We start from the raw sequence: 241,213 nt of genomic DNA on the forward strand, positions 1-241,213 counted from the left end.
CACTATAGCTACACCACTTCTTTTGTAACTTCTAAAATTACAAAATGAATTAATACATAAGATTATATGTAACATTTAATTTAATTAATTTAACATATAATTCGTTCTAACATTAACTTTCAAATTGCGTGTAAATGCTTTATAAGTCGCATAATAAAGTTTAAATATTCTTGCGAATTTAAAAAAAAATTTTATTTAAGAAATTTCAAAATAAAAATTTATATGCGAGGATAACGCTCGCGATACCCACCACCAGTCACGGTAATCGCGATTTCGTTTTCAAAGTTCTTATGAAAACATCCTTTTCTTTTTTTGTGCCTTTTGTTAATAAAAATTTCAGTATAATGCTCAAAACTTTTCTAATTAAGATGAGTCTACACATAATATTATTATAACATTTTATTACACTAATTTGTCTCCTTTTCTTGCTATCCTTTCTTTTGTTCACCATTATATTTCAATAAGCTAAGAGGAGTTGGAAGATAAGGAGAAGTAAAAATGCACGAACTAATTAAATAAGATATCTGCATTTTACAAAGCAATAAGTTACATATGAATCCTTATATAAGAAACCAAAAAACTGAGTCGCGGCGCGTAGCTCGCGTTTTATAATACAAACTGTATAGCCAACGTTATCGGCTGGGTATAGCGAAGTGTTAAAAAAGCGTAAAATGCTTTCTGAAGAAGTAAGGCTTTGATATTTCGTTTTCCATGGTACGTTGCACGTTTGAACTTTGGGCCGTTGGAAAGGCATTGATAATTGTGCACATGGACGTGTTTTTACATCTCGACATCACTGCATCGAGAAGCTCGATTTTTCCCCTTGGAAGACTGGAACAACAATGTACTCCGTCGACAAAATCTACTGTCGGATAATATAGCACCAAAGACACGTAGTAAGAAGCAGAATACAAATAGCCACGACATCAACACGTTTTTTGGGATTTGAAATTAGCACCACCTACGAGCTTGTCATTTTTTCGATTATGTTGAGAAAAGAGTCACGAGTGAAATTATGCTAACTGTAATCGTACAAATCGATGGATTTCACTCGTTACTCTTCAGTTTTTGTTTAAAAATTTTACTCTAGCGTGAGATAAGGTCCTTATATATATAATTAGTGATTTGATTGATATCCTTCAATTTTGATTCGCTGTCGCTAATGTTGATGTGACCGACAGTGGTGACGACGTTAATATAAAGAAACTAACTCTAGCGATTTTGAACTAGTATGTTTTCTTTCTTCTTTTGTTATCATTCTTGTTGATTTTCTGTCTTTGTTGTTCTCCTTTCAGCCTTGTGAATTAGCAATTATCCATCGATGACTCAACGAGCGGCGATTCATCAGTAATTCTTTCGGCTATACGTTGGTCAATAGGTTCCTTATCTTTGTTTCCGTCGGATTCGAGATCCGACAACTGTTCGCATCAATCACTAGAAGAGAAAGGCATTTATACATAAGTATTTACAATACAGTAATCATCTGTTATAGTAAAATACTATATGGCTTAATTACTAATTATAAGTTAAACAATTAATAAATACCTATCGCTGTTTTCGGTTGTCCCTTCCTCGCTGCAATCTAAATCAAGTTCACCCTGTATGGCGCTCTGTAGATCATCAATTCGTTGAAGCGCCAACCTGAGATCGTCTCTAGCGACTTTGGTCTCCGCTTCAGCAGCCTCAAGAGATTTTTCCAATTCGCGACGAGCACGCGTGGACTCTTGTTCACGCGCTAGTGCCGAACTGGCTTCTTCTCTTGTTTCGCGTAACGATCTTTGCAATCTTCTCGAGGCATCTTGGGCACTCTGTTCCTTCGTTCGAAGTAACGCAGTCTCAGTTTGTAGTTTCTCTACGTTTTCTTTCAATCTAGCTATTTGAGTCTATAACGAAATACAATTCAGAATGTCATGAATAATCCTTAAAACATCAAAATGTCAAACCCTTGATTTAAACAAATGGAAAGTAACTTACTTCCAAGCGCGCTCTTGTCGTTTGCTCCAATTCGAGCTTACTTTCGAGTTCCTTAGCACGAAACTCGAGTCGTCGAGTAGCGAGACTGTTTGCAGTCGGATCGCCAAGCTGCTCAACGGATTCGAGCCGTTGCGTCAGCTCTGAAAGTTGATCTTTCAACGCAGATTTCTCTGCCTCCAGAGCAGCAATCTGCACTTGCGCTTCCTGCAACTGGCCCTGTTCCGCCGACACTTGCTGCACAGCCGCCCGATACTTCTTCAAAACCTTTGGAATTAATTGTTAATTATTTATTACATATCGCTATAGATAATATTTGTAAATTAAATACGAAACACACTTCTGCCAACTCTTCTTCATTTTCTTCCAATTGCGACAGTAGCTCAGTTCGTTCGCGACTAGCTACATTAGCACGATCTTCTGCTTCGGAACGTTGCCGCAGTGCTTCCTCCAACGAAGCCTGCGTCTCATTCAGTTCTTGCTCCAGTGCCTGTTTCGCTTTAACCGCAACTGCTCTAGCGCATTCTGCATCTTCCAACTGATTCTTCAGCTGTCGCAAAGCTGCTTTACCCGTCGAGTCACCTTTCGATCTCTCCAGCATCGTTTGAGCGTCTCTTAGCAATGCTTTGGTTCTCTTCAAATCTCTCTTCAGCCTATAACGTATATAATATAAAGTATAAAATATACAATTAAAGAGTTCACGAATTGACGTGTCAAATATTTTTCGAAGGATCTACTGTCTCCTCATATACGACTATAAAATCAAGCTTTAACGTATAATATACCTATGCATGGTTTCAGCTTCTGCCGCACGTTCAGCACGATCCTGTTCTTCGATAGCTACCAAACGACGTTCCAATTCATGCTTCTCTCGAAGCAATATCGTTCTCTCTTCGTGCTCGTTCTCCAACTGCGATTCTAGAGCTTTCACCTTTTTCAGAGCGTTACCACGTACGTCTTCTAACTCCTCGTCCCTCTGTTGCATCTCTTTGCGTATTTCCTTGCGTTGTTGCTCGATGCTCATCTCGAGCCTTAACTTCGCCTGCTCGAGCAACTGCACCTGGCCAGCTAAGTCGTCCAACTCTTCTTCCTGATCCTTTACTCTTTTCTCCAGCTCATGCTTCGCTTTCTTCAGCTGTGCTACTTCCTCCTCCGTTTTGCCACCAAATGTTAATTCCTCAAGCTCTTGGCCCAATGTCCGCAATCTTTCTTCCTTCAATTCGATTTCCAATCTTGCGTCCTACGTTGAAAAGTAAGCCATGAGAATATAGTTACGAATAAGAAACAAAGAGTGAGATTAAAAAAGCATTAAATTCGATAAGTAGAAACATTTTAGATCAATATACTTACACTAAGGTTCTGTTCTATGGTAAACTTCTCCGCGATCGCGATTTCTTTTTCTCTAGCTAATCTTTCACGTTGCGCTTTCTCTTGCCGTAGATCGTTCATTAAATTCTGAGTTTCTGAATCGAATCTAAACAATTCAGGAAAAATATTTATAGAATATACCGTCGGAATTTTTATAGAAGAACGAAGGTACAAAGGTATTGAATATTGAAAAAAAAAGACCAAGAAGATAGAAGAGAAAAAAATGCAATTTAAATTTTAATGTACATATAGTATTGTAACAATTGATTCATGAAACATGACTGAATGGCACATCGTTTTTCCATAGTAGCGACAAAATTCTAGTTTCCGGGCGATCACAAGACCTATATTTGGAGCAGTCAATCACGGTTTATGCACCCAACGAACCTCCAACCAGTGGCTGATGTTGGCCGCGCAAAATTACCGAGCTGGCCAATTGCCAGAAACACTTGTTGCCGCGAACGAAATCAGAATAGAGCATCCCTCGATAGCGTAGAAATTCGACAAATTTAACGAGTAGCCAAGAATTGTGTCGCCAGTAAAAACTTTTTCTTGTGAATGGATACTCCGATCGTTCTTTCAGGAATTTTCCTGCCAAATTGTACAAATGAACAATCTATGTTATCGTATTTTATCAGTACAATCAGGACGATGATTTCTTGAAGTATGAAAGATATTATTTATTTTATTTTATTCTATTCGTGTTTTCCAAAGGAAATTGCTATTATGAATTTAAGTAACTTTTATATCAAATTACAAACCGTAACGATTTGAACTATTTTGATGAAATTTTAATGGATATAAGATACATTGATCTGTGTTAGAAATAATTCCATATTAACTTAATAATCAACTTTAATTTAGAGAAAGATCATTTTCAATTCAATACCTTCAAAAATCTTCTCTTAAATCTAGTATAACAGAATTAGAACATCCTCTGAATCTACGCTACTAGTACAGTATCGTTTACGCAAAAGTTTCCAAAAATACTTTCTACATAGCCAAGATGAAACAAATGCGAAACGCTATTGAAATAGCGAATAAAAAAAGACGACGTGAAAGTTTGAAGTAGCACGTACTTGCGCTGTTTCTTTTCCAGAAGATTATTCCTAGCTGTCTGTTCTTCCAACAGTAGTCTCAAGTCGTGCATCTCGCCATTCAGTTTTTGCACGCGTCGTTTCCATTGTCCAACAACCTGACGTTGTTCCTCGACCTCTTCGTAAGCATCGGCTAACTGGAACACAAAAATATGTTACGTTTAACGTCATTCCACGTGGTTGCTTTTCTGGTTTAAATTTTTATCGTAATAATTTAGTATTCAAACATAAGCGTGCAAGTAGATACAAGCTGGAAAAAGAAGAAAAGATGTATTCGTTTTCGAGGCTGTCCAGTTTATTATATTTATTTATATTTATTTTATCCTTTCTTTATATGATTTTATTGTCTTATTTTATTAATTGCTCGTATAAATTAAGTCTTAATCGAATTACCTTCTTCTCCAATTGCTTCTTAAGTCCAACCAGTTGCTCGAGATCATCCTCGTGTTGCTGGGCCATTTTTCTCTTCGTGAACTCGAGTTCCCTTACAGCATGTTCGTATCTCTGCTTGTAAACGCCACCGTCTTCACCGTCTTCTGCATCGGACACGACACCGTTTAAGTCTGCGGCCCTCGCATACAAAAGTTCCATCTCCAGACGTTCGGTCGTTTGCTGTAGATTCTTGTTCGCCTCGGTCACATCCTGCAACTCCCTTTCGAGTCGTAGACGTTCCGAAGTCTCAGCGTCGATCCTTTCGGCCGCCAACGTCGATGTTGAGTGCTCTTCCGCAAAGTCGGCAGTCATTTCACTCAGCTGCAATAAGAATCAAGATAAGAAATTATTTATGTTTCATTTACAAACGCTTCTAGCTTACGGATATTCTTAATCTCTCCGCCAACATGTAGTATCGCGTAGTACAGATAATATCACGAACATTAATTGGATTAATTTACATACACTGTCGACGATTCATTTATTATTTATTATAGCCTATTAAAAAAAGGAAAATACACATCTCGATCCTAACAATTCTAACGAAAACATTTACTTGGTACTATTTAAATAAGATGATCTTCACTGGTCCATTTGTTCATCAAAATCAAAGCACAAACAATATACCACTTATTCGGAGTCTTTCATTTATCAAATGACACGGTTCCTAGTGGAGCACATCAGAATTTACAACTTCATCCCATGCTCTAAAACTAACGTGACATTTAGAGGCGTATTTTCCGAGCTGCCTATTAAATATAGTATCAAAAGCTAATGTTACCCGAAAACACAAGCGAACGTAATAGCGTGCCGATGGCTGGTTCAACACAGATCAGCATAGTGTTATTTCTCTAAAAGCGATTGAATGGCGTTTCTTTTATGTCAGATGCTCTGCTGACGTCGTGTCTGTTCAATTCGAAGGAAACGAGAGTTCGAACGTATGTCCAGATGTTTATAAAGAACGTACTAGGCAGAGTGTTTAGAAAAGCTGGCACTCTTAATCGGTTGCGCGTGAGTTGTGAAGGAGAACAACTTAGAAAATTGATCTGCCTAATCTGACTTTGAAGTCTCAATTGTTTTTTTTTTTTTTTTTTTTTTTTAACTTATTCTACTTTCTGCGTTATTTACATACGAGGTTTAGAAAAACCAGGAACGAAAAAAATATTACAGTATATATATCGAATTAATTGTACACAGTATAATGTGTATTACACGAGTATAGCTCGTGATAGACAATGATCCAATTATCACAGAGCAAGAATTGCATCCAAAATGAATTGTTCGTTCAAATTTTGTTCCAATTCATACAATTGAAGATCGTTAGGTCCAAGCTATGTATAGTATTCCATAAGATAAATCGTAAATCAGCGGGTTTATGTGATCTTGAGTTTTTTTCGCGATAGGATCTAACACCTGGATGGAAAAGAGGACCAAAGTTAGAGAAAATAACAGGACCTAACGTGACCCATAAATAAATTGCGAAGTTTGGTCGGAAAGACGAAGACGGAATTAATTTACATCCCCAATGAATAATAAAGCTAGAACTGCGGAGCAAAGCAACGAAACGAAACGAACTTTCCAAATCCATACAAAACAGGCAATATACCTCCTGACCGGCACCGTCGGAGATCGTCCTGTCTTCCGAGGCGCGGGAAAGGGAACGCCTGGAGTTTTTCCCGATGCTATTCGACCTGCTGTAATACTGATAACCACGTATCATGATGTTCGTGGCGCTCTGGCTTCTGCCCATGCCGCGTCTCTCGTAACCTCGACTCATTGATGGCAGATTTAAATCGTTGTCCGCGTCATCTCTGTGACCCAGACTTCGCCACTCGTCCATTATGTGATCGGTTCTTTTCAAAAACTGCGAGATCTTGGATGACAAATACGAAGAGGCTGTCGAAGGTTCCATGTGAGAAGCTGTTGGCCTAAAAGACTGCCTGATCTTTTGCTTGTCGCAGCCTAACACGAAATTTAAACTAGCGTCGAATACTACAGGAGCCTGTTCTTTTACAGACACGTCTTCTAAATCCAAACAAGACCTGTTTTCTATAGGAAACATCCTTCTTGGTGGAGTAGAGAAGGTTGGCGAATCGAGGCTTGTTCGAGGTCTCGAGGACATCACAGACATTGACCTCGAGCGACAAGACAGACTAGACGAAAGGCTACATGGCGATGGACTTCTTGTCATGGCTAATGCGTGCAATCTGTTGGCTGGTTTTCTAAAAGGTGGCAACGGTGGTCTCTTCGCAAATATCATCGGTTCTATAGGTCTTGCTGAATTCTCGGTAATCGTATCATCCGAATCGCTGGCTCTGTTGGTCATCATTTTACCGGTCAACGGCTCTTCGAAGGTTTGCGAGCTGTTCGAAACGGGCGATATCGAGCCAGAGTATGTGGTCGGCAGTGACGGCATCCTGGTGGTGTTATCCTGAATCAACTCAATTTTGATCTCGTGTCGACAGCATAATTTTCCAAGACACTCGTGCAACACTATAATTCGTTATAGTAAGAAGGAAGATACTCCTTGCCATATGGGACCATCATCCTTAATCTCGGAGAACGTTTCCTATTCTTCGTGCAGTTTCATAAGATCGATAATCAGGCTGTCAGAGAATTTTGTTTACGATACTTTGATCGATATCGACCGCCTTATCCAGCGGAATAACCGGTCGCGCGGGATCTTCAGCAGCGAGAGCAACAGACAATCGCGCGAGATACGGCCCAGCAGCGATCGAATTGCATGGTTGCTATAGTAAGGTTCGTTAGTGGATCGGGGTCTTCTGCTTCGATTTGATCGGATCGGCTGGCACGAGCATTTAATTGCGTAACGAGTCGAACAACGTCGACGCCCGTATCGAGAAAGAGTCGCGGTGCAACTGCCTACTCTTCCTGGGTCAGCCGATACACGGGCCGGTGGCGGTGGTCTGTTGGTGGAGACGGTCACCTCCGAGTTATTCTAAGGGAGACGGGGTGCGAGCGAGATGGAAAAGCGGACGAGGAGCAGCGCGGTAGGTAGCACGGGCTATGATTTTGGATCGCAGCCAAATCTGTCGGCAGGTCTTCGCGAGAAAAGTCGACGGAGGACCGCTACGAGAGGCAAGGGAAACAGAGCAAAAAGAGGCGAGCTCAGAAGCGGACAGGAAGTAGAAAATCGTTCGATAGATCGGTTGAAATAGTCCAGTGGCGGCGGATCGAAAGGTCGAACGAGCGAAACGAAACCGGTTAGAAATCTCGGAACAATACCGGCAACAGCCATCACAGGTGACTGGTGGCGTGGAGTACACAGCAATGCCAAGGTCGTGAGGGGAATTTTCATACGACACCAGGCCAGTAGGCAGGAAATGTCGGTCACTGGAACTTTTATTTGAGCGCGAAGCAACGCGCGGCGGAGGTCGGTACTTCGCGCGATGCTCCGCTGATCAGATTCATAACGCGATAAACGAGCGCCGAGAGCGGCACGCTTCGTCTCACGCAGTTAACCCAATTGCACGATACAAGTGCTCGGACAAACGACGCTACTTAATAAACTTTCCTCGTACTTCTGAATATGCGAATTCTAGTCGAGCGTCCATTTGCTACGGTACGCTTGACGAAGTTGCATTAGTACGACCAAGTAGGTAAATGATCTAAGTGACCCTTCTTAAATTACAGAAAGGATAATTGTTTGAGCAGATCTTCCATTCTACCGTTTTGTCAGTTGTAGTAAGTGATATATCATTTTCGTGTTTCATTAAAAGAAGATTTTCTCGTATAAAATACAGGTCCATACGAGAGATACGAGTTACAGGCCTTTGTCGTTAGTGTTCAAATTCTTAATCTTCCTCTGATGTTCAAAGTTAAACGTTGAATACCATATTAAGAATTTTAATCGAAAAAGATTCTTTCATGAATTAGAAGTTCGTAAAAAAATTGTTTCTAATAAAAAAAAAAGAAAATTAAGAGATGGCAAAACGAAATAAAAAGTATACGATCTTTCGTCATACCTTAGCTTCCAATCTATCATTATCGTGCTTCAAATGATTCCGCTCCTGCTCCAATCTTTCGACCTTTGCTCTCAGAGTCTCGAGCTCCTCCTGTTCAAAGAGACACAATTACATACTCGTTAATTTCATCGGTCCAATATCAACAGGATCGTCTTTTTACAAACAGTGGTCTTAAAAACTGAAACGATTTGTAACTTTTTTATAAATAGAAAAAAGATGTACTTTCATTTCGTATTGTGAAAACTACAGAGTATTATGGATCGTTCAACGTCTCTCTTGCCATGTAACGATGGAAAATGATCAGCACGTAAAAATAGAAGGCATATCCTCACCGTCTTCGCCTTCAATTGATCCTCCGTTCTATGAACGTTCAATAAAGGTGCAACTTTCACGTATAACCTCCACCAGGGCCATTCTCTTACGGACATCCACTTCCTAACGTTCCTCTGTATGCATCTAACCGCAAGATCTTGCAGCTGAAAGGATGTAATACGTAAACATGGTAATGATTTTTTTTCAACTGTTATATGGTATATTAGTTTTCGCAATGTTAGGTAATATTTAACGCAATTACTTCGTTATTAACCGCGAGTAAATTTTTATTAAATCTGGCATCGTATCAACGATTAACACTTTACCGACCGCTAGCGATACAACGACTCTGTTACGGTTTAGACTCTTCGATACCATTCTTTTCGTTCATCGCGAACGGTAAGTTTTTCAAATTGGTGTAAAACTGTGGGACCTCAGTACTAAACGACAAGTTACTGTTCGAATAATGAGAAAAATTGTCGGCGATGAAAAACCGATTAATAGGCTATCGGTCGGTAAGCATCGGCGGCAAAAACCTGATTAATAGGCTATCGGTCGGTAAGCGTCGGAGACAAAAACCGATTAATCGACTATCGGTCGGTAAAGCGTTAATATTTGTAGTCACGAAGAATTGATGATTAATTTCATCAATTAATTAAATCAATCGCGATCTTTCAGGTTTAATTTTCTTTAATCGTACGCATTAATAAACCAATCTAATTTGAACGTTCAACGTTGAATTTTCATGGTGAAATTTGATGGGGAACTTTGATAAGGCGAGTTAATTTGAAATTCCTAATTAATAAACGAACGAACAATAAGTACGATATTGTATGTAGATTAAATAACGCGGACGTTCTATTAAATACGCGTCTGAATTATTGCCGAGAATGTGGAACTTGCGATCATTATCCCATGAAAGTTCCATATATCTTTTTACAGTTTCCTTTTCGTTTCGTTTTATTAAAGCAAGTAAAACATGTCTAATATAAATAAAACCCTATCGAAACTGACAGATGCTGTCTAACTGAAGTAAACAAAACTCTTCACATCGAAAGAAACCAATCGGTTAAACAAGGTGAAAAAAGTTGATTCGTTAAGGCATTACGGAAATACATAAAGAAGCCACTTTGAAATTTCTTGGGACGAGTGAAAACTACTGTACGGTCTGACAAGTGAAGGTGCACTTTTACAAACTCAAGATGTCATGACATACTTTCAAAGTGTTGAGTTTACGACGTGCCAGATAACCCCTGCATCTTGCTTGAAGAAGAATAATGTGTCCAGTTAGCTTCTCGTCTCTCTGAGCCTCCAGACGCTCCAGAGTACCTGATCTGAAAAATATCTATCAAAAGGAAACCGAGAGATTAACACGTATTCAATATTTTTCGCTGTAATGTAATTTGTAATTAGAATCCCTTCGCAATTAATATAATTCTACCGATATATTTTTAAAAAATCATTTCTTTCCACATTTCTATCTTCTCCTTTCCTCCTTCTTTTTTCTTTTTTATTTTTCTAAACTAAGTAAATTTTGAACAGTAAAAAGTCAAGCTATGCAAATAACAAACATGAATATTTGATTTATGCAAATATTAAGGTTCACGATGATAAATGAACAATTTGATCGGAGGTAAAAATTTACAGAATGTACGAGTGAAACACCACGCTTCATTGGAATTCATTAAAATTGCGCTGATGCAGTTGGTATGTACTTATGTACTAGAACTCACGAGAAAAAGAATAGAATAGAAAAAGGAACGAGGATATCCCTGACACGATTTTCACGATTACATACCGCGTGAAGTACATTATGGTAAAATGTACTCTCTCTCAGACGTAATTAAACAATAAAATGCCATGTTGATATATGGAAAAATCCATTGCTCTGAGCCTAGTGTCTCTACTTTCTTAGTAATTGTTCGATTGCTTTATTTATTCGATTATTTCTTCGTACACTCTTTCGTCCGCAAATTTCCGACTGTTGCAATATTCAGAACAAAATAAAAGCTAATATAATTTACTATATCTTTCCTTTAATTTTCTTCTTCTTTTTAATTTTCCAAGCACCAATATTTCATTGCTTCTTTGATTGCTATATCTCAAAAGGTCTTATAAATTATAGTAACGAAATGTAATCGTAAGAAATAAAAATAAAAAAAGAAAGCAAATAGGAATTTGTCCCTAAGAGTTTGCTAGAACATTTTTCAGCGTCAAGAAGACGACAAACTTCTCTGATCTCATTCTACTGTAGCGGCTGTAGTCAGTGCTCGAAGCAAGCGTAATTGTACCCATTTAGACTCTTACAATCAACGTTTATTATCTCAAATATTATCTTGCTGACTGTTTGTAAACATTCTCACAGCGCTTAACATAAATCATTTTCAAGCCGTTCTCCTTGTAGGAGAGCAGTTCGGCTTGAAAGTTGCAAGTGCACTTTCTATCAGGAAAGTTGATCGATTGGTAGCGACAAAAATACGATTTAATTGTATCATGAGATTAGAAGAAATGATGGATTGCCCGAGTTTTTCCGCGGTATTTGATTAATGAATTGACCTCCTAGCTGTCACATATATATTACGGAACGTTATTAATTAATATTTAATGCATTAGTAATGATCGATATTTCGTAAAAACATTTTTAATGTTATTAATCATAGAACATAAACTTTCATAATTTAAACGACTGACAAAATTTTTATTTCTCGCGATATAACATACCGAGTAATTAAAAAACAAAAAAAAAAAATAACATATGCAATATCGTATGCTAAAAATAAAAATCCGAGTAAAACCATAAACTTTACGATCGTGTGCGTTTCAGAGTTATAAATCGTACTAGAGTTTTGTAGAAATGTAAAAATGCTGCAGAAAGAGATAAATTTTTTAAATCTATAGGAAATAAGAAATAAATGAAATCTGAATATTATTAACGGGCAATAAATTTGCAGCTATCTATACGAAGCTGAAACTAAAGAAAGATTTCAAATTCATTGACGAATAATCGTCTGGATACACTTCGTATTAGTGAGTATGCTTTACGTTAGTGGAGACTTCTCACTAGCTGAATTATTATCGATGCTCGATCAAATTAGCGATCGTTCTCACTAGGTATCTAATGGGTTTAGAAGGCCAATAATTAAGCGACGGACCTGTCGTCCATCGTTGTAGGATCTGCAAGCTTTCCACTGGTCTTTGCCAGAGTGCACCGTGACTTTCGTATTCTCCCCCTTACAGCTGTCGATGCTGCTGGCACCGCTCGAAGTCGATACGCTGCTTCGAACGACCATCGTCGGCTTCTTTTCCGGCTCCAACCTGCTCACGATCGACGTACCATCGTACACACCGATTCCGCGAACCTCGTTTTGCTCGAAAAACTGCTCTTTCCCAAAATCTCGAGTTTCACCCTGCACCACGCCATCCTTCCACTCAACCTCGTTCTCGTTGCTCATGTGACCACTGTCTTCCGAACAATTGCCATCAGATGTGTACCCATTATAGTCGTGTATGCTCTTAACATCGACATTCTTCTTCAACGTGGTCATCGGTTCGATCGTCGTCGTGTCTGGCGTGGCTCGAGTCTTGATCCACGGATCCTTCACCTCTTTCGTAGCTTCTGCGTTCTTACAGTTGAAGAAATTCACCAGATGCTCGATCTCCTTGGCTCTTTTGCCCACCGATTGTTTGCTCTTCGCTTCCTGTCTCGCCTCGTTGTTCCTCTGACAAACGGTCTTCGGTGGTTCTGCATTGCAAACTAAAGCAGACGCAAAATCCATCTTCTTCTCATCTTTGATAATCAATCCATTGACCGTTTGCTTCTCCCAGTTCTTCCTCAACTCCTGAATATTCGACGTCTCCTTCTTCTTCTTCGACTCCTCGATGACATCCTGTCGATCGATCTTCTCGTGCTCCCGACTTCTCAGCCCTTTAACCGCGTTCGTCGTGTTCCTAGTCTCCTGCAAGTTATTCTTCTCGTTACTTTCTACCTTTTTCGTCGATTCGTCCCTCCTCTCTGAATTCCCTTCGATCCTTATCACCGTGGCAGTGTATTGCTCAGATTGAATAAGCTTTGCACTCGACTCGTTGCTTCGTTTAACATCGATCTCCCGTACCTCGTAGACGGAATTGGTTCTACGAGGAGGAGCAGCGTCCACGCAGTCGGTAGACGCGACCATCGTCGCTCGGGCCTGTTCATCGTCATCGACATCGTCGTCCAGCTCTGCCATCAGAAACGCCACGCGTTCTTCCAAATTGCTGGTGTACGTTCGAGCTGGCTTCTGCATCGGCGTGCAGTTGAACGCTTCGCGACAATTTTCGTAGATACGTTCGTCCATCGAGCGATCGAGGTCGACGTCGTCGAAATGCACCGGCTGCATTGTCGGCTCCACGGCTCGATCTACCTGTGATAGATCGGCCAGAGATCGACCCACGCGCGTGTTCCGATGCGCCAGAAGAGGGATTTTGCTGGGCCTCGACGAAACTCCGAACATTTTTCTGGTCGGAACATCGTTCTTTGAAATAGCCTGTACGTTCCACAAACTGGTAGACCTGTTGATCGATTTTCTTCTTGGAATTTCCTGCTTCCTCGCTTTCTCCATCATCTGTCTATTCGATTCGGAACTAAAGGAGCTGCTCATTCTGAAAGATTCCTCGGAGCCGCCGCGAATATCCACCGAAACGCAGCCTAAACTAACCGAACGATCGAGAGCGGCCTTCTTCCTCAGAGCTTCCGGTTTCTTCGGCAATTTCGTTGGAGCATAGGACAAACCCTTTTTCAGAAGCGTTCGATCCTCCAAGATCGTACAGGATGACGAGGAGCTAATGGATCTCGTCACTTGCCTCTTCTCGTTTTTCACGGTCGTTGACGAACATTTCGTTGCCTCTGTCCGACCGTCCGGTGTCGATCGACGAGACTTGCTTGGACAGGAAGCGCGTGTCTTCGATTCAGCGGAAAAAGTCGTTCGAGCACTGGCATGGTCGTTAGAGACGATCTTGGCAGTTGTTCTAGGAGGTGCCGTGGTTTTTATAACTCGGGATGGCTTGCTCGTACAAGTCGATCTGTTCTGATCGGGCACTGCTTGCTTCCTAGGAACCGATAGGGATGCTTTCGATACATTTGGACTGCTTCTAGCCTTCACCAATCGCGAACCCGCGTTACCTGGCCATCTGGTTGCGTTCTCTAACATTTTGACGAAGTAGCTGTGTCTTGAAATTAAAAAAAAAATTTGTCAATTTCTTTTCGCAGGTATATGAAACTAGTCTCGTCGATTCGGTTATACGTATGTCATTGGTCAAGCCAAGTATTTCAGCTTTCTTGTCGATTCAAATGTTTCCAAAGTTCTTTCAATTCTATCTTATTGACGATTCTCTCGTCAGACTAAATAACGATAGCTTAACGAAAGAAACTCGCCGATTTTCTTTTTGAATGTATGAAAATATACACAACAAACTGGTTGTTTAACAATTTACACGTGCGTAATTGGTGGAAGTATCTTCGAAGCGTCGTCGAATCTTCAATTCCAGGTCATTGACAGCGTTCGTCAAAATGTTATCGAATCTTCAATTGCAACTGATTGACTTTCCATCGAACCAAGTGCCTTCAAAGTGTCACTGAATCTGCGATCGCAATTTTCTCGTACACTCGCGCGGCGATTAGTATTCCAGTTAGAATGGACACTTGCTATCCGAATAATCCAAATAATCGCGGCGATGATTCTTTCGCTGACAGGGTGCGCGCGACCTCGATACAAAAATCCAAGCGACTTTTCCGTGGACTCGCTTCAGCAACCGGTGCCCCGTATCCCGTCTTCCTCTTCCGCGCCGATCAACACCGGCATTTTCCTCGAATCAGCAGCCGTCATTGGCAAGCACCGCCGCTCCTGAATACCGTGGCGTACGTTTCCTGCACTCGAACGCGTTCAGGAATGGACCTCGGAGAAGCTTCCTCTTGCGTGGAGAACGAGCCGCGACTAAGTACCGTAAAAGCCGCGTAAAAGTGGACGCGCGTTTTATGGTCGCCAAAGAGAGAGGGGAAGAGAGAGAAAGAGGCAGAGGGGAGTGTATCGGGAGTGTGGAGAAAGGGAAACAAAATGGATAGAAAGGGACACAGAGGGGAAGACTGTCTATGTGCCGCTTCTTCTTGCATCTTCGCGACAAAACTCCGCGAAGATTCGATCGTTTTATACTCGACCGGTGTTTCATCATTTTCATTGAAGTCGGTCGTTTCCCTAGCTCGACGTAAAACATTCGACATTTTCTCAATTCTACACATTTCTAATCACAATTTTTTCGATAATATATATGATATATAATTTGTATACAAATACATATATTTGATTTTGACTGCTAAACAAAACCGGGATAATTATTCTAAAAGATGATTCAAAATTCGTCTGAATATTGGAATTTATTTTACAAATTATTTATGTAACGCATGACTTGGCATGATTATTACTTGGCGCAAAAGTCGCGCAAGAACGAAGATCATCGTATTAAATTTATACACGCGAAATGCTTTTTCAGAGTTTGAAAAGTTCCTAAATTTTGTCCAACGTCGCATTTGTAGTAGCCTAGATAAATTATACTTTCACGGGGAATATAATACGAAACAGGATTAGATATTCTAAAATTATAGTAGAATTTAAACCGCTGTGTGGTCATCTATGGCTAATTTAAGACTACGAAGTGCTATTACATAATAAAGTCGCTGGAAATTCGTTGTTTCGCGTCATAAATCATCGATGTAGTGGCGGAACTTGTTTATTAGTTTAAAACTGGAAGATGCATCGAGATTAAGGCTAAAGCTTGGCATTTCGAGAAACTTACACAGACGTTAGAATAATGCAGACGACGATTATATAATTCAAGATGATCTTCTACCCGAGAATAAAAAATTAAACGACATTATCGAAAGCAATTCGCGTGCAACGATAAAAGAGATAATATTTCAAATAAAACTACGCTCATTCTACGATTGTTCGTCGCTCGGCGCGTACAGGAGTAGTAAAGAAAATGAACAAACGGGTTTGGCGAGTTAAGTGACAGGAAGAAGCCAAGACAAATAGAAATAGCCACTTTTAGTGGAGTCGAAGTCAAAGAAACGAATAAGATGGATTGGAACATGAAATTTTATCACCTTCTCCCTTATCCTTCTAACCTTGCACTCGCATATTTACCATCTTTACAGCTACCTAAATTCTTCGATGAGCAAAATATTTAGAAAAAGGAATATTCGTAAATATCGGATATTTTAATTTCGGAGATTTTCTATTGCCCTATAAAAGTAGAGTAATTTACTGCTTCATTTAACTGGATACCTCTAACTTTCTTCTTACAAATTAGGGCTGTAATATTTAAGAAGATAAAGGAATATAATGCGTTATTCGCTATTAATTAAATGTCGGTGTTTTAAATTAGCTATTGTTTAATATCGTGGAGAATTTGAACAGACATTGTCGACTGCTTATCTTTGAAAACTTTTCTTAATTGATCTGAATGTACTAGTAATTAAAGAATAACAAAAAATTTCCCTCGCATCAAATTAATTCCACTTGGCAAACTCATTGTTAGTTAAAGAGAAATTAAGTGGAAATCAAATGAAAGCGATACAATATCGGTGAATGTTGAATAAATTAAAAACATGGCATAGGTATCTACGTAATTTACGAAGGAATAGCAACGACTAACGTTTCTAAGATTTGATAAAATTGTGTGAAATAAGAAAAAACATAATTATCATATATACGAAGACACGGAATGAATAAATCTTCCAACTTAAATTGGTCAACTTTTCTTTGAAAAACCTTCCTAGGAATAGATGAACAGAGATGAAAAATATTCAACCAGTCACATAGTTAAACTTTATCATAGTTCAATTCTTATATTACAAGACATAACTAAACCAGAAGAGCAAATTTCCTCGAGTCAACTTATCGTGTGAAAGAAATTATAAAAGAAGAAAAAATTGTCGTAATTATCGAATGTAAAAATGTAAGAGCATCGAGCAATACAGAGCGGTAGAACTCATAAACCTCGTTTTACTCGTTAGATAAGAACGCCTAATATCATTCCAAGCCTTTATACTGCCTCATTGAAAGCCGTATAAAAGTTTCATAACATCTCGAACGACGCAAAGTTCGCGTGGCTGTGATCGGCACATTTGTCGCCAGTTTCCTTCCGACGATTTTCCTCGTGAAATCTCCTATTATCAGGATTCGCAGACTGGCATATTTCAAGCATGACCGATGAGATCTTCCACGCAACATCGTCTCTGAACGTAATCAGTCAGCCCGAAAAATATCCCGTTACAACAGCGACTTTCTATCGTTAAACTAAAACGCCATTCGATTTGTCGTGTTGTGAGAGGACGTTAAGCAAATGAACGGGGCTTTATGATCGAACGATCGGGCCGAGCAAATGCTTTCGGCAGGATAATTCAAGCGAAGATCATGAAGAGAGTAGCGGCGTGCGATCGCGCGCGCGAATGCGAGTCCGCTACTTCCAGCTCGGATCTGTATTTACCGTTATCGAACTTAAAAGGTACCATACAGGCCATAGACTCTCTTTCCTTCTTCTCCTCTCTCTCTCTCTCTCTCTCTCTCTCTCTTTCTCTCTCTCTTTCTGCCATAAGTTAATTGAGAAATCGTCGACTCTCCCCGCTACCTGTTTCTCTTCTCTACTTCTCTGTCTGCGTTCCTTCGTTTCACTGTTGGCGCAATCGAAGGAATTGACGATGGCTAATAGGTACTTAGCGTGCTCGTTGTCCCCAACGTTCTATCTATTGACAAGTTTCTTACATACCTACTTGACAATGGGAATGACTTTTACACACTTGTTCCGCGAAACAACTCGATTCACCGCCAATGGAGCTTCCCTTTGGTACACTGATACGAGACAGGCATCGAACGATCAAAAATTTCCAAAGCGACCGAAGCTCAAAAGACACTTCGATAGCCTGTCGCGTCGACGTGTTCGATCAAGTCGACCGATCGTCCCATTCTTACGACGATTGCCCCGCACCAAAACGGAACCACTGGAAAGTCAAACGATGCGTGCTGGTTGCGCGCGTGACGAACGAAATCTTAATGGGACGAAACGAAAGTGAACAGAAACCAAGTATTCCCAGCCGGCAGACTAACGATGGAATCGCGAATGCGTGGAACCGATGCCCCTGATCGGAATCGAGACCAACCGCGAACTGACTGAGTGCAGAAAACTTTGTACGAGTCAGGTGCAAGTTCCTGTCCCCCTCTCGTTCGACCAGTCGGCTCCCCTACCAGACGATACCCTCGCGGGTCTCTCGCGGTGCCGGTTCAAACAGTTTATTCCCTTTTACACGCACCGTCTTCCAGCCTGAAGAGAGAACAATCTAATGGGGGAGCGCGAGTAACGCGTTTGGATCTCTGCGAATGATAATCTCGCGAAAAGTGGGAATTTCAAACGAGGCTTTCAACCAGATGTTTGTAACCGAGTACACTTACGTACATGTACCGTTGAATCGCTTTAGGTACGCTGATGGAAGCATGGAATGTATTACTGCATTTTCTGCTCGTTTTTACTCATCGCTAAATTTTTCTTCTTTCATTGAAGATTATAGATGTGTATTAAAGATACTTAGCTCCCGTTTAGCATTTATATTATGTGTTTATAAAGGGATATTCTTTTAATCGTAAGTAGTGTAAGTTTTAATAATTTTGGTACGTAGCTCGTGTACTGCATAGACTCGTGAAAGATCATGAAATGAAGAAACGAAGCGAAGGATAAATGGAAGATTTTCCTGGGAAAAGGATCCATAAGACGAGATGAATCGAGCAAATTGCGTTGGAAGTTTTAATTCTATCAGATTGTCCGAAAAGTTTCTTAGAATAGACGCACAATGTTTCTTTGTTTTATATTAGTTTATTGAATTATGCACGAACATGATAATAGAAATATAACGAAATGGATACCTAATTCAATAAAATAATGTAAAACAGAAATTGTTGTTCATCTATTATCATCTTATAAAATGGAAGAAACTTTTCCGACGATCTAATAGACGTTTAGTATTAGGTAAGTTTAAATCGATGACTATAATAGCGTTTAAAGAACCTTGTTCTTTTTATACTTACGAAACAAATGCATATTTTCTAATAATTCAATTATTTGACTAAAGAATACGCCATAGGTTATAGGCTTTCTTTTTTCGAAAAACTGCTCCACTGTGACGTGGTCTTTTTTAATCAGTTCATTCGGCCAAGATAACAGCAAGGCACAAGTCTTAACCCCTTTAAACGCAAGGAATCTTGCTTCTGGTCCTTTCCGTGCGAATGTGGGTCAATATCACTTATTCAACGATTCAGATCCGCCATAATTTCTATCAAAGTGTATTTCTCCTATCTTTTCATCAAATCTCGCGTGATATTTCGTTCTCATTTTATGGCATGTAAAATGGACGCCAATAACGGTCTCTTAAGCATATTATACATGCAAAGTCGATCACAGAAATTCAGGAATAAATTAAAGTAAAGAATAGCACTGCATAGCCAAGAATTCCACTTAAATATGTAGAAGTTGTTTTTGTAAACGAAGTAAAGTTAAGTTAAGGGTAGCGGTACGTGTGACCATTGCATAATGATCGGATTAGTATTCTCGTTAGCAGGGATACGAAAGAAAACGAATTACAATGTTCTGCGGCGATCGAATCTTTCTCTTTCGTTAATTTCAATTTAAGGAATTCGGAGGACGCGACTGGAGAAAATTCGCTTGCAATTGCTTCGCTCTTCCCTTACGGATTCAAACTATGCAAATTTATGGTAAATTAACGCGCCGAGCAATTTTGTTTTGATAGCTACGTAGATTTACTATCAAATAATACTTTCGTTATTAAAATAATGTTAAAACGTAGACATTTATTGCAGAATAAATGTACAAAATAGACGAACAAGAATTAAAAAAAATATTTTTGTCCTTCTGTAAAATCATCATTTTTCTCATATCGGGTATGGGTTTGTTAATAAACACCGAGCAATGCTATTCATTACTTTAATGCGTAAAAGTGCACAATGATACTTTTTACTTGCTAATCGTTTCTAGCAGTGCCTGGTTTTATATTCTTCGTAATTACTTTTAAACAGTATTTCGCATGATTAATATCCATGTTCCGTTTGTAACGAAGCGGTTCTCAATACGGAAGAAAATTTTACATGCACATACAAGCATCTGTTTGTCAGAACCCGCAACTTTCTCTCACCGACTATAAATAATTTTCCTCTTTCCCAACCATTCATAATCAATTCTGCAAGTTTTATTTCGCGGCCAGCGTAACGAATTGGAAACAAAATAATATGCACATTCAGCTATTTATTATGTCATCGTTTAACTATACAAAGTTCACTACTGCAGCAGTGAAAACCTGATTCTAATGAGATATAACAAAAAGTTTCCAAGTCATATATTATATAAAGAATGACCTGTCGAAAATCTGTACGAGATGGTACTTTCACGATTTATTGACTGTTTTTAGTACTGCCACTCGGGATAATTGTGCAATAATATAGTAGGTTGAGTTTCGAATGCTTTTGCGTCCATGAAGTGTTACGGGTAATGAATCTGAAGAGGACAGCAGAATATCTCATTCTCCGTTATTTAATTATCTAGCATGGCGTATCGTTTCAATAAGACCTGCAAACCAATAATTACCTAAACGAAAAAAACCTGACGATTTTTCTTTTGTTCTCTCTATACTTCATTTTACATTTCTATTTTCAATTAGTTTAGAGGCGCCCTTTTCTTCCCAATATTTCAATTCTATTCTACACACAACAAAGGGATGATCATTTTTTGGAAATAATTACATTCTCATTGTAGCTACAGTTGCTCGTAAAAGTATTTAGACATTTATAAAATCTTTTTCTCAATATGTTGTTTGTTTCGTGTAAAACATTTTGAAATTTCATGGGTACTGCAAACATTATGGGAGTCCACACACTGATCAATATATATATATATAGTCGAAGTATCTGTGTCCCGTTACGGTGTTAACGAAGCTTTATGAAAGAAACGAGAAAAAGGAAGACGAATATGCAACTCTTGCTTTTAATTAAGTACAGGTAAGGTCTTTAAAATTGCATAAATAAACGGTGAACAGCAGTCGGATTTGCGACGATTCGAGTAAAAGCGTTCTGATTCATGCACACAGTCGTTTATAACCAGCGTGGACGAAAGTAGTCACACGTGACGTCCGCCAGCTAAGTATTAAGTCGTCGACAAATGGGCAGTCCCTCGTGAAATTACCGCCACGTTAATTGCTATGCATTAATAGAAAAATCAGCTGCAAATGACATAATAACCACACGTCGTGGCGAGTATAACGTGAAAGATTATTTGTAACGTGTATGTAAATGGCCGAAGAAAAACGAGCAGGAAAGTTGCGAGGGAAATTAATTATGAATTTAAATATAGCACTGGCAATGAATAATAAGAAAAAAAGATCGCCACACCGATGGCAATATAATTACTCGGAACTAAATTGTTTAGTGGAAGATCGTCGGTCGAATGCCACACACAGGCTAAATAAATAATTCAAATCGCGATAACCATGTTCTTTACATCGAAATGAACATTACTGACACGCCGATCTTTAACAACGTTCGATTATTCTATGTAATTTTTAATTTTCGATCTCACAGTTTTTAATTTGATCTACCAATTTAGAAATTTATTATACGATGGAATAAGAGAACCGAGTCAAAGACTGCGAAGGCTCGCTTCGGTGATTAATAAAACCAAAATTTCTCGATATCGTTCGTTCCGATCGTTGAAAAGTAGAAAATTCGAAGCGTTTCTTCCGGAACACCGCGTACATAAGCAGCGTACAGAAGTCGCGACGGAAATTTCGCGGGTCTCGCGAAAGCGAGGTCGCGGGGCCGTTCCTCCCGTGTACGCATAGAAAAGGCCGTGGCGTTCAAGTCCGATCGATAGATCTCGCGGAGATGGCAGCTGCATCGAGAAATTGGAAGCCATGTCGGGAACGCGTTGGAAAGCTGTTGCCGGGAATGTCCGCTGGCCTACTGACGAACAGGAGAAAGGAGACGACATGGGAGGAGATACGGGAGAGCATCGCAGGAGAAAAGAGCCCTGGCCGCGTTATGAAATCGCGGGGATTCTTTTTACGCGAATCGAAAACACACTGGCTCACCAGCAGTTCTTGACCATGCAAGAAGTTTGACCATATTTTACCATAAAAAACATTTATGTGTATATTTGTGTCGTAAAGTATATTGAAATTTCAATTAGCACCGTAAGAAAACACGAATATTGTGATTATGTTGGTATTTGAAAGCAATTTCGGAATGTATATGCTTCAAATACAGAAGTATAGTAATGCGATTAACAGTTCAACGATAAGAAAACAAATAAATAAAATTTGTAAGATACGGACGACTTGATCTGTAACTTGCAAGTCGCTTGGTTTTATTAGGTTCAATGAAGGTTGAGGTTTCTCTCTCTCTCTCTCTCATTTGATTCAGATAAGATAGTTTCTAGAAGACAGGCTGTTACTGTCACATTACAGCATAACATCCTTTCTATTTATCAACGTGACGCACACAATCATTAGCGCCATATTTAAACGATCAACTTGCTATGTACATACAAATGATCGCGGTAGTAGTTTCATTGGGTGAAAGTGGTTTTCGATAAACGATTCTTTAATTCCGCTAAGTATACAACATAATTTTCCTTCGGTGTAATCTTTGTCTACCTGTAACCTTTGCATTCCTTTTCCTGTTTAATTAAATCTATTTTTTACCTTGATCAATCGCACAAAGGCCATGTTTCATATTATAAATTACGAGTTTATAAAAAAAAAAAAAAAATACTATTTCATTCATCGTCGAATAATCAATGGAAAATCTTGATGTCATTATACGCAGTAGAAATTAGCGAAGACATTTTTCAATGTGAACTGTTCAACGAACTAATTAAAAACACGTAATCGATGAGGATCTATGATAAGAGCATATTTCATACACGGTAAGCCAACACAGGTGAAACCACTGTATAATTTAAGTCAATAAAATTGAAGATGAGGCGAAAATTAATTTGAAATTATATATACATATAATAAGAAGACACTAATTTTATGAAATAAATGGATACAATTAAAAAACATTTAGCGATCATATGTTTGAAAATTTGATGGATGATATATACAAACATAATTAAAGATTTTATACAAAATTTGATACAACAAGATATTTCACAGTGTACAGATAGACAACATGTACATTAATTAGAGAACATAATTAATTGTGTGTTATTATCTGAGAAAAAGGATTAGGAAAAAGGTTCTTGTTATAGAAATTTGCTTCTTCTTCCTAATTTTATAAACAGGGCATTAGTCAACCTATCATTAGACTAACCGATTAAGTTTACACTCTAATTAAACAGGTTAAGTTCTGCTTCGCACCTTTCCCTATTTTATATTTACATTGCTACGTCTATTTAACACGCAAATATTTGCATATAAGTACGTCTGGCGAATAAAAAACGTAGTTTTACGTAAGTTACATCTCGAAGAAGAAAGTTGGAGGAATTATGAGAAGGAGGAGAATTGAAACAGCGAAACAAGATGAAATTATTATAGTAACTTTAAAAATGGAATACAATTATGCAATCGTTTGAAAAATATTCGTATTATACTCGTAAACAAATTTTTATACACCGCACATGGTACAAGTAAAAAGATGAAAGTAATATACAGCAAAACATTACATCAACCTAACTATTATTTATGTGGCATTATTCTAATTTCAGAAACTCGAAACTTCTTCAATGACTTCAGAATTTAATTACGAATACGTATTCTCTAAGAATAAAGAATTAAACTCGTTAATCGGTTGCACTTATTAAAAGAAACAGAATGCGTGAAGAATTAGCTCTAAAAAGATAAACAATTCTAAATAAGAAGATATCAGATTCAATGTGAAAAGCGAAAGCCTATTAAATACACGAACAAAATATTCGCGTCTATTTTATGAAAGATGTTCCACGTGGCTTGCCATTGATATTCACGATAATTTTAACAAATTTTCTGCCGCGACAGATACGAGATTCCTTTTCACTTTTTAATCGCTGACGAATGTATGGCAAAGCATGCGTGGTTTTCCATCTTGTCAGGCGTTATTAGCGTTGCTAATTAAAACTATGCTACGTACTTATTGTCAAAGTTAAACCACTTCGTTCCCAAGTTTCACTTTGATATTAGTTTTAGCAGCGACTTGTTGCGCGTATTTTTTAAATATTATATAAACTTTCTAATTAATTACGAATAATTGCCTGGTGCACAATAAGACATGTAAAAAGGATGTTGATAGTCGCTTACAGATTAATTATCCAAGTTTATTATGAGTTTCTCAAGTACCCAAGTATTTTCTAGAAACTCTAATATCTTCTATAGGTAATTGAACAGATGAATCAATAAAAACGAGGACAAAACGAAGATTTTAGAAATTCTGAATTTCTTCAGCTGTAGTTTTATGTCTTCTGTGTGTCCCGAAAGATTTTCAATTTAATTGCACCGTTTTGTAATTAGAGTATTTGTTACGTTTGAGGAAAATACAAAAATTTCAATTAAAGTATTTGCAGCGTAGATTAACCTTCTTACAATCTCTTTTGAAATTCCAGCGTTATTTAGTATAGTGTTTATACATGATTCAATTTTGACAAAACTAGCCCTATCGAAATGAGGATATTTATCTTCAAAGTTGAGATTCTAACGTGCAATCCCTATGGTAAGCCACTGCAGAAATAATTTTCTGATTAATTACGGAGAAACCGCTCTTACAAAACTAAAGCAGCTGTCAAAGAAGCTAATATGCTATGTAAAATGGTTAAGAGAATCTTTTCCTTTTTTAAATTCGGAATAAATGTAACGCGAAACATGCACATAACATCGGTAACTTGGACGTCCAAAGTACCGTACATTATAAGGCGAAGATGCCGTTCTGTCCACTTCTGAATTGTTAGTGATAGTATGCGCACGTAAAAGGTGTACGGATAGCCGAGAAATTTCTTCCTAGAAAGAGAATGTCAGACATGCAGGAAGAGTATGGCTGTCGAGTCTCAGCCTGTTTTACTTTGGAGGGATATTCACGCGCTACAGATCCATTAATTACAATTTTATTTCGTTTATTAAAAACAGAGTAAGATTGCGTTAATGTCCGAGCAGATAATATTCAGCCAATGGTTTTGCTTCTTTCGTTCCTCGAAATAAAACCCGGCAATCGATCCCTAAACGGCCAACGAATTAGAGAGAGTCGGACGACCAAAGCGGCGTGGTCGTTTAATTAATTAGCACACGGGTTCGTTATGCTCGCCATGCGAGAAGCAACGGAAAATACAAGGAAAGAAGTCGCGCATCTTCTCTTCTCTCCTCTTCTCTTCTCCTTTATTTTCGTAGCAATTAACCAACGGGTTAGGAGGAATTCGAGATGAACTCGACACGCGAAAGCGCACGACGTAACAGAAAAGCCGAAGAAACCGCTTCTTCGCATCCGCTTCCGCCACAGGGAAGAACGACCACGTGGGAGAAATTCATTGTAAACTGCGATAACCTCTTCGATATATCTGCGTCCGATCTAAGCTATTTTATCTAGTCAGTGTAATAGCGAAGAGATAGCTGCAAGGCTGAAAAACCTTGTCTGACATTTACCTTTGTGTTCTTTATTAAGTGTACGTAACAGATGTCACTTTCCAACGAGATCTTATCGAGATCATTTTATAATCATGAAATATTCCACGATTTGTTGAATTTTTATTATTTTCTTCGGTGGATTGATCGTTTTCTTAGTGCAATACCGATTTACTCGTTTGTTTTTATGTGGAGCATGTAGAATAAAAAGCGTTGTTTAATAATTTCAATGCAAAATAAAAACTATCTGGATGGTAAAAATCATTCACTTTCGCTTCTTTTTCGCATTCTTTTCACACCGTTCCACTATTTTCCGCCATTCTACGATTCAGATAAAATATCCGCACCTGTCTCGTGACAAATATAAAATTATACGGACGACACGCGTCATTCTCTTGAAGGAACGCATCCTCTATCATCCACAACGCATTCTTCAAAGAACTGGTGTAGAAAATTTATATCCCACGCATTCCACTCCATTCCATCGAGCGGCTTTTCTTCGAAATTGACTTCGGTCGAAAGTCAAACGATGGAAAAATGCCAGATACACTACGACTAAGAAGTATCAGAGTATCGGAGATCCGAAAGTATACTAAATTCGTGTTAAACGTTACTACATATTCTAATGTATTATAATTAAGTTAAATTCCTTATTTCTATTTCAACTTCATGCGACGTATAATTATACGAAATTTGATTGATTAATAAGAAAATCATGCTTCTCGTGTAAGTTTGCTTGTTATAATTTTTCTCATTACCTTCGTAGAATAATAACAGAAATCGATGATGTTTTAGATAAGCAGAAATGAATGAAAGAGCCATTACTAATGCAGAAACATAATCGTAACGAGAAATGGTTCTATAGAAAAGATGTTTAATTTTCTTGAGAATCTTTCGAGAGATTTCATATGAATATTCAATGTTTCCGGTTCGGATGTGCGTCTATAAGGAAGTATTTCTCAAACTACTATTAGAACAAGACGTAAAAGTTGTTCACGTAAAATTAGAGACAAGAATTCCATATTTTTGATAATTTAATTACTCCTTAAAATCATATCCTTCCTCTATTTAAAATTAATTTACAAGAATTTGAGATTACTTCACAAGCTAAAATTTTAATAGGCTATTACTGTTTCTATTTTAGCTAAATAAGGATAAGAAACGTAAAAAATTCCAGATCCAGTAACAATAAGAATTAGTCGATCAATAGAAACGCAAAATAAAAAGGAAGTTTCTAATCTTTCAGGACGTCAATGTTTTAAAATCAAGTTTTGTTCACAAAAGTACCGAATATAATGTTATAACACGATAAAGTTGTGAAGCTTAGAAAGCTGCAACTTTGCGTGAAAGAAAAATTAGGACAAACACAGATACGGATTAAGCACGTAGATTTTACAACTGTTTCTCGTATACCTACATGATAGCTGACAGCAATTAATACGGAGTAACGCTAATGGTTTCGTGATCTCAATCACGATCTGGCAAGTTACCGCGTTTGTCGTGCGAACCTGACCTAGCCTGTTAGCCAGTTAAATTAAAACTCGTCGCGTTTCTCTATTACCAAGCTGTGGTGGATTTCCGAGCGCGCAATAGGCATTAACACCACGCGGAAAACCGACTTACTCAACGACTGACAATGAGTACTCCTAATGACAATGAGTCTACTAATAGCGCTACAGAAATCAAATACACGTTAGAATAAAGTTCGAAGAATGGGTAAAAATTTGTTGACCAGATCGATGAACGATAATTTTGTCCATCTTTACTATAATAATTCCTATATCCAGCACGTTCAATAAATTTTCTCTATGCTTCTCTTAAACAAATCGAGACGATTCGTTTGTTTGCTAATGAACGTTAATTTCTAAAACAGAAATTGAAATAAAATGTTGAAAATAAAGAGAAAAACGTGTTACTTTAATACTCTGATTTCGATTGTAGGTTGCCTTCGTGAAATAAGAAAATAAGAAACATTTGAGCGCGAGACGTGATAACGGGAGTTAATGGCGATATCGAAGTCATCGTTGGTACCGATATTAATTTCTAACGAATCAGTCCACGCGTCTATTCGTGGTGCGAGCTATCGACTGGTGGAATCGAACAGCGAATTATTTGCGATGCTAGACACGCACGAATCGCAGGCACACACGATCAACGGTCACATTTCCGCCGTGGAAACCTTAGTCCGGATATTTCGGGAGTGGAGATTCCTAGCTGCGCGTTTAAACAGAAGCGATACTATTCCAACAGCTTTTGTATACTCGTTATCGATTGTATTTTCATAACTGCGGGTCATGCGTTCCACTTCTTTCATCCGGTTAATATTTTGTAGGGTAACGCACTTAACGTAACCGCCTTCGATAACTTACTACATAATTATGTATTGTATAAAACGAGGTTACACGATTTTGTCCATTTATCCGCGATACGGTACACGAAACACAGCAGCATAATGGCAAAAGGAATGTGATAAACCTACTATATTTCTTTTATTTCAAAAATTCTAACATCTTATTATTTCGCTTGCTTTCATAAAAGTTGCAATGTCGATATACTACAAATTCTTCATCTTCTATTTATACCGAAAGTTTGATACGTGGTACCCGTATTGGAAAAGCCAGTTTAACTGTGCTTCCGTTGCATTATGCGGTATTTATGATATACTTTCTAAATTTATTCTATTGAGAACCGTTTCTACTTGTACATTCAAGTAGTTTAACTGTCTCCAATTGGTGTTCATCCACACACATCCATTTACTGACATATTTAATATCAACGCATACAGCTACATTAATGAAGCAACAGGAAACCCTATCATGGTTACGTTACTTAAAAATGCGACACCAGTCGTGATAATATACAGTAAAGCTTACTAATATAACTTTTCAGCATATTTGAGATTAAAAGATACGATGCAGCACAGAATAGCTAGAAATTAAGTGCAGCTAAAAGCATTCGATTTGTATTATTAGAAATACCAGCAGTAGTGCTCTAGTATTCTTGATAAATGATGTATTTATGGTGGTAAAGTACCTATGTACACAGTGATAATGAAGTATTGCAAAAAGAAAAGCTTATGAATAAGATGTACGGAAGATTAAAGATGGTATGCAAGAAGTTCTCAATAATCTTCTCAATTGACATTTCGTTACGACAATTAATATCCATTATCTTCTTCGACATACACTGATTACAATAATTAACATATCATGTGTATCCAAATTATCCAAGTAACCTCGATCGACATTCCAAGTTTCAAAAGCTTCCTTTTTTATTTTTTCCGTCCGACGCAACAAAAGAAACAGCGATGTTTTCTGGTTAAACAATTTACGCTTGAACGAACGCCTAATTACTTCGGATTCTTCAAGCTCTTCTTAAAAAGCCGTACCGCGTACGTTACCTGTTCTATTAACGCAGTCTAAAGCGTAATTGCAAAACCAACATCATTGTTCTCGTCTGTTGGACGAGAAATAAAAGGGTTCGATTACTCGTTGTTATCTAGAATATCGCGATGACGTCGTGCTCCTCTCGACTTCCGTGTTCCTTAATTCGTTGGCTCGAATCTGTTGCCGAGAACAAATTGGACCACGCGCTTAGTCTTGAAGTAAAACAGACGGGCCCGATAAAAAAGAAAAGAAGAGGTGTACGTGCAAGGTGGAACACTTTCGCGACGAAAAGGCCTCGGGCAACGCGAGTTCTGCGAACAAGGAGAGGTTCCGAAGAGTGCAACGATTTCTATATGGGCCACGAGAAAGTCACTAGCGCGTGTCGCTTTTTTTCCACGGTTATTCGACCCTTTTGCACTTTCGCGGTTAAATGATCTTCTTTCCGGCTTCGGGAATTAACCTTGCAACGATAATCGATGATTAGAGTTGGCAGCAAACGAGCCACATCGGTGCACCTCGCAGCGCCAGTCTACGGCTACTGATAAATATTTGAGAATATAATCGAGGAACTGAAACTGATAAATAATACGAGTAAATACCCCGAAGTAGAAATTTTCATAGTTGCTATGGGGAGGAAATATGTATTTGTTAATCTCGGAACCTACAAATTATAATTAACCCCGCTACAATTTCTTGAACTACATACTCGTATTATAAATATGACCCTAAGGTCTCTTGAATTTCACGTGATTTTCACTGAATACAATTCTTCAGGTATCTATTTCAGGGACATAGAATTGGAGTATTTAATTATTTTGCAGCACCGAAAATTGTCATGTTACAGAGAAATTGTACTTGATCGTATGCAACGAATAAGAGAAGATTTTAAATAATAATTTCATTGCAATATACAATATACATTTCTAATGTGAATTTCCCTGTTAAATATTTACATATATTCGTTAAAAGGAAGAAAAGGTGTGAACTGTCTTGAATGTATCTGAAAGCTCCATTGCATTCTAAAACATTTCACGTAAAACAGAGGTCTGAATTTAGAAAAAAAAAATAATAAAACACACATTAAGACGTACAAACCGCATCTATAATCGAAACGTTACTTTCACGCATTAAAAAGTAACAACATACTAATAATTTTCCAGTAGAAAACACATTAAATGGTCATCCCTAACGTAAGTATAGCTTGGATCTGGTAATTTTAATGTCACTTCGCCGTTCCATAGTAAAAAGTGCCAATAAAGACACGCGATTACACCTAACGCGTGTGCAACTTTGCATGACATTTATAAATAAGATCTTGTCACGATTACGATTCCATGGAATCACCAAATTAAAATGCTTGTCTACAAAAAGAAAACCGACCACGTTCACGTAATTTGCTTCCTAAGTTATGTTACGAAACGTTACTCTACATAAATATGCAGAATGTGGCAAGAGTTTTCATTTCAATTGCAGTTACATGCAACAGTCTGATCATTCTGATGTAACAGAAAAACTGCTCGAATCTTTTTAAATAGAAATTCATCTGAAATAATTATTGGAGATTATTATTATTATCTTCTCTTTTCTACAAGATTATATGACTTTTAGTATTTATAATGTCTTTGCAAATTTTTGTGTCGCGGTTGAGATAAAATATCAAGTGTTACTCAAATGGTACAGTTCAAAAACTTTTAGTATTACCATAGCTATATTTAAATCATTAATATTGTATACATAGTTAGACGAGCTACTAGAATAAAAATCCATTTAACCAGACGGTGAAGATCGTTTTAATCGGTGAATTCACATCGATACCGATTCTCTGTACGTAGTGTACTGACGAAACTATAATCGAATTCGTGGAGAAAGTTGACCGAAATCACGTAAAGCGATTCTCCTTGAGAAAACGAATGTTCGTTTCAAGTATGTGACGTTACCAAAATTCTCACACTCGAACATACCACCTACGGTGAATCGAATTGCGGAAGCACTTTGAATACTTATGAGCAAAGGTGGTATTAATTCGAGTATCTATGCCGTCCGATGGTGATATTTAAGACCGGTATTACAAGTTAGAATAACGCTATCGATATGCCTTTCCATTTTGTTTGTTTTGATAACCAGAACATCCAGTAAAAGCATTACTACCTGTACGGAAAAAAGTGAAAGTGCTTCTACTAGAGTGAAAGATATGATACTAGACATTCGATCCTTGCTGAAGTACAGTGGCATGTAAATTGAAAGTTAAAAAAGATGAAATGGAAAGTTGTGCATAGTTTTGAGATATGAATGTGATATATACGTAAATGTAGCTTTATACAAGACGCCGTAATACTGGAATTTTTGGCTAAAAAATTAGCCTTTCGTAGGTAAACATATGTTTTCATATTCATTCAGTTTGTAACACATTATAAAGATGATAGAAAATTAAACGATTCTCTTTAGACATATTTTTTTGTATCTACTAATTTCTAGTACATACCAAATACATATACTTGTTTAAAAAACAATACAGATAAAGTGATATTTTGTAGATATCCTCCCTAGGGATGTCGCATTTTTTTGGAACCATACTACTACTTAATATAGAGAAAAATGCAAAATAGTAGATATAACTTACCTGGCTTTGTCCAACTCGATACAAAGCTGGATCGACGTCGATAGTAAGCATCATATCTTCCACAGCACGACGTTCATCAGCTACAGGACTGCCTGGTCGTGTGTTTACATCACTTGACAATAAACTGAATCGTCTTCTAAATTCACCTAAGGCTATATGCTTAGGGAATCCCACTTTGTGCAATCTAACTGCATCGATTATTTGACTTCCACGAATCTGTAACAAAAATTGAAATATTTTTTTAGTATTTTAATCAAAGATTGAGACTAATATTCTAGAAGATATAATTTATTGCACTAGATAAAATTAATATACGTATATTTGTATAACTGTTGTAAAAATTTTCCCTGCTATTATTATATTACTAATCTGTTTAATTTTTGCATTAAATACAATTGCTTGGGTAAAATTATTAAAAATTTAAGTAAAAACATTACATGGATTGTGTTAATTAAATTTTTCATATTATACATTTATGCAGTTAAGAGAATTTTTACCTGTGATCGTAGAAGCGGTACGTTAATAACACTGTCCTCGCTTTGATTTGATTTTACTGACAATAAGCTTTTATTATCGGTACATCCAGCATTGTGTTGCGGTAGTATACAGTGGACAAATTTAACTCGTGTTCTCCGCAAAGTTTCAATCAGTCCATCCTGTAACAAATTACAACATATCTTCATTAATGTCAAATAGAAAATTTTGGTTAATTTAGAAGAGAATTAGTTATTGCGTCTTGCCTTTTTTACACGCAAGCTGATAATAAAAGCAAGAAACAAAAACAGGAAGTGGTACCATAACAATGTGCATTTTAATTCAGTAAACATTTTCAGCTTCATTACGTATCTCGTTTATGAAGTTAGTAATAAACTTATATCAACTGAGTCATCGTTTGAAGATAACATAATATGTAACATGACATATGACCTTATCTTTCATGTTCCTATACACTCATGAAAATCATAATATTCCCACATAAATATGTAGTTATCCAGAACTCAATTATTCATAGAATACTTATTTCTGATTAGTAGATAAGAATATTAGTCTTATGACTTTTATACTTACAACAGTGAATTTAACCTGAAGAGATATATTTTTCCTTTTAACGGTAGTGAATGTTCGCCGTATACTAGAAGCTCTTCTCAAAGACTGTGAACCTTCTAAACCAGGCATTGAACTGCATAAAGCTCCAGATACTCCTGCTCCACGTGCACTAACAAACAGCATATTCACATCTTCCCTGATATCAATATAAAATGTAATATTAGTTACTGGTATCAAGAAATTTCAGTTAATAAAGATTTATTAATTATTTTAAACAAAATTATATTGAAAAATGTATAAACGTTTCAGTTCAAAACATGTTTTAATAAAATATTATCTTAGAAACATACAGAGAGTTTCGAGATAAGGAGAAATAAGATCAAGATTTTAATAAAATTGTAAGATTTGTACACAATTAGAAATAAAAATATTTAAATTACATACCTTGTACTTTCTTGAAGTATTGTAATGGCACTTTTAGTAACAGGATTCTCCCGTGTTGCTTTCAGCCATCCTGTTGCTGTGTAAAGTACAGGATTGGTACCCAATAAATGTTGTAAGACAAACTGATTGTTCCCAGGTGCTTTTCTTAACAATAATTGATGATCTGTTTTAGAAAAACAGAATTAAAAAGACAAGTAAAAACAATGTATTGCAATGTACAGAATGATCATATATTATATCATTGTATCGAATAATAAACGTTATATCATTATAAAAAAGAAAATCTTTTTCTATTTTTATTAACTACGATAATCTAGCATATGTATTTCCAATACAATCAATTTTCCACAATTTACTGAAGTGTACAATTAAAATTAATTCGGAAAATGAAAAATAATATGGAATTTTGGTACAATAACATAATAAAAAATTATAATTCATCATAATTTGTAAAACAAAAAACAAACATATTTAAGTACCTCTATCTCCATAATGAGAAAACAATCGGTCTAAAAATGTCTCGTCGCTGCCGCCAGGACATACTGTTTCTTCCTCTAACAGCCACAGAAGACCCTTTCGTTCTATTTGTCTACTTCCACTAAGGTCACTTTGGCTAGTTCGCAACATCGTTGCACCTTGCGAACTTCCACGATCTAGTAGCGAAATTAAACCCTGAGGTGATCCAATTCCATCTTCGTCGCAGTCATCTTCGTAATCTACGTCAATTCCTTCTTGGACGTACCTAAATTACACGGATGAGTTCAGTATTAATATGCAATATATATCTATATCAAGGATTTTTAAGTTTTATTTCATTTATTTCATTATGGAATTTTCTTCGATTTAAATTCTTTGTGGTAGAATTTTTATTTCATTTGATCTATGCATTATTGCTTTATTTTTTATTATCATCTATTTCAAAATTATCGAATTACATTCGAAAAATCATTACAAAGAATAAGTTATAGCACATACTATCTTCGTAACAACAAACGGGTTTGAAACATTCATCGATCGATTCATCTTCCATTTCTTTCGATATTTTAAGATAAAATTGAAATATTTCATGAGGAACACTACTTTTACTTAAATTTAGGACAACTAGGAAGAGATAGAAAATATGGATAACTTGTCTTAATCGATTATCGACATCGAATGACAATATCGAATAATAAATATTTTGTATTTAAACGTAAGAATAGTCTGTTCATTGTGTCCTGCATTATTGAGATAATCACATGAAACTATTTTAAACAAAGTCATATTCATTCTACAGTATCTGATCCAAAACAATAATTAATCACTATATATATATAAACTTAATTAATTAGATTACAATGTACCTGTCCTTTGGTGCCACCAGTGTCGTATGATGAAACAACAGTTGCAGCCTTTCCTGCAAGTAATTGTGACACAGGTCTTCGAAACAGGCTCCCGTTTGTCGTCCACAAGAGGCTGGATTCTGAAAACCTGGCGAGTCACACAACAACAAAGAAGACACTGTGTGCACAGATGATGATATGGATCTGTGAAAGAATAAAGAACGACATTATCATCATTACTCTCATTCTATCCCTATTTACTCACAAAAAGAACAAACCTATTGATAAGAGCAGCTACGCAATGGAACACTTCAGAATAAAGTCCAATCAAAAGACCTTCCAGAGCATCTAATCCCATGATATCTTTGCTTTGTTCGGTAGGACTTGGTGTACGTAAAGCAGGCCTCGGAGTATTCGGTGTACCAGCACCGCCTCCATTAGAAGAAAACACTATTCTACTCAATTCCTCAACAGTAGTACCCAATAACGTTGCAGCCTTCTCTGCACATTCGACTCTTGCAAACTGCCATCGACTTTGCGAACTGGTGCCAGCCTTAACCGCACCAGCACAGCTCAGGTGATATATGCCAGCAAGGACTAGCCAAATGACTTTCTCGTCGGACTCGGAAACGCCGAGAATCCTAAAAGCGGCCACGATTCGATTAAACTCGACCATGGCACGCTGTTTGTCCTCGTGCTTCTGCAAAGGTGTAATGAACACATTGTTCTCTGCGACTAGATTGGTCAGGTGCAATTCCTTTCTGAGAGCACCCTCTGCGCCTGCCAGTAAACGGTAAATTGCATGGAAAGTTGGGTCTCCATTCGCTCTTCTGCCTATTCTCGACTTTTCCAAAAGTAGGACCTTGCGAACAAAATAAAAATCAGGTCAATATACCTTGGATATTTTTACAAAATTATCGTATAGTTAAAGTAAATAATTATATTAGGTAGATATATGTATATATATATATCTTTTACAACAAGAACATTTTATAACATTTCAATAAAGATCAAAAACATAAACCCGCTTAAAAAAGTTTTTTATCTTCAAATAATAATTCAAGCTCTTTTGATATGCTCCACTTTCGAGGGTGTGTTCATTGGATCGATTGTGCCCTTTATCGAGGGCGTTACACCCCGAAGCCATAGCACTACCACAGTAAAAGAATTCTCTAACTCTCATGTAATTTACATTTTGACGTTTAGAAAATATACTACAAATAAAAATGAATTAAATGTTATACATCAACGGTAAATATAGATTATTAATTGATTTACACTTCATGAAATGATATGTAGTTGAACAAAACGATTATCCGATAACGCATAATTGTATTACCTGCAAAGAAGCCGATGCTATTTGGCCCGATTGATCAAAGTCTAAACTGAAGAGCTGTGTAAAACGTGTTGCATTGGAATTCATGTGTGTTCTGCTGTTTCCAAATGCCTCCAATACTGTGAATAGGGCGTTGAGTTTCTCGATGGTCAAAATCTTTAACATTAATCAGAATAGACAGATTTTAAAAGATGGAACGATTTGTAAAATCTGCAATAATTGAAAAAAAAATAGGAATTCCTATTTATCTTAATTTTCTTTAATTTTTATTATAAAGGTAAGCTGATAATATTATCAAATTCTATAAATTTTCACTCACCTTGTTAACTGTGCCTGCAGCCAGTACAAGATAATGGAGAGCATGTTTAAAATTTGTTGTTTTGCCAGATCCGCTACGGCCAAGAAACACTAAGGAATGATCTCTCCGAGTCGCTAACATCCCTCTGTAAGCTGCTTGCGCCATCGCATAGATATGAGGTGGCATATCCTCGCTTTTGCATCCTCTAAACATATGTGCTACCTGAAAAGTAAGAAAGAAAAAAAAGAGGAAAAAATAAGCAACGTAGTTTAGCAGAATTTGTTTGGCTTGTAAACGTCTTCATTCTCTGAATAAATTGAAATTAAGATTTTTATCTCACTTAAAAAGAAGGATGGTTTCAAACCACTAATAAATTTTAATTACAAATTCCATTAAAGACTAAAAGCAAGAATGTTCAATTTATTGCTCTTTCATAAGGAAAAAAAAATGGTAAAAAGAAATAAAGGAATGCGTAAACGTCTCTTGCCTTTTCAGAGTAAATCGCTAATGGCGCCACCGGATTGATAATGATCATGCTATCTCCCGCATACGTGTGTATTAAATTACTGGCATAACGTTGTCTCAGTGTGTGGAGAACAGAAGATTCATTGAGAAAACGTAATTGCGAGAGTTCCTCGGCCTTGTCAAACTGAGGAGGGTTGGCCTGCGAAGAAAAGGAATAAATGATTAGTTTGATTTAACCTACTTGTTAGAGAATTGCGTCTGTGTGTTACGAATCATCGTAATAACTAGACTACGGATGTTTATGCATTTATGGAAAATATACGCTTGTAAAAATGTATGAAATATTCAAGCTATTTACTATATTATTTAGTGGAAAAAGCGAACCTCTGTTTAAGTCCCATTTCTTTAGTTTTGCTCGCGAAAATAAGAATTTGCATAGAAATTCATAGTCTAGTAATAACTTTTCACTTCTTTCACTTTTTCTTTCTTATTACCGTAATTGGTGGTGCAATCGGGAGGAGTATAATCGGGATGATTCTATATGAAAGATTAAATTAAAAACATAGAATATAATTCTTTATACTTTAAATGTTTTAAATATTTAGAATTTAAATACTTGAACATCATGGAAATTGATATTCAATGTCAAATAAACTTAATCAAACGAATACCTTTTCAACGTCCTCTTCATCGACGAGAAGTTCCTCGCCAGAAGTGGTTAAACGAATTCTTAGCTTTCCTGTGTCCGGATCTGCTGGACCACATTTCGTCGCAGGGGTAAAACCACCTCGATGCAATAACCAAATTCTTTCGGAACTCAGCCATGCTTGTTCTTGCGCCAGATGCTCCTCGGACCGTGCCTAGTCATCGACAAAAAGAAGAAAAGAAATTGCTTAAAATTCTACACAAATTTTCTAATCGTCGAATGTAACGTATCTTGCAAATTGAAATTAAACGAAAATAGATTGTTTCTGTGGCGTAGCTGACTCTTTCTATCTCAAGAGAAATCTAAAAGTTGCAAATCTAGAACTTTAATTACACGATTTTGCACATGTTTCTCTCCCTTTCCGACGTTACCACGCGTCAAAAAGAAAGTATTTGCTCACCTACGAGCTGTGTAGATTAGAACACTAGTCGTACTTGAGAATCCATATTAAATGAATTACATCATTGATTAGAAAAATGTATTTCGACCTTGAAGTTCAACCTACGAGCTATCCATCAAAAACCAGCAAAATAGTTTCAGTTTCACTTATGCGAAATTTTATAGTATCGACGTACATAACTGATATTTAATGACTCTTACGCTTCAAATCGTGCACAATTATTCGTTCGTGCGATTATACAAAGTTCAAATTATTAAGAATTTTCATTCCCCATAAGGATCTTCCTCGAATGGAAATTTCAAATTTCATTCTTCAGAAAATGTCCTCACTCGCATATTCGGGAAGCTGTTTTTCAATGTTCGAGAAATATTTATTAACAGGAGCAGCCTGCTAACGTACTATTGATAATAATTTACAAAAATATCTGGAAGAGTTTTCGACCAATAACGCGTCCCATTCTGACCGACAATATGTTTGTAAAAAAATGCGAAACTGTCGTTTAAATCATCAACATCCTTGAAAATGTCTGCGTTATTGGCACCGGTTTTGTACGCCTAATACTGCCATTTACATACCATCTTTACAGGCCTGACCTTAATCAAGTAGAACACTTAAAATTCAAGGCTTATAAATGTCTGATGTAGCAGCTACCAATTCAGATGTAATAGCGAGATCAATTCAAATTTTATGCGTTTCCATAAACGTTATCGGTATATTTACCATATTTTCCACCTCGCACTTCCTCCTTCATTGACAAATAAAATTCCGACATCTTTATTAAAATATTGTACGGCTCTTTTCTTTCAAAACTCTAGCCAAACTCTAATTTGCACATGGTGCGCAGCGCGTGAATGTCGCCGGTTCGATAACAATTCCCCTAATTTCGTGAATCACGCGGTGAGTCGCAACTGTGGGTGCACGCATATCGATTTCCGCGTGTCGTGTCAGGCGTTTTGCTAGAAAGCCTACTGACTTGTTCTATTCTACCATGTAAGAACGACGGCTCGTACGACTTCCTGGTAATAAATTACCATGAATCAAGCCCCAGGCTCCAGCCTGTACAACGATCGCATTGTTTCGCGAAACAAACAGAACACAGCGCACCTTCGAACACGAAAGATCCTAAATGGGAAAATTACACGATTGCGATGTGTTGCTCTTTTATCTGTTTCATGCTGCACCAACTAATCTCCATTTCTGTCTCATTTGCTGAATTATACCTTGTCAATTATACCTTGTCGATAATTAGGCATGGAAATGAGCGTTTAACTCGTTCGCTGTATACATGTATTGTATACGTCGATTTGGATGCAAATCGGCACGTATTTTCAGTCTATGCGCATGTACTTATGTATTTAAGTTTTATTTATCTTTGTCTAACACTGAGACTAAGAAATCAGTAAAAATAACTGGTGTCGGATCTATCGTCCTGGCAATTATTAAAAAGGTACAGGTGTTTTTTACAATGCTAATGTTTACTTTTATTAAGATAAAAATGTACTTACATAGATATTATGTACTTATTTATTTATTTTTGTTATACTGCTGTAATTAATTAATACGATTAATTGCATATGAAGCTGGTATTAAGAAATCGATAAAATTAAACTGGACGCGTGTATGAAACAAACTTGAAACTTGTGTATCAATTTTAAAAATTGGTACATATAAGCTCTGACAGTTATTTGGAGGGAGACACGTGTTGCGACAGAGATAAATGGTGTTAAACACACTCATCTGCTGCCAGTGTAGTATACATTGTATATATTTATGTCTTTACATTTGTAGCATGTACACATACAGTAACTATAAGAGAACAAAATAATAGACGCACAGCAAATAGCGTTGAACAAGGAATCCGAAGAGTCTGTTGAAACGTATAACGTGTCTTACTAAGAGTGCAATCTTTAATCTGGGGCATAAACTAAATATATATCACGATATTGTGGACAACATTTTCATACGAAATATACGTCAAGTGTTATACTATTACGTGGCAAATATCGTACGAGAATTATTTGTTAAAGTTATATTTATACAAGTAATTAACTAAAGTATTATGCAAGATGTCCCAGTTTTTTCCAGCCAATCTTCTCGCACAACGATCTCGAGAAACGCGCATGTAAAATGCTCTAAGATAGGCACACACACACACACACATATGTATACACCTAGTTAAACGCCTTGGAAACACGCGGCCGCCAACGAAACATCCAATTTACCGATCATGAATAGCCGCATTCATCGGCTCTACGAATTCCCTATAGCTGCGCAACCATAATTTTCATACACGGCTCACCCAATCCCTCGCATAGCATGCATTGAGAAAGAGAGACAGAGCTACTGTAACTCTCGTTTCCGAAGGCGTGTCGATAATGACATACCTCGACTGTTTGCGGCGGTAGTCTATTTTGCAGAAGCACCTCGAGGCGTTTCATGCACTCCCCCGCGCCGTTCACCGTTTCACCCTCAACCTTTCGACGATCTGAGCCCTCGTCCACCACATCTTCGCCGTTCTGTCTTCTCTTTCCCTTTGCATGGCCTATCTTCTTCGCCAGAGCCATCTCCACGATCTCCTCCCATTCGATGATGTCCACGATCGGTTTTGAATTTCTTTGAAAGGCCACGCTCTTCCGGTTCCTCTTCTGCGAGCCATTGTTCCATCCTTTCAACGACGATCCTCTCAGACCGAGGATCTTAAAGTCACCAGACTTCCCATTAGGCACCCTCTGCTCGATCTCCGCTGTGATCCTCCTCCACTTGCGCTCTCTAGGTGCCTTGATCACGTTGCTGTCGTCCCAACCCTCTTCCATCCGTTTGATTCTATCATCGATCGAACTCACTCTCAACGTGTCTGCCCAGCTCTCCTTTCTATTACACTTCGTTGATGTTTTCGATAACGAGGGGGATACGCGTAGGTTCTTGTTAGTTTTCTTCTTCGTGTTTGGAGCATTAGGTGACTTGACAGTGGCACTAACAGATGTATTTGCCGATGGCGAACGATCATTGTTATTTGTGGTCGTGAACACGTTCTCGCGTCCAGCTTCGGAAGAATGCAAGCTGTCGCTGTCACTGCATTCCCAAGAACTGGTGCCAGTTCTGTTGATTCTTCTATTAGAAAATTTTGTTGCCACGTTTGCTACGACCGAAGTTTCGTTCAATGTAATGGACTTCCGGTCTTTTGGGAACCTGGTAGCAGGAAAGCAGATAGTCGCGCGACGATTGCTTTGTTTCGCTATGCCATTCCCGTGAGCCTTACCGCGACACGACCTGTGAAGCAAGTGATGCGCTCTCAGGGACTCTTCGTCGACCTTGTTTAGAGGCATCTCGATGGAAAAAGGCGTCGACAGTTCTTCTCGGTCTGTTTTCTCGTTTTTGTCCTCTCGCTTTCACGCGGGTTAATTATCCCTTCTTCCAGCTACGGAATCATCCGGTCTCACGAACTGATTCAGGCGCTCTTTTTTTCCCGCCGAAACCAAGTTTCGTAAAGTAACTTGTGAGTTTAATCGTGAAAATCCACTTTGAATCGAGTTTTTACACGGGTAAAAGTAGGGACGCGTTCGCAACACTATCTGCTACCCGCTTGATAATAATCTGACACCAGTAGTTGATATACGTTGCTTTTATCCGTTCTATTAAACATGCATTACGTTCCACGTACCATATTATTGTGAAGCGATTTGTGAAAAACACGCCGTTTATTATCTTGCAATATTTTATCAACTCAATTGTCCAGACTCGTGTCCAATTAAAAATACGAAAATTATCTTCAGGATGCGTTAGTCACGGTTGTTCCTCGTTGTTTATGTCTGACGTTCCAAATGCTCCGAAATATCAGTTTCAAATAATTTTACCGTTTTTAGAACTCGTAGGATTCATACACCAAGTTATTTAACGATCACCGACAATTACTATAACCGAAATAGGATGCTTTCTAAAAATTGTAGAGAATCTTTACAACAATTATTCGTTCCACCAGCACCTAAATTATTCGGTGTTTCTCTCCAACTGACACCTCTCGAAATACATAGCACCTTACACTTCAAGACATAAAAAACATTATTTGTTAGTAACCAAACACGAGGACGACATTGAACGGTAAATACCCGAATCGTTCGTCATTGAAATTAAAGCAGATCGAACAACAAACTCAGCAGGGATCCAACATTGCGATCGATAGTAGCGCGAACTCATTGTCGACATGTACACACGCGTGAACCGGAGAATCAAACTAACGAAAACACTTTAAATCGATTACTTAACGTTCAAAAAGATGAGAAATATTAATAACATGTTTGCAGGGAAATTTTAGAAAACTCCAAAATGACCAACGAAACGGAATCTTCGCTTCCTTCCTGTTTGGTCCAGATTGGGAGAGCTGAGGGAGGGAAGGAAAGGGCGAGGAGAGCAGGGCTCCATTCCGAGGAGCACCTCGAGCTCACCGAGTCTCGACTGAGGCAGGAGACAGCGGTGGTATCCCGAGACCGAAGCAGATCAAAAAGAAACGAAAGAGGCAGGCGTGCTCCCACGACTGAGGCGTTCCTTCTCTGCTTCGCGACGTCTTTCTCTCGCTGCTCCCTTCTTCGCTCTGTTCTCCGTCTCTGTCTCCGCCACCGTACACCAACTCTTTCACTTTACTCGTGTCCTCGTGATTATCCTCCGCAAATGAGATTTTCACTGATTACAAGCGATTGATTTCGTTGTCGCGGGGAAAAATATTTTTTCCATGACAAATAATTTTCTAGCGATCGATCGATTGAATTGCTGATTCGTGGGTCGCTTTAACTCTGGATTACCTTCGATATTTAGTTTCTACGGTGCTATATGGTCTGCACACCTGATCGCACGTGCGAACATTGTATACGGTGTAAAATTTCAAACGAGAACCTGTACCTCTACCGAGACGAGAAGATAGAACGCATCGTTTATATAGTTCTTAACTGGTTTAAGATTCGATTATTTTTTTAATTAAGTAACATTGTTTTTAGTAATCGTTAACAGTGGAAACCGGAGGAAATAATCGTCTCATAATCATTTCTTCTCATAACGAAATGAAATACTGTTTACGGAGGGTTAATATTGCGTTAGCCTTCCTTTCTTCTCAGTTACGTCAGTCATAAATCGTAATAAAAGATTATATAATCTTATTGTGTTGCGTACCGTTCCGTCTGTTCTCAAAGGCTTTCGAGTATTTTTAATGGCTTCCCTTAACTCTTAACCCTCCGATTCCCATAAGTAAATAGAAACGTATTAATTTCATAATGACGGTCGTATAAAGCTCCAATTATGATCTTTCCTTGGAAATATATTTCTTCTATATATTAAAAACGCTGGAACAAGTACAAGATGGATAACAAAGAGAAACATAGTAGAATAAAGATACAATCAATAAATATATTTACGACTTGAAACTGAACTAGTTTATGAAGAAGAAGTTTCGAAAAATCAGGCGAATATTTGCTGCCGATGATGAAAAACGAGAGAAACAACGTCTCTCGTAATTCGCCTGCTTCGTTCGCCTCATAAGTCGCCCGAACGTTTTGTATAACGATACGACCGAGCGATACAGTTTGAAAATTTGCGAAACAGGTTTTGTCATGTTGCACGAACATTTGTTATGATACGTTCAGATTATATTCCATGTACGACAATAAAAATGGAAACTTATTCTCGTCGCTCGACGCTAGTTGCTCCTATAAAACTTCCCTGCCATTCTAAAATAAAATTATATCTTCAAACATATTATTAAATACTTTAAAAAATGCTAGTGATCTTAGTTATCTTAATATAAGATAAGATACATTTTCGCGAACATAACGAAGGAAAGTGGCATGATTAAAAAATTCCTAAATCAAACAGCTAACTTTATAAAATAGATATCAATGGATACCAATAGACACAGAAGATGCTAAAGCGGTTCTAAAGCGAACAACTATCGATTCACCTTTTAACGCCATCCTTTCCATTTGAAGGGAGCGATTCAAGCGCTCCGTTCAGCCAATAATTTGCATAAACACGGTTTTCGCAGAAACAACACGAGAAGAAAAGAAAATCTGTATACACGGAGGATGTATTTTCATCTTTAATCTCTTCGATGGCCTCGTCACCTTTTCCTGCGAGCATAGATCACTATAGACGACGTTGTTAAATCCACGACAAATGCGAGGAGTTCAACTTCGACTAATTGAAACACGCTGTAATTGCATCCTCGATAATCCATTCGATTCTTTTGGCAAATTATACGCGAGGATCGAAGGAGAAAGATATAACAAGCATCGATAGGATAACGAGATAAAACGACAAAGAACTGAATTTTAAAAACGATGTTCCTTAAAACATGGATAATACGACTTATCGTATTCTTCATCTATAGTCTTCACGCGGGATTATTCAATGAAAAGTTGCTAAACTCACCATGTTTTCCCAACAGTTGCCAATTTTTCTAAAATCTCTGGACACTGTTAGAAATGTTTAACATACAAAACACGAGAAAAAAGAAACGCGAATAAAACAATTAACTTACGTGGAAATTTCGACGGGGACAGTTTAATTACACGGTTGGCATACCTGATGCTTTGTGATTATGGAAATTACTTGCTCTACGCTGTAATCAAAGGAGATTACAACAATGAGTCGCGTTCATTTAAGACGCGTTGCGTTATTCCGGGCCGGAACTTCTTCATGACGAAACTTATTATCGTCAGGATGTTAATAAAAATAAGGAAGGCTCGGATATACAATTAAAAATGTGTTCACTGGGCAAAAACAAAAGAAATATAGACGAACTCGAAGATGGTGTCCCGCTGGGGATAGCCATCCACGTGTTATTTAGCAATAAAGCTAGAAAAATTTACCGAATGTCCAGCTGGGCAAATTGTAAAGTACAAATTAAATAAAAAAAAAAAAATCGTTTCGTCGATGCTTCGTATTTTTATTACGATCTTTTAATTAATTAAGAATTTCTGATCCATAGTGTACTAATGACAAAAGGTCAATATATAGTATAGTATCTTCTAAGAATTTCAATATTAGCCATCATTTCAACATTTGCATTTTTCCTTCGTAATCCTTTTTCCATCAATCGCTTTGGTGCCAAATTACAGCTTCCTAATATTGGGTTGGTAACTAAGTCATTGAGAATTTTGTCGTTGGGAGATAACCCAACAGTAGGAAACGGTAGATTCGATATGAAAGAAACGAGATTAAAAATGGAGTTTCATATTCTCTCCTCTGTTATCGTTTATCGTTTCTTCGTTCGATACCAAATGACAGCTTACTAACCACGGATAATCTTACAGGACGGAAAAAAGACAGAAAAAGTAACGCAGATACGAGAGGCTACAGTTTTAATGTACCTAATCTTCGGTGTTACGAGTTTCTTAAAATAGTAGCATCTTTTCTCGAAAGCCCGTGACTCTGTTCGTTCTGTTGCTCTCTCAGCACGCGGATCGCGTGCACCAGGACGCACGTGACGAGTCTGCAAATGCCTCGTCTTCGCATCTCACAGTTGGGGACTTGCCTTTTTTCCAGCCAGCCTCTTTTACGCGCGTCGCAAGAAACTTCAAGCGGCTTCTGTTTTTGTGCGATCCTCTCGTGATGTATGCCACCACAGATTGTCGTGTATTCATAAAGCTAACCAGGGACGCTCGATTACACTTTCGAGCAGAGAAAAAATTACAGAAGGGAACGAGCGAAGCAAAAGTTTTTCCATTTGCCCACACACAACGTGGTAAACGTATATACTGTTTTCTAATTCTTTTTACACTTCCAGCTCCAATGTGCAATAGTTACGCTTAACGGTTCAACTTCTTCCTGGAATAATTGTCGTCGTGGTGGAAGATATCGGGAACGAGATAATCTTCACTGGAAATCGTAACTTATATTTATTCTTTCCTTCTTTTAACCCAAACAGATTAACTTTTGACTTTAGAACAAACACACAAAGAAATGTAAATGAACATAGTAATCAAACCGATCAATAGCGAAACTTTTTCAACTGGAATTTAGAATTACGAGTCATTTGCAGTTCAATCGCGTGTATGTTTTAAACATTACGCGAAATGGAATTTTCCGGATGAATAATATTCTATATGGAGTGTACGTTGTTGCCGCCAAGGTCAAACATAAAATGCACGCCTGTCATTTCCTGATTAAGCTAGTAATTCAATATAACCCAACGCTATTTAAATATTTATGTGCCACACACGAATGTCCTAAAATAGATTTTATTACCAACTATGGATTGAAAATGAAAAAACTCATCATTCCACAAACATTGCTGGTAAGCTACGAGAAAATATTCTCAATACTTATGATATTCGAAGTACTTCATGACACTTAACAAGGAGAAAAAATCTGCCTACGAAATCTCTCGACCTACGCCTAATACTTATCTACCCACTTAAGAGACGCATTTCTATAAAATCCCTAAAACAGTCAGGTTACGCGTGCACTACAGGATCATAAATATGTTACAGTTAACGACTGCTAATGTCATAATTAATCTAAATTATCAGGCAAACGACCAATCAATCAGAGTTGTGTGTTGGCGCAAGAGATTGTCATCTAAAATATAGTGGCGGATAAAAGAAAATTGGATATTTATACCTCCGTATTAATATTATATATTATATGGATAATGAGTTTGTTGTACTAAATATCTTGCGTATATGTACAATCGCATGTCTACGTAATAAAGATTTCAATTAGAAACTTGTACGAATAAAAGAGAGTAATTTAATAGATTTGGTTAATTAGTGAAATATATTTCTGTTATTAATTATTAGTTACGATGATTATATGTTGCGTAATTTCTATGCAACATATTTTCAGATTTGTTTCAGATTTTACCAATACACTCGCCGTACATCAGCTGGTTGCTGAAGCGAGCGAAACTCTCATTGAAAGAAGACTAAAAAGAGAACACTCCACTGACCTCAGTAAAGAAATAAGATAGTCAAACTCGAAGATGGTATCCCGCTGGGGGTAGCCATCCACATGGTATTTGGCAATTAAGATAGACAAATTTAGCAAATGTCCAGCTGGGCAAATTATAAAGTACAAATTAAATAATAAAAAAAAAAACTCATCGTATAGTCCAGTGTCGTAACAGTGCTAATAAAATTGTAAAATATTTCGTACAACAAATATAATATATTTATAAATACAATACGATACTTTCTAGTATACTATGGTTAGTATTTCGTGAACCTGTCTACGTAATCCACCTATCCTCTAAGTCCGACATTTAAAAATTCCCTTTACTATCGGATCGACAAGGATGAGGCGCAAACCGTGGTGTCCCATGACAGGAGAAATGGGGAAGATCAAACGCGTGATTACGCGATGCATTGAAAGGCGACACGTAACAGATGAACGAGAATACATTGCGGAAGGCGTGGGAAGCCGGGTTCTCAATAGCTGTGAAGAATTCCTTTGTAGCCGGATTTTTAAACGAGTGAAATATGTTGTCGTCCGTGCTCTGGCTGGTACCTAAAATCATCGCGGTCCGATGACACATCGACGTCACGCGTTCTTCGACGAACCGTAGACGTATTATACGGGCAAAAGGCGAGAAACGACGAGGTTGTGCGAGCAAGCGTGGGCGAATTACCACAGCACAATTTCTACGCTGTCGTTACGTGACACGCCGATTCATAGAAGCCTAGAGACACGGTACATACGTGGACAACCGAGTTCTAGATCCAACAAAGCCGTCCAGCTTGCGCAAGTTAAGAAAGTATGGGAGAAAATTTGAGACACGTGTTTGCTTACCAGCTAAAGTATTTAGAATATGCCGGCTCTGAGCTTTGTTACAAGATTCTTGTGCCAGCTACGTTAATACATTCAGGGGCGAATATTTCTTAAGCTTTAAAAAGATTCAGGCGCTGTAACAGAATTCTATGGACTTTTCTATGGATGCTGCATTTCCTAGAGACGATCTATGAACGTGACGTAGAGAACAATTACGAGTGGATACTAGTGGAATGGATAATCTGTAATGAAAATAAATATTCAAAATATTTATCATTTTAAAAGGAGGATTTTTCTATTGCGTAGCCATTCCTTATGTTCCTTCTTTTCTTTCTTTTTCGAGACAGAAAATTGACGAGATTTTGAATTTTAGTATGTGAGATAAAATAGGCAATTACGGTTCACTGGCGCTTTTTAAAATTTACGATCGTGTAGAAGCTTTAGTACGCTACTTCAAAGAGTTGTTTGCCCGCTGTACACCGAAGAATACTTGAAATCTCGTTGAGTGGAGCGTAACAACCGCTTCAAAGACTGACGACACTACTTTAAAAGTTATATTTGGGAGTTACCACCCTACTTCTCTTTAGTTCTACTTCGCTTATTTTCCAAGTAGCAACGTTGCTCTGTTTAAAAAACTCTTGTCCCGTAGTTTAATATCAGTACAGACACTTCTAAAACATTACGCGACATTCCCTCTGTCTGATGTCGTTCTATCGATCAATTACTCGATACACGATCTTAATAGGGTAATTCACTTCAAGTATTACCTATTAAACATTATATATGGAAATTTTATGCATATTATAGGTATTTAAAAAAAAATGAATAGCGAATGAAAAAGAATTCACTGCTATCCTATGATTATGAATAATTCATTACGATTTTAAAAAACACAAATGTATTTGTTCGCGGATGATAAAGAATGCCATTCGAAAAGTGTGGTAAAATCTCGAATGCGAAAATGACAAGGTACGGCGCCGAGACGAAAGGCTGTGGAAGGTGAAACAACTAGAATTAAAGCGTAGGCTGGATCCTTGTACCGGTACCGTAACGTAACAGACTCAACCTAGTAGCGCAACAAATCATGAGGAACAATCGCGCAGATTTAATTAGCCTTTACTTTCTAACGTGGCTTGATGCAACTGCTACTTCTATTAATCAACCAACGAGTTGCCGCTCATCTCGCTTTCGCGCCTCTTCTATGAAACTGTTTCGCGAAATGTGAATAACGTTTTCTTATATGGAACATCTGATAACAGGGAGACAGATTTGGTAAGGAAAGTTCGCAGGTAACTGATTCCGCGAAAGAACGTCTACTTCTGTGAAAGAGCGTGATATTAGTTCCCTTTTCTCCCCGTTTTTTTAACCTTGCTACGTTCTTTCACAAGAAGATTCAATATTCCAGTCCATTACGGTCCATCCGCATTTTTCTAATGTTAAAAAGCATCTCAAGTTTGAAGAAAATATGGAGAAATAGTTATCGATGTGAAAATTGGGTGGTACGATTCCTGGTTTAAATTTTATATCAAAGTTTCTTCTTTCTGTATGCCAAAACGAGAGCAATAAATTGAAGTGTAAAAATTGGAGAATCACAGCTTAATACACCTAGCGCTCTACTTTTCTATTTCGCGAAGAAACGAATCTTCTAAATTAGTCGTATCCTCCTTTTGCCTGAAACGACCTGTTTGCCTTAATAGCGAAGGATGCTCCAAACCTTTCAGCGATAATGTACGTCAGCAACTTCGAAATATGTTGCAGAATGAACATTTCGATTGCCTTTGAAAAAGCTGCAACCACGTTTGCATTCTTCGTTCGAGTCCTTTTCACGGGGTTGCTTTTGCGTATAAGAACGTAGGCAACACTTGCATTGCTCTACGTCCGAAAAAACAGCGAACGTGACACGAATGATGTTACAGCTTGAAAACTGCCTCGTTTCGGATAGGCGTAAGTATGCCACGGCTTTGTCGTGTATCGGTGCGTGTGTTCGCAACAATCCGCAATATTCACCGGTGTACTTATTCACCAACGTCAGTCCGGCCTGTCACTCGACATGAGTCATCAGCGTTATCCTCTTGCAAACCACATTCAATATTTGCATTGTGCTTCCTTGCCTACAGATCGTTCCTCTTACCTACCGATCGTATAATCGCGACCAGGTCGAGTTCGAGTTTCATCTCCAACCTATCCATTTTTTTACCAAATACCGATTTGTTCGAGTGTCCACAGCGTTCGCCATAAATTGAATTTAATAGGAAAATGTTGGACCTTAAACGTACACCGTTGATGAAACATTGCTTCTAGTAGAAAGATATTAAATTTTGTGAACATACATTATTGAGTTGGCAACTAAGTGATTGCGAATTTTGTCATTATCACCTAATGACAACACCCGCAATGATTTAGTTGCCAACCTAATAGAACGAGTGATCGAATATTCGACATCTTGATGGAATTGGACCAAAATATTCTTAAGTAGAATGATTCACGTTATTGATATGAATATAGTGTATATCAATAAATATATATTGCACGTAATACTAACTTTCTTTGCTTGGAAATATCTCTATCGTGTTGGAAACTTCTCTATATTAAACTGCTGGCATAATGTGCGAGAGCTGACAATTTTTCTTTAGGTCCCTGGCGTAAAAAAAAAATTAATAATAATTGCAGTTTTGATTCGTCAACTTACAGTACTTTTCATCTACCAGCTACGAACGACCGCAAAGATTGAAATAATCAGAATATGCATAAAACAGTACCAAGTATATGTGTGTAATAATAATATCAATATAAAAATAGAAAATATCTGAAGGGAGTTTCAGTGGTTTAGAGTTTAGGCTAAAATGGTGGTGAAGACGGTCATTAAACTCTCGTACCTTGTTGTTCGCGTTGCAAGCGTGGGCAACGAACTTCTTTTGGAAACTCGATATTTATAGAAAGGCAATAGGTTGACGTCATTCTCGGACTGCACCTATAAGTGCATCCTTTTCGATGCCGCCTGTTCCTGCGTAACATTACTTTACAGCCCTACAGTGACGATGTTGAAGAATTTTACTACCGTTAATTCGCCACTGTTCGTCAAATTAATGTATCACGTGAATTATTTTCTTTTCCTTGTATCTCACACTGTCTCCGAATATTTACTACAATTCCACTAAGCCAGTGCTTATCATATCGTTACTAATTTAAAAGACCTCTGCCACTACAAAAAAAAAAGAAACGTTCATTTCAAAATAGCAAAATAATTACATTCGTATTTTAAACGTAGTCTAACCTATTTTATCCTAATTCTAACTCGATATGTAACACTGTGTTCAGTTCCCTAGACTACAAATATTAATTTAATTTTAGACGCGTGTAATATATTACCTGAGTGTGTTACGGATCAATTTCACCGTGTTATTGAACGCGTTATTCGATCTCGCTTCAATTATATCGATAAATGTTAGCCAATGGAGCAGAAATAGACTACTCATTGCTAAGTAACTACTGCTTACTTGTAACTGCATGTTATACAAATTAATTACTAGCCATTTAAATATCGTGACTGGCAAACATTAGAAAGTAAAATTTTCGTGACAAAGCCCGACTTGTCTAGGAAATAAATTCACGAACTGAAGAAATTAACATTTACACAGAGTAGCTGGAGAAAGACTCGGAGTGATCGTAAAATATCTTTAATTTCACCATACATAGCATAGTTACCAATATCTATTCCCTATAGAAAGTTCAAAGTATCTATTGGGTTGGCAACTAAGTGATTGCGGATTTGGTCATTAGATGGTATTGACAAAATCCGCAATCACTTAGTTGCTAACCTATATCTGACGCCAGAATTAAAGAAAATCTCGAGGATAAGGAAATAATTATTTTCTAAATCGTAGATTCGTTCGTTGAATTTGTAAAAGCGTTATAACCAAGAAACCTTGATCCAATTCGATTAACATTGTTGCTTGTATAAGCACATTCATCCTGCACGGTAATTCAAATGGACAGAATAATGCGTTCGGACGTAATGCAGTAGCGTGTAATTTTGATCGTACAATTTTACATCAACGCGAACGCCATGAATACAAACTAACAGTGTGTGGTTTACATCATTAATTACCGTTCATGTGTACGACAAGTAGAAGATTAAACGAAGCCATCTGTATTTTAGCGCGGAGAACAAAGTTATCAGGAGGAGCCAGTTGGTTAGTTTGCTTTTGGAATAACATGAAAGGAGAACATGCGATCAATGATTAGTATAATGCATACAGTGGTTGCTATAATTAGACAGAAGCACTTGAACGTTATGAAGATGAAAGACGCGAAGAATGTAAAAGGAAATATAAAAGGTAGTTTCCGTGAAATCGTTACTTTTAACTTTAGGAATTAATTTTACTACTTTTAACTTAGAAATTCTTTCCATCCTTTCTTCTCCTCCTTTTTATGGTTAATATTAATATTTATACCATCAATATGGTAATAATAATTCTAATACTATTCTTAGTATCATCCAGAAATAAGAGATCAGAAATAATTTATTTTGCTCATCAACTAATTGCAAAGGTACAAACAGGTTGTTGCTAAAGAACATCCAAGTCAGTAAATCGACCGTTAGTACATCGGATCCACTCGATCGCACTCTACTTTACCAACCATCAATACAATAAATACACATATGTTGTTTCAGCAGAGATACGAACCTCGTTTTGAGTAGACTAATTGTAACCAATTATAGGATACAAATCCGGATTATATAGCAGATAAATTTTTTTCAAACAAATTTAGTTAATTAATTATCCATATATAATAGGAAATCGTAGTAGACAATAACAACAATGATCAACAAATGATGAATAATCGCTTAATTAATGTGAAATTGTAAGTTTCAAAAAATTAATATACATTTGAATTATATACTTAACAGGTATTTAATCTTGAACTCATATTTTCCTGTTAATATACGTATTTATAGAATGAAGTTAATAATGCACAAACCGAGGAGGTGAAATGAAAAGTTCTTGAAATAAAGAAGATAGCCTTACAGCATATGGCGTAACTTTAATAGGCCAGCTATCGGAAAATTCTATCGCATTGCTTTTACCTCCTTGCCATTTAAAAGGCTCTTATACCGCTAGAGAGCATATGACCTTACTTTTATTGCTGTAACTCAAAATACAAAACAACAGATACAATATTCATACTAGAAGCTATACTGCGAATTTTTTTAAATTCATACATTCCGAGTATCTATATAGTATAGTAAATATAATTGAATTTAATAAATCAAAGAGTACCGTTTACATTTCTCAACGTATGTATAACGAGTTTAAGTTCAAACTCGTTATCTCTACTATCTTCGCCTAGCTTCTACTTGAAAGCATCACTTTTCTTTTTCCATGCACTCGCGAATCACTCGAAACTATCCAACCAGATTCGAACTTTCGTTCCATTTCTACATGTGACGCACCCTGCATATTTTTATCGCGCTCGTCTTATTACACGTCCCAAGGCGAGTGCAAGGCGTTTCAATAACATACATTTCTACAGCAACTACCACTTTCGCACGGTATTGTCGCGAACGACGACGATTAACGGACAGCAAAATGCCGTGGCTCGGACAGAATTCTCGTTATGCATTAACTTGGAAATGATAGGAAGTTGTGCTTGGTATTTATCGCTGGCAGCAAATCATGGAAACAGCCGGTGATTGCTTAATCAGAGGCGCTTCACCTTGTTGAATTTTCTTCGAGCGTAAATTAATCGTTGAGACGACACGACTATATTATTCGTTATTATTATTATTTATATTGTTTGATATTTCGTGGGAATTCGATTAACTAGAGAACAGATCGTATAAATAAATTATACCTGATTGTTTTTCACTTAAATATTTTGCGATTATTCCAGGCATTGCTATCAGGCATAAGTGACTGATAACAATTTTTAATTTATTTTATTAATTTATGTGCAGTTGATTGAAAGAAATTAATCATTGCATTGTACCGATCTCATCGGTTGATGCCATTCTTTAATCGTCAATTGATAATTGAAAATATTAATCATGCGAAAAATTAAAATGTGAATCACGAACCGCTGATAACATCATCAATCATCAATTGCTAATTTTTTGCCGAAGTTTAATTAAAATTTCATTGGATATACATACTCGAACGCAAGTGTTTACGATTGAAACTGATTGATAAAATATTAAAATCGTGATCATCGCATGTGTCTCGTTTAAATATTGAAATTGAAACAAGTCGCTGGGTACGCCAGAAGAAAATAAAAATTAATCTCGAAATTAATTAATAAATATCGCGTTAATCGCAAACGCATAGTATGTCGTACGATCGATAGCAAATCAATTCCCATTCAGACATATTTTTAACTTGCAAGAGTTAATTTATTTTTTAGAGATATTGAAAATTGATTTAAAGCACTTTCTTAGAAAACAATGAGTAAGCAAGAAGCATGGTTCGAAAGCATCGAGCATTCAACAAATAATACCTTCCTTTATTGTATTAGATTAAGCGTTATCTTCGATGCTGTTATATTTGTTCCTAATAATCTTACTGCAGCGTTAACAAACAGCAATTTAACATCGGTTATCGAAGCAGTTTGACGCCGATAATGCTAAAATAAAATGTAGTCTTCGCGTAAATCGTTTTCAACAAAATTACACCACATGATTAAACATTAATAACAATGTCGTGATATCAACAAAGGAACACCATTGTATCTAGAAAAATGCCTTAGTTTGTTCGACTTTGTTCTCGTACATACGTACAATATATCTCAGTATAAATACCTACTTCATTCCCATATATCAGGAAAAATTTTAATGATCAACCCTTTAAAACCACATGCAACTTGCAAGTTATTATATTTATCATCAGTTACTCATACTCCGTTTTGAATATTTTATATATATTAAATATTCTTTGGAATTCTGTCCATTTCTGCACCGTCAAATTTTCTATTAATTAAAAATCCGTAGTCTATATATAAACGAATAATTAATATACATAAACTGCCACTTTGACTAGCTACTTAATTTGTGGCGATAAAAAGTGACAAAGCTTCATTACCGTGTAATTGCGCTATTATCGTAGGATTCCGGTTTTTGATTCGACAGAAAGCTGGTATTACGGAACGGGCAAGTCAGCAGATGTACCGTTAAGCGATTACTATGCCACTGCACCGCCGCGAGGAATGTGGGTGGAAGGCATCCGTCCCTACTATTGTCTTTTTCCCTCTACACCTTTCCTCCTGTTAGAGTTAGAGTACCAAACAATCCCATCACGTCTTTCACTTTTTCCGCTCGCTTATTTCCTACCTCATCTCTCCACAGTTTCTCGTTTCGTTTCCTTTTGTATCTGATATTTTGTCAATTGTATTCATTTTCTTAACATGATTTGCAATCGAATGATAAACCAACTTCTATTTTGGTATTTCATCGATATTCATTTTGTAATTCGATTTGCAATTAAATAATAAAACGTTTATTATCCAAAGCATTCTTCTCTCTGTTTATCTTTTTATTAATCCTTCTGTATCTTATGGAAAGCTTGATTAATAAAGCACTTTACCATAATTCAAACAAATTTGGCCATTATTTAAATAAATGGCTATTACATTTTTTTTTATTAAGTCAAATAGACGACTGAAACGATGTACACTTTCTTTTGTGGCGTGACGGAAGAGAAATCTGCCAAGACTCTTTGCAAAACGATCTTACCGCGGGATTAAGACAGAAAACAGAATACTCACCATGTTTTGATGAAACCGCAAACTACCAGATCGACGAAGTGTACCACCACGAATATTCGCGGCCGCAAGTTCGACCTGGCGTCCGTCGCTACCACCGCGTCTTGATAATTCCGACAATTCCGCGACTGGTTGAACCTGTAAACAACAAAGTATTCAATTATACATTCTATTACACGTTTATTATATACAACAGACACTCTCTTGTTTGATCCCGTTTTAATTAGTCTCCGCTTTAACCAACCACATTTTCATTGCATGACATAAGAATAAAAAAAAGCTTCGATCGATCGAACGAGGCGATTTTTCCCGTCTATCCTACTGGGAACCTCAAACTTTTATATTTCAATTTCACTTTTATCTTAACAAACAAACTTTTTGAAAAAATGTTTAACATGGAATTGAAATGAGATTGAAGATGAGAAGTTCTAAAAGAACAGAGGGACAGTCTTAAAATTCAGTTATCGATTAAATACAAGTTCTCAAAATTGTTTCTTAATTTATTTTTTCGATTAAACGTGTATTTTTCCATTGTGTTCAAACTATATCATTGGATCTGATAAATTCTTCCCATTGAACTATCTTATATTTTGATGTTGCTTTTCAGTGATAAAATGGCATCAAAATAAAGACTCAACATAAATATTTACTTATAATAATTTCTCTACGATTATATAAATTTCTCTAAAGAAACGAAAACGAGGTTGTTGCACTTGCAAACTTACAACTTACAATTTACAAATCTATTGGGTTGGAAACTAAGTGATTGCGGATGTTGTCATTACCACCTAATGACAAAATCCGCAATCACTTAGTTTTCAGCCCAATAGTACACACAGTACAGTTTGCCAGTATATTCCGAGTAACATTCCCTAAGGATAATAATACTAATTGGCTATTTCAAAGGAATTACCACAATTAACAAGTAGTACAAGAGTTACCGGTATTCGGATGGTAGGAATTCAGATAATAAAGGATCAACTGTACATGTTGATAAGATCATAGCTAATCGTACGCATTAAACAGATATCACGCGTGTAACGGATGCCTCAGACTGCTTTCTAGCCGCGTGTGCGAGCTCAAGAAGATTAAAGTGGTTTCCGTCTAGCGTATACAGCACAGGAAACAGGATGTTGACCGAGAGAACACCTGCAAGCGGCCTAGCTGTACATAGTATAAGTATGTAAATCACGTTACGTTCTTTCTGTTAAGACCGTTTGGTTTACCGAGAAGGAGAACCAGGGCATGAACCTGTACGAAGGCCCCCAAGCCTAATCGATATATCCTCCTCTAGGAACTTTACAGCCCGAACTGGAAATGTTCCAACGATAAAACTAGACAAACTTATGCTACTTCAATAGTATATTTTGTTTGCCATTTTATACAAGGAATGAAGTGGAATACATAGATGCGAACAGAAATAGCGTATTTTGCAGAAATTGCATAACTTAAACCAAACTCTGATGATGTGTCATCTGTGACACAAAGGTACCAATTGGGAGTCGATGTGAGTAGTCTTTTTTCAGAGGAAATCTTTTGAGAAATTTTGTTATTCCTTTAACTCAGAAAGTGTAGAGGATGTACAGTATGTTCCAAGTACCTCGATCTTTCTTAATCAAAAGCTTCTATATAATTATAGCACTAATTAATTCCATAATTGGGTCAATGTTAATTCCCTTTTATTTTTAACAAAAATTATACGACCCGTTAAAAGAGAGGAGATTCATAAATAAAGAATCTGTTATATTCTGGAGATTATAAATCCGAGCGACGAGTTGACTCATTCTTCCCGGTTAACTCAGGATAAAACCCCGCGTAAGTCACGATGGGTTTATTGTTGCAAACCCGACAGGAGTATCAATAAAAAGAAAGCTTGTTTATCGGCAGTAGGCATTGAGAATCTCACACAGAAATAGAAAATATGGTATCGCAAGTTCATGTCGACAAATCTAATTACGCTTGCACAGCTTTGACAGTAAGAAGTCTAACAAAGTACTTAAGTACTTAATTCTCCGAGTTCGTGACCAACTGTCACAACCAAGGACCAATAGAAGATCATCGGTTGGATCCCACGGTAAGAAGTTATTTTCACGCGACGCTCCCGGTCCAAGTATAGTTTTATTATGGGTCATGAGTCACGATCCCGCTATATTCGGTGCATCAGTGGCAATGAACCAACCATGATCAGCCGGGGAACAACAGTTTCTCTGTTCCGTACACCGATCACCTTTCGAACCGACCAAGCGTACCTGTGAACGCTCTCACTTTTACCGGCAACGCCAACGATCCCGTATAACCATTTTCGTCGTGGAGAACGAAACAAGAAAGTGGGGATTGAAGATGCTGCTTATCGATTTCTTCTCTTTTCGGAAAAATTTAAAGTATAGATTATACTTTCCGACTATTTCTTTTTACTATGTTTTACTTGAATTTGTTGCTCGCATCGGAACCAAGTATCGACTTTTTAACCCTTCTGTTCTCCTTCCAAATGAATATTATGTTTCATTAGATGTAAGTATAATATCCTTTTCTCATTTTTACTTATAAGATTTTACAAAAGTAGATGATAGGATACCCTATATAGCAGGTGAGAAAATTTGCATTACTTATGAATGATCTAATAACAAACTCTTAAATGTTGCAACGTTAGTATTAAACTTGTGCTATAAAGCACCCCAGCTTTACCAAGATGGATAGCCAAATTATATATTTTATAATCATCGTCTTAACTCACCTTTACGGTAACACTGTTAACGGAGCCCTTAATGAGATCGATAATTTCTTCCCGTGACTTGTCATCGACGTTAATTCCATTGACTTCGATCAGCCTGTCGCCTGGCAGCAAGCCGGTGTCGTTGTTATGTTGTATCAATGAACCTGGTTCAGCGAAGATCACAGGTCTCATCTGTGTGACACCATTTGCGGCTCGTTCCACGATTACAGCTCGACGCAACGAGAAACCGAAATCGTTTCGCGGTGGTGGTTGCCTTTGAATCGTAAGCTCGCGAGGTTCGGGCAGTTCCAGAGGGACGATCTCTGGTAACTGCAACTCGACGCCTTGTTCTTCGAAGGACGCCGAGGATCTCCACCTCGACAAACCCTGGGATTCTCCTACGGGCGACAGGCTGAAAGGTGGTGTTGCGAAACTGGAATTCGTGGTGTCTGTTAGGGAGTCTGCGGAGGGGCTTGCACTGGTCACCACCTGTAAAAGATAAATTGCAATTTGACTGTTAAATACAAATTATAATAAATATAATAGAACAAAATGTGTCGTACTATATACATATAAACAATTACAGAGAGAAAATATTTAAATGCTATGTATACCAAAAATGATCGGGAGAGGCTTGATATAAGAGTTAGGATCGTAATTTAGTAATAAATTATGTGCAAACCAGCTCAATTTGTACGGTAATAATTAAATATTTTATGTAACAACGATATGGTAATAATGGCCTCAAGTAGAAAATTCACAAATCACTAGTGTTGCAAATTGCACGAAACGAGTTATCAACTACTCGCATTACCATACTACTGAAAACAGTTCTCTCAAAGTACAAGTTGATGACTAGAAGTGTTTGCATTAAGAGGCACCTAGGTATAGTACCACACTAGCTAGCATCTCTGTATCTCTCTCTGTAGGCTAATGAAACACGAAGATCTTTCAGCTGCGAAGCTGAGCTTGGACAGCATGAATTTCAAACCACGAGCACCTGGAATACCAGCAAAAGCCTCTAACAGAAACCAATTAGGTCCTTCCAACTAACCTGCAACAGTTTGGTGTCGCTTTGGTGGTGATGATGATGCTGTTGTTGCTGGTGTTGCTGCTGATGCTGCTGCTGAGCCTGCTGAACTGTTCGCTGAGGTGATACCTGCCACGAGCTTTGTCCTGTCTGCGTTTCCTCTTCGCTACAAGCTTCCTCCTTGCTAACAGCGTTCCCAAATCCTGACAAGTGTGTGGGCACGTTCTGGTAAGCGATCACCTCGTTCTGCAGCGTGTTTCTGACCAGTAAATTGCTAGCCTCCTGGTAATTGGTCTCGTTTCCGTTCGGTAGATGGCTTTCCTCTGACAACGAATTCACAGTATTACTGACACTCAGACGTGGCCCCTTAAGAATTCCTCGCTTCGGAGGCTTTGGCGGCAGTGGTGGCAAATTCTTCCCTGATTGTCCGGATACGTTGGTTGGTGTAACCGAAGACGTAGTGGTGGTGATTGTCAATGAAGTCAAAGAAGTTTCAGAAGAGTCACTCTGTGTCAAACCATCCGGCGTTCTCGTATTCCAATTATTACCAGTGCGAACACTTTGCCCTGAGCTTGAAGAGTTTTGTGAATTTTCTAAGATATCACGGTCCAAGTAAGCGAAGAACGAAGCACTATAGTCTGCGGTGATACCACTCGGCAACTTTTCCTTCTCCTTCCGGCGACCAGGAATCTTTAACGATCTCCGAACCTGGAAATGAAACAGATACACTTGGTCATTTTTGCAGTCAAACTTTGTTAGCATGTACATATTATAGGTATAAATAGGAGAAAATGTTATACAGTAGCCACAAAAAGTATTTGCACATACCCTTATTTTCCAATGTAGCCATTTTTAATGCTAGATTTTAAATTTCATTCTCATAATACCAAATTCTTGTAATTGCCATTTTTTGATGCTATATAATAAATACAATAGTGTGCAAATATTATTTACGTTAAGAAATAGATAAGGAAGCATTTAGTGTAGAAAATACATAAATGGAAAAGAAATTAAAATATTAAAAAGACTGGTTATATCTTTATTGTATAAAACTCGACAGAACTTTTCTACACATCTAATATATAGTTTCCTTTTCTAATGATTTCCTTAATATGATCTTCTTTTCTTTAATTCATTTTATTGCAAATGTACAGTAATAAAACATGAAATATATAAAATAAGATTCTGAACTTGGTGTTTCACAATATGTATCTTGGTTTATATTCCACTGCTTTCATTGCTAAACAGATATTTAGTTTCCCAGAAAGTTATTTGGTTTAATATGAAAAACAAGATAGCATTGGATCATTTTTCTCTAACACGCTGTGCCCACATACTCATCCACTTCCAATATTATTTTGTTTGAAATTTGATGCAATATCAGAAAGATATTAAGGACATGTTTAATCACGATAAATAAGAAACATGCTGTTTATGAGGTATATACTACAAAGATATTCGATACGAAAGATCTAAGGAAACGAATACCTGAGAGGCAGCCGTACGTGATGAAACAATGACGTATCCATTCTAAAGCCTATTCCTTTTCCTAGATCTTTCGTATCAAGTATCCTTGCATAACAGTATGCGAAAACGACGTATAAATGCACTTCAAGTTAATAATGCATAACAAGTTTACTACGATACTTTCCATTCACGACTCTATCTTTTAATGAACTTTATAATACGATATTTGTCAATCAATAAAAAAAAAAAAAAAATACTAAGGAGATTGGTCAATAAATAAATTGTTGCATAATAATTGTTGTTGGGTTTTCTAAACGTGTTTCATCGATAAAGAATTTAAGGGAGAGGAAATAATCGCCCGATATCCGAGATTAGATTACTGAAACAGGAAAAGATAAATTGCAGAGTTGTCTGAGAATAGGGTAAAAAACTAATTGTAGCTTTAACGTTTAAGTATAAACTTTAAATGTTAATATAATATTCCATGAATGGAAAATTATTTTTGTACCTGTACTCTAATTAAAAACTAATAATGTATATTCATGATTAAAGCAATAAATAATTTGCTGAAAATATTTTAATACCTTTCTATCGACTATTTTCCATCATTGCTATTTTACAGCAAAAGTGATCGTGTACGTTCCGAGAAAAATTAACGCGAAGATATACGATACGATGAAACTATGTGTAATAGACGTACGTAGAGAGGGAGCAATGACCGATGTCGGAACAATTACAAATTCAAGTGTAATTAAGTAACTATGAAAGTGCCCTCGATTTCGTAATTCGAAAAGGTCTCTAATTAAATACAATACTGGGCTGTAATTCAATTATCTTCGAAACAAATCGATGATTGAATGAAACTCTTGTTTTTTCTTAAGTCTCTGAAAATTAAATAAAAAACCAGTAATACATAATTCGCAGAAATAAACTGCAAGAACATTGCACGCTTTAACATCCTCTGAACTCCATATCTGAATATGAATTATAACTCATAATCTGAATATCCATACTCTGAATAAAAGACTATTTTCTAAGGTACATAATACACAAAAGTATATAATAATTATAACCTAATACATAATTATATATTTAAATCTGCAACTCCATATGCCTTAGCATAAATGTTGAGATCTTGATATCTTAATAATCACCGACTGAGAATTGAACAGGACTTAATGATATAACACTTTCACTTGAGTTCCATTACCTGCTGATAATGCATCCGCATTTCCTCTCTAATTACAAGGTACATACAGTACTACTACTATACGTCCACGACAAACAAATTACTTCCAATGCATCAGAGAATTTTTCATGACATTTATCATCGTGCACAACGGCAAATATGTTTCTAAATAAAACGGACGGGGATGAAGAATGATTAAGGTTATAAAAACGTAATATACGGTCACAGAAAGTTCGAGAGAGAAACTGATATAAGAATTTATAGAAATAAATCTTAAATAGCCACGTTCGCTTCACTTTGCATTAAACATCTCGGATACGTTGACTATTTTTTAATTGGATCAACGAAACAGTGGGCAGACTGTTCGTTTTTTTATTATTACCTCTATATATTGAATACGATATTCTGCAATCAAACTATTAATAAATACTATTGAATTAACGAATTATGTACAATGATTTGGGAAAGTATTCGAACACTTATCATAGACAATTTTTCTGAGCATATTATAATATGTGTTATACGAAATTGTTTCCATAAACACTGTAATGATATGTACGACTATTATGATTATAACGATACAATTTGAAATTAATATAAAACAATGAAAAAGTTTCAACATTTATATGGAGGCAAGAAAAATGAGAAAGTTTTATTTTACGAAGTACAAATAAAAATTGATATTTTCCAATTTTTACGAAAAATAGAGCAGGATGCAGATAATATGAATTCCTCGTTTATTAAATAATTTATAAGGAAAGGAACAGAAAATACTTACACAAATCACCATATCCTTAAGCTGATGTGTTGTTAAATTTAAAAAATGATTCAACACACTTTAATTATATTATATGAAAGTCACCTTAATTATAATTTAAAAGCGTAACTACATATTTTGTACCTTGTACAAAATTATACATTTTGTGTAAAAAATATCGTAATGATGAAAAATTTGGAATATTTACATGCGTTAATATATTCTCAAAGTAGCAATCTAATTTTTTATTTACGTTTGTAAAAGAAACCAAACCGACGTTACAACGAATATTCGAAGAATTTCCTGTTCTTACCAATACGTATATCCCTCACATACTACTGAATGACCTTGAATTATCTCGAGGTTACTTTACACGAGGTCAGTATGATATCTTTAGTTTAATATAAAATAAATATCAGGAACAATGGAGAATTTTATTTAGAATATAAAATTAATTGTATCTTAAAATTCTTATTATACAAGCAATTTTTATTTCATAAAATTCTACAAAAACAATGAAACAAGTATTTTTTCTACTTTTCTCATAGAAAATTGCTACTATCTACTATTTCAAGCAAAATTTATTTTAAGACATCCTATATATTTTACTATGGAATCATTCTACGTATAAACCCTGTTTCTTATTACTTAACATATCAGTTAAAGGATTACAATCTTTTTCACACAAATTGCTGTGAAACGTCTTATCTTAATAAACAAAAGAATGTAATCAGCGAATTTTAAATTGTTATCAATTGTAAAGATTAAAACAACACACAAAATGTATATAAAGAATGGCCTACTTTTAATACACGTGTAAACTTTAAAGAATGTATATAGTTACGTTTCATAAATTAACAAATTAGTAAAACGCGATTAATGTAGCTACTTATTTGCATTTATAATCTTTCATACTGACATCATAATAAACAAAAACTTAGAAAAATGTACTAAATACCAAGGTTCAAATATACACATTGAACAGAAAAGAAATAAAGCCGGAAAATTCCTCTAAAGCGTATGACGGAATATCTGTGGTATGCTGTTACTATGGTGAACACATACCACTCGTCAAACGCTATCCTACAAACTTCTTTAAAGATGTTCGAACCTCCCAAAAAAACAGAAATCATAGGTAAAGGATGAAGATTATCCACAATAACTCAAACTCGACAAATCGTAGGAATTATCTGTGCACTACACCACTTTGTAGATAAGCACATCGAAAAGAACGCGTAAAGGTCAACACTCAACATATTCAGCATGGACGTATCTCGACAAATTTTTATCGGATGAACGAGATAAATCTTAACAAGATAATATTACGCATATTTCATGTACTAAAAGAGAAGAATACTATACTAAAAATAAACTAACACTATGTGTCAATCATTCATACGACTAATGCCTTCAACCTACTGTGTTTCAACTAGGTTAATTTACAAAAATAAACAAACAAAAAGAAAGCACGTACTTCATCCAAACGTAGCAATTCCTCAGCGGACATACTACTGCGATCTCGTTTCTTGACATCTTTTCGTTCCTTCTTCTCTCGCTTCCGCTTCTCCTTGTCGTCCTTCTCCGCAGCCTTCTTCATAAAGTTAAACATCTTCTCATTCACAGCACGGATCTTGAGTCGAATGTGAGAAAGAGATAACACAGGATATCTCTTCTCTATTGATAGCTGGCGCGTGCACAGTTTCACGCGGTGTCGCGTATTTCGGTTCGGCCCGCGCGCATAACGCGACACTGTCCATCGAAACGACTATGTGTGCCCGGTCACACCGCCGCTTATGTGCAAACACTAAACAACCGACGGAATCGCTCCCCTACGACCTACGACGGCTATACACGATCGCACTCTGAAGACGACGAGGAAGAAGGGGAGGAGGGGCGTGCACGCTCGCGCAACGTTGCGTACGCGCCAAGCGAGCGCAAATCGGTAACAGGAAATTCCCTGTCACGAACGAATTCCGAGTAAAAGATACGTCACTTTCGATGCCCCGTTATTTTACGATACAATACGAAGCACGTTTTCTTCACCACGCTTCGATCTATTCCCACATCGAAACGGTACCGATAGACACGAAGCAACACTCGCGCATCACTCGATAAATTTTTAAGTACTAGGTTTTCACGCGACACGGATCACGAAACACCGAATACATCGATAGATTTTCAGTCGATGATTGACGGTACGGTGAGACGTGACGCGTAAAGGGGCGTGAACCTACCAGAGCAAACTGTTTCTTCATGGCCGGTCGTTTCCGGCATTTAATCCGAGCAAGATATTCCAAAACTGTATTTTTTTTACAAGATTCTTCCTCTTGGTTTATTTCTTACGTTGTTTCTTTATGGACAGAAGAATAGCTCTCTCTCTCACTCTCTTCTTCTTGGTTAAAACTAATTGAAAGTGTTCTTTCGTATATGATGCAAGGCGATTGATCGAAGACACAACTTTTATACACTTCGATAGTTTATTCTTGAACTGATTGTATTAATTCCTTTCTCCGTTATTTCATCACCGGAAAGCATCGTTCCGTGTGAAAACAATATCGTGACAATCGCGCGTGACAGCGAACTTTTACCTTCGCGAGGCTTTCGAGTCGCCGGTATACCGTCGGGTGAAGGCGGAAGGGAAGGATAGGAATACGCGTGCCTAGAACAAAGAGGAAGGGAGGAAGGTTGGAAAGGAGAAAGAGAAGCAAGAGCGAAAGAGCAACGAGAATCTACATGTCATTTTTCACCACACCTTACTCTCACGCTCTTTAAGCGACGGAAAGCTTCTGCTCGTAAACAAATGCCGTACAATCATAGAGAGGAATGTTAAGCGTTGCGACAGGGCGGCGTGTGTATCTGTTAGTTGTTTGCGATACAATCGAGCGAATCGTAAACAACGATCGATGATGTCACACGAGATCCAAAACCGACGCGATTTTCGATACGCGACGAAACTGACAGTCAACGCAGCACGAGACACACGTCACAACACCGCCACCACACCACCCGCCGCCATTCACTAGGCCAAAGACGCGTGCAATTCGTATAATTCTCCAGATCCAAACCGTTCGATACGATAGTCAATCGAAAACGATGGTACACGTGTCCGTCGGAGCGTATAACAGCCTAGCCCATTGGATCGTCCCCTTTGTCAGAAAGACACAGTCAATAATAGACGGAAGTTGAACGGCGCACTCGTGTGACACCGACGACTGTCATGGCAGACTGAGTCTCAAGTTGCGAGTTGGACCAGTGGCGACTGCTGGCGTCCTAAACCGAATCATGGCCTATAGGCCCGCACCCTTCTTTCCGTTATACAATTCTGCGCATGCGCCCCTAATCGATGATACATTATCGACTGAACGCAAGACGAATCTTTCTTATGAATTAAAAAAGACTGACATGTGTGATATTAACCATTTAATTGGTCAATATTACGAAATAACAATGATTTCAACAAAATAGGTTTTCCAGACATGCAACATATATTTTTGCCTTGTATCGTTTATGAAAACCGTGTATCTCATTCACGTGTTTAATGGGTTTTCGTATTCATGTACGTATTGTGTAATTGTAAGCATTTACAATTATATGTTGATATAGTGATTTACCTGCCCCATAAATATCTCATTGCTTCTTCAATGTCAATCCTTTCTCTGCTCGATCGACGTTGTATTGCGAGAAAATGTAATTAAATATATTCCTCAACAGCTGGCAGCACATAGCAGGATTGAACGAATAACGAATTGTGATTCGTGCCTGGTATATATGGTAATATATTTCTTATATCACACGACATAATTGTTGGTTAGGAACACAATTTGATGGTGACGACAACTTATTCTATATGAAACATAATGTTGCTTCGATGTCTTTCGAGTGCTCGTGCTTTCTTCAGTGTTGTAAGTGCCGAAACATGTATACAGTGTAGTAAAGGTAAAATTATCACGTTTAGTCGACTAACACGAAGTTTGTGCACAACGAACGTACAATGTCCTACTGTTGGTGAAATTATTGAACAATGGAGCGACCGGTTTAAGAACGAAGGTATTCCGGAACCCATAGAATCGATCGAACACATCGTTGCACACGTCATAGGCATTAGCAAGGTATTACCATTACCAAGCATTCGATGCTCATACAATTTAAATTCTTCTTTCTCGTATTTTCACGATGACCAGCGCCAACCACTAAAATAATCGTCAACTGATATTCATTGTTTTAAACATATTTTCTTTCGTTGAATCTTGCTATAATCTTTACTCCTGTAAATGGAGTATATATGAGTACGAAGTAAAATAATATTTAAGAAATATATAAGCAAATACATACACATAAATTGTTTTTATACAATTTTTATTTAATCTTACGAAAACGAAGAAAATTTGCTATGTAATTAAATTCGATATTTAAAAATAGGATTTCAGCAAAAATTTATTTTCAGACATTAGATGTTGTGAACGCGCGAAGTAAAAGACTTACGTCGGATCAGCGTGATACATTGGATTCGTTGTGCGAATGCCGATTATCTCGGTAAAAAGTTTTCACAGAATTGCTGTTCATCATTCTTTTGCTAAAATCGAATCTTTACAGAATGCCGGTTCAATACATAATAGGAGAATGGGACTTCCAAGATATTACTTTAAAATTAGTTCCGCCAGTTTTCATTCCACGACCAGAATCTGAAATGTTAGTTCATTATGCTTTAAAGGCATTAAATTCTTCTGAAAATAAAAAACAAGAAATTTTAGAAGTTGGATGTGGTTCTGGAGCCATATCTCTTGCCATCGCTCATACTAACAAAACAGTAACTATTATATCAGTCAATTACTATCTATCTTGCATATATTTACTTACTTATATTGGAAATCATTTTCTCTGATAACTATTGCAAATAGGATTTATACGTAAAACTAGACTAATTTTTCTAGGTTAATTGTATAGCGATCGATTCAAATCCAGACGCATGCGAATTAACAAAAGAAAATAGAGATAGGTTAAATTTAAAAGATCGAGTTGCAGTTGTGCATGCAACCCTGAAAGACGATGGATCGATAGAAATATCGAATGCATTAAGTGAAACCAAAGATCTCGATTTTAATTCGAAAATTTTCGATGTAATAGTTAGTAATCCTCCTTATATACCGACCAAACAGATACCTACATTAATTCCAGAAATTAAAATGTAAATAAATATCAAGTTAAAAAAGCATTTTAAACATTATAAATTAATATTTTTTCACATATATATAATATTTATAATTTAAATTGTATTCTTCAGTTACGAAGATCTAACGGCAGTTGATGGAGGAGACGATGGCTTAAAAGTCATTAAACCTTTACTAAAATACGCTGCTACAGCTTTAAAGCCGGGAGGACGTTTGCTTTTAGAAGTTGATACAAGTCATCCTGAATACATACTTTTTTTTACAAAAAAATATTCCGTTCTTAAACTTCAGTATGTACGTACATACAAAGATTTTTGTAACAATGATCGATTTGTCGAGATAGTGAAACTTTCGTAAAAGGGTTTAATGTACAAATATTTTTTAGAATAAATAAATCAAAATAAAATACATTACATGTTTCTTCGTATATGTTTATAGAATTAATTAATATATGTATGTGTACATAATTAAAAATATCAATAATTTATTTGCTTTCTGATACATTATTAGAGTATACTTGGATTAAAAATATTTTTATACTGGATGGAATTAATTATAAAGTCGTACTTTCTTAAAATTAAACAATTCTGAAGTTTTTAGTAAGAAATGGTCGCTTTATGTCAAATGATCATGCATTAAAATTAGCTAACTTACAATAATTCGTGATATATACAATGGGAAACGAAAGATACAATAAGCGTTAGTTAAAAAATAAATAATTTGATAGTGAATATCGTAACAGTGTCTTTTTGGTTCTTTTAACTTTTCTATCTGTACAAACAAAAATATAACAAAAATATATAAAAAACTATTTTAAAAAGTCATTTCCTTTCTAATTATCTTCGTGAAAACAGCAGCATTTCATTTCGTTAACGACAAATTGATAATAACTATAATAGCATCAGTATGTGTACAATGTGTAAATAGATATTTTATAATAATTTTTTACTTTCGACAGTCTTTCAAGAAAATATTACTTGCACGAATGAATCGATGTGAATGAATTCAGTGAATACGTACGTATAAAAATTTGTTAAATATTTACAATTGTTATAAATGTAATTTCAAATACTGATTTTCATGTCTTTTATCCATCTTATAAATATTGGTTTTTCTTTGGTAATTGTTAACTCGGTTAGTCAGCTCAACAGAGCCATTGTAATATTAATTTCTTTGAGATTGAAACTGTTGGAAATTAATATTGTACTGGCAATTGTCAATTAGCAGTAGTTGGTTGCGCTTATAAATAACAGTCTCAGGAAAATCTTTCTATTAATTCTTCATTAGAATATCCTCAATAATATCAATCTCTGTAGAATCAGTGTAGGAAGTATAATTGGAGTTTGCACGTTCATCGATCTTTGAACTAACTCAATTGTACTTTAGTCTTTAATACTTGTTATTGCTTAATGTCGTTACCCCTTCGATTATTTATTTTATTGCGGAGAAAACTTTTCAAGTTCTCTTTTAATCGAAGCTATTAATGGTACTGCTGGATCTTCCGGTGGAAGTTGGCTGTCGACAAGTATACGCCTCGTATCAACATCTGGCAAGTTAGGCCTATGAAAGGGACCAGCACTTAGTGGTCTCGAACCCCAACCACTGCGAGATCGCGGTGGTTGGAAATGTCCATTTTCTGCAATATCACCGTCGTTGGATTTCACCGGTAACGACGTACGAGGTCGAACCTGCATTTCCGCTAATGGTGGAGATATAGGACTAAAGACGAAATTAAATACAGACATTAACATGAATTTTAAACAGAATATACTGAAAAAGTAATTGATAAGCTTTCTAGAAAATGGGCCAACAAGATCCAAAATGAGTAAAATGAGAGTAAATTATGCGAGAAGTTTTATCTCTGACTTTTAACACTAACTATGTTTTAATTAATAATTATAATATAAACTCTTAATTTAGCAGAGCTTTTTTCAGAATGCTTCTCAATTACAATCTCTAAATAAGAATACCTAGCGTGAGTGATTCTTCCTTTAGTTTCGGAAAATATCGTGAGAATATCCGGTGCACGTGCTGCTGAAGTTGGTCTTGTGGCGCATAATTGTGCTTCTGATTTTGCATCTCTACTTCCAAAGAGACTGAAAGAATCTTCCAGCAGTTCGTGAAGTCTTCTCCTTGCTTTTCCCACAGGACCGGATGGCATTGCATAAGTTGGATCAACATCCGTTCCGGATGTACCATTGTCTTAAATCACAGTTCAAATTACGTAATAAGAAAATTTAATTCGAAAAATACTAGAATAAATGGGCTGAAAGGGATACCTTCTGCGGACAAGTTTTGTCGCCGAAGATTCCATACTATCGGTCCTATAACTCCAGGGTCTTTGACAGCACTTGAGGTTCGCGCAAAAAATTTATCATTCACACCATCGCCCGTATAAAGACCCAAACGATCGTTTTCTCGCCTTACCAGTTCTGGAGAGTCTATGTCTAGATGTTTGACCTAAATAAAACAAATATAAAACGCATAAAATCAGTGACGTACACATGTAAAGTATTAAATATTTAATATGTTTTCGTTGGAATAATTTTATGTCATGTTTTCGTTACAATTTTTATTGCAAGATTAAAGTTTGCTCACCATAACTGGTTCGAGTACTCTAGAAAGTGGTTCAACACTTTTCATGCTGGGGAATGGCTTACAAGATGGCATAGAAAGGTAAGAATGCGGTGAAGCAGTGGCTTCTTCTTGCCTCGTGTAATCTTTTTCCAAAGAATCTAATGTTTCTAGATGATCGACAATGACATCCATTGAATCGGACGTTCGAGGCGTGTCAACAGCGTTTGTTCGTGACATTCTTTCATGCGCCATTCTATAATTGAACGATAACAATTAAATACCGCGTTATACTTCTTACAGATTTACAGAAGTATCGAAATAGCAAGATAAGATTGAATATAATTAAAAGCTTCAAAAGAAAAAAATTAGACCTTAAGATATGGTTCAACATTATTAGAAGTTTGAAAATACGAAGATAGGATTTCAGTTAAACTTGAAAACAAACTAAGAAATTTTAACAAATGAAATTTGTATCATCTTGCAATTAACACTTGGATGTACCTGGTTCTTTTCGAAGAGTATTCCCACGGTCTCGGTTCTAGCGCTTTACCTTTCTGTTCTTCGTCGTTGTCGCTCGAAACTCGATGAATTCCTGCCTCGAGACTGTCGGGGGTTTCGAGAGACACCGGAGTCCTCGATAAACTTCCAGGAGTCTGTCTCTGACTGGTACCGTCAGTCTGCGAAGAACGATAGGATGTGCAGTAGATCGATAGAGTTGCTTCGCAATAAATCAGAGTAAACGAAGGTTGAATATTTGCCCCGAGTCGATAGTCGAATAAATGCAAGAGTCTGTACTTATAATTCCAGCTAGTCATTTAGCTTGATTATTGGACAGTGTTCTTACTATTCCGAATTTTTCATTTATATTTATGTTCAACATCACGCAAACTATTAAAAAAATTAGTAGCCATAGCTTGCGTGCTTAAAGTGGGAATCTAAGTAGATATTTATTCTATACGCTAAATATTACACGAGTACTTTAAATCTCTTTACACCTTTGCACTTTTAAATTTAGCACAAATGCATATGAAAATTCAAAGTCTATTAATCGTTATATTTTTTAACTTTTAACAGTCAATCACGTTACTTTAGATAATATTATTTCACGTTTCCTATGCTGCTACTCTAATTTCTCACATACCTTAATTTCCATTTCGGACGTCGAACAAGCATTATTATCAAGACCAGTAGCTGCTTGTATATATTCTTGTTTCTTTCTTAAAACATGATGACTCGGTGGTGCAGCTACAGCGCTGTGTGCTCGTTTCCTTTTTGCTGCGAGAACTAATCCCGTGACAACCAATGCCAACAAAATAAAACCAGCGCTTGCTGCACCGATTAACAGCCATGCATCTCTTTTCCTCGAAAGAGCCAATGGTCGTGTTTCTTTCAAGTACGCTATGTACATAGAAAATGCAAAGTAACTTTAGGAAAAATGATCGAAACTCAAAATGCTTATAAATCGGTACTACTTAAAACAAGGAACGTAATGTATTAATATATTGGACATACTGTAAGATATATATTAAATGTCCTTTTTATATATTAGAAGTTAATCATTATCCCTGTAGATATTAGCATTCGTACCCATTTTAATTAAAAAAAGAAGATAAATTTTATTTAGATTACATATTAATAAATATACCTGCAATCTAGGCGTACAAACGAACAATTCAAATTTGTCAGTGGAACTCAAGTTTATTCAAAGAAGATTATCGCAAGTTGTTCATGTTGTCATAATGAATCGCGTTTGGGATACCTTGTAGCAGCCAACTTATTCACTAGACGTTACTCCCTAGGATTAAATACCTGTTCCGATCGACGTAACACGTCTTATCCGATACTCACTTTCAATTAGCGGATGAGATACAAAAATGACTCGGCGATTGGTTCTTGTCTAGAGACGCAGCATTTTTCCATGAGAGAATTCACGATTTGCCATTCAGAATTTAACGAAAGAATTCATAGATGGCTCTAGTTTGATTCAGACTAGCGATAACGATACGGTCAGATCACGTCGAGTCAGGCTCCGGTCAAGAGATTTTCATTCGACTCGACCGAACAACCAATTTGCGAATACTCTCGTTGAATTACCTGTAAGCGATTTTGACCTGACTCGACGCTATCCCACCACGTGAATCGTCTCTTAAAATCATAGAAAGCGATGGCAAATATTTTGATCGAACCACCCGCTGTACCTTCTTTTTAAATAGACTTGGAATCTCACTGGAAAATTCGCATCATTCGTTCGTACACCTAATTATGAAAAAGCGGTGCTAAGATATCTTGCTTCTTAACGGAAAATAATAATATACTATACTACTATAAGTAAGAACTATAAGTACTTACGTTCGCTTTGAATAAGAACTGGCGCGCCAAGTTCCAATGCAACCTCTTGAGGTGACAAAAGAGCCATATCCCTGGCAGCTGTTTCTGCGGGTACAGGTTTCCCTCCTAGATGAACCGAATAAATCAACTTCGTAGCCCCACTGTCCGTTACACTGGTATTTTGCATTCTAACTTGGACAGCCTCGTCTCCAGAATGATCCAATAAACGTAACTCGGAATATTTGCTTGTATTCGTACTGTCTGAACCACCGTCGTTCAATATTTCTTCCCTTGACGTAGCACGATTATTTGTACGGTCGTGAAGATTATTAAAAAGATCAGAAGACGAATTAAAAGATAGATCATACTGCAATGATCGTTGACCAGGATAGTCTGTCGTATTTTCGTTAAAGTCTAACGACGTAGTTGCGGATAGATTTTTATCGTACGATATTTTCTCTTTGACGAGGCTCGATTTTGTCATTTTTAATTGAAAATCGTCTATTCGAATTTGCTCATTGCGATTCCCAACATCGTTAACGCTTGTCGTCGTCGAGACAAGAGTATTTTTAAAGCTGGACACTTGAAGTAGCTTTATTTGGTTTGGTATTGTAGAGATCTGAGACTCTGAATTCCCTGGAATCCTTAGTTTAGGCGATGAGATCATGGAATTTCGCGGCATTTCTCCCTGACTGGCGATCTCTGGCTGAAACAACGTTTGACAAATATTTATTGCAACTGTATGTTTGCCACGTTACCTTGTATTTAAAAATGTATACATAAACCTTTGAAAGTAACTCTCATAAATTTATTTACTGTTACTGTAGAAATACGAAGGTGTACTTTATGGAATGCTCGGGGTTTAAGGAAGCTTCTATGATTGCAGGGACTGTAAATTAAAATCATTTAAAAGTTGCGGATTAATAAAAACTCATAGATATTAACGCTGCCAATTTTATGAAATAATTGTTAATAACCTATTCCTTAAACACAGATTCATCTTGAAAGGTGTATGCGAATGTCGTCTGGAATCCATTCTTTACTCCAAGATTCTAAAATTATGATTTAAAAGCAAGAGTAATTAACGAATATTCCGTAATTAGAGAGACAATTCTTTCCTCTTGAAATTAAAAAATAAAAATTTCTCACCTCCACGCAATTAATTTGCATTGTACGTGTATACATTTTTTTCGAGGTTTACGCCTTTAACTACGTCCACGAGAAATTACGATTCATATTTCGAACGTAGTTTGCGAACAATTAAATACTATTCATACGAGTGCTTCAATCTATCCCGCAAAATTTTTAAATCATTCTATTTACAGTTTGTAGGCTGAAAGAAAGAAACGTAGGAAGAAAGCTGATGATATAATCCGGTAGACACAAACCTAAAAGTTCACAGATCGATTCTCTTAATTGGCATTTCTTAATAAAGAAAATTTCTTCGATCTTTTTCCATCCAACAAAAGGCTCTGAATCTTAAGATACGTCCATAGTTACATTCATACATAAGCTACAAATTATCTACGTACTATAGATAACTTTGGTTTAAATCCATAGCCTCGGTGAAGTATACTTTATGTTACTTACTTCTACGAAAATGTTATTTTCTACTAAGAACACACTTCATCTCAATTTACATTATCTTACTCTTATGATCTGTCAGATTTTTAGGGACAGCGATACTATCACCGCGTAGCGGTGGGAAGCGGAACTAATTTCTCAATCCCTCTTTGCCTGCGAACAACCATCGACTGCCATCTATTCTCACACGCTATAACTTTATGTTCCAGCTTCCGCACACAGATTGCAGGGCATAGCTTGTCCGTAAACAAGGAGCGCACTACTGTGCGACAAGGACAAACATACTTTTCTCTCTAATCCATCGAATTTTCATTAATTGCTCCGTTTCTGGTACAAAATCCTGCACTTTTAGAATCGCAGAATATAGAGGGGATCTCTGAGAACGGTTTCGCACCGATTTCGACCAGAATTTCTGCCTAATCATTCAGTTTTTAACGATTATCCACGACGTCCCCTCGTAAGTCGTGGGCCACGCCGCAAATTTTCGCATAATTTTCGTCACGCGTAATTAATTTATGAACTTTTACGCACGAAGAATTTAGTACAGGACCTAAGAAAGCTTCTACAATTCATTAGAGTGCGAATTAATGTGTCGTAAAGTTGGTATTTGTAAAAAGTCGCAGACCAGTAACGCGGTAACCGCGACATTAGCTACGATAATTGTTCATAACTAATTAATTAAAGGTAAATTCCGATTGAAATCGACGTGTGAATCTTGCCAGAGGTTCCACCTTTGCCTTGCGATCCTGAAAGTTCGTCGCTTTTACCAGGGAGAAGAGTAACGAAGGAATAATCGTGAAATTAGAGTGAGAAGTATGTCTGTCCTTGTCGCGCGATATAGCTCTCCTTGTCTGTGACGTCACGTATGTCTGTCCTTGTCGCACAATATAGCTGTTCTTGTCTAACAGGAGTTGAAATACCTCCTCGCATGTTCTATACTCCTGTTACATTTCCGTAATTCCAGCCGGTTTCGATAGATAGCAGCATCGATCGTAGACCAGGTGCGAACTACTGTGCGACAAGGACAGACATACGACTCTTTCTAATTCATCGAATTTTCATTAATTGCTCTGTTTCTGCACTTTTAGAATCGAAGAATATAGAGGGGGTCTCTGAAAACGGTTTTGCACATGATTTCGACCAGAATTTGTGCCTAATTATTTAGTTTTTGACGATTATCCACGGAGTCCCCTCGTCAATTATGGGCCACGTCGCAAATTTTCGCATAATATTCGCCACGCGTAATTGATTTACGAGCTTTTACGCGCAAAGAATTTAGTACAGGATCTATGGAAGCTTCTACAATTCCTTAGAGATCGAATTACTGCGGCAAAACGTTAATATTTATGGAAAATCGCGGACCTGTACCTAATCGATTAAAGGGAAATTCCGGTCGAAATCGGTGTGCGAATCTTGCCAGAGGTTCTGCCTTTGTAGTATGATCCTGAAAATTCATGAATTTTATCAGGGAAAAGCGTAATTAACGAATAATCGTGAAACTAAAGGGAGAAGTACTTCTGTCCTTTTCGCACAATATAGCTTTCCTTGTCTGTGACGTCACGTATGTCCGTCCTTGTCGCACGATACAGCTCTCTTTGTCTAACAGTAGTTGAGATACTTCCTCGCGCATTCTATACTCCTGTTACTTTCCCGCAGTTCCGACCTTCTTTAATCCTCGATAATAGACATGGTAGTGATATTACGTGGCAAGGATAGATATACGTATAACAGTGTTGCCATCTATCGGAGACGAATCGTGAGAAAGTAACAGGAGCGGAGAATAGAATGTGCGTGGAAGTATCTCAGTTCCTGTTAGACAAGGAGCGGGACGATGTACGACGAAGAGTGTAATAGCGATTAATTTCACCTTATCATCGCTATATGGTGATAATATTTTAACGAATTTAGAGGATATATCTATGAACGTTTATGATCGCGTCTGCCAAATTGGACGGTTAGGTTTGTTCATTTTTTTGAATATTTTTAATATGTAATACATAATGGTGGTACGTATGTGTTCGTACGCGTTTCCATTGTACGTTGATTCAGCAAGCGTACCTTGTTTCTAAGAAGCGCGTGCACTCTTGCAATTCTTCGAAATCGTGCGTTCGTCTGTGAAAGTCCAAGATGACGATGCTGCTGCCTTGAAAACGCAGTCTTATACAATCGGGCTAGTTTCAATTCGATTTTTGGCGGTATGGCTTCACCTGCCCGAAGAACTGTTAGCAACCAGTACCTAAATTGTGGACAATGAAAAAAGAATATTTCAATTATTCTGCGTAAAGTGTTGTTTGTGGCGTTACTTATTACGTGATTATGTATGTCTCGTCCGTAAGAAAACGTGAAGCTGCGAACGTTGGACACGATCGCCTGTGCAATGTTAAAATGTTAGGTTAATTGGAACGCGTGTTTCCAGTCACGTTTTTACTGTTTATAAAGGTTTTTGTAGTGCCAGCTCATTTCTTAGAAATAAACACGGAATCTGATTAACGCATATATACTCAGTTTCAATTTACCGAAACACTTAGCCCCGGTTATGGCAAGAAACACGATAATTAAGAGTAGGGAAACATTCTTCCAACATACCGTTGGAAGTGTAGTAAAAATATTTATATTTCGATCGGATGGCACTAAGTGTGAAAATATTCGTGAACGAATTACATAAATACCCGCAAATCGGAAAATAACAAATAAATACATACCTTGGACCAGGATCTTCTCCGATAAGGACACCGATATTTTGGTCCGTGTCGTCGTCCAATCTAGGCGTTGGTTCGATGCAAGTAGTGCATTTTGGTTCGTTAGGTTCAGCGTGATCGGGAAATGGTTTCTGATTATCTTTGTCTTCCGCCGGCGAGTACAATGTTACGGTATGATAAACTGTTCTAGTTTCGTAAAACGTCAGCCCTTGATTAGCGTCTACCCATGGTGGTGCGTCCTTGGCATCTGACCAAAAGAAGTCTTGCAGATGCACTCGACGTCCTGGCAGATGCTCGATCAGAATAATTTCATCCTCTGAGGTAACAAACATTTTACTCGTAAATTATACGCTTCGATTAATAAGGATGGAAGTGAAAGGCGCGTTTCAATGATATTTATTTGATTTATTACTTAGCAAACTGAGGATAGATTACGGTAATATGAAGTCGAACAAGAAATTGTATATTATATTTCACGATACGTAGTAGTAGGAAGAATAAATATCTTCGAGTATTCAGTTTGGTTAAGACGAGTAATCGATTCAAATTTATGTTTTAATGCACCGTTTTAATTAACCGTCTTTATTGCATCGTATAAACGTGGTAATGTATAAACGAGGTTTGTCTTATGAAATTAATCGTGTTGATTACAAAAGTAGAACAAATATCCTTTTTTTTAATATACAGGATATAGGTTAATCGCTGCGCGATATTGTTTTAAATATTGTTGAAATTGTAACCGTTATTCGTTGACAAGTATATTCTCGTAAAACATTCCGCTAAAGCATAAAAAATAAAATCGATCAAAAATTAAATATTATAACGTAATTTTATATAAATAATCGCCTTGCTTACGCTTACAGCTGTTGATATGAATTTTATTTAAAAAAAACAAGCGTAAAATTAATATACGCAAAATAATAGAATATAATTATTTTGAAATTTCAATTAAATGTCACGGTTCAGGTTATCTCGCGAGTAAAATATTCTTTTGACGTTACGTAATTTCAAATTACATGATATTTATTTCCGCATTGCTATGAAAGAGGAACGGACAAACGTGAAGCGGTGGTGCGTGAAAGCTTCACTTTCATAGGAACTTATCGTCAACAAGGACAATGACCTTTAGTCATGCGAATCGTTTACGAGACAACGTGACATTAATATAACGAATTCAACTTGGTCGTAAACATCCAACATTAAATTAGGTACACATACATATATATACAGTATTAATAATTATTCGATTTACGTAATTAAAAATTATTAAATATTTATATGAAATGACAAAATTGACTTGTTATTACCAGAGAGACAACAAGCGATCCTGATTGTTGAATTAATATTGATCGTGATGGATTAATTTCTCATGTGCGAGACACGCTAAAAAGTGTAGGGAACTATTTTAACGACTTCAAAAACTATGAAGTAACCAATTAGAGTACATACTAGTTAAAAACTTCCGGTAGAAGGAGAAAATCTGTCAAAAAGTTTGTCATGCTACTGCGTGACTATAAATTGCTCGTTAATTTGCATGAGGTCATTGAATTCTCTTTTATTGGAACTTTGTTCAACGAATAGGTAAGTATCTATGTATTCAATTTCACTTGAAATTGGCTAATACTTACTTTAGCATATTTCAGTCATGAATTATGCACATGACGAATAAAACTTCAAAATGAATTATAAGCAGGTAAAGCATCGTTACCCTCGCCGGTGTGTTAAGATAATTTCAAGTTGGAAAATTCTATAATCAGTGAAATCGTTTCAAGCGTATGTATTAATTAAAAAAGCAGACGATACATTACTGTTTATAAGAATAAAAAAGTAAAATATAATAACACGTTAGAAAGAACCTTTGACAAAATTATAAAGCGCAAGAAATAACAAACTGCTTGTTTAAACGCGATTCTTTTTATTTTACCTTCTGTCGTACACCGTATGAATGTAAAAGATCCTTTCCTTTTCCAATACATTCGTCATATTTCCTCGATCAAGCCATCTATGTCTAAACCTAACGTATTTGTATAGAATTTTCAACGCAAAATTCCTTTTTATGTATTTCAGCAAATAGTGACTTCTCGCTTATACAAACTTTTCATGCATCGCGTAATGTAAAGATTTGCTATGTACACCTTGAATATTTTTAGCCAGTGGTGGTAGTGTTAAATCGATAGGGAACCGAGTTCCTATGGTGAAAATAATGTAAATTGATTCTGATTAGTCTTCCAGGCTTTACCAGTTCGATTCCGCTAGAGACCATGCGTTCACAACCCCTTCCGATGCGCACTGTTACGAATTATTGCTGGTCACGTATCTAGTTATACTCTCACCTGTTATCCAACTCCAATTTATCGTGCAATACACCGAACTTCATTGCGAGAGCTTCAATTACGTTCTCTAATCGGCTCATTATCCTGAACGGAATGTTTTGCTTTAATTAATAGCTGGTGGATATTTGTTCAGCCATTTCTAACTTAAACGAAATGATCTGATACCATGTTACCGCTATGTACTTGATATCGTATGTGTTTCGAAATAACCAATCACTTTGATTAATTATTTTTATCTTAACTATTAATTGGTATTACGAGTGAGAATTCAGGAAGCGAATTAAAATTGAAGATTATGTTTTAAAGTTTATTTTTATTTTCGTGATGTATCACTGATGTACCATTATTAAATTTCCCTGTGTTTCATGTTTTTCTATTAATAAATGTATGTTCTTAGAAAAACGTAGTTTTCATTTTATTTCCAACCTTACAACTTAAAAATGTAATTATGTATACTTCCAGTATAGGTACCGTTAGTGTAAGATTAAAAAGGTGTATATCAAAATGAAATAAATTATTTTCTAGTAATATGTCGCTTTCATTAATGGTTTGAAATAAAATAACAAATAATTTAGAGTTTTAAATACTATATTTTTCATATACTTGAGTCATAAACAACGAGCCCGAATTATTTTACTATATTTATTACTATTTAATAAATTAAATTTTGTATAAAGATGAAAATACTGAAAAAAATATACGACTAAAAGTATATACATATGACAATATAAATCACATAACATATGAACCAATGTTCTGCTCGTAAGATAAATATTATTTACATCAATTTATTTCTGCTATATATTATGATAATACCAAATTTAGAGATGTTTATGTGTTATTTAACGTATTCCTGTATCAAGTTCTATTTTAAATATTATTATAAATGAAACACAGTTTGCATATTTACATAACGTCGAAATATCGGCTTATAAAGCGATCTGATGTAATTAGCCAAAGGTCTTTGGCATCCAAGTTCAACATTATTCGGATCCAACAGATAGTTCTGGTTGCGTGGGAATGTTCGGGGGAAGCGTGATTCAAACCAGTGTTAAATGCTCCGTATGTCAGCGAATTGTATAGTACTTACGTAGAACTTGATGCTATCCATATGTGCGTATGGATATTGTATGTATATATATACCGGGATTCCCGGTGCGGAAAACATGGTGTCGATAATAATATCGATTAGTTGACGAACATTCACAGCTGACCGCTGAATTACATATCGTAATACGTCTTCCAGATTCTGTCACCTAGATTATTCAGTGACACGATTTCCAGTGACTCGACACTCGTACGATCCACGAAATACATGCATTGCAATGATATACGTGGTCACGAAAGCTTGTATTCTATGATATACGAATTGTAAACTTTCTTCGCGAGATAAACTCACTACCATAAACGTATTCGTTTTCAAAAAAAGCGCGCCAGCGAAGAAACGATTGAACGAGAATCGATACGCGTACAGACGAGTGGAACAAATGTTTAGTAAGAGTATCTTGTCTCTCGAAGTGGATAAATCTTGTTCTTAAAATTCAAATAATTTAGCAATTTTTTGTTCGACTATTTAAATGTTCGTATATAAACTAGACAAGTAAGGAAAAATACATGAACGAGCGACAAAATTAAACAGAATGTAAAAAATGTTTTAATAGAATAAATTAATCGTATTATCAAATAAATTAAAAGAAAACAAACTTGAACTTTCTAGTTAATTTGAACTTCTAGTATATTTTAATCGTAATTGTCCTTATCATATACATAAACCCTATTGTATCAGTCAGTATAACCCAACAAAACCTTGATGTCGAATATTTTCAATCTATAGTATCTCTGGAATAAAAACTAACCAGCTCCCGGTGGAAGGGAAGCTTGCACTTTCGAGATGTTCGAGTTTTGCAGAAAAAATATTAGAATTTGTACGATCGCACCGAAGGAAACTGACAATGCAGTACACAAAACACCACACAACAACATCGCGCCGGATGCACTCGGCTATACTAAAAGGGGTGAGACGTTGTCCACAAGTCTACTGAACCGTTCAGCCAATCCGAATGAACTCGAGTACTCCGTCCACTGCGCCGGCGTGATTTTCAAACATGCGCAAGGATATTTTATTCTTTGCTTCTATGTTATTTTCATTAATACCGTGCAAAGATTTCAACATCTTTTATTTCTTTTTAATACTTCGATAAATATATATATACTCTACAAATATCCGTATCTATCAAGTTAGAATTCAGAGGTGCAAACATAATATTTGAAATATTGTAAATTTATAAATTAGCGCTGTTTAAGTTAAGTTTCTAAGTTCATAGTTTGTTCTAAACACCATGAATGATATAATATTTGTAGTTATGACATATTTCGATTGAAACAAAGTTGGCAGACATTTATGAATAGAATTGGAAATATTTTATGATCGATAATAATACATTTTTTAATTATTTCGGATTTGAAAATGAATATACTGAAACAAGCATCAGCAAAATTTTAGTAATTCGATAAAACTTAAGATGGTGGGAAATCATAAACCACATAGTGTGTTAATATCAATTATAAAAACTTCATGCCTGTTATTTCACTATTCCATATAATGGTGAATAAAATATTTCTACGGAAATTTGGTTCGATTTAAATAGCTACGACATATCAGAAATTTGAAAATATGTCGAATCTTCGTACTACTTGGACAATGGTAGAATAATTTTATTGCACCACTGCTGTAGTTAGTCACATAAAACGGTTCAGGAATTAAAAGAAGTATATTAATCACTAAAAGTCTGAGAAACAAAATTTACGATACAAAATAATATGGCAAGAATATATATACTGTATTTTTTTCCTTTTAATCGTTATCATATGAATCACTACCATTTAAATCATTATTATTACTTACAAGTCATATTGTGGTTGTTTCTCGGAGGATGTACGTGTTTATGTATGTGTATATTTCATTACGAACTTATTATTATCGTTATTACTATTCTTATCGATATCAGTACCATGATTCATATTTCATGTTCTATTATACTCATTGCCGCCACTTTACATTGCTATTATCAATGATACCGTTATTAACAGCATTATCGTTGTTTTTTATTTTGCTACCGTCCATCGTAAACGCATTTAGTTACTATCGTCGCCCCATCGTTCAACATTTGTCATCGACATCATTGTCATACTTGATTTCAACACCGTAAGACATTACGTCACCTCGTCGAATGATTGGTTTACAATAGGTTAATGCAACACGTTAATTAAATACATACATACGTAATAGGTCCTGCACTTTGAAAACGTAGTTCTATTACAGAACAGACTACTTCCGTTTTCTCCTCTGTGTTGTCAAAGAAGTAATAAAAGCTGTTGTACAAGTTGTGCACGTATTTTACTATAAAAATATGCATTCTCGGACCATACAAATTTATCGCATAAATTTCTCTGTCTTATACGCACTATAGATACATACATACATGTATACGCATAACATATGTTGCAACATATAGACCCACACGCATGCACTCGTAAATACATGGATATATGTATATAATTTGTATCTATATATATTTATATTTTATAGACGCGTAAACAGGATTGTCGATGCGTATATACAAAGTTATTTACATGATTGTTGTTTCAAAGACATTTACTAACCTCCACAAGAAAATTCAATCTCTACCAGGTTCCTCGATATACTCGCAAAAATGGTACAGAAATATTAAAGTTAAATTCAAGTAATCGCTGCATTCGTACTACCGATATACCTAATTATTTTTTCAATCGATAAAATGTTAATGACTCTGTATTTGGATATATTAAAGAATTAACGCAAATACATACGTGTACATGCAGATGCTTGGATCAATATCATGTACCGTGTCATATAATGAGGTCATAAGTTAAAGCATCAAGTAGACATACATTAAAATTACGCGGTATTAACCTCCGTCGTTTTTTTTATTTCATAATAATCACTGTATTGGTAAAAATAAAGCTACAGTTGTAAAGGAAGTATTAATTCTAAGTTGACATCTTACATTTTCGGCAAAGCTCAAGCGCCTTATCTCTCCCCTTAGATCTTCTTCTTTCTTCTTCAAAATTTTGCTTCGACATTTGAAGACCATGTATTTTCAACTATGACTAATTTTATGACCTCGCTATATCTCTTTCATCAATAAAGGGATCAACAGTTTCACGACGATAACACATTTTACAACACGCTTTGAGCCGAGTGAGAATAATCTAATTGAAACGGAACATAGCTGAACTCAACTCATTGCTAAAAACACAATAAAAAGACACTTACGTATTATATCGTTCGATGTAGCCGGAAGGAAGAGTATCCGAAATTATAATTGCGAACACGTTACGAAATGGCAGTAATGGAATCGAGGCAGAGTTCAGCCAACCAGGGCGACAGCTTTTTCCTCTTTCCCTTTACTTTCTTTTTCTTCGTTTATTACATTTTCAATATTGCAGTCCAGCTGCTCGGTGGGGCCATGTATGCTCTAAAGAGGGAATATGCAAGGGGAAATGAGCAAAGCGATATAACGTAAAATAATGAACCGGGATACAAGAGAGGAACCCGATGGAATCGATTGAAATTAAATAATTCTCGCATAAAATCTCATTTAAATAATTTACGATTCTCATATGTACAGAGCGCTTGTTTCGCGCATTTTTTTCTATCGTTTCAAAAGTCTTTCTAGAATGACTCTCTCAAGGCATCGCGTTGTCGATAACCAATAATTAAAAAAAAGAAAACAATAACAAATATCAGCAACATCGTTCAATTTGTTGTACTAGTTATAATAGTCACTAGCATCATTGTGTGTATGCCGTTCAAATGTTTTTCGATAAACGTTCTTCATCTAGTTTTTCTTTACTCATCGTGCATGGCACCTGGAATTCGAAAAAATTAAAGAAACAACAACATTCTCTTGTTCTTTTTTTTCAATCCTCTATTTCCGTTTGAAAGTCACCAGACTGGTAGGCATTCGATTCGAACGATTTGTCTATTGGTAAAAATATAGGTGTAAACGTTACACCTCAACACCGAGAACTCTGTCGACGACGTATTCGTACCTCCTTGGCTCTTCACTATCGTTTTCTTCGGTTGATTTTAGGCTCTCACTACCTTGACCATTCTCTTGACAATGCACGTTCGCCTCGGTAGATCGACCTTTCGCGTTCACAGATTTATTTGTACTGTTCGCCGGAACGTCCTCGATCACGTTCGTGACCGTAGTCGTGTTATTGGTCGCGGCACCGTCAGTCTTCACCGCGGACGCATTCCCGCTAGGAACACTATTTGACCGCATGGTCAAATTTGAAACACCTTGAGCACCAAGCTTAGTAACCATGTATTCAGTGGCAATTGGTTCCGAGGCGTGTCTCCTGTGCTGAATAAGTGATGGTGATGGTGACGATGGATTCTCACACAATGAATCTTCGGGTGGAAGTACAGGAACATTGAGATTAACACGTGTGAAGAAAGCCATCTTTTCTCTAAAATGCAAAATTAAAGTTATGTTAAAAATGTTATAAGCTAACATTTCCATTGAATGTAACTACTTATTGTATATTTTTATTGAATATCGTTTTATGGTATAAGTTAATGTTTTAAAAGATTGGTCATAAAGTAAGTGAATAATTTTAATTTAGACGCTAGAAATTCCGCATAATTTTTTTTCTAACAATTTAAAATAGAAATTTCAGATATTATATACTAAACAGTAATGTACATACTTGAACGAAATAATATCAGGTTTTCCTTTCCCAGCTTTTGTTTTCCGTAGTTTGTAGATTTCTTTCGAAGTTTTCTTCAACATCTTCTCTACTCTTTTATCCTCGGCACTTTTGCCGTTCTTTCCACTTTCGGCTTGTGCCATCAGGTTCTGGAACTTGTGGTCCTCTAACAACCACGTCGCAAAGTCTGTGTCTCCCTTTTCTCGCGCTTGTTCTAACCTTTGCTTTAATTCTCGCAATCTACTCAATTCGTCCTGGAGATTGTTCAGTCTGGCATGCTGTGCTTGAAGATCCAATTCAAGATCCAGCGAGGTTCTAGCGGTAGGTGGTAAATTGGTAGACTTTTTTGAGGCAGTTTTACAACTGAGAGCGGACAAAGGTCTTCGCCATCGAAGAGACCGTCTTTCTACTGAATTTCGTTGAAATGGTCCGCCTCTGCGATAAAGTGGCATGCTACTATCACTATCGCTTCGATTCAGCTGTAATATGAAACATCGATTGCAATGAATAATCAAATTAAATTTTAAACTACTTGACCAAATTTCTAAAAATTGTAGATAATGTTCTAAAACAGAAAGCAATGCTCACCCGACAAATATAGTGATTTTTGCTGACTGCAGCACTGGGTGAAAACGTTTGACTTCTTTTGATTACGATCGAATTTTTATCATCGTGCATAACACTAGAAACGACACCGGCTGCCGAAAGTTTCCTCTGTTTTCCTTGCTCTGGGATGAAAACGCACTCAGTATTAGTTTCTTTGTCCTGAGTTTGTCTTGCTTCTTCGTTTAATTCCTCGTCCTCCTATAATTATTTATAACGAAACTTTACAAATTTAGAAAGCAATTTACAACAAATGCTTGGGGAATATTTAACGGCAACTATCCATAAAAAATTATATACCAGAAGGTACTTTAAAGTATTATTTACCTCATGTTCTAACACATCCTCCAGAACATTATCTTCCATCGTAAATTCTACAATGATTCCTTCCTCATCACTGTCCTCACTTCCGCTTTCACTTCCACCGTTCTCATCCTCTTCTTCAGGACTTCCCAAGCAATTGGCTAGCTCCTCCAGCCTTAACGAGATTGCCGTTTGCAGTTCATCGCATCCCTGATTTCTCGTCAGAGTCGACGTTTGAGAGCTGATAATCGTGCTCTCGTCACTGCTTTCTTCTTTCGTATTCTGTCCAGCACGATATACCGATAAGTCTGATTCTTGTTTGTCGTGTTTGGCCTGCCTCGCTACGCTGATGGAAATGCTGTTGCTATTGCTGGTGCTAGTGCTCGGGCTGTCGGATGGTTGCATGAAGCGAAAGGAAAGTATGTTGTACCATTTTACGCTTGGCGATTCTGGACTAAAGTCTGCAAGGGACACTTGGGCGGATCCCTGAAATGAAAAGGTTAAAAAGTTAATCAGTTGGAAAAATACAGTGACTAGAAATAAGAATATAATTGGTATACTCTAAATCTCTTAATTATAATAATTTAATATTGTTGATCTCCAAAGGCAAGAGAATGCCTATATTGCAATGAATACAAACATCATTAAATTAATATTTTGCTATCAAAAGAGTCTGCTGTTTAAGTAAACCATTATAATTTACAGTACTTTTTATTGCATCTTGTTTAGTAGAAATAAACAAAATAAAGATATTAGCATATTAAAGATAAATGAAGCTTGAGTTCGTAAAAAGCATATCACGTTACAAAAAAATGTATACGCGATCATATCTCGTTTATTATGGCTGCATTCAACGTCATTATAAAAGCCATTGAATTGTCAATAAATTGGTAACTGATGAGAATCTTATCGTGCGTTAGACAAGCATTCAACAATTTCAATACTTTATTGCCATCTTGATATTCAAAGGAAAGAAACAAGAAAGAGCCGGAAGACACACGTACCAAGCACTCCTCAGACTCGTTACCCGTACACCAAACGTTGACTTGCAATGTCTTCGTGTACAGTTTGTTGAGTGGTACTGCAATCGGGAATGTTTCGCCGAAGGTTGGTTTGCGCAGATCCACAACAGGTTTCGTACAACACATGTGATTAACGGGCGGTTGCATCGGAAGCAATGCAGCCTTTATATATCTAAAGCGCAAACAGGCAAAAAACAACTGTTACTATTTAACATTTTTAATCTTCATCCTAACGGGCTCGTCAACATGACTCTAAATATCGCATATATTTATGTCTGGTTGAAAACGTTTCTTGTTTGTAAAATGTCGCTACATTTACATAAAGATACTTTACGATCAAAAAATTACATTCTTATATTATATTCTTATTCAGATTAAAAGAAATATCATAATGATTAAAAAGAGAAAGGAAGGATCCAACACTTTCAACTTTTAAATTAAAAAAAACAGTTAAAATAAGTTATGCCAGTTCTTCCCATTCTCCCAATACTTCATAAAAGTACTATCATATATCAAAATACTATCAAATATTATCATAATATTTTTTACTGTTTTTAAAAGATTTACCGAATAAATTATCTTAACATTAAATATATAACAAAATTATTTCTTTTGATAGTCACGTGCATTATAATTGAATTCAAATAATTGAATAATAGGATAATTATACGATTAGATAAATACTCACACTTGCGCGTTGTTAGGTATGAAAAGTGCAGCCAAATTTCTGGCACGTTCGATTCCAACATGGAGCAAACCGTCACTTACAGAATATCTAAACAAATAAATCGTTTATTTAAGCACTTACGTTATTGTTTTTACAAGATAGGAACCATATGAGATATAAACTAATTTCGACTAGACCCCTTTAAAAGAGAAAACTCTTCCAGTCTGTTACATAAATCACTGTCACTGTAAGTTATCACTTCACTCACGAATGACGAATGAGATCACAGAAACACGAACCAAACATTTCCCAATTCTTCGCCTACATATCTCATATGGCTCTTCGATCTCCAATCTATGAAACAGAATTATATAAACATAAAACCAACCTAAGCTTAATTTGCACCTGTGCCGTTTCCAGGCTCATCTCCCCAAGCGCCAACGAATTGACATCGCCAATCGCTCCAGGCAGTTTCCTTCGATTAGAAGCCTCGAATACTCCCGAATCACCCGCGACACTTTCGTCGGAAACAGCAGCCGAGACGGACCTGGTGTTCGTACCAGAACTGCTAGCTCTCGAACGAATACCAGTAGGAGGAGGTGTCTCGCTTATAGGCGAAAGAGGCGGTGGTTCCTGCGGAGACATTTGATGCTGCATAACGCATACAGGCCTGCCAAGGCCGCTTCCTTGGGACATATTTCCAGATTGCAATTCGACAGGTGGATGTGGCCCACCGACCAACTTAAGACGATCCTGAGGTGCAACACAGGATTGTTCGTGGGACGACGTTTGTTGCTGAGTAAGCCTAAGCTCCGCCAAACGGTCCTCTAGTTGATTTCCATCTAAGTGAGCATTCGATGAGGTTGTAGGTCTCTGGTGTTGTCTTCTCTGCATCTCTACGTGTTCATACGCAGGTGGTGGGCCCATCGGGGCGTTCTCATAAAGCGGTGAGACCGGTGGACTGACGCTGGAGAGACTCGATCTCGGCGATAAACTCGGCTGCGATCGACCCGGAGAAGGCGTACTGACGAGATTATTCTGCTCCGATCCTCTGAGCAATCTTTCTACGCGTCTATGCAGATCAACCATGTCGACTGGTCGCTCCTGTTGAGAGCTGACAGGACCCAGACACTGAGGACCTCCGTAAATATCAGTGAAGCTCAATCCAGAGCTAAGCGAACCCTTGCTACTGGTCGTGCTAAGGCTTCCAAGACTGGAACTGCTGCTCACCGAGAGCGTGCTCGCACTGAGAGTCTTCAATTGACCCTCGAGCATCGCCATTGAGCGTAAAGCGTCCCTCAACTGTTGCAACAGCAGTTGCTTCTCTTCGTGCAGTCGCACGCGATCTGTAATCGTCTTGTTCGACAATTCAAGCGCGTTGTTTAGATCCTGCTCGAGGCGACGGATCTCACTCTGGATCTTCTTCATATCTTGTTGCGTTCTGGTACGCGGAGTGATACTCCTTAACTCTCGAAGTAACTGTTCTTTCTCTTGGAACAGCAACAACTTGTCCTTATCGCTTTCCGTCTGACCAGGAGTTACTTTTTCCTCGAGGTCCGCCAATTGTTGTTGTATATGCTGTATCCTTTTCCTTGCTTCGTCGTACTGCAACCTCATTCGTGCCATCTCGGCCAGACGAGTACCGATCGGAACCAATTCGCCGGAGAGATCGGTCTGAGAGGCTGTACTAAGCTTCTCCTGAGGTAAGCTAAGAGTGCTGGCCTCGGGACTACCTTCGCAGAGCTGTAGTCTCGTCAATTCGTCCTTCAATTGAGCCAGAGACTGCATCAACTCGGCTTTCTCCTTTTCGCCCGAACTCAGCGATTTCTGAATGTTTCGAAGCTCCGTCATGATTGCCTGGGCCTCGGTGATGTTGTAACAACCGCCATGATGTCCGCTCAATTTCTGTTCGACGCTATATCAAAAATAACAGGAAACATTGAAACTCGCGTCTTTAGTAGATTATTCGTTCTGTTACGATAAAACTATAAATGATATTTATGTAAATCCGTGTTTCTACGAGTTCCACTAGATGTCTGATGTAAATCTTGAAAGAAGACAGTAACGACATACCTTGCAAGAGTGTCCACTCCTCGTTGTGTACAGTTCATTTCAGCGCGGATCTGTTCGAGCTCTCGTTTCAGCCGGGAAACTCGACTCCTCGCGAGCGCGACATCGGATTTCAAAAGATCCGGATCGTACTTGGTACTCAATGAACTTGAACTGGAGCACACTGTAGACGAGATAGATGATCAATCATTACCTTTTCGTTCGATGTATTCTTTATTAACCCTATATGTGGAAAATAACAATGAACTCTGAATCAAAGAGTATAAAAAATATTGTTGCGTTTATTTGACTTTGTATTCTACAAACAATTGAAGACGACATTGGCAAATTTTTTGGAAAATAAGAAATATCCTCTCGATCGCTATGGTATCAAAATTTTACTGTATTCTAGTTGGACGAATGATTTAATTGTACAGGATTTGTAATATGCACAAAATATGCTCGATACGCCCGATCTATATAGATAAAAATACTTTTATTGTAAAATAAATTTATTCGAGGATATTGTGTACCACGGATAACACGACGAACGATTAGCGCGTCATAAGTTCCAAGTAAATCATTACTTTCCACGCTAAACTATAATTTCAAGAATACTCTGAATATCAAAAATTTACAGAAAATATATAAATATTAGTATGTACTCACAACTTGTACGTGAAGCACCGAGCGTCGTTAAAGCGTTGTTAAGGTGATTGTACTCATCCTGGGCCAGACATAACCTCTGTTGCTTCACATCGTAAATCTCCTTTTTCGCCTGTAACACAGTTGCAAACGACATTGTTAAAATTAAGATCCATCGTTCTTTCGAAATAATAAAGAAAAAAATTCCTATCATAAACCTATAAAAGTCATGAGATCCAAACATCCGATCGAATCCACACTGAAGTATTCGATCATTTCGACCTTCGATCGTTGAGTTTATTTTAAATATACAGTCGATTTTAATAATAGAAGCAAACATCGATGTAGATTCTCGAATAAATTAAATTGCAAATGCGCATATGGCACTTAGGCAACGCTTAACAGAAAGAATTCTGCGGTTAAAAGTAACGTTGGGAATAGCACGTCGTTTCACGTTTTTAGCTCGATCACGCGTCGAAATCCGATAGAAGCCACGCAACTGCCTGCGGCAGCATTCTTTCGATTTTCAAACAAGGAAATACCATTACACATGATTTACGTAGTGCTAAGAATGCCGGACGATCCTGCAGTTCGGATTGTTCCGCAGGTTCAACGTCGTAAAACAGAAGGAAATAAAAGAACGTAGTCGATCGGTAGCGAGAGAAACATTCGGAATTCACGGCAACGTTTCTCGTTCCGTTTCTCTCTCGTGTCGCGTTTCTATGGAATTTCGCACTTTTGCTATTCTCGAAAAGAGTTCTCGAAGCGAGCTCCGGTACTTCCAATTACCGTTCGTTTTCGAGGCCTCTCTCTTTCTCTCTGTTTCTCTTAGTCGACATGTAAATGCGAAAGAAAGAAACAGCGAATGATTCGAAACTTCTATTCGACGTTATCAGCAGATCGTATCTTGATATTAGAGACGTGTGATCGGAGAGACAGAGAGATATTTGAAGGAAATATGAGACATTAGATAGCAGAGGTACGAAAAGGAAAACACTGATCGATGACAAAGTCGTTGACGGTGATACGCCGGACGTGGAATTTCACTTCAACGGATTCCAAGAGATCAGAGTAACGCACGAGATACGCGAAAATCCTGTAAGAGTCCTTACGTATTCACAGTAATAGTATGCGGTGGCGTCGGTGTCATCACGTCTGTAGCACTGCTCCCAATAGAACCTCTGTATCTGCTCGTCGTTCTCGTAGTCGTTGTGGTAGCACATTCTCATTCGATATTGGGACACGACGTTCTCGTAAATTTGCTCCTGTTGATAAGGCTGTTTGCAGGAACGTTGCTGCTCGGAATATTGCTGGCGTTGGTGTTGTTGCAGTCGCTGTTGATGCGCCTGCTGATGGTAATTGTTTACGTAGGTGCGGTACTGGTGCGCCGGTACGAGTACGCAGAGTGTGTACTGACGGTCCATGCCGGGTACACGGTAGACTAGGCACGGTTCCTCTTCTTCTTCTTCCTCTTCTTCGTCTTCTTCGTCTTCTTCGTCGTCGTGGTCGTCGTGATCGTCGTGATCGTTGCCGTCTCTTTCTTTCCTCTCCTATATACTCTTCTTCCTTTCCTTCTTCTCCGCCTTTTTCTTCCTCGTCGTTTTCCTCTTCGCCCTCGCCTTCCTCTTCTTCTTCTTCTTCTTCTTCTTCTTCTCCTTCTCGTTCTCCTTCTTCTTCTTCTATCCCGTCGGATGTCTATCTCCTCTTCTCTTCACCTCATCTTCGCGAAGGCCTCCTCGAGACTGGCCGGTTTACGGGGCCCGAAATTCCGATCCCCACCTCTGTGGGTCTCAATTTTTAAGGGATCCCACCTTTTTTCCTCCTTTTTGCCTTCTCTTCCTTCGCTTCTTGCACCACCCGGTCGATTCTCTCCTTCCCTTCTCGTTTCCATCCTGCTTTTACCTACCACCCTTCTCCCTACCATCCTATCCAACATCCTTCCTTTTTACTCTTTTATTTCTCTCCTCCTCCTTCTCTTCTTCCGTTTAATCCTTCGATCTCTGCCTCTTTCTCACTCGAGCACACATACACGCGCGGAGCCTACCTCTCTCAATCTCCGTATAGGCGTTCCTCCTCTCCTCACTTTCCGTCTGCTCCTTCCATAGTCTTTTCATTTATCTCGCTTCAACCACGGTGGCCTCAAGCGGCTCTTTCTTAGCCGGTGTAAAAAGGCGGGCCTCAGGATGAGGCCCGGCAGGACCGTCGCAATCGAGCCCTTGCGCCCCCCACTCCCAATCTGCTTTTCCTATCCTCCCTCTATTTCTTTCTTCTTTTCGCTACCCAACAATTTCTACCTTCTTCGTTCTCCGCATCCCCCACTTTGCCTCTTCCTTTCAGATACCATGCATTTCATGCGGTATTCGTTCCTGGTGAATCTAATTGATACTAGAACGTACACACACGTGCTGCGTTCGCTCACGTACCATGAATATTTACGATATCGCGTGTCGAAATTTTGCTCCTTCCCTAGGCTTTCTCATCTTCGATGATCCTCCATCTCCTCCTCTCGAAAGTTCCATCAAACTAAAAATTCTTTCGTCGATAGAAATTTTCTTGACCTATATTTCCTCGTCAAATATTTTCCATCGATCAAAATATCCATTACAGAGGAGAAAAACACCGATCGACGTTCGACGAAGAAGAACCGTTAATTTCGTTTCCGCGCACGTACACAACTAGTATACTCGACGGAATAGTTTCGTCGAATAGCCGAACGACGAAGCGTCGACGAGGTCGCGTCTCGAATTTCACCGTAGTATTCGTCATCGACCCCCGGAGGACGTACATTTTTTTCAGCGATGCGGAATGTCGTGGTGGTATGCAGGGGTCTGATATGCAGGGCGCCGCGGGGCGAGCGCACGATCCTGTCGCTGGCGGAGCCCAGCCTGTAAGGGACGACAGCAGGGATGGAGTAGGGGCCCGAGAACCGGGAGAGGAGGGGAAGGAAGGCCTGACGAGGTCACAGTACGACCCTGCTGAACGTGGTCCCATCTCGGACTCTCTGGTCGGTAGTAGAACCGACCTTGAGTCGCGCATTATGCCTCGTCCTTGTTGGAATTTCTGGGGCCACTACTGGCCCATCAGCCGTGTCTCTGATCATCTAAGAACAGGCCCGGTGGACCTTGGTGTATGTCCCCTCTCCGTCAGAAGGCCCGTTCCGTACCAGTAGTGATGGGACCAATTCTCCTGCCTTTGCACATCTTATCGATTTATTTCATTATCATCGTTGATCGATGATCTATGCCTATTATACTTTCATAACATTAATTCAATTTTATATTCGTCCAAATTATGCACATTTTACGAATTCCAGGTAATTATTCCATGTTTTTTTGCAAACTATTTTTCTTCTTTCTCGTGTGGTTTCCACTAAAATGATAACTTACGTATTTGTATAAAATCATGTATTTTTACAAAAAAAAAACCTTTGCAAGAAATGGAATGGACTATCTTTCTGTAAAGTAATTGGAAAGTTCGTGTTTCAGGACATATTTTTCTATTCTATATTCGTGGGACCAATTTGCACGAAAATATCGTCTTTCTAAAACATGGTCACTCTGCATTACCAAAATTTCAGAATTTTTCATGAAAGTAGCGACACGCGAGTGGTGAGCAATGGAAAGATAAAAAAGGACTAGTTGTTCGGGAATTACAAGCACCGGATCGATCCCATCACTACGCATCGGAGAATTTCGCCCCACCAGGCGAGCTGTGCCTCCGTACACCACCTCACCACCCCAAAACCGCCGAAGGATTCACAGGGCTCGGGCCCCGCGCGCATATTTCTCGGTCCACACTATTATTGTCGGAGGCTCCGCAGATGCTATCGAGTACGAGCCGGTTCGCTCGCCTCGCGGAAAGAGCCTCTTATTTTTCCCCTCCTCCACCTCCACCTCCTCCTCCTCCTCCTCCATCGCTCGTTCTCCACCTCCACGAGGCGCAGCTCTTCTTACCTCGATGCTTGCATCTCCCTTACGTATCTATCATTCCTTTTTCTCCCTCGAAAGATCTCTCGAGTCGCTTCCTCTTCGTCCTCCCGGCATGGCACATCCCGAAATCTCTTCCGCTTTAGCTGACTTTTTACGCCACGCTCCGCTGGACATGTCCGTCGCGACGCGACGCGGGAATCTTCTTTCGTTCCGAACGAATTCCGGTTAGAGACGTTCCATAAGTCAATTGGAATGTCTCTCGACTGACATGTGTTACGTTATTCGGATATTATGGGTCGGAGAGATACATTATTCTCCGTTAACGTCGTTTTATGAGCGGAGGTCACCTCCTGTTCATTTACATAGGACTGTTATAGGATGCTATGTAGACTTTCTTTTCAATGCTTTCTATGGTACTTTCTTCTTTGATACGTTGAATACGTTTTGCTGTTACGGAAAATCCATGAAAAATATTTTTAATTTATCGATGCCACGGTAATAGGATTAAGTATGGAAAAAGGTCTTAAAATTCGGTCTCTTATCTTTTCGAAGACCTACCATTTAGAAAAAAGTTTTCATTGCCAAAAAATAATAGCACGAACAATCTGTATATACAAGTATAAATATTGATGTTTCTAAATATAAATATTCAATAAAAAGATCAGATTTATAATGTCATTTAAAAACGCCGCTCTAGAACATGTTGGATTACTTTTACAGGATCAGGCAGGTGGTCTATATGTTATACAATGTGTTATGCATCTTTAAAATAGCTCGAAAGTACAACGTGACCTTGTACGCGATTTGTCATATGTCAATTTTAGCGATGGAAAAAAAATCCCAGGCGAGTATGACAGGAAACCGAATAAACACTTTCTCCATCGAGATCTGACTCTAGGCCGCAAATCACGCACGTGTACCAACAGAAGGGAGCGAAGAACGAAGCAGCAAGCACGAAGCACGCAGCACTCGTGTATCATTAAGGAATTCCTCTTCGAGAAATATTGGTAAGGAATGCCAGCGCTGCAAAAGGAGCGATATCTTCGGCCAAAAGGGTCAGCCTTCGTATTAGAGGTCCTGTATATGCATTTTAATGGAAGATCCACCACCTACAATAATAATTCCTGCGAAACCGTTTGCACATACTCGTGAGTTCTATGTCGGTACTCGAGTATATATACACGCGTTTATAGGTGCTGTAAAAGCCAGAAAAGAATCTACCTTTCTGGTACACGAGGAAGGGACGCAAAAATTATGAGAGAAGAGAGAAAATAAAGACAGTCCATAAACGACGAACAGCAGTAACGCATATTTGCATACGAATTGACGAATTGTTATCAATACCGTAGCTTTGTTCAAAAAATTCATTTACGAATTTAAATAATAAATTTTGCCCTACGATGTTGCAAGATCCTAAGCAAATTCGCCGTCAGATATAAATACAATCTCTGTTGTTAATAATAGCGGGATATCCTTATTACCAAAAATATCGCTCCACTTCAGCCGTAAGGAAACAAAGCAGATTACAAAAGTCACGAAGAAGCATCTGATCTAACCTAATCCAAGCTAACCTCAACTCCTTCGTATATACACTCATTGTCAGGGTATTCAGAAGCTTATTATGGACACGCGTGGTTATTGTTATTGTCATCGGCGGTACTGGTATTCGTCGGTATTACATACTGGGATCGCTAGGTTGTTCTGTTGCTGCGTGGCCGGGACAGAGGTAGTGTGCGACGGAGGCTGCAAATAACGATGACGGGGAGGTGTTTGTGTGTGTGGTAGTGGTGAGATGGCGGAGGAGGAAGAGCGATTGGAATGCAGCCGAGTGAGGAATTCCGGCCCCTCCCGCATATTTATCTGAACGCTACACGCCGATCCGCGGGGCCCCGCTCCGAGCGAAGGGCCCCCTTTTATAGTGCGCCAACTACTCTCCGCCGCTCATACCATCGGAGGAGGAACGAAGAAAGAGGGATAGATAGCAGAGAGCCGCGCGGAGCCAGTGTCGGGCCACTATGCGTACGGATCTGTTCAGGAATGCCCGCGGTGTTTTGTAATTGGACGCATTCGTGGCATTTTCTTCTGAATACGCAACCGCGGCAAATTTCGAAAGCAACGTCTTCCGGCGAATGTTAAGGGCACGGATGCAGAACCGTTTCCTTCGGGAATTTTCGAAATGATTTATGAGGAAATTACGGGGGTAGAGAGAATCATGATTCGATGTACTTTTAAACATTGCCGTCGGAATGGAATGATGTAGAGGGGAATGGTAAGCCGCATTCCATGGAAGGAAATGGAATTTGTGACAACTTCTCTCTCTCTCTCTCTCTCTTTCTCTCTCTCTTTCTTTCTGAAAAAGCCGTATTTTCATAACATTTAGTAAATTTCATTCTGTCTTCCTTTTAATCCTTGTTACCTTAATAATAACAAGTTAGTGCTTGTGAAATGTTACTTGAAAATTGATAAAAAGGAAATAGTCTTTGGGGGCTGATTGGTTGGAAATACCTAAAATTAAAATATTTATGAAATTGGACTCTTCAAGTTTAACTGGATTCCTCAAATATTTCTTGAACAAATACAATTACATATTTATAATAACAAGTAATAATCTGTCTCTAAAAATAGGCAATTTATGAATTAATGATTACGATGAAAATATTGACACAATTTAGATGGTTAGTTGACGTTCTCGCGTTAAATCGTGATTCTTAATCTCTTCCTCGCACGAATCGACAAAAGAAGGCAGAGAATCGATAATTTAATTCATACTTAGACGTGGTAGCGAACAGAGAGGGAAAAGAATCAGCAGTAAGCAGACTGACGATGGAGAAAAGCATTTCTTCGGCTGGACAGCTGTTGCCGAACAAAGGCTGAAGGATACAAAAGAGGAATTTCTTGGGGCGCACGTGGCTCCCGAGAGAAAGAGAGAAGAAGGGAAGGAAGAAAAGAAAAAGGAGGATCCACGGCTAATGCAAGGGGCCGACTATACACACGTGACCCGCTACACCCTTTCGGGCATTCCTCTCCTTCCGTCAATTTCCTCTTTTCTTACTTTCAATGCGTCATCTTTCATTCCTCCTTCCTGACTATTTCGTCTTCCTCTTGTCAATCTCGCAAATGGAATTATAATTGCGCATATATTTAGATTGACTATGAGTTCTAAAGCTAAGAGTTGCTTTCACATTAATGACTAATAAAACAATTCTAATTACTTTCGTATAAGAATTGTTGAACTCTGCTCGTTATACAATCATAATGGATATGATACAGATACACACACACACACACACACACACAATTCCATTATAATAAATGAAGATATTATTGAAGTTGTTTCAAGTAATGATTTCGTAACAAAATACCTACTTGTATATATCCACGTTTATATCATTGTTTGTGCATCCTATTACAGGAATCGTTATTGATATTGAGATTGTTCGAAACATCAAACGAAAGAATTCCATCGAAGAATCTTTTTTGGAATGTGTGAATTAATGTGGGATTAACTTGTATACCAGCTCATATAGAACCAGCAACTGTACGTGCAGTACGCAATCTCACCAATAGAAGTCGCCACAATCTGCAACTTCACACGTGCTCAAAGTCATATTTTTGATATATGACTAAATCGTATATTATCGCTATATATGTATACATCTATATATATCAAATATTCAATCAGTTATCTCTAATTTAAAAATTAATACAAAACCTTGTGAAATTACGTAATCATAAAACAATCTGAATATTTTTAGAAATATTAAATCTTTATCATATAAATTCCTTGAGAAATCTTCATCTTTTATTTCATGCTTTTAGGCCATCATTTTTCATTTGTATATAGTAGTATGCATGTGTGTACATACATATATAAGAACTTTGATCTTTGAATCATCGTTTTCTTTTTTTTACTCTTTGACAATTATTCTCAATGAATTAAAACGACAAGTGTTAACAATGCATTCTCAGAGTATTAAAAAGAAACGGTTGAAACTCGACGAGTTCATAAATATGTATAAGTTGTTTGAATGAATGTACGCGTACGTGTACAAGTAATCTATAAATTAAAATATTGTATTGTAACGCTATAATACCGTCTTCCATAATTTCATCTTTTAATAACAATAGGCAAAAATTAAAAATTAAAAATTACAGATAAATTGCCAATCCTTTCCTTATCTCTAGTTTTAATTCATAGAACGATTAACACTCGAACAGACAATCAATTATTATGATTTGATCGTGAGATTTTCCGTGATTAAACGAAGTGGCTCATCGAGGAAACCTATACAGAATCAAATCGTGCGCACTGCCGTGCGATGTAAAACATATTTGTGTGTTTGTTTCGATGTCATGATAACGAAATGATTGATACCGTCACAATAATTCCGGTTTGCGTTGTAGCGCCCCACCACCAAATTAGACACCAGAACAATCCTACTAAGCTTTAGTGACATCAACATGTATGTATTTAAGGCAATAAAAAAAATTAAAAATATTTAAGGAATCTATATGGAATATTCTCTAATCTAATGTACTTGATGGATTCGATAAAGATAGAAGTTATATAAATAGATCATTTAAATCTCAAAACACGAAGGAAAGATTTAATTTAATACGCGTGGAATTTTCTCAAGGTCACTCTTCCAACATTTTCGAGATCATTGTATATTTTATAATTATAAATAGAAAGATATGTTATTTATAATTTGTATTATATAAGTGTTACATTATGTATATCGTTTGTGACGACTATTAATTTAATAGTTTCAATAAGTTTATAAATAGTAATTTAATAAGTACACACGCATAAATCACAGAGTAGCGTATAGGGGGGCGGGCACGTTTGTACAACGGCACCTGGCACCGTTACCTTATCAGTAAGATATAAGAATTCTTCGTGGAGAAAGTTTGGATATATTTTGTGTTTGCTATTTATCGTCTCGATACACCAAACGGTGAACGTATATTTAGATATTACAAGCATACAGATACTTCACATTCAAAAGCCCTCGTGTTCGAGCGAAGAAACAACAGAGATAATTATTGTTGACTGTATTTTTTCCCGTCGAGACAATTTTTCTAGATTAAACTGTCATTCAAATTACTGCATAACTCGGAACTGTGTACAAGGATGGAGCAAAGCAAAATTTTTTGCTTGCAATTTGCATGATGTGAATATAGATACTCGTTAAAGTATATAATAAAACAAGAAATGCGATAAATAACGATAACTCGACATCTTTAAATTCCTTGAGCACATAAAAAAATAAACAACGAATTACTCTTAAGAATTATCTCCTAACAAAATACTTCTCGGAAAGAATCACAGAACTGAGAAGAATATCACAGCTCTTTGATTCGACCGTTAAACACATTCTTCTAAACATCTAAACTGTCTTAAATACGCGGAGTATCGTTCTAAATTCTACATTAAGGAAACTTTAAATGAAAATCTCAATAATAATGAACAAATTTCTAAAATTTTCCCCTTCCCGAAAGACGACATTAATTTTCACAATATTTTTAACCTTCTCATCATTGATCTTTATCATAAAACCTGTATGACTAGAGTATTTTCAAATCTTATTGCCGCTAAAACCGTCCACCGAAGATCATAACGTGCATATACGTCAGTCGCGCCACCGAGGCCTAAAAATCTAATTATAAAATAGAAAAAAGCTCCCACTGCCGGTGGAATCGGCGTGATCGCGAACAAGCTGCACGCTCTCTCTCTCTCTCTCTGTCTGTCTCTCTCTCGAGATAAGTTTCCTCGGGGAGCCGTTTTCCAACAGTTGCAGAAGGAATGCGCACCAGGTGAAGCCAGCATGACGATCGGCCGCGTAAAGGTGCGTTCACATCGAGCGCGTGTTCGGGTCGCGTCTTGGTTTGCGACGCGACGATGCGCCTGGCGCGATGGAACGAGCCTGCGCATACGAACGTCCCACCGCCGGGGAAGAAGGGAAGGGAGTGGGAGGCAAGAGAGCGGGTAGGCTGCGGTGGCGAACGAGCGATGCTGATATGAATGGAATGCGATGCCATTATCGTGGTGTACATACCGATAACTCGATGCCCCGTTCAGCGAACGAAGGTGTCTGCGCGGACCGAGCAAAAGCTCTTAACTTTCCAGCAATCCTATCTCTTCGCGCGAAACACATACAGAGGATGCTCTTTCTTTCTGGCGTTTTCGTATCAAAAGGAAAGCCCGCGAGATTCGAGTTTGAGAATTGGGCGGTCCGAGTTGTCTCAGAATAGAGTATTCTCTGATGTAAAAATAAGAAACGTACGTTTCTACAAACAATTTTTCTTTACTAACAATAAGATAAAAGTTTTGCTGAATCTGTGAGTTGAACGTTGTACAGTTCGTACGTAAGACTCTGAACAAATAATTGATTAGTTTCTTGATATTTTTTCCCCAGTAGAGGAAAAGAAAGAATTTTAATTGTATAATGTATACCAAAAATATTTTCGGCACAAATGCAAAAACGTAAGTAATAAAATCTTAACCCATTGAAACGTTATCGCGATCTTTTGACACTCATTGAGGAGAATTGTTATCAATTATGTTGTGCAACACGAAACTAACTATTGATCACCGCTAGCAGTCGTTCGGTAAAACGATGCCGTGTATCGATTAGACCCATGTTACTATCTCTATGCCATTTTTTACAGACGATGAAAACGTTCTATTTCTTTGTCATAGTTATCTTTCTTCCCGCAACCAGGTTAATCAATAAAATAACATTAATCTATTCTCGAAATACATAAGTTAAAAAACACTTGATTCCCATTAATTATTTCTACATTATCTTATAATAGAATCAATGTGTGAAAATTCCAAAGAAACCTCTATGACTGATAATTTTCCATAACCTTAACGGTTCTATTAAAAGAAATCATGTTCACTCGCAATATTTTTACACGGTAATATTTAATTTGTTATCATTTTTAATCGCTTTTATGCGTCAACATCTTTGATACTGATATAATTGCTATCTAACCTATTATAGCCTGATATAGTTTAATGATACGCATATCTTTCTAGCAACTTAACAATAGCGTGACGTAATTGGAAAACATTAAACAAATTAAGAGGAAAATGATCATAAAATATTCTCTCTATGTAGTTCAAACATCGAACAATGAAATCTACGAAAATGTTAAACAAATATTCTAATAAATTATACGTATATAAAATGAATAGCTATATGAAATAACGTTTGTATCTCCTATTACGAAGTAAATTGTTTTCAGTAATTATAAAAGCAAAAGATCCGAAATTTTCCAGAAGTGTTAAAACAAAAAAGAAAGTGGAGAGAGGAGAAAGAAGGAAAAAAGAATGCGTTGCGCACATTTGAAAAGGGCTACGGTACATTCACATTTTTGTGTCGCCCTTCCAAGAAGAGCACCGTGGAGAAGAAGTTAGAAATCCTGACGAACGTATTCGGTATGCATATCGCTTTACGGAGAGCTCTCCCTTTCGGAGAAATCGGCATCTGATGCTCGTGCATTCCCTTTGGATGAATGTCGAGCGTTATATTGAGATTTCAGGGAAATCGACGTATCAGCCAATTAAACTTGACCAGATAAAAAAGAACGAGCTCATGGGTCAGCCCGTTACGCGATCGTCGCAACGATTCGTACTGTCGTCGATTTTCTGCCATCATTCAAGAGGAAATGTAATTTTCGTCGTGACAATTCCCAGGTGACGCCTCACCTGAATATTTATAACTCTCGTCGCTTTTGTGATTCATTCGACGCGATAAGAAACGATCTTGAAGATCGCGGAAAGTCCTTGCAACGTTCATACACTTAAACGAATTAAAAAAATTCGATCCCAGAAAGGGATAACATCGACACACTCGATTAACCATTTAGATAATACTTCGAGATAAGAAGATTATAATAATAACCGATCGAAATGTAACACGTATTACTAGAACGCCAATTAAAAATATGTTTATATCTATATAGGTAGAGGAATGTTGCTAAATAAATGATTTAATTATTTTTCAATCGGAGAAAGCTATGATAGATAATCATATCCTTGTAGAATTGCGACGATTTTTTTTTTCGCGAACTCGACGACAAACAGTAGCCAGATCTGAATCTGGGGTACGTCATTTAGCTGTTGGTTATCAGACAATGATAAGTCTTTGATAATCAGCCTTCATGCATTCCTGCGTTGATAAGAGACGATCGTTTTGTGATTCAAGCCGGTTCGTATGGTCCAAGGCACGTACGCATCCTCGGAAGAAAAAGCGAGTTAAGTGGAATGAAAATTCCAGAAAATTTGTGATGATTGCTACATGTGATCGATGTGTTCACATTTTTTATAGAATGATAAGAGATAGATCATCGCGGAAAAGACAGTTGAATATCTTCCCTTATCAAAATGATTTTACTAAAATACAGAGTCAAATGCCATGAATTTATTGATAATTTAAAGCTGTTGTTATAAATATTTTTGCGAGTTATGGATTTTTTACTTTTCTATTGGGTAGTTTCTACAGTTGCAAAGATAATTATTTGATTTTTTCTTACATTGGAAAGTGAAAGATTTAATCAATGTTAAAGTCTTTTATATGGATATAACATTTCCATGCTTTAAAATGTTTAGATATTTCACAACATATTATTCTCAGAAGTCATCCCGAAACTTTCCGGATTTACTTTTATCATAGCTTGACATACAAGTATTATCAAGGATGAAGAGACAACTTTGTTATATTTCCTCTTATTTTGTTAAATATTTAATGCGACAAATGTCCCTACTTGTGTCATAGATAGAAGAATCGTTGAGTAACAAGAAAAATTCGCGACACAAGTGTTAAAATGATTGATTTCTTACTTGACAAAGACTTATATAGTGTGAATATTCAGAGAATTTGATGATGTGGCAGATAACTAAGATTTAAATACTTCTTGAACGACAAGAATACAAGATCTCTCTTTTTAATATTCTGTACAGCACTAATAGTTACTTGTTTAATGAATCTATTTGAAACGTAAATTACCAGCTGTGTAACAGTAACCACGATTCTTTTCATTTCACATGCTAGAAATGCTATATACTGAATTTTCAAACTACTCCCTTATAGGATGTGGAATATGCGAACTTAAAAAAATGAAAAATAGAAGTATAGCCTTCCTATATTATCTTTTACCTCGTGAAACGTGATTATTCAACCTCGAATACGATTATCGACATACAGCAAACGACGGAGGCGGTCGAGGAGGTAGATGGAGGAGGGGGGAAAAAAGGATGAGGTAAAGGGAGAAACATCAAAAAGAAAGAAAAAGAGAAGCGTGAAATTCCGGCGGGCGTCTAAAAATAGTCGGTTACAAAAAGGAATAATAACGCGGGTACGTATATATCTGGTCGCCGGGTAAAAGCGTCGGCCTATTTATGTATCGCTCGGTAGAGATGGAATCTCGATCTCTTCGCGTGGTCGTTAACATTGTTTGCCCCTGGAAGAGAGCCTAAGGAATGTGAAAAGCTGCGTCGGCAAATGGCGAGCAACAACGCCGTAAGGCCGGTCGCGCTCCTTACCGCGCTCTCTATTTTCTTCTACGGTATTTCCGAGCTGAACCCTTCCCAGCGTGTCCGCGTCCACGTCCGCGTATGAGAATTTCACGCAAAATCTTCTGTTCGTTCTCCTTTAACGAAACCGTGACCGAGCAACAAAATAACTAACGAAAAGAACAAGATTAAAAAAGATATATATACATATATTTATATTCGTAACGCATTTACTTAGATACCTATGTATGTAGATAAATATGTATTACGGTACGAAGCGTCGCGGTAAAAGAAATAAAGAAATTATACCTTTCATCTAAATCTAGTAAGCATGTACATACTTGGTTCGTTTGTCCTCGACGAACTTGAACTTGACGGGCATATGATATGTACGCGTTTTGAAACAAAAAGCACGCGACAGTCGCATACGAGCATAATGGGGAAAGGCTAAAAATGCGAATGGCAAGCCACGTCGATCGCTATGTAACGATAATATTCTGCGTTCCTCGGCCATCCTATTTCTTTCGCGCGCTCGTGCGAAAGAGCGAACGGTATAGTCGATTCGCAGCACCGCGGGGCATCATCCAGAGTATCGAAGGACAGTAGCACATCTGCTCGTGCGCACGATCGTACACCCTCGGGAGTCCTCGTAGCTCTTCGTGAATCCATTCGTGGACCGCCTGGGGGCCCTACGAGCGTAACACCGGTAGCCACTACGCCAAAAGGGTCGCATTCGCGCGGGAATAGAGAGAAAAAAAGAGAAAGACAGAGGGACACAACCGGAGAAGGACGGAACGAAAGAAGCAGCCGAGGACGGAATATCCAGGGCCGAGGCCCGAGAGAGGACAGGCTCGAGACTTGGGGGAACTGGCATCTTTTCTTCAAGATGCATTCAAACTTGGGAGAAGAGTACGCCTTAGCGATGGGATCAATATCCTCGCGTACTCTTTCCACACCATCCTACACCATTCATCGTACCGTTTATTTCTCTTTTCATTCCATCGTCCTATCGATGTGTTACTGGGAATTCAACTACAATTATACATATATATATACGATATAGGCTGTTTTTTAAACTCAATTAAAACAATACGTTTTACCATGTCTATACTTAAAACTTACTTTGGTCCAAAATCGAAGCTACTATTATTTAATCAATGATTTAAAGAAACCAAAAAAATCGTTCGATCTACGGCAACGGCCGTTGGGCAACAACGCTAAAATATTTTTTTGTTTATGCATAAACGCATTTCCTATATTTACACGCCGTCTAGATGCAAAGTAGAGCAAAATTAGCTGCGCGTTTAACGCGTTAAAAATACCACATTCCACAAGCAACATTACCAAACAATCGATCGATGCTTCTCAGCGAAGCAACCACATGCGCGAATCCTAACCTCTATCGAGCGACGCAAGCTTGGCGCCGAAAAGCACGAAAACTATATAAGACGACTAACTATAATAAGTTAACCCCATCGCTAGCAGAGCCTTTCGTCTTTCTTTGACCGTTTCTCTCTTTTCCGCTATGCTGCCACGCATCCAGTCTCTCTTTCTCGCTACTTGCCGCTACCTTGCACGCCGGGACCCAGCGGAGAAACGATGGAATAAGAAGACAGCGTCGGTGGGAGAGAGATAGAGTAAAACGTAGAAGAGAGAAGAGGAAGTCACTGGCAGGGGCCAGTATATAGAGACACGGAGCCACGAGGGGGAAGCAGGGTGGGGGCGGAGAGTGGTGGAAAGGTGTGGAGGGGAACAGGGTTCGAACGGACGGGAGACATTCCAATCTCTCATGGCAAGCTTGCCTGCTTTGCTTCGCTCGCTTGTCTGCTTGCCCACTTGCCAAGATACCGTCGTCCTAAAGCCGGCCCACGCTACATCGAATGGCACACGGACATCGTAACCGTGTAATCTCGCGACGCGATCGTTATAGTCGATTCTGCGAGGATAGTAAACGAGTACGAGCGTCCCCACGAATACAGCCTCGATACATATACATATAGATAGGGTTATTAGCAGCGCATTATGAAAAAAGCTCGGCCTCGTGTGCAGAAGAAACTCGGTGACACGCGTTCGAATACCATTGCCGAATATCGGCGAGATCGATTACGTAACGTGATACTAATGCGAACGCTGCCGAATTTAAATATATTTGTTGGAAATTGAAACAAAATTCACGTAACACGCAAGAGTACAGAGAATGTACAAAATGAAGTACTCGTTATAATAATTAGTGGGTGAAACAGCCTCTGCCGATGTTCGTTTCTTTAATTGAACGAATTGCTGCAATAAGGAGGTAGCTCCGCTATCTAGTAATTTGAGTAATCTTACATAAATCGAAACGCGAAATCGACCAATATATTAGACCTGTCTCCTTATTGCTGCAAACTCTTCGATTGTGTCCACTACGTTCCATTTAACGAATATTCCGCTACCAGATACATGTAAAGGTCGTGTTTCTTTCGCGCGTTCACGCGTAAGAAGATATTTTGAAGCGGGGATTGTGACGATTTCGAAGCTAATCTGAAAGAAACCGCGTTCAGAATTTGGCTCCACTGGCTACACCGATGACGATGTCAATGACTGCGATTTCAGTCTCTGAAACCGTTATGACGCATATATGTACATATAAAAGGACGTCTTCGGCGAAACGCGCTTGTGTACGTATATATGTACGTGGCAAGCACTATTTCGAGCGTGAAGGTACACAGCGTACATATGTATATTTTACGTATTTCGGTATCCGATACACTTTCCTCGGCAGACACGTTCATATTGCTAGGTAGAGCCAACGTCGCTTCGGACTAGACGTTACACCTGTCGGAACGTTTTAAATTAACGGCCAGACTGTGCTGGCTGTTCCTATTTGCCAAGAGTCACGATATACCTATTTCTTCTTTCGTTTGTATCGCGGGCAAGAATAATTGGGACTGGTCAGTGATGAGAACTGTTACGAGAGAGCTCGATCGTATCGAGCCACGCTTGACGATAGATTTCGAGGTAATTATGTAATAAACTAATACGACGGTTTCGCGTAACGTTCATGCAACGATCGTATGCAAAATGATGCTCTCGTATATGCATATATAAAAATCACAGGAGAAAAATATAATTCATTATATTTTTCCTATTTCACAGAATTAAAATTATTTACCAATTTAAAATTCAATACATCGTCTCGATCAACTTTGTATGATTACGAAAATAAATAAAACCATCCTATGGAATTTGAGTATCGAACATTGTAATCTTTTTAAAGTTTGAGCATCACTGTGCCCCCCATCGTTTAGACTGCCCTACATTCCTTCGTATAGAGAAGTTTGCCAGGCTTCGGGGGTATTTTGGTTGCTTTTTAAACGCTAATAACTAATAAACAAAGTCCGAAACGCCACTCCCTTGTTCTTCGTTTTCGTCTTACTCTGTATCGTAGAAGGCGCCTCTTAAATTCTCTGCCATTTGTTGCCGAACACCCTGTATAATTTAAAGCATCGAGAGATCTGCAACTTCCTCCGGCGGTGTCATAATCGGTTTTGTATCTGTCCGCGCGAGACGATGCGACGAGCGGTACGAGGGAACCGAGCGAGCAAAAATAAATGGCAATTAAAATTCCACTCGCATCTCGCTGCCTCGTAGAGAGTCGTGAGGCATCGTAGAGACAGGAGTAAAGGAGCCAGAGTCCGCTGGCAAGCGGGAGCAAGCGAGAAAAACTGAGAGAAAAAGGAAAATACTGGAAACGCGGAGAACCGACAAAGACGATAGAATTCCCATTGCTGGCGAACGAGAAAGAGGACCCGAGTTTCATAATCTTATAGATCCCATCGAAAATCTGAACGATCTTCGATTCATCACAGCCTATTCTGACTTTCCTTTTTTTATACGCTGGTATTCACGATGGTATTCGAATACTATTTATTATATTTATTTATTTATATTTTATATAGACAGTTAGGTAAAATTTGTCAGGATATTGGAATAAATGTAACAGGTGACGATATGACTAACAGTGTACGTGGAATTAATTAAGAAACTGAAAGGATTAAAAGGAAACGTAACGAGGCAAAAAAAAGCTTGAAAATTTCGTTTATAGGATCTACAATGAGTGAAAGTAACGAAGAAGTACGTATACGTAAGAACGTATTACTTGTGAAAAAGTTTATATCTATCGTAGATGACCCGAGAAATTCAAACAACCAAATTTGATGCATAGTCATACGAAAAAAGTTCGTAATTTTGAAAGACTCTCGGTAAAAGAAACATCCATTTGTTCATCGAGTTCAGGATGGCTTTTAGACGAAGCAACCTACTCGGCTAATTAATAATTGAGTACCGTGAAGTATAACACTGACCCAGTTGGATCGATGAATTATTAAAATGAATAAGCGAATAGAATTATCACGGTCTATCCCACTTATTTCTGCTGTCTGTTCTGCTTCTGACTTTTTGATGTATAACGTCCTCTTTGGCTCGGATTCGTTTTTCACTTAAACTTCGCTAGATACTCCGTTACTTTTATCATTTAATAAACCAAGATTTTTTCTAGTTCGTGATTCATAATAAGCATAGAAATGAGCATAGAAAAACAGCGAATAATTTAATGCTTCTATCGTTCGGTGAATTAAAAAACCGATCGTATAACCTTCCAATAACAAATAACCAAGGTCAATCTTCGTCTTCGCGAATTCCTCCTCTCTATGAAACTTTCGAAATTCCTCAAGATTACGTCATGGCGCCTCGTCATCGGTGTTCCTTGGTCTCATTGCCATTGAGACATGAAAACAATCGTTAGCCACGCATAAGACTATCGAAGGTGGTTTACAAAAATCGTATAAACAGTTAAATTAGTATAGCAAAGAAAACCTGCTCTACGCGATCTCAGTGATTTTTACGTTTTACAGAGGAAGACGAATGGAATCGGAAAGTTTGTAATTCGATGGCTGACGATAATCGTATTTAAAAAGTCCTAAAAGAAGAGAGAAAGAGAAAACATTAGACTCTTCTTAAAAAATGGAGAAAAAATAAGAAGGCGAGACAAGCCGTTGTTTAGTCTGCGGGACGAACTTCTCTCACCCCGCGGATTACGCGTTCTAAGGCTGTCGTCGAGAAGTCTCCAGACAATCTCGAAACTAGAATCGAGCCGCGAGCCAATCTTGAAAATCGACGATGACATCACGCGTGCAGTATTTCGACCGAAATAAATATACCGTACATCGACATTCTCCCACTTCCTGTCGCGTTCCACGTGAAAAGTCGTCTTCCTTCGCTTCCGGCGACGTACGAAATTCGTCGAGGAATATTATCGAAAGAAGATTCGCAGACAGACCAACGTGAAATATCCTTGGCAATAGCGGATATTTATTTCTGATTGAAATTGGAAAGGAATCGCGGAGCGCCAGACTAACGCGAAATATTCGCGTAGGCAGCGGGAATTTCGCACAGTTGGCATTTATACTTTCGGAAATTCACGTTCCGCGAATACGCGACGCTACATCGACGTAACGTATTGCCGAAATCGTTTCACGAGAAAATTTCTTACGACGAATCGAAGGTAAGACGTGCCAACTATTATAATTTCTTCTTGGCGAAGATACCAGCTATTCGCAGATTTCGACGCGTTGCCTCTCGCATTTACATAGGGAAACATTTTTAATAAGATAAAAAAGACAGGCGTGTATTAAGAAGCAACGAGGTAGCTCGATTAAAATTAAGGAAAACAGCGGAAAGATAACACCGATAAATAACATATTTTTCTTATTTCCTTCACTCTGAAAGTTATTTATGACAAATATAAAAGATCGTATTGAAATTCCATATTAACGCCTCGATGCAAACAATTTTTCATGCAAAACGATCGAATTTCTTTTACCATAACAAGCGATTGATACCGATAACGAGCCTAATGTATACGTAAGCAATCGATCGATAAAATTCATAGACCGATGTTTTATCAAATACCCAACGAGCGAGATGAAAGGAAACATCAGGCAGCGCCAACTAAAAATAAGAAACGAGCTTTCGTTCGATTTCAACGCTGAGTATGCGTTAACTAATTACTCACTTGCTTTACAGTGACACAATGAAAGTCCACGAGACGTAAACTCATCGTAAAAGACTCGCTTTTCGAATGATGTAACCGCGAAGCGCGTAAGAGAGCGGACAAGCGTATCCCCGGACTGCAGACTCGTCGAGAGGGGAAAACTAGTTAATCCGGTGTTAATCGTCCGATCCGGCGACAAATATGAATACAAACGGGCGAAGGGGAGCGGCTAGTGACCGGAAGTAACATGATTTCTCACGAAATAACTTCCTGTCTACAGCTCCCACCGTCCCTCGTTTAAAAGTTCATCGGTCCCTCGCTGCTTATAATCCCAACTAACGGAGGTTCATCGGCACCGAGGGTGCACAGGAGGAGAAATATCTGTTTGCCTTTACGTTATCCACTGTTCAATGTCACTGTCACGGTAATTTTTCATCTCGCTAGGAGAAAAATTCAATAGCATCGCGTGTACAGCATCGTGAAGAGTTTTCATCTCGAGAATTAATATTTAACGATGAACGAGAATGTTCGTGAAAGCCAAACAAACTCGAGTAAAATTAGATTTAAGGCAAATGTTTTGGTGTTGTAGTTTCGCCTGGTTTATTGTCGTGAAATTTTTCAAATAGTTTCTTACTTTTCCATGTGCTACAGTGGTCCCGAGAAAAGAAGAATTACGTATACAACGTTCTGCTTGTTCTTAATAACGCGAACCATGCTTTTGCATCCTTTGTTCCTACAAAGTTCGTACAACTATCGTAAACCTTTTAATCATCGCGCTTTCTTTCTCTTATACGGCGTATAACTGTCACGCTGTAACATATTTTCCGTACGAGTTCAACTTTTCAGACTATCAAAGTACGTGTAACTGATAATAGGAAAATACAGTACAGAAGTATACGGGGGTGTAACAAATTACCGCGACAAATAATCAAACTGCATGCAACATTAGTCGTATCCTTTTCCAGATTAATAAAAATAGAATAATTCTTTGCCTAAGAGTTCTAGGTGAAACTAAAATAATAATTTCGTTTCACCATATGGTTTCTCGAATAGGTAGCAATTTTCCTCGAATATATGATACAACTTGCTAAAGTATCAGGTTTTAAAGCGTAATTAGCGAGACGGTTGACGCATAAACTTGTACTATAAAACACGAATCGACGTTGCTCGTTAAAAGCCCCTTTCGTATGGACGATTCGCGTGCTTCAACGCGACGAAAATAATTAAAAGGACACTCGAGACTTACCTCGAGTACGTCCTGTGCGGTCTGAAGGTATTCTCGAAGCATGGCCTCCTGAATGGCTCGCCATTCTTGCCTTGGATCCTCCAGTTGCGTCGTTTCTGAAATGATCGAAAAGAAAAGCAGATAAATTAGATACACCTTAAGACTATAGATCTTTGTTTCACGCGTCTTTCGATCGTTTGCATGCGTTGTAAATGTCGCTCGTGGAACGCTTCGGGCAAGATATCTCATTAAGACCCAACAGGTTGCATTAAGGCGACATTCCATTTACAATTTTTTCCAATCAACTGACATTATCGAACTATGTTTTTCAAGACTACAACTATGAGAGAAAATTGAAAGGAGCCGCTTAATACGTTTCTCGTCGTAATTCTTCTCAGTTTCCAACTTTTCATGCACAGTCGATACATAATCCTGCGGTTGTTGTTAGTCATCGCACGTTTTCCACAACGCATTTCATACGACAAAAGGTTGTTAATCTTACGCCGCATCGTCATCCGGAGAATGTTTAGCGACAATGACGTTTAAAAAATACTTTTCACGTAAGAAATATGCTGGCTATTTAGATAAATACGGGATACTCACGATTAACGTGATTAATGTAGTATGCACCCACATGCTTGTCGTAAGCTTCTTCCCATCCAAGTGGAAGCTCGTTTCCAATACAGTCTGCGAATGTTTGTGGTTTTGTAAATCTGTAATCGGAAAGAAAACGAATCGTTAATTCGTATCAACGAACTCGAGGAACTGTTCAGGCGCGGAGATACACGATAGAAATTCTATAGATTGAAACACAACACGGAAATATAAACGTTCATATAGGATTATATGAGAAATCTAATTTCTTCTCTTTCTTCCAAGTCAATTTGAATTTGCCAATCTTCGAAGAAAAATATTAATTACGTATAGAGCGATATATAGCTATATGATATATTATATGGTAGATGTTAAATATTAAAGATATTTTCGACATGGAATGTTCTAGTCGTTGCGTTCATTTCACGATGTTACGGCCCAAAAATAATTCCTGCAATCAGTTTGCGTCAGTAGCGGTTAATTGACGTCAGAAATTTGTCAAAGCGATTTTGCCTTTAAACTTTATTGTACTCCCTGATATACCTAGAAACAGTTGCCAAAATGTAGCAGAATCGTTATTTAAAGCGCCATCCAAATACAACAGCAAGAATAATCTAATCTAATAATTATTTTCAAGAATACATGTATTATTATTTTTGGAAGATCTCCATTTATTTTGATGCCACTTGGACAAACGATAGTCCTTGTATAATGCTCGTATCATTCGGTTATGATTGTTTTCGTAATTTAATGGCAATGAGATCAAGAAACACCGACGACAAGGCTATGACGTAATCCGAAAAGATTTCGAAGGTTCAGAGAGGAATTCGCCAAAAACGAAAATCAACCTTGGTTCAAGAGGTTTACTTAACACGGAGCAATCGTATAATCGACACTTCGATTCTAAATACCAGGGACATTACGTTCTCTGTAATAAAAATGATCGGTTTCGCTTTTTCAAATCTAATTTTTTCATTCCTGTAATTTTTGTTGCGCAAGCAAAGTTCGACATAGGCAAAAGCGTTTAAACAGCGAAACGCTCGAGAGATACTCGGCCAGCGATTAAATTAGCGATGTTTCAACTAAAAAAAGTTTTAAGAGATTATCTTGAAAAATACATGCGCTGAAAGAAATAAATAGTCGGTCAGCTGGAGATGGAAGAATTTTATCGATAGAAAAATAACGATACACGTATCTAACAACAACGGTAATGACTGTACAAGCAAAAGAGCTAATTCGACCTAATTCGATAATAATTTCGTTTCTTATATACGTGTGCGCGCAACAAAGAGATTATATCTTGCATACAAAATAACCTGACCTCCGGAGGCCAGCGACCAACTCGACTTTATCGTGACGAAAGTGAAATGGAATCGGTAATCGGCATAGAAGAAGAACGCGAATGCCAAAGAGTAAACAGTTGGATGAAATAAAGAAGAAAAATGAGGGGCGAGAAATTCTTTTTCATCAGAAATTGCACCTATTGTGATCGCTCGTTATTTAGACGAATTAATTGCTTCACGAGTGGGTAAATAATAATAGCGGATCACTATCGCCACGGCGCGGTATCTTATCTACGATACTAAACTATAAGGCTAAAAGCGCAAAAATTACATCGATAGGATTCTTGGAACGACCGATGTGACATATGCGTCAGCGTAACGAAAGCGTTAATAAAAATAAAACGATCTAATGCAAAAAAGCTTCTTAACAACCGGCCGGAGGAAACGGCACTTGAAAACTTGTAGCACGCTGAACGAGTAACGACATCCTGTGCGAGGCACGATCGGGCATAGTAAATGTTCGAAACTGTTGGCGGACGTTATGGAATTTCAGCGACAATTCCTTAATTCCTTTTCCGCCGCGTGATTCACGTTTTTAATGTGCCCTTGGCCTTACCGCGGCGCTGTCCTATAATACGAAGGAGGAAGCAGGAGAAGGAGGGTCAAGAACGTACATCATGACGGAGGAATAACGTGGACAAGAGAGAAGGGGGCAGCTGAAGAGGCAGGGGAGGAAGAGGGGAGGGCGACATTGGAGGCGACGAGGCAGGAACGGCAATCGGAGGAGGTGGAGGAAGCGAGACTATGGGACAGACAAATCGAGTAATAAAAATTGCATAAACGCACGTTCCGTATCGATAGAATCACGCTATACCATGGTTAAATCGATTTGACACAGCGCGAGTTTCTGCTCGCGAGTTTGTACAATAGGTTGTCCAACGAGTTCCTTACCATTTATTATTCTGCTATTCCGATCGATATTTGAAATATAGTCGAGCGAGAGTCAAGAGCGAGCACACGTACACCTCGAAGCTTATTCAGAGATCGTTGCGAATACGTTGCATAAATTGAAAATCGATTTTTGTACGGCGTATACTCGCGCCTATGACTCTCGTATAGTGGAATATGAAAGAAAACGTAAAAATGCGCGCAAACTGCGTGTAATACTCGAAATTGTATAATAGAACTATGTTTAGCGATTGGAAAAAAGCTCTGCTTAACTTCTACGACTATCGATTTGCATAAATATCTAGCAACAGCATTGATAACTTAATCCTAACGATACATAATATTAGAATAAAACGAACAGACACGTTCAACAGATTGCTGAAAGTCAATGGAATTTTTTTCCAAACGTGATAGTAAGTTGTCTTTCTTTCTTTCTTTCTTACAGAGGATAGAAAAAATGAATTCATTAGCTGTGACAATATGGTATTGTTATATCGGAACAATGCGTTACTAACGCCACGCTATCAGCACACACCGCTTGTTAAGACTTTCAAAGACTGCTTTTACGATACGTTCGGTCGACTTCGCTTCTACTACCAGTCTTCTTCCATGAAGGAAGAAGCTGAGAAGCGATGTTTACCGAGGGAAACTAACGACAGAAGGCACGACAACGACAGGAAGCACGCAGCAACCTATTACTGTCGCGTTTGTCTCAGTTATGCTAGATGTGTTTGAAACAAACACATGGGACAGAGTGGTGAACGCGTGGTATCGCTACGAATTGTGTAATTCGATTCTTCGATTCTTTAAAATCGCGTGAAACGAAAATAGGTCTAAAGAAAGATGATCGCTTTGTTTCAAAGCATCGTCGATCTGAGGTATGAGGATTCTTTTTTTTACAAAAATTGTAACAAATCTATTCACTGTTAAAACTAGACCGTGAATTTTTTATTACGGATTTAAATGCAATTTTAGCATTCGTACTGCAGATTGGGTTTCTCGTTACTCTTATTACGTGGATAAACAACTCCAAGTTTCTCATCTAACTTTTTCATTGGGTTAATTGTTGATTCGTTATCCACTTGCAACTGTCGCGTATAATTTCTACACATTTTTCTGACTCTTATGGAATCTAATCTTGCACGAATATAAAGTCCTGATCGATTAAATCCTTCATCGATAATTTGAACTAATTATCATCGTTTTATAGAATAACAGATTAATAGGCATTCTAATATTCGCGAACTTTGACTAAAATAGAATTATTCTCGAAACCTTCTCTCATCGTTGCGCCTAGTATCTCGTATTTGGTTTCGTGGTCTGTTCTGAAGAAACGATAGCCGTCACGACAAAGACCGTTTTTCTTTTTCCTTGGTTCTGGTTGATCGCAACAGTAACAACACCCGTGAAACGTAATGTTAACGTTTAAAAATACATTGGCGTACACGTGAATGAGATTGTATAATCTACCGGCGCATACCTGCATCGTACACCGAGGAACAATGGGCCCGGAACACGACAGATTATAGCTATAAAGTAATCTCGTTTGGTCTGTCGATGGGCGAGCACGGAAGCACACCCACGCGTCTCTGCTCGCGCTTTTCACGAACGCCATAAACTCTATTTTAACAACCGTGTAAAATCGTATCGCGTTAAACACCAACGGAAGATTCGAAATTCTAATCGTTTCTCTTGTTGGAATCCGACTACGGTGTTACGTTATATCGTAGCTACGAAATGCATTTCAAGAATAGTTTATGTCGATATATACATATATATATATATATATATATGATGGAATATGTATTCACGACAGATACGTATATACCATTGATTTCACTTTAATTTATACCAACCTGTATCATCGATCTTTTTTCTCTTACTCTGTTTTTTTTTTCTTTTTTGATGGTAGAATCATAATACATATTTATTTAATTACGGTTATTTAAAATTGCCAAGAGTTTGCGTGTTCTAAACAGTATAGAGGATATTTTAGACATATTTATATTATACTAAAATATTACGAACGATTAACGTTAATTAGTAACGATTAATTAATAATATTAAATACTAGAATATTATTATAGAATAGTAATCGCAGAAACATATACAGTTACCGTACAATGTTAGGATCGAAAGGGAAACTACTAAGTGTTAAAAGTAAAAATCTAGGAAGAGTACTCGGAGGATGATTTGCATGGAATTATTCATTCTAAAGTTAATGTTACTTCTGGATTCGATTCTTCAGCGTCTAACTCTTTAACGCTCGTAGCCACACCTAACTTGCAAATTCCTGCATTCCTATGCCTTCTGTCTGACACTCGATACGCTCGCTGTCAGCAGATTATTAGAGATCTAATGGTACTAGAAAGTTTCGTTTGATATCGGTAGTGTCGAATAATTTGTGCGTTTTAGCCAACTATCTCACGCGATGAATTTTAATTAAATCGATTGCGTAAATTAAGAACGCAGCTTTTCGAACGTTCCTACGACCAGTTATATACAGCTACATTGTACCTTTCTAAATTTTATCGTCTTCTTATTCATCGTTTTATAAAAATGTTCAAGATTATGTAAATCGATTACGTTAATTACGTAAATCGAATAAAATACAGACAGGTGAAATGTCGATCGTTAACGTTCAATATAAGAATGATCGACATTCATGAATTTTAAAGAAATTTTATTTCCTCGTGATTATAAAATAAAATACAAGATATGGCTGTGAATGTAAAATGAAATAAACAAGTATATTTTTAAATTATTACACATATCTTCCTCTATTCTCTAGACTTAACTAGACTTAACTAACCAATAAATTTTCATTTATTTTGAACGCTATTAAATCCGATAAAAAAGTAGATAATTCGATATAACAGAAGAAACGTTACCACCGTTCTTACCGATTATAACAACTATTCTTTATTGATAAATGAAAGATGAGAAATATCTCGTTAATGGCCTCTAACGGTGAAATGTAAGATGATAACAGATAAGAGCAATTATCTTACCACGATATATTAAAATAAATAAAATTGTCGAAACATCGAGCTGGATGTCTTAATGTAACTTAATATCTTTAACACGTCGACTACTACGCCAATCTTATTAATGTTTTACTTTCAGTTTGATAATAATTAATTCTCGCAAAATATTACATCGTATTCGAGAACCTTTTTCCGACGATGTTGTTTAAATCATCTACCATCAAAATTCGATGGTCTATTAAATTCGTTTTATTCTATTCGTTCTAAGAAATTTAGCAACGTGGATCACCCATGGTCACCGTTAAGTTAACGCGTTAAGGGTTGCTACGCTTGGAAGCAGGTGTGACTATTTATTTCGCGACTAGGTGAGACACACGGCCCTGAATGTAACGTCAACCGCGAGCAAACAAGCATCTATGCGTGGGCATACAAATCGTGTAGGTGTTCCTCTTCGACTACCAAGCTTTGACCCAAGGGCACTAGCTGTGCATTATGGAACGCGCGCACGTCGCCGATATCGCTCGCGTTTTCGCATTTTTACCTGTTCACGGCGTGAAGCTCGTCCGATCGATTCATAAATAGACATCGCATATTTATGCGTATCATATTTTTATAAAGATAAATAAAAAAAGTAGGATTTAGGTAGACAATCTCTTTACCTGCTAAATATCGTACTAAATAGGTATATAATATGCTTGGAATATTTTATATATTTTTAAATTCATCTACGTATTTAAGAATTCAATTTTGAATGACTTGGACTTTCTTGCAAGACTGAACTAATAATATTGTTAGTAAATATTTACGAGTTGTTGCATGCCGTATTTACACGTGTAGAAACTGAACACGATATAATTAAAATTAATTAAAAATAAATGTAGTTAATTCTTAAGTCCATGGTTTGAAGAGTTTCTGACTAAGAAATGGTCTAGTTAACGGATTAACGCGTATTTTCATAAATATTAAAATTTTTGTGCGTATTTTATACTCTGGTTTTGCTTCCCTAATGTAACCTAACCTCCAAAAGTCCAATAAATCTTTCACATATCTTTCTTAGAGTTAAGCAACGTTGGAAGGCCACTACAATGGAGAATGCCAAATAATACTGACACGATTGATCATATGATTGATAAAAATATGAAGAAACGAATTCAAGGTATTTAATTGTAACGAATAACGAGATTATCGAAAGTATTTGAAGAATTGTGACGTCAATTACAATCAACGATGAATGTTGTACTGTTCTTCTAACTAAAATTTTACTTTTCTAACCTAACCTCAAAATGTCTACGTAATAATCTAAGGAATTTTTCACATATCTCGGATTCCAACGACGTTGAAAACTTACTACAATAGGGAATACCAGCACAGTTAATCATACGGTCATGGAAATATGCAGGCTCGAATTCAAGGTATTTAATTGCAATGGGCAACGAGGATATTCCACGATCGGTCACGTACAGGCCGGTTAAGCGTATAAATCGTGATTGCGAATGATAGCTGAAAATATTTCTAACGACATAATGACTGTTTGCGTTGATGGAGAGACGGTCGGGTTGCCGAGTCGTTTTGAAACGTGTTCGAGCGTAAAAATTCCAAGAAGAAAATAATGGTACTCAGCTTACAGGAATCTCCGTTTGCCTTCGTTCTCTGTACGTGGATGTGTCACGGCCTAGGAATGTCTCGAATTTCCAAGTTTGGGAACACTCCTGCCTCGTAATTCGTGCCATGGCTTTGGTCACGCACATGTATACGCAATATCACGCTGCCCGCATATCCCTTTAACGTTATTCCTTCGCGCCAAAAAATTCACAAATTACATTGCAAATATTTTGGCCGAATTCAATCCCATCTTGATTAAAACCACGAATAATTCATTTGCGGTTCTACAAGCTTATTAATTCGTTAATCGAGGCATTTCTTAACTAAGAACCTCTATGTATAATTACAGAAGTGAAAAGTATTATAATAAACACAAATTAATTCCACTTGGATCGATTTTACTCTTTGCGAGTGTAAATATGATATCGCTTCTTAAAGCTTTATTTATACGAAAAGAAAGAAAGGTAAATTTAATCGCGAAATACATCTAAAACAATTTTTATTACCATTAATACTAACAAAAAAATTCGTTGAATTAAAAGTGGTCGGAATTAAATCGACAACAGATTAATAATAAGATAAAAAAGTTGCTAAAAGACATTTTTTTGAATAAAAGATCGAGGTCACTTTCACTTTCTTAAACAGCACTATACGATTTTTTCACTATTCGTATTAAAAATTCATTATTAAAGATGATGACTTCATTCTCATATGATAAATTTTTAAATAATTACGAAACAAATGTTAGCATCCGAAAACAATATTTTCATCCTTAATCGCTTTTTCAATATTAATTTCATAATTGAAAGTCAGTTATTCACTTTTCCTTACTAAAACAATAAATTTTCCTTATTAAAACAATAATTACGTAGTCAATATCATCATATTTAGTTACAATACTGATTGATTTACAAATGAAGAAATACTGGATGGAAATCGTACGATTTCTATCTTGACTTTGAGCAAATGGATAACTGTCGTGATTACGTAAGCAAATTTATGAATGAAAAATATACATTAATAAAATAAATAATCAAATAATCAGATTAAAATAGATTCATTAGCTAAATTATAAAAATAATTTCAAGTAAACAGAAAATAAAACAATTTTTTTCATAATACCCTAACCTCATATTTGATGATAGTTTACAAACTACATATGTATTAATATCCAACGAATAATAGTTGAATGTAAACGATTAAATATCAACAAACTACTACATGCATATTGATCAATTACTTAGGAAAACCAAGACGTACCTAGAAGCAACACGAATGACTATCTTTGAAAGTTGACAGCATATCGATATTTTCTTAAGTCACAATTGCATAATGCAGCCGAGAAACAACCGTTCTCTCTTTCCTTTTCACGGACATTCTTGCAGCCTACGTACGAGGAAATAATTCACTCCAACATGTTTCAAATGAACCGAATAACAAAAATCGTACATCCAGAAATCGAATTTGAAAAATGAATTCGAAAAGAAACCAACCATGAATCTATAAACAGTTGCGTATCGATCGTAAATTTACGAAACGATGTTATAAGAACTCGAACCGAAAGAATGCGAGAAAGAAAAAAAATGGTGGAGGCACATTGGCGCGCATGCGCGCGCTCGTGAGAGCGAAAGAATTTTCCTAAACACAGATGTCGAGCAGATGCCACGCGTTGCAGTGCGTGAGGAACGCACAGTGGGAAAACCGGACGAAACGAAACGCGTGCGAATTCGATTCGAGTTTCCAAAAAAGAAACAGGTGACGAGAGGCGGCGAGAGGAGCTTAGTGGATTCGGGGAACGAAATTTCGAGATTTCGAGGAACGCGAAAGTCGCCGGCAAACGGAATAACCGTACACCGGGCTCTGCTCTGTTGTTCGCGTGCCAAATGTGCAAACAAAAACAGCAGCAAACACAGGTCGACTGTAATCTGCGTTCGAATTGCTGGACGATAACTCGAGTGGAAAACAAGTATCAATTATACGTCAGTGATATCACAAAATATCATTGAAATATTTCAATTTTTATTTTGTATACACGCATAGTTGTTAACATTGCAGAAAATTTTTTTGATTGTTCAATATCTTTTGGATTTGTTAAATGAAAAAAAATTGGATACTTGTAGAACTTCTTTTTATAAATATAATACGCGTATTGTATGAAACATTTTAATTAAAACATTAACACTGTAGTGAAACCTGACTTTCATAACTATATTGATAAAATTTGAAACAAATCTGAAAATGTAAACTAGAAAGTGTAGGATATTTATCCAAACATATACTTACTGAAAAATTAGTGTATAATATAAGTAACCATTTTAAATGTATCATACGTATTATGATGATCTTGCTGAATACTCAGGCTTATTAATATAATGGATAACCGATTGCTTAAGTATTTTTATCCTCTCTGTAAAATCTGTACTTACAATAGATTTCTTGTAGCTTCTCAGTAAGTATATTTTCAGATTGATTTCAAATTTTATTAATATAATCATGACAGTAGTGTCTAATTACAGTGCTAATGAAATTTCAAAATATTTTGGATAAGAGTGTTTTATAGAAAATGTTCAAATACTTTCGTGAGCTACTACATATATATACAGAATATATGATACAATGATATGAGTAATATATTGTGAATTAGTGTTTCTTTTCTCGAAACAAGAAAGGAAAATCGAACGAAAGGACCGCATGTAACGAGATCGATGTCTTAATGGCGACATCAAAATCGGAAGAGTAATACCCTTGTACCAAGGTCTATTTTTAGGTACCGGTCAGTTGCATGTACGTTATATACCGGTTAGCCCCGTAAGATGGTTCACTTACACCACGTTCCACGGGTACGCGTATACACATTAATCTAGGCAACGTGGACACGTGGAACACGGTGTCCATGTAAGCCAGTTTTATAACGAGATTTTAGTCTTTTGCTCGATAACGAGCGCCATTCACTGGATCCATCGCGAGACTAGCACTTGCTTCATTTGATCTTTTGACGAATCAGAAAAAATATTCTGTACGATTTCACGCATTAAGAATGCAGATATTAGACATTTCTGAGTCGAATGGGTAATAATTTCTGCTTTTGGAAAATTACTTCACTTGAAAATTAGTCTAACTATGTAGATTATTATTATTACTATTCACATACAATGTTGTATCAAGTGATTGTTAATATTTGATCATTAACTTATTATAATCTAAAAAAATTAGCATTTGTAATTTATGCGTATTTGTAAATTCTTCGGTGTTTAATTTATAGATTATGAACGACACATATTCATATATAGTTGAAACATATTAAAAGCGTAATAATTGATGAATACCTAAACTTATTGATTTTATCTTCGCTATAGAAAATGAATAAATATGTATATAAATATAGTATATAACATTTAAGTAATAATAAAATAAGAGAAAACAAAATAGTTAATATGTATCAGATTTGAGATAAAAAAACTCGACGTTTCTACAGGCAACAATTGCGACTGGTTAAAACGCAGTGAAATTGTGACTTTTCTATCAGAAAGTTCAAATGAATAGTAGTTTTATTTTCGCGTGCGACCGTGGTCACCAGATTTCTCGAGTTTTTCATCGACAGCGCGGCGGCCCTGGCGACTGGAATGCGGGCGCGGCGAGTCCTCGGTGTATGAATATACGCATACACGTAGTAGATACACACGCTCGGGAAACTTAAGGGGCGCTCACACGAGGGCAATGTAACGTCAGAAATATTTCGCGTTCCCGTTTGTGTGTATGTGTCTATGACGAATCTGCTCACTATACACACACACGTTTATTATCACAAATAAGTACAAAACGTCTCGTTCATCCGTGTCCATAAATTCACGGAAAGAAAGAGGAAAAAATCGAATGCGATCTTTAAATGAAATAAGGTTCGCGCATAGAGATCGCACGCAATTTCATATATACTCGCTGTTTTAGCACGTGTACGCGTGCATACAAACATATACATAGAAAATGGCGTACCTGTCTCTAGGATCGATCCACGTTGTTTTTCTTGTGTTGTGATCGATGAAATACACTTTTCCATCAAAGTCTTGCGCGACGTCCCACCCTTCCGGAAGCGGTATCTCCCCATTCCGTCTCCTTGGCATATTTCACTGCGCTCTAAATCCATCCAAAACTCTCTATCACCGACCAGTCGACAGGCACATATCTGTGCGCGCGAGCACACACTCCCCGTGCCACATACACGCTGTATTGATGAAAGAGAAAGAAAGACAGTCGATGTAAGAGAGACAAAGAGGGAACATTCGAGTTGGTAAAGAGAAGGCACGCAATAGTAATACACACCGATATACAGTGGAATGGAGATAGAAAGGATGTGTTGCATGCCACTGAATGCACACACGTGCGCGTGCATACATACACACATACATACATCTCTATGTACGCGCACGTATACATACTCTGTCGAAAGGAAAGAGAAAAAAAAGAAGCGAGGGAAAAAGAAATAGGGAAGGAAAAGAGTGTGAGAGAGAAAGATAGAAACATCACGTGCATATGTATACATATATGTAGATTTCATGTAGTATATATAATGTACACACACGTTCTCGCTCTCTCTTTCTCCCTCGCGCGCTACTCCGCCATCATGAATACCTCATTATCATGAGCGGAGTGACGTCAGAGTCCCCGCCTTCAGATTCCTCTCGAGCGGAATTCCACCGTTAACATAGCTGGCCGTCGAAGAAAAGTCCACTGTTGGTATCTTGCCTTGAGACGGTACTGTGGTCCTACATTTGTACAAGATCGCCAGTATAAATGCCCGTTACATTATCGTAACACTTATATTTCTTTTAATCCCGCACTCGTCACTTTGCAATATATCGACGAATGAAATATACCAAATAGCACACAGCCTTTAGATTTGCTTTCTTCACATCACCAACCGTAAACCGAATTTGGTAGAGAAAAAATATGAAAAACCACTTTCACCCTTCCTTTGCCGTCTCACTCTGTCGTTCACTTTTATTTGCACTCTTATCCTTTTGTTTATCAGGCCCTTGATTTTACCACGTATCACGTGCGATGTTCTTTTTACACCATCCTTTAATTCCTACTTACTGTTCTTACACGATTTTATCATTTGTTTTACACCATCCGGAAAAGCAGGAACACTTAGAAAAATATTCGGGGAATCGGGCCGGTAATCGAACAGAGAACACTTCTCCGGCTAACGTCGTTCAGATGCACGTTTCATTGATGAAATTTTCGAAGAAAATTGGTGAATTGTTCAAACGCGTAACAACCACGTCGTTCTCATTTTGGAACAGCAGGAACGACGACGAGTTTCTCGGAGCAGAGACGGGGCAGCATCTGCGTCTGCGACCCGCTTTAAGAAGTGCACGCTAATGCCGGTACTATCGAGTACATTTCACCGTGTGCTCCCTTTTCTTTCTCTCACTAAACTTCGTGCTCGTCGTCCGCGAAAGACAGCGCGGAATCAACGCGACGTTCCCTTCGAGGAATGTCAGAATTCGCCTCGCGTTTCTCCCCCACGCGTTTTATTTCATTCCGTCTTTTTACTTACACGGAACGAAACTGCCAGGAACACTGTTACGGTTACCGCAAGACACTTTTGCTCCGTTCATGGATCGAATTGAACATGGCCTCGGCGAAGATTCTACACTCTGTCAAGTCCGTTGTTTCAAGTGGCAAGAATACGCGCAAACTACTCTTTCGTTTCGTACGATACTACAACCTCGCGCCAACTACAAGCATGTTGAGTGTTTGAAACATGCCACTGGACGTTCATACCGTGTGCGCTTGGCAATGCTTCTCACTCACTCTCTCTTCCTCTTCGCCTCAACGCGTACACCGATGAGAACCGAACGTAATCCCCTCCCAGCCTTTGGTATTCTCCTTCTTTCTCTCTCTTTCTCTCGAATCGTCTCCCACTACTAGACCGAAAGCTCTCGTGTCTCTGACCGCTGTGCACGAACGACGACGGGAACAGACGAACGCGATGCCCTTTCCACAGTTTCGCATATTTTCCGTTATATTGCATCGGCGGCACCACCGTACGACTCTCATGGAAACGCAGGTGCACTCAAGACCGTTGAACATCCGGGACGAATGAATAAACTGATGGTAATCCGTTGCTGCCCCTTCGAGAATGTCTCATAAGCCACTGTGGTATTCGCATGTATTGCTTCTTCTTTCCTTTTTTTTTTCTCCTTGCTGTTATTTCGCTTGATGCGTGGCTTCCAAATGTTATCGATATTCGATCGAGTAATTTAGTCTTCTACTTGTGTCATTTATCGTTATTCACTCCTATCATTTTGCTTGAAATTAACTTATTAGTCTCAATCCAAATATTTCACATGTCACATATTTACTGTTCTGTATAAGTATTAACATTTGTTTTTTTTTTTTTTTTATTATTTTGATAAATACATTTTCGTCCACAATGTGAAAATATGTGTCTTTAGCATAATCTCCTTCATTCCTTTTACTCTGAAAATAAATATTTAATTCTATTTAAAAATATACATTTAATTTGTAAAATTTCTGTATAAAGATCATGTCACTTTAGTAAAAGAAATTATATCCGTGTCGCATTGAAATCCAGTGGTTTAGAATTTAGAATATTTCTCGCATGCACGACTTTTTTAATCTATACATTTACTATAAATTTGATAAAGTGTGTGAATTCTTACTTCCTCGGTAAGACACGTGACATGTGTATAATTATGTATGTATATACGTGGTGGAGAGTGCAGCTATGTGAACGTATGGAGGTTTCCTGAACGTGGCGACATTTGTAACCCAAATTTTCTACACGTTACGAGAAACTGAATGTGCAATTGTAACGTAAACCGATCGTATCGAGATTCGAACATAGTTCATAAATTGTTTCTAATAAATAAGAGGTAATTTAGTGTTTTGTACAAAGTTAATATGGCAACATCTGAGAGCGATGACTTTGAAAGCGCTGACGAGGAGATGAACCATGATATACCAACAAAAAGAAGTACTCAAATACAACAGCGGAATTTACCAAACACGATAGATTCGGAATCTGATGATGATACGGAATATGTGCCTCGACAACCGTATACAAATATAAATTTCGGTAGAAATAAAGAAAAATATTGGCCGACAATGGATACGTCAACTAATGAAACAAGAGGTGATAAAGATATCAGTATTAAAGATACACGTAATTATGAGAAGCACGAGCAGCCAATTATCAATATTGACGAAACTTGTGAAAAAAATGAGGAAAACATTTCAACTATCGATTCACAGAAAGTAGAATGTGCACAGATCAACACTGGTGACACAGACTTGAAAGTGGAAAATAATAATGGAAACATAAAGTTAAGAAAAAATAAAATAGAAGTATCTCCTGAAAAAGATGTTAATATGGACTTACATTCTGAGTTGACAGTTAAGTTGAATGAAAAAGAAAAGATTCAACCCAAAGGAAAGAAATTAGGTGTAAAGAAATTAGGAACAAGGGTTATGTCAAGTAGTATTCTTATGACTGATATAGATAACATAGATAGACATATTAATGAAAGGGATATACTGATGACAGGAGAAGATGTGCTTAGTAAATTTTCTATGCAAGATGAAATAACAGAATCTGATATGCCAGAAGAATTGAAATCTGATAAAACATTCAAAGAAATATTTAAATCTGAAGGTTGGGAAGGACTTGAAGATCCGATTGAATTACCAGAGGAAGTGATTGAGGAGAAATTGCAACCAGTATTAAAAAGATTATCATTAGTTGCTGAAGAAACAAGTAGCTCATCCACAAGTTGGGGTTGGGGTAATTGGGGTGTAAGTTCTTTAATTAATACAGCTAGTGTTGGAGTTTCTACAATAACTAGCCATGTATCACAAGGACTTACTCTTTTGGAAGAATCAATGGCTTTATCTGATGAACCTAAATCAAATGAAGAACAAGAAAATCAGACAGACAATGGTAACTTGTATTATATAGTTATAAATGATATAGGATGGATATATTTAATGATATAATAGATATATGTAATAGTTAATAGATAGGTAGATGATAGACAAGAGATATGTAATATGTAAAATAAGAGTAAAATAAGATTGTGTGTGCGAGTGGATGGATCTGTGTGTAGATGAATAAGTGAGAATGAAAGACAATAGAAAAAATATATAATTGTGAATCAAGTTCCTTTTATAGTCAAGAGATTGAAAATAAACTATATCACTACTATTATTTAATGATATAATTACGGCTAAATTATAAAACTGTTATATTTTTATTTTAGTTAACTTCCAGTTAATTTCCAGATGGTAAAGAGGAACAGACCAAAGAACAATCTTCTTTCGGGTTTGGAAATCTTATATCAAGTGTATCATCAATAACAAAACTGGTTGAATCAACTGGAAGCAAAGTTGTGAGTGGTGGATTAGATACGTTAGAAGCCATTGGTAAAAAGACAATGGAAGTTTTACAAGAAGGTGATCCAGGCTTAAAGAAAAAGAGGACCTTCTTTATAAATGAAACAGATAAGCCTAATTTATCTCAGATCCTACGAGAAGCTAAAGAAAAAGCGGATAGCACAGAAAGAACAATGGAAGAAAGACAGAAAATGAGAAAAGTACATTTTGAAAGTCTCTTTGATGATTATCAAGGACTTGTTCATATAGAAGCATTAGAAATGTTATCAAAACAAAGTAATATTAAAATACAACAGCATTTGAATAGCTTAGATACAAATGAATTAAATTCTGTTGAAAAAATGTTGGAAGAAGTTGAAGAATTATGTGCATTAGATAATGATGATGAATACAATGATGAAATAGATGAGAAAGACTTGAAATATAAATTACAAGAAGCTTGCAGCGATCTTGGAATTAACATTACATATGAAAAGTTACACGAGGTGAATAATTTTTGCTCTAATAATACGAGAGTTTACTATTATCTCTTGAATGCATTATACAAAATTAAATATTGATTTTAGGCTTTTCAAGATTCTAAAAATTATACTAATTCACCACATAATGATCAAGAAACTTTTGAACATGCTATTTCAGTTTTGGCACAATTTACAGCATTATCTGTAGAAAGGTTTCATAAAACTGCAGAATTACTTTTAATCAAAGAACATCGAAGCACTGTTAATGAAACTGATTCACTAGTTCAGTTAACAAATATTCTGTCTAATCAAATTGGAATATTAGCTAATACTTACTGTAGTATTTTAAATAAGCTTGCAGAAACTTCAGATAAACCTCATACTATTAAAACTAATATAACAACGATTCTCATGGAGGTAAGAGAATACTATTATGTATTAAATTATAGTATACATGTATGAAGAAATAAATTTTCATTTTTTTTTTTTTTTTAATAGGCTTCAAATGCAGGTTCTTACATTCAACATGCCTTCAAATTGTTGATTCCCATCATAGAAGTTGGTGCTATATAACGATGAGTAGAAGTATTTTTTTAATATTCGTTTTGCATATATTGTAAAAAAAAAAAACTAATACATTTCAGATAATTAGTGCAAATAACTTTTTCTAATATGTTTTGGGATAGAAAGAAAGTTTTGCACGTTATAAAGAAAGGATAGAAAATAAGAGAAAAATAAAAAAAAAAAATAACACTTTTTGTACTATATAAATTGTATGGATTTACAATGTATTAAAACAGAAAGAAAAATTAAAGTTATCTGTAAAAAATTTCTAGCAACTTGTTTAAAATAATTTAATTTAGGTACTCATTTTTTTTCAAATGTTCTGCTCACAAGCATTTTACATATACAATTTATGTCATTTCATAATGCTTCCCGAACAGTTTTAATTTCTTATATAAATTTATACTTAATTATAAAATTAGTAAAATATACTTTGAATTACAAAAATGCTTCAAGTAAATATTTTCTTAAAATATAGTTGTACTATTGTATATATGAAATGCTTATAATTATAGAATTTAATAACAATTTATTTTCTTATAAAACATTTTTGTTTTAAAAAAAATAATGTCAAATCGAAATATTAATATTAAAATCAAGTAGGATATTTATAATCATATGTTAAAATATTCTTAACAATACGAGAATAAATATAAACTCGATTTAATGTTTTCCTCTTTTATTACCAATAGGAGGTTTCTGAAGTTGAAAACTCGAGTTTGATTCACTCATTGGTAAAGGTGTAGTAAGATTTGGCGGAGTATTAAAGGTCAAACTTGCTGTTGGTGGTTTCAATGACGAACTTAGAGTAATGTTAGTAGCAGATGATGTTGGTATTGTATTTCCCCAAACTGTAACAACATATATTCTGAATTATTTTGCATCTATTTCTAAGAGTCAGATTAATTGATGTGTACTATTGGAGCTAAAGCTGTGTTTCAATGAATTAAAATGTCATTGAAAAGTAACAAAGTAGCAACATTGACACAATTATATACTTTCTTTTAATAAAACTAATATTCAATAGGATCCCTATATATTATTGTATATTCTTTTAAATATATAATCTAGTTAACGCGGGCATTCTTACAAAACCACCAAGAAGCAAAAGCAATTAAAGTACATATAAAATACACAGCCATTCCTTAACAAGCACAGATTTCAACCTCCCTTTACTATGTGATATTTAAAAATGCAAATTAAAAAGAAGAAGAAAACAGAATATCATTTATTTCACTATTATTAAAAATGAATATTCTCATATATATAATTAGTAAATGTTAAGTATAAAAGCTACACATCCCTTCCCACATTTCACAACACAAACAGAAACTGAAGAAAAATATAGTACCTTATAAACTAAAATAGATTCCTTACTCTTTTCCTGGAAAGATAAAATCAAAATCAAATCACAGAAATAAAACATTTTAAATCGATCATATTTACAGAATAATTAGTTGCAACAGTCTTTCTATTCATATACATGAAATTCTACAATACTTAGTAAAGGGCGTTAAATGTTAGTAAATCTACCTCATACTAAATCCACGCAAGACCTGAAGGTAGGAGATATTCATGGGATAGTTGAAACAACGAAAATACGTTGTTTTAGGGGCTTTGTTTTCAACAAAAAATATATTAACATTATAAATTTATATATTAATTTCATTTACCTAATGGATTTCGTGTTTCATAACTTCCTAGTCTGTTAGAATTTAGTGCTGTTGATGAAAGGAAACTTTTATTTCCTATAAAAGTAAAGTATATAACACGTTAATAGTTATATGAAATAAAATAAATACTTGCATATTACAATAAATTCTAAAAATTATCAATTACCTGGACCAAATGGTGTAGGACCACTCGTAATTTTTCCAATACTACTTCGAGATATTTTTCCATCTGGTTTAATATCTTCAAAAACGTTTGTATTATCTTTTAAAACGTATTTTCTAAAGTTTAAATACTGTTCCTTTTGTTGTTGTACTTTCGAATGTACACCTTGCAATTTACCAGCAACAGCAACAAGAGATTCGTGAAGTTTACTCATAGCCATCGTTAATTCTAAAAACCAATTGAAAGATATTTTAAAATTTTGAGAAACATTAATACTAATATAAATTTACCTTGTGGAGTTAAAGTCTTTGGAGTCATCATTGTCTGTATATGTTTTTCTGTTGTTTCAATTTGAGATCTAAATAACAGTAAATCATGTTCAAAGCTATCAGCCAATTCCATAAAAAATAATAATGGTGCATTATTTTCATATTGTAATCCTGGTGGAGTATCATGCGTTCTTTGAGCTACTTCAGAACTTTGTAATGCTTTTGCTGTGTCTTGTTTCAACTTATCAGCAGCAGAACGATCTCGTTGAACTGATCCAGCTAATGTTGTTAAAAGTTCCATCAATGATGCTGTATCTTCCGCACATCGATTTAATGGTCTTGCAGAGCCCCTTGCTATATCCGAAGACAATACCTTTTGTTCTTTCACAAACTCTCTATAATTAAGAATTTATATAAGAATTTATATTTATATTAAATTAATTAATTTTATACAGTTCTAATATAATAGTTCTGCTATATAATAATTACTTGAATTTCTCTATTGTCTGTAATAATTCCGGTGGCCAAATATTTTCTTTAGCAGCAGTTGGATTAGTATTTGCTTGTGAAAATCCTTTATTACTTGATGATACATCTAATCCCCCTAGTCCTTTATTGGTAGTGCTTGTGGTAGTTGTAGTACCACTAGTAGCTAATTTTGATCCTAATAAATTACCACTACCAAAAAGCGATGCTGTAAATACAAAATATTAGAAATAATATTTTGATTATTAATAATATTAAATTATATCTTCAACTATCACATACTTGTCGTAGTAGGTGCACCAAAGGTAACATTTCCAGTTGTAGCTGTAGCAGATGGAGCACCAAATGTTAACGCAGAAGTTGTTGCTGGTGTGCCAAAAGAAAGTCCACCAAATAATGGCGCAGACGTAGTTGGAGCTGGAAATAAACTGCTCGCAGTAGTTGTAGTAGTTGTATTTGATCCTAAAAGTAAACCGGTCGATTGTGTCTGTGCAGCAGTTGCAGGTGTACTATTAAATCCAAAATTAAGCCCAGTTGTTGTTGCCGGTGTGGATGGAGCTCCAAAGGTTAATGTTGGTGCTGAAGTACTTGAACCAAAAGGTGTACTAGTTACATTAAAACCTGTTGCAGGTCTAGAACACAATAAATTATCAATATTTCAGTATATAAATTTTAAATACAAAACCCTATGTTTCAATCTCATAATGTGAGGTTAATTAATTTAATTTAAGTTAAGGAATCGAAATGTAAAATTGTGTATTTACTTTTGTCCAAATCCAAAACTTGTGTTGCTCGAAGTTGTAGGTGTTCCAAAAGTAAACGTTGACATAGTTGTGGCATGCAATAAATAATAAGACAAATAAACGTCGCTAAATGACACACAATGTCTTATATTTCAAATATTAACAATGCATGCATTGCATGCGTTAAACTGTCTTCAACCGACTAACTGGCGAGAATAATTGAAGAGCGCCATCTATAATATAAATTTGAATATGTGTAATTCATTTTCGAAATGTATGTACTATCTTATGTGTATCTTTGTAGAGATATATATTTCTACAAAATATTAAAAATATTCGTAACTGAAAATAAGATTCAAATATAAAAGTATTAATTATAAACAAATGATTGAAAAATAAACAGAAATATAAAGAAGCACGTGGATAATATTAAATAATTAAAAAAATACAAAGAAGATTGAAAAAATCACTTTAATCATTACTAATTTGACTTGAGACTGAATGACGATTAATTTCTAGATAATATTCCGATTTATTATTAAATGTACCTATACTACTATATTATATAAATCAAGGGACAATACAATGTCTTTATCATTTCATAAAGTAGTAAATGTTTTTTTTTTTTGTATGTACGCGACAAAGTTCTAATAATTATACATTCCATCTATAGGAAATGGGATCAATTCAACAAAGTTTGCCAAATCGGTACACAGACTATCACAAAGTTGATTGCTGGTTCGGGTTCGTACATGGGCGTTTCTAAAATGATCACAGTCGCGTAGACTAAAAGAACGCGTCTAAAAACAGTTTCTTTCTATCAATAAACTTTGTTTTTTTTTTTTTTAAATATTTTCAGGAATTACTTAATCTTTCCTTTTTCCTTTAATAATTTAATAATTTTTAGATATTGTTTGCATTAATATTTCTCTTGAACGTGTAAATATTTCAGTCTCATTTAAAACGAAGAAAAAAAGAAAATCACATTTATAACGCTTGTATACAGTTTAGAATACACCCGGTACGCAGTTTCGTACAGAGTACGAGTTACTTAATAATTGTAAAATGACACCGCAATATTATACTCTGTAATTACAAATACAATGAGATACCGTAGTATTTTTTTTTTTTTTAATTTTCTTTGCATATTAAGAATATATTCCTAGATATTTTGCGATGGCGTGCGATTACCCTACATCTTTTGCTCCGTTTATATAAATAGTACTAACGCCGTGCTGAAACAAACGATAAATGTTATTTAAGAATTTACAAAAGATCGGCAAAATTATTCATTGACTTTAATGTTACATAATTAATGTTTTTAATGATAGCGTAATCTCCATAAAATTTTGCAGATTTAATAAATGCCATTAAATTTCTGAAAGCTTATCGCAAAGGGACAAAAAGAACAAATATTTATGCTTCGCACATCACCGGCATTTCTTTGACTCCGATATATTACTAATTTTGCTATATATAATTTTCTATTTCTTACTTTTTAATCGGTTTAAGCGCTGTCTCAACAAAATTGTGTAAGCATATGCAAAACAACTTACGTGTACCACAAGCAGTGTATAAATTAATCAGCTTCATCCATCCCTTAATTATAATAAATAATTCATTTTATATACAAATTGAATTCTTGTTTAAAACGCTCAAATCCACAAAGACAGTTTTCTAAAATACCAAACACACTTGTTCATTCGCCGTAGCGTTGTGCATAATCAACTACGAACGTTGCTCTCAGAATAATGTCACTTCGTGCTTTCGAAACTTTTTTAAAGTTTTAACAATCAAAATCCAAACATTAAATATACGTTATATCCATTATTCTGATAGTATCGTCGAAGCCACAGTAGTCATATTCTAAAATGGAAATATTTATAATTCTTTCTCAGTAATTATACACACACACACACACACACTCGCGAGCGGAAACACACGCACACGCACACGCACACATACAATATTTAAAATAGAATATTTTTTTCTTTGAGAAAAAGTACTATAATATCATTGTGACAACGGAATGGGCCTCTATAAATCATTATTGATTAAATATTTGTTTACAGGTTTTTTTGTTATGCTTTGGTATGGCACTAAGGATTACCTTAAATTCTTTTAATTTAATGTTATGCAGATGCAAGTTATGCTTAAAAAAATAAAAAAAGAAGAAACAGAAGAAAAGGGAGGAATTAGGCGTTATATTTAATTGTATCATCTGCTTTAGCATTGTTGTTTTTGCATTTGTGTACATGCACCGATGGGACTTATCCTAAAGTTTTGAACAATGGTGCAATTTAATTGATGCTTTAAATTACCATTTGGAGCATAGCAGTCGAATCTGTTGATTCAAATTAAAATTACTATAACAATATAAGTTACCTGCTATCTGTTTTATATTTTTTAAGAAAATGCATAAATATAGGTCTCCATTTTATCTTAAACGTTTTTGTCTGTAAATTAAGGCCATTTGAACAGAAGCTAGTGCAAATAGTATAGTTTATTTATGAGAATAATTCTTTTCATTGCGTCTAACACTTACATAAATTTTAATCACTGTTTAAACTTAAGAAAACTGATTTATGTTAATAAAAAAACATTTCTTTTTTGCTTTAAAGGGTTTCCTTTAATAAATGATTGCCTTAATATTATCACAAAGTGAATGAAAGGGGGTTTGATATCTTTAAATACGATTTACTTTAAATAAATCAGAAACAGTTACTATATTAAAATTATTAGGCCACACTCAACAGTTAGATCCGTTTGTTTGAAGCCATTGAATAAAAATAATCTCCTTTTATTGCGTCAAAGAGAAAGCAATGCTTCAGGCGGAACTCAATTAACAATATTAAAAGTTAAATTTTATACCAACAGGAATCAAATATATTAGAAACAGAATATATAGAACACAGAAGTAAATGTATTAATGCAAGTAGAGTTTTTAAATGGATAATGGGAGAATGTAAATAAATGTAAGGAATGTTTTATTCAAAAAAATATATATAACTGATCTAATTAAGAAAGTTATTGCCAATAAGTCTCATAATGCTTATGTGCATAACTTGTTTCTTTTCTTGCATTTGAATTAAGCAAATGCATATATAATAAATACTTTGTACTATCATTGAAATAATATTTATAATGCTGCCTTTTCATTTATGAGGACATTTCTTAACTGACATTTTAATGACAAAAAACGTCATTAGAGCTGATCACAGCATGAGATATTGTCACATTACCACATTCAATATGTATAGAAAATATTAGACAAATTGTCAATCAGATCCAACTGCCATCAAAAGAACATTTCAGTGCCAATTTCATCATTCTTTAAGGACATGGAACATGGCAGTTTAATGTTAAAGCCAAAGCACTCAGCTTTCCATATAAAACTGGATGTTTGCTAGTTTATATAATACACAGTATGTCGGTAAAGATCAAAAATATTTTTTAACTTTCATACAAATAAGTATGAAAGAAAATTCATATAAACTTGTATCTGCAAGTGCTTATCTTTTTAATTATGCTTTATAGAGAATATTAATAAATATTAGATACATTACTTAAATTAATACATTGATTAAAATAATACACATTAATTTTTAATTTAATTTAAAAAATAATTTGTTTATGTATATATATATATGTGCGTACATATATATATATATATATAAACGAGTTATTTTTTTTATTCACAGCTATCTTTAATTAGATGTCCTTTAAATATGAATGCCATTTACGCATACATGAAGAAAAAATTTGTTTCCTTAGAACGCATAAAGAGTTCGCGAGTTTTCAACTCATAAATACAAATACAGCTGTTCTAATACTTAAAAAATACATATCGAAATCAATTTGCTTATTCGAGTAGTTCAAGAAAATTCGATATTCTTTAATAGATTTAAATAGTGTATAAATTAAATTCGTTAAAACAGATTTAAACAATTGCAATATTTAAAAGATCTCAATTGAAACAACGAACGTGAATTTTGTCGAACTATTCGAAGTACTCAATTAATCGAATATTCGAATCAATTAATTCGATTCAGATTTCGAATATTCGAATATTTCGGGTACTCAACAGCTCTAGATACAAGATTATACAAACTTTTTCACGGTTTACACGCATATAATTAGTATTTGAAAAAAAAAAAAAATGTTCTCGATTTTTATCAATGTCCTGCATAATATGCATAAGAAAGAATTAAAGAGTGTGCCAACATACATCGCATTTAATACATATAATAGACATATTTAAAATTATTGGTTGGTATAACATTAATAAGAATCAAAACTTATAGTTTCACTCTTTTGTATACAGTTTTAACATTAAATTAATCATATGTTAATGCAATAATTTCAATAACAATTTTTTGAATTATTTCATGCTATTCGAAAGGAGATATACTTGTAACATACATATACTTCTCAATTTAGCAATCTTTTTCTTTAAAAAAAAGGGAATGTTTTATTAAATTGCAACTTCCTTTTTACGTAAGATTATAATTTGCTAAATACGTTTTTTCAAATTGGAAAAAAATGATTCATATATTTCATTATCCAATACTTATCTGTTTCGTTTATAGATAAAACATATATGTATATGTATAAAAATAAAACACAAATTTATTTATGTAAAAAAAATTTATAAATGATTCCGCCTCGTAGACGGCTATTCTGATGTCATGATTACAAAATGTACAAGACTTATAAAATTGACTAACTCGTTAACTGCCACGCTTGTGTATGTATAAAGTTCAAGATATGTATTATAAGTTAAATGAACATAAAATATACATACAACAATCAGTGATAATAATTTTGTTAATAATTCACTACAAAAATTTTTAACAACAATAAAGTTAAACGTACATTGCACAAAATGGCAGTGAACGCGTCACTATACTGTAAAACTTTCAGAGAGATTTTTGGTTCTGTAGCTATGCGCTACGTCCATTTTTAGCACAAGCACTCCATCCAGTTACAAGATGGAAACAACAAAAATTCAGATGAGATAAAAGTTTTACAATGTGACCAATATTCGAAAACCCTCACTTAAACGGCCAGTAACATCAGCTCTCATACACAATATACAATACATGTACTTTTAAATGTGAGTTCTGAATACGGCCTGTGTATCCGAAAATAGGATCGACTTGTGAGATGCAAAAATTGAAAAAATTTCGACCCATAGTTATACCATACTCTAAGCAATTCCAAAAAGAGTGTATATGTTTTTCATTATCAATGGCTGTTATTTATTTCACTTCATATATTATTACTGTATAACTTTTACGCTTTGTTACTTTTTATGGTGCTTATATGTTACGTTGAGAAAATAATTTTTTTTTATATAACAAGCAATGTGTTTAATTTGTTCTTCCATAAATATTTAATTTCCCTTAAGTCTTCTTTATGGATCAATGGTTCCCGTAGAAATGCTTAATTTGCACGCAAGTTTTAAAGTATATTCATTTTCATTGATACAACGAATGATTTCTACCTAATTAAAAAAAAATATTTTTAACCACTGATCTCAGAGAGAGAGAGAGAATCATTGTATATTAATTGTTAATTATTGTAGTATATCCAATAGTGAGCTTGTCGTAATGCTAAAAATTTTCATACAACATGAATAGCTAGAAAGCACAGAATGTATTATAGTTTCAGTACTATTTCTTCTGTACCAAAATCTTTCTAGCTTGCTTTGGTAAATTTCTGGATATCACGAGTACATAATAAATCTCTTACTTGACAAACGAGATACATTTAAACATTGTCCTATGTTTCATTTGTTATTAATCACTCATTTGTTCACGTGATTAAACGAGGACTATGTAAACCTTCGACTTGAGTATCAATTTGAGGACAATGTTGAGTATCTGGCGGACCCCAGTCATGCAAGTTTCCACTGTTAGCTAGTCTGTGCGTAAGTCGATGTGCTATCGAAAAACCTCCACTACCTTCCAATTGTGTTAAAACTATGATGACTTGTCTATAATAAAAAAATTTATCGAATAATCTGCCATAAATGTTGATTTCAGGAGCACATATAAAAGATCTGTTTTACCTGTGTAGCGGGGGAACACTATCGGCAGTTCTGAGTTGTCCTCTTGTGGATACAACGTTATAGCTTTCATGGCAGTCACATTTTACATGAATCCATTTATTTACATGACGATTTTCTACCATTACTACAAGTCCAGCCCAACCTTTAGTTAAGTAATAAGCAGTCATTCCCTCTCTTCCCTACATATAAATATTTTACAAAATACTGGGTTTTAGAGATACACGAACGGTTTTGAAATTGAAGTTGCAAGTTACAGAAATATTCTTACTTCATGTCTCTGTCCTTTTGCTAGAGTTAAACTTATTATAGCATCAGCTAAGACAAATGCTGGTGGGGAAATTTGCTCAACTAATAACCTCTTTGAACTATGAATGGCAAGAACGTACTCAGGGTAACTGGAAGTATCTTCCATTCCTGTGTGCCAATGATTAAAGGCCAAACATACAACAATATACAAATCCCTTTCTAACATTTTGTGACATCCAACGAATCCACGTACTTGTCGCTTACTATGTTCTACTAATCTCCCCACTTCTGGTGCTGCTGGTGAACGTGTACGAAAAACAACTACGCACAAGTCCAACTGAGAACGTTGTGATTTTTCGGAATTCCTAAATATATATGCAAGTATAATAGACCATATCCTTATATTTGATATAATTATACAAATGTATATAAAATGAGATAATAAAATTTACCTTTGTCCTTCTTGAAATAAAGTAAATTCTGTTTCAGTAGGTTCTAGTACCGTTAAAAGTACACATGATAAATGTCTGAGAGACGATAAAGGTGGAAGTGTCCCACGTAATCTAACTTCACTCCAACCAACTCTAGTTTTACAAATATCAATACAATCAAAATATTTCAATACATCGTCAAAAGAAATCCAGAAAACACCGTCAGAAGCACCATGTGGCATGAGCATTTCCCGCAATTGTGGTGTCCAAATAGGACTATCATCAGACCAATCACCCTTCCAACTATAGTGACCCCATGGATTACGTAATCTCAATAATCGTATTCCCTATCAAATATATTACTCAAAGTACTTGTAAGTTTTTAATCATGTATCTATAAATATGCATATTTTTTTACCTGTACATCCCGTACATCGAGAACAGAATAAGCGTGCCTAGAAAAAATACAATAAGTTTTTTATAGGATACTAAATAAATATACATAAAATTTTTAACTTTTGTCGAACTTTTTCTACCTTGGTCTTAAACCTTTACGTTGATATTCTTCCTCATCAACTTTCATATTACCACCTCCACAACTAGCACCCATTAAAAACATAGCTTGCCTTGAAGATAAAAGTTGTGCCCATATTAAATCCTTATCAAGTTCATCTTCACTTGGCAAAGCAGATGGTTGTAAAGGCACACTCTCACAAGGGGCACCTGTAAGTGTTGCTAGACCTTCTATTGCACGTCCAGATACTAAAGCTTCATAGCAACCATGAATTTTAGCCACTGCTTTTTCAATTAATGGCACCCAAAGTTGTTTTCTTTTTGCCTACAATGTATTTTATCAAAATTATGAATGAAGAAAAAGAAGTAATAACTTTTCACTTATAATGTTAAGATATAAACCTGAGAATATACAAGATGGCCTCTTTTATCACAGGGTAGCAAGTCATCAACAAGTACTGTGGTCCATTTTCCATCTTTACATAATCTTACTTGATAAGCTCCTTCTGGGCAGGTTTCCCTCATTACTAAGACTCTCTTTACAAGCTCATCACTTTCAGCTAAAACAGCTAAAGCTGAAAGTAACCAACAGTTTCCTAATACACCTTGTGAGATATCAGAAGGTAAGGGTTTCCTAAAAACAGCCCAAGGCAGTTTGGAATCAACCGTAGAATCAACATTAATTTGATGAGGCCTTCTCCATTGAACAACATGGTTATCTTTTGTTTCAGCTGGATTGTAATAGAGAGATTTTGGAGCTGGTGGAAATGAGTCATCGACAAAAGGTTCATTTGTCTATAAAATAAGTAAATTAGTTACTACTGGAAATCTTGCATTTAAAATATACTAGCCGAAAATATTTTCAATTTATTTAAACGAATATTATGAACTATTTAAATTTGGACTTTATACATTTTATATTTCATAAACTAAAAATATTTACTAAAACATTTATTTTCTTTTTATTTTCTCATTAGTATTATAATATAAAAATAATAAATTAACATAAATAGGGAAAATAAAAATCAATTGATGTGAAAAAATGTATAATGCAAAAAAGAAAAAGTATAATTATATTTTTCTTATAGTTTTCTTTGATCGTAAAAAATCGTCTTTGTTCATATGATATAATTTATGATCAATATACCTCTTTGCAATAGCGAACAATTCGCTCCCATTTCTCCAATGCTTCTCTTTCCTCAATTTGTCTTAAATTCTCCATAACTACGCTTTCTTGCCGTTGCATTGTAAGTGTACTTATGCCAGATTCAATAATTCTAGGCCTTTCACCTGGTAGTTGAGATAAATTTTTTGAGATTTGGCACATTTCACAAATTCCGTTTGTACTCTTATTTTCATATGTGCACAGTTTACACTGCCACTGGAAACATTGAAATGTTTCATATATAATAAATTTATATAGAAGATGAAAGCCGATGGGAAAATATATGGATAATATATATATTTGAATATTTTACTAATAAATATATATAAAACAGCTATAAGAGAATCGTACTTGACCATGAGTAGAATCTCTAATTCTTGAATGTCTTTTATCTCCAATTGAAGAACCATTCCTTCTTACAGAATTTCTATGTCTTGGAGTAACAACTTTTGAATTTATAGGGGTTGAACAAAGTCTTGGACTCGGACTTCTTGATCCAAAAAATCTGCTATCCTTTGGTACATCTAGAAAATCTGCCAAAGTCTTACAAGCATTGCAAGTTTGTGCTGATAGCGGATTCCTTAATGTACACGATGGACACACCCAGCTTTCTCCTTTTCGTAACGTAGCGTCTTCTAAATGCATGATACTTTTAAGCTTTGAACCACCGCACGCTTCGCACGTTGTTCTCGAAGCGGCATTTAATAATGTACATTTTTTACAAGTCCACACTGGGGAGGGTGGATCAACTTGATCATCTAAATCAGATTCTGCTGTAGCCAATGTAGCAGTTTTCTGTGGAATGTATCTTACACTATCTCTGGATACTACAATTGGAGATTGTGAATGCATCGAACAACTCGTTTCATCTTTTGTGACGGTTATTAGACTAGGTTGCATTAACGAAGGCGGTGATCGAGACGATCCACATATATCGCAACCAGTTGACCATAAAGGATTATACGCGTAAGAACATTTCCGACAAGTCCACATGCGTTTTAACGAGCTTACATTCGGTAGATCACCGACAGGACTAGTTGCTTCGCTATGTGCTTTTGTGGGTACAAGACCTAATTTATTATTTTGTTTTTTTGGCAATGGCGGCGGTATATCAGGGTCGGTAATTCCAATGTAAGAATATTTTGGTCTTGTACTAAAACCAACAGAATGTGGTGGTACTGCAGGTGGTTCATCTTCATTGAGACTTCTACGATTGACGATCTTTTTCTTTCGAGATACATTTGTAACGGATTCGACATCAGAAAAAGATCGTCTATAAGACAATGGACCTGCAGAAGATAGAGCACGTGGTTCCCAGGCAGGTACACTGATAACTACTCCACTGCAAGGAGCAGGACTTCTAGGGGCTTCACATGCCTCGCATTGTTCTAGGCCAGGAGCATTATCAAGAGTACAATTATCACAACTCCAGAGAGCATCATCCTGTTGAGATTCTGATACTACTAAACTTGTTGGTCTTTGAATTGCATGTTCAGATAATTTATGTACAACAGATCCATTAGATAAAGAGCGACTAACTTTAGATTTGACTCGTTCATAAATTGAAGGACTATGTCTTTTTGGTGAACGTTGAGAGGTATCAGTGGTATTTGTGTAGGAAAGTGTAGTAGACTCCATAGTTTCTATCGGTGGCAAGGTCCAGTCTTCTCTATCTTGTCTCCTTTCACTACGACTTATACTTGTTAGTTGTGCCATATCTATAGAATACAGATAAGCTATATAATATTTGTACCACAATCTTGTTCAAAATAGTATTAAAATATTATTAAGAAATAAATTAAATAATTTATACCCTTATTGATAATTCTTGCATCGCTTGTAGAAGAACTTGTTGCATTGACATCATCTAAAATATTGGCCAGAAGTTCGGATGCAGCTTTGAGACGATTTGTTTTACGTGAATTTAATTTTTTGCGTTTACGTGCTCCAATCTGCCTTTTGCCTGTTTCGGCTATAGAAGAATTTGCATCACAAGCTATGCAAATTATACCAGAACTGCAACTGTTGTCTAACAAACAACGAACGCATGTCCATTGTGTTATTAAGGAAGGTAGAGAAGAAGATCTTTTAACTGGCTCTTTTTTAGAAGACTTTCCATTCCACGAATCATGGTGAGATTTCTTTATATGATTATCGAGTAGAATTAAATTGCCCTCTGAGCTAAAAATTGATATGAAAAATAATAAACAATTACTAAATGGACAACAACCACTGGCATATATGATAACGTAATAAAATTAAGGAAGAGGAAAGAGTCAAAGAATATATAACATTTTTATAATGAAACTATATATTTAATTATTTTCTAGATATGAAAAAACTCTACCCAAACATAAAAAAAGGATAACAACTATGAAAAAATATATGCTAACTTTGATATTATTCTAAGTATATTGAATCAATAGTGAATGCGGAAGCCTGTATTCGTAGATGCAATAGTAACTTGTCATATCTACGTTTATGCGAACATGCAACAAATAAACATTTGTATTATATTCCCCTTACAAACCATTGTTCTGTGCATTGTGTGAAATCCTTGGCACAAATTAAACTTGTTCAGTGAGAGGTAGAGGAAAGCTCATACTATGAAAATACCTTTGCTCAAAAAACGAGATATTACACCAAAATGATCGCACTGATACGAACTGATAAGTATTACATTCGAGGAGAAGTCGACAAGATTTTGCGGAGAGTTCGGTAGACTGTATACAAACACGCGAGAAATCGAAGATGGGGGTAGGGAAGGGGAGGGGGTTGCGGACAGAGCAGAGATGAGTTAACAATTTTCTCACCGATGTATGAGATCGGTTTTGACGTATCGATAAGTTGCCGGACGCGTATCGCCCGTTGCTGGCTTCTCCAAACGAAGTTTCGGCGGAGGTGTTGGCGGAACAGAGACCGAGGAAGAGTCACCTTCCTCGTCGTCTCTTTGCTTTTCCTCCTCCTCTTTTTCTTCGGGAACTTTGCGATCCAAGCTCAGGCCGAGCCTGAGATTTGCTTTCTCATCACTCCTAAGCCGAGTAAGGCCGCACCTGGCGCATCGCGTGCTCTCCGTTGGATTTATCAGAGCGCACTCCGAGCAATGCCACTGCAACACCGATGCGATCGAGCCCATTCTTTACACGTAGTCATGGCTCCTTTGCTAACAGGATCACTGACTTTTATAGCCACGATCCCTTTTACTCGAAATATCACCACACCTCTACGCGAGGACGAGGATCAACGATACCGTGAAACACATTCCGTGATAATTCTTTTCCGCTGCGGCGGTTGCCCGCCGTTCTTTGTCATATGTTTCAGGACGGCCATCTTTTAAGCCCCTTCTCCTCGCACTCTCACCCAATGTTTTATTCTATCTCTTTCTTCCTTTTTTCTCCCTTTCTTTCCGTCGTCGCATCACACAGTGAACATTCAAATGCACACACAACTTCAGTGCATCTATTCTCTGCTTTTCTTTTCTCTCTCACCTTTTAGGCATCTTATTTATCTAAATACTTCTTTTCTCACTGTTTAATCGTATTTGCAAGTATAGTCTAATATGAGATATACACAAATAAGTCACTGATTAATCCATATTCGTTCACTTAAAGGCAAAGAACGAGATGAAACGCGTCAATTGCAAACGGTAGACATCGTCTGTGTACCTACATCGCTGTAGCCTGAGCAAGTGTGTTGACTACATTGGTTGCTGGCATACACAGGGCTGTATGATTATTATCATACGTGTACACTGACGTAATGAAAATTTGTAGATTTCGGAATCATGCTTTTATTTATATTAGTTATTACCTGCGAATGATTAATTAGTCATTATTACGTTGAAATAATATTCTATTTAAAAGTATTGATAATAAAATAATAGTTTACCCTCAAATATTTAACATTTGAAATGTACACTTTTTAAATAAAAATTAGTTGTTCATTGTATTGGTTAGTTTATACGAGTTTATTTATCAAGTTAAATATGACGTAAAAAAAGGATTACATTAAACAAAATTTCAAAACGAAAGTAGAAAGTATAATTACACTATGTAAAGTAATCAGTTTTCTGAAATTTGTTTAATATATCGATCAATTTGTTGTGTTTAAACTTGCGCTTAGAATTTTAATCGTTTCGTTTCTTTTTTATACGTCACTGGTTAACATAAACTATTACGTACATCAGCGACATCTATGATTAACTATATTTTATTAATTTTCATAAGAAACATTACGTACACCAAGTCCCTGTGGCGCAGAGGATAGCGCGTTGGACTTCTAATCCAAAGGTCGTGGGTTCGATCCCCACCAGGGATGGTAATCGACCATTCTTGGTCCTCATTTTTTTTTAAATAATTTTTAGCTACAAATTTCACATTATAACAATCTAAATTTTATTTTTACATTAATCTACTGTACTAATATTAAACAGCAATTTAATTATCGCTATTGATCCGCCATACTATCCTTTTAAATTTTATTACAATCTTTAATCTTCTTTTATTTGCACACTTAAAAGTAGATGTAAAATCAATTGATTTATCTACAGGAATATCTCTTCTTCGCGCCTTCCTGAGTACTACGTTACTTTTACTACATTCACTCTTGTGTTTGTTTTAATTTTAGTTACTTTCGACTTGGAACGAAAATATCCCGATGCACAGCAAACGTAAAAATAGTGAATACGAAGGTGAATAGACTTGGTTTGGATATTGCTGGTATATTTATGATCAAGCATTATTATACCAAGCTAATGTAATGGTATATTACAGTGGAACGAGGCAAGTAGTTATCGTTCAACAATTATGGTATTTATTTTTCCATCTTTTGACCTTTATTATTAATTGAATTCTAGTCTTTATTACTATCAAAAAATATACAAAATTTATATTATTTTTATCTCGAAGTGTTATTCTCGAGAATCGTAGAAATGACGAAATTTTGTTATTATGAAATTATGTATATATGAACCTCGCATAAATAATTATATAGATACTTGCTGGGTGTATTTTATCTGTACTACAGCTGCCAAACATTACAGAAGATTGCGACGCCTTCTTTTCCAAGAATCTATTATTTCTTCCAAGACCGTTTTCCCAGAACGTATGTATATTATAATAGATTGTACGACTCTCACAATCAGTACAAGAGTTATGAAAAGAGAAGTTATCTATTCTCGAACATTTTATCGTAGAAGTTCTGTTTGTAATTTTTATCTTTTAATTTAAAAAAGTGGTATTTTGTAACTTTTCTTTATTTTGGTGATATATATATATATCAAACATTGCTGCTATAATGCTTTTCAATTTTTCAAGAAGAAAGAAGTAGCGTTGTAACAACCGACGTGAGTATCGATTACGATTACAGAGTTGTTACTAAACTTACATTAAGGTAATCGTACGCCTTTTACGAAGAATGGAATACTTTAGAAATTGTAAGAACAATGAATGTAATAATTACGATTGCGATACACGATAGAAATAGTATTGAAATTGTTATTCCCATTTTTCTTACTACAAGCAATAGATATTTCGAATATTTTTTAATTCTATATATTTTTAATCATTTAATACCGCAAAACCTATTGTATCGATCAAATTATTTTTATATATTCTGTATTCTGTATTCTAGTCAATGAAAAGCCACGAAGCGAAAGATCCAGAAGCAGATGAGACGTTCAACGAGTAAACGATTCAAAGACCCCACCGATTAAAGGGATACAAACGATATCAATTAATTGCTTGACTTCTAAATACACTGTTAGATTAAGCGTATCATCGATTCTGCTTCTACAGAGCAGGTGTTATCATTTATTGCAATTTAAGATACCCTCGGTGTTACGTTATATAATTTAACATAGATTTTCGTAAAATACGATATTTGTAATCAATATTAACGCGGTCAATCGATACTTGGAAATTTCAACTTTTTTAAACATTGTATGCGTTTATGCTCTATCAATCTTGAGCCGAACGTTATGTAAAGGTGACTCAGATCGATTAAAGAAATCAATTATAAACGACCAGTTGCAAACACAGGATCGACTAATTAATGCCATATCCGTTGTTACGTAACGATCGTTTGAAGGCATTGTGTCTTTTTAAACAGCCAGATAAATAAATATAAAATAAGCTGTAGTCCGATATTCGCTTATAATATTATATTTTTAACGCGATAGAAGTATCATGCATAAAACAGGGACGAAGTTTAGGCGCTCGATCTTTCCAAAGATTGAACGCCGGAGAATACGAATCTGTCTATTTCGAACATTGATCGATACTTCATTAATTATTAATGAACGCCTCTTACACTTTCGATTGAACGAGCACGCCGCTGTCTGCTGTAGGCGTGAGTTTCCTTTCGATCGATAATTTATGCCTGGCTACTTAATCGAGTTCTGATTTTGGATGGACAGAGTTACGTGCATATTTTACATTAATTATAAATCGAAGGTTCGTTACGGTGCATAGCGTATTAATATCGTCACGAACGAAATAAGATGGAATCGAAAATAGAATGCCTGCTTGGGAATTCCCAGGATCGCCGGATACTATACTAATAAGAAGGAAAAACTGGATCGCTGTTTTTGCCAGTGAACTTACCTCCGAAACACTGAGTCAGCGTATTACGATTTTAATTATATATTTATATAGACTGAGTCATGCAATTCGACCACGTTCTACCTCGTTTACGTACTTTGTGTATACAACTATTAGGAGAAAGACACGCGGCCGAAAGAAATCCAGCAGCTTAATTATTTGCGCGATTCTAATTTTGTGACAGGAAGTATAGAGAAAGAGGTATAAGAAAATACGCGTCAACTATTACGAAAGAAAAATTCAAGAAGATGTAAAATACAATTTACATATGAGGAGAACGTTATATATACGTTCTATGGATTTTTGCTATCGTAAATGTTCCATATCGTATAAAATCGTGCAATTTAGTTATAATATGAGTGGAACGATTAAACTGAATTTTTATTCGGCAGGTTGTAACGACGAGCATGAATGCAAATGATAGCGGGTTCGCGTGAGTCATATCCGGAATTAATTCTTCTGCCATCTCGATGTCGACACGTGACAAATTTACCGCTAATCAATCTTGCACAGCTGTATTTTTAAACCACGTTATTCACAAAACGAGCTCGGCTTATGCAATTCTATTAAACATATAGCGATTGAATGAAATTAATCTTTTAAATAAGATTCGTATTGCTGCGATTATATTTCAGAAAGGAATCAAGAAAAATAGGTATTTTCGCGTAGTATAATTCATAATAATCTATCTCAGGCTTGAATTTTCTTTCCTTGCACACTCTTATCGGATAATGATAAACCGAGTGTTATACTTGTTCTGAGAAAAGTTACAGCACCGTTAGAAAACTACAGAATGATACAAAAACTACACCTAAAAGCCATCGCTAAATGTAGCAAGAAACGATAATAGGAATTATCAATAGAACATTGTAGTCGTGTGAATCGTTTAATAAGCACAAGCGTAAGTTTCGTTCCGTTCGAGTTATGTTATTACGATGTTACGGTAATAGTAATAGCAATAAGAAGGATAGCAAGTATTCCTACGTTAATGTTATAATTGTTGACATAATGTTAACGTGCTAAAAATATAGTATCGAGATCTTTTTGCTTCTGTATCGATATTTTTATCTTATACGTGGATATATCTCTAGACAGGAAATCAATATGACAACATCACGTACAAAAGAAGATGAAGCAAGTCGAAACAAAAAGAGTAAATAATGGCACGTGGTAAGTAACGCGTAAGTATTGTACTTAATCCAAGCTTCAGCATAAAAAGCAACAAACAAGAACTTCAGGCATAAAGTTGCGATCAAACCTGCTTAGATACTTGAAATTTTGCCGTCGAAAAGGCGTAAAACTAAAAAAAACGAAAAGAAATATCAACCAATTGAATACGGAATATCGTTATTGTAAAATATAAGATAAATAGAAAATTACAGCAACACAGAGAGATAAACAAAGTATGGAAAACGCGAAGATCTTGTGGGAAACGTTGAAACGATCTGATCACGTCGTATTAATAGCAATAATCAACGGATAAAATATGCGATATTAAAAAATTATGTTTGCATGCTAATTCGAAGCAGCGATACTGCGATCTTGTATGCAATTAAGGGATTAATTAAAACGAATTTATGAACGTTAATCAATGAACGATAATTTTTTTCTCTGTTAAATTATAACGCGCTTAATGATATGCATTTAGACATTTAATAACTTATCAAATACACAGATGCCTGTGTAATCATGCGTGTGCAAAAAAATGTATAATGTGCAAAAATCACTCGTCGATTTTGGAAATTATAGTTACATAATTGAAAAATCGATGTAGTTTAATTAATTTGACCGTGGACGATCGTGCAAATTATTATACGATGTTTCGCGATACAATAAATATGCGATGCGATATTTTTACACAATTGAAAAAATTGTAGGTGCATGTGACTTTATAATTCTTTTAAATTCAAAGCGACGAACTTTAAGCTTAATTAACATGTTAATATAATAAGTATGGATCGCTCGATTAGCACGTATTCGGTAATCGGTAAAACCGTAGTCCAAGGTACTTGTTTGTCACATTTTACGCGTCTAACATGAATAATAATGCATTTTTTAATAAATGCACGCGAATCGTTAGTTGATCTATAATTCTAAGTGAATTTGCACGTTACACTCGCGAGATAAGCTTGCTCAGCCTCGTTATACTTTCCAATAAATTTCTCTTTGATGATTTTCGTATACGAGATATTTCTATCGAATTGCATGTGCTGTAATTATTAAGCCAGTAATTAACAGAGCGAACGAAATCCCAATAAAAATTGTTCGTATAATCTTTGCATTATGAACGTGAAAAGAGACGCATAAAGAATAATATTCCGAACTTCTGGAATTTCTCGACATCCGATAGGAGTACTTCACGTTTATGCCAAGTATTTGTTTGTTCAGAAAATATTAATTAAAAACATATTTAACGAAAAGAGCGACGATATATCTAATTTTGGCAAATTTACTTTTCATTCAATGTCAGATTACGCTTTAACCTACTTTATTTAAACTCGTTATACTCGACGTTCTACTTCCAATTTTTATCGCCCATTTGAATGTTAATTTCGACTAAAAAGCAACGACATAACAAACGCTGGAAACTTCTGTTAACGAATTCAATTCACCGAAAGCTTACATTTAGGAGAATAGTATTATCTTCGAGGGAAAAAATAATTCATTATCATAGGCAAAAGATATAACGAGGCATCTTATTTCCTCGGAGAGCTAAAATTACTGTTTATCGGTGTTATCAGTACAAGTTTGACGTATGTATTTGGTATTTGTTCATTCCAAATCGTTTTATCGGTGTCGTAAAAAATACAATTATAAATAGATATCTGCCGCAGTAGACAAACAGATGCTGATTTGTAATAAGCAAGAGACGGATGACCGCAAATTTCATGGGTGTAACTCTTGTTTATGAAAGATTAAAAAGAAATATTTCGTATCGAAGATCAATAAAGTAGAATCTCGTTGAACGTTAATGAGCAAATGATTAATTTCTTTATAAAAGATATATATATATATATGCTATAATTTAAAACCCGAATATCTTATATCGCATAAGTTTTCGATATTTGTCATGTCGTTTATTTTTAATTACAATTATATAAATACAATAAATGGTAAAAATGGTATTACTATAAATGGTAAAAATTATCAAGAACATCGAGGTGAATAAAAAAAGTAATTTTGTAACCACGTTCTCCTGCATTCGATACTACCATATTAAGTAACGAAAACTGGCTTATCAAATACATGGCTTGAGTTTGCTTTTAGTCCCATTTGACGTCCATGTAAGAATTAAGAAAACTTATCATGGATAACACTTGTAGGACTGTACGTGCAAAGTATTGCGTTGTTATAACTATATAAAGACTACAACTATATAGAATGGAAGGAGAAAGGAATATGGGGAAAAACCACATTTTACATAGACGCCGAGTTTCGAACCTGGGAACTCCAGTTTACAAAGCTCGGCCTCTATCCGTTCCACCATTCTATCCTTCTCTGTATATCGTTTTGTAACGCAGTATAGCTGGTACATACACAAATCGGATGATTATTTTCCTATCTATCTATAATTTTCTAGTTATTTGTAATCTTTTTATTTTCCAAAAATATAAATATGTTTCAATACATCTATCGTTTATTAAGTTTAGTTATATAAAAATAATATAAAATGACATTGAAATGAAATAACACAAGGCTTTCCTCGTCAAATTTAATATAGATCTTTGATATTTTGTTTCAAAGTTTTTGTCTAGAACTTCTCGTCTTTAAAATTTTTAAGTCTCGAGCAAAATTTACGACTATTCCACGTTTTTAAAGGCAAACTCGTAACTAGATTGATACGCAAGTTTGGAAGCAATAAAAGTACGGAAGAAAGTCCTAAATTAACGTAACGAGGATATTAATTTAAGAATCGTACTGTTCGTTCGTGCAAGTTTGAAACTAAATGGAACCAGTAAAGTAGACCGGTTGAAACGATGATGAAAGAGACGAAACTGCCTGTATCAAAGAAATACCAAGAAAAATGATGCGACAGAATGACTAGGAAACGATGAAAGTAGCCGGCTTAGAACGATGACACCTCGAAATAAAAATGCCGAAAGAGCCATAATTAGACCGAGAAGGACGAGGAAGAGAAAAGAAAAATCGTTTTCATAATATTCTTACACGTTTTCAAGTATTCGTCGTGTCGAAACAGCGTGCAACCCATGGAGAAAGTAACGACATTGGTAAGATGACATTAAGAACGTGTCAGTTTGCAATTGTGAAAGAACAATGTGAATGGGCAACGTTGGAGATTGTATTTCTTATTTCGTTAGGAGGCTATTTTATACCTTTAAGTATAGCCTAATACTATTTTAAGCGTAATCGTTTAATCGTAGAAAATTGAATCGAATCGATCTTATAAATAATTTTACATTTCCATATACGTATATAAATTTAGAATTTTTAAACGGTTCCTTCGATCATCTTACGTTATATATTAATTTATATATAGTATTTATATACGTACGTATGTATTACAAGAATTCATACGTCCACAACGATAAATTATCCATTACAGCCCACATAATACCAATCACATGGTTAAGAGTGCAACTAGAACCAAACGTAACCGGTTTACGTTGACTGAAAAATTAAAGGGAAGTCACGCGTGCAAAGTTTTATTCTCTATACGTTGAATTAACTGTTTTGCAACCAACGAATGACAAGAAATGTATTTATATTTCTTACCCGTAAATGTACTTATATAAGCGAAGGAAAAATTTTAAAATTTCTAACTTTTTACATCTCATAGGCATAGAGTAAAGTATCGGGTACTGTGCAAATCCTTAGATTTTGTTAATCGTCGAAAGTGAAAAATCGCTATAGTTTCTATCGAACGTTATTCTAATGCCATTGTTAGATTTGTATATATCTAGTGCGTACGTATTTGTACGTATATTTATATATATATATATATATGCACACACGAGAATCACGTGTAGGAAAAAAAGCACGCGCTCAACGAATGTGATTCTAAACGTGTACATGCATGTGCAATAACGCAGCACGTGTATCTTATAACTCGCTATCACGTTTCGCAGGATATTAACGAGTAACTCGAAACTATAACTTCGAAACGAAATAGGATAATTACGTGATTAGAAAACAGAGACGAGAATTTTTGAATAATTATTTAAATCGATTTACGTTTTAGTCGTTCGTCTAAATTTTTCCTAAAATTGGTAATTTCAGTTTCGTAAAAAAAGGACCGCGATGCTACGGCGTCGCGCGATTTCTAATATCGCACGGTCAACACGCGTATGAATAAAAAATCACATTTCGTGACGCGATGTGCAAAGCATAGACACGTAAACAGTAGAAATAACTTCCGGCAGTTTTAAATTCATTAATTTCAAAAGTTACCAAACGTTAATCACGTTCGTTAAAACGGTTACGTTTGTATCGCGCTTATGTCAGCCACGTTGCGCGTTGAACATCCTGAAGACATCCTTTTATTTACTTTGCATTATCATCGAGGCATGTATCCAACTTTAAAATTACACCATGAATGGATTAGATAACAGGAGATAGGTAATGACGTCAGTCGAAGAATCGATGCATCGATCGAGTATCGTCATCGTCGATTAAGCGTGTACCAGGTATAACTCGAATGACCTGTAACGCTTTTAGAAAAATGAAAAATCGATAAAATCACCGAACCTAATGCATGCTTATCCGGTCGTGAGCGATGAGGAATCTTCCACTAAGTTTCTTCCCTTAATGAGCTATCGATTACCATTAAACCGTGTTGAAATTAACACCGTTGCAGAGGTGATTTAATTGCGGATACATAACACAACAGAATAGAAAGTTCGATTCTATTATGATAAAAGCAAGGAATACACTCGGTCGCTTTATCCACATCGACGTACCTTTTCCTTCGTTCGTCCAACGTTTCCCAAAGTTTTGTTGCTTTGAACGCAATGCAAATTTATTTATTCATTAGACGGCTAGAAGAATCGAGAAAAACAGAGATATTGCTTGTTACGCGCGTCTGAGAAAATAATACGGAAGCGATATACGAGTATGGAAGAGCGAAAAGGTGTGTAAAGTGATAGCGAAATGAGCGGATGTTTAGACTATCGATAGCGAATGAAGATCGATTCGGGGAATGAGCGCGTGGATGCATGATGTCACGTGAAAATTTGGCACGAGTGGCAAGAATCGTGTTGCGCGCGTAACGTCTTTACGGGTGTGTTGCGTGTTGCGAAAGCAAAACGCAGTTGCTTGGTAAAAAGAAGCGAGAAGCGCATCACGCGATGGCAATTGTCGCATTTTTTTCTTTCGTGTCATTACTTCGTTTAATTATAGATTATTTTATTGTCACGCGAAAGATATTTCTAAATCCTTCGCGTATACCTTGAAATTACTGAAAACAAATATTTCTCTATCTTTTTCCCTTCGACTCTTCAATTATGAAAAGCAACGATTATCCGCGATAATCGTTGGGATGAAAACGCACTACTATTATTTTAACGCAACCGGTTAACAGAGAATTTCCAATGGAAACGTACCAGGAAGCTCGTGGTCTTATTGCTACAGCAACTGGGCTTTATTATTTGTTGCCATGCAGTCGTATCGAAACGAATTAAAATCGTCGTCTCAATTGACCTAATACGAATCGCTCAGACCCCCTGTGAGCGTATCTCCATGGAAATGTACGTATGTAAATCAAAATCAATTACGCGCGAATAGTTACGCGAAAGAAGCGATATCATGTTGTACAATACGATATAACAGAATCCGGTATACATGGCAGTGAAACTGCTTTAACAGTGTTACGTAATCTTGAATCACACCGTATTGCCGCACCGAATCGCAGAAAAGTAACAAGATTTTGAAAGACAGGTTTCTCGAAACCTTCGGGACAGGATTTCATTTTTCTTTACTTTCACGCTTTTTTAGACGTATATTTTGTTAATATTTCGAGTCTCGCAGATGTGGACATTACATCTTCGATAATTTTAGAACAGCCCGATCTTTTAATCTCTTACCATACTGTATAGAAAGGATTATCGTTATCATCGTTAAAAATTCCCTGTTTTAAAATAATTCCAAATAATTTCTGAACCGAAATTATACGAATAAACGCATCGTGCGTTTTTATACGTATATTATACAAGATGAGCGATTTATTGTGGAAAGGAAGACAGTCTCTCCTTCCGGTTACGTTATTCTCGTATACTAAGGTGTACCCATACGAAATCTCGTATTCGCAATGGGTAAGGTCATTATGCAAGAAGCTCGTATCCCACGATAGTAAAAATAAGTAATTTTAGAGCGTGGGAGGCTCTCATCATTTTTACGCGAAATTACTTCGTTTTTGAAGTAACCTTCTATTCGTGCGTTTAATAAGTTCGTTTCCAAATTCACATGCCGGCGACCGAGAGAGAAAGCAGACGTTCGCTGCATGGAAACTAAACATCGGACAGTTAAGAGACTTCGGAACGAAAATTATCGCAGGCAACAGAGAATCGGTAGCGTAACATGGAAATTATCTGTGAAACATTCTCCTCCGATGACTCAATGCAAAGATGGTGCAGGGAAAATCAATATTTGAACTTGCGATAACCGAACAGACCTTAAAACTCAATGAAATGTAAGGACAGTTTACGAGCAAATAACTTTTGTTCTATTACCATCGGATATCTTACGCGTCCTCTTTATTGACAAACGGAATTCAGAAACGGAATGACGAATAAAACGATAAATCCTCGAGCTGACAAGAACGTCGTGGAAGAGATAACAAAAGCAATTTTGTAAGCTTTCAGGAAGAATGGTAGAAAGATTTGCAAAAATTAGTTGACGAAGACAAAGGGAGACGAACGAGATATTCTCTGACCGCCTTCTTGGGGTCTCTGGTTGGTCGCCATGACGACCTGAAGGGTCTATGCTCTCCGGTAACTCTCGAGGTCGACAAGGACAAGTCGTCAAGGGGTGCCAGCAACACTCGTTTCTACCGCTCGTCACATATTCGCCAGAGCGAGAACTCTTTTATTCCGACAAATACCATGTTCCGTCTCTTAGCAAGTTTCGCTATAAATCTCTTTCGTTCGAAGGAAGTAGGAAATGACATACCACCAGTTAGCACAGAGTCGTGCAACTTCTCCCACGATCTTTCTATCATTTCCTTACGACACAAATAGAAAGGGCTTTGATACAAATGTGAAAATTAGTAGGAAGAAATTTGTGCGATTGTATACGACGTTATTCTTTGTTTCGTTTCAAGTTGGCAAATGCCTTGGAATTCCAAACGGATCGTTGTACCATTCTTCTTCAGGAAGTCAGGTTCAGAGATAACATTCTTCAGCGTTTAGTATGTATCTCGTACAAAATGTCTATAATTAAGCGTAATTAGTTAATTTCATGTAATCTCTTCCGTTTGAGAATGCAACGAACCGGTCCATTCGCGTGGACCATGTGTGTTGGATAAACTTGACGAATTTACGACATGAATTAATCGCCGGCTACGTGATCTTCCTACGAAGATACAATTTTTCGCATCATACATAATCTTTCGATTTTTACTGCTTGACGTAATTCCGTTCCTCGCGTAATGAAAAAGTGGTTTTTGGGAAAATCATAAAGCAGAGACTCTTTTATGCTCAACGACGACATACGATCCTCATACGTATTTTATCATTGTCATAAGATCACATACTTGCAATACGAAATCTACATACGATATGCCTTACGTAATCTCGCGCAATTTTCTTCGGTTCAATTCTTGTCTGCTCAACTTTAACTGTAAGAAAAATCCCACTCAACGTAAATGTAGCAAAGACGATGGCAATGAGTATATCGATAACGACGTGCTTCTCGAATCTTGGAAAACTCCGAACGTAGAAAAATGATTTATTCGCGACTAACAGAGGCTTGGTACTCGAAAATAGCGAATCGATAGAGAGTTTTCTATAATCGATGGGAAATTAACGTATCTAAAGTTAGAATTAAGAGTCCCTGTTATAACAACTTCCATTGTTTATAATATTCATGACGTTATCGAGCGAATGATTAGAAAGATCAACGAAAGCGTATTAATAAGAAGCGTCCACATGGAAATTTCATTGCGAAGAAATATTCCATCTGACTAAATATAACTAGAACGGCAGCGGCAAAGCAAATCGAAATACCGAATTGAACAGAATTTCTACGACTAAAACTTCGTTGCAAATGATAGTATTATCGAGTAAAGTGACTCATCCTCGTATCACGCAGAAGGTTGTTGGAAAAAAATCGTGTAAAGTCTGAGAATTAACTTTATATATTCCTTTGACACGTATTTCGATTTTCAATGTGAATTTTCCAAACAATCCGATATCTCTCGAATGAAATCCTGTATCGTCGACCGTATTAGTCTACATAATCTTTCGTCCTTCGCGAAAAGTATAAAGTTATTTATATACGTACCTTGAAATTATTAATTCAAGAGTTATTACGCTTTGATGTTCGTTAAATTATAAGGATAAGTCACCTTTGCATTCTAAATATTTTTTGTTCTCTTTTTTTTTGTTTATATCGTTTAATACGTAAGATATATCTGTTCATGTAAATTTATTTCTCCGGCAAAACATGTCATCAGTGTATTCTTGCCTTGTTATGAATATTCGAGACGTTCAATTTGTTTTGCTAGAAACATACAAATTTGCATAAAAAACATCCTCTGCGTTAGGCGACGTGCAAGAAAAAAGGAGAATTTGACGCATAAGAAAGAGCAATCGATTAAAACTTCATTCCGAATGTAATTTTAACGTACGATCGGATATAATTGGCTCGAACCGTGTAAATTAATTTATTATCGTTTATTATTATTCGGGGTATCGTATCGACAAAACAGAGGAATCTTCTCTGAAATAAATCAAATTTCGAAATATTTTCGTATGCACATGGATAACGCTCGGATTTTATAAAACGTCGAGCTTCGTTGCATTTTTATTAATAAAACGCGCTAGAAATTATTGGATGTAAGCTTTCACCTTTAAACTTTAACAGTTTTTAGCCAACTATGTTATATGCGCATTATTATCTCATACAGGATACTGAACGACCTTAGTTCCTCGTTATTATTTTCTTTTAATATTTTAGCCAACTATGCGCGTACAGAAAAACGAGTCGGATACTCTCGCAGCGACAAACGCACCGATAATAATAGAATAGAATGTTACATCAAATATTTTACAAACATATTTTAAAGTATTCACCGCGTCGATATTTATTCTTTGGAAAGGCTTTCAAAGCTTTTCAAACGTTGGTCGGTGCATGTATACGTACGTATATACGAGTATGTGTCATGTACGTACAACTTACGTCTTTGCCAAGAGACGGCAAGAGACGCGCAGAAACGCGCGTAAACAGGAGAAGACGAGTGGGAAATGTAAGGAGACGGATAATGTTACAAAAAATGGTATTCTAATCTCACAACGAAATGGCCCGGAAGACAAGGGGTCAGGGATCGATATCGTCTAGTTTCGCAAAGTATGTGGAAATAGTAAACGATAAAATAATGGAAAACAAAGCGAGAACGATCAATTACATTTTTCAATAATTTCAATGATAAACCCCGATTCAAAATCAATCGACATGACATCGCTTCTTTAAATTTAATCTTCAAAATCAAATGATTTTCAAGCTTCAAAATAAATTCGTTGCTAACCGATATTTGCATTGGACGCAATATGGTTATTCGTAAAATAAAAACCTTTAAACCCAGATACGAATATTTCTATTAAAAGCTTTTTAATTTGCACTATGATTTGGATATATAACATACGATGGATCCTGGAACAAATCGAACGTATTCTCGTCAGACGAAATTTGAACAGAAATTCATAAATTTGCGCGTTCTTTCAATCGCAATCGAGCAACTATTATTTGAAAATTAATGAAAAATTCATACTTATATAACTGCGAACGATTGATTACCACGAGGAATTCACTGGGCATACTTTGTCAATCTAATTAGTAACACCGAAAACGTATTAAAAGTAAGTTTCGTGACAAAGCCAGTGGGAAGAAAAGTAGCGTTTGTCGATTAATAAACCAAGAGATAGAAACATATATCTAACCTCGTGTGCATTTTTCTCGCAAAATAGTTATTATGCAACCATTTGAACGTCTACTGATAAATCATTACTAAATTAATAATTTACATTCTTGTTTAAACATTGTAACACGCTTTCTCGTGTTTCTTGCCCTGTTCATTAACAAAGAATATTTCTGTCGTGAGATTGCATTTACAATTTGACGAATCTCATTTATCTGTGCAATTCTACAATTATACAACTCTAACTATGTCGATGACCTGCCGCGTCTTTCAACTGAAATTACTACATTCTTACCAGTCTGTCCTTACATATGTATCAAACTACTTGAATGCTCGATACGAGAGAAAACACTTCTGTCTTATCATGTTTCAGATGCGTCTTGTTTATTTCACTCTGATAACACGACCCGAGACCGAACAATAGCCGTGATTGCGGTCTGTTGGACTCGTCGGTCAACGATTGTGTTTGCTGAGTAATCTAAAGCTTCGATACATACAATACGGAAACACGGAATCGAATAGAGTTGACCCATCCGGCGCTGTGCTATTGAAATTAACATTAATCGAAAAATAAGCGTTTTGCAAGTATCATAAGACCAAGGAAAAAATTACATTAACATATATATTGAATTTTACTGTGAATGTTCATGAGCAGCAAGTGCATAACACGCGTAGCTCACCACAGCATACCATTTGCCTAATGCCCAACATTTTCATGCCTAATGCAAGTTCTACTTCTATCAACTGCTATAGCCGTGTACCATTGGTTCGCGTTAATGCGTTAATAATTCTTCTACTATTATTATTAACAGTGTTTATATCATTATACATAGTTGACGTTTATTATACGCAACGACGGCGATGGCATTAATTCACGAGAATCCTTATCTTACCACGTTTCTCCTTTTTTCTTTTTAGCGAGTTTTTGCGTTTGCTCGTTTTTGTCAACACCTATGATAGCGTTTTTTGCGCATCGATATCGTTTCGTTGTTTACAGAACTATTTTGCAACGTTTCATTTAGTTTTTAATCGCATGTTATGCTTCGTTGCAAACTTGCTTTGGCAATGATAGGAGATATTATTCGGGAGGGAATAATCTATGTCACAGTTTAACTTGTAAGGAGAACCTTAAGGAAATTATTATTGAGATTAATTGCACAGATAAAGAACAATACCGGATATTAATTAATATCTTCAAATTTTCACAAAGTTCTTGTACCAAAGAAAAGAACAACAAGATAGAATAAGGTAAAAATATTCAAATGAAAAAGGCACTGAAACCTATATAAATAGGAATACAAAAAGAAAGTGGGAAGGGCGATAATTAATCGGATCAAGCGAATATTATTGAAACTACGTTCAAGTTCTACGTAATTTAACGAACATGTTCTACGGTTGGACCTTGTCACGCTATGAAGAGTGAAAGTGTATAATTTCAGGTTTATAACTACCTTTTCTAGCGTTACATAAATTACCTTTACGTTGAAGATCGATCGTTTCGCGATAACTTCGAGCGAATCGAATAATAAAACGTTCAACGCGATTGATCGAAAATAAGATAACGCGATTAAAATAAAGCTTATTCAATGGAATTCACGGTTGTGGCACTGGCTCTAAACGTGACACTCGAGTGTCATTGTGACGTTCAAAGTTGCGAGAAAGTGGCAGAAAGAAAAATTATAAAGCTAAAGGTAATTTTTCTCAAGGCTACTGTTTCCACATCCTCATGGTCACCTGTATTATTCTTTCAACACTTATGATTTTAAAACTTCGACACTTATGATGATAAAATAGCATTTTACGAATATGTTACACGTATTATACGGAACATATTGAAATTTCAGTAGCATTGTAACAAAATACAAATATCATATTTATTATCAGGAACAAAAGCCATAAAGATAAAGGTCATTGTTTTCAAGGTTACCATTTCCATGGTCCATGATGTTGGTCATCCGTATTAGTTTATTAAATAAAACTGTGCGTATGTCCTTGATCTTCCAAAGTAAAGAGATAAGATAATTTCGATATTTTACATTCGTGTAATTTTCACTTGTTTGTGAATGTTAATTATGAAATCAATTTGATACGACAGACTTGAGAAATTAAAATACATATCTCTCTATCGTAACTATCGTAACTTTTCTATCGAATATTTCGTAATAATCGAGAGTAAATGTACATAATAGATTTGACATTATATACGTAATTTACATACGTAACGTGTAATACATATCGTTTAATCTGTTTTCCATTACTGAGCGATTTACATATCAAGGAAATCCACAATTCCGTTCGAAAACAACACTGATAACTAAAAATTCGAGAACATCGTCCTTGTGAAAAATAATCTCTTTACTGACGTATTTCTCTCTTTTACTTTTGTTGTTTATTGTGCTCTTGCTTCTCATTGCCATGTTTGGCATAGAAATGTATGTTCATGATAAACATGATGTTAATTAAATTGATTAAACGTTACAATGTCCTTACTTTTATCCTTCGTATAGAATGAAGCGAAAAGATCATTTGATTTTTCAGTCATATCGAACAGTTAGTTATCTGGTTATCAATAAAACTATAGTTATCGCTTGTAACATAAATATATAATTATACTCACAGCTATTAATTACTGATCATAAATTGGAAAGAAAGAATGTGAGTTAAGACAGCGTATTTCACTTCGATAAGTTTTTTATTGACAATACTTTGTTCACAATGTCACGAGAAAAAAGCAAATTCTCAGCTTTCTACAAAACACGTCATACTTATCTAGTTTAAGACTGATTATTCTCATTTGGTCATTAGCTTACACCAATAAAGATCCATCTTTTCCATCGAATTGATACTAATTTATAATGACAAGGAATTATGTGGCGAATCATGATAAACAAATACCTATTCTCGTAAATGGCAGCAGGATCGCTGTTATCGTTGGAAATCATTAATTTTATATAGTTCAATGCGCCAATATTTTTCTGCATTCGAGAAACACTTGTAATTAAATCTGTAACAGTTGTAACAACGCAATAAACGTCTAAATCGATTCGTACTTTTAAAATATAATAAATCTATTCGCTTCGCAATAAATTCTATTTTACCGAAACGTTTAAAGCATTTAGAACACGAAGTGCATTCAATTTTGACTTCGATGATACTATTTCTGAAACAAAAGAATAAATTACTATCCTTTACTATGAAATTCTTTGTCAATGTCAAAGAAAGGAAGGTACAGATATATATTAAGGAGAATTCAAAACAGTATTAGTGAGAAAAAGCGATCTTTATTATATAATATGCCCTTTTTCAATTCAAACGTTCTTTTTATGCTATATATATATATATGCATGTCAGGTATAATATAAGTTATATTATACGTAAAGTTCTTATTATATACAAAGATGTAATTGTTGCACGTACATATGTATGTATATGTATACATATATATATATACACATGCATATACGGACATATATATATACGATATATATGTTTGATTAATGCGAACATGAAACTACAATAATTGGTTTGTATATCGCTCTAAACGGAAGAACTTGGAAATAGATTGTTGCTGGTAGTTCATGCAAATTTTATCAAAAAACTCTCCAAGGGACGTACATATCTATACATGGTCGTAATAATAAACTCAATAGGAATTGACAGGAAACTTAATTACAATATAAACTTCAACTTATATATGTATCATACATAAAAAAAATTCGCCTAGTATTTACAAAAAGAACAAAATTAAAAAAGGAAACGAACGCTATATCGTTACACTGATAATAGATTCGTTTCGTTTCTCGATTCGTGAAATAAAGTATGTATGTATATAATAGATAACGAAGGAATCGAAAATATACGAACATATTAGACGATGACTAACTCTTCCAGGATCCTGTGAATGATTTCATTCGATTTTTATTTTCACCATGCATTGGTCGCTATAACATAACACCGTACATACTACTTTGAAGCCTATTGTAACTATGACGCCATCGTCTACGTAATATCACAGACAATCTTAAAATTTACCATGAAATGATAGTTATATCAACGGTCCGAGACAATATCGATTTACAAATGCTTCGAGATCTCGACCAGTCACGCCGAATGGTCGTGCCGAACACAACTGTTCGGATATCTTGTCTTAAACAACGCGTTCGAACGAAAATGATAAATGTCTTTGGATAGCATTTCGCAGCGAGTACGATTCCTTTTTTCTTTAAATCGTCTTGACGGTCTGCCTCTCGACGGCGTGTAATTTCGTTCTACGGGTAAATGATACGTTTGCCGTATATTCGATCGAATCTGATCCTACCCGAACTGGAAAATGATATTTTAATTATCTGAATGATTTGAATTTGTTGGTCTGCATCGAAGACGGCGTGATTAAGTCCAATGAAAACTTTCAAGTAATTTTTTAACAAATGATGCAGGTGAGTTGTACAGATACAATCTTAAAAATTAATCAATTTTATCGAGGGAAGGTTTTTAATTATTTCGGTGATATTCAGTTTTTTAATTGCCTGACAATTCATTATTGGATTATAATAAGTTACGAATGAAATCAGTTTCATAATCTGACATAATCTAATGGTTATTCATTAACTGTTTTATCGATATAACCTACATAATGAAGTATCATTCATCACACAATATATGAGATCGCGTAAAAAATAATTGGGCTGTGTTATAAATTAGAAAGTTATCTGTCTCTGAAATTATTCATATCTTTTTATAAATATCGTACTTTGATTATACGTGACATTTTACAGAAATTCATAGTCAATTCATGAATTTATAGAAAGAGATTTTCCGCTTGTTTTATCTACAAATAATAAATGAATAATAAATGAATACCATCGATCGATATGTATTGTTAATTGGCAGCTCGATCAATCGCAATCATATGATCCATTTCGAAATGTGACTATTTCAAACAATTCAATATATATTAAGGGTATTTTAATTTTAATTGCATCGATAATCATCGATTGAATCGATGTGATACGCTTGGCTTAATCATCGGGTATTTTCAAACGAATTCTTTACAAAAGATAAAAAGATAAAAGAAAAAATAATTCGGTGGTTCTGCTTCGTTTGTTCGATATTTTCTTGGTTTGTCCAACAAGATTTCGATATCTACAAGGATTCGAGATCAGGTTCGATTCGATACTGAAAAGTCGTTCGAGTCTTGCAAGCGGCTGTTATAGCGGAGGCTCGATTTCGACCCTCTCTCACTCGACCGAATCACCTGGAAGTTCTTTCTAACTGGTGATCGGTAGAGCATAACCGCGGTAGCTCGCGGTTGCCAGGTCAAAGTTAACGGTTATTTTCACAGAGAAAGAGAAGAAGAATCACACTAGTATGCACAGTCCGCGTAGGTAGTCTCATGGGAGAAACGCTCATCTCCCTCCTACTCCTTTTTATTCCTCCTTGCTTCTCTTGCCTTCCGTATTCCTCTTTCTCGTTTACTCTTCTCCTTACAGAGTTTGATCCTCCTTCGTGTCTCCTTGTCTCCCTTGAAGCCTGCTTGGTGCACCGGCTAGAAGGAACGCCTGCGATTGGTCACAGCTGGCTAGGATCGATGATGCTGCTTGGCTGTTAGAGCCTACTGGCAACATGGCCTCGCGCCGTAATTCACTGGACCCTTTTAATGCAATACGCGCGTGTCGATGACTTTTTGTCGTTGATAGAACTCGACGTTTAATCAACGTCCTAAGGGGTCCCAATAAATCAAGTTATCATATATTTTAAAACTATGACCTGTTTTTTTTTCTCGACGCCAATCTGGATTAGATCGGTCCACGACCGGTGTTGTCTCAATTCCGTCAATATCTGGATATTTCTGGAATCCGGAAGAGCAACTCTCTCGTTACAAACGGATGAAAACCAGCTCTCAAATTATATATGGAATATGTCACACATAGAGAGTTGAAAATATGTTGGGTCGAGAAGATGCAGAAGCCGAATATAATAAATTAATACTCTGCGTTTTGTCGAGCTTTCTTAACAAGGGATGGAGAAGGATCGATCGATTTCGCGGCTTTCGGCCGCTCGTCGTGCGAATGACACTGGTACATGTGACACGACGCGCTGGCTATATGGGAAATCATCCTTAGACTTCTTCCTCCTCGACGATCGGCAGACTGCTCTGATGCATCAGAGGGCTCGTTCTTGCGGTGAAGGCCATCACCCAGTAATCGAGCTCCTTCTTGTTTTCCATGAGAAAGGTTAACGCAATTGGCGAATCGAAACCTTTCTGTCTTACCAGAAATCCTTCCTCTCCATAACGTTCGATCATTGTATTCCTCAAGTTCAACACGCCCAAAGGTCTGCACACCTTTTTCTGTGGATAAATTACGGCGAAATGCTCGACACTCGTCCGGTAGACCTTCACTTGCACGCCTTGGCGATGACCATTCGGACTCATCAAGGTCATATAACCGCTCATGTTCTCGGTGTTCCAGCAAGAATCCACGTTCGAGTCCTTCAGGCTCGACTGATTGAATTGCAGGAAGTTGGTATGCATCGCTACGTCGGCTGGCATGTCGCCTTTTTTGTTTTTCTTGTTTGTAATTTTTGTCTTTTTTGTATTCACCTCTAGTACTTTGAATTGATCAAAAGATCAGACTTTTATTGGAAAAGATCTGAGAAGTTTGTAATAATACGTTGACGCGAGTAGATTAGAATATCACACAGAGTCAACGACTCGTCTATGTAACCTTTCTCTGCGTGCAAAGAAGATACACTAGTACGCCAACAAATCTCGCGATACTGTTACTCACAGCGAACTGTCTGCGTAAACTTTCGCCACCTCTATTTATACAAGGTGTATGTTTCGATGAAGCATACGCATGCGCGTTGCTACACGCGCAAGTGCTCCCAGCAGATGTCATCGCAAACGATAACTATCGCAGAGTTATTATGATTCAAAATCGTCAGCCGATATTGTGACAGAAATAATCTGCTTACGGAATAATTTAAAAATCATACGTACGTATAGTTCAATAACGCATTGCATATTGCTCTCTGTATTTCACGGTAAGGTTATCGAGCTTTTATGCTTTTGGTTTTTTACCTAACACAGCCAACAACGTTCTGCTTCCTACAAACAATATTGAAATATTCGATATACATATGTCGCAATAATTTGATTCTAGAAAATAGCGAAAGTACTTTTGCTTTCTTCTCCAGTTCATTATCATATTTTATTTTCTTTTGCATTGTGTAAAGAATATAAAATAGTTTTATAAATTCACTTTAATATATGAATATAAATTTCACTGATAATTCGGTAGAAATTTGAAATGTAATTGTTGAAGAAATAATCTAATCGATGTATTATAAATACATAGTACCATTATAATATACTAACCTTTTCTGATCTTTAGAATCAAAAAAGTTTTATCGTAGTATCGATGGTGGTTTCATATTACAAACATATTGCAACCATTTAGTAAACATTAGTAGGAAAATATTGAAATTATTGCCAAATTGTTACACGATACAAACAAGTCCAAAACATATTTATTCGAAACGCAAAACGACGATGATATATATTCCTAATTATTCTGCTCCATACAAAAAGTAGTCAATTCAATATCATATATATGTGGTATAGTTGTTCATATCTTGATCTATCTTTTTCTAATTTCTATAAACAAAAGTCTTAAATATTTTAAACAGATTATACTTAAACGTAATTTATTTCTTTATAGATTCACACATCCAAATCACAATTCGCAAACATTAATTATTTACTACAACATGTTATGTACATAGTAATGTGGAAATTACTTACTTTTTTATATACTTGAGTTTTTATTATGATAAGCGAGAAATCAAGTTATTTACCAGTCCGTTATGTTTTAAAGAAAAATATTAAATGTATACATATCATATACGTACGTATATCCATATTATGTTGTTAATTAAATTTGTTAGGAAAAATAGTACTCGCAAAATAAAATAAAGTACGTTCTTATTATTTACAGGTTTCTGAATTCTGAAGAAATTACTCAGAATGAGACAGAAAAATAAAGTTACAATTTCTGCAGTTGTGAGTTTCTTGGACAACGCACTTACCGATTAGACAAATCATGGTCTTTTACACATAACTTATAGTATCAGTTATCAACAGAAGAGACTGCTGCAATAAAAATGCAGCTCTACTTTTCAGTAATTTGACTAAAACAACAAAAACGTTCTATAAATTGACAGTCAACTAATATTCCTAGTTATCAACTCCAATATCTTTCTTTCTCTGCCAATATGTACGTTTTAAGCATTAAAACTGTGAACTCTATAATTCGTTAAATCGTGCGTATTCCATATGGTAACTATAAGGAAAGTAAAATTCGCGTTGAGTTTAATCGCATATCATTACTTTGCCACTGTTGTTTGCCGCCCTGTTTACACAGGGCTTTTGGCGAGTGGCCAAATTTCTCGTGTCTCGTTTAGTTTTTGGAACGTACTTCCCGAATTTAGAGGAGGAAGCAAAACGTTCTGGCTTCCATACAGTGTGAATCAGAGTTCAGATCTCGGGTATCCCTTTGCCAAAGAACCGGTCGGTACACTCATCGGTATTTATTGAGCGTCAGGCGTCCTCGTTCATTCTGATAAATAAATCATTTCCATTGTAAAATCTACGCAATCGTTCCTTCTGAACAAATTCTTTATTTATTTTGTTCTCGAATAGCAAATTGCAAAAGCGACCTAATTGCCTGAACCCTCTACTTTTCAAGAGTATCGCGAAAGTGGCATTCCGTGAAAATTACGCAGCGGATGTTAATTGCCTTCCTTTGACTTTTACGTATTATTTCACGATTAAACACTCGGGTATCGTACGGTTAATAGGAGAAACGATAAATAATACAAGTAGCATGTTGTAATTTTGTACCTGACAAATTGTACTTCTTTCCGTTGCAAAAATGAAGCGAGAGCAATAATTGTACCTGAACGTTCAACAAATTTGTCGATGCTAGAGGAATTTTTGATTAGAAAATTTCATCGTACAATTTCATTTATAATGTAACTTAAAGGATTATGGCAAATCGTTTCATAGCCTACTATGGTATGAACATTTTACAATGCGATATAACATAAAACCACTGACTTCTGATATAATCGTCCACTATTTCTTTTTTGATATTAATATTTTTCAATCTTTTAATTAAATGAAAATATATTTTATTCTCTCAGTTTCAGAAAGCAACGTTATTTCCTATTATGAAAAGCCGTTATCATCATGCAGATCTGTACTATCAATCCGTGAGCTGATATAATATCTTAAATAATAAACTGCATTGAAATTTAATTTAATGCAAATAACGATATTTCTTAACATTACAACGTATCGTAGGCCTGAGTGCAAGCAACAACAACAACAACGACAATCAGTTATTGAGGAAAGAAGTAAAATTAAAGTAAGTTAAAATGAAACTTTGGAAAGGATTAGGTTAATGCGTATAAAATATCATTTCCTCAAATAAAACTTTCATCTAGATTTCAGATTTTTAACACTTATCAATTTTACAATTAAAGAATGCTTGAAATGATTTTTAGAGTTTATACCGAAACAATTTAATTTGCATATATGTTCTGGCAAAATAATATTAAATATTCGAAACTAAGAGAGATATTTTGGTAACTGTCTTTTAGATAAATCACGATGATTGCTGTAATTGCTGCTGCTGTTGTACAACCCCACAACGTACATGCTATGTAAGTAGGATTAAAATATATATAATTATTTTTATATTGTACGATCGTCGCCTTAACAATTCCGTTTACTGTAGAAATATGTGCAACCAGAGGTTCCAAAGTCCTTTGCTCCAATTCGTGTAAGTATGAAGCCTCAGTTAAAATAATAAAGTTTTTTAAGTTTCAGGTTGTTCTTCGCACATTTGTTTATACTCCTTAGACATTTCTTTCTTTCCTTGATAACACTTTATTATAATACAATCCACCTAACAAATATTATTTCAGCATTATTGGAAATCAGGTATACCAATGGATAATAACACTACATACCGACTCTCCTATTGGGAGTGCCCGAGTGCTCCAGTAGATCCTATCCCGCCTCGAAATTGGTTAATAACCGGAGATGGTGAAATATCAGATGAAACAACATATAAAGTAAGACGTCAAAAATAATAATATTTTTAAAATGGGAAATGTATTTTTTATTCGATGCAGGATTCAAAACTATATGATTTGTTGTAACCGAATAATGTACATCAAATCCCTTTGTCCTAATAGGATCATCATATACGCGTTCGTCGCTCTTTCATTGTAAAGATCTATTGATCCTCGCTTGAGATCGATTAGCCATTGTCTTTTCAATTTTGTTCGATATTTCTTTCATGCGTAATATCTGCACACATTTTCGACTGTTCCAGAACAGTTATTTCGAACACTTATGTGTAAAACCTGAATCACCCTGTATACCTTGTGAGAAACAATTGCTCGGTAGAGGTTCTATACAGGATGTTACGACTCAAAAACATGACTACACATGGAAGTCTATACCACAAATAGAACCTTATAAAGCAGAGAATAATTTATACTGCGCACCTGCACCGTTACTTGGTAAATACAAGCAGCATTAGAAGTTGTTACATGTAAATACTAATTCAAATGTTAAATGCATTATATTATATACTAGATATATATATATATATATGTATGTGTTTCACGTTCGTTGTTTCTATTCTTACATAAAATATCTTCCCTTCTCAATTTTTTACGTTTATCTTCTACTTGTGTCGATGGAAATATTTAATATCTGCATATAGATACGAGTCCCATAGAGATCTAACAACCCTACACAACAAACTCTAACAAAATTCAAGACTCCGCTTGTACTGTAATAGTGTACCGTTGCAAATTAATTACAATTTTGGTACAAAATTTGATGTTTCAGATGATACAACATACAAATTAAGCTATTATCAGTCTGGTTGTAATCTACCTACGCTATCTTATGCTCCTATAAGAAAATATGTTAAACCAAATATTCCAATGGAAGACCATACAACGTACAAACTTAGTTATTGGCCAAATAAATCTATGAAGGTAATAAACATATTATCTTAAATGTGATATTTTGTATTATCATAACAAGACGGTCTTCACCTGGCTTTGCAAACGAAGGATAATACATGGTAGAATCAGCGATGAGGAAAACCATTGTTCAGTGTAATATATACGCATTCTGATATATTTTCCTAACAATACTTTCTTCTATTCTTGTATTCTTTAGGAAGAACCTTTATGGCAGAGAAAAGAATATGTGCCACCTGCTGAACCGATGGATGGGTGCACAACCTACAAATTAAGTTATTGGCCACATTCAGAAAAAAAACGTTCACCAATCATACTTCAACCAACTGAGAACCTTCTAAATGCTGATTGTTGCATCGAGGATAATACAACTTATCGTCTGAGTTACTTTGGCTGTGGAGGAGATAAGCGAACTCCTATTCGGCAACCTAACAATATTCCATTTTCGCCTTGTTCTCTATCTTATGATACCATTCATCGAGTATGTAAGATATAAAATTTAAATATTTTAATGTTTCTTAAATTGTCTTAAAAGACACTAAAAGTCATATTTTGTACAAGTCATATATGTACCAATATCTTTCAGTATGTGTATATGCATATGTATATATAATAACGAGTATGTAACATATGTATGTGTAATATTTCAGATGAGTTTCTTGGGCAACTGGTGTGTTAAACAAGAACCACCGATTATACCTTGCGATAAACAATTTTTAGGTAGAGGACCCATACAAGAGGTAACCACGCAGAAACATGATTATACATGGAAGAATATACCATTAGAACCAGATGCTCGTCGCGCGGATAATCTTGTTCCTGCGTGTACACCTATCGAATGCACGTATTACAAATGCATTGTCTATTTTAATAAACAGTAGCAATATTGGTTTATCTATTAACATTTTTTAATGGATAATATTATTATTGTTTATTATAATATAAATCTACAAAGTTTGATTGATCATTTGATTGATTGATTACAGGTTGTACTACTTACAGACTTTCTTATTTAGAGAACGATCTTAAATCGTTAACACCTATTCATAATTACGCACCAGTACGTACATGCTGCTTACCAGATGTTCCAATGGAAGCAGAAACTGTCATGCAGTTGAGTTATCAGCCTGTGGAGTGTGCGGATAAAGTTGAAAAACCATGGAGTGAGAGACCTCCTTACCAACTTCCAGTCACTCCTATGGAAGATAATACTACATACAATAAAAGGTTCTATATCTTACTTTACGAACGATCGAACGAATAGAAAAATAATTTAGTTTAAGTATATATTAAAAGTTGTATTTATGTAAATTATGACTATTTTTTCAGTTATATTCCGCCTGGTACATTGTGCCTGTAATTCTGGCATATTTGCATGCCTCTTTCATCAGCAAAAACATTAAGGTAAAAATTTAGAATATTTTAATAGTATATTATACTATTAGGTTGTTATGGTACAACTAATTTGGTTAAACTATCAATACAAAGTGTTAAAGCATAGACAATTATAATCAAAGCATTCTACACTCTATTATTAAAATACAAATTACACGATGATAGGCGGAATGTTAAATTGTGTTACATATGAAGCATCTGTTCCATACACAGATGATACACATATACAAGAAAATTGACAGTATGCATTCTTTGAAGGACACCATCAAAGTGACTGAGAATAAAAATTAAGCTTGAATGGGGTGAGTCTGAATGTTCTACCTTTTCTTTATAAACGTATCTTTTGTATAATAAACTTACATGTACCATATGAGTAGTACGACTAATGAAAAAAATGAATTTTAGAATCTAGTACAAAGATCTGACTAATATTTTATTACGTACAAAATATTATGTTGCAGACAAGTTCTAAAAGTAATAAATACAGACCATCAAAAGTGTGTTTACTTTATTATGCATTTCTTATGGATCCTTTAACAATTTTTATGTCATCAACGGGTCTGTCATTCTTATCAGTTTCCACTAATCCAATCCTTTTCACTATTGTCATACCAGAATGGATTCTTCCTGTTAATGAAAAAGAAAACATGTAAACAAGAATAAAAATATTTTTAAGCTCTTTGATGTTTGCAATTATTAAAGTACAATGTTAAACTGAAACACTAATATCTATAATTTCTATGATTAACTATATCTGTATCATTGGAACAGCAAAAATATTTTGAATGATCATAAATTAAATAATTCGCAAAATATATTTTTAAAACTCATTTACCAAAAATTGTATGTTTTCCATCAAGCCACTGTGTTGGTGCTAATGTGATAAAAAACTGTGATCCATTAGTATTTGGTCCTGAATTAGCCATGGAAACAACTCCAGCACCTAAATCCAATATAATTTTTTTCCATGGAATATTAAACTTGATAATGGTACATATTCATATAAGTTTTATTGAAATATCCTATGACAATATCAGATTATAATTTTGTCATCCCCACAAGTTTTTATAAATCATAAAAATAAAGATACTTGTGTTAAACATACCGGTATGTTTTAAATCATCATGTATTTCATCATCGAAACATTCTCCATAAATAGACACACCACCTTTCCCAGTTCCAGTAGGATCACCACCTAAAATAAAATAAAATATCAAACTTTCTGAGCTAATATGAGCGGAAGTTGTTAATTGAATCAATATGATACCTTGTATCATAAAATCTCGAATAATTCTGTGAAATTTTGTTCCATTATAATAACCACGTCGTGTAAGTTCAGCAAAATTTCTACAAGTAATTGGTACATGTTTCCAATAGAGTTCTATCACTATTTCACCCATACTGTAAAAAAGAAGATTATAATAATATAGGAATATTAACATAATAGTTAAATTAAAATATCATAATATCGTAATATACTTTCTTATTTTTACAATTATTATTATATTTTGCCAAATTAAAAAGAACAAAAGAGAAATAAAGATGGTAATTAGTATATACTTGCGTTGTTTCAAATGCTACGAATGGTGGTTGCCAGTGTTTATCAGGAATACCAGATATATTTGTGAGGGCCATATTATCATATATAATGATATTTCGTATAGTGTTCGTATAGTGTTCTTCCTTTAGGGGTAATCTAGTAAAAACAAATAAGGTTAAATTTTAATCTAGCGGATCAGAGGTTATTAACTTTTTTATTTGTAATTTTATAGTTTTAAACATGTAGAATCTGAAAATGCAAGTTTTCACGTTTCATAATTCTTGCATATTTATAATCCTAATAAAATTCACGTTTTGTAACCATTACTCTTTACAATCTTATGAACTCTAACAAAATGTTCCAAGTATTTATATCAATTTATTCATAATACATGTATTCATTTACAACAATTATTTAACTTACTCTATACTGTGTACTCTATACTTACTCTATACTCTATAAATTTTAAACAAGAATCTGTTAAAGATAATAATTACTTATAATATACACAGATAATATCTGTGGATTTTGAACTTGAATAAAAGAGTGGTACCACAGTTATACGAGTCGAATTACACCGTGTATGATATGATACATATATAAACATGATGCTGTTACGCTATCGCATGAACTTATCTTTGTATTCAGTGATATCGAGATGTAAATTAGAAGCGAAATTTGAAATTGTTCGTGAAATCAAAAAATTAGAATTATTTAAATTCTGCAAATCTTTAATCATTTTTTAATACGAAAGAGTATACAAACATTTTATTCGTCATAATTGAAACTAAAGTCACTAGTTGCTTGCTTTTGAATTACAGCTTGTCTTGTGATAAACAATTTTTTTTATATTGCCATTCTGCAATATTGCAAGATCACGAAACAAGAAAAATTTATAAACCCTATCACTATCAGTTACATTACTGTTCAAGTTTACAGGGCGTTCTATGATGATCAAATGTCTATCTTTATTTGAGGAGTACAGAATTATAATATTATACAATATTGCAGCAAGTAGGATATGTTAATTGTAACTGGAAGGAAATTTCAATATTTATTGTGACCTGGGAACCTTTACTTCATTATCTAACATACTCAATGAATTCATTGGAATTTACTTTTGTCACTCTGTTACAATGGTAAAGTTGGTACATTCACATTATTGTTGTACGAGCTCTTATCCAATGCATTAGTTATCTTTTCATTGTGTTTATTCTACTATTTTTATTTTATTTAAAGTGTACTGTGAAATGTCATGCAAGAGGTAAGTGATAGTCTTCATAATATAATAAATTATACCTAATTAATATACCTAATTATACCTAATTATACCTAATAATTTACAATAAAAATAAATTTATTGCAAAATCAATTTGAAATAGAAAGTTCGATGTGGATAAAAGTATTAATTACTCAGCCATTTTTTTCATAATTTAATAACACGGACTCAATTAATACAATACAAATATATTTTTTAAAATAACGTTACAGTACATACGTTTCATGTTCATTAATCGATAAATGCATTATGATCATTGAATTATGAAGTAATCAATAATGTTTTCACTTGCTCCCTATAATCATTATCATTATTTATGCTTCTGTTTTAGGGCAAGTCTTCAAAAATTAGCCAAACATGATGTTATTGGATTTAGCAATAATTCTATTTTGAATAGCATGGAACGATTTATTCAAACAGTGCGTGAGATGGAAGATACGATTTTAATTCCCAGTCGACTACTAGATTTAACAGTAGGCGATTCACAGGATAGGCTTCAGTTAGGGGACGAACGTAGTTCTATTATCAACGCAACTTTGGCTAATACCAATTTATATCACCTTTATAACGTTATTAGTCAAATGAAAATCGAGATGTTATGGTCACAGAATTGTATGGATAATTTTCAAGAAACAGAGGATGATTTTGTTCTGTCAACCGAAACGTTAAAACGCGCTAGGACTTCGAGTAGTACGTCGATGTATGGTATGCAAAGTATCTATACTTCCTCTAATTCAGAATCCGATACTTTTATTGAAAATAATTTTGGAGGGGAAAATGAGAATGATGTTAGTGCTACTGCACAGTCTTTTAAGAAGCATTTACGTGGATTACATCGAAACATACAAAAGATGACATTGGCTGCTGAATATTTGATACTAAGATATCAGAATGTTATCGATCATTAAACATGATCATTTCATGAACGGTTGAAAGTATGTTAAATATATGTATTAATTTTATTTAGCGAAATATTTAAACAAATATCGGCATTGAATAAATTGTACACATTGCATACATGCACATACATTGATATTTAATGTACTGTTTTTGAATTATATTTATTAAACATTAAATAAAAATTAAAATTTGGTCTTGACCTCAACTATCACGTCATGATGATACAAATATGTACCATTAATAATAGTAGTTCGATTGTGTAACAGGCCTTGATGTTTCCTTGTCATATATGTACATATGTACTGATAATTTCAAATTTAGCTCCAAATTTATATATCGATATTACTAAACAAAAATAACTACATAAAATAGCTACATTCATACTATAGGGTAACCATTTACATATATATGTGTGTGTGTGTGTGTGTGTGTGTACTTTATATATGTATATATACATACATACAATATACGCATTTGGACGCATCATATGAACGGAATAAAACGATAGTAACGACATCTGCAGATATTTCTTTTTTTTAATATGAAAATAAAATACCGCCAATTCAATGTTGATCGCATGTATGTTAAATTTTTCATTCATGTTGTAGAAATATAGAAGTTACTTTTAATTTCATTGTAGACAGACACGCATAAAAAAGAATTTTGAAAAAGTGTCGATTTCATTTTAGCTCCTCAATGTTTTGACGTGCATGGCAATGGCGGATTTTATGTTTATCACATATTTTATATTATCGTTGACACTCAAATTATGTCCAGGTGGGCAATGTATTTTTCAATCAAACAAATACTTTATGCTAATGACAAGCTAACAATTCAGAAACAAAACGTTTATTTTCTTCTTATTTAATGTTTCATACTAGCATCTAACACATTTATTGCTATTCTTTCAATTGAATTTTTTCTGATCTTTTTTTGTTGATTTGGCATTATTATTCAATTTGATGCACATTTATCTGAATAACTGCATACAAGTGTGCATATGCACTAATTATAAATAATGCTTCATAATATCTTGAAATATATTTCAATGGTTAACAGGACTCGTTTTTAGGAGAAGAAGAGAAGTTTTCTTTATTAGAAAATGATTTTTCTGTTGAAAGTGAAGAATCACAAAAGTCTATAGATACTATGGCTTTTAATGGCAGTTCGACTGGGCAACAACGTTTTAAATGTCATATTTGCGAGGGACCAGATTGCCTATATTCTGAAATCTGCTATAATGCAGTTACTGTAATATCTCTTGTAATATTGTATAGAAAGTCATTAAATTACGGAATATTAGGGAAGTAATGTGTGTTTTAATATTCAATAGTGTTGGAAATCTAGAGTAAGACAACCAGATGGTATAGAAAGTGTAAGTAGAGGATGTACTTCGACGATAGATCAAATGTTATTAATATGTAATAAGCAATTGCCACCACGTATTATTCAAAGTGTTACTAAAAAGAGGCATGTAAGTGGACCCTCACGAGGTGTACAATATCATGTTGAATGTTGCCAAACAGATTTTTGCAATGGCGGGCCATTTCCAATATTACATGACTTTAATGGAGGTAAATATCATACACATAATTTTATCTTTTTATTTATATATCTTTTTTGTACAAATTATGTTCCATTTTTTAGATGTTGTTGAAGAAGATTATGCAGTTAAATTAACATTGGCAATTTTGGGTCCTGTGGTTGGATTCTGTATTATTGCTGGAATAGTGCTGTTTTATTTATTGGTATGTAGGACTCGTAAAAAAAGGACATTGGCTGCAAGGCGTAATAAACTTGTTATAGATTCTGAAATGGAGTCATCTATCCTACATTTCTCATTTTCTTCTCCGACATCCACCACGTATCATTCTCATGAATTAAAAGCAACTGCAGCTGGTGATAGTACACTAAAGGTATGATATAAAATATTACTTGTAGTAGTTGTTCAAGTTCAAATATAGACTAATCTGTCTTCATATATATATTTATATGTTTATTGTTAGCTATATTTGTAGCATTAAAAGAAGTTTATTATATGTAGATATAATTAAACACAGCAATATAAGCTTTTTCAGGAAAACACAAAATAATTAAACAAATAATCATATATATAGGTATAATATGGTTACATGTTTTCTGAATTCTTTTTTATGTAGGCAATTAAACTACAAATTTGTATGCTTATTAAAAATTCATTTCATTTCAGGTTCAAAGATATAAAAATTGATTCTCCTTTCTTCCTACTACATCTTTTGATTTATTTCGTAATTTTCATATTTTAAATATAAATATTATATAAATTGTATATTGAAATAGGAATACTTGGATGGAAGAAGCTTAACTAGCGGATCAGGATCTGGTTTACCATTATTGGTGCAAAGAACATTGGCTAAACAAGTGGCATTAGTGGAATGCCTTGGTAGCGGTGGTAATGGTGGATTTGGTGGAGAAGTTTGGAGAGGAATATGGCATGGTGAAAATGTTGCTGTAAAAATATATTTTTCACGAGATGAAGCAGCTTGGGCTCGTGAAACAGAAGTTTATTCTCAATTGCTACCATCGAGACACGATAATATTCTCGGTTACGTCGGAAGTGATATGACAAGTAGAGCAAGTTGCACTCAACTTTGGCTAGTGACACATTATCACCCGATGGGCTCGCTTTTCGATTATTTAAATCGAACACCTCATTCTTTGACACATCATCAAACACTCAGTATTTGTTTGAGTATTGTGAATGGATTGCTTTATCTACATACAGAAATTCATGGAACTAGAGGGAAACCAGCCATGGCACACCGTAATCTCAAATCTAAAAATATTCTTGTTAAAACTAATGGTAGTTGTGTAATTGCTGATTTTGCATTAGCTGTAACGCAAGAACGTTTGGCTACAGATAGAATCGATTTAAAACAAGGTACAAAACGATATATGAGCCCAGAGATTCTTGAGCAAACGTATGTATTACTTTTAATTATATTTTTCGAACAATAGCTTTTTAATAGTTGTCTCGTTAAATCGCTAAACTAAAAATACTTCTTCAGGATAAATGTTGAATGTTTGGAGAACTTCAGACGAGCTGATATATACAGTTTAGGATTGATACTGTGGGAAGTTTGCAGGAGGTGTATAAGTAACGGTGTTGCATTAGAATATGTAGCACCATATTCCGAGTGGCTTTCTAATAGCCAAGAACCTTCTATCGAAGAAATGCGAAAATTAGTATGCTTGGATCAACACAGACCACCTCTTCCTAACAGATGGCATTCTGATCCAGTAAGCATTTAATTCATTAATTTTTTGCTTTAGAACTTCCTTTTTTAGAAGAATGAAATGTGAAAAGGTTGCTTGCTTAGGAAGATATCAAAATAATAATATATATTTTACAGACATTGGCTGGTTTGGGGAAATTAATGAAAGAATGCTGGCATGGAAAACCTGCAGCGCGACTACCTGTTCTTAGAGTAAAAAAAACACTTGTTAAACTGGCAGCTAATGACACACGTGTCCATTTGTCTCTTGATTAAGTAGCATGTATGGATGCGTATTATTTTATGCAGATATTTATTAGTATGAAGAAAATAAGCTGCGTGGCTTGTTCTGTAAATTTATTTCTTCTTTGCAAAAATGAAGGACAATTATATAAAGTTTGTGCTACTCATTTACTTTATTATAAATATATTTATAATTATCTTGAGTTGAAAGATGATACTTGAGGCAAAATGAAATGAAATCTTATTTCATATGATTCTAATATTGTATATTACGATTTATAGGATAATATTTGTGTAGTATATTATGTGTCCTTGTATAGTGTATTTAGTAGTTAAATTAAAAAGAAATATTTTTTTGTTAATTACTATTATTATTAGTTTCTAGTACCGTAAAGCCTCAGCCGTCTCAGTCTAACTAAGCTGGCGAAGAATATGTTCATCGCTTTGTGAAATTATCTCGTATAAATGAATATTCATTTATATCGGATATTTTAATTGGGTAAATAAGTTACCACTCTGTTATGTAAAGAATGAAATTTCTATCATTTTTATTCTAAGAGAATCTTTAAACTACTTGAGAGAAAGGGAGATGCGATCATCTATCATTGCCAATGGCTGAGAATTATTGATGTGTTCATTATAATTAATGTGCTTAATTAGCTAGATTATTTACTGTAATTATAACATAATAACTATAACAATTGATAACTCAATAAATAGTTGTTATAATTGTAGTAGCAACTATAAATATAAGTGGTAACAAAATTTTTATCAAAATAACAATAGGTTTTTTATATCACATATATATCAATCACTAGGAAATGTTTTGCAGGTGGTAACAGCTATATATTCAAAACGTTAATAAACAGACGAGACTATTAGTACATATATCTTTTCGGCATAATATTATTTTTATATGACATGTATGAATGTTAACAAGATTTGTAATAAAAATCATAGTTAGTGTATCGTCATCCATGTAAAAAAATTTATTCACGAAGTTCATCAATATTTCGATTGTTTTCACTTTTGACGTTCTATTTTTAAAATGATCTGTTCTTTCTCCTTAGAAAATTTCTTGTCGAATGTTCATTAACATCAACTAGTGAAATTACTATGAAATGTAAATATTATGACAAAAATATTGTCGCGAGAAAAGTATTAATAAATAATCGATATAATAAATATCCAATAATAGTATTTAATGAATAATCATTATAAATTAGATATCGGAGAAAAATAGATGAAAAATTTGGGAGAATACTCCAATACAATACAAATTTAAGTTATCAAACTGAAATAACGAGTAATTTAAGTGTTAAATTTCTTAGTGCGGTATATCTTATGAACAGATGACGCGCTATTATCACTTTTTAAAAGGAATTCAATTGCTTTACCATTTAACCTCAATTCTACCACTCTACAATCCTATTTAACAATCTTATTCCTTGTTATTTTCAAAAAAGCGAACTTGGAAAAATTCAAAAGTGTTTCGTACGATTACATCTCAAACGTAGACAAATGAAGGGGAATGTAAGTAAACAGAGGGATAGCGACGTATCTGCGGGTTTTTCTTCGAATCGATCAAATCGATCGGATGAGATATGGGTCGTTTTCATCGTTTTATTTATTCGTCTCTCGTGGATACAGAATGGTTTCGGTATAGAATTTTAATTACAATATCCGACATTATTTTATAAAAGTAAATACAATTGTATATCGTTAACAATAATAATACGCGTAGTCGATTAACACACGTTTCAAACGTCAGCTAAAGCATTCACGTTCACCGTATAGTTACAACTATTACGTTCACACTTATTAATACAATATTAATTACAAAGGAAGCCGATCGCGAATGCATTTCGAGGCTTATGTACAATAATAATTATGTATATAGAAGCAGAAATCTCAAACTCGAAGGAGTTGTAGGCCTTTCGCGATCGCACGAGCGGCGAGCATTTTTTCCCCCAATAGCTCGCTTTCGGATTTATAGAGATTTTTATCGATCGACGCATTACACTCGCTTCGCGATCGTCCTCCGAGCTTTCTTTTTTCTTTCCTCTCATTCTCGATCGCTAATCTAGATATTCCAGACGAAAACCAGATCATTGTACACGGAATTAACTCGTTTACCTTACGATACATAATTCCAACCTGGCACGTTTGTCGCGAACCGAATGCTGGCAAACAGGCAGCCAGGGAGAAATATGGAAAGACAGGCAGATAGCCAGCCAGGCATGCAAGTTAGGCGGGTAGTATGCAAGCAGGCGCACGGACGGACAGACGGATATAACTATATATTAAATAAATAGATAAATAGATACACCACCATCCATACTGTTCTCTTTAATTAATGTTAAATTGGACTATTTAGCATTTTTTCAGTTTTCAAGATACACTAGTCGTAAAAAGAATTTAAATAGAAATTCGTTTCATCTTTCAAATATTATAATGAACACTCTATTTTGGATGTTTTATAGATCATATTGTATAGATCACACTGTGTGCACTTTTGTAGCATCAAATTTTCCATAAATGCATAAAAATCTGCAGTTTATTTTACGCGCTAATTAATCAAGTCCAAGTATATTCAGTCTCGTATCGTATATTAAGTTTTGCATTTAACAGTGTTTTCGTACAATTACCAAAATAACAATAATATGAAAATGAAACGTAGATTCTGTTAAAGAAACGCTTTATCAGAAAATGAGCATACGACGGGAGGTTCAAATTAGACGAAAGATTTTCATTTGAAGTATATCCTATATATTTGCAATAACTTGTAAATGTCCAAAATAGTCATGGACGGTAGTGTAGATACAATGCGTTTAATAATTATAAAACTACCCAAGAATTTTCACTCTTTACATGGAGGCTCGATCAAGTGTGAAAAAAAGAAACGTTTTATCGTCATTTGATATTAGGTGAAAAATAGAAAAGTTATTATTTGTGTTGTGCTTGTAAATAACATTGCTAGCCATTTGATTCTGTACCTTTCGCCTGTAGAAAAATTGAAAATTGTAGGGTGGTTTCGCAATTATGAAACGCAACGGAGAGAAAAGAGAGAGAGAGAGAGAGAGAGAGAGAGACAGACAGACAGACAGAGAGATAGTGAGAGGAGAAGGCGCGTAGACGAGCACTTGGTGTCAAGCGATTAACTAGTGAGAAGAAGAATAGAGCAGATAACAAGTTCATTGAAATAATTTGATTAATCTGAACGAGGTTTCAGGCAAAAGCGAAATTTCAGGGATAATCGAGAGGATAGACGAGGAAGCTAGCGACGAAGAAGAATTGACTAGAAAAGAAACGTCGATAATTTTCACCAATTACCACATCCTGTACGATACTTATTTTCCAGTGGAAGTCGGGTTACTTGCGCTCAAAAGAATTGATTTCGAGTAACTTGACTAATCTGAACGAGGCACGACGATAATTTATCGCGATAGTCGCTCTAAGACAGAATGAAATAGATTTCGCGTAGATGGAATCGATGCCGATTGAAGGTGTGCGAGAATGTGTAGGGACGTCTGATGAAATGGAAAAGGAGGAGGGAAAGACGAGATAGATTTTTTGGACGTTGGTTTACGGGCGTTGAAAGTTTCGAAAGAAAGGGTTGCGAGATCGAAAGGCTCGTAAACGCGATCGAAATACGATTGATCAATGGCATGGAATATACGCGTGCGAATCTTAACGATCAGAATATTTTTGCGTGACAATTTACTAACGAATAATATTGGCAAATATTGGACGAGTTACAAGTGGTAAGTTTTAGATTTCCTTTTTAATAGTTTTCTAATTTTTTGTCAAATAGGCGAGGTGTGCTATAATTAGAGCGCGGATTTCTATCGATTTAGGGGAAAAATGCGAAAATCTATGGATCGCATGTAGTGCGGGAAACTGGTACGAACAACGAACGATTCTAAAATGAACGAATGCTAATTAACGTTCGTCGAAAGTAATCGGAAAATCGTTGGTCATCGACAGTGGCAACTGTTCTTTGGTAACTTGTCAATCGTCGGATTCGATTTCTGGGTAGAAAAAAGAGAACGACGATCTCGATAACGACGCGTTCGGTCAGTTTTTCGAGAACGCGAACAAAGCAGCGTAGTTGCGTAGCGTTCTCGAATTTTAAAGTTAATTTTTAACCTGTCGTACGCGCTTTTTATTAGCGTTCAGATTATAAACAAAAAGAAAGTGTATCGTAGGAAAACGATGCAACGAGATTGCCGCGAATCGCGAAAAGAACGCGGTAAATAATTTTTAACGCGAATTTTGTGAACTCGAGCTCGTCTCTTGTCGACGCGATCTTTCTCCCGTCTTTTTCTTACATTCGCAAACATTCGTCTTCACCGTCGTTGTCGTCGTCGTCGTTTTCGTCATTGTCACGGTTAGTTAGCTTTTTACCTACTTTTTCACAACTATCGCTGCCGCTGCTGCTTCTCATTCTCTTTCTTCTGCTTTCGTACCCTGCCACCTCTCTACCCTATCTACCGTTTCCTTTTCTTCGAACTCGTTTCTGCTATTCTGTTCGACACGTCGCGTACGATAACAGCGGATCGAACGACGCTGCTGCTCGATCGTCGATAGGGCAACGTTTTTCTTCCTAACATTTCCTTCCCTTCTTCTTGCTTTACACCTTACCAGTTGTTTCGCAAGCATTTCGTTATTCGTGGTAAGCCGGTATACGCGTTGCTCTTACGGTACGAACAAATTGTCATAAGGCACTTTGAATCTGCATCGCACAATACATAGAGGATCGATCGGCAGGTTCGATCGCGAATTCAATCTTTCCGTTGTTTCGGAAGACGAGAAGGAAAACATGGTAGATACGCGGATCGATCAGTTGTACGCGGATATCGCGACACGATACACAGCCATATCGCGATCGATCAGACTAGTCTCTTACCGAGTGAACAGCTGCAAGCGCTAAGGACGTAGAAAGGAGAATGAAGAAAAAGAAAACGATACCCGATCGATAATTGGTCGATTTTTATATTATTTTCCTGCTCGACTAACAATAAGAAGACGAGTGGGCAGCCACTGGCTGGCGGATGCCTTTCTTCGCATTTGCCAACCTACCGTCCACGTTCTCTTTTTGCTTGGAAATATCTACATGCATAGAAGGCAGTATTCGCTCGTTAAGTACACCGCGGGGTTGCGAGTGCGAGCGAACGAGGTTGGCACCTAACGGGTATCGTTAGATTCCGAAGGGATCAGCTTGCGAGAGAAAATAATCGGGGAAGGTTGTAGCCGCGAGTACGATAAATAAAAGGCGATCGTTGAAGCGTAGATCGGCTTTGTACGTGACTTTGGTAATTGGAGAAATTAATCGACGATAAATCGTCGACGCATCGCGTATAGCGCAGCATTTCACATTCGACGGTTCCGGTCGTTTCGCTTTGTCTGAAAGCCAAGGCTATTCGTATTTCTAGTTTCGCTATGAAAACGCAATCTCGTTGAAGAATTTTACTCTTCTCCCTGGCGCCGTAACTACGCGATTAGCAAATTACTTTTCGACGTTATAAGAGACGTTCGCCGTTCTTCCGTCTGGCAGTCGATCTTCGCGTCATTTTCATCAGGCTCGAATCTCTATCGTTCCTACGGCGACTATCGCCAACCATCACATTCCTATCTTATGTATGGACGTAATATTTCTACATTGCTGAGAAATCAACCATATGCCACGATTCGTACGAAATGTTTGTCTGCATTCGCTCGTCCTATCATTCTCGCTCTATTCGTCTTCGTTTATTCATCGTTATTTGTCATTATCGTTACTGGAACCTCATTTTCTCAATTTCTTTCTATCTTCGTTCACAGAAACTCACAACGCACACTCTTTCTTCCCTGGCTCGCATTCTTCCGTTCTGTTCTCCTTTCCGTAATCACTAGAATCTTTTACTTAAATTAACCAACTTTGACGACTTTGTGTGTATACGTGCAAGCATTACTTTGACAAGATAAAAAAACTCGCTTTCAGCGAGGTAAAGGATGATTACAGTATGTTTACAAGTTTCCTTTCTCGTGAATTAATGTATTATCTATATAAGCGATCTATATAAATAGGAACGATAAGAGGTATCATTGTTTTAGATCATTACCGAAGATACAAGGACACTGATTGAGATGACAGATCGAGTAAAAAGTACCGACTTCTTGCTTCTTCGTTATTCTTTCTTAAATCGATAGCGAATAGTTTGAATCTGCGTGGTTGCTTATTCTTCCTTATACTCTTTTCTTTTTTTCCTTGAAAACCTTAATCTAGAAAGGATAGACTTAATTGCTTTCGGTAAAAGTTTTACAACCGAACACATTTTCTTCGTCGTCTCTTACGAGCTATTATTACTTTCGTATCGTAATTATTGTTACCACTATATCATCATCGTCATCATCGTTATCATTATTATAATCAACGTTATTGTTATTGTTATACAACTATACTCGTTATTATCGTAACGGCTATTACCATCAATATCGTTATAATTATCGTTAATCGTAGTACTAGTAGTACTAATAGTAACAGCAGTGGTAATAGCAGCAGCAGCGGCAACAGCAATTTTAGTAATGATAACAGTAACAGCAACAGCAGTAGTAGTAATAATAGCAATAGTAATAATAATAATAGTAGTGGTAATAGAGTAATAGTAGGAGTAATGGTACTAGTATTAGTAGCGACACTAGTGGTAATAGTAATAACAACAGCATCAGTAGTAGCAATAGCAGTAGCAGTAGTAACAGTAATAGTTTTAGTGTAGTACGTGATAGTAGTAGTAGTAGTAGTAGTAGTAGTAGTAGTAGTAGTAGTAGTAATAGTAGTAGTAGTAGTAGTACGTAATAGTGGTAGTAGTAATAGTAGAAGCAGTAGTAGTAGTGGTAGTAGTAGTAATAGTAGTAGTAGTAGAAGCAGTAGTAGTAGTAGTAGTAGTAGTAGTAGTAGTAGTAATAGTAGTAGTAGTAGTAGTAGTAGTAGTGGTGGTGGTGGTAGTAGTAGTAATGGTAGTAATAGTAATAGTAATAGTAATAGTAATAGTAATAGTAATAGTAATAGTAATAGTAATAGTAATAGTAATAGTAATAGTAATAGTAATAGTAAGAGTAATAATAATAGTAATAGGAGTAACAGTAATGGTAATAGTATAATAATGGTAATAATAATAGTAATAGTAATAGTATTAGTATTAGTAATAGTAATAGTAATGGTAATAGTAATAGTATTAATAATAGGAGTAGGAGTAATAGTAATAGAAATAATTATCATAATAATACTAATTTTAACAGCATGAACCATCATCATTCTTGCTGTTATTATTATTATCATCATCTGATCATCAATAATATTCTTATTCTGATTTCTCTTATCCTTATTATTGTACTTATTATCATTAGTAATGTTATTATTGTTAATATTGATATTAATATTAATACCGGTAGTACTATCGTTATCATTCTTGTTATTATCATCGGCATTATTATTGTTACTCTTCTTTATAATAAAGTAGTTAATAAACGCAGTCCTTGAGCTTGTTAAAGGCTTTGCGGAGACCCTTACGTGCTCCTAACATTTCCACCGAAGAAAATATTCTTTTCGAAAAATGAAAAAAATATCAAATGGTAATAAAGGTGATAATAGACGTATCAAATGTCAGCGTTCCAATGTTATGGGAATGGCGATAGTAGTAGCAGTAGCGGTAGCGGTAGTAGTAGCGGTAGTAATAGCGGTAGCGATAGTAGTAGCAGTGGCAGTAGCAGCGGCAGTAGCAGCAGTAGCGGTAGCAGCAGCAACGGTGGTAACAGCAGCAGCAGCAGCAGCAGCAGCAGCAGCAGCAGCAGCAACAGCAACAGCAGTAAAGCCAGCGATACTACTAATAATGGATTTACTAGTAGCATTGATAGGACTAATAATAACAATCGTTTTGTCAGGGGTAATGATGATAGAATCGACGATGGTACTGATTATAATGGTACGAGTATTATTTCATAATACTATTGACAGCAGAATTAGTTGCGATAATTGCGGTGCAGTTGAGATGATGGTGTTCGGTAATGCTAGTGATAATAGTAGGAGAACGATGGCGGCGATGGTGGTAGCGATAGTGGTAGCAACGATAGCGATAATGAACAAAAGTGACTGGTAATAGTACTGATAATGATAAAGGAATTGACATTAGCAATAACGCTGGTACTAGTAACAGTTACTAGTAATAACAATAGCAGTGGCGATAGTTGCAAAAGCAGTAGCAGCAGCAAACGGCGGTGACAGTGGCGTTGATGACAGAGTTAGCGATAACGATAACAGTAGCGGTTGAATTAATTGGAAACGAGAAAAAGGAGAAAAAGGAGAAAAAGGAAGAGTTAAGGAAATAATGGTAATGATAATAATAATCGTCGTTGAAGAGAAAACAGGGGCAGTTAACGAAATATTCGTTATCGATACTGGAAATGTGTTTGTCTAAAGTTGCTTTAAATCTTACTTTGGACGCAATCAGTTTTTTTTTTATTTTCTTTTTCTCGCTTTTGTAATTAGGCAAACGACGAAATGGCGAAATACTTTGTTCTTCTTTCGTTCCCTCATTCGCTTTCACCGATACACGCACACGTATTTTCTTCTTCTTCTCTCTCGCTCTCGCTCTCATTCTTTAATAAAAAATAAATAACAAACTACTAATAACTCTTAAACAAACTACCTTCATTGTAGTTTGTATTTCGTCTACACTTTTTCCTCAAAAATATCGTTTCTCGTTATTACCGAATCATCGGTTTGATTCCCGAAAGAAACAAACGCGACTGAAATCGTATCGGATAAACAGGCAATCTTCTACATCGATTCGTTTAAATTAACTAATTATTTACTTCCCATTCGAAAGCTTTGTACGTACTACTATCTTCGTTTCTTCGTAATTTTCTACCCTTTCCTCTCGAATGACATTTTACATTGTCTTTCTTCCTCTTCTCTCCTCGTTATTGCTAGTATAGTCCAATCAAACTAATCAACACGAATAATTTTATTACTTTCACGTGGATTTGCGTATGCGTGTATATTTCTCTATTCCCTCTCAATTGCTACATTTTCCTTTTCTCTCTCCTATCTCCCATCGCTATTATACTTCTTTCATCCTCGTATCGTCGCGTTCTTCTTCGTCACTTGCTCTCTCTCTCTTTCCCTCCCTCTCTCTCACTCTCTCTCTCTCTCTCTCACACGCACATACACACACGCGCGCGCACACACACACACACATACACTCTCTCTCAATCTTGTAATCGTTTTGTTCGTTTAAATATTTATGCTTTATCGTTAAATTAGTACATAGACTTTTAGTAATGATGCAAAGATACATATTTTAATAAGGCCCAGTAAGGCTGCGTGGGTCAATCAACTGTCCCACGAATAATTCAATATACGTACATCTTTCGTGTTAAAAGTTACCGTATGCTCGTTAATTAATTTTTAACTTTTTTCTATATCGTTTGGACATCGCGCGGCGCGTGTCGTTCAATCTTTCTTTACACACGACGCGCCGTTTTCTATAACGATATCAGTACCGTGTTTCGTTCGACACGAGTTTTATGAAAAATCTAAGGAAACTAAGATTATAGACGAACGTTTACTAGTTTGTCTAACAACGAAAAGGAAAAACTGTTGTTCCATTGTTCGCGATCTTCTTCGAGACCATCGATTAATTATTGTCATTTTGTATTGTTCGTTATTACTTGTAATTTACACGCCTCTTCAACTTGTCATTGCGTATCTATCGTCCTATCGAGTCAATCTCCTTCGACTAATTATCATTGGAAAGAGTCTCGCGCCTTCTCGTGTAACTGGCAATGCGATTGCTACATACGTATGTACAATTATTCGTACGTGTAATTGTTTATCCGTATTTTCTTCTTTTTCTCTTTTTTCTTCTTCCTTCCACGTCGCTTCGTCGAACGTTTATCCGATTGACGATGATCTAATGCAATTTTCGAACTCTTCTCGCCGATAAGAACACAGATAGTACGCATGTAAAAAATCCGGAGAAAACCCTTTAGGAGAGACTTTGTCTTTTGATGAACCGAATAATTGTTACGTGTACTTTGTTAGGTATAGTTACTGCCTAGAACATGTGCGTTACGAACGTACACAGTGTGCACGCGCGAAATTCGCGCGCGAGTCTTTCTTTTCTAATACCCTTGTGAAATTGGCAGGTTGTATTTATAAGAGACTGGAACTTTTATAAAGTTGTTTTATAACTTTGAGTTAAGAAAAATGTTTATCTTACAACACCGTTGTGACGTTTTCAACGATTCATCCTATCGGCTGTTATTATGGAAATATTGTTGATTAAGTTAGTTAATAAATAAGAATTATATTGTGATTTTCGTTAATCCGTTTTGCACTTAAGACCACCCACCCCGCCCCACCCGCACCCTTCCCAAAAATTCCCACCCTCCCATCCCTGCTACATCGAATATTTTGCGTCTTTTTTTTTCTTTTTCCTATTATCGTCCCTCGTGTGTATGTATCTATATTTCATTTATACATATATGAACATGTAGATACATATACATATAAATCTATCATGTACGCATGCATTTTATAATATTTTTTGCTTTTTTTTTTTCAATTTAAGTCGTTTTCTTCGATACTTTCAAACGTTTCGCATAAAAAACAAGGCAATCAGATTGAGTTTCTTTTTTTTCTTTATAGTTTACACTTAAACTTTACGCTCGTATTTAAATATTTATACTCGGTTAAATCACCTCGAGTGTCTGTATGTATATATAATATACATACGTAATACATAAACCCTAAAATTGGAATCACTCATTTTTACTTTCATTAGTTCCTTTCCCTTCGTTTTCCTCTTAATCGCGCAACTAGTACGAAAAGACTAAGCTCCTAGCAAGAAGTTCGTTTCGCGTAGCTTCTTTCCTCTCCAAACTCCCTTTGAATCCCGTGCTCTTTGCCACGAGCAATCATTAATAACGTGGCGTGGAAACGAAACGAACGTAATTCTTGTTGAACGGTGGTTGTCGGTCAAAACCAACCGACCGTTCTTTCCTTTATACGTTTCTCCTTTATTCGTGCTCCTATTTCCACTCTTTTTTTCATCCAGTTACGTTCGCGTTACTTTCACGTTCCCTTCCTTTCACACGTTTCCTCACGCGCTCTGGCTCTCGGTCTTCCTCTCACACGCACACACTCGCTTCATGTCCGTTTCTATTTACTCTCAGCCAGCTCTTATTAATAAACGAGCAAGTAATTTAGCTACAAGTCTTATTAGAAAACGTTCACGTTAACGGCTGAATCCGCGTTTCTTCTTTGCCCCGTTCTACCCTGAACGCTTTCAGATCGCGATTGCGAATCCGGCGATTCGTTGGGTGTGGCGACCGAACCACCAACGAGCGAGAACGCGCGATCCGATCGTCCATTTACCATCCAATCGGAGCCAGTTTATCTAAGAAGTAAGAAGCCTGTCGGATCGCGAGCAAAGTCGAAACGCGTCTAGTTTGCTTTCCAACGAACAACTTCGTTACATTCCGCCACGAACTACGTATATACAGAGCGAATGGAAAATTGAAGTAGCACGCTGGTGACGACCACGACCTACTAAACGGCCTCGTCGCGATCAACAGCCACGAATTCTGCGGCCAAAGCGTTATGAAATTTGACGATATCGAAGGAACGCCGGACGAAGATCCGACGCGTATAAATATGTATACCGTACCTCGCTGAAAATCTCGAAAAGGCCGTTTCAGTGGACGCACTAGCCTCTTCGAATGGACTTAGAGTCCGCGTACAGGCTGCGTACGAACAGCATACACGGAGGGATTGTAAAGGGAGCGTAAAGGGAGCGTAAAGGGAGCGCGAAGGGAGAGCATAGAAGGAGCTATGTATGGAGTAGAAGACGAACGTTTAAGGGCAGCCGCATTCGTCCACTACCATCTTTGGTAGATCTCTCTTGATGATGTTGGAGTCAGGACCGTAGTAGATCAACGACATCGGCGAGAACTTGAGGGGAGCGCAGCAGGGCTGCATGCCAGCCAGTCGATCCATCTTTCGGTATTCCTCGATCACATGGGTGTAGTAATTGAGGAAGGTGTCCGGTGTTCTGTGTCCGGCCGCGCAGTCTCCCCTGCAGTAATTCGCGTAGTACCTACGCAGATCGAATAACCCGTTTACGTTACTCCAGGTAGTTTCCATAATTTTCACAAGCAAGTTTTTCAAAGCGACGATACCAACTTGGACCAACGTCCGTCATTTCGTGTAACTAGAGAAATTCTCTGTCCGCGATCGGCATTGTTACCAGTTTGGTCGAAGCAAGTTCGGGTTGACGAATATTTACGCGAAGGATTAATCTGGCAGAGTTTTCGTCGATATATACAGTTCAAGGATATCTATATTTACGGTAAAATAGAATTGTATTATACGGTAAAATAGAAATTGTATTTAATTCGGGAAAATTTGAAGCAGATTATCGAATTTCTGTTTCCCGTGCGTGCGTGTTCCCGCAGAGCGGCAAACTTCGTTAAGCTCCAGACAATTCTGTTTGCAATAATTGCTGGTAAGTTAAGGGTTTAGGGCCGTTGCACTTGTAAGCGACACTCTGATTTCACGGGATACCCTACGAATGACTTGCAGTTACTGATCGACGGCTGTGCGCGAAAGTACCGTCTCGTGCTATCGTACAACGCGTAAACCCCACTCCACTCGTGTCTGCGTACGCTAACTCGATAACAATCCGATCGGCAAAACAACCATCCACCCCGACGACGTTGTGTCAATAATGCAACACCTCGTTTGTTCCTTCGACTGGGTGAAACTATACACAGCACTGCAAACTCGTACTTTTCTGAACCTAAGTTGACAAACAGAATCTAGGAATTTCACCGAACCACTGAGAAATCACCGAATAACAGATACCACGCTATCGATATCGTCCGTATTTTTGCATATTACGTACACTTTGCGTGTTATCGCGTTGTTAAATAAACGCGTAAAAATCCGCTTTGTAGCCTACGACGATTTCGATCGCTCTATCGATGTCGCAAAATCGAAGATTGCATTTTAAGTTGACGACTCGAATAACTTTAGCTCACCTTACGTCGCAAGAGGATCGCGCTTCAGAGTTTTACGATACTATTTCGTTATCGTCCTTACCCTTGAGGAGCGATTATCCAGTCGTCCCAGCCGAGTTGAGAAAAGTTTACGTAGAACCTTTGCTTGCAGCATTGACCCTTTATAGCACCGCTGCACTCGATCGCTCGCCTTCTAACACGTTTCACAGCCGCGGGATCCGTGCGGACGACTAGGAAAGGCCTATCCGGATCTTGAGTACCTGCGAAACGTAGTTTTTCGTAACTTTCTGATTATTCGCTAATACTGCCACGAGACACGATTATCACGTTTGCAATAGGCAAATTTGAAACGAATATAAAAATATAAAGATATGCTTCGAGAAGATCACCAAAGCGTTCGAACGGTTGATTATTCGTTGTGTTAATTAGCCGTAATATTGAGTGGAACCTATGTTCAATACGTTTAATCGCATTCAATATGTTTAAGACACTGTTCATTTTCTGCTGAAAGTGTCGCTAGGAACCTGTAACTCTTACACGTTCGAACGTGTTCTGTAGTTTCGCGGTGTCTTCAAATCTTACGAAACGATCACCGATGATCGACCGATTACAGCGCTGACGATATTTCTACGCGTTCAAACAAATATTCCGTAATAAGTCGAGCATCTGTTGGGAAAAGAAAACGTCAGGATAGTTGGATACCTTTTGCGTTTAAAGATGACTCGATTACGTGCGGGGAATGTCCGTCAAAGGTCGATACGTAGACGTGCGAACCACATCCGGTACAGTCGACGAGCAACGTTAATTTATCTCTGGCGGTATCCCGACTCGTCGTGTACCAACTGTTCACAACCTTGGTGACGTCGAACTTGAGCCAACCCAGTTGTCCAACGTTTACTCCCAGCGACGTGACCATCTCCAAGTATTGACCTAGCTCCTACGAAACCACGCGTATATCCATTTATCCGTTTTTCACCAGGGAAGGAGAACGACCGCGAATTATTTTATTTTTCACCCTACTCGGCATTACTCGAAGCTTCCCGATCGGCTGAAACCCGTCAACCGTAGTCGCTAATATTGGACGAACGATTGGTAAGACGACTTAAGATCGCAGTACGTTTTAACGCGATTACATTTATATAAGTCGAACGAAAGTGGTCGAGCGTCCTTTTTCTTATCGCTATCGTACGTATAATTATCGCACGAAAATTCTAGATGCGACGAAGAGCAACTGACACGTGGCACTCGTCGAGACAAGTAAGAAAAAGAGCTTTCTGAAACGCTCTGTATAAACGCGCGCATTCGGAATATTCAGTAGCGAAAAACACGCGATTATAAAGGGAAAAGTATGAAAGTTAATTACTCGACGCGTTACATATATGCAACAAGAACATCCAAGCGAATCTAAATAATCGACCGGTTAAGATTACCTTTCCACGCAAGTGCGTCGTGTTGCCGCAGCGTACTCTAAATACCCAGAGAGTAATATTTCTTTGGTTCGTTTGACTCTGACGATGATGTTGATAATGGTGGGCGTGCCTGAATTCCACTCTGGTCCAGAGGGTTGCTCTTTTGATCCTCAGTGGCTCCAACGCGGGTTCTCCACTGGACATTGGAAATTCCAATAACGGCTGTCCGTTCAGCGTACGTCCTGCGAACAAGAAGCATTCGTTTCGTTAAAAAGAGTCATCGAGCGAGATAAAAGACCACGCCAATTTTTATGTCTATTTGAATTTTTCGTTCCAACAACGCGACGCGATAGCGTGAAATTGAAACGAGAGAATATCGGTAGCGACTAAGAAGGACTCGTGACGAAATCCGACAGACGTAACGAGGATTACAATCAAGATGAATTTCTTTTTCAGAGGTGAATCGCTTTATCGTTCGAGCGTAATCTCGCCCGTATATAACCGCTCGTTATACTACAAAAACTGTCTAATAGCAAGAACCAAAACGAATATATGTAATATATATATATATGTATACATATAGAGAAAAAGAACGCGAGATGCAGGGATAAGGAGAGAGAAAGTGTAATGCACTCGGCGGTTGGAAGCTCGTGTGCCAGGAGCAGCGTGTGTTGGCGGGAGACACAGGGATTCGCATATACATAGGAGAGTGCGATGAAATATAAGAGGCGAGAGAAGGTTGTTCGTGTACAAGCGTAACGAGAGATACATCGAAGCTATCGAGCAGTGCACGCGTAGACACGGGCGCAGGTTAACACACGCGGATCTGCAAATATCGGTGTCGGTGTGTGCGCATACTGTGAAAGCAGCGCGGCTTTATCCCTTAACGGTTTAGTGAGTCACGGACCGAGTGCCGTTGGAGGGACGAGGATAAGCATGGGGTGTCTGCCACCCGTCTGTCTTCCGCCTTCCATTCCCCGCAACCCGCGCTTCTTCTCTCTTTCGCCACTTCACCCCTTTCATTTCGTTCCTTACCCTCCTCTCTCCGCTCACTGTCCCGTTATTTCCTTTTCTTTCCTACCCTTGTGCAGCCAGCCTGTAGGCACCACCGACACTGACACCGTCGACACCGACACCGACGCCGACACCGACACCGACACCGACACCGACACCGACACCGACACCGACACCGACACCGACACCGACACCGACACCGACACCGACACCGACACCGACACCGACACCGACACCGACACCGACACCGACATCGACACCGACGCTCAGACCAACACCAACGACAACAACGTAGACACCGATACCGACATAGACACAATCGGAGACTCCCCTACTAGAGCCAACGACGTCCACACCCTCAACGTTACCCCCGACGTCTATGGTCTAGAGTCTAGAGCGTCGTGACGCCAACCACGAAGATATTCAACCTACCGATCTTTTGGCTCTACTCGTTTAACCCTTCAAGTATGGACCAACCGATATAGAAGCGTACAGTCACGCACACGAAGAGGTAGAATATTCATATTCGTATTCTAAGTTAGATCGTTGCTGGATCGTGCAGTTTCATGGACGCGTGGGAAATTTAAAGACGCAGGGAAAGGAGAAATTTTCGTAGTCGAGAAGCGAACGCGGGAGAAAAAGTCTTTAATTCGCTGTCTTTAATTGTGTGCATTGCGTGATATAATTATCCGCGGTCTAATAATTAGTCGAGTATTTGTTTTTTATTAGAAAATCGTACGAAATCGCGCGTCTCTTTCGCTATCGGCATCCGATGCTATCGTTAATGGATAGATCGCGTTCGTTCGAAGCAAATGAAACGGAAATCTTTATTACGCGATCAATATCGTCCGTCATGTGCCACGACCAGTGGAGATTTTGGCTCGTGGATCGCCAGACTCGCCACAAGGTTTCCAGCAATTGTCGTTTCCCGAGCGTCCTCTTATTTCGATGAGACGGCACGGCGGCGTCAATTCTTTGTCGACACCGGGATTTCTACTGCAAACTGACGCTCCTGTCGTTATTTCGTTAAGGATTACAACCGATTTTCGATCCGATACTCTCATCTCTAGTAGAAGAGAAGGAAAGAAAGGATATTCGTCGCTGACAATGGGAGATAAACGACCAGAAGTAATTTAGTATTTTAACGGAACGCGTACACGGGTTCTCGTATCTACGATCTCGATTTCGTAGAACAAGACGTCGAAATAAATGCTACATGTTTCGTATGTATATATCGTAGGATATCTTGGCCTCCTTTTCGCTCCTTCTCGTTCCCCTCCTTTGCTAAGCGGATGACACGGTCCGCGATAAGGGTGAAAATAATTTTCCTTTATTCTCCGGTCGAACGAGCGTGTTCTAGGGATCGTTTTGTAAACCGTGAAATCACCGCGTAACGTTACTACGATTAGATTAACCAGGGGTTAGGATAGACGTTGTCTGAGACAGCTAAGTTTCAATATCTTAAGATTCAGTCTGCAACTTTACGCAGAATAGTTAACCCTCTTATGCAACCGCGTCTCATAACTATAATACAAAGCCATCTAAGAACGTACTATTCTTATTTGCCGTGGTTAACACGACGAGAAACAAGGTATTTATTCTTGTTTCATAATTATAGAATTAGGAATACTTTATTTTCTTCTCGATTCCCTCTGATGTCCAACCACAAGTAGTATTTCCATATATTTGCGTTTCGTTGCTTGATACAAATTCATAGCGAAATCATCGTTTGCCGATTAATCGAATCGAACGTATTAATTCGTGTAGGGAGTTGGCGAGGAGTCATCTTTTTCGTCGACGTGGAGAGCGACGAATTCGTCGTCGTTTGTAACAGCCGTTAAGCGCGCGCGAACTGACGAATCGAGAGAGGCGTTGTACGACTTTCGTCCGGCCTCGCTCGAGTTTCGAGTGCATCGTGTGTCGCACTTTTCGAGGTCGGTGCATCGGGTACTTTTGCCGCTGCGCCGCAATGCGACACACCACTGAATCTCCATTCCCATTTTCTCGCTTTGATAACTCGCATCTTTTTCGTATGGGCAACCCTGCGTACGAATATCGCTCGGTCGATGGTGCAACGCCGAGTTGATATTTGCCTCGAAACCGATGCCTCGTTATAGAAAACGCGTATTCATCTTTCGATCGCAGCGTTGCGAAAAAGTTGGAAAAATTGGGAAATTGTGGAGTTACGATTAGGTTGCGCGAATATGCATCGCCGCTCGCAAATATCCGCACGCTTGCTTATATTCCGTAATGTACGTTTTCATTAGAGGAATGCGAATATATCAAATTATAATGATTTTATTCGATCGATCGAGCGGAACGTTTAAGCAAATTCTAAAGGCTGGAAATTTCCATTGGTCCGAGTAAAGAAATCGTTACTTTGCGTAGACACGGGACGATTTGTGGATCGTTGGAGTAGACAAGATTTAAGGATGCCATTCGCTGGATCGAGAGCGCTTGGGTGGTATCGCATGAACACGATACGCACGTTCTAAACAGTAATAACGACGAATGCTTTCGACTCTCTATACAAAATCAGAAATAAAAAGATTCGAAGATGGATACAAAAGCACGTACGATATATTGATCCATCGATATACCGAGACTCGAGTTACGTATCGAAACCTAGAAAATCCGAGTGTAAAGATACAAAGTTTGTACATAATATGCGAGAATATACGAAATGTTCAAAGTATCCACGATTATAATATTTACTGGGCGAAACGCGTTATAGGGCTATGCCGTATTACAAAGAGCGATGCCTATGCCTTGGCTCACTATCGGATGAACGTTGGTTCTAAGAAAACTTGAATCGCTTAGTAACTTTGCCATCTCATTAAGCGTAATTTCCCTGCGATGTGCGTAATTTTGAATTGTATCGAAAATTGAATTGTATCGAGCAGAAATTGAAGATGCTGATCATCTTAACCCATTTCTATCGCTATGTTCACAAAGATCTTAAAATCACGAAAAATATATATACATTGCACCTTTCACCTATACCTTTGATACGTACGTGAAGCTAATTGTAAGAATCCTGTCGTTTATCAGATTTAAGATGTCACGATAAAAAATTTACGCGTGTCCGTGGGTGATGAAACGATAAATCGTGAAAGATCGCTCGCAGCATCGGGAGCATCTTATGCAAGAAGATGACGGAATAATATCTTTTGATTCCGCGGTTTCCTCCCCAAGTCTCGTTCTTTTTCTTTCGCTGCTGTGCGACTGCTCGTAAACGAGGTTAGCGCGATCAAGGGAGGATGTGCCCGTAAATTTGGTGTGGGAGCATGTCACTAAAGGAAAGAGGGGTCTCTTCGTCGCCAAGTCGTCCATTTAAGACGTCGCGCAGCATAGTAACGCAGAGGAAAATCGCTACGAATGAACACTGAGTAAAGGCGAAGAAAAGGGAAGACGGGAGGAGACATAGAGGCAAGGAGTAGGAGTTAACTTTGTAACAAGAAAGAGAACAGAGAGAAAGAGACAGAGAGAGAGAGAGAGAGAGAGAGAGAGAGAGAGAGAGAGAGAGAGAGAGAGAGAGAGAAGGCAAGACGAGCAAAAGGGGGTGGAAAAAAATGAAACATATATATAATTTTGACAGTATCGATCCAAAAACAGGGTAACAAAGTTGTTAATTCGATCCCAATTTACCCACTTCGACGCACTGCCCATTACCTCGTTTGGCTTTCTGGATTATTTCATCGAAATACATGAAAAATCAACTACAAAAGTTGTACACTAGTAGCAGGGGAATATAAAGAATGTTAGAAGAAATGTAACGAGATTTCACGGAACAATCGCTAAAAGTAACCTGATGAAACATCGAAATAGTTTTCTTCTTCGTCGTCGAAACAAGGGGAATTTCTTCGAGATGAACCGATAACCGTTGATTCGATACGTCAGTGTTCTTGTCCGAGAAGAATATTCGCTAGAACTGTTCTAGAGATAAGGAGCAAAGGTAGTTGGATCGTAGGGGTGCGTCGAATCGCTAAATCGATGTAAACTAACGTAAGAGAAATAAAAATGCGAGCGGTTTCCTACGAACATTGGGATTAGATGGGAACAGGGGAAAAAAGAAAGAACAGGAATACGAGCTGCGTTGATAAAACTACCATGAAAGTGTATGGGGCAGGAGGGAATCGAAAGAATTTCTTTTATCGGCAAAATGTTAATAAACGTGGCTGGAAACATGGATGGGTAAATAAAGAAGAAATAGAGAGGACGAAAGAAAACTCCGTATCGTGGTACTTTGAACGAGTCAAGGAAAATTTAGGGGACTGCTAACTGAATGAGTCTGTCAGAGTGCGGGGCGTAGTCTGAGACAATCGACGTAATGTTCGAATTCACCGCATGAATTTTCATTGGAAAATAGACGAAGAAGAATCGAAGAAATAAATCGTAATGTTACGAGTTTTATTTGCACGCAGGGTCGTGTATCCGCGTCAACGAGAGTCTCGATCGCTTCTGCGAACCTCGAACAAACGAGAAGCGTATTCTTCCCTATTTGCACGACGTAATTCAAATAAAATTTTTCTTACGAAAGAACGATAAAAATACGAACGCGTAAAACTTGGGACAGGTTTGTAGAAATAAGAAAACGATATAGGAACGTTCCATCTATCCGAAGATCATGCGTGGAAACACGCATCCGTAACAACAGTCCAAGAGGAAAGCAATGCAAGGACAGAGAAACATAGGAATCGCGAAAGAAAAGGAAATAAGAAAATCCGAGGAAATGTTAGCTTGGCAATTAAGCGATTGCGGATTTTGTCATTAGGTGATATTGCCAACCCAATAGATAGAAACGAGGATGTAGAGGCAGGGCAAAACCAAAAAGTCGACCGATCGATGATTGTAACGTTAAAAGGTTATTACGTTGCGTGTGTAAAAACGAAGTGTTGAAATTTATTAGACGACTGGGTGAGATAGAGCGAGATCAGGCGACAGGACGAGACACGACGCGACTCACGGATGATGGGAATCGCGGCGGTACTATGAGAAACGACATCGCATGCAACGTAACTTTGTCGCTACCACGTTCTCTGTCGTCCACGGTCGAGAGTCCAACACCGTCGACCTCGGTGCGAATCTAATTACGGAACGACACGATACCGATGCGTTGCTCAATAATATCGTGTCCACAACCTCATGGTATATCGCGTATCTTATATAGGGCCGAGGCGATTGACCGTAATACGGTCGGTCAAATAAGAGGGTCAGATATAGCTGGTTGGTAACCCTGATCCAGATCTATCGTCGCCACGTGGTCGTTCGCTCGCTCCTTCGTTCGCGCTACCTACCCTCGCGACTCGCGATTGAAATCACGTGCTCGCAGGTGACGACTACCGATTCATCTTGCTTCGAGCGTTGCGACTTTTTTCTGATCGATGTTCCACAGTCGCCGACGCGAATGTCGTTTAACGTCATCGGAGTTTCGAATCCACCGCGTTTTTCTTTCATCGACAGGTTCCATCGGCGAGAACGACTCTGAACATCAGACTTCCTGTGAGCCAGACGCGTAACCGAGTTTGAACGCTTTCGATCGAACACGGCGTTCGAACGCAAAAATTGTCTAAAAACCTGGAAATGGAAGAAATTCGTAAGGGGCGAAAATACAGCGGATCCGCACGATGTACGAAAGTTTCTAAAATGGCTAAAGAAACGTAACGTAAGCAGACGTTTCTTCCGCACGTTAAATACGATAGTTACGCTCTGGATAGTTCAGAAACTTCTGCATATTACGCGCGTGCCGTGCATTTTTGCATCTACCTATCCAAAGTATGTACACGATATAGCTGCGTGTATAGAATTTAGCGGGCGGCATAAATACTTAGCTTCCATTCCTATAATTCAAATATCGATTAGATTTTTTAATCTATAGAAAACGAACGTCGTTTTCCTATTTCAGTCTAAGATTGTAATACGCAATACGATGGTAAAATGTACACGCTAATGGCAAAAATAAAACGCTGCAGATGAGAGATTCACGTTGGTAAAGTGACCACAAGTTACTCGAATTTAGGTGATTTGACTAATCTGAACGAGGTTCTAGGCATGTCGGTCGATGTTACAAACAAACGGTTGATTCACGGTGTAGAGGAAATGGACTGGCTCGTTTGTACGATAACAGTCCAGAAGGTTATGTTCCTGGAAAACGTGTCTATATCATACTTGTCGCGTGTTTCGCTACCATCCGCATCGCGAAGTAATCCGTTGTCGCGGTGATGTTATCATAGCCGTCGTGAATTCACGTCATAAATTACATTCGATAAATTACATTCTTACACAGCGTTCTGTTCTCCGAGTATACCGCTCGTTCTCCAAATTTCGAATCTTCAAAGTGTCCGACCGCTCACCACGGAAACCTTTCACGTAACGCGTTTTTCGTATCGTACGAAATTTTTTGGAATTTGCAACGTTTGTTGAAATATAACGGATAATTGACTGTTTAAATATTTTCGACTTGGGCAAAGTACCTTGTAGCTTCTATATGCGCGTTTTCGGTTTTCTTTCAAACTTTATCGGTATAACGTGCTCGTGTCTCGCGAGAGAAAGTAGCGAAATTTCTAAACGTTTCGTACGACACGTGCGCTGTGTATGCGACGCGTTTCCTACGTTTCCCTTGCTCCTCGAAAAATTTCAAAGTCTTGGACGTGCCCCCGCGATCGATAAAATCACGGAATGCCGATCGATCGGATCGAATTCCACGCAGCTTTAACTCGTACCTCGCATTCGCGTATCGCGATTCTCGCTTTGGATGCGCCTCAATGTCCTGTACGTTTAATTTCCAAAAATGGAAAGCCAGTCGCTTTAAGTCGTAAAGTTGATCGATTGACTCTGCGGAAAATATGAAACGCATTCGATTGCGGCAAGGGGTTGGCGAGACGAGAAGAGAGGGGCTGTGAGGTAGGGGGTTGAAGGAGAAGGAGGCAGGAGGAGGAGAGAGACGGGAGAAGGGTAGAGGGTGGCGCACGGGGTAGGGTGGCAGTGGAGGGATGAAAACGGGGCGTTTCCCAAGGCAAAGTATCCCAAGTCCGGCGAACAATTAGACGACTCGTACTCTTTTGTTAAGGGGCATGATTAAGGATTCTGTTCGCGTCTAGGCGTTTTGGAAAAGGGAATTCCGCGCTCGTTCCACGCTATCGCCACCGAGATTGTTTCGATCTTTGAGTCTTTGACCGGCCTGTTCCATTCGTTCTTTGTATCGACGAATGTCGCTGAAATTATACGATGCACCAAGGAGATGAGCAACGATGTTTCCATCTCGCGGAACGAGAAACGCGAATTCGAATGAAAATCGCGTCGATCGTTCGCCCATGGGCATCGCCACGGGGTAAAGGAAAAAGCTCGATGACTTTTAATCGATCTTTGTATTCCATCGAAGAGAAAACGATGGGAAAGGTGAGAGATCGTAGTCGAGAATCGATCAAATGAAAAAGAAAAAAGAAGCAAACGAAGAAGAAACGTTAAGTATAAATATGAAACGAATGGAGAGAAGACGGGAGGAAAGATAGGGTTGGGATATAAAGTCGGAGGAAAGCGGAGGAAGCAACGGTAGAAACAGCACGAGCAACGCAAGCAACGGGATAGAAGACGGAGAAGCACACCCTTGATTTCTATCCTAGAGCGGAGAGTGTAGTGCGGTAGGATGAGGAGAGTCAAGAGGGAATAAAGGGGGTGTAGTAGGAGATGTACGAAGAGCGGCGCCCAGCTGGAGCCACGTGCATCGATCTGACTACAGGCGCCAGCCGTCCTATCCGTCGGCTCGTTCGTCCATGAGTTCGACCCTGTCCCACTCCAACGCATGTCGAACCGTACCATCCCACTTTGAACATCCCGTCAGCCTCCCTGCTCCGACGTTTCTACCCGTATCCCGCACCAACGTCGCCCGACCGCCACTAGCATCCACCACCTCCTTCCTACCTCTTTTCTACCTCCTTCTTCTTTTCATCCTCATTTTCTTCTCGTACAAGAAAAAGGAGGCAACCAGGAAGAAATCTCCCTATTCTTCCTTTCGCACGAACCCCGTGCAACGCAGTGTCTTTTAACCTACGCGTGTCCTATTCGAAAAATTTGTCCATGCATTTGCCCTCAGGTTGAACGAACTCGCCACTTCGCTGCACGACTTTCTCAGATACAATTTTCTGTCGTGCTTTTTCCCTTCTTTCTTCCAGACGATTAAAGAGATACAACGGTATAACCTTAGACGAACATCGCTGGGAAACGATCGACGATCCGATAAGGAAGGTAATCGTTGCGCGATCTATGCAACGAACCTAAACTATTAGCAAAGAAGCTATGTTTTGGGTAGATTTTAAAATTGCTTTCTCCTTGGAAATGCCCGATTCACAATTGAAATCATCGTGGCGAAGGGAACGCTCGCTCGACTTTACTTCGCTTCAGTAAGACAGTTGGATATTTTGAAAATATTTAATACACGAGTCTAATACAACGCTGTACATTCGATAAAATTCGAACGAGATCTACCCAATTCTCGAATGCTCTTAAGTTCGCATCGTGTATAATTCGTTTTGAACTATCGCCGGTATCATGCCGTGTGAAATTGCGTATCGGTGAAACACATTGTAATTTCCCGATCCAATATACTGCTTGAGCCTCGTCCAGAGACTGGATCTCGTTGCCATGAGCGGCGAATATTTTATTTTCTAGCGACAAAAGGGGAAGAGCCGAGCGAAAATGCTTTTAACCCTATATGGAGGGTTGAGGATCGTAATGGTGCAAATTGGTCCACTGCTATTTTCCATAGGACAGGGTTCTCAGCTTATTATTGTAAAAAAATTCATTATATTTTCCAAATCTTGAAAATGTGTCACGTCGGGGGATGAAATTGTAATTTTATTGATTATAAAACTAAAAGGATTGTATCGTCTTGATGGTCGATCCAGTTATGGCAGCTTTTATTTTACCAAACTAGGAAAAGTATTATTGATCCACGCGACTCGTTATTTTCTATAAAAAAGGGTGAATCTACTGTCCAAAAGCCTGTTATAGTTTTCGGACAGATATTTCGATTTGAATCTTCCGAAGCATTGCCGTTCGCGAGAAGCGACGAGAAACAATAATTTTAACATCTCCGTTCGTATTCAATCGAAAGAATAGGAAGGGGAAGGTGAAAAGCAAAAGGATTTCCGTTTCGTTCGTCACGATTTGTACGTACAACGAATTACGACGAGTTACGAGTTACAAATTGCGAACTAGTGTCACGAGTTACTGGCTGCGACCGGCCGAGCTTTCACAGAGAATCGCGTTCAACAGACTCGTCGCCAAGTCCTTTTAAAAGAGAACAAACGTCGAACGCGTATTATGCCAACTCCTGCTCCTATAGTGGAAATTTATTACGATAAGATCTTTTTCGGCGATGACGAACATTTGAAGGAACGGCGAAACGGATATCGCGCTCGTCGTGGCCATTTCTTTCATATTATGGCGGTACGCATCGCGGTACCTACCGTATCTGCCACTGTGAACGTTCCTCGACATTTTTTCATTTGTCCTCTCTCTTCTTCCTTGCTCTTGTCGCGCAAACATTTTACCAAGAATCTGAAAACACCCGATTGCACGAATACTGAAACGAAATTGCATCCGAACGCAATTGCAGCTCGACGAACCTTACAAGGAATTAATAGTCAGACAGAACGAGTATTTTCAAAATAATGTACGGGCGCCATAAGTGCAATTCGCGAAAGAATTTGCCGAAATTCGATCAGTCCGTAAATAAAGTTACTTGATTATCGTCCTGGAGGCTGACATCCTAATAGAGTCGATTCTACGACGTGGAAAATCCTAGTAACTTGAATCAACTCACAAATTCGACGATCGAACCTTGACGTATTTTCTAATGTTTTTAGGAAAATTCGACGGAACTTGGTTTATCCGAGCAGGTCGAAGGACGAGACAACTCGGATAATCGAGCGGGTTGGGTAATAGTCGGAGGTTTGCTAGCAATCTCCAATTGTACAATAATTTATTAATTAACAACGTTAGTAAATTGAAAATGGAAAGCGAGAAAAAGCACTAGAATCGCTGAGGAGGATTTTATATCGGGATAGAAAAGTTTCCGACTCGTAAATCGATCTCTCGGTTACAGCAAGGGTGTCTTGCCTTTTGTAATTGTTTTAAGGCACCCGTAGCATTTTTCTATATGAACAATAAGTAGATTGCGGACTTTTATGCGTTTGTAAACAAAAATATGCAAGAATGCGAATAATGTCGAAAGATACGCGAGATATTCAAAGTAAAATACTAGTTGTAAGATATAGCAGGTGAAGCAAATCTCGCTCGTTTAGTTGTTACCGTAAAGGCATGAACTTGCATAAATATCCGCAGTCTAGTAACAAGTGATAAATTGTAGAAGCTTGGCAAAGGCGGTACCAATCGCATGCGATACGTAACTTGTTAAAATGCACGAAGTGTCGCAACTACTATAATGCAAGTTAATAATTGATTTTTAAACAAATATATCGTCGTGTGTAGCTGTAACGTTATCGGGACATCTACTTACATCGATCGAAAAGCTCTAATAAATTTTACTTTATTCGGTATTGGTATTAATATTCGCGTAATACGTGTACCGTATAGAAAATTGTCGATCGATATCAAAGAAATAAATTCTTACGGCTTCTGAACAACTATAAAAGTGTTAGAAAACGAAATATTCCGACTCATTTGCACCAATGTACATGTAAAGGATACGCTAATGAACATTAAATAAACAAGGACAGGAAGAAAGAAACACGAATCTCGATGTTAATGAAAAACATTTTAAGCGATGGAAACAGAGTAATCGGATCGATCGAACGAATCCGAACGATCGTACATAAATAGGAATTATTTTCGTAGCTAAATGGATACATAAACGATCGTACATAAATAGAAATTATTTTCATAGTTGGGTAGGCCTTGTGCGATTGAAAAAATCTATGTCTCGCATCTTTACGTAAAGGCAGATGGTTTAGACAGAAAATCAATTAGACCGTGTTCTTGTGCCGAGAGGTTCGAATAATCAGAAAGTTGCTCAACATAGAAAACTTTCCACGGAACGAATACGATCCCAAGAAAAGATTCAACGAAGAGGAAAAGAGAAGAATCGTCGGAGAGAACATTCGGAAATTTGGCTCCCGTCTACGGTAACACGAGTATACATATGTATATTCCAGTATAACTAATTATTAATTAAGCAACTGACGACTGCGTTTAGACACGACAGTGCAATTCCCTGTCAAGAACGACGGTTTCCTTTCGAAAATTACTGCCAGTTATATCGTTCGATAAATAATGGCCAGGCTATATACGTTGGAATAATTGAGGAAGAATGGGAGATGCGCATGCAGCAAGAATAAAGGAAAGCATTTTGAGATTTTACTTCGTAATTACAAGCAAACAATCGGTTGTTTATATATTCAGATATGCGAAACTTGTCGCGTTTCTTATCTTCTGAATGATATCGATATTATAGCATGCTGCCATGAAATAACGACTAAATATTTTTAGTTGAAGGAAGAAAAACTAAGAAGATACTTTGGTTCACTTGGATGCTCCGAAATGACAAATAAGCCGTGTTATTTAAAGAGCATCGTCCTTGAGTTATCAGTAAATTAATCATCGGTTGCTATCTACGTAGTTACTTTTCCCGAGCAACCACTCGATACACGCGCGATTTTTAATTTAACTTAACGTATCTAGTAAAATAAAATTCGAAGCTCGATTCTCTCGTTAGGTAAACGTTTAAACGTAAACCGGTTGCTACGTAGCAGATTAATCGCAAAGTTCTGCCGTTTACTCGTAAACCTGGAAATTCTTGAAATTGTTCGAGTCCTTGAAATTCTTCACATTGTTCAAATGCTTTCTCATATCTATTCTCTCCATAAACTATTCTTCTTCACCTCGACGAATTTGTCTAACGCATTCTTCGCCACTGGTATTTTATATCTTTTACGCTGGCAATCGCGATACTTCCCTATACGTTACACCATAACGTTCAATTTCGACAAAATATCGTACCATTGTCCACTCTGTCGCTAGTTATCGACAATTTTTTAGTCCACGAAAATGTATCTCGTTTCAATCGTCTCGAAAAATCTAGCGAATCAACGCGTTGAGAATCGATCGGATCGATTTATTTCCAACAATTTCGATCATTTTCGTAACGAACGAAGAAGAAATTTGCACGCGATTTTTGCGGCGTTCCATGTTTCGCGTTCCACGAAGCTTCGCCTCATCGAGACCGAGTTTCGTCGTTTCCTATTCTTCGATCTCCAGCATCCGGTCGTATTTGTCCGGCATCTAAGTCGCCCCACTTATCTGTGTGCGAACGAGATTTATTCGAAGAAAATCTGGCTAGTAAACGATGTTCGTACACCGAGTCAGGTGATACCACGGACTATAGAAATTTCGGCGTGTTACGCGGCTCAAAAAGGAAAAATGTGGAAGAAAAGTTACTCCGCGCCCCTCCCCCTCCCTCGTTGCTGAAGAGATCGATACGAAAGAGGCGATGGTGCTTTATAGTTTCTTTAGTTTCTTCAAAAAGAATGACGTGTTCACCGGCTATGTATAGTGACGGCAATATTAACGTTAAAGTATTACGCATGTCGTATTGTAACACGCTTATCGAGCAACCGATGTGCGCCGCCAGGGCGACGACCACGAATTTGCGCGCGTGCGAAATATTCACCAACACCCTGTACTCTAACAACCAAACCAAACGACCGTCTTGGAATATCAGAGTCGTTCGTTTTATGCTTATCGCTGTTTGTCGCCACGACGAATTAATCCTGCTACGATCCTCTAACATTTTTACTTCCATCTTGCTCTCGTTTCGGCAAACAGAAAAGATTCCTTAAGGTTGACACGCGCTTGCAACAACCGAATGCCGATTAATACGATCGTCTATCGTAGCGTGGTCTCGGCGGATCCAACCGATCGCTCGTTCCCCTTAAATCACCGAATCATTGACTCTGAAACGTGTACCAACTTTTTCTTTACGAGATGGCATTCTTATAGGTCTATAACTACTAGTTTATACTAGTAAATACTAGTGCACCTGATATTAAATACGAATTGAACGATATATCTATCGTCTCTTTTGATTTGTCCTATAAATTTTTCCCCTTATATTTCTATCCTGTTTAACTGAATTGTACGGATTTCGAAAGTGGAGGAAACTAAAGTTTTTCCTCGTTTTCCTTTTGTCATCTTTATCGTTACTCGTTCTAATTCATAACTATCCGTGTAACGTAACTTTGTTTGAACGTATCTCGAAAAATAAGAAGCTGCTACTAGACAGGACAGTGTAGTATTGAAGATCCTGTGGAAACTTTTTACCAATATAGCGTGTGTGTCGTACGAAACATTTTGCAACTTCGTCAGCACTATAACGAGACTATCGCGATTATATCGGAGAAGTTTGAAGGAAATCTGTAAACGTACATAGAAGCCAGTGATATTTTACCATTTTTCTACCAAATACGTGTTTGCAGCGAATGTCTCGTAACTTTTACGTACGTTCTCAGACCAGCTTCAAATTTGACCAATACGACGACGACAACCGTGTCTCGTTACACAGGGCCAATGAAATATTTGTCAAATATTTTATACAACACACATATATGTAAAAGTTTCCTATGACACGTATTCGTGTGCCACTGTATACGCCGAAAGAATTCGTTAATTTAACCACGACGAATACGATAGGAATGACACGGTCGTAAATGCTGGCCAACGTGTTTCTTGTAGCTCCGGCTAGCTCTATTACCCTTATTGTTAAACTTAGAGTTACTGAACTACAGAACGAACTATAGACTGTCGTGGCGCGACACCCATATCTACGAGCCACGTGGCTTCAGCCGTGTGGCCACGCATGCATGCGAATCAAGGTGTCGTTCGTGACATTTTCTGCGTATATGTACCTCTTTTCCTCTCCTTTTCTTCGCCTAAATCCACCCTCTACTCGCACTCTCTTTCTCTCTTTTCTATTATTCCCAGCAATCCTGTTGTTCTTTGGCGATTCATCTGCTCGCGATTCAGGCAACAGGCCAATCGACCAAGTGGACTGAACGAACCACGTATTCCATTTGCAACGTGGTGGTTCGCGAAAAGTCCGATCGAACGGAAACTAAATCGTCGACGGTAATACAGCGACTCACGAAAATTCTCGAATACTTACCGCAGAACGCTCTTACAGCGGCTGCAAAAAGTATTTCTATGCCATTGTATTCATTAGGTCATTTACATAGCGATTAATTACGCGTGTTATATAAACCACATTAAAATTGTATCCACGCCGTAACGAAACACCACTGTTGCGATTATCTGTACAAAGTTGGAATAAAATTGTAGGTAGCTGCATGCGTGCCAAGCTACGAGACGTTTCGCGCAATTGTACATTTGGCAGAGATTGCAAAAATATCCGAACGATCGATTAATCGTTTTAACAACAAACCTTGATATTCGGTGGGACCATTTTTAGCCGCTTGTCGGTCGAGAAACGTAAGAGTTTCGAACGATTTTTATGTACCAACCACGCCTTTCTATCCGTTCAACGATTTCCGTTTCGTCATCGGCCGATGATCGTCGAATCGATACCGTCTCTAACAAAGAGAATAAAACTGTCCATATAGATTCGCGTGAACTAATTGTAAGTAGCGATTTGTTGGCTCTTATCGATGTGTGGCGTTAGAACAACGTAATCGATACTAATAGCGCAGCGTGATATCGTAAATCTAACTGGATCGAAGTAATTCAGAAAATTAGGAAAGACAACTATCGTTTGGAAAACTGTGTGGTTCGTAAGCTTGAAGAAGGCGTGCGCGTTTCAAGAGCTTGTGCGACGAACGACCCACGACGGACGACGAACAACGGACGACGGACGAATGTCTGGCAATAAGAAGACGAAGGATCGAGCGATGAAGGACAAAACTGATGGAAGGGTGGAAACTTACCAGGTTCGGCAAACGTGATGATCTCGGAGGTTCTCGCGTAGAAATCGTCCATCTCCTCTTCCGGTTCTTGGCCCTCGTGTTCGCCATAGCCTCGATAGGAAGAAGCGATCCTCGCGTTGTTGTCTTTCGTAGAGCTGTCGACTCGTTGATCGAGATTCCTATAGGAGTATTCGTCGGCACCGTAAAGGAACTCTGCGGAGTACACGTTCTCGCGATCGTTCCTCGATCTATCGGAAGATGGATAACGAGAGGACTGAGCCTCGGCTCTGTATAGAGTTTCGAGAGCCAAGTGCCTTGGTACGGTGGCCAAAGTTCTGTTCACATCCGGTCGTGCCCTAAGGCCGAGTTTAGTGAGTATCTGGTGTTTGATAGCCTCCAACCTTAGGTCGTCCGGAGTAGGCGTAACGGTGTCCTTCCTTTCGGAACCACCGCCCCTATAGTGCGTCTCGTGTATATGTTGTTGTTGGTCTTGTTCCTGTTGATGTTCTCTGTGTTGTTGGTGGTGTTGCTGGTGCTGCTGATGCGGACAACCTGGACATGTTTGATGATGATTCTGTCGCGGTTGTACGGGCGAAAATGTTAAACACCAGAGCGCCAACCCTATAAGAAAGACGTTCGAAGGTGGCAAGGATCCTCTGTATCTGAATAAAATGCGAGAGGGGGGTAGGTGAGATCGTTGATCTCGGCACGATCGACTCGAAGCGATCGATGGATCGTACGTTGTGGCGGTAGGAGCGTCTTTGCCAGCGGCAGCATGCTGATGAGCACGGCAACGCCGATCCCGGCACTCGATCTTCTTCCAGAACCTCTCGTTTCGACCTGCATTCGAATTGAGTCCTGATCTGTACGACACCTGGTGCATTTCGGCGGCGAGTCACCTCCTCCACCCCCACCACCACCTCCTCCTTCCTCTGATCTTTCTTCTCTCTCCTTCTCGATCCGCTTCCGGTTCGAGCAAGGTATCTTTCGATTTTCTCGATCGGCGATCACCACCACCGATTTGGTCACGTTCGCTTCTAATCCTATCGGTACTACGAGTCGGATGAGAAACGGTGCCGACCGCCGAACCGATCGCGATACTGTTACTATTACGATCCGAATAAACGGGATGCTCAGTGTCCGTACAAGGAGGAGTAATCCTCGTTTCCGAGCAACGATACAGAGATAAGAGGGCGTGACGACCACGACAGGAACCTGTTGAGAAGGTAAAATTCGAGTGGGACGGTGACGACGACGATGGCGATGACGACGACGACGACGACGACGGCGACAGGGAAAAGGCATTCTCGCCTAAACCCCCCATTACCAACTACCCGGTGCCGCTGTTTCAGGATCGATCTCACCCGCAAGATGGACCGCCGTAACCGGGTACACCCTGCTCGCGTTTTCGGCCATTCGCGCTTTCGTTTCCACCGATTGCACGTCCACGGGTACGCGCCTCTAATTAAATATCTTTTTTTTTTATTTTTCGTCCCCTTGCTTTTCCTCTTTTTCCTTTTTTCTCCTTCCTCTTCTTCTTCTTCTTCTTCTTTTTCTTCTTCCTCTTCTTCTACTACCTCGTGACCTTTCCTCTAGCCTCTTCTGGATCTTCTTTTTACTCTTTTACACGTGTAGTTATTTTTTATCTTCACCAGCGTGTTACAACAGCCCTACCTTAATTTTTCTCTTCTTCCCTTTCTTCCGATTCTCCAACGACCGATTTCAACTATTCGACTACTCGACTGATTGTTACATGGGGCACGAAATCGTTGACCCGAATCCCTCGATACGACGATACGATCGTATATTCTTCTAACGGGCGGTCAATTTTCAAAATCGCCCACTAAGGTCTTCTAGACTTTCTCGGACACTTTCTATGCGTACCTAATGTTTCACTACGGCTAAGGTCCTCGGAATGATGCACCATTTAAAGGCTTGAAGCGACAGCACGTACAACGAGCGGCATTTGAGCCGATTTTCAAATAGAAAGCCTTTCGATGATCGACGAACGGTTCTCCGGATCGAGTCCTTTGCGATCTACCCGTTGTCTTCCCCTGTCTCTTTCACTCGCCTAATGTCTCTTTATTGTCCGTGGAAAATCGGCTGCGATTCTGACCGAAGCGTGCTCCAGACGTGTCCTTTTGAAATTGTCAAATTCCTCGCGCACATCCTTTTCGATCTATGCAATCAGATTGAAAATTCGAGGCAAGGTGGTCGCGTTTCAGCGAGAATCAACGAAAATTCTTTTTAACTAATCGACAAACTGCAGCGATCGACCTTTACTTTTCTCGTATTCTCTTACTTCTCGTTCCCTTTCTTTCCTCTCTTTTGCTTTGCTCGCCGGTATCATCCACGATAACGACGAAACGCCAAAGGATCCCTATAACGACCGAGGCACGCTTGTCGGAGGCGCGCCGGACACTGAGGGGCATCCACCACCACTACCAATACCGATACCACCACCGCCTTACCATCACCGCTAGCAGCAGCAGCAGCAGCACCAGCAGCAGCACCACCAACACCACCAGCAGCAGCAGCACCAGCACCAGCAGCAGCAGCAGCAGCAGCAGCAGCAGCAGCAGTAGCACCACCACCACCACCACCACCAGCGTCGTAGCGACCGTCGCGACCGTCGCGACCGCCGCCACCAATACCACCACTGACCAGTGAAACACTATCCACCCACCCACCACGATATAGATACTGCAACAATCGGCTAAACTCCCCGATAACTTTACGTAGCTGATCCCTCGTATACGTTATGCTTGCAGCCGTTCCTCGACTATTCTTCTACCTACCATTTACTGTATATTCATTCGACGTCCAAGCATTTGTCTATTTTTCGTTTCTTTCTTCCAGCCTGATTATACGTACGTGCAACGGTACCGCCTAAAACTCGAGCATCTCTAGAGGGAAGAGTAGGAAAGACAAATACCGTGCGTATCCTGTCTCGTTCGAGTTACAGGTTACGCGTGTTCTTCATTTCCCTAAAAAATGCCTAACGAAGTAACAGCGAGAAACGTATAGATAGATATGCGACTGGGGAGATAGGGTAGAAAGGAAGCAGAGAGAGAGAGAGAGAGAGAGAGATGGGGGGAGGGAAGACAAAGTGGGTTTGGAACAGGCACCACGTGGTTCACGCGTGGTACCGCGACGCTTCCGTTTCGTTTCTCTCTCGCTCCACCCTGGCTATTCGAAAATATAATTTGCTATAAATTCGCACGAACAAACGAATTTCGTCCTACTAATATGTCTCTATCGTGGAAAAGCTGGCCTTTACGTTCGATTTGTTGGACCGGCGATCGTTCGATTTTGGACAACTCCTGATTTTTCACCGACAAGAAGCCAAAGGGGACGGGTATAAACGGTTGAACAGTGGCAAATTTGTTGGACGTACGAAAACACGATTGTAATAGCCGTGTCGTGTCGATGGCGTCTGTAACTTTTGCGGTTCTCGACAGTCGGTGTAGAAAAGCAGCAGAAAAGATAGAAAGAAGGGATAGAGAGAGAAGCAAGGTAGCTGTAAGCATATTGATCAGAAGACGGTAGTTGGCCTCATGCCACGTGGTGATGCTGCGAGAGGCGCCGGACTCGTATTATGACCCAAGGCTTCTATTCTCCTCTCTTACTTTCTCTACGATTTTCCTATACGATCCTTCCCTTCTTTCCTCTTCTTTCTCCGTCATCGTCTCCGAAATTCATCTCTTACTCTCCGCCCAGTCCTACCGTCATTATTTCCAATCTCTTTCGTTTCGTAAGTATCGAGAAAGATATTCGAGAATATGCAAACTTACGAGCAAAATCTTCTGACGCCCCACGTCTGAAATTCTGTGTCGCTTCGAACAACCACTTATTTCATTTTCTTCTTTCCCCCTCCATGTCCTTTTTATTTTCCTTTATTAATTCCGATCGATCCAACGTACGAACGACTGCTTGCCCTATCTTTCTTCTCTTTTTCTTTTCTGGATCCCCATTTTTCTGAATTTTCTCATTCCCCCGCTCCTCTTTTGTACTCTATATAGGTCTCATAACCTTGCGATTCGACGCCCTTCCTCCGGATGGCATCAACGCTGACAACCTTGAACAAAAGGAAAATTGGAAAGAGACGTTGATATTACAATAGGTAGAAAACACAGGGCTATAGATTTTCTGCTTCGGCTTTACAACATCTTGTAACATTTTCATGCAACAACCATTTTGTACATTTTCTTCCCCTTTTTATTTCTTTACGTTTCCATCTCGTTACCTCTTCGCTACCCTTTGCGCGAATCGATAGAGGCCGAAAAGAGCAACGCAAAATTACGCGTTACCTACCATTGCTCGAATAAATTCCATTCCTGTAAATGGAAAGGAAGAAACGTTAGTAAAATTGAATTCGCGTTGCATCGTTAAAAGAAGGAACGCTGTAAGGACGGTTAAAGCGTTTTTAAACCAGGCACTTTATCGTGACGTAGATACAACGAACAGTCGATTCGTGTCTCTATCCTATCGACCGTCGAGTCGTGGTGATCGTGTACGGTGGTGACAACACACTCGTCCGTGGTAACAATGTACCTTAACCACGGCGAAAAAGCAATTTCTGTTTTATCAAACGTGGAAATAGTAGAACTTACATTATCGTGACACGGTGATCATAATTACAATATCACAGTGGAAAGGATGGCTCATCAAGCGACTTAATCGCAGTCTCCCATAGTTGTTAAAGAAATCCGAGAGAATTGTAATATTTCTCAGCAACGATAAAATTGCTCCGATGTAAAACACGATGATGTTAACGGTTGATCGAGATCGATCGGTTACGATCGTCGTACGTATCGCACAAACACGCGCGCACACATACTAAACTAAATCCTAAACGAAGTAAGGAGAGTAGAGTAAGAGACAGAGAAAAATCGGGTGTTCTCGCTATCGAGACTCGAGTTTGTTCGTAGCGATGGGATCTGAAACGCTTCGTATCCGTATCGTACATGTGACGAGAAATTCGAATAATTTTCGACACGATTCGAAGCTTAAAACTTTCGAGAGTCTCGTATTATTATGACAACTCGATCTTTCCATACTTTGTTCGATATTTTACGGCGATGATACTGCTTGGATAAAATTAATCGAAACGCATCTAAAATACTTGGAAACCTATTTAAACTGTCGAGAATTTCAAGATTTTCAAGAGATTCCAGCTTCGAATCGCGTGCCGAATGATTCGTGCTTTTTGCTTTATATGCAGATTCGAAGCGATTCGAAGCGTTTCGGATCCCATCGCTACTTGTTCGTGACGCGCGTCTCAGACCGTGCGAATTAGATTGATCTATCATTGCCTCGTCTGGCCGTCGTCTCGACGATCGTTGATCGCAACCGAGGCAAATATTATTTTCCTAGAACTGTCGCGATGTCAGCGATATCGCTGCTTTTATTTTCACTGCCATCGATCATGTGCGTTGGCCTCTCGAATCCCAACGGCTCGGTGGTCCCCTTTCTTTCTCCATACACACCCTTACATGGGAATGCGGTTCGGCCGAACGTGGATGATAAACGCGATGAATCTCGTTCCAGCGTCTTTACTGAAGAGACAGAGAACGACGAAGAAGAAAGAACGAGGGACAATGAAGAAAGAAAAGAAGCGGAATATGTTGAAACTTTAAAGAGATTTTTGAAAGCATAACAGCGGATACGGATCCGCACGTACCAAGGGGCTGCCGCAACGAGGAAGCAGTTTCGCTGTCTGGTGATTCGCGCGGACCAACGAAAACCGATCGAAATTCAATAATTTTTTGAAAATTCCTATAAAATCATGGCACGCTATGAGTTTCTTTTTACTATGCGATATAAGTTACAAGATACTTGTTACAGGGATACGATTCGCAGACATTTCGCCAAAGTATTTCTACGATCGATCATTCGTTGTTATTCGTTGGATTAAAGATCCCAAATATATTCAGCAGGCCCATCATTAACGTCTATTATACGTTTAAGGCAATTGTTCACTCTATATACCAATCGTTCACTGATTATACGTTTCCAGATTGTCTTCAAATTTGAACGCGTTGATTGAACGTAACATTCGCGTCCCGTTACGACGCTAATGAAATTTCAAAACGTTTCGTCGTATAATACGTAACTTTTCTCGTGGTATCCGTTGAAATACTCTAGCCAGCTATCGTACAGCTTTCTTTTCCTTTCGTTAAACGCGATATTTAAATATTCCAGGTACCTCGTTGTTGCTGCGAACCCTTTGAACGGAAGCGGGAGGAGAGCAGACGCAGTGAGAAGGGAAGGACAAAGTTCGAGACGGTTTGATCGAACACGGATATGCGTGCAGTCGATGGCAATCTGGAAGTGGAAACGAATCAAGGGGGAATTATAGGTACTCGTCTTTCGTACGAGTTCGATGCTATCTGCCTTCTCCTTCCAAGAATTTCGCAGTATAAATAGGAAGCTCGTGGTCGGGCTGGTGAGTCAAACGGGGCTAGTTAAATACAATTCGCTCCGGCTAAGGAAAACGTGAAATAACGAGGAATATTCGGCAACTGGCGGGATTTATGCACCCCTCTGGAACGAAGGAACAGCGACATTCCAAGCTGCACGAAAGACTTTTCGACCGGCCGCCGCTTCAATTGCGCGCACGGTTGATCGGTATCGAGGCGTCTTTGCCTCGTCGCCACTTCCTTTTCTCGTCTCTTTGATCTTTGATCCGTTCACTGACCCTCGAATCGCCGGCGTATTGTATCGCGAAACCTACGTTATCTCGAATCGACACAACGTACATTAATCGACTGACTTTCCTTCAAAAATCTCGCCATCGTTCCGAGCTACGTCGATTCGTTCGTGAATCTGGAGCATTCGTCAAAGAACGATACGACGACCGACTGGTACTACGAATGCGCTCGGCTATACGCTACCGTGCATACAGCGAGAGTCAAAATTGAGCGTACACCTCGTACAACTTTATTCCGCTACTCTTACGCGTACGTCGAATAAATTGAGAATTATTCGAGAAGGTGTAAGGCGTGTGTAGGAATATGGATCAACAATTGAAAAAAGAATAAAGACGTAGGCAAGTCAAAGTTATAGAAACTTTGTCGTCGTAAGACGTATACTCGCTTTGGCTGTAGCTGTACTCGACTCGCAAACTCGTGTCCTCATATGAGGGCACGCTCTCTCTATCGCCGAACAACATGAAAATCAGAGAATCAACGAGATCGTACCCGTCGTATTTCTTCTCTAAAATCTTCGTACTTTACTCTCCGTCGCGCGTCGTCGATAGAAATCGGCGGGTTTGACGCGTTCGTTGCTACAGATCTACTCGATTCCTTGGAACGGTTAAAGCAAGTTTCCAACGATGTAGATCGACTTGGACGATATTAACAGAGAAAAAAATGCCCCAAGACGATATAATATTCTGTGAAACTTAAACGTTACCGCGTAGCTGTAGGTTTCGATCTGTTGCCAGGTTTCCAGGGGAAAATATATGAAATTCGCGTGGCAGTCAACGTGTTAATGGGTTAACGTTTTACTTTACGACCTCGCCATATCCAACGAGTAAATATGTACAGCAGGATGTGCCGCGATGTATACCAGTGCTAGTGGTTTCAGGGGAAAATTCAGAAGACGAAGAAGAAGAAGGAAGAGTACGAGGAAGACGAAGAGAGTGCATAGAAAGAGGAAATGCCAGGATGATCCTGGGTGAGCATTCGGGTTTCGGTCGTTTGGGTGGCTGCCTGCCCGTGTTACCCGATGCCCCCTTCACCTTCACTGCACATATAAGGGCTGCGAGAGCCGCGCACGCACCAGCGAAAAAACTGCATACGCATACGATAACAGGGGTGCGTGCCTGAGGGCTATCCTTATGGGGCTTGGGGAGGCCATACAACACTTTAGTAACCCCGTAATACCTCCCCTTTCAGGCAGGTAGCTAGCCTCTGAGTATAAAGTAGCCAGCTATCGCACCTTCTCCCTCTTTCTTTCCTTTTTTCTCTTTCTCTGCCTCTTTGCCCCCTGCCATCCCGCCCGGTTCGTGTACGTATATCGAGATTAAAGGGCTGTTGAAGAACTTGCGTCGAAAGGGAACGTCAGTAGCTTGCACCGATATATGACAATTTGTCGAGTATGCTGGTAAAGTTGGAGAATACTCCTATTGTCTTTTCGCAACGACGCTCCGAGTCTCACGCTCTATCTCGATCGAGCAAAGTGTCAATCCGCTTCCTCTTCTACCGGCAGGATCCTCGGTTCCAGCTTTCTTCCACGAACGTCTGACCGCGTGAGTTCCGATTCGATCGAGTCCTTGCGATTGCCGACTGACTCCGCCAATAAGAATGAGTTTGTTTGTCCGAACGCGAGCTCCGATCGTCTAAACGAAAGACGACCGAAAAGATACTCTAAACGAAGTAAACTACAATTTCGAAGTGACAGAGAGGCTTCGAGTCCAAAGTAAGCGACCACTTTGGCGTTAGGGAAGCGCACAGCGCTAGAAATATACGCCGCACCTTACTGCGAACGCGTAGTTTTCGCTCTAACGTGGATGTGGTTTGGTCTGCCGCGAGCAAATCCCAAACGCTATCAAACTGTCTCGATGAAATCGCAAAGATCCGTACGGAATATTTGCTAAAGCAGTGCGAGCAAACGTATCTCGAGAAGCTCGAGAAGCTGGCCTAAGTTACTCTCGTTAGCCTCTACTTACGTTGGCGAATCTGGCGTAGTGAAACGCTGTACTAGGAATATTTCGTCTCCCCGCGTGTTCTGGTCGCGTGTCTCGCGTGTCTCCAATTCCTCGCATAATTCCTATTTCAAACTGAACGTATGTGCAAAAGAGATGACAAAGAGTCTCCGACTGCTCGGCATTCACGCTATATCTGGACGAAGCTGAGAGAAAGAGAGGGAAGTTGCATCCCTCTCGGCGGTCCGGAACCCTCCTTCCGCTGCGCCCGTTCCTTTAACGTTTCGACCCTTCGCAGAATGTCTCCAGGTTGATATACCCTTGCCAGAGAACACCGTAGAGTACACCGAGCTGTTCATCCGAGACCTAACCCTCGAATAACAGACGAGCCCCAGGCCTCTCCTACCAGGATCTCTCGAGTGCTATACGGTGAACGTCATACGTATACCATTTTCTTCGACAGTTTCTCCTAACTGTTCAAACTTTCAAACACGTACAGCAACCTAAACTCGCTTGCTGCTACCTTAGGCTAGCTTCGCACGAAGATACGTACGTACGAGCTGTTCAGAAGCCACATCGACCGGCCCCGTAAATTGAAAAGTACGGAAAAGTGGGCACGTTGCGAGTAGAATTTCAGTTTACGTTAAAAATGACCATTAGCCGAGTCTCTCGGACACCAAACCCATCAACCGAATTTTCTTTTGCTCGTTTCTTAATTTCGTTGCACGAGTACACGATCGACGTTCCATTCTCAAGAAACGAGCGAGACGCGGAGCAATTTATTTATCGTATTTGTTATAATTCCACATATGGAGAAATTCTTCGAAAATTATTTCATCCTACCGTTCGATCAGTTGCCATAGCCTTAGAATGCAGCCGGAGAACTTGATTTTCGTCATTGGTAACAACGATACACGCGTAGGTAAGTTTGTTCGGCATTCTTCTGCGAAACAACCTTAGGATCGCGTGATGGACGGAACGAACACGCTAAAACTTTGCTCTTCGTTTCCTCTTACGAGTCGAATATCAAAGCAAAAGAGAAAAGAGACGAAGGGAAGAGAATGGCCAGTGAAAACGATAAAGAATTAAGCGTGGTAGAAACAATTACGTACACGCTAGATTATACTCCTATTCTTCGATTCTCCGAGCCATCGTTCACCTCTGACCACTCACTCGTAAAATGCAAATCCAAGTAATGGTTATGCTCGGTCGTTCTAATTCGCTTCGTTAAACGAATCGTAAAACGTTAGCTGGACAACCACCCCTGGCACTCGGTGATAATGATAATCACGTCAAAGGCCGCGCTTTCAGTGAAATCAAACGAGAAAAACACGGTTCCGTTGATCTTCTGATTTTAATATCGCTTTATCGTTAAACGAGACAATTGCAACGCGACGAGTGAAAACCACCGACATTTGCGAGTTTCGCTAACACCGTTACGAGGCACTGTCGTCCTAATTACATCGCTCAAATTTCACGCCAATTTGAAAATGTACATGAAGGAGAAATTACAGTGCCATTTTTCGATAGCCATTTTAAAGATACGAGAAACGCGAAAGACGGTGGCCCGGTCCCATCGAATATCGAAGCTCGTCGATCTAACGAACGATCGGTTGTTTGAGTATTTTTCTCGTCTCTGTGAAATATATATATTTGTACGAAATATCTTGCAGATAGATTACAAGGTACGCTCGCTGATTTGTCTGAAACTTTATCGATATGATCGCGATGATCGCGCACGACGCATTCCTAAAAAGTTTCTACAAGCGTGCGAATACTTGTAATTGAAATCGAGATGGAAGACGCAAGTTTTGTAAAAGTAGCCGATAAGATGAGCAAGTTCTGCGCGAGCTAAACGTGCGAGCGATATTTTAACGCGTTCGATATTCCGGCATAACGAATGCGTGAATTTTCGTGTTTCGTTTTCAGCGAACGGGGAGCACTAACCCGACCGTCGGCAAGGACGAGTGCTTGAGGCGCCGTCGAAGAAAAACAATAAAACGAGAATTGGCACGTCTGGCGAAACAGTTGACTGTCGTAAAGTCCACTAGTTCACTTGTCCACTCATGCATCCAACATTGTATTCGATGCGAACGAGATCTCCACATGCGTTTCTCACTTTGTCCTCCACGTTCGCGCGGTTACTTGGCCGCATCGAAATACATACATATGTATTTATCAAACTCGGCACGCCCATACGCTGCACGCCGATTACCTCTTCAATTCCAAGAATTTCAAGCAACTTTGTTCGTTGATCGATCACGATCAGTGGGCGACAGACTTTTATGTATTTACGGGAAATTTGAAGGCGCGCAAATGTTGCAATACGCGTGGAATACGCTACAGAATACGATACAGAAATCGATTTAATCGCGTCGTAATATTCTATCGTACGTTGGCTGTAACGATTACGAAGAATAAAATCGTCCGTAATTTCGTTATTAAGACACATCATCTCGAATAAGAAATGATGTCCGGATATATTCGAGCGGTAGCGTAGAGGCGATTCCTATCGAACGCGATTGCTAGCTGTAACGAGTGATTCTGCTAATCGATACGTTAGATGTGTAACTTATGATCGTTAGCAGTTACATAATCGTACATCCGATGTATATGTAGTGTGGTATAGGCTACGTGAGAATAAAAAAGGCTTGTTTCAATGAAATTGTTCGACCGAAGAAAAATCACGCGGACAAAAGATACTTCTCGCTCGTTTAACTTTGACCTGAGATAAAAATTAAAAATATTGATATCAACGAATATTTATTTGCTTCGAAAAAAAGAGGAGGAACAAGAAGGAAAAGAAAAAAAAAAAGATAGCGGACACAAACAAATTATTCGTCTTGCACATGTATGCGTACGTTGAACCGTACAATTTTGGAATTATACGCTTCGCTTAGACGAATACGTCTGCTGTTCGTAAAGCACGCGTGACACGCGTGTATTTACGGTTTCGATCGAAGCAGTAATTTTTCCGTTGTCAAAGAATCCGTAAAAGCTTCGTGTATTAAGCGTAAATGAAATAAAAGTAAGTACGAAATAATAATCATCTTGTGGCCCGAAAGTTTATCGTGGTTAACCATGAATCTTGCAATTGATTGGAGGAAAAGAAACGAAAGCGTTTAATAAAGCGTAAATCGTCGTTATAAACAACGAAAAACAATTGAACTGTCTTACGCTTTCTCGAATTCTAAACATTGTTTTCCGAACGATTTACGAAGAAAAAAAGAAGAAAAAGAAAGAGAAGAGAACGGAAAGAATGTTTCAAAAGAAGAGTAAATCGATACACCTCTTTCATCGAAAAACCATTTATTTCAGCGAATAAATATTCTATGAATACTCTCTACCTAGGAAGTACACATTATATATATATGTATATATATATAAGTATGCAGTATTCGCAGCCCTTGTTTGGATACTGAGAGTACACAATTCCATTAATTTTTAATTCTAGGTACACATTGACAAACAAACGAAAAATGAAAATCAGGCGAAAAAAGGAACGGGGTTCGCAGACAACGAGCGTAAAGGGATAGGAGGGTGGAGCGAGGAAGCAGGGGAAACAAAGGGAAATAGACCGGACAAGGAAAAAGAAAGAAGGGAAAAGAAAAACAACGAAGGAAGGTAGCGGCAAGCTATTTCGGAGAATAAGTGAAAGAAAGTTGCAAGTTGTCAAAGTTTTCAGCGAAAGGTGTTACACGCTTGGGATAATGGGTCCTTTAATTAATAAGAGAGGAACTATAGAGATCCTTTTTCTATTTTTTCACACATACTTGCGCAGAATTTCAAACGTTAATAGACCGTGACGATATCATACAGTTAAGAAAGTAAAACGAGTAATTTCGAGAAGGCCGTAACATTTGTAAAAAGAGAAAACATTCCTAAAACTACTTGATTGCGCTCGAGAAGGAAGAAAAAGAAAACGATAGAACGTGCCGTTTCTATCTTCGTTTTTTATCTTTGTCGTAGATCACGAAGATTACGGAAAGTTCTAAGAATCTGAGGATAACGTACTTAGAAACGAGCTTAAAACGTCTTATGTATACTGGGACGTTCACTCGGTCGGCGTACTTGGCAGCCAAGCAACTAGAATATCGCAACGATACTACTACCATAATTTATCAAATGATGAAAAAACGTAGCCGCTGCGAACGTCTTTGAATCTCATCTTCCTAAAAACGTGCGTCACTTTCGTCGAAGTCGAAGGCTGCAAGTTAGCCACGATATACACATATACAAATATACCTACGTAAATTATAATTGTCATTGACGCGATTTATCGACAGTCTAGGTATAGCGCGAACGAACGTTCTCTGTCGCGTTAACCCTCGAAGGCTATTGTGGATGAAATTTCTCGTGACTTTTGTTTTGATATTATCGCAATGATATGACCGCCGTGTTACAGTGGCAAACCATAAGTTTATTTATTTTTCATCTTATGTTCGATGTAACAATAATACAAATTCACCCATACAATTAACGCGATATTCTTGAGAACGATAGCTTCTAAGAGTTAAGTCCGACAGTGGCTCGCGATCGAATAAAAACGGTACTTGTTGATTCCGAATATGATCAGTCAGGTGTTACAGTTCGTACTTATACATATACCAAAAACGGACCGTATAATCACTTTAGAAAAAGAACATGCATTCGTAAGCCTACGTACGTAAGCAATGTTTTTATCGTAGATTCCCGGGGTGAAGGGGGAAGAGGGACATGGCGATGGTGGGAGTGAGAAATTCAAGGAAATTCGAAGAAAAGCGACAAAGTACGACCTAGGTACGACATATTTACACCACGACTCCTACACACTTTCCTATGCACGCATTCACATGGCTCACCAAAACAGAGAAACCAGACAAAAATAAAGGAAGTAAGAGGAGAAGAGAGCGAGAAAATTTTCCGTTTATGTACGTATATTTGAAAAGAAGATGCTGTGTGTACGTGCGCGCGCCAGCTCGTACGCGTGTGTGTATTTCTCTGGAAAAAGAGAGAGAGAGAGAGAGAAAGAAACGGAATAGAGAAGAAAGAAGATAGATACATAGGAAAAAAAAAGATTCACTGTACACAGAGATCTGTCAGCCAACACGTTTTCACCGATCAACGACGACTACCGGAAACGAATAGTTTCATCTTCGCATCTTTGCTTTTCTTCCTTTTCTTTCTTTTTTTCTTTCTTTTTCCTTTTTTTTTTTTTAGAAAGGCAACGACGCGCAAGGAAACATTGCGATAAGATGATTGTTTTCGTTTTACATTGACTCGTAAAAGTTCCTAGCTCGATAAAGACGGACCATTAAAAACCAGTTACCGAGGAGAGATTAAAAATGCGATAAGCTCCCGTATAAAAAATAATTCTTTCGCGGTCGTTCTCTTAGATCAGGTGTAAACGCATCGACACCTTAATAATAATACCGTGACTCTAGGAACTATACGCCTTGTCATGAATCATAAACGACTATCAAGGTGCCCGTTATTACTAGTTTAAAAAAGAAGGACATTGGTCGATCTCTTCCGATCGCTGTCCTGCTTGCATTCGTTAAGTTTATACGAGCAATCTCGTTTCTCGTGTTCCTTAAGGAGGGATCTGCGGTACTTAAACCACCCCGAACAAGGCACTTTCAGTCTATCGAATGAGAATTCGTCGAAGACGGAACGACGACGACGACTACGATGACAACGGTCACCGACTATCGATGGAAATCGAAGGAATTTTCATGGGAAATGAAAGAGGAACGGACAAAAGGAGTAACGTGATAAAGCTTAAAAATAAGAAGACGAAAGGAAAGGAAAAGAAGAAAAGAAAAGAGGAGAAATGGAAATGGTGGGAAGAAACAGAATAATTATCGATAATCTTTAATAGCAGACTCTGAAAGAATTAAACGAGCCTTCGCATATTCCTCGCCGTCGTTGCTCTTCTCGAGCTATAATTCTCGAGCTATGAGCATCCACATTTCTCGACGACCATGCCTGGTAATCGCGAGAACACGATTTGATACTCGTTATCGAAGTACAGCATCGTGATCTCGGAGAGTTTCCTCGGGGCGCAACATGGACCAGAGTTGTTAGGCGGTTCCGCCAGGCTGACGATGTGGGTGTTTGGATATGCTGGCAGGAAGGCCATCGGACAGTCGCCCGAGCAGTAATTGGCATCGTACCTAAGGCACAAAATCAAAATCGTAATCGCATCGATAAAAGAAGCTCGACGATAACCACATCGGCCGTGATCGCGCGATAATTTCACGACAACGTATCGTCATCGACACGCGTTCCGTACGCAAGAAATTTCCCATTTTTCAAATTATAATCGTAAAAATATGAATTTCCGTGGATGTACGCGGATGTAACGATACGCCTAACGGTCGCTACTCGACGAATATCACGTACACGATCTTGAATTTTGACTCTGTTCGTTCGAAAGCCACCGTTCCGAGAATAAAAAGAGACGGTCGCTTCGCTTTCGATATGTCGCGGCACAGGTACTTACTTCTTGGGAGCGATTATCCAATCCCACCCAAACTTCTCAAAGTCGACGGTGAGCTTGTATCGACAACATCTGGTCTCCTGGCTAGCTTCGTCGCAATTAAGTCCCACGTTTCTCTTGATCCTCGCCCCTCTTCTCGAGTCGAGTTCTTGCGTCTGTACTTCGAGGTACGGCGCGTATTCAGCTCCGGGATTAGTCTCCACCAACTTCGCGTTTCTGCGATGATTAGCTCCGGGACTGGAGATCTTGAGCGCTACTCCCAGATTATCCCGTGGATGTTTGAACCATTCGGCGACCATTCTTCTTAACTCGATCGTTACCCAGTTGCCTCTGCAACCGACCGGCCGAGGGTGTTTCGTGGTCAAAGGTGGACCCAACGATGGCCCACCGGTCTCCGTCGTGCCACGAAGGATCCTTTGCAACGTGATCGTCACTGGACCGTCTTCGTGACTTTCCGTGCTTTCCAAATCTCTGGGCTCGTCCAGTTCCGAGGACTCTTGGTTGCTTCCCCATATCCACAGGGATAATTCCGCCCTCGTCACGCGATGCTGGATTACCTTGTCGGAGAATTTGAAATAGAGAACGTCGAAGCTGCCTTTCGAGTGCCGTAGCCTCTGATCTGAAACCGAAAAATAGCAGCAGGGCGGTTAAACTAACAAGAAACGTACGATCGAAAGAATACAAAGTATGTGCCGTGAGCACAAAGTTACACAGAGAGCCACGGAAGGGGAAACGAAAGAGAGCGAAGAAAAAATAGAACGGAAGAAAGTAACGAAGAAAAATCTGGCAAGATCCGAAGAATCAATGGTCGATATAATCCGCGTGCTACGATAGTCGTGCACGATGGTTACTGCTACGTTGCTAGTTCCTAGGCTCCGCGATTGGCGATAAATCAAGAACAACCGGTGATGTAGCCGCGCGGTTTCTTGCTATTCGACGAGTACGAGGACTTTGGTTTGCTCGCGTGCTTGTGTCCGATATTTACGTCGATGGCAACGACTAGCGTTCGAGCTAGCGTTTCAGGCGACCTGCATCACGGCGATCGACGTTCGGCGCGAGTCGATCGTCGAAGAACAGAAGCAAGGGAGAAGGAAAAAAGGCGAAGCGAGCTTATACAGACGCGTAGCGAGGCACGTTAGTCTCGATTCTATTCAGGCCATCGTTCGATGCGTGTGTACCTGTATGTGTCTCGGTGAGAGACCGCTTCCATCAAGGGTAAAGCCACCTCAAATCGTACCGTTACGCGACCACGTTTTTCCTCGCTCGATCAATCGCCAATTTCTTCCTTTCCGTATCGATACCGTCGCGAGTTTGTCCCGCCATCTAAACAAACTCGTCCCGGTATTCGAGCGAATCCCAACACGTTTCTCTATGTTCAATGATACCGCCTTTCTCAGACACCGACCATCTTACCACGTGTTACCGCTCTTTTCTTCTTTTGTTCGTTAAGAGGTTTTCTCGCGACTATCGCTTCTAGAATTGGACTCGCTTGTGCACAACGTGTACAAAGTAACGTCAACCTGCGTTCAACGTGACAGAACCCAACGCGAAGATAGAATCGCCGTTATACATACGTGTACGCGATACACTTACGACACAAGCGAATCGAGCAAGATTCTGTAGCGGCAAACAAGAATACCAGATTTTAGCTTTTTTAACAACCTTTCTCTTCATTTTTCCTCCTCTTCTTATTTTATAGTACGTTGCACTTTGTTTCGTGAACATCACGCTTCGCTTCTTCAGGGCAGACCTGAAACTATTTCTGCTCCTGTCTTCCGAAGAGTCTGCCCTGAAGAAGCAAAGTGGAATGTTCACGAAACGTCGGAACAAAGCGCAACGTGCTAGCAAAAACACGATCGAAACGCCAAGAACCGCAAATATATCGAGAACGAGAGAATCGCCTTCGGGGGCTTCGTCCTATGAGAAAATCGAGTCGCAGGTTTGTCAAATATGTTGGTGAATTTGATTAATTCTCAACTAGACGGGAGTAGAGGATCGAAGAGTCGGTTCGCGATGGTTCGCCTGAATTCGATATCGTTATCGTTGTCACTGTCATATTCCGCGTTGTATACGTTTGATTTTCGGCGGCATTGGGAGATAATTATTTATCAGAATGCCCCCTTCCTTTCGCTGCTTGCGAATTCGTGCTTTCTCTTTCCCACGCCAGACGCATCGTCATGGAAACGAGCAATTAGCAGTCGGAGCATTCCGCGTACCGAATCCCTCTTTAAATCGATTTATACGCCAGTTAATTGCGGGCTGACTGACGGAACGTCGTTCTTCCCTCGCGTTCATCTCCTCCTCCGCCTTTTGGTCTCTGCCACTCTAGCCACCTGTCACAGGCAAACGTCGTTCCCAAACAAAATTATCAAAAATCCTAGGAAACGTAGAAACGTTCGTACGTTTGAAATCGTAAGACCAAGCGTAAAACGTTTCGTATAACAGCCAGATTATTTGAAAATGTTTCATAGGATACGCATAATATGGTGATTCGTAAAAGGTATCTGCAAGCTTTTGCGAGCCACCGTATGTGACAAGCGTAGCAACAATGGCTCGATGTAGGCTTCAACGCTCGAGCCGTTTTCGTTCAAAAGATTTTAACTTGCTCGTCAGCTACTTTTTTTTCTTTTCCGTTAATTTAGGAGTTGCCCTTCTTTGTGTTTGCAGGTCAGACGCAGGAATGAGTCATGCTCCCGCCGAAAGGCGTGGATGGAAAGAGCGGCGAGACAGAAAGATGGCAATTTTATTTTCGTCCAGACGCGGCTACCGCCCGTCTGGCACGAAGTCTTCTAAAAGCACGTCTAACGTGGTAAGGGTGGGAAACCACCGAGTTCGAATTCGAAAAAGGGCAAACCGAAAGTCACGTTAATCGCGTAGCGCGTCGCGCTCGAAAATCGACCGAGTACGTCGTTTAATGAGGTTTAATGGGCGTCGTTTGACGAATCGATAGGACGATCCTGTCCACGGCCGATACGAACGCGGTTCCTTTCGAAAATGCTCCTCTGTCGCGCGATCGGAAAGGAATTGGCCAATTAGAAACACGTGTCGACGGAACGCAGTACGTGGATTTTATATTTGGTGGCGAGAGCAGGCAGACACAAATAAATGCGTAGAGTGAGCGCGACAGAGGAAGAAAGAGGCTGGATGCGGCGGAAAAGAAAAGAGAAAAAACCGGTCGTAGCGTAGAACAGAGAAACAATAAAGCTAAAACATTAAGTACACACCGTGCTTCGGCGCTTGAGATAAATATAGTTTTAGCGAACAGAGGTCAGTCGCATTGCAAGACCGCACTATAGAATCGTTTTCTAGTTAAGGTTCTTACGCTGTTCGGTATCGTGTTTTCGATTCATGCACGATGCGTTCCTACATATTCGCGATATCGAGAGAAAGCTATGGAAGAGCGGAGACGTTTCCTCGAACGAAAACGTTAACGTTTCTTACGTTACACGCGTAACGCACCGTCCAACGGTACACCTTGGCGATTGCGTGTGACGTACGAGACGAAAGTCAAGCGATAACGCGTCGAGTGGAGGTTTCGTCGAAATTTGCGTCAAAGACAAGCGGACGTATTGAAAATGTCGAAATATAGCGAGCAAAGTGTTAGAAATAAAGAGACACGGTTGCCGAGACCGTGATCGTCGAATCAACGAAAGGGAAAATGAAAAGGAGAACGAAGTTTGTACGAGTGGAAATGATGGAAAACAACAACGGTGATACCACGGTGTCGTGGCCCTGCCTATAAATAAATGAAGAAATAATTGATACGAGAGACGGTTTCACGTTCCCTCGTCCCGCATTCTCATCCTCGGTGCACTTTTCGCCGCTATCGTCCAGTTCTTTCACTCTTCGTCGTAGCAGCTGTCGCTTTAAGGGCGGCGACGTTTAAAAATATCACGCGACAAATCGTCTACCAACGGCACACGACACGATAAGATTAAACATGCGTCAACCAAATGCTCAAAATTTACAGGCGAAATCGCTCCAATTCGATCTGACCCGACCCAATGCTCGTACAGTGCGCCACCGTTTATAAGTATCCGTATACTTTGATCGACTCGTATCGGATCGTTTCACGAATTTCTAGCGAAACTTGAGAAACGTTTAAACCAGAATCAGACTTTCAACTTATTTCTTGAAAAACTGTTCCTTTTCGCTAACGAATTCGTTCAGCTAGCTTTTACAAGTCCCTATACCGTTTACGAGTATTTCGTTTCTAGCGTGTGTCTGTCAAAGCCATGCCACCGAAATCCTGTTTTCAACGTCGGTTGCACCGTTGCCTCGTACGATGCATATTTCGTTGTGCTTTCATATTTCGTCGCGATGGCGAGCAATCGCAAAGAATCGAAGATTACGGAAGATTTTACATCGCATTTTGCATCCATCACAGAGGAGCAGCATTGTGAATATGAAACTTGCAACTTCGCAAACAGGGTAAAACTTGACGAGAGTCCAGAGATGTATCGACACACCTACGCGCGACAGGTCGTTGAACCCCAAAATTAACGTGGTAATGCATCCATTTCAATTGGTTTCGTTCCATTTCGTTCCATTTCGTTCCATTTCGTTGCCGTGTCTTTGTCCCTAGTAGTTGTTTCATCCCCTCGATTCGTCACCCATAAAAATTCGTAGAAAGCGACAGTAGTAGGGGATATTACACGATTCCGAGAACGTTCGTTCACGCGACTCAAATTAAAATTACTTGTCGTGCGATCTACCAAAACACGTACATGTCAGAATCTGAAATTGATCGCGAATCGGACGCACGATCGAATGATAAGTCTCGTTTATCGCGTACAGAGAAATACCTGTGAAAGGCGGTGTATCTAGAAGCAGTTATCGTGTTTCCGGTACTCGTTCAAAGAAGGAGTGCTTTCCGCGTGGAAAGTTCGAGTCGTCAAAAGGGAACGGAGATCCGGAGGGGTTCTCGTTCGCCGCGAAACCGGACGTAAAAACTGCCGCCCTCGAGTAATTTGCATCGCGTGACGAAACCGCCCTGCAATTGCAACTGCACTTCGACACTATAACACGGCGTAACTCGATAAAATTCACATTTGGGTCACGCGTTCCACCCTCTTTCTCCCTTTCTTCCCCCCACCGCCCCCCAATTCACCCTTCGTTATTCTTTCTTTCACCCTTATTCCCGTTCTTTTGCCTTCTCTCTCTCTCTCTTTCTCTCTCTCTCTCCCTCTCCCTCTCTCTCTCTGTCTGTTTCTCGCGAGAAAGGGCCTTCAGCTACGAACCTGCTTCACCGTGTATCGCGTGCATTCGAGACCCAACGTGTCCCTTTTAAAACACGTTAGAAGAGCGAAGAAGAAGGGGAGAAAGATAGGAAGGCAAGCAAATAAAAACGTATAGAAAGAGACGCTTCTTCTGGCAACCGACTGTGCTCCGATCAACGTATATGCAAAAGCAAACGAGTACACGCGGATAATTATCAGCGATAACGCGAATCGTTTCATCGAACGAATTTCCTCTCGCACTGCCGCGAATGGGAAAACGCCGGAATTATCCACCGGATCGTACGGTTAACTTTCTCCTTGCGAGTCGTAAATAAAAATATGTCGACGAATTTTGTCGGGAAGCTTCCGCGTCGCGCTCCTACGTAAACGGTTTTTCCAAGCGTTCGAATATCTCCGCGAGCCATCGAGGACAGCTAAAGCGAAAAAGCTGACAGTGTGTGGAACGTTTGAAAATATAGCTCCGTTGCAAGATGAAATGAGAATTTGCGTAAGGTAGCGCGGTAACCCGATACGATCGCAGTTGATCTAATATTACGATATTGTAGGTACAGTCGACGATAATACCCATCGAATTGTTATGTAACTGTAATAGTTCTTAAATGCATTCGCGTTGCAACATAGCACCGATATTCGTGCTGTTAATATCTTCGCGAGAGTCAGGAACACGACAAACTGGTTTTCTAGATCGATACTATAGCTGACGACCGATCAATCAACCACTGTGAACGGATCTATCGGTAGAACGATCGAATTAAATCATCTGCAAAATGTTCGACGATCGCGTATTCGTCGATTGTTTCGTAAACTTTCGTTTCGGTCATCGTATTTAACTAGATTCTCCACTTTATATCGCCTTCTTTGCCATCGATACAACGATAAATCAAAGAAGAAAAGGGATAAACGAAGAAAACCGATCGTATCGTACCGATACCGGTCGAACAATCGTTTTCGCGTATACTTGGTGGCCGCTTTTCGAGACGTTTCAGTCATCAAACGAAAGAGACCGTAACGAATTGAGAATCACTGATGGAATGGCGCCTGTCTGCGAGTATGCTGACCGCAGTGTTACTATCTACACTGTCATTATCCAACGGTTTAATATATCCATTTCAGATTTATTAATTTCACCAGGACTAACGCGCCTAACAGCATATCGAAAATACGATGAAACTCGACGAAGGAGAGATCGATCGATCCTTCTATTACATTCGTGGATCAGAAATAAAGTAGAAAACTGATGGAAAGAAAAAGAGAAAGAGCTACTGACTTACTTACAATTTTAAACGATTAACAGTCCTTTCTTCGATCGAAATTAAATCAAAATTGAGACTATAAAACGTTTGAGTATCGCGGACAAGATCAAGATCCTTGCTACTAGTCGAACGATATTCATAGAATCTTTATCGTAGATTATTCGCAGCATACGAAAATAATATCATTAGCCAAAGTTCAAAAGCGCATGGTTATATTAAGAACCGATGGTTATTAAAGTTGGAAAATCAATAAAAACGTGCGCGTCATCGAAGATATCGAAACACCATTTGTCTTACGACTTGTACGAAACATCGCAGAGTTTTATACTGAAATATTTCGTTTTAGTCACACAGTGACATTGAAGTTAAAAAATCAACAAAAACGTGCTCTTATCGTGCTCTTTTTCCTGTCTTCGAATGTATAAACATCCGCGGTCTAACGAGTATACTGCGAAGCCGATATCGTCGGGTTATTAACGAACGTACGTAATAGCAGAGGGAGCAGTGTTGCGACGATGGTTGTTCCAAGTCACAGCCGAAAATACGAAAGTTCTAACAACGGCTTGTCACCTCCAGAGACAGCCTTAACGCGATAATAAGCGATGGGCCTGACCTAGGCTGTGCAGCGACCGTGACCTTCGTAGCGGATCGAGGCCGGTTCGTCGTTCGTGTGTACTTGGAATTCGCGCTCTGAACGTTTCGTGCATCGTATCGATCGCTGGACCATCTTGTCCCCTTCTACGCTAAACGTTCTCCGATTTATACATATTGGGTCCGATCGATGGGATATCGATCGATTTCCTTCGATTCTTCGTACAACGACTCTCGAAAATATTCGAATAACCGAGGGACACCTTTTAGCGGACGCGTGATGTGTGTCAAGCGAAATTTTGAGATTTTGAAATTTCATTAGCTGCGTAACGAGATCGGATACTGTCGCGATTATATCGATAAAATTTGCAACTTGTAGCGAGTATAACGAAACGAAACGTAAGCTTTCGAGATGGAGAAACAATGACGCACGAATATCGGTAACTAGTACACCAAAAATGTGGAAATGCGATGATAATCGCAAGTTTCGTAGCTTCGTCAGCAAACGTGATAGCGAAGCTTAACGGATTCCTGCTAAGAATAGAAGGCTTTCGAATGCAAATGCGAACACAACAACTTTGTAGAATCAACTACGAATTTCCGCTTGCGATTTATCTTACACGACCACTTAGTTACGTTTACGTGTCTGTTATTTGACGCAAATGATACACGCGTTACCATATAACGCTCTCTCTTATTAAGAGATGCCGTAAATATAAAATACAGGGAAAAAGAAAAATTGGTTGGATTATTGGATCGGATATCGATCTGATCGAAATTTATATTCTACCTATTGAATATAAATTCCTGTAAAAACTTATCTTCCAAATTATAAAGTATAAGTTGGAATAAATTTACGCTCCATCGTTATCGCAAAATACAAAAAAGAGCAAAAAATTAGATAGACACTAATCTGCTCGAAGCTCGTATTTTAATTATATAATTTATATTCATATTATATTTTATCGTCATTACGAAATATAGGAAAAAACGCAAATTAGATAGATAGTACTCTGGAAATTTGTATCTTAATTATGGTATAAATTCGTATAAATTTCTATGTTTCGTACAATAATTTCTGTTCATCTGGTTATCCTCGATTCACCGTAGTACGCAACGTAATTATTACCGCGAACAAACACGATCTAGTTTCGTGGTTTACGCGTGAATACAATTCCGATCGACCATCGGTCGCGATAACGCAACGCTTTGACTGCAATTTCATTCGAACCGTTTGAAACGTTTACGGATGGGATGAAAAGTAAGAAATCGTGCGCGATCGAGCGAGGCGATCGAGCGAGGCGATCAGGCGAGGCGATCGACCGACCATCGAGTGACAAAGATCGATCGATCTCTCGAGGTCGGCGAACAAAAAATCCACGCTCGTTTCAGCAAAGGAGATCGGGATAGGTAGGTAGTAGGTCGAGAAAGAAGGCAAAGATACGGAAAAAGATCGAAAAGAATTCGAGAAAAGAGAGGGCCGTTCGTCGAGGAAGAAAAAAGAACGGCGAAGAAGAAAAGAAAGGAGAAGGGACGAAGCGAAAACGGAGAATGAAAGCGTAGGAAAGATCACGAGTCGCAACGATCGTACAAGGAGAGAAAAAAAAAAGAAGGAATTAGGTGAATAGGAGAAGAATGCCGACATCGACGAGAAGCGACATCGAAAAAGAAAAGAAAAAATGAAGGAAAAAGAGCGAAAAACGATAAGGGATATTCTACGTGGGTGTGGATGCGCATGCCCGTGTGCGTCTACGAAAGGGGAAAAGAGAAAGAGAGGAGACAGTGAGCGAAAAGAGGGAGAAGATCGAGAGGGGAGAAAGGGACCGGGGCGATGTTAGAGGCACGCACGAATATGGAAAAAGTTGAGAGAATGGGTACGAAGAGCCGAGAAAGGATGGAACGGGAGGAGAATGGAAAAAAAATTCGCACAAACGAATAATGGAGATCGCGCGACCACCTCCGGCGCGATCGACGAATTTCAGTCGGTTCGCGAACAGAGCGATATAGGTGGCCTAAGGCGATAACCCTCTACGAATATGATACTGGTTCGGCATCGGCATCGGCATCGGCATCGGCATCGACATCGACATCGGCACCGGGCACGATACCATCTCCCTTGTTCCATCTATCCATGTTTCTCGTCGCTAGCTTCTTTTCTAGTTTTTGCGCTCCTGGAGAACACAGCCATCTTTACGAGCCGAGTCACACACGCCTCGAAACACATTTACCACGTGTTTCGGATACTTGTCTTCCACGATATAAAAGATCTATCAATCACTCGTTGAGTATTCTTATTGACATCGTTTCAGCGGCTAATCTTTCCGATAACGTAGTGACTTTCGAAACGAAGACGTTTTTAGTCGTAACCAAGCCGAGGAATCGAAGAATAGATTCGAATCGGCAAAATCAGCGAGAATCATAATGATGCAACTCTATAAGTCGATCCTTTGCTATATTTCGTAACGTTCTATTATTTAGTAGACGAAACAAACCTCTATTTAAGCTCCACTTTTTTTCCACTTACGACTGTAAAAACGTAAAATTTTGTACGAACATCCGCGATCTGGTTATACGAAACTAAGGGAATCGTTAAACGCGACTAAATGTACACTCTCGAAATCTTCACGCACGATATTATAATCTCCCATAGTGCTATTTATCCATAACCGTTCGCCATACGCCTTTCACCAACCGTGTTATTACCATGTTTAAGTGTAAATTCAAACGGAGCAAACTAATAGTTACGCGGTAAGGTGGTAAGGATCGTGGACGCGTTTGAAAGAAACCACCTATGTATTCCGATCGATACTCGAAAAATATGTACGTTATGTCACGGTACGTCCAAGGATGCAGTTAACAAACGTGTCTTGCTTATTTTGACTATTATTCGGACGAGAGTTTGATCGTGTAATAGCAGCCGATCCCGCCAACAAAATATCGCTAACGGGTCGTTTCTCTCGATCGTCTACTGGCAATGGCCCTATAATTACGCGATAATGTAACGATTACTCGCTTCTAAAAAGTTCTCGCAAGCACCTGTAATCACAAGATACGGGACACCCAAGAACGTGCCGGAAGATAGCGTGTCGTATTTCGTGCGAGTCCTGTCAACCGACGATCGTAGATAAATCGGCTATTAAATGTAAAATCGCTCTCGTAAATGATCGGCTTCGCGCGGCTCTCGATCGGACTTTTGCTTTTTCAAGGAGAAAGCCCCTGATTTCTTCCAGATACGAGAAAGAAAAAGAGAGGGGACGCGTGTATCTGTAAGAGATAAAGCAATCCTAAACACAGGTCACCGGTTTAACGTAATTATTATGTAGCGTAGGTTGAAAACAGTGGAGATATCTTTGCCTCGAGGATTTAACACATCTTTTCTATGCACATTTATGCACGTTCTTGCAACTTTGTCGTTGAATATACACTGAAATAATTAGGACGAGGAGAAGCTGTTCTCGTCATTCAAAAAGATCACGATCTGTCGTGTCTCGTTACAGCGCTAAAAAATTTTCAAACTTTTGAATCTCAAAAAGTGTTCGTATCAAACGTTGAAATACTTTCGCGAGTCACTGCGAGCTATACCTTATCCTTTTATTGCTCTAAAAAAATTGTAAGACGATTCTACGAAACGACAGAATGACTAATTGCAAAACGTGATTAAGCGCGGTATCTAAGCCGTGTTTAAACTTTCCTGCCAGAGACTGTTTGACGCGTAAAGCAATCGTACCTAATTCAGAAACTGCTAGAAGAAGCGACCAACCCTCGAAGCCGAAAGACAAGATCGAATTTCAAATCGATGGCCGGTGCTGCTGGTTTCATCTGACGGCAGAAGCGAAACGAGCGAAGAAACCTGAAATATTTCTTTAGCCGAGCAAGTTATCGACTGAATTTAAAATACGCGACGCGAATCGTGTAATTCGTTAGGCGACTGTGACACTTTATCCCTTCAACTACCGTTAATGGGTAAAGTCACGGGCAAGTTACATCATTTATGTTGTAGTTTAATCGAGCGATCGTTTACAACGAAGTACATTTCAATTTAAACTACAATGTAACAAATTGCGGCGTATAGGATCGCGGAAAAACGAAACGAATGGCTCGTTGCGTGGAAAAGGTTAATTCGGTTAATGTCGCCAAGGAAAAATACGGCAGTTGCAACGTAGGACGCGCGATCGTTGCAATTGTACGCTGTAAAATAATTTTGTCAAGCGGAATAGCGATACTTTTCTCGTGTAACATAACGATCTTTTTTCAACGTCGAATCGAATCGGAAAGGATCGAAAGAAGATTTGGAACTTACGAGGTTGTGCCAGGGCGAAGACGCTCTCTGTTTTGGCAGCATATTCGTCGATCTCCTCGTAATGAGAAGTACCGGGCTCGAGAGGTTGAGGTTGATCGGCCTGCATTCCGTACATATCCATCAACTTCGAAATCGGCGGAATTCTTGGCAGAGCTCTGCCCGTCATGTTCGGAGCTTGTTTCAAGCCGAGCTTGTTCAAAATTTGTTCCTTGATAGCTTCGAGGCTGAGGGCTCTGATCTCTTCGTGCATCCTACAAGCGTTACAGGTGTTACCAGCCTTCGCTAGATACTTGATACGAACTCTGTCGATGCCAGGAACGTCGAAGGCACCAAAGAGGACTAGCAAGAGTAGTAACAGCGCCCCCCTGACCATCTTGCTCAAGGTCGTTCTTAGTCGGATCGGTTACGATCGGTTTCCCTCGCAAAGCGAGCGATCAGATATTTGACTTCATCGCTACGCTTTACCGATTTTATCACCGATCCCTCTCTCTCCGCAAAGGTATCGCGCCCTTTGCACCTGTGTTCCGTTTTTTTTATCTCGCGCGGATCAGGAATTCGTACGGTTCGTCTGCTTTTCCCTCTTCCTCTTCCTCTTCCTCTTCCGCTTCCACCTCCTTTTCTTCTTCTTCCTCTTCTTCTTCTTCCTCCTCCTCCACCGCCGCAGTCGCCGCTTCCTCCCCCGCCTCCCCCTCCCCCTCCGCCTCCTCCACCCCCACCTCCACCTCCTCCACTTCCTCCTTCTTCTCGTCGTCGTTGTTGTCGTCCTCCTCCCCTTTCTCCTTCTTCTCTGCTTCTTCCTCCTCCTCTTCCTCCTCCTCCTGCTTCTCCTGCTTCTCCTCCTCCTCCTCCTCCTCCTCTTCCTCCTCTTCCTCTTCCTCCACCGCTACCGCCAATACCACCACCACCACCACCACTACCACAACCACCACCTCCGCTGTCGCCTTCTGCCTCCGCTTCCCCTCCCCCTCCTTTTCTTCCTCCTCCTCCTCCTCCTCCTCCTCTTCCTCGTCCCCCTCCTCCTCCCCTTTCTCTTCTTTCTCTTGCTCCAGCTCCTCCTCCTTCTCCGCTATTCGCTTCCGTGAAAAGAACTTCTTCCGTTGTTTATTCGGCGATGCTATCCTTTTGATTTTGTAAAATCCCAGATATACTCTTACCAAAAGCTTCCTTCCGTAAACAACGCGCGGCTCTTTATCACGTTCATCGATCGATGCATCATCCAGTGCGGAGGCGAAGAGAATCGATCGCGATCGCGATCGTGATCGTTATATACTCTATCCGGTTCCGATTCTTTCTCTTGTCTTCCTTCTCTCTGTACTTGCGAGTCCGAACCGAGTCGAGTTTCACCGGAAACTGATACCACTTTCTTTCGTAATTCCAAACTTTGTAATTGCAAAGTAAACTCGACAAACAATTGCGAAACGAATAATACATCAAGAAACCTGTATCGACGTTACGGTAAACTACAGAAACCTCGTGCCGAATAGATCCATATTTCAATTCGTTACTCTTGTTTACAGCGATCACTAAAAATACCGTTTACCATAGTTACACACTAGAAGCACCAGGATATATTAAAAATCACATTGCACTCGAGGCCGATATTCACTGGCCGTGTACGATCGGATTTCTTCCGTATCCTTTTTGGAACGGAACGATCCGGTGAACCCTCGTGACCTCTGGTTCACGCGCGAACTTTAATCTAGACATGTGCGCGCTAGCAACACACCGTTTACCGATGCACTGTGCATCTTTTTAAACGTATCTTGGGCGTCATGTCACCAGTAATAAATTAAAGCCGCCGATTTTCCCTTTTGTTTCACTTCTATCTCCTATCCCAGCGATTTCCGATATTTTCTTTTTACGAATAATTTTTTCCCCTTCTCGTTTCCCCTTCGAAAGTTCTAATTACTATCGTGGAAAGTAGAGGATCGATTCGCAGGATCTTCTGGTCGTAATCGAAAAGAATCGGTTGCTAAAGAGACGACGAGAACGAACGAACGAATCCAAACAGAAGGGGTCCGTGAAGGAAAAGAACAGTACAGAAACGAAGTAGCGAACTCGCGTGACAGCGACAGGCAGCTGGCGAAGCGTGTTGTATCGTGTTGTGCCGGTAAAACTCGACGAATCCTAAGAGCTTGCTAGCTTGTCAAGCACTGAGTCAGGAGACGCGCGTTCTCATCGCATATATGTCGACACGGAGGCCTCCTCCTCTTCTTCTTCTTCTCCTTTCTTCTTCGCTCTTTCTACCCTTTACTCTCACTTACCATCTCTTTCTCTCTTCTCCACGTATAGCGCTTTTTCTCTCTTCTGGTATCTTACGTATTCGCATGTAGAGCCCGAACGTGCACCCGCTGCCATAGACTGGCATCCACCTCCTCTTTCTCTTTCTCCACCACCACCACCGCCACCGCCACCACCACCACCACCGCCATCACCACCACCACCACCATCACCACCGCCACCACCAACGCCGCCGCCACCACCACCTCCATCACCATTACTGCCGCTACTGTTGTTGTCGCCATCGCCATCACCACCGACAGCACCATTCCCATCTCACTACCACCACAATCGTTGCTGCCTCTACTACCACCGCTGCCGCCGCCGCCGCCGCCAATGCCACCACCACTGCCATCGCTGCCACCACCATTACCACCACTAACAACCTTTTCCCTTTCCATAGCCATATTCTCCTCCTGTAACTCCTCGTCCTCTTTGCTGCCAGTTTCGCCTCCACCGCTGCCCCATTCTCGTAGCCACCTTAATACGTCTCTACCCCAAGCCCTTCGTTCCCCCCTTCGTCACGCACCCCTTCCCCGCCAGACCCTTTAATCAGGGAGGTTCACCTTTCTTCTCTCATCCATCCGTTCGCTCTTTCTCCAGTAATCCAGCAATCTTTCATCCTAATCTCTTTTAACTTACCTTCGTTCCTTACGCTACGTTTCGTTCCTCGCTCTTTGCTTTTCTCGTTTTGCTTCTCCCTTCTCATTCTTTAGTTTTATCGTTTGTTACTTTTCCCTATTGCTTTGAAAATCCACGATCGATGGTAATTCGATGGATCAGAGCGGCCTGCGTCACGTCATCCTAAGACGTATCATCATTGCGATAATAGTACCAGCAACAGTATCCAAATCGTTTCTTCGAGGTAGATCTGGGAAAAAATTATTCAACGATAAAAACGAGAAGAACCACAAGTACGTCGTTTACTCGTCCTGAAAATTTAAAACGTAAAACTACATATATATAGCAAGAAGAAATATTTTCATTCGCCACAGATTTGTTCGCACAGTTCGAGATCATTGAAAATCGATCAGAAAATTTCACTCAAATTATCGATGCTTTTTACGAATTCGTTCCTTCGACCCTTGTATTCGGGATATTGAGAATGAAAATAAAATGAAGTTTCAAGGTCCTCTAAACATTCGTGAAAATAGACTTAATCTCGTGTATTTAGCATGAGAAGAAATTTAAAATTCGATCGAATGCCTTACGCATTGCGATGCCTGCTAAATTTGCACGATCATGCCGAAAAGTCGATTGAATTTTTAGATCGACCAACAGATACGATACCAAAGGAGAAGAGACTCGAGACAGAAATGGAAAGGAAGAACGAGATAGACCAACGACTTCTTTTGCCGCATCTAAAATCCAAATCGACTTTCAAAACAATTCAAATCCTTCGTTGTATGAAACATCGTGCGCTGGTATAAAATGCATTACGTGATGCATTACAAAACAGTCAAATCGGCTATTTTTAAACCATGACGTGCACATTTGATACCAGAAAGCAAAATGTGTGTCCCGATCAGCATATTCGGTCGTTGGTTTTTAGACTTGAAAATACCTTTTTTTTTCCGCTTAATCGTACAACGATGCAAGTATATTTTTGAAGCGGATTTTTATACGTCTTGGTTTATTAAAGAGATAAAATTGTAACAGTTCGTGTATAATAAAATCGCTTCAAATACAAGTACAGAGATAGTGTACGCCGGTCGTAATCGTCGCTCGCTCAATGCTACTGTTCAACTTTTTACGCTCGATATTCGTACTATATGACATATATATTATATGACATATATATTATATGATTCGCTGTAATAACTCGCTATCAGGATCCGCTATAATGATTTTCCTAGAGAGTACGTTATCTATTCGTATTGACCGGTGGTATTATATAAAGTTCGAATATGACTCCGATTGACGATACAAATAACAGCGATAATATTTTGTCCGGAGTTCGTTTACCTTTGAACCTAACAAACCAAAACAACGTTAACACTCCAAGGCACAACAATATGAGTCTCTTCCGATTCGAATTTTCCGTTGACTCGTGTGCCGCTATATTTTTATTACGTTATCCTATAAGTAATACAACTGTCTAGCTGATAAAAGTATTTGGCCATTTGCCATAGAAAATTTTTATACATACAATAATAATAATAATAATATTTATCTTGATTTCGACCACCAGGGAACCACAGAATCAACTTGGTTTACGAAGATCTCTACAACCACTCGTTCCTCCGCATCACGATCATACCGCGCTCTACACGTCGGACTAACTTTAAAAAATTATTTTACCTGCATCGGTTCTCTCTCTCTCGTCGTCTTTATTTATCTCAAACTACCTCGTACTTTTACGTACATATATATTTACGTATATATATCGCGTACGTTACGAATAACATTTTCAACTTTTATTGGCACTCTACGTTTCAACAAACACGTGAACATTGCACGTTCTCAGCACGAACAAGATCGAGTTGAGATTAGTTGAAAGTGATCGTGACGAACGTTCGGAGAAACGCGAAGAAAATAAGATTCAAGTGGCAAAGAGATTACAGAAACGCGTAAACCCATCGTAGAACGTGGTCCACATGTTCCCTGTGACATACCACACACGGTGCTGCTGTCGTCTATCATTGTGAGGGCTGATCGAGAGCTGTCACAGTACTATCGCAGCCACACTTGTACCAACAAAACCAATAACAGCAGGTGGGACGAGAAAACGATCCCTGCTCCTTCACTTTTTTCTCCCTGGTGTATCGCGCTAACGAGCTACTTTTGGAAATCTTTCCTTTCTGCTCTGTGCCGTAAGCCTCCCTGGTTGCTACCCAACCGACAGCTCCAATCATCTCCGCATCTACGTTACATACGTTTCAACATTTTCAACACGAATGCTCGTTCGTTGTAACGACGTTGTCGTATGTGAAACGTCTATATTTAAAACGAAGCTAATACATTGCATTTTATTACCTAATACGTATGAACGTGTATCGCGTATATATTGTTCTCTATTGTACCCCAATGGGAATCGTATTCCGTTGAAATAAAGAAATATAAAATTTAATTATACAGAGGAACATTGCGTAAAATGTATATAATATTTGTATAAATTCAACGTCATCGTGACGTGCATTGCAGTTTCCTTTCCATTCAACGTTCTCCTATCATCGCGTTTAAACAAAAATTAGAATTCTATAATGGAATCTTCTACAATGAAAATCTATTAGGACGTTGTAGATTTTTTCGAGGACGAAACCGTAATGCTGTATCGTTTTCCGCTGTGTACATTGCAACTGGTTTATCGCCAGATACGTTTCGTTCCGACGCACTGCTTGTTTTCTACTCCGTCTCGTGAATAAACATGCCGTCTCAATGAACGCTCTCAACAAATACAAGGTTCTCGCTGTATTACGCTACATTTCGCTATATTTCACACAGTCTCGGGCTTGGAGAAAAGTCGATACAGTGAAGGTATCATATCGTGGACATTCTAAGGTTATCGAGTCGATCGATTTCAAAACTTTACACTTACTCGTCGCAGCTAAACCTTGATCTTGCTTGTATATCGAAAAGTTTAGGTGTAGGGAACGCGTTTTATCTTTGCTTCTTTGGCCACGGTTCTACGGCCGTCGAATTTCAACGAATTCGATTTATCAGCAACGATCGCGTCACACCGACTGAAAACGGCGCGCGATTCATATCGCGAAGGAAAGCTCGTAACCTGTCGATTCACCGATATTATTGATCGATGAATTATAGCGCAAGGCGGGCCAACTCCTATTATCCCAACTAATAAGAAAAACTAGAACGGACAGCTAGCGAGATAATTGGAGCTGCTCGATTACCCGAACTATCTCGTTCTCCGATCAGCTCGGATAAACTTGGAGATTCTTGATTTTCAAGTATCATACGGTTCGTAAAGTATCATCGAGTATCGTAGAGATGGAAACGCTTGTTAGAATATAATCAAGGAATACCTTACGAGATGATTGTAATCCGAGTACTGTAAATGTAATAGCCGGAGGTGTTGGAATAAATCACCGTGACTACCAAGTAATGCGTGAGCCTGTCCATTCATCACAGTCTGGCTAGCCGACGGTCCTGCTTTCCGGTAAATCGTTCTGCATTTTCGACGAAGAAACGCCTTTATTACGGTGCACGCACTAGCCCCCGCCTCCACTATCTTCTCTTCCCTTCTACCAACCCCTTTTCCCTGTGGTACTATACTTATACCTGTCTAGACGAATGAATCATACGAGTATTTTGACCCACCGGCGTGTAGGTGGTACACGGAAAATTGGTCAGATTCCTCGTACGGTCTTCCAACGCGTACACACTATATCGTTTTATGCGATGGCTGCTATGAAATTCAAATTAACTCGAACCAATGCGACAAAAGGCACAAGTACTTGTCTGCCCTCCTTATGATCGAAGAACACGGTAAAAAGTATTCCCAACATCGAAAAACCTTTCTGCTGATTGAAAGAGCAGCCAGATTGGCGTATAAACGTTCGCAGACTGAAACAGAATTAAATTTCCCATGAATACATAAAGATCCGCGCGTGAAATCTCGATAATGTTAATAACGATGGATTTCGTACGTGAATTATAAAATTTCTCCTAAAATAATCCGTTCGTTGCTTACGAAATCGATCACTTATGTATTTGAAACGTGTTGATGTGAAAATTGTAATAGGAAGCTGTTTAGCGATACTCGGGTTACAAAAAAGTAGATTTCAGCAGCGTGTAACACGATAAGCACATGCTTAGAAAACATGGTTTGTTTTAAAACGAAACAGTTGCTACTAATTTTCTTGCGACCCGATTCGTTCCCATGGAATCAGGAGTAGAAGATTTACGTTTCTTAACGCTCTTGTGTTTTCGATCGTATCGCATCATTGGAGAATTTCTTAGGCTGAAGGAAAACAGGAAAAAATCTTTATTGTTAAGTGGGCTTTCTAGGTTTTAGTTTTATGTTAAAATGTTCATGAAAATTTTCCACAGCAAGTATTCAAATACTTACGAGAGCCAAATGTAAACCTT

At 37.7% G+C, this 241,213-nt stretch overlaps 13 protein-coding genes, 5 long non-coding RNA genes and 1 other non-coding gene across 55 annotated transcripts; 9 read left to right on the forward strand and 10 right to left on the reverse strand.

The window, feature by feature from the left end:
* Positions 1-508: 508 nt before the first annotated feature.
* On the reverse strand, positions 509-66,273 carry LOC126923580 (unconventional myosin-XVIIIa-like). 8 transcript variants are annotated; one of them, XM_050737168.1, is made up of 27 exons: positions 64,001-66,096; positions 62,548-62,568; positions 59,138-59,821; positions 58,105-58,572; positions 55,374-55,508; positions 37,428-37,616; positions 36,779-36,955; positions 36,313-36,513; positions 35,997-36,149; positions 34,936-35,519; positions 34,679-34,861; positions 33,815-34,077; positions 33,336-33,498; positions 32,913-33,087; positions 32,342-32,500; positions 31,845-32,060; positions 10,383-10,511; positions 9,187-9,330; positions 8,855-8,944; positions 4,830-5,189; positions 4,419-4,573; positions 3,322-3,445; positions 2,757-3,211; positions 2,312-2,624; positions 1,975-2,238; positions 1,546-1,883; positions 509-1,434 (listed from the first exon to the last, which is right to left on the reverse strand). In XM_050737168.1, the coding sequence occupies exons 1-27, from the start codon at positions 64,133-64,135 to the stop codon at positions 1,428-1,430; spliced, it is 6,285 nt and encodes a 2,094-aa protein (XP_050593125.1). In that variant the 5' UTR covers positions 64,136-66,096; the 3' UTR covers positions 509-1,427. The 8 variants fall into 8 exon arrangements, with proteins under 8 accessions (XP_050593125.1, XP_050593127.1, XP_050593126.1 ...); XM_050737170.1 differs by lacking the exons at positions 62,548-62,568; positions 64,001-66,096 and adding an exon at positions 66,138-66,273; XM_050737169.1 differs by lacking the exon at positions 62,548-62,568.
* Positions 47,922-51,364, reverse strand: LOC126923609 (uncharacterized). Its single transcript, XR_007713238.1, has 2 exons — positions 50,985-51,364; positions 47,922-50,817 (listed from the first exon to the last, which is right to left on the reverse strand). It is a non-coding gene; the product is annotated as an uncharacterized LOC126923609 (long non-coding RNA).
* LOC126923606 (uncharacterized) lies at positions 51,399-52,752 on the forward strand. 2 transcript variants are annotated; one of them, XR_007713234.1, is made up of 4 exons: positions 51,399-51,698; positions 51,775-51,952; positions 52,294-52,481; positions 52,576-52,750. It is a non-coding gene; the product is annotated as an uncharacterized LOC126923606 (long non-coding RNA). The 2 variants fall into 2 exon arrangements; XR_007713233.1 differs by having other exon boundaries at positions 51,567-51,698; positions 51,775-52,481; positions 52,576-52,752.
* A 106-nt stretch (positions 66,274-66,379) lies between the features above and the next one.
* LOC126923599 (MTRF1L release factor glutamine methyltransferase) lies at positions 66,380-68,104 on the forward strand. Its single transcript, XM_050737239.1, has 5 exons — positions 66,380-66,635; positions 66,971-67,059; positions 67,120-67,333; positions 67,458-67,711; positions 67,808-68,104. The coding sequence occupies exons 1-5, from the start codon at positions 66,384-66,386 to the stop codon at positions 68,049-68,051; spliced, it is 1,053 nt and encodes a 350-aa protein (XP_050593196.1). The 5' UTR covers positions 66,380-66,383; the 3' UTR covers positions 68,052-68,104.
* Positions 68,105-68,161: 57 nt separating this feature from the next.
* LOC126923590 (uncharacterized) lies at positions 68,162-81,896 on the reverse strand. 3 transcript variants are annotated; one of them, XM_050737203.1, is made up of 11 exons: positions 74,190-76,205; positions 73,749-73,932; positions 73,577-73,651; positions 73,385-73,488; positions 72,621-73,301; positions 71,413-71,669; positions 70,773-70,948; positions 70,293-70,524; positions 69,974-70,154; positions 69,665-69,896; positions 68,162-69,413 (listed from the first exon to the last, which is right to left on the reverse strand). In XM_050737203.1, exons 3-11 carry the CDS (start codon positions 73,633-73,635, stop codon positions 69,131-69,133), a joined length of 2,205 nt encoding a protein of 734 aa, XP_050593160.1. In that variant the 5' UTR covers positions 73,636-73,651; positions 73,749-73,932; positions 74,190-76,205; the 3' UTR covers positions 68,162-69,130. The 3 variants fall into 3 exon arrangements, with proteins under 3 accessions (XP_050593160.1, XP_050593159.1, XP_050593158.1); XM_050737202.1 differs by having other exon boundaries at positions 73,749-73,987; XM_050737201.1 differs by lacking the exons at positions 73,385-73,488; positions 73,577-73,651; positions 73,749-73,932; positions 74,190-76,205 and adding exons at positions 76,242-76,419; positions 76,886-77,198; positions 81,072-81,896 and having other exon boundaries at positions 72,621-73,305.
* Positions 77,193-79,617, forward strand: LOC126923604 (uncharacterized). Its single transcript, XR_007713229.1, has 2 exons — positions 77,193-78,090; positions 78,193-79,617. It is a non-coding gene; the product is annotated as an uncharacterized LOC126923604 (long non-coding RNA).
* A 135-nt stretch (positions 81,897-82,031) lies between the features above and the next one.
* On the reverse strand, positions 82,032-124,254 carry LOC126923583 (protein kibra). 5 transcript variants are annotated; one of them, XM_050737182.1, is made up of 13 exons: positions 123,010-124,250; positions 122,374-122,514; positions 111,573-111,682; positions 110,991-111,085; positions 90,286-90,394; positions 89,641-89,800; positions 87,956-89,482; positions 87,589-87,675; positions 86,883-87,072; positions 85,903-86,364; positions 85,561-85,776; positions 84,973-85,451; positions 82,032-84,732 (listed from the first exon to the last, which is right to left on the reverse strand). In XM_050737182.1, the coding sequence occupies exons 2-13, from the start codon at positions 122,499-122,501 to the stop codon at positions 84,267-84,269; spliced, it is 4,029 nt and encodes a 1,342-aa protein (XP_050593139.1). In that variant the 5' UTR covers positions 122,502-122,514; positions 123,010-124,250; the 3' UTR covers positions 82,032-84,266. The 5 variants fall into 5 exon arrangements, with proteins under 5 accessions (XP_050593139.1, XP_050593138.1, XP_050593137.1 ...); XM_050737181.1 differs by having other exon boundaries at positions 122,374-122,602; positions 122,958-124,249; XM_050737180.1 differs by having other exon boundaries at positions 122,374-122,602; positions 123,010-124,247.
* Positions 124,255-124,769: 515 nt separating this feature from the next.
* On the reverse strand, positions 124,770-131,384 carry LOC126923595 (nucleoporin p58/p45). 8 transcript variants are annotated; one of them, XM_050737224.1, is made up of 9 exons: positions 131,179-131,381; positions 130,697-131,046; positions 130,418-130,622; positions 129,950-130,323; positions 129,663-129,887; positions 129,497-129,571; positions 129,357-129,379; positions 129,175-129,207; positions 124,770-124,866 (listed from the first exon to the last, which is right to left on the reverse strand). In XM_050737224.1, exons 1-7 carry the CDS (start codon positions 131,241-131,243, stop codon positions 129,363-129,365), a joined length of 1,311 nt encoding a protein of 436 aa, XP_050593181.1. In that variant the 5' UTR covers positions 131,244-131,381; the 3' UTR covers positions 124,770-124,866; positions 129,175-129,207; positions 129,357-129,362. The 8 variants fall into 8 exon arrangements, with proteins under 8 accessions (XP_050593181.1, XP_050593183.1, XP_050593184.1 ...); XM_050737222.1 differs by lacking the exon at positions 124,770-124,866 and adding an exon at positions 128,486-128,674; XM_050737226.1 differs by lacking the exon at positions 129,357-129,379.
* LOC126923592 (protein FAM114A2) lies at positions 125,123-128,117 on the forward strand. Its single transcript, XM_050737206.1, has 4 exons — positions 125,123-126,346; positions 126,688-127,283; positions 127,365-127,676; positions 127,758-128,117. Exons 1-4 carry the CDS (start codon positions 125,311-125,313, stop codon positions 127,830-127,832), a joined length of 2,019 nt encoding a protein of 672 aa, XP_050593163.1. The 5' UTR covers positions 125,123-125,310; the 3' UTR covers positions 127,833-128,117.
* A 225-nt stretch (positions 131,385-131,609) lies between the features above and the next one.
* LOC126923582 (calpain-D-like) lies at positions 131,610-143,717 on the reverse strand. Of its 3 annotated transcripts, XM_050737179.1 has the most exons (13): positions 143,474-143,717; positions 142,399-143,395; positions 141,399-141,766; positions 141,125-141,321; positions 139,937-141,028; positions 139,568-139,801; positions 138,823-139,215; positions 138,444-138,745; positions 138,326-138,362; positions 137,929-138,254; positions 137,499-137,841; positions 137,231-137,409; positions 131,610-137,155 (listed from the first exon to the last, which is right to left on the reverse strand). In XM_050737179.1, exons 2-13 carry the CDS (start codon positions 142,719-142,721, stop codon positions 136,975-136,977), a joined length of 3,975 nt encoding a protein of 1,324 aa, XP_050593136.1. In that variant the 5' UTR covers positions 142,722-143,395; positions 143,474-143,717; the 3' UTR covers positions 131,610-136,974. The 3 variants fall into 3 exon arrangements, with proteins under 3 accessions (XP_050593136.1, XP_050593134.1, XP_050593135.1); XM_050737177.1 differs by having other exon boundaries at positions 139,937-141,321; positions 143,474-143,716; XM_050737178.1 differs by having other exon boundaries at positions 139,937-141,303; positions 143,474-143,711.
* Positions 143,718-143,815: 98 nt separating this feature from the next.
* On the forward strand, positions 143,816-147,450 carry LOC126923612 (uncharacterized). 2 transcript variants are annotated; one of them, XR_007713241.1, is made up of 3 exons: positions 143,816-143,874; positions 144,212-144,929; positions 145,217-147,450. It is a non-coding gene; the product is annotated as an uncharacterized LOC126923612 (long non-coding RNA). The 2 variants fall into 2 exon arrangements; XR_007713242.1 differs by having other exon boundaries at positions 144,212-144,688.
* Trnar-ucu (transfer RNA arginine (anticodon UCU)) lies at positions 143,830-143,902 on the forward strand. Its single transcript has one exon. It is a non-coding gene; the product is annotated as a tRNA-Arg (tRNA).
* A 12,496-nt stretch (positions 147,451-159,946) lies between the features above and the next one.
* On the reverse strand, positions 159,947-167,437 carry LOC126923645 (uncharacterized). The gene is made up of 2 exons (XR_007713256.1): positions 167,309-167,437; positions 159,947-167,244 (listed from the first exon to the last, which is right to left on the reverse strand). It is a non-coding gene; the product is annotated as an uncharacterized LOC126923645 (long non-coding RNA).
* On the forward strand, positions 164,195-170,363 carry LOC126923641 (stabilizer of axonemal microtubules 1-like). Of its 6 annotated transcripts, none has more exons than XM_050737318.1 (12): positions 164,195-164,269; positions 166,478-166,546; positions 166,638-166,701; positions 166,937-166,999; positions 167,074-167,118; positions 167,264-167,413; positions 167,677-167,866; positions 168,201-168,352; positions 168,540-168,821; positions 168,991-169,180; positions 169,327-169,567; positions 169,670-170,363. In XM_050737318.1, exons 2-12 carry the CDS (start codon positions 166,524-166,526, stop codon positions 169,698-169,700), a joined length of 1,431 nt encoding a protein of 476 aa, XP_050593275.1. In that variant the 5' UTR covers positions 164,195-164,269; positions 166,478-166,523; the 3' UTR covers positions 169,701-170,363. The 6 variants fall into 6 exon arrangements, with proteins under 6 accessions (XP_050593275.1, XP_050593276.1, XP_050593274.1 ...); XM_050737317.1 differs by lacking the exon at positions 164,195-164,269 and adding an exon at positions 166,278-166,349; XM_050737315.1 differs by lacking the exons at positions 164,195-164,269; positions 166,478-166,546 and having other exon boundaries at positions 166,557-166,701; positions 169,670-169,744; positions 169,879-170,363.
* Positions 169,227-171,887, reverse strand: LOC126923644 (peptidyl-prolyl cis-trans isomerase-like 1). 4 transcript variants are annotated; one of them, XM_050737325.1, is made up of 7 exons: positions 171,724-171,887; positions 171,300-171,431; positions 171,003-171,136; positions 170,841-170,930; positions 170,571-170,678; positions 170,243-170,362; positions 169,227-169,536 (listed from the first exon to the last, which is right to left on the reverse strand). In XM_050737325.1, exons 2-6 carry the CDS (start codon positions 171,368-171,370, stop codon positions 170,247-170,249), a joined length of 519 nt encoding a protein of 172 aa, XP_050593282.1. In that variant the 5' UTR covers positions 171,371-171,431; positions 171,724-171,887; the 3' UTR covers positions 169,227-169,536; positions 170,243-170,246. The 4 variants fall into 4 exon arrangements, with proteins under 4 accessions (XP_050593282.1, XP_050593281.1, XP_050593280.1 ...); XM_050737324.1 differs by having other exon boundaries at positions 170,225-170,362; XM_050737323.1 differs by lacking the exon at positions 169,227-169,536 and having other exon boundaries at positions 170,148-170,362.
* Positions 171,888-172,092: 205 nt separating this feature from the next.
* LOC126923643 (uncharacterized) lies at positions 172,093-173,659 on the forward strand. Of its 3 annotated transcripts, XM_050737322.1 has the most exons (3): positions 172,096-172,414; positions 172,515-172,539; positions 172,886-173,659. In XM_050737322.1, exons 2-3 carry the CDS (start codon positions 172,526-172,528, stop codon positions 173,460-173,462), a joined length of 591 nt encoding a protein of 196 aa, XP_050593279.1. In that variant the 5' UTR covers positions 172,096-172,414; positions 172,515-172,525; the 3' UTR covers positions 173,463-173,659. The 3 variants fall into 3 exon arrangements, with proteins under 3 accessions (XP_050593277.1, XP_050593279.1, XP_050593278.1); XM_050737320.1 differs by lacking the exon at positions 172,515-172,539 and having other exon boundaries at positions 172,093-172,414; XM_050737321.1 differs by having other exon boundaries at positions 172,410-172,539.
* Positions 173,660-173,931: 272 nt separating this feature from the next.
* On the forward strand, positions 173,932-177,925 carry LOC126923640 (activin receptor type-1). Of its 3 annotated transcripts, XM_050737311.1 has the most exons (8): positions 173,932-174,033; positions 174,144-174,231; positions 174,527-174,705; positions 174,788-175,028; positions 175,102-175,370; positions 175,774-176,414; positions 176,502-176,733; positions 176,847-177,925. In XM_050737311.1, the coding sequence occupies exons 2-8, from the start codon at positions 174,165-174,167 to the stop codon at positions 176,982-176,984; spliced, it is 1,767 nt and encodes a 588-aa protein (XP_050593268.1). In that variant the 5' UTR covers positions 173,932-174,033; positions 174,144-174,164; the 3' UTR covers positions 176,985-177,925. The 3 variants fall into 3 exon arrangements, with proteins under 3 accessions (XP_050593268.1, XP_050593270.1, XP_050593269.1); XM_050737313.1 differs by lacking the exon at positions 174,144-174,231 and having other exon boundaries at positions 174,015-174,033; XM_050737312.1 differs by lacking the exon at positions 173,932-174,033 and having other exon boundaries at positions 174,077-174,231; positions 174,514-174,705.
* Positions 177,926-187,389: 9,464 nt separating this feature from the next.
* LOC126923763 (inhibin beta chain) lies at positions 187,390-209,998 on the reverse strand. The gene is made up of 5 exons (XM_050737539.1): positions 207,391-209,998; positions 191,444-191,664; positions 190,716-190,950; positions 190,096-190,273; positions 187,390-189,091 (listed from the first exon to the last, which is right to left on the reverse strand). The coding sequence occupies exons 1-5, from the start codon at positions 208,250-208,252 to the stop codon at positions 188,851-188,853; spliced, it is 1,737 nt and encodes a 578-aa protein (XP_050593496.1). The 5' UTR covers positions 208,253-209,998; the 3' UTR covers positions 187,390-188,850.
* Positions 209,999-220,418: 10,420 nt separating this feature from the next.
* Positions 220,419-234,539, reverse strand: LOC126923764 (growth/differentiation factor 8). The gene is made up of 3 exons (XM_050737540.1): positions 233,885-234,539; positions 222,504-223,119; positions 220,419-222,174 (listed from the first exon to the last, which is right to left on the reverse strand). The coding sequence occupies exons 1-3, from the start codon at positions 234,255-234,257 to the stop codon at positions 221,955-221,957; spliced, it is 1,209 nt and encodes a 402-aa protein (XP_050593497.1). The 5' UTR covers positions 234,258-234,539; the 3' UTR covers positions 220,419-221,954.
* Positions 234,540-241,213: the final 6,674 nt, after the last annotated feature.

The sequence above is a fragment of the Bombus affinis genome, chromosome 13, assembly GCF_024516045.1.
Source record: "Bombus affinis isolate iyBomAffi1 chromosome 13, iyBomAffi1.2, whole genome shotgun sequence".
NCBI classification, from domain to species: domain Eukaryota; kingdom Metazoa; phylum Arthropoda; class Insecta; order Hymenoptera; family Apidae; genus Bombus; species Bombus affinis.

What these genes read in the sequence shown, in the direction of transcription:
- LOC126923580 (XM_050737168.1), bottom strand. Translation starts at nt 64,135, where the DNA reads ATGTTTAACTTTATGAAGAAGGCTGCGGAGAAGGACGACAAGGAGAAG. An exon ending in TAGCATCGGCTTCTTTGCAG is followed by an intron (nt 35,520 to 35,996) that starts GTAATACAATTA and finishes TTTGTTCGCAAG; the next exon opens with GTCCTACTTTTGGAAAAGTC. An exon ending in ATGATAGATTGGAAGCTAAG is followed by an intron (nt 5,190 to 8,854) that starts GTATGACGAAAG and finishes TTCTTATTGCAG; the next exon opens with CTGAGTGAAATGACTGCCGA.
- LOC126923599 (XM_050737239.1), top strand. Translation starts at nt 66,384, where the DNA reads ATGTTGCTTCGATGTCTTTCGAGTGCTCGTGCTTTCTTCAGTGTTGTA. An exon ending in TGCGAATGCCGATTATCTCG is followed by an intron (nt 67,060 to 67,119) that starts GTAAAAAGTTTT and finishes GAATCTTTACAG; the next exon opens with AATGCCGGTTCAATACATAA. An exon ending in TCGCTCATACTAACAAAACA is followed by an intron (nt 67,334 to 67,457) that starts GTAACTATTATA and finishes TAATTTTTCTAG; the next exon opens with GTTAATTGTATAGCGATCGA.
- LOC126923590 (XM_050737201.1), bottom strand. Translation starts at nt 81,198, where the DNA reads ATGTTGTTGTGTGGTGTTTTGTGTACTGCATTGTCAGTTTCCTTCGGT. An exon ending in CGTCCGAAATGGAAATTAAG is followed by an intron (nt 70,949 to 71,412) that starts GTATGTGAGAAA and finishes CGTTCTTCGCAG; the next exon opens with ACTGACGGTACCAGTCAGAG. An exon ending in ACAAAACTTGTCCGCAGAAG is followed by an intron (nt 69,897 to 69,973) that starts GTATCCCTTTCA and finishes CTGTGATTTAAG; the next exon opens with ACAATGGTACATCCGGAACG.
- LOC126923583 (XM_050737182.1), bottom strand. Translation starts at nt 122,501, where the DNA reads ATGCCAAGGAGACGGAATGGGGAGATACCGCTTCCGGAAGGGTGGGAC. An exon ending in AGGATGTGTTAGAACATGAG is followed by an intron (nt 85,777 to 85,902) that starts GTAAATAATACT and finishes AAATAATTATAG; the next exon opens with GAGGACGAGGAATTAAACGA. An exon ending in CCTGATATTATTTCGTTCAA is followed by an intron (nt 84,733 to 84,972) that starts GTATGTACATTA and finishes TTTGCATTTTAG; the next exon opens with AGAAAAGATGGCTTTCTTCA.
- LOC126923592 (XM_050737206.1), top strand. Translation starts at nt 125,311, where the DNA reads ATGGCAACATCTGAGAGCGATGACTTTGAAAGCGCTGACGAGGAGATG. An exon ending in AGAAAATCAGACAGACAATG is followed by an intron (nt 126,347 to 126,687) that starts GTAACTTGTATT and finishes GTTAATTTCCAG; the next exon opens with ATGGTAAAGAGGAACAGACC. An exon ending in TAACAACGATTCTCATGGAG is followed by an intron (nt 127,677 to 127,757) that starts GTAAGAGAATAC and finishes TTTTTTTAATAG; the next exon opens with GCTTCAAATGCAGGTTCTTA.
- LOC126923595 (XM_050737220.1), bottom strand. Translation starts at nt 131,243, where the DNA reads ATGTCAACGTTTACTTTTGGAACACCTACAACTTCGAGCAACACAAGT. An exon ending in CAGACAATAGAGAAATTCAA is followed by an intron (nt 130,324 to 130,417) that starts GTAATTATTATA and finishes TCTTAATTATAG; the next exon opens with AGAGTTTGTGAAAGAACAAA. An exon ending in TCCTACACCATTTGGTCCAG is followed by an intron (nt 129,572 to 129,662) that starts GTAATTGATAAT and finishes TTACTTTTATAG; the next exon opens with GAAATAAAAGTTTCCTTTCA.
- LOC126923582 (XM_050737177.1), bottom strand. Translation starts at nt 142,721, where the DNA reads ATGGGCTCGATCGCATCGGTGTTGCAGTGGCATTGCTCGGAGTGCGCT. An exon ending in CGTAAAGGTTTAAGACCAAG is followed by an intron (nt 138,363 to 138,443) that starts GTAGAAAAAGTT and finishes TATTTTTTCTAG; the next exon opens with GCACGCTTATTCTGTTCTCG. An exon ending in TCGATGTACGGGATGTACAG is followed by an intron (nt 138,255 to 138,325) that starts GTAAAAAAATAT and finishes TATATTTGATAG; the next exon opens with GGAATACGATTATTGAGATT.
- LOC126923641 (XM_050737314.1), top strand. Translation starts at nt 166,597, where the DNA reads ATGCAAATAACGATATTTCTTAACATTACAACGTATCGTAGGCCTGAG. An exon ending in AGGAAAGAAGTAAAATTAAA is followed by an intron (nt 166,702 to 166,936) that starts GTAAGTTAAAAT and finishes ACTGTCTTTTAG; the next exon opens with ATAAATCACGATGATTGCTG. An exon ending in AGTCCTTTGCTCCAATTCGT is followed by an intron (nt 167,119 to 167,263) that starts GTAAGTATGAAG and finishes ATATTATTTCAG; the next exon opens with CATTATTGGAAATCAGGTAT.
- LOC126923644 (XM_050737325.1), bottom strand. Translation starts at nt 171,370, where the DNA reads ATGGCCCTCACAAATATATCTGGTATTCCTGATAAACACTGGCAACCA. An exon ending in TCGAGATTTTATGATACAAG is followed by an intron (nt 170,931 to 171,002) that starts GTATCATATTGA and finishes ATTTTATTTTAG; the next exon opens with GTGGTGATCCTACTGGAACT. An exon ending in TGATGATTTAAAACATACCG is followed by an intron (nt 170,679 to 170,840) that starts GTATGTTTAACA and finishes TATTGGATTTAG; the next exon opens with GTGCTGGAGTTGTTTCCATG.
- LOC126923643 (XM_050737320.1), top strand. Translation starts at nt 172,374, where the DNA reads ATGAATTCATTGGAATTTACTTTTGTCACTCTGTTACAATG. An exon ending in TTTGTCACTCTGTTACAATG is followed by an intron (nt 172,415 to 172,885) that starts GTAAAGTTGGTA and finishes CTTCTGTTTTAG; the next exon opens with GGCAAGTCTTCAAAAATTAG.
- LOC126923640 (XM_050737311.1), top strand. Translation starts at nt 174,165, where the DNA reads ATGGCAATGGCGGATTTTATGTTTATCACATATTTTATATTATCGTTG. An exon ending in ATTACATGACTTTAATGGAG is followed by an intron (nt 175,029 to 175,101) that starts GTAAATATCATA and finishes TCCATTTTTTAG; the next exon opens with ATGTTGTTGAAGAAGATTAT. An exon ending in CCAGAGATTCTTGAGCAAAC is followed by an intron (nt 176,415 to 176,501) that starts GTATGTATTACT and finishes ATACTTCTTCAG; the next exon opens with GATAAATGTTGAATGTTTGG.
- LOC126923763 (XM_050737539.1), bottom strand. Translation starts at nt 208,252, where the DNA reads ATGCACCAGGTGTCGTACAGATCAGGACTCAATTCGAATGCAGGTCGA. An exon ending in GTCATCTTTAAACGCAAAAG is followed by an intron (nt 190,274 to 190,715) that starts GTATCCAACTAT and finishes TACGTTTCGCAG; the next exon opens with GTACTCAAGATCCGGATAGG. An exon ending in TGGATAATCGCTCCTCAAGG is followed by an intron (nt 189,092 to 190,095) that starts GTAAGGACGATA and finishes CGATCTGCGTAG; the next exon opens with GTACTACGCGAATTACTGCA.
- LOC126923764 (XM_050737540.1), bottom strand. Translation starts at nt 234,257, where the DNA reads ATGGTCAGGGGGGCGCTGTTACTACTCTTGCTAGTCCTCTTTGGTGCC. An exon ending in CTTCGCCCTGGCACAACCTC is followed by an intron (nt 223,120 to 233,884) that starts GTAAGTTCCAAA and finishes TTTCGGTTTCAG; the next exon opens with ATCAGAGGCTACGGCACTCG. An exon ending in TGGATAATCGCTCCCAAGAA is followed by an intron (nt 222,175 to 222,503) that starts GTAAGTACCTGT and finishes TTTGTGCCTTAG; the next exon opens with GTACGATGCCAATTACTGCT.